At 39.8% G+C, this 288,358-nt stretch overlaps 1 protein-coding gene and 1 non-coding gene across 4 annotated transcripts; both read right to left on the bottom strand.

The window, feature by feature from the left end:
* Positions 1 to 22,669: 22,669 nt before the first annotated feature.
* Positions 22,670 to 182,621, bottom strand: SPHKAP (SPHK1 interactor, AKAP domain containing). 3 transcript variants are annotated; one of them, XM_027048603.2, is made up of 12 exons: positions 182,062 to 182,618; positions 145,896 to 146,001; positions 122,897 to 123,004; positions 64,706 to 64,765; positions 62,749 to 62,883; positions 55,587 to 55,842; positions 50,724 to 54,492; positions 35,769 to 35,945; positions 33,833 to 33,919; positions 31,556 to 31,608; positions 31,281 to 31,465; positions 22,670 to 24,546 (listed from the first exon to the last, which is right to left on the bottom strand). In XM_027048603.2, the coding sequence occupies exons 1-12, from the start codon at positions 182,091 to 182,093 to the stop codon at positions 24,403 to 24,405; spliced, it is 5,112 nt and encodes a 1,703-aa protein (XP_026904404.1). In that variant the 5' UTR covers positions 182,094 to 182,618; the 3' UTR covers positions 22,670 to 24,402. The 3 variants fall into 3 exon arrangements, with proteins under 3 accessions (XP_026904404.1, XP_026904411.1, XP_026904420.1); XM_027048610.2 differs by lacking the exon at positions 33,833 to 33,919; XM_027048619.2 differs by lacking the exons at positions 22,670 to 24,546; positions 31,281 to 31,465; positions 31,556 to 31,608; positions 33,833 to 33,919 and adding an exon at positions 33,937 to 35,432 and having other exon boundaries at positions 182,062 to 182,621.
* LOC113598382 (U6atac minor spliceosomal RNA) lies at positions 127,187 to 127,311 on the bottom strand. Its single transcript, XR_003419046.1, has one exon. It is a non-coding gene; the product is annotated as a U6atac minor spliceosomal RNA (small nuclear RNA).
* Positions 182,622 to 288,358: the final 105,737 nt, after the last annotated feature.

Below are 288,358 nucleotides of genomic sequence, written 5' to 3' on the forward strand. Positions count from 1 at the left end.
CAGGGGGGAAATGGAAAGTCTGTGTCGCAAAATGAACCAAGCAAGTAGACTGAATTCTCTCTGGGCCACTTGGGATTTGTCTTTTCTTCTAAGACAGGATCTAGGTGAGGTGACAAATACCCTGCCTCTGTCCACAATGACCCTCACCTTTCCCTCTCCTGAAAGGTGGCATTCTCTCACATTCCATTTTTAGAGGATGTTCCACTGTGAGTCAAGATGATGCTTCTGGCACTGACGCTCTGTGTGGTGGTTTGTTGTGTGGGCTACGAAGCAGCCTTGCCCCCCCCGCCCCCCGGCTTCTGAGACTTTCAGGATGGAGTAGTTCATTTCTGCCTCCTCTCCCCCAGGGCTCTGGCACAACTTCACGGAGGAGAGATGAGGTCGGAAAAAACCTTGTCAGCACCTATTTGTGGTTTTTACAAAACTCCCTCTCCTCTCTCAGGGACTGATTGTCTTTGGAATAAACCTCAGAGCCCTAGAAGGCCACCTGTCAGGACCTCAGGAGAGTCATCATTGCCTTTCATGCTGGTCCCACCACCAGGAGGGACCCTCTTTTCACCCTGAGCTTCTCCAGAATGTGGCAGAATGCTCCAAACAATGATTGACTGACTGGTTAAATGAGTGAACTAATATTGACATGGCCTGTTACTTCAGCACTGATTTTCAATAGATGTTATATGGAACATTAGCTGTTCTTTAGAGGTTTCTTAGAGACATCCATGCCGGTGAGTGAGAATTCCGTCCTCCACATCTTTCTTTACCAGAAGAGTTTAACTTTTTTGTTCTTCCTGACTTTAGCCTGCTAGTGAAATGCATTCAGAGAAAGGTTTTTGAATGTTTGAGACAGAGGGAGGAGAGAGAGAGAGAGAGAGAGAGAGAGAGAGAGAGAGAGAGAGAACCACCACTGGCTATATTCCATCATGAAAAATCTGGTCATGATTGAACCTTCCCAACTTATTTTCTTCTATTTGCTCTTATGAATTCTTTGTCTCATCTAGCTTATCTCATCCAGCTTTTACAATGTATCTGAGAATGCCGTTTCCAGTCTCTACACTTTTGGTCCCTAATTCTCCATCCTGCAACTTCAGCTCATGGTGGAAATCTTCCCTCGTCACCATGGCTGGATGCTTTCTTCTTATGATGAATTGCATAGCATTTATGGTGCTTTTATGGCCCACCCTTTATATTGTATGCTTTTTCCCCATCTGGTTCATTCATTCACTCAGTCATTTGGCAAGTGTTCATTGGTGCCTGTTATGGACCATGCATATTGCTAGCTATTGGGATTCATAATGAAGAACACAGATACCTCTGCCTTCAGAGTATACAGTCTAATGGAAGTTGGCGTGTATTAATTAACATTCAGTCAGAGAAACAGAATTGGTAGGAGATATATATTAAGAGATTTATTGTGAGGCTTATAGGATTTGAGGGATCACAAGAAGTGTCTGAAAGGCTCAGGGCAGGCCATCAGGATGAGCTGGGCGAAACTCCCAGACCCAAGCTGGAGCTGTTGCCCATGGGTAGAATTTCTCCCGAGAAGGCTTGGTTCTGCTCTTAGGGTTTTTCACCTTATTGAATCAGGTCCATTCATATTTAAGATAGCATTCCTTACTTCAAGTTAGCCGATTATGAACTTTGATTACCTCTACCAAATACCATGATACCAACCTTCATAGCAAGTGTTTGATTGAATAACTGAGGACTGTGGCCTAAGTTGACAGATAAAACTGACCATTGCAGGAGAAAACATTAAAGAAATCACTTGGGGGCGACTGGGTGGCTCAGTCAGTTAAGTGTCTGACTCTTGATTTCAGCTCAGGTCATGATCTCACGGTCCATGAGTTTGAACCCCTCATCAGGCTCTGCCCTGACAGTGCAGAGCCTGCTTGGGGTTCTCTCTCTCTCTCTCTCTCTGCCCCTCCCCTGCTCGCGTGCTCTCTCTCTCTCTCTCGAGATAAATAAATAAACTTAAAAAAAGAAATAATTCGAAAATATCATGGTAAGGTTCAGGAAGGAAAAAAGGTTCTCTATTTTCCTCTGTTTGCTGGAAGTTTAAAGTTAAATTTAATGTACAATTTTAAGATGTAAGAGACTTAATTTATTCCAGGAGTTTAATGCAAGTATCAAATCCACTGAGTCTCAAACCAGAAATCTTGATGAAAGATACTAATGCCTAAACCCTAATATGGACCAATTAAATTGAAATCTCTGGGGCTTAGCTCTGGCACTGGCATTTTGGAAAGGCATTTCTAGGTAATTCTTTGTTTGATTAAAAAAAATTTTTAAGTTTATTTATTTTTGAAGGAGAGAGAGAGCATGAGTGGGGGACAAACAGAGAGAGAGGGAGACAGAATCTGAAGCAGGCTTTAGGCGGTCAGGTCAGCACAGAGCCCAACATGAGGCTCGAACTCACGAACCGTGAGATCATGACCTGAGCCGAAGTCAGATGCTTAACCGACTGAGCCACCCAGGTACCCCTAGGTAATTCTAACACATAGAGTTGATAACAGCTGTTCTAACGAACTTGAATATTCTAGTTGTCCACCTTTATACTTGTTTTGATATTGAAATAAGCTTTTCATCATCCTTGGAAGCAAATACTTACATAAATTAGAAACAAATAATTATTTTAGCTCAAAATATGTGGGCTGATCGCAGCCACTGAGATCACTGAAGTTACCTCCCTGGATTGTACACCTATCACGGGCAAGTACCGTGTGTTAGTTAATCATCAATTAGGATAGATAAGGTTAAGCTGCAATCACAGACAAACAAGCAAAAAGACCCTCAGGTCTCAGGAGGTTAATAAACAGCAATTTATTTCTCATTTAGGCAAACTCTGCAATGGGTCTAGGCAACTGTTCGGGGCAGGCGTTCTCTCCGGATAGCTCATTAGTGAGATCTAGTTGATTTGCTTTAGCATCTCTGCATTTAGCCCAATAACTGGCACATCGTAAGAGCTTACTAGATATTCAGCGGATTCACATCCTCATCTTCTTCTCTTTTAGATATTGTGTGTGATCTTGTGCACGTGTAGGGAGCGGGTCTACTTTTTTCCTCTACAGGCAGGTGTTTCTCAGCCCGCTAGCTCTGTAGTCTACAGCTCCCCAAACCCATGGGTCCTGGGAGTGGAAGAACAGATACCTGGCACCATAAGATCTTTGTGATGCCAACTGCAGTGACATCATCAGTGAAGAGAAGCTCCCTGCGATACCTGACCTTCGTCTCTTCGGACTTTCTCTTTTAGACCAAATAAAAAGGCAAGAGACTGTTTAGAAAACCCCCCACTAAAAAGTCGATTTGCAATGAACCTGACTAGGTTCTGTGGAGAATCAGTAATGCAGTCCGAGGATCACTTCTCTAGTCAGATACATCTCCCTGGTCAGCCCTGTCACCGCACATCCCAGAGCTGAAGATTTGAGGCTTGCCAGAAAAGGCCTGTAGTCAGCTCTCCAGGATCTTTCTAGCACCTGCACGCTTCTGCATTTCCTAGCCCTTCCTGTGAGAGATGTAGCCAACTGGCTAGAGAGGTTCACCAACAGACTTCCAGAGGGTGAACTTTCCATGGACATCTCCCCAGAACAAAGGAAAACGGGAACATTCCTACAGCAGAGCAGCATTGGGGAAGACACATCTTTATCCAGACGTTAAATTTTCATTGGAAATACTTGCTTTGGATTTAGATTTCATAAAATTTCCCATTGAAGAGTTAGGCTCGCATACCTAAATTTGCCAACCATATTTGAAAGTTGCCCAATAACTAAACTGAATCCCAAATAATCGTTTTCCTTTCATAGACCACCCACATTGACAGACCCGGTTCATCTTTATTAGAGGAATTGATTTGGCCTTGAAGCAAAAGCATCTGTTTCAAAATTACATATGTCCAAGTTTTAACTAAATTCATTAATCCCGCTATCGATCTTTATTATTAACTTCAAATTAATAAGTAAAATCAAAACTTCACTTCCTCAGTTACATTGTCCACATTTCAAATACTCAATAGCCATAAATGACTAGTGGCTACCATATTGGAGAGTATAGATATTGAAGATGTCAGTTCTGAATAACACAATCAGGTGGATGTATGATAGTTATTCTGTAGCCAAGTCAAGGCAGAGGCCAAGGTCAAGCTGGATAACAGTATTTACCTTTTCTTTGTCTGGCTTGGGAGGCTGACATTTTATGGGTAGACTGACTCTAGTTTGTCTTGAGCCATGGGGCTGCCAACCTCCAGGTAGTCCAAGGGCTTGTGACTATTACCCACTGTTTTTGTGTAGGAGATGCTCAAATATTTGTTGAGCGATTGCCAAGTTCATTTACTGCCTATTTGAATCTTAACCTGTTTTACCTTGAGAGAATTTTTTAACACCCAGTCACAGAAAAGAAAGATTGAAGTACTTATTAACTTTTCCAATTTGCTGCATAAACTTGATATTTTTTTTTTGCATAAATTAGTTTTGCCATTTCTAAAATGGCACCACACAAAAGCAAATTAAGGCAAGACCAATGAAGCATCGTAGGTGATATTTGAATTTGGGCTTCCTGACTGTTTTTTGGCCTCGCTCGTGTCTTTCTGATTTAATTAATTTGGAAGTTTTGTCAAAGAGAAGCTTAGTGTAGATTCAAAGAAATTTTTAGCCTGAGGTGCTTGTTTTTTCAGAGACCTAGTCTAACAAATATGAAGTTTTTATTTTTAAATATAATTTAAATACTTAACTTTGTCCAAACACAATGACAAATGTGTTATCGTGAGGAAATGCATTTCTTAAAGGAAGCTGCTCTAAATTCCTTTAGCAATCTCTTTTGATAAATCCTCAGTCGCTTGTGTATATTATTAAAAGATCAGCCAGCAGGAAAGATATAATTTTATCTGGGTTAAAGTCTTTAGTTTTAAAATAATGAAGACAGATAAATAACAGGATTTTAGATACAGGCTGGTCTGACCAATGAGCCATCACAGAGGCCTGGGAGAAGATTGTTCTTTTGTGCTTGGGTCTTCTGATTAAAGTCTCCAGCTTGAAGCAATGGATTCATGAACTGCTGTTTATGCTTCTGCACGGGCCATTTTTGTTTTGTTTTGTCTTTCAATTTTTTTTAACATTTATCTGAGAAAGAGAGAGAGAGAAAGAGAGATGGAGAGCTGGGAGGGGCAGAGACAGAGGGAGACACAGAATCCGAAGCAGGCTCCAGGCTCTGAGTTGTCAGCACAGAGCCCGACCCGGGGCTCGGACTCACGCACTGCAAGATCATGACCTGAGCCAAAGTGGGATGCTTCATCGACTGAACCACCCAGGTGCCCCGGCGTGGGTCATTGTGTATCAAGAACTAACATTTCTTTATAGGAAATATCAAACTTGTATACAGACACATGCACACAGGCAAACAAATACTTCATGTAATTATAAAATTGAACATGATAAAAGAGAGAGAAAGATCTCATTGGCTACAATAAAAGAAGAAAAGTAGGTAAAAAAGAACTCCTAGTCTTTGGGTATTAGAGCTTTTGGTATACAAGAGTGATTTTCTGGGGTCCTTGGGCTTAGTTTTGGTGTTCCCAGGATGCCTGAGTACAGTGATGCTTAGGTATTCGTTTAACAATTAAAGTGGCATTCAAATTAAATCTGTCAGGCAGCTAAATCCATAGTCAAAGGATTAAGCTATTCTTACAGGGCCCTTAAAGGATATTTTATGTGGGGTTGTGAAAGTTAACATTTCCATACTGCTTTTGCTTGAGCCTAACAGTCCTCAGATTTTCTCTTGGTGTTCCTATTGAGATCTGAACTGTGAGGCACATACAAACCGATCATAATTCTATTTATTACCAGAAAAGGACCCTCAAATGTCAGGCTTCGACTCTAATGTATTTTCCTTTTTTACGGGAATAGCTGATGAGAGTTGAAACATCTATAGGCCAGGTTTCTTCAAAAGGGCCTGTTGTTTTCCATGAAAGAACATATATTTGCAGGCCAGGCGTGGCAAGGGGCTTGAGGGACTGGAACGCTCCCACCGTTGCCCAAAACCCTTTTAACTAAACACAAATGATCTATAAAATCAGTACGTTTTCACTGTAAGATAAGATTTTTTCCCCGTAACTGCTCTTCCTACGTGGAAATGATGGAGCCATCAGTGTTTGCACGCTCAACAGAACATCTGTTATAAAATATGTGGTTTTTTTTCCCCTAAGCACGACTGAGTATCTGTTATAAAATATATTTTTTCCTAAGCCCACTTTAACAATTTCCAATATAAAAAATATTCTCTGAGTTCAGAGTTTTGGTAATTGAGAACATTTTGCGGGAGGTTAATTTGCAAGTGTACTTATCAGTATTTAAATTAGATTCTGATTTTAGACTTAGCATATTGATGCTGAATAATTATTTCCAGGAAAGCTGGACAAGTGTCAGCATGTGGTACTGTTGAGATAAGTAAATGCACTATTGTTCTAGGAGGATCTGTTCTGTGGATTCTGTTTCTACAAGTGATTATTAATAAATATGTCTGAACTGGTCAGAGTGAGAATATAGGGGATAATTATATTCATAGTTTGGTATTTATGTCTTCTCTAAATAATAAAACTTTTTGATCAATTATGCTTACCACATTTGTATTAAGAGAATCCAAGAATGACCTGCTTTGAGGATGTGGAAGAATGATCTTTTCCCTTGGTTATTAAATAAGAATGAAATTTATTAGCTAATTATTCCACGTCAGTTTCCCTTAACTCTGAAATGGTGCGACCGAATGAATCATTGTTTCCCGCCCGGTGTATTGGTTTTCTGAAAAAGGAGTGAGGAGAAGGCTTATATTTCCATTGCTTTGAATTCTTATGCAATAGTGATGCTGATTTCCAGAGCATCTCTTGTTCAAATATTCTAGATCTTCTTCATCACAGTCCTAGGTGGATAAGGCTGTGACTTGGGATTTAGATGTATTTTGTAAGTTATTGCTACTGAGGAAAGGGAAAAGTAAAGATATTTACATTTACCATTAAAGACCTAATGTGCACCAAGTGATTTGTAATGGGTGTCACTTTTAAGCTTCACAAACTTCCTGAATGTAAGAAGCTAAGTAACCAGCCCAAAGTGACCCCACCAGTGATGACAGAGCATGGATTTGAACCCTAAAAGTTCTGCTTATTAAAAATCTTGCCAACTTTCCAGTACACTTCCATTAATTAAGAATTACCCCTTATGCAGACATTTAATGTGTATGGTCTTTAGATGCTAAAAAGTGTGTATGTATGTATATATACACATATATATATACCCTGGAAGTATTTCTTTCCAGGTGAATTTGCTTAAGGTATTTTTGTCCTGGACTGCCTTGAATATGTCCTTGAACTTGAGGGGAACTACCCACCTGACAAATCTGCCTACTTGGTACCAGTTACACTGAGGAGAGGCCACAGGTTAGTTTCCCAAATGATGTTAAATGACCTCCTACTTATATCCCTGTGTCTTACATAGTTTCCCAAGAAATTGGTTCCTTCAGCTTTCATCTGCAGGCCCGTCTTCCACAGGCCTTAGATACCCAATCATGGGAAGCGGTGTTGGGGGCAGATATACTATTCTCTATCATCATTCCAGTCTAACCCATAAACTTCTCTCTCTCTTGCAAATCATCTCTGTTGAAATCAGAGTCGTACTGGGAGTACCACTGTATCAGGTCCTCTCAGATGTGCTTCAATCTCTCAGTTGCTGTATGTCTAGTATGTTATCAAGAAAAGGTCCAAACACATTTGATTTGGAGTAGCATATTGTTTAGAAGTTGTGCTTGGGACGTATTCTATCATGAGCTGTCATCTTCCCAACTCCCACTCAATATTTCCATCTAGCTTTACACATGTTATTCAAAGTTCAGCGTATCTATCACTTGGGAGCTTGTTAAAATGCAGAATTCTGGACCTTGCCCTAGACCTACTGGATGAGAATTGGTATTCCTGTTGACAGTCCCACCATTGAACACGATATCAGCTGATTTGTATGCATTGTAGGGTTTGAGAACCTATGAAGTCTATTAATCTACCATTTCCTGAATTTATGCTTCAGATGGGTCAATTCTGAAAGATGTCTCAGCCATCTGTTTGCACAAGTGAGCAAAAATCCTCCATAGAAGAAGGTTTCATTATGATAGGCCTAAAATTATCTATACAAATAGTTTTCAAGCAAAATATTCAGTATGCTATCAAAGGCAGAAGGTGCACAAAGAACCGAGATGACGTAAGTGTGATCCATAGACAATAGCAATAGATCCAACGTGACTTCAGATCTAGGAATCATCAGACATAAACCATAAAACAATTATATTTATTATGTACAAGGAAATACTTGTTTTTTTTAAATGAAACCTGGAAATATCTGTAGGGAATAGGAAGCTATAAAAGTGACATAACAGATTTTAAAAACCCCAGAACTTTAAACACAATGAGTGGGTTTAGCAGAAGACTTGTCTGAAGAGAGAATTTTTAAGCTGAAAGGTAGGTCGGAAGAAATTACATAGCATGAAGAGACACCAGAAAAGTGTGTGAGACACAGAAGACACAGTGCCAAGGTCTAACATGTTTAATGAGATGGGGAGATAAGGAAAGAAGGATAAGACTGAATGGTACAGAAACAGTGATGGCTGAGGATTTTCAGGAACTGTTTCAGACACCAATCACAGATTCAAGAAATTTATTACGTCCTAAATATAATTAAAAAATGGTATTTTGATACATAGTAGCTAAAACACATCCAAGAAAAACCTTCAGTTCATCCTTGAAGGAATGGAGGCAAATTCCACGGTACTATGCAGTATAACAAACCACTCAGTGGCACATAGCAATTTTATTATGTTAAAAGAATTCTATAGGTTAGGAATCTAGATCGTACACAGCAGGGATGGTTTGTCTCTGCTTCATTGTATGTGTGCCTGGGCTGGATGATGTGGAGCCCAGATCACTGGGATCGTCAGCAGGAATGTCTACACTTGTTCTCTCCAGCAAGGTAATTTCAGGCTAGTCTGATTTTTTATATGGCGGCTGGATTCCCTCACAGTGAGTGGTCAAGAGCAGAATCTAAACAGCATTTAATTACCTAGCCTTAGAGGTCACATAGCATCGCTTACACCAAACACTGCTGTACAAAAATGTCAAAACTCTACTCGGATTCAAGTGCAGGGAACATGGCTCAGTTGGAGGAGTGTCAATTAACTTGTAGCCACTTAAAAAAATTCAGCTTCCAAAACTAAAAATCTGGTTACAAACTAGGGACATGGGTTATTGCAATGACTCAATCGGGTTGGTTTGATATTATTTCCAGGGCACTTTATTCGGCATCTATTATAATAGATTTATAGCACTCCCGGTTTCTAGAGAAGACCTGCCAGGCTTAAGCACACTTCATTCCAAAGAAAGATTCCAAGAGAAGTCTTTGAAGAGATATTTAATCAATTTCTTGTTTGCTGAACTTCATTATTAACCAAACTGCTTAGAAAGATGGTCAGAATCATCTTTACCATGTTTAGAAAGGAATAAATTGTGGTTTCAAGAAGCCTCAATTATGTGTATGAGGAAACCATGTGTAATGCCACAAACGCTTAGTGAACAAGTTAGAAAAATGAAAAAAAAATAAATTAAAAAATCAGCCCATTTATCCCCACAGGTCTATTTTGTTAGACCACAAGAGTCCATAAACCTTTGCTTCCCTCTCTAGGCTCGGTCATATTTCCAACCCTAAATCAACCACTGTGGTCAAGGAAATAGAAAGTCATGACTGGTTTGGCCTAGGTCATGTGCAATCCTCTGGAGTCTGGGAAGGTGCTAGTTTCCCTTTAAGAAGCAGGGTGGAAGTTAGGAGTCATTGGGATGGGACAAACACATACTGGAAGAGCCACTATCAAGTGTCCATGGTAGGTGAATATATATTCCAGGCAGAGTAAACAGCTTATGCAAGGTTCTTCAAGGTCGTGGATAATTTGTGGGGAAATGGCAAGAAACTTGAGAGTAAATAACATCTAAAGTTGGTGCCCACTAAACCACAAGGGCCAGACCATAATTATGTCACACTGAAACATGATTAAATACATGTCTCACTCTCAACGCTCATTTCAAAATATTGAGTTCTATATTCTTATGGAGCTGAGATGGAGGACTGGGAAAATATAGAGAACCAGGAAGTAAAAATGCAGAAATGTTACATAAAAGTTTCCTTTAAAAAATCTTATGTTCTCCAAGTTCCTAGCAATGCTGCTTCAAGCTATGTTGACTACACTCAATTACAGGCTCTATTCACGGGTCCATGAACCTGACACTTGAGAGCTTCCCTTGAGGTGATTGCATGCCAAGTATGCTTCGACCAGATGAAAACTAGACTTATAAATACTTCAGCCTGTTTTAATTCTACCTCTGCAGACTTCTATGTCATTTTTCAAGCAAGCTTCAGTTGGGACGACCTTACCAAAATAGAGCCAGGAATTCAGGAATCACATTGACGCTATACCTTGGATAGCTCCTTGCTGTTTACAAAGCACATTCGCAAATGTTGTTAAACCAAATACTTACAACACCCCTGTACAGAAGGTATACTGATTCTCATCTTACAGATGAATAAACTGAGGTTCAGAAATCTTAATGATGTGCCCAGAGATACACAGATATCTGTGAGACGCAAGGCTAGATTCCTTTATCTCAAATCTGCACTCCTCTGGCTGTTGCTCTTTCGTATTGTGAATAAAGCGGACGTTACCAGAAGTCTCCAACTTACTAAAGTACAACTTGAATCACAGCCCACATTATATTTTAAGCTACTCCGTGTATCTGGAATGACAGCAATAGCTTGTCTAGATTCAAAATAGTGGAATACTGCAAAGCACAAGTAACCTACTTTCAAAATGAATGTACCTGAAACACCATGTTCCTTGAACAAACCCTCCATCGTAGTTCAAGGACTTCTATGTTTGGCTCCAACCACTTTCAAATCAATAAATCCTCCCATTTTCCGTGTTCTGCATCCCACACCACCTTGGGTTTGAGACCCATCCCATTGCCTACACTCTTCTTTTTGCTTAGAAATATTTTCCAACATGTCTTCCATTTCCGCTTTTCCAAATTTGATCTGTGCTTTACAGCACAGGTCACGTGGAACCTCAAAGTCATTATTTCTTAACAGACCCCTCCAGCTTTCTCACTGTAACTCTGTTCCTGTCCAGTACTGTCTCTCTGTCTCAGAACGTGTGTGTGATCACAGAAAGGCAGAGGGGGGCACTGAGGTTCTCTGGAGTTGCCTCAGTTCAGGCAGATATAACAGAATACCATGACTAGGGGCTTAAACAACAAACATTTGTTTCTCAGTGTTTCTGGAGGCTGGGAAGACAGATATCAAGGCGTCAGCAGATCTGGCATCTGCTGAGAGCATGTCTCCTGGTTTGCAGATGGCCATCTTCTTGTTATATACTCACATGTCAGAGAAAGGAGAGAGGGAGAGAGAGAGAGAGAGAGAGAGAGAGAGAGAGAGAGAGAGAGAGAGAAATCATCTATCTCATGTCTCTTCTTTTAAGGGTACTAATCTCATTCATGAGAGATCCACCTTCATGACCTAATAACTCCCAAAGACCCTGCCTCCACATAACCTTCACTCTGGGGAATTAAGGCTCCAACATATGAATTTCGAGGGGACATAAATATTCAGTCCTTAGGATTCGGCACTAGTCCCCCACCCCTGCAATCTATGTACTTCTCACATCCAAGTTACATTCATTCCATCCCAAGAGCCTCCAAAGTCTTAACTTGTTTCACCATCAACTGTAAAGTCTAAAATCCAAAGTCCCAGCTAAATGTGATCTAAATCAGATATGGGAGGGGCGCCTGGGTGGCTCAGTCGGTTAAGTGTCCGACTTCGGCTCAGGTCATGATCTCACGGTCCATGGGTTCGAGCCCCGCATCGGGCTCTGGGCTGATGGCTCAGAGCCTGGAGCCTGCTTCCGATTCTGTATCTCCCTCTCTCTGCCCCTCCCCCGTTCATGCTCTGTCTCTCTCTGTCTCAAAAATAAATAAGCATTAAAAAAAAATTAAAAAAAAATAAATCAGATGTGGGTGAGACTCCAGGAAAGATTCATCTTGAGGCCAAGTCCTCTCCAGTTGTGAACGTGCAAAACCAGAGGATTTCTGTGCTTCCAGAATACAATGGTGGGACAGACATAAAATAGACATTCCCATTCCACAAAGGAGAGAGAAAAAAGAAAGAAGAGGTGAGGGGATGGTTCCCCAGCAAGTCCAAAGCCAAACAAGGTACACTTCATGAGAGATTAAGACTCAAGAATAGTCCTCTTTGCCTTGATGCTCTGCCTTCTGGACCCACTGGGTTATGCAACCTGGGCAGCACACAGGGCCTTTCGACAGCACACGTAGAAAAGCCTCGTGCTTGGTTTAATGCTCTGCTCTCGCCCTCTTGAAATTCTTAATAATGTTTTGAGCAAGGGGAGCTGTGTTTTTACTTTGCATGAGACCTGCAAATTATGTGGCTGGTGCTGCTTTCTTGATTGCAAACTCCAACAGGATGGTATAGAAGGGAAGGGAGAGAAAAGGAAAGAAACACACATCTGCTACTTATCTGTCCGGTTTTGAAATCCTCTCTCTTGGTTGTCCCCGTTTCTCTGGCCGAAATTGGCCTCTAGAAATGGGAAGAACACGGCTTCAGATCTGTACATCTTAAGCCATTTCAGCCATTATCGTTTGCTCCCAGCTGCATGACTAATGGGACCCTCTGCCTTTCTCCTTCTCCTTGGGCAGAGGGCATTTTTTCCCTTCCTCTTCTTGAAATCAGAGGAAACAGCAAAATCATCCCTTCAGCAAGGGATTCTGGCTTGTTTACTTTTGTGTTTGGCTGCCCGTTTAGACAGCAGCCTTGATTATCTTACTCGAAGCACATCTGAGCGGAGAACAAAATTCCAGAGAGAAGGTACAGCCTAGAAGAGGGGGGAAGGGGGACAGATTTGGGGCAGATAAGATTCTTACTGTTTTTTTTTTTTTTTTTGCCTTAGCTTACTCTGGGCGTTGCGGTAGGTAACTGTGCTTTAGTTATTTTGCTGGTGCTCTGTTCAAGAGAGTTGTCTGTTAGGTATTGGGAACCAGACTTGGACGGGGGTGGGTCATCGGGCTGTAGAAAGAGGAGGCAAAGCTGGAGTTGTGTCTCCCTCTTCAGAGAAGATCCCGCAGGGCCCTCCAAAACACTCACACCCTTATCCCACGGGGAGAACAGATGTTTGGGCTCCTGCCTCAAGGGAGGGGGGGCATTGCCAAGGGGATGGTACTAACTAGAGAAGCAATCACCGTCAGTAGAGGATTGCAGTTGCTCTTCCAGACAGAGAAAGAAACATTGGCTCTGTTTCCTTTCCCTCCTCCCAGTGCCCAACACTGAGAAAGATAGAACCAGAAAAGGCAGGGAAGAGAGGACAAAAATAGCAGACACTGTCCCTCTTCCAATTTCAAGCTCCTCAGGCCACAGCCTGACTGGTGCTTAGCAGAAAGGGAACAAGAGCTTTTAGATCGCATATAAGAACCAGGCTGTAAATGGAATTAGACTGGCTGGAGATTTTGGTCATAAAAGCACCCGCCAACTAGGGCGTCTGCCCTGGATGCATGATTGGGTGGCAAAGAGAAATTTGGGCAAACACAGGTGGCCTAATAGTTACATTTAAAAACGCACTATGTTTTTGTTTGCCTCATGCAATTCAGATGATTAAGCCATTTACATTTGCAAGTTGCCTGTTAAAAGCAGCCAGGGGAATGCTTTGCTGTTTAATTTTTGTTGGCGGTTGGAGTGAGAGAGAGAGAGAGAGAGAGAGAGAGAGAAAGAGAGCCCTCTGTATAATTCCTTCCCTTCAGTTTGAGCAAATGCCCACCCAGAACAGATAAGTATTCCAATATGAGAAGGCTGGGCTCTGTCTGTTGGGATGGGCTTTGTCCAGGCTGTATTCATCGCTGAGATGGAATCGGTATCTCCTGCATCACGTGAGTTAGGTGGACATCTACGGAAAACCAGGTGAGGAGGAAAGGGAGACAGGATGCTGCCGCTGAGGCCACCCAGACTCTACTACATGGGGGCCACCATATGTGATAATCATCTGCTTCCATCGTGGCAACGACCTTTGTAGCCCTGGGTAGTGTTGGCCAATTTCCTTTGGGCTTCTCCATGCCGAGAAACTCTTCCATTCTCCACAGGCAGTGGGAGTCACTCGTGCCCAGATAGGGAAGGGACAGGTGTCACTTCCAGGATATAACTGGTGACAAACAGGCTTGTGCGCTGTGGTCACTTAATCATCCTTACCCTCTTCCCACTGCGCTACCTCCCAGACTCATCATGACTGTCGGCAATTTGTTACTTTGAAAATATCCTCCATTCAATTCTTTCTTTTTTTTTTCTTGCTGTCTCCTGGAGTCAAGCTCTAAAAAGGGAATTTAAAATTCACCTCCCAGTGTGTCTGAGATGTTTATTCTTTCCATTCTGGATACTTCGCTGGCATGCACTTCCTCTGTCTTCCATTGAACGATTCTGCCCTTTAGCTGGCTGTTTAACTTTCCTTTTGAACAGATAAATGGTACAGCATTCATTATTGGTTAAGAATGTTTAATATAATGTAACCTTTTAAAAGGTTAAATATATAATACAACATTTGAAAAATGCTTCTAAAGGCATCATGAGAGAAGCCAAACATTTTTTTTTTCTCTTGGTGAAGAAAATTTTATTGTGATTTTAAAGTTTTGGAAAACACCTTTGTAACCTAGTATTTGCCCAGATTGAGGATAACTTTCCATTTTGCATTCACATGAAGTACTGCCTGGAGTCAGCTATTGTGAATGATCTAGAAGTATCCCCGTGTGGAGGTATTCTCGAACAGGTATCTCAGCCTTGTAAATAGTCATCAACTCCATTTTCCCAGCCCTCACCTCATCATTGTCAAAGAAACACAGGGTTCTGTTCATTGTTCTTCCTCTGTTTTGGGAGAGTGATGGTGTAGTTGAGAAAATACATGATTGAACTGATGAAGGATGATCAGTGGTTTGTGAGTCTGCTTCTTTTTCCCTCTGTGTGGTCTACCCTTTGACCTCTCTCACTTCTTGTGCCTCCAATTTATGCCAATTTAAAATGAATCCCATTTCTAGTTCTGTGACTTTAAGAAAGCTATTTACTTTTGCCATGTTCCAGATTCTTTGATAATAAAATCATAACAATAAAACCTACCTCATTGGGCTGTTGTGGAGATTAAATAATTTAATACATATAAAGCACTTAAAATACTCCTTGGCATGTGTAGAGCGAGTGGTCAATAAATGTCAGTGGTTTTTGTTGCTACTTTTCTTCTTATTCTTGATACTTTAATTAGGCCCCTTCACCATTTTGAATCTTAATTTCCTTACCTACAAAATTGGGTCCATAACTTTTTCCCATTCAAATGGATTACAAGGACTTGAACAAGGAACACGAGGGAGAGATCATTAGTAAAATGTTGGCTAATTAACACCAGGGAGACTCTGGACAAGGCTGTCCTCTATTTTCAGGATCATTAGAAGTTGGCTATGCTTGGACTTGTGTCAGACGCTCATTAGCAGATGTCACTATCCTCCAGCTCAAGGGTTTGCCAAAACCTCCATGCCGAGTTGGGAAAATTCATTTTCTTCCAGGAATAAATTCATTTAATTTTGTAGGTTATTTATTCATCAATCAGAAGAGCTCTGATGATGACAATATTGCCCTTGACATTCTGAAAGACAGGGCTCCGTGCCCCAGGAGAGAGTGTGCTTACGTATCACCAACCCGTGTGCTCATGCGGGGCAAGAAAACGCCACATGCAGGGACATCAAGAGTTGAGGGCAGTTCAGAAAATGTCCTGAGGGAATGTTTGGGGATCTCAGTTGAGGGTGGAAAAATATACAGCTCAAGAGACACGGAGGTGAGAGGAAAAACTGCCAGAGAACAGGGATGTGTTGGCTCCTTGCACAGCCTGCTCTTTGCAATGGTTAACTCTTCGACTCTTGCTCCAGCCATCACCCACTAGAGGCAATGTGGCAATGCTGCCATGGTAACAAGCCAGTTCAAGCTGTCTCAGTTGCTGAAGTCCAGAACCTAGATGACATCGCCAGTGCCTTCCTACTTAGAACCCCAAATCATGTGTTTATACTAGCTAACAAGTGGTCAGGGCCATTTCACATGCCAATTTTTGACTTCTTCAAAAACTTTCAGATTTACCTAGAGAGGAACTTGGAACCGCTCGGGTTAGACATGATCCAAACGAACACTGCCCAGCCCTCTTTCACCCTCACCCTGCTTTTTAATTGCTTTATTTCCAGCACTGTTCATTATTGCTATATGCTCAATTAAGCTTATTCCCCATATTGTACTTTTGCTTTGGCTCCTCATCTGTATCCCTCGCTAGAATGGAAATCCTAAAATGCCAAGCACATTGTCTCTGCTCTGTTGCATTTTCTTGGGTCATCGGACACAGTGCTTGTTATGTCTGGTGCCGAATAGATGTTCAGGAACTGGAAAAGGCTAAATATGAACGCCTATCATAACGCCAGGCATCGTACTGAGTTCCTTTTCATGGCTCTCATTTCTGAAAATTGGTTACTAGACTGTCAAGAAATGCTTAGCCAGGCAGTAACAGGTTGTTAAGGGCATAAGCTTACAGCTTCCTATTTCTTCAGGGGTGTATATGGCAGCTTTGTTGTAACTGGTGCATTTTTGAATGGCTTTTTTATGGCAAAAAGAAATACCATGAAATGAACAATCTTAACCGTTGTTATTGATTTCAACAGCTCCCTCCGCTGGTTTTAGTAAGCGATAGTTGGCCTACAGCACTGTGTAAGTTTAAAGTGTAGAGCCTAATGATTCAGCTCACATATATTGTGAAATGATTACCATATAAGCTTAGTTAATCTCCATCAGATAGGTGGAAAAGAAAAAAGAAAAGAAAAAAAAGGTGTTTTTCTTGTGATGTGAGCTCTTGGGATCTACTGCCTCTGGAACTGTCCTGGAGGTCCCACAACAGCATTAGCTGTATTCATTGTGTTGTGTGTTGTGCGTTACATCCCACTACTTGTTTCTCTGACAACTGGAAGTTTGGATCTTTTGAGCCCCTGCCTCCGATTTCCCTCCCTTCCAGCCCTCACCTCTGGCAACCACAAATCTGATCCCTCTCTTTTTTTATTATCAGCTTTGTTGGTTTGTTTTTGTTTTTAAGATTCCACATACACATGAGACCGTACAGTGTTTGCGTTTCTCTGTCTCACAAAGCCCTCAAGTTTCTACCATATTGTTGCAAATGGAAGGATTTCCTTCTTTTTTGTGGCTGAATATGTTCCTGTTCTGGGTGTATTTTTAATTAAAAGTAATCCACTTAATCTGCTTTGAGTGGCAGGTAGTTAGAGCTGTTATCTGTGTTTTCAGCAAATACTGATGAAGGAAAAACAGATGTGTGTGGTTTGGGGGGTGGACATCAGAACTTCAGCCCCTGGAGGTGAGAAGGAATTAGTTCTCCTTAGAAGTCATTAATGGGGTCCCAGACTTTGACCGAAGCTTAAAGCAGCCAGTGTGGGCACGTGTCTTGTCGTATATTAACCATGACATATGTTGTATATATTTTATAAACTCTGCCAGAGTTAGAATTTTCTGACTTAAAAAGTAATATATTTCTTGAAGAGTTACATAGGCTTCTTTCCCCCTTCCCTCCTTTCCCTATTTCTTTCTTTCCTTCTCTGTTCCTTTCTTCCTTCCTCCCTCCCTTCTCTCTTTTCTTTTTTCCTTTTCTTTCTTTCTTTCTTTCTTTCTTTCTTTCTTTCTTTCTTTCTTCTCTCCCCTTCTCCTCCCTCCCTTCTCTCTTTCTCTCTTTCCTTCTTTCTTTTCCTTTCTTCTTCCTCCCTCCCCCCCCCTTCCTTCCTTGATTAGGACATATTCTACACAAAGAATGCCTTTAAAATAGCATTCTTTTTAATTAGAATCTGCCCCTTGGACATGCTTTCTTCACAAACACATGAGCTCCTAGAAGGGGATGGTCCTTTAAACAAACATGCAATGAAGATCCGTTCGGTACTAAATTAGATCAGGCATCAGAGGGAGGAGTCCGAGGTGATACCAAGTGAACAAGCCAAGGGTTCTACTTTCTAGAGATGTAGAGTCTAGAGCAGGATTATGAAAATGGCATGCATGATCCCCCTGAAACTGTACAGGTAATCCCTGAATTTTACACAGGCGGAGTTTTCCTTCGATTTTCAAAAGAGCCTATACCACAAAAATGTTCAGAACCATAACTACATTTTTCTTTGTCCCTCTGAATACTCTCAAACTTTTCCTCATCTCTTTTTTTGGTTTAATATTTTAAAACCTATTTATTTATTTTGAGAGAGAGAGAGAAAACGAGAGTGCGAGCATGTATGAGCGGGGCAGGGGAAGAGAGAGGCAGAGAGAGCATGCCAAGCAGGCTCCACACTGTCAGCACCGTGCCCAATGCAGGGCTCGATCTCAAGGACCATGAGATCATGACCTGAGCCGAAATCTAGAGTCAGGCGCTTAACCGACTGAGCCACCCAGGTGCCCCTCCCTTATTTCTTTAACCAAAATTGTTCACCACCTGATTTCTCTGCATCTTGCCCCAAGCAATCAGGAAACAAAGAAGCAACCTGCTGCTTGACGTCTAATCATCTTTATCTCCCCAAGACACCAAATTCCATAGAACAACCTCTTTGTTCCTCAGGAGAATACCACACTTTCCTTTCTCTCTGCCAAACAGCAATTTGTAGAATGTTGCAGTTGGAAGAGATTTCTTGTATCATATTATGTGCATGCTTTATCTGCTGCATTAAAAAGCAAAGCAAAACCAAATGTTTCAGAAAACACTTAGTCATACGCTGGAGGGCACACGCAGCTGGGGCTGTAAATGACAGCTTTTTAAAAATATACTTGCACTTAGGTTTTAAGAGAAGATCCCGATGTCAAATGAAGGCAGAAGGAAATAACTGATCTAATTTAGTAAGGCTTTATTAGACATTTCTAAGGATTTTATAAATGGTCGACATGCGGCCTTACTGCCTTTATCACTAAATATGTTGCTAGACTTGTAACACTTGTCTTGGTGTTTGAAATGGCAGGTAGAGTAACCTTCCCCAGCGGCACACGTGGCCACGAAGAAGAATCCAGCGAGCTCAAAACTAGAAGCTATCGTGGTTTTATCCCCCTTCGTTCTGTTTCAACACGTGGCGATTCATCCCGCTTTCCTCCGTAAGAAACAAAACGCTTGCTCCTACCTGATCTGTGTCTCATGCTGTCATTTTTGATGTGTCGAAAGAGGGGTGTGTTTTGTGTTTATGAAGGTTTGGGCCAGACTGGTATTAAAACAAAAAAAGGCGATAACAAGTGTGGGCGAGGATGTGGTGAAAAGGGAAACCTCACGCACCGTTGGTGGGAATGCAACTTGGTGCAGCCACTGTGCAAAACAGTACGGACCGTCCTCAAAAAACTAATACGAGGAAGGCCATGTGATGCAGCAATTCCACTAGTGGGCATTTACACACACACACAATGAAACCATCAATTCTAAAAGACGCACGCAAGTCTATGTTGATCGCGGTAGTATTATTTATCATAGCCAAGATATGGGAGCAACCCGTGTCCACTGACAGATGAATGGATAAAGAAATTGTGGTATATATATGATGGGCTCTTAGTCAGCCATTAAAAAGAATGAGACCTTGCCCTTTGTGACAGCACGCATGGGCAAGAGGGTCTTATCCTAAGTGAAATAAGTCAAACTGAAAAAGACAAACACTATCTGACTTCACTTTTATGCGGGATGTAACCAAACCAAACAAAACAAACAAGCAGAGACAGGCTCATAAATACAGAGAATGAACTGGTGATTGCCAGAGAGGAGGTTGGCGGGGTGGAGGGTGGTCATGGGCATGAGAATTACAGCATAAGGAATAGTCAATAATACTGTAATAATATTGTATTATTACAATAATAATAATAATAAGTGGCAGGTAAATAAATAAATAAATAAATAAGTGGCAGATGAGGTCACTGAGTAACATACAGAATTGTCGAATCACTATGTTGTGCTTCTGAAACAAATATACCCTTGCATGTCAACTACACTTCAATAATAAAAATTAAAAAAAAAGTGACTTGGGCCAGGTGTTCAGCCCAGGGACCCCACAATCTGCCAGGAAACAATCTTTACACCTGCGCTCTGTGGTGCTTAGAGTGTCCTGGTAGAATCTGGAGTCCCTGTCGCATTCTGGGCTGGAAATAGGGACAGCAGACAGTAAAGCAGTTCAACGGGACAGAGTTCGTCAAAGCAGTGAGAATCTTCCAAAGGCAAATAAATAACTGTTGATAAGAATTTAACGAAAGGCCATTTCTGAAGGACAGAAGGGAATAGGAAGGAGATGCGATAACTGAAAAGAAGCTCGTGAAATTGGATACGAGGCTTTAACAGGGCGGCGGGGGGGGGGCATTATGAAGGGGACTATGTCAGGAAACGGAAAATTTAGAGGTCAAAGGATTCTTGCAGCAATACCAGCGGATTACATTTTGTTGGCTTTTTAAAAATTTTTTTTTTAACGTTTTATTTATTTTTGAGACAGGGAGAGACAGAGCATGAACAGGGGAGGGTCAGAGAGAGGGAGACACAGAATCTGAAACAGGCTCCAGGCTCTGAGCTGTCAGCACAGAGCCCGACGCAGGGCTTGAACTCACGGACCGCGAGATCATGACCTGAGCCAGTCGGCCGCTTAACCGACTGAGCCACCCAGGCGCCCCGATTTTGTTGGCTCTTTTAGGGTACAATTTTGCTGATGCGAGGGAGGCTCAGACTTTTTCCCCTGTCCACTGCATTCAAACCTGTCTATACTCGACTGGCGTCCAAGTCGTGCTGATATGTCCTGGAAATCACTTAAATTCATCCCAATACCACAAGAACATTCTCAGGTCTGTGATCCAATGTTCTTATGCAGCTAAAATAAAAGGCAGGTTTTTTTTTTTTTTTTAAAATAGAAAGTTTTACTTGCTTAAGGCTTAAGTCCAAAAGTAATTCCATAAAAAATCTCAAGAAGTTTAATATACCAGGTGGCATTCTCTGGTAAGCAAAGAACATTACGGTAGAACTGTGTTTCTAGAACTAGGGTTGAACATCATTAGTTGGAAACCAAAGTTATCCACAGCCCATTAGCTTTCCCAGGGGACAAGGCTTTGTGGGAGGGACTGGGGAGGAGCCCATGGATGAGTCAGAGGTGGTCCCACGCTCCAGATGGCCTCACGGAAATACAGGTATTTGACCTACTGTGCTAGAAGCAGGGGGTGATACTTGCTTGTACAGGAAAGGGTGTCAGGAGGCCCGGGTCGCTCAAACCCTTGCAGATTCCTAAAAGAGGCCTGTTTTCAGGTCATGCCTGTGGCTGGTTCCCAGGAGCTAAGCTCTGAGCCTTCCACTCCTGGAGGCTCCCTTCTGTACCTCAGACAAGGGCCCTTCAAATGCCCATTCTTTGCCTCATGAGTGATGACGAGAACTGCTTGTACCCCTCCCCAAGAAGCCCCTCCTGAGGTCAGGCTGAGCTCAGGACACAACGGGCTGTCCGCTACTGTCCATCACACCATGTCTGCTGGGTGGGCTCGTCCATCCCACCCTCCACACCTGGCCCCTTTCTCGTTTATTCTCACTATAAAAGACAACCCCTTTTTGCTTCATGTTGAGACACCCAGCAGGTCTCACGGCTGGAACACTGTCACTGTTACCATAACCGCTGTCCCCCTGGGGTTGCAACAACCCCGCTCTCCTTCTTACTGTAATCCTTGCAAATAAAATCTCTCCTTGGCCACCACCCAGGGTTGGTTTTTATCTGACATTACCCTCTGGCTGACTGGCCAATTCTTTATGTGAGCATGCTTATGCCTTCTTATTATGATATAAAGTGCTCGGAAGTCTTCGGGCCTTATTTGTCCCAATCCTAATCATGTGTTTCCTGAATGCAAAGGGGACCGATCCATTTACCTCTAAGCCTGATAAGTTTACCTCTAGTTTGCTGGAGTCTAGGTCAGTTTACCCCCACGCCTTGTTTGCCCTGGGCTTCTTTCTGCTATCTGTCAGGCTTCCTGGAAAGGCCGCAGCCCCTGGACCTTGGGAAAGTGGGAGGGGGTGCCTGGTGTTCGAGTTCCTGCTGGGATTCCCTGGACTAGAGGTACAGGCTCCCCTTCCTCCACCCTGATACCTCCTAGAGCCTCAGACTCCGCCCCTTCAGTACACTGTTTATATCGCTGGCTCCCAATTAGTGGTGATGTCACCACCCAGGGGACACTGGGCAATGTTGGGAGACATCTTTGGTTGTCATGACGGGAAGAAGTGTCCACTGGCATCTAGTGGCTATCGGCCAGGCATCCTATACCGCGTAGCACAGCCCCCTGCAACAAAGAAGTATTCAGCCCCGAATGTCAATAGTGCGAAGGTGGAGACATGCTGATTTATGTGATAATCGCTGACGCTAACAAATTTAGTCAAGGACATTTTCTCATTCAAAAGTTGAAAATGGAACAGGAAAGCTTGTCCAAAGGACAATCTACCTTCATCCAATCACACTGGGGCCATTTTTTTCTAGGAGGCACCGAACGATTTTTGGACCAAAAAAAATGGTCAACCATTCGGCAACAAAAATTTATTGATTCGTTTGCAACATTAGGTACAACATGTATAACTTTATCACATGGTAACAATCCCGTATTTGTGCTTTGTAGGATAAGTAAACATTCATTCCAGCACAAAAAAGTCTACGCACAATATTCTGGGAAGGTTTAAAAAATAAATCTATCCTTTTCCGTTCAGTAGCACAAAGAACTTTCAGTCTGAGATAATGGATACATTTTACAATTTGACATTTTGTTAATGTGACGAGTTGAACACATATCTTAAATCGGGACTATTGATGTAACAAGTGCCTAATGAATTCTGGGGAGGATTCCGTGATGTGTGAAGAGGGAGGTACGGCTCCCAAGGAGGCTTTCTTGACATTTCAAGCTGTGGATGACATATAAGTCCAGCGCTGACGGCCTGGGGCCTTGTTCACATTTAAAATCACTTCACAAATTTTCAAAATAGAGTAAAAGCAAGATATTTAAAGAAATCTTTGATAAACACCTTCTCTGGTCAAGAAAATAAAAGCCGGTGTACCTCAGTTAGTTGAAGGGGAAGAGGATTTATTAAGGAGAAGTTAGATACGTCGGTTTTTCAAAAGAGTAAAGCTCTGTTTCTGAAAAACTTCAATGGGATAAGGTTTTCTTTTTTCCAAATTAAATGCCAATGTGTTTGAGTCAGGAAGAGTCTACGGTCCTAACGGGTTAGGTCAAATCCTGCGCCCGTCACCATATCATCCTGGGAGCAGGTCGGCCATACCAGTATCAATGCATTTATGATGAAACCACTGAGCTCAAGTGTCAAGATACAACTTAAGACGACAATCCTCTCATGTTGTATGAACCTCTAAGCTAACTCATATATTATTTAAGGTAATCATCTCTTCATAATTTACAATAAAAATAAAAGGAATGCTTATATTTTATATAATTGAATACACAAGGAGATTTTATCTCAAAAGATTTTTTTTTTGATAGTAAAGTTTTCCCTTATGGTAAGAATTCTGTGATCATGTTACCCAAGTAATATAGAGACGGAAACGAGACAATTTTCAGTCTTTCTGTCTCTCAACTGAACACCAATAGTTTTCTGGTTAGTTGAGAATGCAGACACTATTGGGGGGATAGGAGATACTTACCAGTGAGCTGCTATGAATCAATGAAATCACCTGGGCAGAGGACATCGCTAGGACTCTTGCATTTCTCTTAATATCCACTGATAATGGTCTGAAAGTGAAGATCTTTTATATCAAAATTCTGGAAATTTCTCACCCATATCTTAAGTGTTTACCTGGGCTCAAAAAAGTAAAATCAGCTCAAAAAAGTAAAATAAAAGTTACATCATAGTTTACAAAATTATTTTGACTAGTGACTTTGTTTCCAGTTGATTCACATAATTGGAGACATTACATGTCATTTTATATCATTAAAAATACTTAAGTACAGCTTTCCTGGAGTTTGGGCCGAGTTAAAAGCTTTTCGTTTGGGGTCCATTAAAATTTCTGCTTTTCCAGTGGTTCTAATACAAGCTTTTTTTGGACTCGCTCACAGGTTGCCTTGATTTGTACCGATCTGTGTTTTGCTTTTCCTCAGATTTATTCGATCTGCAGCAGACTTGAACAGCAGATTTTGTATAGCTCTGCTAATGTGATGGGATGTTTTGAGGAGGTTTAGAGCATTTCAAGCAAACCACTGTAATCTAAGCTGGGAAAAAGGGAAGGAATATTCTAAGGGCATTGCTGCCCTATCCCAGTCCCAAGAGCCAGTCAAAGAGACTCGGGGTCCCCTCCTTCTGCTCCTCATGCATTTTGCAGTACTGAACAACCGCGTGAAAGATGTCTCCCACTTTCCAAGACTTCTGCTGAACCAGCCGCACGACATCTAGAAACTAAAATAAAGCACAGAATTAGGACTCATGTATCACAGATGAGCCTCAAAGTTATCTCATTCAACCCTTTTTCCAAAGCCAACAGCTCTCCGGGCTATTTTTTAAATCTCTTGTGACAAGGGACTATTTTTCAGGACAGTCTATTTTCTTTTTAGACAATTCTGATTGTTAGAGAGTTTTTTCAAGTGAGTTTTTCCCCCATCGATTGTGGGAAAATAAATGGAATTCTTCTTTCAAGAGTCTTTTGGATATTTCAAGAGTTTCCCCAGGTCTGAGCTGGACTCTCTGTGACAGGACTGTATAGCATAGCTCCCAGGACCTTCTATCTGTCTTACAAATAATCTTTCATTGGATGCATACATTTAGGCCAAGTGAATCAAGTGCTGACCTTTTGGGTACAGTCACTTATTGGCTCCCCACTCTGTCTTGAATAGTCCTCTCCCCCAGCATCACATTTCAAGAGACATTGGTTTTCCATTGTAAAAGGAAAAGGAAAGATTGGGGCATCAGAGAAAAGGGGAGAAAGGCTAGGATGTCTTTGCACGATTTGATTAATCAGACTTTTCCAGCGCTTACTTTCCCAGCTCTTACTGGAAGTCTAGAAAGTAGGAGTTACCAGTAAAGAAGGCTTGAACAACAAGTTTCTGAGATCTCACTGAGATAGGCTCATAGGTTGGTGACTTCTTTTCAAGATTTCCATCAAGGGGTCACCAATGGCCTTAGGCTAGACCCATCCCTTGAGGGTGTCGCCTCTCCCTTAACATGTCTTATAAAGATGCAGCCAACATGAAATACATAGAAATATAAAATTAGCCTCAGTTCCTTCTTTTGCTTCCTGTAGACTCTGGCTCACTGGGCTACCATTTCATTCCCAACTTTTATCTCGGAGTCATTGCTCTAAGAGACAAAGCTCTGGAGCAGATGCCAATATTTGCCAAGCCCTTCCCAGGAGGCTGTTGGCCCCAGACCTTTCTGGAAGCCCAATAACTAGATTCTTTCCATCTATTAAGGACTTGCTGAAGTAGGATCTGCCACTGTGGTGATGAGCACAGGATGATGCTGACCGATGCCCCACCAGCTAGCCACTCTGCCAGTAGTTTGTGGAATAGTCACAGGCTAGAATCTGTTTCATGGTTTCTAAATACAATCTGATATCTCAATAAATCAGCTTTAAAAATGGTCTGGCACGACTAAATATAGACTATTCTTGAGGCTGTGATGACTTAACCTCAGACATCAAGACCTTGAAACATCTGTGGGGCTGATGGACAAGAAGGTCTATACTCTTTTCTTCCTTCACTAAAAGGAATTTCTAAATAAAAATGCAGCTAAGATTGTGAAGAGGCCAGAAAAGGACATTCCCAGTTTGTTGCTATAGCCTTTTAAAACCACGTGCAGGGGGCGCCTGGGTGGGTCAGTCGGTTGGGCGTCTGACTTCAGCTCAGGTCCGTGAGTTCGAGCCCCGCATCAGGCTCTGTGCTGACAGCTCGGAGCCTGGAGCCTGCTTCGGATTCTGTGTCTCCCTCTCTCTCTGCCCCTCCCCGGCTCGCACTCTGTCTCTCTCAAAAATAAATAAACACTAAGTCCACATTCAGGTTAGCAGTTGGCCCTAGATCTTTCATTGTTCCTGTCCATGTTATTGCTTTGGTAATTTTAGGATCAGCTTTAGGGTGTCCTGGAGCTGAGTTTTTCATTCCAATGCAGTGAAAAACAAAAATCAAACATTTTCACTTCCTGCCACTTCACAGTCCATAACAATCAGGTTCCCTTCCTACATATCACAGTGGGCGTATCCTTGAGCAAATATTTTGTCTTAGGAAACTAAAATGGCTTATATCCTGTGATGGTGTCATTGACAGACTCACTTGAAGAGGGGTATTACGTAGAGGGCTTTTATATTCTCAGGTGCATTTGCTAAATTAGATCAATGGTTTACAAAATTATATGGTAGAGTCTATGGGAGTTGTTGTGAACTGTGAGATTTAAAAAAAAAAAAGTCAACTTAGATTTCTGAAAGCAACTACCTTCTCTTGCTCCAAGGCAGAATTCCATTTTATGAAGTACAAGTGAGTTCGTTTCTATAACCACTCCTGTAATTACGGCCTGTAGAGTCGTGATTATCAGCCTTGTCTGTGGCCTAGAACCACCAGGGACCTTTAGAAAATTCCAATGTCTGAGCTTCATCCCAAGAGGAGATTCTGATTTAATTGGCCAGAGCAACTGGGTCTATAAATCTCCCCAGGTAATTCCAGTGCACACTAAGTTAGAGAACCATGACGAAAGTATTCAGTTCAAGCCGATTTCTTATGTTTATAAGTGAAGAAACTTAGTATCTATTATGCATTAATGTTGGCATTCTCCACCAAATTCATATATTGAAATCCCAAACCCAAAAGTGATGGTATTGGGAGGCAGGGCCTTTGGGTGACAATGAAGTTTAGATGAGGTCATGAGGACAGGACTCCTATGGTAAGACTTATTCTCCTATAAGAAAGGGAAAAGAGACACCAGAGCTCATTCTCTACCATATGAGAACATAGGAAGGGAGAGGGCTGTCACCAGGAATGGAATCTGCTGGTACTTTGATGTTGCAATTCCCAGCCTCCAGAACTGTGAGCAGTACATTTTTGGTTTAAGCCACTCAGTCTATGGCATTTTGTTCAGGTAGTCTGAGCTGACTAAAACAGTAAAATCTTCCCTATTTTTCCTTCCTTTTTCTCTCTTACTGCCGTTCTACCAGTTTGCAAGTAGAATGGAATGACCTAGAGGAAAGGTCACTTCTCTTATGACCCACTTTCTTAGGAAGGCATGCATATACCTTTTTCCTCTGTTTGTTTGTTTGTTTGTTTGTTTTGCATCACCTCCAAGAAAAAGAAGTAATTCTCAAATGCATAAAAATGAGAAAGGCACTGATTTACAGCGAGGCCAGGCATCAGGCCACTCTAGCTCACAGGAGCTCGTTGGATTTAGAAAAGGAGCTAGAGAGCAATGATATTTTGGATCCAGAAGGAAAAATAATTGGCCAGTTTATGTCATTTGTTAAAAAAAAACAATTGCTGTCATGATTTTTTTTTACATCTTAAATTAAGTAGATTACATTTAACTGATGTCAGTCATTGCGAATTACATTTACAAAGTGTTTTAGATCTTTAGGCATTAGGATTCTCAGCAAATTTGCCCTGGAATTTAAGATAGTTAAAGTCCAACTCAAATTCTGTCACTCTTTCGGGCTATTTCTTATGGGAGGGGGTCTTGAACTTTGATACTCATCAAAATGGCTTCACTTGAGGGAAGTTGTTAAAAATGTATACTTCTGGGCCCCATGGAAAGCGATCAGGGCTAAGAAACGACCTAAGAAGATGAATTGTAAGCAAGTGTCCCAGATAGTTCTGTGCACTTGGCTCATAGATTTCTCTTTATAACCTGAGTCTCCCCTGGATGACACTCACCCTACTCTGGGTTCCTCCTGACCTAGAATGGAAATTCCATGAGGGTAGGGAATTTTGTGTCCTTTGTTCCTCATATTCCCAGAGCCAAGAACAGTGCCTGGTATGTGGTACATGCTCAATGAACAGTTGATGAATGTTCCGAGTGCACAACTTTCAAGTGAACATGGCATTTTAATGAGTAGGGAAAATGCCATGAAAGAGAAAGCTTGAAATGAAAGTGTCACTTTTCAGAAAGGAGTGACACTACACTGGTCACCAAAAATGTTTGGCATTTGCCTTTTGAGTTGAAACGAGGCTGAAATTCATTATAAGCTGACTTTAAGTGCCCCTTGATTCCAAGGCCAATGGTGGGAAACATGAGCTGCTTCGGTATTCACTCATGATATCGTCTCCCCTTTAGTTTATGCCCTTTAGCTTCAGGCTGGGGCACTGAGTGGGAAACACACAAGTGGGAAAATTGTTAACTAAATTCATTTTTTTTTTTTAAAAATCAGAATTCACACAAATGGTGGCTTGAAGGGTAGAACTGTGAATGATATCTAACACTCTAGCGATGGTGGGAAAAATGACATTTCTGAACTTAACAGAGATGTTTCTTTAACCCTTTCCAAGCTGAGGAGGAGCAGTGCTACCCTTGTGTGACACGGCCCCATGGGAGGCCACAATCTCTCTTCTGCACTACTGGAAACTAGCTACTTCACCAATGAAAAAAACAGTCAGAATCAGCACTTGAGTGTTCAAGTGCAGCACTGATAAAAGCAAGGATATAAAAATTTTGTGCAAGGGTTTGCTTTATTTAACCAGTTTGGTCTCAAACAACAAACAGTGCCCATTTATGGAGAAGCCACTCTGCAGAGAACCTTAACTGACTCTGAAAAAAATGAGAATATTTAGTTCCTAAAATTACAATCCTTAGAAATAAGCTCCTTGATCTGATGCTAAATTGCATGGGTAAAACATTACTTAATGTTTTTCTTGATAACACTCGTGGAGTGTTTATTTTCTCAGAAAAATAGCTATGACCAAAGACAGGCATCCCCTCTGAGAATTGAAAATTGGTGAGGATAAAGAAATGTCAAGTCAGGGCCTGATTTACATAATCAAGTTACTAATCAAGTTAGTGATACACCCCTTGTCCTTTCACCTAACGGGGATTTATGAGGCACGTATTCACATAGAGTCCTGTGTTATTTCTTCAAAATGGTGGATTGGATAAAAAGCTACTTTCTTAGGAGACCATCTGAAAATGGACCTAGCAATGCTCTGGAGATGAAGTTGGGAACCAGCCAGGCCTTCATTTTTCCAGGAATTTGAGGACGTCATTTGCCTGAGGAAGTTCTTGTTCCCCTCCCCATGGCAGGGAGTCTTTGGGATTGTGTACAGAAAGAGGGAGGGGTCCAATGAGGGGGGTTCTTTTGCTCCACTCTTTGCACTGTGCAGGCTAAAAGGTAAGATGGAAGGAGACCCTATTAAGTAGTGAACTACTCATCACCTTGCCAACAGAGGTATGACAAAATGCAGACGGCACAGAATGGTCGAAAGTCCTGGACATGAAGAAAAATATAAATTACTGGCTGGAGAGAGAGGCTGATGTGGGAGGGGCCAGTATAAATTAGGTCTCTGCAGTTTTTCCAGTGGCCAATCCCATTGGCTGGTGATACAGAAATGGGGAAGGTGTTCTAATCTCCATGCACATGGGCAAGACGATCAAGGATCTTTCATTTCAAGCTGCTAGATTCTGACAGTGAGAATTAAAATGCAATTACACATTAAAGAGAAAATCCAGATTGTAACTCCAAGATCATTTAGCTTGAGAGAGACACACTATTGAGAGGTTTCCAGGACTAGGCTGAGCCACCTTTACCATCCTTTCTCATGGGCCAGCCTCTCTGAATCCTGACTTGTCCATTAAAAAGCGACAGTAATAGCCATTTGGCTCTTCTCCCAGGGTTGTTGAGAAACAAGCTTAATGAATACGTGGAGGTACTTTGGGACAATAAGACATTCAAAAATGCACTGTGGCAGTGATAAGCAGGATCGTAAAACGGCTCCCAAGATTTCTGCCCTAATCCTCAGTACGTAGCATGAGATAATTACGCCCTTATTATGTTATTGTACATGGCAAAAGAGATTCTTTAGTTGATTTTGAGTTAATCAAAAGGGAGACTATCGGGTGAACCTAACCTACTTGCACAAGCCCTTTCAAAGCAGAGAGTTTTCTCTGGTGGCAGAAGTAAGGGACTGACTGTATGAGAACACGAAGGGGTCCACATGACAAGGAATGCCACAGCTTCTAGAGGTGGTCCCGCAAAGAAACAGGGTGTCAGTCCCACGGCCACGAGGACCTGAATTAGGACAGCAACCTGAAAACCCTTGGAAGCTTGTTTTTCCCCACAGTGTTCAGGCAAGCGCTCAATCAGGCTGCCATCTTGCTTTCTGCCTTGCAAGTCCCTAAGCACAGAGCCGAGTAGAATTTACCCAAACTTCCGGCAACAGGGCTGGGAATCATTGTTCTAAGCTAGTAAATTTGTGGCAGTTGATGACACAGCACTAGAAAACGAATAGAGCAACATTATTATTAATGTGAACATTTGCAGAAGGGGCGTACTTTTAAACTGCGGGCAAATCGAGCTTGAAGACATTGGCAGATGAATTTGTGCGTCAATCTTAATCATTGAGATTCTACCACGGTTAGTGGGCAGTCTCAAAGATAGGGAGTTAGAGTGACAGTTGCTATTAATGTTGAGGTTGGCAAAGGGTCTATTCCCTGACTTTATACTGCTGGTAGGTGGAGAATGATCACGAGAAAGCCTGTCTAATGCAAACCTGTTCAGTAGGGACTTAAACATGCTTCTGCTTGACATCATGCCACAGTCTGTTTTAAATATCAATGTGGCCTCACTTTAGTTTCTTATATATATCAGGTCTTTCCCTTGTACCCTTTATTTAAATGAGTGTTATGAGGAGGTTGGTTCCAGAGCAAGGAACCATCAAAACAGAGCAAACAAACCAAGGAACAATCAAAAAGCCAGAGTCTGGAAGAGTTCCCAGCTCCTCAATTCACTTTCTCACTGCCACCAACGAGCCGAGACAAACTGAGGGTCAAAGAAACAGTTATTGTGATTTTAAGCAGGTGGAAGCTTTCAAAGTTCTAGCCACAATTTTAAGGTGAAAAGTCAAGAGCAAATCATTCAAAATTTAAGTGAGTTGACTGGGAAGTTACTGAGTTTCCAGCAGTGACAAAACCACGAAGCTTTTTTCACATCCAAACACACGACATGGTACCTTTTCGATTCTGTTTTCCTGAGATTTCTTAAAGTAGATGGTGGGGATCCCAAGTTCAGAGGCTGCTATCCACTGCAGAGTGGCTCGAAGCTCAGCGTCAGGGCACTCTGGCTCCAGGTCAAAGTTGATCACCAGCAGGCTCCCCTGGGGACTGGCCGCTCCCACCTGCACTCCAGAGGCGCCTTCTGAACACAGACAAAACCTCAGTCTTATGATGCTTTCCACGGGGAGATCACAGGCAAATTGTGTGTCAAAATTATGGGAATGTGGCTTACCCTCTACGTTTTCTGACTGTCCTTTAAGAGTCTCCTTTTCTTCTACTAATTCACTTTGGGAGAAAACAACAGTATATGGTTGGTAATGTTTAGAAAGGGTAAGCTGCAAATGGATGATGAGGCAATGGGTCGTATTGATCTACAAGCTTCTGAAATTCGTTCTAGATCCATTGTTTTCGTAGAGTGGAGTAATACTGGGGAAATATCAATGTGGCTCTTATGTAGGATTATTGGGTCTGCAATCAATACCCTGGCCCTAAAAAAGAGGCCAGATTAAATGCGTAGTTTTAGTGGGGATAATTGGTGGGGGAGACCGGAAGAAATGCATCCATCTGTTCTCAACTTCCCTTCCACAAACCTTCACCAGTTTGAACAGTCAAGGAAATATCTTGTAGGCCACTAGATCTGATTTGGGGATGTATCCTTCTTCTGTATTTGACTTTAAAGGTCCCTATTATTTAAAGTCCCTGTTTAAATAAAGGTCCCTGTTATTTAAAGGTCCCTATATTTCCATCCTGATACGATGGTTTTTTTCCTAAACTATGGTAGCAACAAATCTGCATTTTAGTCTGAAATAAGGGATAAAACAACCAATGGGCTGCAAAATTGAGTTGTACAATGAAATATCTTAATTAAAATTGAAAATTTTCTTTTTCTTTCTAGCAGAAGGATGAAGGAGGCTGGAGGTGATAAAGAACTAGAGATAAAACCAAAGTATTTCATTAAAGTCATGGTCAATGTTTGAGGTGTTTTCATACAGCAAGTACTTGTTAGGAAGCCTTGATATAATGGTAGGATTCAGTAAGTGCTTCCAAAATGAGAGCATATAGCTCAACAGTTGAAAGGAGGTGGCCATCTTGCAAAGACTGTGGTTGTCTTATATTTTTGTACAGTCTAGCAATTAGACTATAGCAGCTCCTAAAAATGTGTGTTTTTATGACAGAGTATTCTCCCTTATATTTTCTATTCCTGCTAAGATTTGCTGGCTATAAATTCCACTGTATTCCTGATGTTGAGAGAGAGTTTGGTTGTTCTGCCATGCTTACAGAATTACTTCTAGAAGCACGGCCAATTTCCCGAGGGTCTAGATTCTCTTCTACGTCTCTGCAAGTGATCTAAGTGAAATGGCGTATGGTAAGACAGTTTCTGCTATCGTGGAGCGGCCAGACACGGATATGGGTGGTGGTTATTTTGGTTTTCCCTGAGTGCATATAATCTGCGGGGTCCTAGGCTCAAACCCTAGGGAAAGATGGAAAAGGGTAGCTAAACAAATGCTTCCTGAAAGAGAAAAAATAAATTTAACCCAAAGTGATTTTTTGTTTGTTTGTTTTTATTTGGGTCCTACCTTAAAAAAACAAAGCAAACCCAAGCTAACGTGTGTGTTCATCTCTACTTGTGACTAATGGCTCTATGAAACAAAGGGTGCATGGCGACTGTCAATCGCTGAAGCATACTCCCACAGGTCAGACACCTGATTACATAGTGAAGCAAAAATGATTTAGCTATAGAGAGCAACTGAGAAAGGAGATCAGGGAGCACTGTTAGTCTTGTAGTTCATTTTTATTTTTCTCAGAATTCGGAAAACTCCAAATAGTAAGCTAAGTCATAATGGTCAAAAATAGATTTCAATTCATTTACTTTTCCAGAATAATCACAAATTCTGGATGCAGTCCTGACCTCGCATTGTCCTCCTTTTTGGCACTGTAATTTACGTTACACATGTGCTTCTCTAAGTGCTATTTTCCCTTGGTCTTTTAGACCTTTTAGAAGGGTCCCAAGGTCGTGGGGAGCAGAGTCACTGCACGGCAATGACCTGTCTCCATTGTAGCACCTCTTGGGATTAGACCCATTTAGTAGTGATTATCCCAGGTTTCTATGAGTAAAGGAAAAGCCGTTCATGTTACATTCTAGTGAACAATAGTCTCTGTTGGTTGGCATGGTATGATCTAAAAGGATTTCTGCTTCTCTCTGTCCAATTAAGTAAAATGACATCTCTTTCTGATTGTACGGATAAGCTTTTTGTGAAATGATTTTATCAGAGGGGGCAGATTTGAAATCCAGAAGACAGTGGTAGGGCAGGGTAGGATCCGTGGTGGCCCTACCAGTGGTGGTAGGGTAGGACTATTCTAGGCCCTAGTTCTTGCTCCAGTGACATGGAACCACAGCAGCGTGGACATGATGATTCAGTGGTTGGGCACGATCTCAATGACCAAAATGGATTGCCAGATGGAGTTAGGGTAGCGGTCTCACAATCACTGCATCTCGGTGGCTACTTACTTAATCATGGGAGAAGATGGCATGCTTTCCTGATAAATGTCCAGGTCCACAGTGCCAAGACTGTTAGTGGCACTACTGTTGCCATTGCTGACAAAGCAAAAGTTTACATATTAATGCCTGTCTCCACCACCTGGCCACACCGCCGACACTGACGTTCTGCCATTTTTTCCTAAGAGGTCCTTCTTTGGTCCCCGGGAGAATATTGTTGGGGGACCCCTACATTGAGATTTTTTTCTGGACAGATTAGGGGGAGACGGCACAAAAGACGTTTTTGGCCCAAGCCAATCATCATCATCGTCATCATCGTCATTTTCGAATTTCTGTAGTGGTGTCATGCCTGATGGGCTACACCTAGTGGGTGACAATCTCCAGACTTTTATTTTCCTCATTCTAGGTATAGTGAGGATGTTTATCTGGCAGCAAGAGACTCCTTGGTGTTCCCATGGAGACCAAGATACTTCTGAGAATGCTGGCTGGGGAAGGTACCAGAATGTTCATCTGCCTGCTTGTTGACTTCTGACAGAAACCAGGGGACACGCGTTCTCCCTTTGCCTGTCACGGGATTTTTCTGAGGGGCGTTCCACAGAATATGCGCCTGGATCATTGTTTAACTATGGCACTGCAGAACTTACAAATATGAAATTGGGCAATGCCAAAGTTTAATCAGCTCCTTTGTTGTAAAATCATTGGGAAGCAATACCTGATACCTTATGTATCGAGGAGTAGGAGGGCTGATGTATCATTTTCATGGGTTACACAATCAACATATGGTCTAGTTACTAGCTTGGAATTTATTTGCTGAAACACGGTTGACTTGAGCCAATTTTTTTTAGGCTGTGTCTGTACTTGCAAAATGGAATGCATCCAATTTTAGCAAGCTCACCGAGTTTCCTCATACTCCCACTATTTCCCAGTGACATCTCTTCCAAGTCAGGTTTTCAAAGGGTGAGTGCTGGTGTGTCATATAATGGGGCAGTCTTCCCTCGGGAGGACTGTGACTAACACACTAGACTCCTCCAGTTTCAAATTCCGGCTTTGGGTTTCATGTGGGGCATCAGATATATTCACTGATGGAAATCTGATGACTCAAACACGTCGCTCAAGGTAATTAACCCTATAAACTTCTGCTAAGACCAGACGTTGAAATTCTCTTTCCTCTCTATCTCTATATTGTAATATTTCCCACCAGTTTGGGGGGATTTTAGACAAAGTGTGTGACAATGTTAAGATTTCCTGGGTCTAAGCAGACCGAACTTCCAGAAATAAGACTGCCAAGGAGCCATTACACCCAGATGCATCTGAGTCCCATTTGCCCGTTGGCCTTTCTGGAAAGTCTGTGGAACTGGGCCAGTATCAAATAAGACTTAGGGCAGAAATGTGGAGATTCTTTCCGTTTCTACCTCACGGAGGGATAGTGTTCGGTTTATGTCTCTTGATGGGCTTGGGTCTTTCCAAATCTGATCTTTCATTAACTCCTCTCTTGCTTACCCAGAACAACAATATAGAGGTCAGGGGAGAGAAAGGGAGAGAAACAATTAGGCCAAAAAACACAACACAATGTGGAAACACTTGCCTCATGTAAACCCAGTCTGGGTTGCATCTGAAATACAAATGAACCAGAGAGAAAGTATCAAACACACCAGGTGTAACAGCAGCCCTTATTTAAAAATTCTCAGTCGTTATCATTGACTGCACTAGCTGGGACTTGGCAGAGAGAGAAACACAGCTGACTCTTAACCTTGGCCAAGGTAATTAAAGGCAAAACTGGATATTAAGAAACCTCTTGGCCCAAAACATGACAGGCAGGCACCTTGATCTAGCGGGGAGCTTTCTCTCTTGCCCTGTTAGGGACCCTTTGCAGAGAACCACTTAGGAAGCATTTCCAGTATCTGTGTTGAGACCTGTTTCCCTGGGAAGTCAAGTCAAGAGCAGGTACCTCATGGATCGCTCGCTGAGCTGAAGAAAGCTACTGGTATCATGTGGATTGTCCTCCTCGTTGGTGAGCTGGGACCAGCTGTCCGTGCTCTCCCCACTGCTGCTGGGAAGGTTGGGAAACTCATCGGGGGCTCTGCCTTCTGCGGACACCTCCGCCTCTGCTACATCGAGGCCGGCACTGTAGATGGCAAGGCATCATTACCAAGAGCGGAGGCACAAGACAGAGCTTTTCACGAAGACCTTGCTGACTGCTCAGCGGGCGCGAGTCTCTGCCACAGTGAGGAAGATACCGTTGCAGACAAGCGCAGTCTTTCTTTTAGGCTGACCCTTCTCCTGGTACTCTCTGTCCCATTTTGCCTTTTCGAGATTACTCCCTTCAGTTGTCCCATCTCTTTATTTCATCTCCTTCTACTGACTCCCTCCAATCATTTCAAAAGCATGTCGAAACCCCCCGGGCTACCTACAGAAGAATAAAGGAGGGACGGTAGCATCTAAAATGCAGATACCCAGAGCATCGTCTCCCAGAGATTATGATCCAATGGTTCTGCCAGGAGAGCAAGAAATCTGCATTTTAAACAACCACTGCAGGTGATTTTAATGCAAGTGGCAAGTGCAGCATGCTGGGAGAAAAACACCCACCCGGTTCTGGAGGTTTACCGGGTCGGTTTGTCTCTAAATGCCTCTGAACACATTTTGCATGTGTAGCTTACCTTTCTTTCCCCTCTTTTTTTAAAGCTTTTATTATTTTTTTTAAATATGAAATTTATTGTCAGATGAGGAGGGCACCTGTTGGGATGAGCACTGGGTGTTGCGGCTTCCCTTTCTGTACCATCCTCTCCCTTTGAAACCTCTGATGGGTATCAGTATTGCCTTTCTGGGTGCTTTTTTAGGTCAGGTAGCTCTCTAAAGCCTTTAACCCCTGATCTGACAGGCTTTTCTCCTCACAGCCTTTCCTCCCCGGCCTCCATGACTTTCTGCCTCTCTGGTCACACCTTGCCCGGAGCCTGGTTCCCTGGGTTTCCTTTCAGTGCCACCATCACAGCCCTGATGGATTCACTGCCCTCCTTTCAGTCTGTCCTGAACAATTTCCTCTACTCTCTCTCCTGCCTCTGAAAATAGCTTCTGAACTTGAACTCCGGCCAGGGCCCCTCTTCCTGCTTCTGGGGGCTCTTTTTTTTCAGCTGGTCTCCTGGAAACATCCAATCTGTCTCATTAATATTTTGAAATCAACATATCTAAAACAAATGCTAATTGCCCTCCTATCCCCTTCCCATGTGCTTCTATTTCCATTGATCTTGCCTTCTCTATGCTCATGAAATTATCTTAGTTTAGGTCGTTCTGAATTGTTAGAATTTAGATTTGGAAGGAACCTCATAGATTTGCTGTAGATTGGGATGCAAAAGCCCAGTGAGGTTAAATGACTTGTCCAAGGTTGCAAAAAGAATGGGTGCCACGGGCGCCTGGGTGGCGCAGTCGATTAAGCGTCTGACTTCAGCCAGGTCACGATCTCGCGGTCCACGAGTTCGAGCCCCGCATCGGGCTCTGGGCTGATGGCTCAGAGCCTGGAGCCTGTTTCCGATTCTGTGTCTCCCTCTCTCTCTGCCCCTCCCTCGTTCATGCTCTGTCTCTCTCTGTCCCAAAAATAAATAAATAAAAAACGTTGAAAAAAAAATTAAAAAAAAAAAAAGAATGGGTGCCAGACATTAGACCTCACGTTTTGAGACTCGTGGGCTTTGTTCCGTTCCTCCTCGTCCGGACTGTATCACACTAGCTTCCTAACAATTGAGCTCCAACCATTTCTCTCCACTTTCAACCATACGATCCAGCAATTCCCCTTTTAAGAATTTATCCCCCCAAACCGAAAACACTAATTTGAAAAGACCAACGCACCCCTGTTTTCGTAGCACTACTTACAATAGCCAAGATATGAAAACAACATAAATGTCCAGCAAGAGACGAATAAAGAATATGTAGTAAATATATACAATGGAATATTACTTGGTCATAAAAAGAACAAAATCTTGCCATTTGTGATAACATGGATGGAACTAGATGGTATTATGTTGAGTGAAATAAGTCCGAGAAAGACAAATATTATATGACTTTACTTTTATGTGGAATCTAAAAACAAAACAATGCTGGAGAATCATGTAGTGAGGCTTGCAACACAGGAGGGAAACCTCGAAATTATGAAGCTTGGAGTTCATATAGGAATTGCTGTTGACACATTTGCCCCTCCTCTTCACCAGGGAGAGGTGAAACAGAAAGAGCGAGAGGGAGAGAGGGAGGGAGAAAGAGAAGGAGAGAGAGAGAGAGACAAAGACAGAGAGAGGGAGAGAGAGAGATCCCTTATAAACAAATCCAAACGTTCTCTGCAGAGAGGACGAAATGGTCTCTACTTCACCACCCTGGATTGTAAACAAATAGCTCCAGAAATATAAATCTCTGCATCTCTCTAGAAGTCTCTGTCTTTAGGGCTACCATCCAATCGTTCTTTGATTGCCAGTGCTCTTTGCTCAGAAAGCCAAATGTACAGGATTGTGAACATGCTCCTGGAACCCTTCTCCTGACACTACATACAGAGTCGCCAAACCCTAATAGCACAGGAGACAAGGACACCAACAGACTGCAGGCAAAAAGCAAGAGTGTATCTCTCAGGTGATAAGGAAGAACACAGCTGGTGTCATGGATATGGAATGCTTTTCTAGGCCATTGCACGCTGACTGTAGACAATACTGGCTGTTGCCAGCACACTGGGAATTACCATGGGGCGGACAATTACCTTGCCAAGGTTGTACCCTCCCTCAGCGAACATCCAAACAACCAGCTGATACAATGACACAAAAGGCCTCTCATTGTCTCCCCTGGCACCAAAGAGACGGATCCTTCCACCTGCGGCATTTCCCGCAGGACGTGCTGAAGCGTCCGTTGCAAACACATTTGGGGGCATCTTCTCTCTGTACAATCTTACCTTTCCTACCTCCCTACAGATGTATGCACACCTATCTCTGGAGGGCACTCCCTAACAGATTATCTGCCCGAAACTCCCCCTCTTAAGGTCTGTTCCCAGGAGATGCAACCCAAGACACTTCGTCTCTTTCATTCAGAACAGTATCCAGGGCTGCAGAAAAGCCTAGGTAGTTCTCTTCAATCTCAGGATTCGTACCATTATCCTTTCTCCAAAAATGGATGCATTTTAATTTCTTAAAAAAGAGTTCTGATGTAGAGAGTAGGACTTCAAATATATAAATTCTGGGGTTCAATTAAAAATCTCCTTAGTTGATATATGAACTTGTGACCTAGAAAATGTCACAAAAGCTCCGGATTCTTGCCTCTAAGATTCCTCCCCACGGCATTCTGGATAGGTACAGCCTTAAGGTGTGGCTCTTTCTCACATGCTGTGCTACTAACAGTTGCTGCAAAAAGGTTTTCCTTTTTAACATGTCGAGATTTTTCCAAACTGAACAGGGAGAAAGTGAGACAGTGGCTGCACCCAAAAAACATTTGATGAATTTAATTAAATTCAAATGAAATAAAAGTCTATTGAAGCTAACTATTCCCCCAAAAGGGGGGTAAATAAGCCAAGTACTGAGCACAAAGGAGACGCTTCTAAAACCATCTGTTTGCTCATTTAACATGAAACTTCCGAGACTAACTGTTTACTAAATTAGGACCTTGCATTATTAGAAGAATTCATTCCAGGATATTTCTTACTAAAGCAGAAGCTAAATCTCAGTGATTGACATTGAACATTCCAGGTTAAAAATGAGTCTGTCAGCATATTTTATTTTATCTAATTTCATGCTCTATTTACAGTAAATCTTATATTCTGTGTCACATAACTGGGAAGTCGAAATGAATAATGATTATCTAAAACACCGGTTTTCATTTTCTTTCGAGAGGAATATACAGCTTTGCTCATTTATTTGTGAATAATGCACAGATGTGTTATGCAGATGTATGTATATGGCCTTTCCCCCACTTCTGATTTTATATTCACACATAGAGCTTTAGAGGACCGGTTGTAATATGCTATCAGATTCAACTGTAGAATTTCTGAGTTAGCAAGGACCTCAGAAATCATCGAGCCGAATGTTCCTCCACCTTAATTTACTAGTGAACTACTGTCATACCTGATTGTACTGTCGTGCACGATTTTTGCCACGCCTGCATTCCCCCCTGTATTATATTAATAATAAAAATTGTAAGCAACCAGTTTATGTAATCTAAAATGTTTATTTTAAACCTAAATGTTTATTTTAAAAAGAAATTTTGAGTCATCACTGTAAATAGAAAATAGAAATCACTTGCCATAGGTAGAAGGTAACAATAAACATGGAACTACATTTACAAGCTCTCTTTCCAATGGGTCATGTCATTGTTTAGTTATAAAAAGTTCATTGAAGGGGGAAATCATGACAATCAAGCATCTACATTTTAAATATTTCATTTTAACTTTAAAGCATAAAAATGTCCTTAGTCACCAATGGATAATTTAGAAGTGTCCTTTAAACCAATGGATAATTTAGAAGTGTGTTGATAATTTCCAAATATTTGGGGGGGATTTCCTAGATTTATTTTTTTGTTATTGATTTTATTTAATTTCACTGTGATCACAGAACATACCCTGTAATATTCAAAACAGTATACTGACTGCAGAAAAGTCTATGTAGTTCTTCCATTTTAAAAAAATTTATTAAGACTTTAAAACATTTTTTTAACATTTATTTATTTTTGAGAGACAGAGAGAGACAAAGCACGAGCGGCCGAAGGACAGAGAGAGAGGGAGACAGAGAATCTGAAGCAGGTTCCAGGCTCTGAGCTGTCAGCACAGTCCCTGATACGAGGCTTGAACTCATGAACTATGAGATCATGACCTGAGCCGAAGTCGGACACCTAACCGACAGAGCCACTCAGGTGTCCCTAGGAGTTATTTTATGGCTTCGTGGTCCACTCAGGTTAATGTTTCAAGTACACTTGGAAAAAAAAAGTGTATTCTCAGAACAGATGAACATAAGGGAAGGGAAGCAAAAATAATATAAAAACAGGGAGGGGGACAAAACAGAAGAGACTCTTAAATATGGAGAACAAACAGAGGGTTCCTGGAGGAGTTGTGGGAGGGGGGATGGGATAAGTGGGTAAGGGGCATTAAGGAATCTACTCCTGAAATCATTGTTGCACTACATGCTAACTCATTTGGATGTAAATTAAAAAACAAAAAGTGTATTCTGCTGTTGTTGGAGTGTTTAATTAGTGTTAATTAGGTCAACTTGATAGAGAAGGTTGCTCAAATCTTGTATATCGTTATCGATTTTATGTCTACTATTGTATCAGTTCCTGAGAGAAGGGTGTGAGATTTCCAATCCTGATTGTAGATTTGTCTATTTCACCCTCCAGCTCTATCAGATTTTGTTTCATGTAGTTTGCATTTTTGTTATTTAGGTGATTACATATTTATAATTACCATCTTCTTGATGGATTGGACTCTCTATCATTATAAAATATCCTTCCTTATCCCTGATAAAATTTCTTGTCCTGAAGTCTACCCAGTCTGCTATTAATATGCCTACTTCATATTTCTTATATTTCTTTTCCCATTCTTTTACTTATTACTTATTTATGTCTTTATGTTTGAAATACATTTCTTACAGACAGTTATAGTAGGGTTTCACTTTTATATTCAGTCTGAGGAAATGTCTTTTTAATGGAAGTATTTAGACCATTGAGAATTAATGCAATTATCAATATGACTGGGTTTATTTTATTTTTTTTTAACGTTTATTCATTTTTGAGAGACAGGGAGAAATAGAGTGTGAGTGGGGAGAGAGACAGAGAGAGAGGGAGACAGAGAATCTGAAGCAGGCTCCAGGCTCCGAGCTGTCAGCACAGAGCTCGACGCGGGGCTTGACCTCACAAACTGCGAGACCATGACCTGAGCCAAAGTCGGACACTCAACCGACCGAGCCACCCAGGTGCCCCTGACTAGGTTTAAATATATCATCTTGATCATTGTTTTCTATTACTCTCATCTGTACTTTGTTTCTGTTCTCTTCTCCTGCATTTCTCTGGGATTAACTGAACACTTTTTAGCATTCCATTTTATCTCCACTATTGGTTTATTAACATAGCTCTTTGTTTTATGTTTTTAGTAGTTATTCCAAGGTTTACAGTATCCATCCAATTTATCACAGTCCAACTTCAGATTACATTACACAAAGTCACACAGAATGGAAGATTCTTAGGAAAGTATATTTCCATTTCCCCCTCCCACCCTTTGTGTCATAACCGATGTCATAACATATATTTTAGTTCTACGTGTCATAAAATATTTTTTCCATTGTAAGTAATTATATTTTAAAGAAACTTTAAAGTAGAAAAGGTGTTTTATATTTACCTACCTACTTCATAGTTGTCATAAAATATTTTTTTCATTGTAAGTAATTATATTTTAAAGAAACTTTAAAGTAGAAAAGGTGTTTTATATTTACCTACCTACTTCATAGTTGTGCAGTCCAAGTTTCCGTCAGTATCGTTTTTCTTTAGCCTAATGACTTCCATTAGCATTTCCTTTTGTATAGATCTCCTAGCACATGTTCTCTAAGATTTTGCTTGCATAAAAAGTTACTCTTTAGCCCTTATTCTAAAAAAAAAAAGGCTTTATCTTTTCAGAGAAGCTTTGGGTTCACTGTAAAACTAAGTGGAGAGAACACAGAGTTCCCATGTGCCCAGCCCCTGCACACCACAGCCTTCTCCACTATCAACATCTTGCACCAGAATGATACATTTGTTACGATCAATGACCCTATATTGACGCATCATTATCACCCCAAATCCATAGCTTCCGTGGGTTCACTTCCGTGTTGTACACTTTATGGGTTTGGACAAATGTATAATGACATGTATCCACTGTTATAGTATCACACAGAATGGTTTTATTGTTCTAAAAACCCTCTGGATTCCATCTCGTCATCCCTTCTTCCCTCCTAACATCTGGCAACCACTGAGCTTTTTACTGCCTTTTCCCAGAATGTCGGAGGGTTGGAATCATACAGTATGTAGCCTTTTAGATTGGTTTCTTTCACTTAATATGCATTTAAGTTTCCTCCATGTTTTCTCATGGCTTCATAGCTCATTTATTTTTTGTGCTGAATAAACCTTCCATTGTCTGGATGTACCAGAACTTATTGATCCATTAATCTGCTAAAGGAAATCTTGGTTGTTTCCAAGTTTTGTCAATTGTAAGTAAAGCTGCTGTAAAATCTTATGTGCGGGTGTTTGTGTAGACATAAATTTTCAACTCCTTTTGGTGAATACCAAGGCGCGTGACTGTGGGATCATATGGTAAGTGTATACTCATTTTTGTAAGAAGCTCCCAAAGTGTCTTTGAAAGTCGTTGTGCCATTTTTCCATTCCTACCACAAATAAATACGAAGTCTTGTTGTTCTACATCTTTCTCAGCATTGTGTGTTGCTTGAGACACAAACAGCACATTGGTTGTTTTCATTTGACATTTGCCTAATAACATATGATATTAAGCATCTTTTCATATGCTTATTTGCCTTCTGTATGTCTTCTTTGATAAGGCATCTGTTGAAGTCTTTTGGCCACTTTCAAAATCGAGTCGTTTGCTTTCTTATTATTGAGTTTTATATATTTTGGATAACAGTCCTTTATCAGGTATGTCTTTGGGAATATTTTATCGCAGTGTTCAGCTTGTCTTCTGGTCCTCTTGACAAGCACCTTTCACACAGCCAAAGTTTTTAATTTTAATGAAGTCCAGTTTATCACTTAGTTTTTTCATGAATCACATCTTTGATATTCTATCTAAAAAGTCGTTGCCAAACCCAAAGCCACCTAAATGTTCTCCTATGTCATCGTCTCGGAGTTTCATAGTTTTATTAAGTTTTACATTTAGATCCATGGTCCATTTTGGGTTAATTTTTGTGAAGGGTGTAAGTTTTGTTTCTAGACTCTTTTTTGGCAGGTGAGTATTGAGTTGAAAAGACTCTACTTTTCACACTGTTTTGCCTTTGATCCTTTACCAAAAATCAGTTAACTATATTTGTGTGTATCTATTTCTGGCATTTCCATTCTGTTCCATTGATCCATTTGTTTATTCTCTTGCCAATGTTACACTGTGTTGATAACCGCAGCTTCATAGTAAGTCTTGAAGCCAGGTGATGGCAGCCTGACTTTGTTCTTCTTCTTAAATATTGTCTTGACTGTTCTGGGTATTTTGCCTGTCTGTATGTACTTTGGAATCATTTTGTTGATATCCACAAAATGATGAGCTGGGATTCTGAATGGGGTTACATTAAATTTATAAATCAAGTTAGGAAGAACTGATATCTTGACAATATTGAGTCTTCTTATCCATGGATAGCCTTTATTTTTTGTGAGGTGAAGAACACTAAGGTGGCAGTTTTTTTTCCTTCTGCACAGGAAAGGTGTCATTCTTCATCTTTTAGATTTCCCTTTTTCTGATGAGAAACCTGCAATTTTTGTGTTCCTCAGTATGTAAGTTGTTTTTCCCTCTGAGCTACTTTTAGGACTATTTCTTTGTCGTTGGTTTCTAATAATTTGGTCATGATGTGCTTGATGTGGGTTTTTGTTTATCCTGCTTAAGATTCACTGTACTTCTTGATTTGTGAATTTATAATCTTCACCCAATTATAGATTCACGTGTACCTTTAAATATTGGAACATGTTTGTAATAGTTATTTAAAGTCCTTGTCTGTTAATCCCGTTACCTCTGTAGTTCCTGGATATATTTATGTTGACTGATTATCCTATGGGTTATGGGTGACATTTTTCTGCTTCTTTGTATGTGAAACATTTTTTTTAAATTGGATCTTATGCTGTATATTTATGCTGTCGAGTGCTGGATTTTGTTGTATTTCTCTGAAGAGCATTAGACCCATTCTAGGTTAAATTAGTTTTAGTTAAGTTTGACCTTTTCAATGTTGAGTTACAAGTTTTATTAGAACAAGTTTAGATTAGCTTTTATTTTTTAGGGGTAAGTTAGCCTTAATTCTATAGCGTGATACTTTTGGGGGTCTCTGCTAAATGCTGAATGTGTTTAACATGGGTTCTCTACTTCGCTGGTTGGAAATAAATTTCTCCAAGTCCCATGTGAACTTGTGGGATTCTTCAGCTCACAGGTCTTTGGCTTCATGGGGTTTCACATACACATGCAGGGTTTAGCATTCAGCAACAGGCTCAAGGGGATCCCTCTACAGAATTCTGGAGTTCTTTGTGTGGCATCCTCTAATCTCTGACTCCTTAACTGAGAGTGCCTTCTGAGCTCTGTTCAGGCTGTCCTCTTTGTACTGTTGCCTAAAAAGGGAATCTAGGCAGAAATTTGGGGCAATTACTGGGGTCACAATGTTTCCTTCCCTACTTTCAAAGTGCTGTTGATTGTACAATGTCTAGCAACAGTTGTTTCATATATTTTGCCCATTTTTCTAGTTGTTTACAGAAGCAGGGTAAATTTAGCTTTAGTTACTCCATTGTGGGTGGAAACGAAAGTTGTTTCACACTTACCTTTTACTGTAGTTTCTCTCTGCATGTATGCCATTGAAGTCTTTATTCCAATGACCTTATTTTTTAAGTAATTATTTTTCATAACAGAGGCTATAATTTCAGTAATTATATTTGTCTTCCTTTAGTATTTGACTAATTTTCAAGTCTACTTCATCTATTTTAATTGTAGTTTATGCTTGCTCTTGGTATATATACCTCTTTAAATATTTAAGGTATATTTATTTTATAGTCTGTATCTAATAATTCTAATATCTGAAATCCTTATTAAGGTTAATGCTACTATTTGATGTTTGTACTAGGTCTTGTTTATGGTGCTTTGATTCCTTGTGTATCTTGTAATCTGAGTTTTTAAATGCTTATTTAATGGGGCTTTATCTATTGAAGTCCTTTGAGACTTGGGCTAAAATACCCAGAGATTTATTGTTTCTTCCACCAAGGTCTCATCATGTTATTAACCTGAGATCGCTTTAAGGTAATTTACCAACTTAGGGTTTCCTTTTTTCTTTCTTTCTCTTTCTTTCTTTCTTTCTTTCTTTCTAGAAGTTTGTTATATCATATTTATTTATTTAAATTTTATTTTTTATTTTTTTAAATTTACATCCAAATTAGTTAGCATATAGTGCAACAATGATTTCAGGAATAGATTCCTTAGTGCCCCTTACCCATTTATCCCATCCCACCTCCCACAACCCCTCCCATAACCCTCAGTTTGTTCTCCCTATTTATGAGTCTCTTCTATTTTGTCCCCCTCCCTGTTTTTATATTATTTTTGTTTCCTTTCCCTTATGTTTGGGGGGATGCAGAGAAACAGGATCTCTTTTGCATTGTTGGTGGGAATGCAAACTGGTGCAGCCACTCTGGAAAACAGTATGGAGGTTCCTCAAAAAACTAAAAATAGGGGGCGCCTGGGTGGCACAGTCGGTTAAGCGGCCGACTTCAGCCAGGTCACGATCTCGCGGTCCGTGAGTTCGAGCCCCGCATCAGGCTCTGGGCTGTTGGCTCGGGGCCTGGAGCCTGTTTCCGATTCTGTATCTCCCTCTCTCTCTGCCCCTCCCCCGTTCATGCTCTGTCTCTCTCTGTCCCCCCCCCTAAAAAAAACCAAAAAAAACCTAAAAATAGAACTACCCTACACCCAGCAATTGCACTACTAGGCATTTATCCTAGGGATACAGGTGTGCTGTTTTGAAGGGACACCCGCACCCCCATGTTTATAGCAGCACTATCAACAATAGCAAAGTATGGAAAGAGCCCAAATGTCCATTGATGGATGAATGGAAAAAGAAGATGTGGTATATATATATATGGTGGTATATATATATATTATATATGGAGTATTACTCCGCAATCAAAAAGAATGAAATCTTGCCATTTGCACCTTAGGGTTTTCTGAACCAGAGATAGTGTAAGTTAGAACCTCAAATATGCATTAGGGAAGCTGTGGTTATACATTCTTAGGGGATTTTTCCCCTTTCTACCTAGAGCCCTAACCCTAAAAGATACATCTTCTTCTTAACTCCTTTTCTGGTGAGCGAACTTTTTTCCTAAGTTTGTACTTTTTTTTCTGAGGACATAATCCTTCAGGATATGGAGGTTGGTGTCATTTCTAAGTCTTCATCATGCATGGACCCACAGTACTATTTCCTGGTTTCCTCTAGCTTTTAGGAAATGAACTTGTAGATTAGGGAGACTAGTAAGAGCAAGCACAGACCTAACTTTAGTCTATGACTTTTGTTTCCAAATCCTTTCATTTTCTGCCTCTGAGATTGTCATCATTATTGGTAACACTGTTAAGGTCAGCCCTGTATTCAAAAGGATATTTATCATATTTAATCTAGGACTTCAAGGTGGTCTGTGGGAGGATTTCTTTTTAGACTAGCTAGAACACCAGTGCTGCTTGAAATGCAAATGCACATCTTCCCCTTCAATTCTTCACATGGTTGGCTCCGTCTTCCCCTAGGTCTCATCCAAATGCCCACATTATATCTTAAGTAACCACTTCGCCCAACCAGTTGCTCTCCGCCACATTACTCTCTTTATCTTTCTCTCATAACACGCCGTAATGATCTTTTGCCAAAGGGTTCTTTCCATGCATGTTTTCTGTCTCTCCCACTGGTGTGTAGGACCCATGACAGCAGGTACTAAATCTCTACTTTCTACTGTGTGTTTCACCTCAAGGGCAGCGTGTGCCACAGAATGTGCATGTACATGCTTGGTGGATGAATAACTGTTTTCTTGAAGCCAATGTAAATAAAAACACAACACAAAATATATTCCTGAAAACATCAGATTATGCCAACGAAGGCAACATGTGAATGCTCGGGATTCTTAGCTTGGTGTTTCTGCCTTGTGATCCCAAATTATCGAAAAGTTAGATCATTGCTCTTCAATAACCTCAGAGGGGGCAGCTGAATTAAGAAGACATCGCTGCCCACCAGTACGATACCATTTTCCCAGAAATCAAGAATCGGGCTGTCCTAAATTATTTACATTCTTTATGACTGAGGGACTATTCAGGTATCTGGACAAATGTGGCAGCTTCAAACCCAACAAGTATTTTCATTTGGACATGGCTTCCATTATGAATTCCGAAACTGTTAACTCTGTTTTTCAAATAAAAAAGTAAGAAAGTGAATTTTATTTCAGTATGTTGAGCCTTTGTATCATTTTTAGCAGAGTTATGAAAATGTCCTTCAGAAAGTAGCCTAAAAACATTTTTAGGACATGATACCTCGCCATGACCAGACAGAATCAAGTGTTGTGTCACGTCCTTTGCTCTGTGTGTAGGTAGGAACTCTTTCACAGGGAGTTCAGCTCTCTATTTTGACATATCAAATCCCCTAATAACAACCCTGAGCTTAGAAAATGTGATCCAAATAGAATGAATTTCCCCCCTTGTAAATCATAGTAATTCCGCTTTAACAAAAAGTTCACACTGTTCACAACAGGTTTCTCGTGGGAAAAAAAAATCTCTTGAAATAAAGGCAATCATACACCCTAACCCTGAACAACAACAACCATAAAGGGAACGTTTATTGAGTACTTCTAATGGGTTAGGCACTGAGTTAAGAGCTTTATTCCTATAGCTTACTCACCTAAACTGCCGTAGAGAGATTAGGGAACTTGCTCAAAGTGACACTGTTACCAGGTTAGTCAGTAGAGTTCATGTTCTATAACAATTCTTCATATTGCTTCACAAAGAAAAATATATTTGACGTCCCTATGTTTTGGAAGCAGATTCAGCTCTTGAATTTCTAAGGATGATGGCTCTACATTTTCATTTCTTTTGTTCTTGGAAAACCAAATCAGAAATCCATACCATGAGTTGAGAGAATATGTGCTTGAGTCATTATATGGAATCCAAACCTAAATCAGTTGGAGGCCTTATTCATACATATTTCCCAAACAGTTTGAAAGTCCCCAGGTTGTACCTCTTTTAAGCTTAAGGTTAGTGACCTTTCGCTCAACAATGTATAATGAATGTTACTTAACTTCATTGACAATCACTATTTGGTTTGAGCCTGAAACCATGCATCTTGTTGAACTACTAGTTCACAAATGTTTCCTCACTAGGTAACTTTCTTCAGCTAAAAATCGCAGCTGGTTTATGACGATGGCAAAGAAGATTCAAAGTCAGATACGTGGAATCTAAAATAAGACTTTTCCATGTTCGTATATCTCACCTTAAGGGAATTCTAAAGAATTACACATTGGCCCTTTTGTTTCTTCAATTCTTTGATCTAAAGTGAGGTAGGGTACTCCTATAAGACTTTGGTAAGTATTGTCTAGAGCTGGAGAATTACTGATATATATGAACTTGTTTTGGTCTGCTTGGTCTGTATTTCATTACACTCTTTTGCTTGTGGGTTTTCATGCTTTCCTTCTCTTGAATTCTCCTAGGATTTTATTCAATCGGAAAGTTAAGTTCTCAGCACTAAGAGGCGAAGAAGGAAATAGGTGCACCTTGACCACCATCACCTACACCTTGTAATGATGCCATAATCATAGGGAGTCCCGGCACCTGAGGACGGATCCCTTCTGAGGACGGGGGGAAAGTATTAGAGATTTCCCAGAGCAGCTGAAATTTGATGAAAGCTGTGTTCAACTTGTTTATTGCACCTAAACATTTTAAAATACCAGGCTGTTTGTACAACAGGCATAGGTCTCTGAAAAGACGTAGGCTATTTCTCTAACTTACGTTTTCCAAGGCTACTCAGCTTAATTTGTTTTTTTTTTTCTGTCTTATTTAACTTTAGAGACAAAAAAACATTTTAAAATGAGGCAACGGTATTAAATGCATAAGTCATGGAGATGAAAACTACAGCATAGGGATTATTGTCAATAATAGTGTAATTGTGACGTATGGTGACAGAGGGTGACCACACTTGTGGCAAACACTGAGTAACGTGTAGCTGAACTGTGTTGCACACCTGAAATTAATATAATATTGTAGGTCAACTAAACTTCAATAATAATTTGTTTAAATGATACAATGGTCCCATATTCAAGAATAGTTATGAATTTTCTACAAAAACTGGGAATTGTAAGAGGATTGACTTCCTTAAGCACTTGGAAAGAAAGAATTCCTTTGTCTCAAATTCAGAATGCATTGCCACTTACATTACAATCTTCTAGAAAAGAACTACTGAAATAACAAAACTCCAATGTTGCCTTGCACTTAAACTGCCATGATTATACCATGCATCTAAAGATCCAGTATTTGTGGGACAAGGTGTCCTTGCAAAGATCTTTAGAACAAAACAAAATAGAGAAACTTGAAAGGAGACACGGTAGAGAAACATGATACTAAAATGTTTAATGTCAGATTCTAATATTAAAACGTATTTAAATTTAACTTTTTTCAAGTGGATAAGTTGACATAACTTTCTTTTTTGTTTGAAAATTTTTATGACTGAATTTTAAAAGGTAACAGTATGGGAGATTAATTTTAATGTGGAAAACGAAACTTTCATTCTCCTATTATATAGATGAATTCAATTTGTTTTTGAAGTTTAAAAAAAATTACTTCCAGGGTCGCCTGCGTGGCTTAGTCGGTTAAGCGTCCGACTTCGGCTCAGGTCATGATCTCACAGCTGGTCAGTTTAAGCCCCGTGTCAGGCTCTGTACTGACAACTCAGAGCCTGGAGCCTGCTTCCAATTCTGTGTCTCCCTCTCTCTGCTCTTCGCCCACTCAGAGTCTCTCTCTCTCTCTCTCTCTCAAAACTAAACATTAAAAAATTTTTTTTAATTACTTCCAAATTTCTATTATAAGTGCATATTAACCCAGAGAGGTCACTTATTGTCTCAGAATTCAGTTCCTGCATCAATAAAGTCCCTCCGATTTAGACTAAATATTAAGGGAGATGCAAAGTCCAGTCCCGTGCACCCTATCTAGTCTAAGAGGTCATTCACTCACCTGGGGTTTTGGCAGGCACTCTCGGCAGCGTCTCCATCCCTCGCCACATGGGGGACTTTTCCATCTTTCAAATGCTCCTCTGCTTCCTCTAGGGGGCTGCTTTTGGAAGAGAAGTGTTCAGGTTCTCCAACACACTCTTCTCTCTGATCTGTTTCAATTTGAATTAAAGGTACATCCCTGGCGCACAGGGACCGCCTGGTGTGGCTTACAGGGACAGACCCATGGCATGAAGACGTTTCCTTTTCAGAATCTAAACCATTGTGGTTTGTAAGAGGAAAAGCTTTGCTCCGAGCTGACACTGGGGGATGCTTGCTTTCGGTAATGGAGTCTTTCCTCGGGTTATCAATGGACTCCTGCGCCAGAAGAGCGGGCCCACTTTGCGCCCTGCTCGAAGATGATCTGTTTGCACATCTCTCCGTTTGCCTGGGAGAGCCACCAGGAACGGGCTCAGCTGCCTCAGCATCATCCGCTATAATTTTGTTCTTTCGCATGAGGGCCTTGATGGAGTTTGCCCACGTCTCGTGAATTAACATGTTGGTGATCTGGTCGGTTCCACCTCTCCGATACAAGCAAGAGTCAGATTTGCAGAGACCGGATGAGGAAGTGCGACTGACCGGATGTACACTTAGGAAATCTTGCTGGCTGTTTTGAGTAAAGCCATCTAAGGAGCTGGCTTTGATGGGCGCGTTCACCGTTAGCCTGGCACCCAGGGGTCTGCTATCTGGCATGGATGACTGTCTGTAACACAAGGGGGATCGCAGAGAAGGTGACAGTAGGCCAACTGTCCAATCCTGGCTGCTTCGTCTGGAGGACGTGCTGTCCTTGTTTTCTCTTTCGATGTCCCTCAGCATGTACCTGTAGAATTCCTCTGTTATGCTCTCGGTGCTGGACTGTTTAGAGGGACAGCTTGGCCTCACGCTGAGGTGCTCATTTTTACGGCACGCCTGTTGCACGGCTGAGTTCAGGATGCTGCTGGCATTCTTGCCTGCATAGTAATCCAGCAATAACTCAAACCCTCTTCCTTCATTTTCCATCTGGTTCACCATGAACCTGGAAAACTCCTCAGTGATGCTCTCGCAGCTGGACTGCTTGGAGACAGAGCTGGCCCTGCTAACTGGCTGACTTAGGGTACTCATGAAACCCAGGCTATTTACGTAGGCCCTGGCGTTGGAGTCCTCCTCTGGAATGCTTTCACAGCTGGAAGCCTGCAGCCGGTTCCACCTGTCTCCACTGAGTAACCGGTTCCGGGGATAGCTCTGGGCTTGCCAGACGCCGTCCACCACGGAGAACTCTGTTAGGTTCATGATCTTGGCTGCCACTTCGTCTGCAAAAACACTGACCGAGTCCGGGATGTCCTCAAGGTTCACGGACTCGTCCACCACCCTGTTCATCAGCTTCTCTTTAAGCTCCGGGTGCTCATCCGTTTTCCTCTTGATCTCGCTGAGCCGTGGTGGTTTGTGCTTCCTCACTGTGGCCCCGCTGGTCTGGCTTTCCTTCTTCCTCTTCAAGGATCGGCAGGATACGTTCGGGGTAACCAGAAACTCATTCCCTCTTTTCCATGCACAAAACCAGGGTTGTTTTCCATTGGAGTTGTCAAGGCAAATTGCTGCGATTTCGGTTGCCATGGAGACAATCATCTCTGCTAATTCTTCCGCAAAGTCTGTAATGCAGTATAGGTCTGCATGTTTTGCCTGTAGCGTGGATTGAGCAGGAAGGGGGAAGTCATTCCCTAACAAAGACAGGTTAACTTGAATTTCACTGTTCAGACGTGAGGTATGATTATACTTCTCCTGGGCGTTTATACTGACACTGTCCTTGGCATCCTGGGAACCTCTGCTGTACTTGCCCACTGTCAGCGTCCTCTCTCTCTCTGAAGAGGCTCTGAACTCATTCTCATTGTAACTGGGTGTCTGATGAGGCTTGTCTGGATCTTCTCCCACTGTTCCTTTTAGATCTATTTCCTTGGGGGGTGTTTTAGCAGGTGAAGAATCTGGCCCCCTGGGACTACAGGGCAATTCAGACTGCAGCGTGGGATTCTTGAAGAGGCCTGGCTTTGCTGGGCCCCTCCTATCTTGCTTCAGATAAATGTCATCTAGAAGATCATTGGTAACAAGACTGGTACTCTGTGGATTGCCACCAAGTGGCTGGCCGCTGGAATGTTCGGTGGCTCTTGTCCACGCTAGACTAGCAGTCTGATCAGGTGGCTGGCAGCCTAAGTCCGTTTCCCTCCATCTGATGGTCTCCTTAGCAAGGACAGTGGGCCATTCACCAAGCTGTACAAAATGCCTCATCTTCTTGAATGTGAAGCATATCACACTGAAGAGCAGTTGGTTTGTACTTTCCATCAAGGTCTCAAGAGTCTCAGATGAATGTCTGCTAACATTGGGATCAATTGTTCTGTTTCTCTGGAGAGCTTCATCAATGGAATGCTCCAGAATAACATTGGAGAGGGTCTGTGCCAGCTCATTCCTGAGGACGTTTTCTGAGCACAGGGTCTGAGGCTCTGAAGCCGTTTCTAGGATTCTCCCGCTCACTGATTCCATGAGGTCTCCGATGCTGCTGTGGGGGTCGGGCCTTGTTAAAACCAGCGCAGCCTCCTGGAGTAATACCTGTGCGATGGCCTCGCTTCCCAGCTCCATGCTGCTCCCTGTCGCCAAACCGCAGAGTGGGGGGACTGCTCTACGAGCCTCAGTTGCACACGAGAGGCCACTCGGAGCCTTCGCCTCTTCCGATTCGCCGAGGCCACAAACGGCAATGGCGCTCGCCACCTGCGTCATGCCACACAAGGCAGATGGAAAGGAGTATTCGCTGACAGAAGGGTCCTTGAGGACTTGGGATATTTGACTTTGCAGGTGGTCACTGCCTCCCAGTGGACAGGGTGAAACCAAAGATTCTTGCTCCATTTTAAGTCTCTCTGTGGCCTGTGGACTGGAAATAGTTCCAATCACAGTGGCCGCGCAAGCTAACGCAACTTCCAGAGCGCTCTGAGGGTGTCTGCCGGAGTTCTCTCCAGAGAGGACCCCTGAGGTTTCAACAGAGACTTCCATCTCAGGCCAGGAGGAGATGCCTGCCTCAGGGGCAGCATCGCTGCCATCTGGACTCTGAACGATGACGATTTTGGGGAGCTCATTCCATGACCGCGGGACCACCATACCTTTTGTGGAACAGCCACTGGGTAGCAGAGCGCTCCCTACAGAAACACCGACTGCAGATTCCTGGGGTGGCATAGGCTGCGACTGAGATAACCGAATAAACGCATCCTGTAGCACGGATTCTGCTAAATTTGTGGCATACTCCCCAGCGGTGACTTCTCCATCTTGGTGGGGAGGAAGAGAGTTTGTGCCGTCTTCAGGGTCCCCTGGGTCTAAGCTGCTGCCGTGCTCAGTGAGGGTACCGTGCACGGAAGGCCCACCTTTCTTAACCATCCCAGGGAAATGAACATCCCCTGGAATATATGGTGCCTGTGACTTTTCCACATGCCCTTTATAACTTTCTGAGTAATAGTAATTTCTGGCTGGCTTCTCATTCTGCACAGCTTTGCCTGTCCACTCTGATGGCTCGGCTGATGAATCGAGGCTCTGTAAAATGGTGCCTTCTACTTTTTCCAGAGATCCTTCTGCTTTAATCAATGTGGTATGAGATCTGCTAATGCATTTGTCTTCCGAAGGATAAAGCAACTTTTTCTTGTTGTCATTCCATTCCTCCTGAGTGACTTCCTTTGGTTTTTTACTTTCCAAAACATGAGCGGAGGCATTTATATTTTCATAACCTGGTGAAGACAAAACGAGGGCCCACTATTACTTTTTGGATGGCAGGATCTCATGAGTCCAAAATAACAACCACTTTCTAAAAATGCCTTAAAGCATCAGTTTCCCCCTTGCCTTCCGCCCCCCAAGAACAACATTTAGAGTGTTCCTTCAAGACAAATGTATCTGCAAAGGTTTCTGAGTTTCGGTATGGAACCCCGCTCGACAAAATGGCTCTCAACGTGGGATATGAATGTAAGCGCTAGAGTGGGAGAAGAAGGCAGTGGGGAGACAAGTGCTGGTCACCTTTCTCCACCGGAAAAGGACCCCAAACAGTTGCATTTTAGAGCTTCCCAGTGCATACAGAAGGAGGAGGAAGGATGTCTACAGCAACCTCCATAGCAAGCCTTGTTGCAAACATCTGCTCTCAAGTTTGGGTAGGACTTGTCCCAGAGAGTGTCAACAGCATCTGGGATATCCCTTCTTCGGTGGCTAAGGGTGGGGAAGAGGAACACCTTGTTGACCGGACTGTATTGATCAGTCAATCAAAACCATGAATAAATGAGTGCTAAGTACTCTCCCGGGTTACTTCCTTCTGTCCTTCCCATAATTACAGGCAAGTATCATAGATATATGTAGCTACATAGCGTAACTGTAACAGTGTTAGAGGCACTATTGTCCTCCCAAGTAATGGATGAAGAAACTGGGGCTCCAAAGGACTAGGTAATCAGCTCAGGCTTCACAGCCTCAAAGAGGCGGTGCTAGGATTCAGGCCAGTTTAAGTGGGCTCAACTTTAATAGGTAGCTTTATGGAAGTCTTCGGGCAGATAACTTTCCTCCCTGTGATAGTCTTTGTCTCCTGGCGGGTGGGAGGATGTCCTCAGCATCCCCAAGGCATCTTCAGGAAGACAGAGTCACCCAACCATTAGATCTGAGTGCATTAGTCAGCATCCTCACTAGTGTTCCCTTATCCTCTCCTTCCCTCCCTAAACTCAGTAAGTGATGATGGCGATGTGTCAGCCAAACTGATGTGGCCTGAAACTCTCCTGGAATGGCGCTCATTTTCCCAGGGTGACTAATTTCAGGATGCGCATGTGTTTTCTCGGGAACTTCTCACCATTCCTGTATTCTTCCCCCTCAGTTTCCTCCTCCAGGTGCTCCGATGCGGTGAGAAAGTCTTCTTCAATTGAAGACAGGGAACAGTTTGTGTCATCTTCCACCTTCAGGATGTTTGTTTCCAGCTGGAGCTGCCGTTCCTGCACCAGTTCCAGACCGATCAAAAATTTGTTGATTTCAAAGATGATGCAGTTGGTACTGTTTGCCCTGTTCCCTCTCGCACACTGGACCAAGCAGATATCTGGCAGCCAAGGACACTGAAAGTAGAGAGAGAAAAACGCATTTATTGAAAGACAAAATAAAAAAAAAAAACCATTGCTTCTGACCTTTCTTCTTCTACTAAGCTTCCTTGTTATAAAGAGTAGGGGACATTTAAAATACTTGGCCTATCTTCTGGGCTGAGATTGACGGATTGCTTGAAAAAAAAATTCAAGTGATATTTGGGAACACAGGGTACCTAGGAGAAAGTCTGCCTTAGGGGAAAATAGACCAGCTGTATCACATATTTTTGCTCTCTCCTATCAAAGCAAAAATTGCACTGGGCAAAGTTAAACAGGTTAAGGAAGACTTTCTTCAGAGCTCTTAAAATAGGAAAAGAAGGGCCAGAACTGAGTTGGACCCCAACTGCACTGAAACAAGAGGCAATAGAGTTTTTAAGAGCTGGTGTCGGAGGCCCGCAGGCCATCTGTGCTTGCTAACTGGCTTTATCCAAAGGAAAAGTAAGTGTACTTGTATCTGCATGGCAAGAGGTAGTTTTGCAAATTGGAGGAAGGATCCTACTAACGTTAGGCTCCCATCCTTCCACCGAGAAAGGGACACTATCCTGTTTGATGATCTTATTTCAGAGACGGTCCCCCGGTCTTTGAAAAGGACACTCCTGGGTTGTAAAACAGGCATGAGACTTTTCAAAATGATTTCCATCTCAAAGGGACAGAGAAATAATTCATAACGAGTTTTCTAAAGTGAATGTTCTAAGAAATGGGCAGTCAGTGCCTATCAGGAAGAAGCCTGTCTGAAGTCTGGTCAAGCTGAGGGGAATGTTAAGACTGTCTTGGGCACCCTTCTTGGTTAAACTGAGTTCCCGTTTCTCAGGCCGGTGTCTTTTTCTGCCTTGGTGATGTTCTAGCCATTATCTACAGTTAGAATTTATAATGTGTATGGCTCATCTGAAGAGGCAGATACAGTGAGATATGAAGTAACCCATTGGAAGTGCACTAATTATCTCTAAAAGGCCAGCATGTGAGGAAAACAGTGATAAGGAGGCTCAAATCATTGGATGGTGTCCCGGTGAGACCTGTTAATTTTGTTCTCTTCTAGCGTTACAGACCATGTCCCTATTCGCCACTACACATTTTCACTATTCATCTTGGTGTTCATTAGAAGAGGAATAAAAGTTTCAATTGCTTGTGCGCAGGTTACTAGTAAATTGCAAACATACGTTGTGCATCAGGATTTTTGTTTTTTTAAAAGGAACAATATGTTCATTTATAGTAATTTTCAACAGAAAGTTCTTTGAATGGAAACAAGAGTTAGTGGGCGGGAGGAAGCTAAATAAATTTATATCTCAGTGGAATCTGAAATGTTTGGGGGAAATATTTTATGTCCAAATGTTTGTCTTACAGAAAGGATCATTTAAATCATGTGCTTTCTAGGATCAGAGTTAATTTTGTCATTTTGGAATTCTTGAACGTGGATACATGTGTGTGTGAGGGGTAAGTGTGTGCACACACAGAGAAATACATGTACACCGACATCCATATTGTATTTCTGAAAGTAGTATATATTTTTCAGTCTTTTTGGTTGAATATTATAATTAGAGTAATTCTAGAACAGATGATTGCAAAATGAAAAATCCAACCATTCTCCAAGGGGTCCAGGAGGCTCAGAAATGGAACTGATCTATGTGTTTATGCAATTAGGTCTGTTTTTCAAAGAAGGGGGGTCATAACCTTATTTTTTTTTAGAGTTTATTTGCTTTCAGAGAGAGAGAGAGAGAGAGAGAGAGAGGAGAAGGGGCAGAGAGAGAGGGAGAGAGAATTCCAAGCATAGTTTGCACTGTCAGTTCAGAGCCTGATGAAGGGCTTGATCCAATGAACTGTGAGATCATGACCTGAGCCCAAATCAAGAGCCAGATGCTTAACTGACTGAGCCACCCAGGTGCGCTCTGACCTTACTTTTCAAAGTGTGGGTTGTATGTAGGCCAGCAGCCTTGGCGTGGTTTGGCAGTTTATTAGATGTGTATAATCTCAGGACCTACCTCGGAGGTACTAAATCAGAATCTGCATTTCCCAGAACTCTTTTGGTGATTCCTACATGCCTTAACATTTGAGAAGTAATGGTCTGTAGCTTTTATGGAAGTCACAAAGGGTCTGAGATCCCCCGCAATAATGAGGAACAATTGTTGTAGAGTTAACGGTAGCTGGCGTGATTAATTTTATTTCCACTGAATTCAGACATAATACACTAACTTGAAATTTATAACATACTTTTTGGGTGTGTATTACATGCAAGGTATGCTGGTAGGTACAAACATGAATTAGATAATTCCCCAGGGGGGTGGGACACAATATATTGCCGGTGGATAAGGCATGAATAAAAATAATTACAAAGTGGAACCAAATGAAGTTATTTGTAGGTAAAAATGGCTGCGTATTGGCCATTTCATATCATTCAGATTAAATACATATGACATAAGGTTTTATATGTTGTTGCAGGAACCAAAAGAGATATTAATGAACAGTTAAATAACACCTCAAAACAAATGTAGAGAAAGACTTGTATTAAAAGTGCAATGTTCCATGGCTATTGCACTCCTAGAAAGAAAACATATTTTCTTAACAAGCTTCTTGCAAGTAAATAAACATCCTGAGAGTCTTAGGGAAATGAAGACCAAACACTATAACCTGCAAAATAATGGCAGGTATTATTATATAATTTTATTGTAGTCTATTAAGTGTTTTGAATATCTTGTTACCTTCAACGCAAACAATATTTCTGTGAGGCTGGTGATGTCTTTGCTCTTTTATAGAGGAGAAATCAGGCACAGAAAGACTTACTGGTCCTTTCAAGTCTACACCAATATAAAGTGGAAAGCCAGCACTGCAATCCAGATCTGTTGGATTCCTGTGTCCTTTCCAATTCTCCCCATGACTTCCTGGCCCAGTCAGCAAAACTCCAATATTAACCAAAAATGTGAAAGCTGGAAAGAAGGGTGGTTTGCACCTGGACCTCCTCAAACGCACACATGCTCAGTAAAATTATGTGTTCATCTCATAGAAAGGTCAGCCACAGGAGGAGTAGATCTTATTATTGTACGTAATAAGCATCTCAGAAAAATTTTCTTCTGTAGGAAAATAATTGCTTTTACTTGTACTTTCCACTTAGTATTTTACTTGACCATGGGCATGATGATTTTCTTTAAGATTTTTTAGAGTCTTATCCTAAGGCTCTTAAGGATGGCCTGAGGAAGGAAAATGTGCCTGTTGTGGCAATTTCTTATTTGTTGCTGGCTGGTATGTATTCATTAGTCTTTTGAGACGCAGGTACATGGACAGTTGTGCAATGTGTTTATATACATTTAATTGTATCCAAAAGAAATAACATCTGAGAGAATGCCAGACTAAGTAAGTTGCTCTTTGAGAGCAAGATGTCCGACTCATTTACCACTGTATCCTTAACCCCCATGCTTTGCACTTTTCCAGGTGCATAGTAACTATTTGTTGAATGAAGGAATAAAGTATTTGATAAATATTTTCTTACATTTTTTCCAGTTGTACAATTGTAAAATAACATAGCAATATAAAAAAGCATGTGAGTCATTTGCTGAGGTGGAAAGATGAAGACATTGAACAATCATTTCATAATCATCTATGAGAAGATAACAAAACTCCTCAGGAGGCAGAAAAGGCACTCTGTACACAATCCCTTGCAACAATATTACACTTCTCTTCCCCAAAGGAGAATGGATGATTACTCCTGGTGTATACAGTACTCCACCCTGGTACCTTATTTTGCTTTAAATGAAATTTTCTTTCTACTTCACCTTCCTGCAACTTTTTGGACATGGAGAGAAAATACAATTTGCATTTGAATAGTCCTTCCCAAGGTGCCTTCATGTTATTTTATGAAAATCGCTGTGACTAGTCTCTGAGAATGGAGAAAAGGTATTTTTTTAAATCTCCATGTTATAGAATAGGAAATTACAGTTGAGAGAAGTGAGGTAATTTGTTATCATCACCACTGAACATCTTTGGCATTGTAATTTCCAGGGTCAAAGGTGCCAAGTAGCTCGTTTATTGCCTTCTTCACAGGGTCAGTGGGAACAATAGCTATGCCCTTGGGACTGCCCTTAGACTCCCCCCATTAACCCAGCTCATGCTGCCTCTGCCAATATCTCCATGTTTACTTAGGAATCAACAGGTAACTGAATTTCTTGAGGCGAGGCAGCCAAATTGAGACTATCCCTAAAGAATTAGGTACCGGCTATGGTTGGCTAAGATGGGATTCATTATTGATATGCTGCCCCAACATTGCTAATTTATTAAAACACATGGATTGTGGTATCTGAAAAACGATGTAGGCCTTTGGGAGATGGCAGAAGGGTGAAGTGATATATAGGAAGTGATGAGGACTTTTAGAAGAGGGAAGTAGGAAACATTTAAGAGTGTTATAGCTCACAGACAATTCTTGACGACTCCTAGGAACAAATATGCAGAATTTTAAGCATGCTTTTGATGGATGACATTTAATAAATCCTGATAATTTAACTTTCCCTAACCCCAATTAGTATCTGTGTTGTTTTTGTGACCCAACATCACTCAATCTTCTTCTGTTTCTCATAGCCTGTGAAGCATCATTTTCTGGCTCACCCATAATGCCAGTGATTTCCATGGAGTTAATTCACCTAAACCCTCTGAGGTGATCACGTGACCCAGCCTGGCCAATCTGAACACTGCAATCCTCAGGCCATAGCGAGTGGTTGAGAGATAGGCACATGACACATGAGAGCCAATAGAACACAATTAGACTTTTACTATTAGGCACCTGGGGGGGGACATTCACTCTTGCTCAACTTGAACCCAAAGGGAATGGGCTTCTTATGGGAAAAGACTGATAAACATTAAAGAGAGAGAAAGCCGGAAAGAGGTCACAAGGGGAAATTCATGTCCTGATGGCACTGTTCAAGTCCCTATAATAATCTATCATTAGTTTTTTCTTTTTAAATGTTTTATTTATTTTTAAGACAGAGAGAGACAGAGCATGACTGGGGATGGGGCAGAGAAAGACGGAGACACAGCAACTGAAGCAGGTTCCAGGCTCTGAGCTGTCAGCACAGAGCCCGACATGGGGCTTGAACTCACGAACTGTGAGATCATGACCTGAGCCGAAGCTGGACACTCAACCAACTGATCCACCCAGGCGCCCCATCTACCCACTAGTTTTTTTAGTTACATTCTTTTCATGCATGAGCCAATTTTCTGTCATGTTTAATTAGAAATCCTAACAAGCTTGGTACAGAAATACTTTTAAAACTCAGTTTTGGAAATTACTTTTGGTCATCATAGTTTTGCTCAATATAAAGAGAAGGCACTTAGGGCCATTTCTGTTTTCTCTTTCCAGATGATTAATTTTCTCACTAAGAATATAAATTATGAGACAGACGGAGAAGTTTGGTTCTAGTCTTTTTTTAAAAAAAATTTTTTTTTCAACGTTTATTTATTTTTGGGACAGAGAGAGACAGAGCATGAACGGGGGAGGGGCAGAGAGAGAGGGAGACACAGAATCGGAAACAGGCTCCAGGCTCTGAGCCATCAGCCCAGAGCCTGACGTGGGGCTCGAACTCACGGACCGCGAGATCGTGACCTGAGCTGAAGTCGGACGCTTAACCGACTGCGCCACCCAGGCGCCCCTAGTCTTAATTACCAAATTGTAATAGGCTGTGTGCAGATTTTTACGAAGCATCCGGGGTAGATGCTAGAAATAGTGGGTACGTTTCCGAGTTTTTTGGTATTTCAAAGGACTGAAGAGTAAAAGAGTATTTTAAAATTTTCCAGCAAAACTAAAACCCAAGAAAGAACAATTTGGAGGAAAGCAAATGTTCACCATTTTAATCCGTAGTGGTGTTATGTGTCACTATCAGCATATCTTATTTGGGAAAAATCAACAATCTTCAATATGATGTGCCTCTAGAAATCATTACATAAATATATATATATATATATGTATATGTATATATATATATACACATATATACATATGTGTACATATATATTTGTAAATTGAACAATTTATAATTTAAAAAATTTGTCTTCAAGTAAAGAATGTTATAATGATTTCTCTAATAATAATGAACATCAGTACACTGAATGAGAAAAATAGCATTTTAATTCCTGCTTTATTTTTAGTAACATTCATTTCCTCTAGGAATTTTACTCTTTAAGTCTAGGAAACTCACATTCCACCCACGGGGCTGCAATCCTGTATTTATTACCATGACTCATTTGGTATATCCTAAGAAATAAATAACATCCAGAAAGAAGAAATGTTGGGATGCTGGGACCATATAGTACGAATTAGAATTTTCATATTATATGTGAAACAGAAGATGAATCTATTTTTTTTTAATGTTTCTTTTGAGAGACAGTGAGAGCATGAGTGAAGGAGGGGCAGAGAGAGAGAGAGATGAAGAGAGAGAATCTCTAGCAGGCTCCAAGCTGTCAGCGTGGAGCCCGACATGGCACTCCGTCTCCCAACTGTGAGATCGTGACCTGAGCCAAAATCAAAAGACGGACGCTTAACTGACTGAGCCACCCAGGTGCCCCAAGATGAGTCTATTTTTGACAATCTAATGGATTTGTAGAAAACCAAGCTAAGCTGTCAATTCCCAGCATGTCTGCTCTAGTTTAAGTACAACTTAACAACATGAACTTGAGAATATAATAAATGGTCGGAGTTGAGGTAAGGGAAGCTCTGTCAAACTCTGAGTGGCATATTTAGAAGAAACACAGATAAAGACTGCTTTTGATTGCAAAGAAATTTTTGAGTCCTAGGCTATGGAAGCTTAAATGTGGCATCTATTTGAAGTCCGTACTGACTTGTGCCAAGAGCTGACCGTAGATAACTTATCTCTGATGAATATTTTATCAAGAGTTTACATCCCTTACCTGTGAAACTTCAAAATCTGCCTGGAGATTTCCGGATGTTAACCCACTTAGAAGAACAATTTCATTTTCTTTTGGCTGCTGGACATTCATGGAGCTGATAAGTTTTGGAAGATCTGGTGAAACGTTGACCAATTTCTGTAGAGGAAGAATCTTTATTAGTTTAGATGATTTCTTTTCGCCTCCAAAACACTACCCCCAAACTACTTACTTGCAAAAATAATATACCTGAATAAATGCACCAATGATAGATTACTTAATCTACTAAGATTATTACTAGACGAAGTGTGAAGCTGAAACTTGAAGGTTTACACTGGAATAGGAAATTACTTAAAGCTTTAAAAACTCTTTGCTTCTAAATATGCCAAAGTAGACATTTAATAATTACTGTCACACCACAGGTATGCATAGTAGGGGTTTCTTCTTTCCTTTAAAACTTGGAATGAGAGACTTGTCTAATCATCATTTGTTTTAACAAAGTCAATAATCATATCAATAATAAAATAATTTCTAACATTAATTTTGCTCTATGTACCAGGCACTGTGCTAAACTCTGCACACATGTTACATTTTAGTACATTTAATCCCCACAACACCCCCACCCTGATTAGGTACCATTACTACTTTTTTTATTTTTGCACATAAGTAGCCTGAGGCCCAGAGAAGATGAGTTCACACAAGTTTAGGCAGCTAAGTGGATGCTGGGTTTCTACCCTTAGCTGTAGAAGAAGACTGTCTCAAATCACTCACATAAATCTTCAAACACACAGTCCTTAAGATGCCAACTTGCTTTGGTCCCTCCTTCTCTCTCTTTGACTCTGCACCACAAGTCCCCTAAACGAAATGATATGTACACTTTTTTTTAATCCCTCCAGCACTACACGGATGAATGACGTCGGAAGCTCTGTGGAAGTCTGTAATGGATAAGCTGTATGGGCAATTGGGTTTGAGAAGCTTCAGGTGCAGCACTGGCAAGGGAACAAAAAACAAAACGAAACAAGAGCGCCTGGGTGGCTCAGTGGGTTAAGCTTCCGACTTCGGCTCAGGTCATGATCTCGCAGTTCGTAAGGTCGAGCCCCGCATCCGGCTCTGTGCTGACAGCCTGGAGCCTGCTTCGGATTCTGTGTCTCCCTCTCTCTCTGCCCCTACCCATGATTGCACTTGTCTTTCTGTGTCTCAAAAATGAATAAGTGTTAAAAAAAAAACCCAAAACGTTACAGGAATAACTCAGTCATCACAGGCCGGCTGTTCTGTGATGTCAAGCTGCAAATAGTGTGTTACTCTACCGTATTATGCCAAAGAGTAGGGTCAAACCATCTTCAGCTTTGGGCATGAAAGGATAATCAATTCACACCAATTAATTCTTCCTATAGGACCCCTTGTTAGCTCTTGTTCCAAAGGACTGAGGGGTCCTTCAACATCTTGCACGTTGTCAAGGATTTACATCGGGATCATCACAACCTCCGATGAGCCTGGAATATGTAGCTGCTGGAGAACGCACAAATGCGAGTCCCAGATGAATGTAGGGCTGGGAAACCAAGGTTAGAGACCAAGCGTTTCCTCAAAGCAGCAGGAAGGAGCAGACCTGAGACCCGCAGAGAAGGGCTGGTTGGTATCCAGCAGGTTGGGAAAAGCCTTGGAGACATCATCTCAGGCGGGGTGTTTGAGACAGGATGAAGACGGGGGCTGAAAAAGCCACTATCAGGCCCCGTGGGCAGGAAAAAGCGCCTGTTTGGAGAGCGGCCCTGTTATCTTGGGAAAGCAAGCATCACAAACATAAGGAAGGCTAACTGTGGGAGGTGGCAGGGAGACGGTCAGGGAATGGGCCGTGATGACACCATCCAGCTGAAGAGTCTCCAACTAAATGAGCATCATTTATGGAAAACGTCACGTCAGCTGTCTGGTCAGTGTAGGCAGCCCTTGTCATGAGCTCCCGGGGAGTCCGTGCTCCCAGCATTACCTGCTGCAGGTGCTCCGTGCTGCACGCATCCTTGTTCACATCCAGGTTCACGAAGCAAACCTGAGAAAGAGGGCAAAAACAGCCATGTAAGTGAAAAACCGTGGCAGTTCTTCTAGAAGAAAGCAGGAATCCATTTGGGGAAAATGATGTAAGAATCCCGCACATTTTGTGTAGTTGATCTGATACAGAAATGGCCGCTGTACCTTTGGGCTTCTATGCAAACCTCTAAGGCCCTCCTCACAAATCCCTGGATTCCATAGAGCGCCCCTTTCCGTTCGTGGTACAATAAACCAGACAGTCTCTTTGTATTCAAGTCCATGTAAGTCACAACAAAATCTGCAGGCTTATACAGGGTTAGTAAAAACTCATGAAATAAGAAAAAAGACTTGGTCCCCCTTGAAACCTCTGTTTATAAACGCAGTGAACGTTTCTCTCCATTTCTCCCTTTTTTCCCCTCATCTTCCCTTTCTCTTATCATTTTTAATACAGTGCAGGAAAAGTGGATTTCTCTTTGTTTCAGGGTTTTAGCTGATTTATTTAATCCTGCTGTATAGTTTGCCTCTTTTTAGCCATCTTAAATAAGTGTCTGAATAGGCTGAGTATGAAAACAACAGTGACAACATTAAAAAAGAATTCAGAACAACAGTAAGAGAATGGTTGTAGTTTAAAGCTCAAACACAGCACAAGAAAAAATTCTACTATGGGCATTCACATGGAGATGGGGAGAAGAAAACTTAGAGAACAAAGAGGTGAGATGCATTCTTTTTTCCCTCTGAAATTAATTAATTAATGAATTTGAGTATAGTTGGCACACAATGTTTTATCAGTTTCAGGTGTACATAGTGATTAAAGTTTCTTATTCTTAACAAGTTAATTTGCCCATATAAAACTGATAAAATTAATTATTTGGATATTTAGTCAGATGTTTGGGTCAATTCCTGGAAGCATACGCACTCTTCTGATTTCAGTTAGTTGTTCGGGGTCATGATTTCCTAGAGTCCATCTTTTTCTTTTTGAGGTTTAATAAGAAAACATAATTGAAAGACTTTGGGTAAGTCTTTAAGAACTATGTAGTTAGGGGCGCATGGGGGGCTCAGTCAGTTAAGTGCCCAACTCTTGATTTTTGCTCAGGTCATGATCCCGGGGTTGTGGGATAGAACCCTGTGTTGGGCTCTGCACTGAGCATGAAGCCTACTTAAGACTTTCTTTCTCTTTCCCTTTCCTCCTCTCTCCAGCTTGCACCCTCGCTCTCTCTCTCTCTCTCTATATATATATAAAATAAATTAAAAATAAAAAAAGAACTACAATAGTTATACATTGCTAAGTTTTTGTAAAGATCACTACGTTTTACTTCCCATCAATGGAAGGTTTTCCGGATTTCTGAACTCACAACATCCTTGCAGCATATCCCTAGGATACACTATCTGCTTGTTAAGAACAACTTGATGGGCATTTGGGGGAAGAAAGGGCATGAACCGCCATCCACATTCTCACTTAGAGGTTCTCCTCCTTCGGGTTAATAAGATGGCTAAATAGGGAGGATTTAGCTCTGGGCATGAGCTCCTGTAGGGGCAGCACAAATGCAGACATAAATAGTAGATGGTGCTTGGAAGGAGTGCACGGCTTAGAGCAGTTTGCAAATACTCATGCAATAATCGGAACTTTGCCCTTGGAAGACTGGTTCAATGTCTATGAGTCCTCAGGGGCGTTGACTAACATGCAGCTAGAACTGCAGTTGCTGAATTGATTAGACGGTTTCCATTCACCTTGAAGAAAGGTGGGTGACCTTGACTCGGGCATCACAAGGCTCTTCTTTCACAGTGGCAGAGGACAAAGCAGAAACCAAAGCAAGGCATCTATAATAACTACTTCTCTGCCCACTGATACTGTCTTTTGTTCTCTGAAGATGGGCTTTCTTTTTATTCATTCTGGATTGTCATGTAAAACTCTGCCTACATTTGGAAGAAACCCTTCACACTTGCCAGCTGGGCCGAGACTAGAACAAAGTCAGACATAAACCAATCGCTTGCTTACACTTGGCACACGGATCTTTCCAGATCTTGGTGGGAGAGGATGATCTAGGTTTCTAAGGGCCTGATGTACATACAAGGTCTGAAGACCTTTTTACAAAAAAGAGTAACAAAATCAAAATCCTAAATTACAAGTGAAAGTGGATACTCATTTATTTAGAAGAAGAAATCATTCACAAATACCAAATTTAAAAGAGGTAACAAACATCACAAACATGACAACTTCCAGAAAAAAAGATATTTTAACTAATCTACTGCCTAATACACCTCCATAATACTTTTTATCTACATTTCTGGCTTCATATGATGGTAGTTTTATAACATTTTCCCTGGATAGAAAAGAAACATAATTCAGTCTTAACCTAATACTGTTGGTAGATTTTTTCAGCTTCACTAAGTTTTATTGATAATATTTTATACATTTTCCAAGTTATCAAATTCAGTGGGAAACCACTCGAAAAGTTCTTTCATATAGGAGTCGTTGTAGGCATGCTCATTACTTGTTATACCGCTACAAGTCTACAAACATGAGAATTTGGCTATATTCTCTTCTTGTTTGATTCTCATTTAAAAAGAACAAAAAAAGGCACGGTGCAATTATAATTTTTCAATGTTATCAAACAAATTTCCTCCAGGAGAGAACTTCTGTGTTGACCAGGCATCAGTGAGAAACCAGTCTTGTCTTTATAAGTTCACATGTCTGATGACGGGAAGAATTCTCCGCAGAATAGCTTCTGCCCTATAAACCTTGTTTTCTCTCCACTATCTATATATTTCCAGTAGGACGTATTTACATTGTGAAACCATTTCTGACCTGACACCTACATGTCTCAGTCAATGTCTGGCTGAGTTGCCACTGTCGATGATAAAGGTATTCCTGGGAGCCATTATTACATGTGTATGGCTAGCGATTGCCTAACTATATACAGAAGTGACCTCAAATTGTATAAAAATATCTTATGTATACACAACCCCACTCAATTTCCTTCAAGTCAGACCCCACACGTCTGCGGTCACTCCAATGACCCTCAACATAATAAAAGGTAGTGGGGAGTCTCACTGGAAGGAGATCATTGTAGTTAAAAGATCTTCCTTTTGAAAATTTTGAAAATTTTACAAGCATATAACCACTTGAGCTTGCGGGAGGGGGGAATGGGCATATGAGGAGCCCTGACTTTCAGGCTCTGAATTTTAGGCTTTAGAGTGAACCCACTTCATGCCAAAATGGTCTGTGTAATGGTGTTCCTCTCCAAATGTTCACTCTCTGAGGCCTTGGTTTCTTTATGGAGATGTAGGCACCCACTAAGACCGAAATCCAAGTGGAGAATGTGACAAGCTTGTGTCCAGAAGAGTTGGGGAATGGTGGGTATGGGGTAGGAGGTTGTGCAAGGTGAGGAGAGGGGGAAATGCGCCTCATTTCCGAGGGGTGTGGTTTTGGTGCTGGGTTCTGAGAAGACAAACAATGCGCGTTATTGTTCTTGTTCTCAGGGAGTTACAGTCTGGAGGCAGAACACATTCTTTGAATCTATGAAGAATATTATTACAGAAGTGACAAGCCTGCCATTACAGACATGGTGGAGAAGGAAAGTGGGAGAATGTGGTCAACCACCAATGGCATTGCAGAGAAGGCCGGATTTGAGGGGAGCAGGCAGGACAAATTTACAATGGCGCCAACCATGAACGGATGATCTCCCCCACCGCCCCCATCAGCCCCAGCTGAGTGAGGGCGAGAGGCTCTGAATTAAGCACAAGGTGAAGAGAGGGAGAAGAAAGGGGCTGCGACGACCAAGGTGAGGGGCACATCCTAGAGAAATTCCAGAAGTGAGGCCCAAGTTGGTGAGCAATATGCCTTTCTTTCTACGCTATGAAGAATCTGGGCATAACTCAGCAGACTTTTTAAAGAGGTGAGGTAAAGAGGAACTCATCATTGTATGCTGGACTCCCAGTGCCCTAAGAGTTGAGAAAGACCCGAGGGTTAGAATTTCCCTTCCAACAAGTAAGGCTGTTCCCTGTGTTGTTGCAGGAGGGTATAAAGAAACAATTGGTGACGGAAGTTGAAAAGAAGTTTCTGGGGGTTTCGGGTGAGTGTTTTATGTGACTAAAATATGACAGCCTGGGAGATTCTGCATTATGGTTCTATGGGCCGTGTGTTGAAAGGGGTCCCTTCAGCAGAGAGAATGCTGCAGGCAGGGAAGCTGAATGTCTTGAGATACCAGTCACCTGGGAATAAGATGTAACCTTTCTGTGTTGACTCTTCATCTCGGTCTGGGGTGATGCTATTGAGTCATCTGTAAAATGCCCGAATGTGCAAATCCAAAAATACCAAATGATCCAGAGAAATGTTGTTTTAAAGTATGTGTGTTTACTTAATAATCTCTTGAGCACCATTTATTTCCCTTCAGCCTTCGCTAGATGGTTTATTCACGAAGGCAGGCCTTGCTCGTCACTGAATTCTTAGTGTTTAGCGAAGCCTGGCATTGGGTAGGTGCTTAATAAATGCTTGTTGATCGACGCATAGGCACGAATAGAGTGGAAGCACTGTCTCAGGTGTTACAAGCATCTTACCTGTAATAATTATTTTCCTTATTTATGTAGTGAATTCCAATGTTATCAGTAAACAAAGCTGTCTTCCAATAAGGACATAAGGGAATAGACAGTGAAGTTTATAGAATTAACTAACTAATGTTAATCCAGCAATTGGTACTGTTTAAAGTACTTAGATTGGCTTCTTTGTTCTGTGATTAAGGCTTTGCTAAAAAACAGAAAAAAGCAAAAATTGAGAACCAGAATCGGTAATAAATACGGGTAAAAGGTATTAACATTTTTCTTGCAATAGAAGCTCCTTTTCTCTTCATATAAAATACCTTTCGTGTTGCGTGTTTGTGTCCCGTTCAGAGCACCTGCAGACATGCTCAGCCGAGATAGACAGAAACACACATCATCCCAGAGAGAACACAGACCCGTCTTTTCTTGCCTACCTAAAAAAGTGAATTTTGTGGTTTTACGTACCTTTCAAATGCAAACGCCTTTCTTCTGTCATTATCACAGTTTTAAAACAAAAGGTTGGAAGAGTAAGTATCACCGAGAAAATGATGCCACTTTATGATTGTGGGCATAATCTCATCAAATGGTCTTCAAAAGTTATTTGTTGATCCTAACATTCTACTGCTTATTTCTTCTGCTTCGTGTTATGGATTATTTAGTCAAGCAATACCAATTATTTATTTCACTGTAGGTCCCTTTTCATAAATGGAGGAGATTATAGGCATGTTACAAAATAGTATTTCACTATGAAATTCTAGAAAACAGTGATATAAGACCTATTTTGGTCCAAGCCCCTGTGAGAAAAAGGTTAACATTCAAATGTAGTAAAACAGGAAAAAAGAAATAATTTGAAGTGGATTGTAGCCCACAGCATCTTCTGTGAGTTAATTGCACTTATTGAGTAGCTTTACATGTTTATTATTTATTTATTGTAGAAGTCAGACAAAAGCAATTTTAAGTCAGACAAAAAAGTGTCAGACACAAGACATACCGTATGTCATGTAACAGGTTTGACAGTTTGAACAGAAACCAGAGAGAAAGAACTGGTGACGACTGTCAGGGGCAAACTCCCACTGCACGTGGACAGTTTTTTTTTTTTTTTTTTTTAATTTGAGAGAGAGAGAAGGGGGCGGGGATCACGGATGCGGCAGGGGTGCAGGGAGACGGAGAACCTCAAGCAGCCTCCATGCCCAACACGGAGCCCTGCCGTGGGGCTTGATCTCACAACCATGAGATCATGACCCGAGTCGAGATCAAGAGTCAGTTGCTCAACTGGCTGAGCCACCCCGGCGCCCCTGTATGTGGACAGTTTTATTTTTGCATGGGCCCTTCAGGTGGTTAATGCAATAGTTGAGGAAGGTCATCGCATTATACATCCAGGAGCGCCAAAAGGCGCCCAGAGGCTGCACGCCAGCAGGGCTTTTAATCCAGGGTTCCGGGCCTTTGACTTCTGCTGGGTATTGTCATCGCTCCTGATGTCAGCTGAATCCTGTGAAGGCGGTCATTCTATCTGGAGGCACTGCTTAGAAAAAGTTAACCAGAAGCATCATGTCAAATCGCCTTTAAAATCTCGGCATTTGAATGCTTACTATGACCAAATATACACTTAAGCTTTAACTCAGAAGAAACTCCGTCCCTTCCTTCCGCGGCTTCTAACAATGCAGCCATCTGGCCATGCGGAAAGGATGGGACCTCTTTATTTGACGGTATTAAAATGCCCATCTACGCATCTTCCAAAGAAAAAAACTGCCTCATTTCTTACCCCAACCGAAAGACGCCTACTAGATTCAGGATCGTGGACCAAAATTCTCTTTGAAGGAACATGGCATTTTTCCGGATGAGTAGTTTAGACTGATGATAAGTAAAATGGCAATTTAGGCATCAACGTCGTTATGTCATGATGCTGTCAGACATTCTCGAACACACCCGATGTTTGGAATGATAACGGTATTTGTATCCAGCTACTATTGCTTTAAAATGATTGCAGAGATCACACAAAATGAAATACAAAATGTTACTTACACTGAAGACTGTCAAATGTCTCTGCTTTTTAAACTGTCGATATTTTTTAAAAATATCTTAGAATTGCTGTTTTGAGGAAAGCTAGTCAAGCATTTTGTGACGAGAGACTCAGTGAAAGGTACTGGAATTTCTAAACTGTGTCAGATAGTCTAGCCATACATCCAGCCAATTTTATTGCTAACCTAAAAAATAAAGAAGTATGCTACTCAATTGTTTATTTTCCCACTATTTTTGTTGTGTCAAAAACCACTTCTTTTGGAGAAAAAGGAAATACTTAGATACAATATCTGGTATACATTTACCAGTTGAAGAACACACTGTATTTAAATTTCCATTTTAAAGATGTGCTTTACTGAGATGTAATTCACATGTGACTTACCCCTTTAAAGTATACTTCAGTGGTTTTTTTTTTTTAATTTTTTTTAACCTTTGTTTATTTTTGAGACAGAGAGAGACAGAGCATGAACAGGGGAGGGTCAGAGAGAGGGAGACACAGAATCTGAAACAGGCTCCAGGCTCTGAGCTGTCAGCACAGAGCCCGACGCGGGGCTCGAACTCACAGACTCATGACCTGAGCCGAAGTCGGCTGCTTAACCGACTGAGCCACCCAGGCGCCCCACTTCAGTGGTTTTTAATACATTCCCAGGATTGTGCAACCATCACCACAATTAACTTTAGAATATTTCTTCACCCACGAAAGAAGATGTATTTATGAGCAGTTAGTCTCCCTTTCTCCCTGCAAATCCCCCAACCTCCAGCCCTAGGCAACCACTAATCTACTTTCCATCTCCACACATTGACCTATTTTGGACATTTCATATAACCAGAGTCACTCAATATGTGTTTTTTTCTGACGACTGATATAACATCATTTTTTTAACAACGTATCGACTGGACAATTCTATACAGTAGGCTGCGTTCACTGCGATAAGTCTAATCACTATCTGTCACCATCCAGCTTATTACAATATTACTGACTATATTCTCTCTGTTGAGCTTTTCACCTCTGTGGCTTATTTATTTTATAACTGGAAGCTTATACCTTTTAATCCCCTTCACCTATTCCACCCATCCCCCTACCCACCTCCCTTTGGGCATACCTACATAAAAGCTTTTTGACTATAACTGTCGTCTCTTGTCTCCTTAGTGATGAGAGCTTTCTCCCATCATCTCCTCCCACTGAAAGGGGTAGTATTAAGGAAAAATGATGCCCAAGGATGGTGGGGGCAGAGATGAGTCAAATTTCCCTTGGAACAGAATTTATCTGGGCGCTCTACCTTGCTTGTATGTTAAATTGAAGGGAAAAAGAATGCATAGGATAGACTTGTTTCCACTTTGTTTACTTTTTCTTTCACAGAGGTTATTTAGATTTCCAATGCATAAAGAGCTGAGATAAACTTCTGAACTCTCAGGATTCATGCTCTGGTATAGTGCAGGCAAAGAAAAGCCAAATGTTGATCAAATATCAAGCAGATAAATTATTATAGACATCACTGATGATGGTGAAGGATCTTCCATTCATCAGCAAAGATTTGGTTTCTTTGGGAATCAAGATGACCTTTCAGCTCTTCACTTTGCCTCCTGTAAGTAAGCCAGATTTCAGAGAGCCACGGGAATCATCATCAAGTTTAATAGGGAAAATTCTTTTCTAAGGTGTGTGGAGCATGTATTGAGCAGGGGGAAGTAGTCAGAGGATTCATGTCTTCTGATCGGTGAGCTGGACCTCAGGAGGTGGTTAGCTGAGATGATCTGTTTGCTGACCCTAAATTACTCATGTCTAGAACATGAAATTCTTATCCATTGTCAAGTTAAATATGATGATTCTGTACATCTCATCCTTCGAAATTCATTGTGCCTACACTGCTGTTTTAAAAAAATAAGTTCTTACCACTCTCTTGGATGCTATCTGTTCAAAAAATTTAACTCTCCTTAATCTGGATAAGTATGCTCCAGTGAAAGCATGACAGAGAAAACAGGGCTATTCCTGAGGCATGGAAGTCAGGAATAACCCAGATCCCCAAAGTATGAACAGTCACGATCAAAGAACTAACAGCAAAGAACTGGAGAAGCAAATAGGCCATGTGACAAGAAAAAAATTCTAGTTTTCCAGTCTTTGACAATAATCCTATTTTCCTTTGAGAGGACACATCATTGTTCAGAGAGAGGAAGGCAAACTGTGAGAGGCTGTTAAATACAGAGAACAAACTAAGGGTTGCTGGAGGGGAGGCGGGTGGGAGGACGGGCTAAATGGGTGATGGGCATTAAGGAGGACACTGGTTGGCATGAGTACTGGGTATTACATGTGACTGATGAATCACTAAATTCTACTCCTGAAACCAATACTACACTATCTGTTAACTAACTTGAATTTAAATTAAAACAATTCTGTAAGTGGGGCGCCTGGGTGGCTCAGTCGGGTTAAGCGTCTGACTTTGGCTCAGGTCATGATCTCGCGGTTTGTGAGTCTGAGCCTCACGTCGGGCTCTGTGCTGACAGCTCAGAGTCTGGAGCCTGCGTCAGATTCTGTGTCTCCCCTTCTCTCTGCCCCTCCCATGCTCATGCTCTGTCTCTCTCTGTTTCTCAATAATACATAAACGTTAAAATTTTTAAAGAAAAAATTCTGTAAGTTTCACCAAAAACAATGGAAGAAACTCCAGAGTAAATGACTTAATCATGTCATCTCCTTGGCTGACCCTTGGGAGAATATTCTCCCCTTACATGGCTGGAACAGTCTCTCATCTTTGAGACACAATAGTGTGGGGGAGGCAGGAGGTTGTGCTTTGCCTACAGAGAAGCCGAGCTTCAAAGCCAGCTCTGTCCTTGCTTGATTCTAGTCTACGGAGGGATAATGAAATACTCTGGAGAATGTCTACGAAGACTACATGAAACATAAAGTAAAGAACATCAGAGCAAATTGGATGACATTTCACTGATTTCTGGGTTATTGTCTATAAGGGTGAATTATTTGAAATTGCTGCTCTTAGATCACACAAAAATGGCACTTTCATAAGGCCCAATCTAAATAATTTGAGAGGGAATATTTATAAAGTGCAGCTATTTCTGACAACGTAAAGCAATTAAAATTTGGGTCCTTGCACATAGCTCCTCCCTCTTCTGCCCAGATCTTTTTCACTTGGTATAAATCTTTGTTCCCGCTTCATTACCGAAACATTATTTATTGATGAACAACATTAAACTATTTTTTGTAAGTCTTTATTACTTATGTTTGGACCATGTATTAGTACAGAGTGCTACATTGGTTTTCAGGGATATAAGACATTTGATGAAGAAATGCCTTCCTTCTTATTCCCAGAAGTAGTTCTGACTTAATTCATCAAAATTCACACCATGGGTAGAGTGCTGCCTTACTCCACACCATGAAACCAGTGGATGATTGCAACAGACATGAAACTGGGAGCCAACGGCATACATGGGAGTAAAAAAAGAAAAAATTGAAAGCAGACATGTAGGGAGGTTAAAAACATCAACCACTGCTTAATCGTTATCATTTAAGTTCCTAAATATGAATAGTGCTGTTTGAGAGAACTTACAGACCTAGACACCACAGAACCTCTTTTATGAGAAAAAGGATCTTGGATCAGAAAGAGTAAATACCAAGTTTTATGTGTACAAATCAACCACTAGAATCCGATGCATAATTTCAGTTTCTCAACACAATACATGAATGGATATATGGATTAGCTTTACTTTAAACATTAAAAAAAGTCAGCCAGAAATGCACTTTTTGCCAGTGTTGAAAAGTGTTATCAGTAAATTGACAAAAATCTTCCTTCGGATGTGACGAAACAACTCATCTTTGACTATGGCGTAAGAACCAAATGCTACAGACTTGATAGATTGAATATGAACCTTGCATGGGTTTAAATGTTGTAGAAATTTGTGTTTTAACTCAACTAGCTTTCATTAAGGGTTATTTCCAATTTTTCACCTTTAAAGAAAATAAGCCTCCAGTGATTGCCTTTCTCCTCTCCTTAAAGCCGTAGACCTTTGCACAAGAGAAAGGGGGTAGGCACACACGTTTGGGGTCTGAGTACTTCAATTACGTTAGAGGAGTTGAGAAGCAAGTTAAGCACTCAAAATTATCAGGAATAAACAGTAGTGAGTCTAATTTTAAAATGCAAATAATTTATCTGAACTAAACATCTACCTAGCACATCTCGTATTTTTGAGAGCCAAACCCATAAACAGCTCCAAACTCTACCTCCCCAGGATGCGTTGGGTGTATCTGAGCAAAGCCTTTGTGGGTCTTCAGTGATTAAGTGAGACGGCTGTCCGCTGGTATGGATAAAAGGTGCAAAAAATAATAACTCAGTAGCCACTTCCAAATGCACATCCTGGGTGATGTAATGCAGGAACGTGGAGTGACTCCCTAGAGAATTTAGCACTCCAATCCAGCTGCTAACGGGGCAAAGGTATTTTTCCCTTCTTTTGAACAGATCTAGATGGACTATCCACATTGATGACTGGCACCAGAAAGCAGATGTCACATTCCATTTCACTGGGCTCCGTCTATTCGGCCTGTTCTAGGTCTGCATGTGAAGCCATTAGCTCAAGGCATGTGTCCCAACTACAGTCCCCACAGCTTGGATACTGAGGGCTCTTTAGAGACTCAGTTTAAAATATTCCAACACACAGGCAAGTCTTTGGAAGCAACTTGCTTTTCAGTGAAATAACTATTAAAGTCAAACCTTTGAAAGGTGGAATTTGGAAAGCTGTAGTTTGCATGCAATGAATGAATAATTAGATAAAAATAATTCAAGAAACAAAAAAAAAACATGAGAGGGAACATCTATCTTAAGGGAAATGATAAAAACTGTGCTTTCATATTTGTTTCCTTTGACCATGCTTCTGATTAATTAGTAAAATATCCATGTTTCAAAAGACTTTCTGCATGATGAAGACTGTGTGTGTGTGTGTGTGTGCGTGTGTGCGTGTGTGTGTGTGCGTGTGTGCGTGTGCGTGTGTGTCTTGGTGAAACTGACATACATGCTGCTTTCTGGCTTCTTTGTCCACTTTGCTTCCCTGAACTTTATTTGTTTAAGGGAACGACTTCTGGAGAAAAGGCCCTCATAATGGAAGTGCTAATTCAAGTTAGCTCAAGCTGGTAACAAATACAGCAAGTGAATCTCTGCACACTTCAATTTGGATTATGGAATCAAGTGTTCAAAATAGGTAGGTGACTCAGAAGTTCTGAAAATACTTTCTATTCTCTAACCACTCCAAAAATCATTGACAGGAATAAGGCAGGAGTGGAGTTTTTTGTTTTTATAAGTTTCATGTTTCAATGTTTCTGACTTCAATCATGAAAACACCCATTAATTGGACCTCATCATTTACAGAAAAGGAGGAAAATATTTTTTTAAAAACAATATCGTTATAGGTTCCCGTCTGAGATTTAAAGTTATAGCTTGCAACTGGAGAATACTGTGAATTGCATATTGGTAGCTTTTGAAAAGCCTCCAAAAGACCCCTCTCTATGCAAAGAGAGACAGCACTGCCCGGGTAAGGCCAGCATGGGCCGTGAAGTTCGTTCCTTTGTAACGTCTAAACCTCATCATATCATGTCTGTGGCCGGCTAATATTTCCCACTTGAAAGGGAGGCAGAGTAAAGCTGAAGAAACATTCCTGACCTTCAAATAGCTCCACCAAATAAATTTTAATTTCACTAGGAGTAAATGATAAGAAAACGATCAAAAGAATTAACTTTCTAAAATGTAAGTGCAAACACATACCGGAAAATGTGTTTTAGTATTTTTACTGCAGTACAGAACAACAGAATTTTAGAGAAGGAAGTGAATTTAAAAATCATCTGGCTCAACTCTTTTATCTGTAAGGAAACTGAATCCCAGGTAAGCAAAGCATACCAAATTCCATAGCTAGGTCCTTCCTTCCTTCTTTCCTCCCTCCTTCCCTCCCTCCTTCCCTTCCTTCCTTCCTATACTTATTCATCCTACTCATTCATTTATTCACTTAAAGAAAATTAAAGGGCAACCCTTCTATACTTGTGGAGGTAAGTACTGACATACAACAGTAAACAAGAGGGTCATGGATCCTTCTCTTCCTTATGATCTGGGGACCTAAAGTATTTATTTGTTAGAAATTAGGCCACTTTAAATGAAGACAGAGAGGAATGGATGTTAAACAGAGGTACAAGCTAAAATGATACGGAAATCCAGACAAGGGTAAAGGGTAAAGGTTTTGAGACATGGAGGTTTAGAAAGGCCAGATGGAACTTTGAACACATCAATCTAGGAAACAATGTGGAAAGGTAGATATGCTGGAAGAGAAAGCTAGCAAAATGGTAGATGAAGGTTCCATTGTCATGATAGGATTCTGTGCTTTCTATTTTAAGCGCTAGGAAGCAACTGGAAGATGATGAAAACTGTAACTTATTTTGCTTCATTGACAGCTGAAGATGGGGGTTGTCAGCTGAGAGTAGATGCCCCTTGAAATCTCCTTCAATTATCTTTAATGCTTCAAGTCACTGGTGCAAAAGTGTGGCATCCTCCAGATATTTTTACAAGGCTGGCCAGCTTGCTAGAGATCAACTCTGGTGTGAAACTCAGTCACTTCTTTGGTGTTCATGGGGAAAAAATACTATTCACACCAGCCCTTTAAGTTTAGTAGAGTATCTAAATATCTTGGTCAAGAGGGGTTTTGTGTGTGTGTGTGTGTGTGTGTGTGTGTGTGTGTGTGTGTGTGTGGAGGGGTGCTGTCCCATTTACCATAACCCTGTGCTCTTCATTGTCTTCCCTTCCACCTCATCGCATCACCTACTCCCTCCTTGCTATGCCTGGACTTCAAATTCTCTATCACGCACAACTGCTTCCTTGCTGAACTCCTGACACAACCCAGGCCAGGTGAGGGATGGTAGTTGAGAACTGGACTCCAGTCCCAGCTCTGTCCCTCCTGAGCAACTTCTTAAAAGGCTCTGTGTCCTCCTCCATTAAATGAGGAGACAACAGTGTCGATCTCATCAGGTGTTTGGAAGGGTTTAAGACATAGAGCTTATAAACCCTAGAAAAGTACATGCTTAATGAATATTTTTGCTTCGCTATTATTATTACTTCTCCATACACTTACCAATATGTAGTTAAAATTATCTACCTCTTTTAGATCAAAGTAATATACACACATGGTTTAAAAGTCTCCATACACTTATCAATATATTTAAAACTATCCAGCTCGTTTAAATCTAAATAATAGACACACATGGTTTAAAAGTCTGTTAATGGAAAATATTTGCCTGCTGCCCACCCAACTGTGACACTTCCCAAACTCCTTCTTCAATTTCTTCAAGTATACTGCTATTTTTTAAAAAGCTTATTTATTTATTTTGAGAGAGAGAAAGAGAGTGTGCACATGCATGAGTGAGGGACGGGCAGACACACAGAGAGAGAGAGAGAGAGAGAGAGAGAGAGAGAGAGAGAGAATCTCAAGCAGGCTCTGTGCTGGCAGCTGGGCTCGAATGGATGCTTAACTGACTGAGCCACTGAGGCGCCCCAAGTATACTGCTCTTTATTGATCACAAATGTTAGATATGGTCTCCTCACTGTAGACGAGGTTTTAGCAGTCTTAGGCTGTTATCCTTACCTCACTTTCCCTCCCCTCTCTCTTCTCCATATTTTTATATCATAATTTTTGACAAATCAATATTTCGTGTTTGCCTTGTTGTGATCAAGTAATTTGATCGGGAGGAACCATGTTGTATATGTGATTTTCCTTTTTTCAGTTAAACTTATTCTTATTGGATTTAATTCTTGCCTTACGTAGTAGATTGAATCATTCATTGTTCAGCCAATATTCATCCTTTCCCAACTCCATGGGAAGAATCTACTTCTCTGCTCATTAGCTTTGAATTTGGTTCTATGACTTACTTTGACCAATGAGATGTTAGCATAGGTAATGCAAGCCAAGGCCTGAAACGTATCTGTGTGGTGGGGTTGTCCTCTTTATACTTACCATCTTCCTTACAGGAGCTTGTTCTGAGGCTAGCCTGCTGGGCTTAAGGGGTGTGAAGAACACAAGGAAAAGCCAAGCCCAGTCTGGGAACCCCACAACAACCTGAAGACCCACAGGAAGTATATATTCGAACACTTCTGAAACATTGTGGTTGACTCTCATACAACAAAAGCCAAACTATTATACCTATTTTTTTTCTGATTAGCTTTCTATTTCACTATTATTCTTCCTTAAAATTGATTTACAAGAGCCTTAAGAATAATGGTTTTCATATCATTAAACACAACGGAACTTTTATTCACTTTTTTTCTTTAACCTGGAGACATTTTACTGAGTCCCCTACTCTCTTACTCTCATCCAGGTTGGTTTTCCTCCAGATTTCACACACAACGGTCTTCTTGGGAGTTTCCAGCTTCTATTTTGGATCTGCTGCCTTCCTTACCCAATGTCTTATTCCTTTTTTATTTCTTTATTTTTTAAATACAATTTATTGTCAAGTTAGCTAACATACAGTGTATACAGTGTGCTCTTGGCTTCAGGAGTAGATTCCCATGATTCATCACTTACATACAACACTCAGTGCTTGTCCTAAGAAGTGCCCTCCTCAATGCCCATCAGCCATTTTCCCCTCCTTCTTACACACCCCCATCAACCTTCAGTTTGTTCTCTGTATTTAAGAGTCTCTTATGGTTTGCCTCCCTCTCTGTTTGAAACTATTTTTTCCCCTTCCCTTTCCCATAGTCTTCTGTTAAGTTTCTCAAATTTCACTTATGAGTGAAAACATATCTTGCTGTTTGCAACAACATAGATGAAACTTAAGGGTATAATGCTAAGTGAAATAAATCTGTCAGAGAAAGACACATATCATATGTTTCCACCCAATGTCTTATTTCTTGATTTACTCTCATTTTGAATGTGCACATTGTCAAGTAGCTTTCTTAGAAAGGGTGCATGGAGACAGCTTTAGGCAGTGCTCATTTTGGTAAAGTCTTATTTTAATGTTTCTTCATTTTTGAGAGAGAGACAGAGCATGAGTGTGTGTGTGGGGGGGGGGGCGGCGCGGACAGAGAGGGAGACACAGCATCTGAAGCAGGCTCCAGGCTCTGAGCTGTCAGCACAGAGCCTGATGCGGGGCTAGAACCCATGAACTGTGAGGTCACGACCTGGGCCAAAGTAGGATGCTTAACCAACGGAGCCACCCAGGCACCCCTTGGTAAAGTTTTACTTTAATCCTCACTTTTGATGGATAGGTTGACTGGATAAAAAATGGGCAGAAGGCATGAACAGACATTTCTCCAAAGAAGACATACAGATGGCTGACACACAAAAAGATGTTCAACATCACTCATCAGGGAAACACAAATCAAAACTACAATGAGATCCCCCCCTCATACCGGTTAGAATGGCTAAAATCAACAACTACAGGAAACAACAGGTGTTGGGGAGGATGCAGAGAGTGGGAGCCCTCTTACACTGTTGGTGGGGGTGCAAACTGGTGCAGCCGCTCTGGGGAACAAGATGGGGGTTCCTCAAGAAACTAAAAATAGAACTACCCTATGATCCAGCAACTGTACTACTATATATTTACCCAAAGGATAGAAAAATACTGATTTAAAGGGATACATGCACCCTGATGTTTATAGCAACATTATCAACAATGACCAAATTAAGGAAAGAGCCCAAATGTCCATAAACTGATGAATGGATAAAGAAGATGTGGTACACACACACACACACACACACACACACACACACACACACGCACACACAGGAATATTACTCAGCCATCAAAAAGAAGAAAATCTTGCCATTTGCAATGACATGGATGGACCTAGAGTGTATTATGCTAAGGAAAATAAGTCAGGCAGAGACAGACAAATGCTGCCACTGTCTGATTCAGGACCATATTCTCTGTGACCAGGAGCAAAAGTCTTTAAGCAACATCCCTAATTCCAGCTACCTCCATTCTACCCCATTCTGTGCCCAGCTCCTCCCGGCCCCACAAGCTTCATTTTCCTTTAATATCTAGAGAAACTTTAGCAAGGGGTGTGAGTCACTCCATGTGCTAAGTGCATATACATACAATTATATCATTATACATGCATTACCCTCCACTTGGTATACGTTAATCCTCACCTGCATTATACCATTATACGTACATTACATCAAATTATGTTACTTAGTCCTCACCACTCCCAGATAAGGTAGGCACCACCATCTTAATGCATTCCACTTAACAGCCCTGCTCCTTAAATTCTGGCTGAAAGAGACCAGTAGAATTCCTGAACACACGTAGTTTTCTTTCTTCTACACCTCTGCTCACACCGTCAGCACTATTGTTGTCTGTGCTGTTCCTTACCCCCTCCTAGTGCATCCATTCAGACTTCAAGTGACATGCTGTCTTCTTCAATGACCTCCCTTGCAGGGTTTCTGCAGTTTTGTGCTCCCCCAAGCTTTGGTTCTTAATTGCTGCTACATGGCATTGCAATAATCATGTTAATAGACAGAAGGGTCTTCTTTTAGTAGTTCATGAACTCCTCATTAGAAGTGTTTGCTTATTCACTTTCATTTAAATAAAATTATATATAGTAAAATTTACATTATTTAATGAGGTGGGATACATGCATAGATTCCTTTAAGCACCACAGGGTACAGAACAATTTCAACACCCCAAAGAATTCGCTTTTGCTGCCCCTTTATAGGCAGAACCTCTGCTCGCCTTTAATGCTCGCGATCACTGACCTGTTCTCTGCTCCTGTAGGTTTGCCTTCTCCAAAATGTCATATAAGTGGAATTATATAGTATCTAACCATTTAAAACTATCACTTGGCAAAATGCATTTGAGATTTATCCATGTTGTGTTATCTACTGTTTGTTCTTCTTTCTTGCTGGGTAGCATTCCATTGCATGTATCCATTTGCATGTATCAGTTTGCTTATCCATTCACCTGTTTATCAGTATGCACCAATATTAAAGGGACTCCATGTTACATTAAGTGTAGAAAGTGAAACACAAACCATTGTGTACAAAATTCTATGATTTATGTGAAGAAAAAAGAATACAAGTATATATAAAAAAGAGAAAAAAAAGAGAGAGAGATCTCCTTCCACTGTGTGGGGGCACAGCAAGAAGGTGGCTGTTTGCAAGCCAGGAAGAGAGTCCTCACCAGAAACTGAACCCTGTTGGACCTTAACGTTCAGCTTTCCAGCCTCCAGAACTGAAAATCTGTTTAAGCTATAAAAATGTAAAATAAAGTAAAAAGAACACTCCTGATTTTGGGGGGCCTGATTGCATCAAATAACAGTGAAAGGATCATTATTTGGAAATGGGAAAGTAAAAATTTCCAGCAGGTTTAAAGTGGACCAAAAAATGGGATGTATTATTTTGACAGGCAGAAATCTGCACATACAGGGCAAGAGATGAGCAGACCTGAGACAAATTTGTAGCCAAATGAGAGGAAAACAGCACGATAATATTAACATAAACATTCACTCTTAAGATCTGGTGTGTAGAATTTTTTTCTTTGAAGCTTCTCCTACTTTAAAAATACCTTTTTTTCTTTAGAAACTCCATCCAAAATCATTTGATATCTGTATTTTATCTGGGTAGGAAATGCTCTGATATCATGTGTAGGTTTATATCAATCTTTCTCATATATCTTGTCAGATTGTGTCATGTGAAAATTTCCAAGTTAGGACTAAAATATAGTTTTTATTCAATCACACAGTCCACAGCTTGTTGCCTTTGTGATTCATATAACTGACAAAGAGATATTCAGCTAAATAGCTTAAACAACTAAACAGCTTTAGTCTACTTGCCTAAACAGCTTTTTAGCCGCTACAAAGGAGTACCATATGAAACCATGTTTTGAACACGATCTTTGTTAATTTTCAATTAACAATAACAACTTGCTTTCTCTAATTACCTGGACCACTTAGTTGTAGAAGATGTTAACCAGTACTTGGAAATATTTTTCACCCCAATATTCATATTCTCTTTCTCTCCTCTTCCACCATTTTTTCATGGAAACAACACCAAAAATACATACAATATAGTTTTCTCCATAATTCTGCTTTACAAATGAGTCTTTACTACTGAGGAGTTAGAATTTTATGAAAAGGGAAGGATTAATAAAAGCAGGAGGAAGATGCTGCCGATAATTAATTAAAATCATTAATAATCTCAATTCTAAAATGATTACTGACTGAGAATGAGCATAATGACTAATACTTATTGAGTCAAATGCTATTCAAAAAACTTTGGGTCATTATTTTACTTATTCTTCATAGCAATCTTATGCAGTAATTGTTCCAGTTATCCCCAGGAAACCAAGGCACAGAAAATGTAACCACAGTGTGGGAAAATCCGTGCTAAAAGTCATCAAGGGACATAAAAACGGCTACCCAACGTCTACTGGTTGTGTTAGTCTGTGCTTGGTGCTGTGCAGTGCATTATCTTAGTTCGTCCTCCAGAAGCCCAGTGAGGTAGTTATTGTGATTTCTGTTTTCAAGCTGAAGAACTGAGACTTGGATACGTTAAGTAAATTGCGCAAAGTCAGGAAAACACTGTACATAAGAGTGAAGATTAAATTCCAGTCTGCTTGTCTATTTCGATGGATACAATGTGTCCTTATCAAAATAAGGAACCTCATACTTAGGTCAATCATATCTGAAGGAATCTACTATGGTCTGGTTCAGCAACCCATTTCTACCCTGGGCTCCCAAATCCCTTTGTTTATAGCTTATTGACTATAATAAGAGCTCGATACCAAGAAGCTTAGTGTAGAACCAGAGCACTGCAATGATTTCGGAGCACAAGGAGAACTTGGAAGTTGTCTGTCCAATGAGAAATGCTAATCCACATATATCAAGATGTTCACAGGCATTCCAGGGTTCTCAAGTTAATTGTGTTAAAAGGACCTAAAACTGTTTTTCAGGTTTGCTATCAAATTTGGTGTTTTAACATTATTTGAAAGATAACTATCTTTCTAGCACAATTTCCAGTGTTTATATGTTTCTTCCAATTTCCTTTCAAGGGAGGTGAACCAGTACTGTCTAAACTATTTCTCTAAGGAATGTTTCACATTCCAGGATATTCTTTGGAATGATTCTTCCTGAAGAATGCATTTCTGGGGCATAGAGTGGGGTGAAGGGAAACGTAAGTGTTCAACATACCTTGGGATTATATAGGTCCAACAGTGGTGGACTTCTCTGAATTAATGATTTTGTTCATTTTTACCTTTTTTGTTGTGGTGAGAACACTTAACAATATAGTTTTGTTGACTATAGGCACTATGTTCTATAGCAGATCTCTAGAATTTACTCATCTTGCATAACTAGAACTTCAGACTTTGCTATCAGGGGCTGGAAAAGGCTGAACTAATGATTTTAATTGCAAAAATGACTTATTCTAAGCACTACTCTGTGTGATGTTTACTTCTAGGGCTTTAATATATATGCAGCTGAGTCTGTGATGGTGGCTGAGGATTTTTCTCTCCAAGAGGTATCTAAAGTTGGGTTCAATTGGTGGTTGGGATAAATCCATAATAAGCCTGAACTGGGAGAGAAGATGGGTGGCAGAGCTTGGAAGAGGTGTCCCCAGGGAAACAGTGAGAGTACTCAGGTACTCTTAAGTTTGGTGGGTGATTGAGAAAAGACCATGGGAAGAAGAGACACTACCAAGAGCAGTCCATGAGAGGGGAAAGTAGTGGCCTCATCTCCAAGAGCAGGGTCAAAACTGGTGACAGAAGCTTCACGAATCTCCCTGGACTTGGGGCCAATCTTGGAAATATTTGGGGCACCGTGAAATTCTCCATTTTCATACGTATGCTTCAAATGTAGTAAGTGTGACCATTCTTTTCTAACTGTTAAACTTCGTCATGACAACATAATAATGTGGATAATAACAGTAGGCAGGGCGGACTCTGTTGGCTGTAGGTAAGTATACCTAGGGATAGTAGGATCAGGGATGAGAGCTGAAGTCCATTAGCTTTATTATTGTATTATCTATCTATCTATCTATCTATCTATCTATCTATCTATCTATCATCTATCTATCTATATCATCATCATCATCATCATTACTGCTATGATTATCATTATTATTATTATATTATTAATACGAGTTGGACTCTCAATTTTACCTATGACTTGGTAAGACTCAAATAAGGAATTTTGCTTGGTGATAGCTGTGATATTTGGCTTGAAGTATTTATCTATACTCAGAATATCCAAGGGATGAATTTTCTTGAAATACAGCATTAGCTGTAGTCACTTAAAAAAACAGAAAAACACTTGTTTTCCTTGAAAAATGGTCGGATCTGGTAATGACTTAATTTAGACTGCAGCCTTATTAGACCTCATGCAATGGTGAGGAATGAATGATGAAAAGCATCCAATTTCTTTCAGAGATTGCAAACTGGGACTCTCAGTCTGAAGGCAGCGAATTTGCAGCCTGGAAAATGTGTGTCGTGTGGAACGGATGGTGTTTTAAGGGAAGTCAAGGTAATTTTTTTTGGTTGTTTTTTTAATTCAATTTTTTAGTTTTTAAAATTTATGTCCAAATTAGTTAGCATATAGTGAAACAATGATTTCAGGAGTAGATTCCTTAATGCCTCTTACCCATTTAGCCAAGGTAATATTAAATAACTGGGTAAGTTCACATTTAAAAATCTGGATTTCTAGCCTCTTTATAAAAGCTCTGGGACAATAAGCCTTCATTTCCATATGGCAGCAATTCCCTAGACCTTTTCAAGTAGGCTGTGCTTCCCTGGTCCCCCATATCCACCACTTCCTATCCTGGACTCTGAGGTCTAATGGCAAATGTCACTTGTCATTGTTTTCTGCATGGTAATTTTTTTTCAAGTTTATTTTTATTTATTTTGAGGGAGAGATAGAGAGCAATTAGGGGAGGGGCAGAGAGAATGGGAGACAGAATCCCAAGCAGGCTCTGCAAGGTCAGCACAGAGCCTGGGGTGAGGCTCGATCTCACCAACTGTGAGATCATGACCTGGGCCAAAATCAAGAGCTCGACACTTAATCGATGCAGGCTCCCTGGTAATTATCTTAATAGTAGAAAAATATGTCTCCGTACCCATCTCTTTATTAAAAATGGAAAAGTTAAATGCCAAGACTGTGAATTTTTAAAAAATGGTAAAGGCCCATTCTTTTGTGAAAGTGAATACTGGATCCACATGTTTAACATACAAAGTACATCTATTGTTAAAAGGAACAGAATCATTAAATAATATTATGAAACAATCCATTATCGAGAACTCCACAGGTATAAAGAAAAGATTTGTGATGAAACAATTCGTGATCTGTAAAAAAGGACTGAAAATTTAAAAGCATTTCTTTTGGATATGAGTAAAATAAGTGATGCTCCTGCAGAATTAGTTATGTGTTAGGGAAAAAAAATTGGGCAATTGCTTTTTACAGATGGCAGATTTATTAAATAAAGTCTACTGAGTGCTGCAGAAATCATGTGTTCTGAACAGAAGCAAGCTTTTATAAACAACATTCTAGCTGGAAATAATGTTGCTTGGCATGCTGAAGCTACTTCTGAAATTTTACTCTATAATTTCCATGGAAAATCATTTGTAGCATCTGCTAAAAACACAGATATATCCTTCCTTTGTTTTTCTTTCTTTCTCTTTCTCTTTCTTTCTTTCTTTCTTTCTCTTTCTTTTCTTTCTTTCTTTCTTTCTTTCTTTCTCTTTCTTTTCTTTCTTTCTTTCTTTCTTTCCTTCTTTCTTTCTTTCTTTCTTTCTTTCTCTCTCTCTCTCCCTTCCTTCCTTCCTTCCTTCCTTCCTTCCTTCCTTCCTTCTTTCCTTCCTTCCTTCCTTCCTTCCTTCCTTCCTTCCTTCCTTCCTATCTATCTCTCATCTATCTATCTACCTACTATCTATCATCTGTCTATGTAGTACCCAGTTAATTGTATTTGTTCCTGATGTTGATGATAATTCTGATTTAACCCAGAACTTTTGGATATGGTGCTCCTGATGGCATAATATCAGGAAGTGACTTACCTCGTTTACTGAGACAGATCAAATAGCTTATTGTCAACTGGTCAAAATTAGTAAGAGGTGGTGTTGCTGCTGTGGTTGGTGTTAAAGTCGGACTCATTAAGAAACTAACATACACGGGGGCAACACTTTTCAAGAATGTACAATTTTAGTTTATGTAGTATCTTATGAACTAGTTTTTGTCTTTTTTGGTTAAAAAAAAAGCTAGACAATGTTACACATAGCAATTAATTCCATGAACTCCATATGCTCCTATAGCCTGAGTCAAGGTAAGGTTGCTAGGTGCATGAACATGAAATGCTGCACAGTGCTGATGCCTTCAGTACCACAAAATGCTGAAACAGGTTTTAACTGTTGAAAACATTGACTTTTTCAGGCATCCATCATTGTCTTACAGATTTGGCCACTTTAGTTGCCAATACAACGCATCTAACCATTGAATAGTTATCAGGTCGCATGATTTTCATTGGTCTGATAACCTTAAAATTCTGTATTTGGAGATGTCATTTGGGAAGAAATAACTGAGTCCATGTTCATATGCCAAATTCAGTTTCCCAAATGAAACTACACCACGTTGCCCACACTATAGTTTTGAAGGTTGATGTTTAAGACTCTTTCTCTGGTCGATGTAAAACTTAAAGTAAAATTAATTAGCATTGCTCAATTTCTCTCTCTTAATATTTAAGCTGTGAAGGAAGAGCTGCTGCCCAGGGAGATTACCGAGATACAGAATCTTAACTAATCTAAAAATGGTAATATTGGGACATCATAATTCTCTCTCTCCCAGATAAACTTCATTAAATGTAAAAAGCATGAATCTATTCAGTCTTGGGAACAGTTGTTTTTCCATTATGGAAAGCAATGAAAGGAAATACCACATGCAGCCAGAGGCTTCGTGGCTGAACTTGGTATTAACACATTGCGGAATGAAATATTAAGACCTGCCATCGACATCTTGTGTAGAAGAAAAGGTTTCAGATTTTTAGTTTCAGATCAAGTTCTGTTAAGTTACCACGTAAAATTGTAATAATGGGATGTTTCTATTTTTAAAACATGTACTTTAAAAGTTTTTACTTTAAAGTGTTATTTTCAGTGTCAATCATGTTTGTATGGTGTTGGGTGTTTTTGTCTCCGTTTAGTAAAAATGAATGGCAGAGGATTATATTTCTGGCAGATGCTGGCTTTGTTCCTGTGTGTCACTCATTTATGTTACCTGCCTTACCCTGTAGGCATTCGAGTTTATGTTCCCTGGTACAGATATCAATTAAAGCATGAGGTCATAGAGGGAAAGAGAAGAAGAAAGGAGGAACCAACACAGAACTCTTTAAATTCTGACACAGGGGCAGAGTAAGAGAACCAACAAAGGACACAGGTAGCCAGAGAAGTAGACAAGAAATCAGCCAAGCATGGTCCTGCAAAACTTAGGGGAAGACAATGTTGGTGGAGGCAATCCACCACGAGTCCTCGTACGTTCTTGCCGGGTATGCCAAACACACAAGGCCCTGACCACTCTTCACCAGGGCCATTTCTTAGCTTTGTGTTTGCAGAAAACAATCTTAAAGGATGAGGTATTGTTTCCCTCAGGATTGCTCTGGCTATTCAGGGTCTTTGTGGTTCTGCACTTCCTGATTTCAAACTATACTACAAAGCCAGAGTAACCGAAGCAGCAGTCTGGCACAAGAATAGACTCATAGACCAACAGAACAGAATGGAGAGCCCCAAATTAAATCCTGGCATTTACGGCCAACTCTTTTTTGACAAGGGAGCCAAGAACACCCAATGGGGGAAGGATAGACTCTTCAAGAAATGGTTCTGGGAAAACCGGAGAAGCACACGCAGAACAACGAAATCAGACCTCTACGTCCCATCACTCACAAAAATTAACTCAAAATGTATCGAAGATTTTAAATGTAAGACCTTGTACCAGAAAAATTCTAGAAAAAACAGGGAAGAAACTCATCAATATTGGCCTGGGCAATGATTTTTGTGGACAGAATGCCAAGAATAGAAACAACAAAAGCAAAAATCAACAAATGGGGCTATATCAAACTCAAAAGCTGTAACACAGCCAAAGAAACAATTGACAAAATGAAATGGCAGCCTATAGAATAGGAGAAAATTTTTGCATAACATATATGAGAGAAGTAGTTAATATCCAAAATATATAGTGAATTAACACAGTTTAACAAAAGCTAAACACTCCCATTAAAAATGGGCAGAAGAGTGCCTGGGTGGCTCAGGTGGTTGATCATCTGGCACTTGGCTCAGGTCATGATCTCCTGGTTTGTGAATTCGATCCCTGCATCAGGCTTTCTGCAGTCAGCACAGAGCCCACTTCAGATCCTCTGTCCCCCTCTCTCTCTACTCTCCCCTGCTTGCATGTGTGCATGTCCCCCCCTTTCAAAAATAAAATAAAGTAAAATAAATGCACAGAGAACTAAATAGACATTTTTCCAAAGAGGGTGTCAAAATGACCAATAGGTACATTAAAAGACGCTCAACATCATCAATTATCAAGGAAATGCAAGTGGAAACCACAATGAGATATCACCTCACACCTGTTAGAATGGCAACCATCAGAACAAGAGACAACACGTGCTGTCGTGCTGTCGAGGATGAGGTGAAAAGGGAACCATCATACACAATGGAAACGTAAACTAGTCCAACCACCATGGAAAACAATATGGAATTTCCTCAAAAATTAAGAATAGGTCTACCATACAGTCTAGCAACTCCACTCCTGGGTGTATACCGAAAGGAAATGAAAACAGGGTATTGACAATATATATGTACACCCACTTTTATTGCAGCAGTATTCACAATAACTAAGATATGGAAACAAGCCAAATGCCCATCAATAGATGAATGAGTAAAAAAGACGTGTGTGTGTGTGTGTGTGTGTGTGTGTGTGTGTGTGTATGTGTGTGTAATGGAATGTTATTCAGCCATGAGAAAAGAAGAAATTCTGTCATTTGCAACATGGATGAGCCTTGAGGACGTTACACTAAGTGAAGTGAGATTAAGTCAGACAGAGAAAGACAAGTTCTGTATGATATTACTTTTATGTGGAATCTTAAAAAGTCAAACCTAAAATGGTGGTTACTAGGGGATGAGGGCGGGGTGATAAGATGAATGGTATTTAAGGGTACAAATTACAAAAAATTAATTTGTCTTGTCTTCCCTCCCATCTGACAAAATAGTAAGCTCTTTCATGGCTCCCTCTAAAAGCAATGCTTTTCCAAGCTCATCATTCTTTGGTTGTGGTGCATACTTGCAATGTGCATGGCACATACCTGAGACCCACCCGTGTCACCCCTGTGGTTCTTAGGAAGCAAGAGAGACTGACAGAAGCACATTGACTCTCTGGCCACTGCTGTGCTATGAGTAAAAAAGTCCTTTTGCTCTGACCCAACAGTCTCGTGTCTTTATTTAGTGTTCATTTAACAGTAACAGCCTAGATTAACAGCTTGAATGCAGGATAAAATTAGGTCTTTCATAATCCTTCACAGACACTCATTCAGGGACGGAGGCATCAGCATTGCCAAGAGGTCAGAAAGATAAGGATGGGAAAAGGTTCTTACTGGTCCTTGATCCACTTGACAAGAGCAGTTTCCGTGGAGTTCTGAAGGCTGAAGAGACAAGCCTAATCAATGTAAAGAAACTTATTTATAAGTGGAAATACAGAGGAGGGTAAACAGCCCAAAGAAATGGGATCAAAGGAGAATTCTATTTCTGGCAATGATTTTTCATTTATTTCATTGGGTCTCCCTCCCCTTCCTCTCCCCTTCCCCTCTGCCCCCCCCTCCGCCCCCCCCTGCCCTGCCCACTTTTCTGCCCCAGCCTTTGGTTTTCTGACTCTGGACCTAAGGCTGCTTCTTATGGTTGTTCAGGCCTGTGCCATTATAACTCCAGGGGGCGCCATTTGTTTTCTGGTCCTGGTAGAATCCTAAGGTTATTGTAACAGTTTTCAGAAGAGAGGCTGTATGGTGATTTGAAGAAGGGGCACCCTTTGGACCTGTGGCAAAGCTGCCTCAGGGGACACTCAGGATGAATCTGACCCTGAGCAAACCAGCCTCAGGCTGTAAAGATTGCTTCTTTGCCTGTACTCAACAAAATTTTTATCAGGAGTCAACTCTACACCAGGAACGGTACTGGGGTACATGGGGGTACAAGACACAGACACGGACACCTCAAGGTTCCAGAAGCCTTTCAGGGAGAAACAGATGCCACAGCATGCACAACGAAGAGCTGTCAGCCACCAAAGTGGGGAACAGAGGGTTTGGAGAAGTGAGAATAGTTTGTGCAGAGTCGGAGTTGAAATGATTCATGGGGGAGGGGCGAAGGAAGAGTGGAGTGTAGTTTCAAATGGCATCCTTTATCCCATGAGGCCCCTGTGGTTTAGGCTGGAGGACATAACTCACAGTGGAACTTACATATGCCCTTAGGTGGGGCGCCTGGGTGGCTCAGTCGGTTGAGCCTCCAACCGACCCTCAGGTCATGATCTCATGGTTCCTGAGTTCAGGCCCTGCATTGGGCTCTGTGTTGACAGCTCAGAGCATGGAGCCTGCTTCAGATTCTGTCTCTGTCTTTCTCTGCCCCTCCCCTGTTCATGCATTGTCTCTCTCTCTCTCTCAAATATAAATAAACATTAAACATTTTTTTTGAAAAAAAAAATGCCCTTAGAGACCAGGAACAAAACCCAAACCTGTAGCAGTCCTGGAAAGAAGGAAAGCGGTATGCTTAACTTTTTCTAATAATTAGACAGTTGAATAAGATCCAGAGAAGCTCCAAGTGGTCCTTGTTCATTTTTCTCATCTTTCCCCTCGGATCATTGCCTCCAACTGATTTCCCGATAAAATGTGGTTTATTCTATAGTTGTGTTCATCTATTCTATATGCCTGTGTTCAGAAACTCCAAAGGTTGGTGATCCCAGTGTCCATATCTGACCTCATCATCAGCCACAGCTATGTCCTTTTTGCCTCCCCCTGCCCCACCCCCCATGCTTGCTCTCTCCTTTGGGTCTCATCTTGACACGGGGTAATTCATTTTCTATAAAATTTGCGTCCCTTTGAAGTTTATCCTTTTTAAAAAAGGTTATCCAATTACCTTCTGTTTCCTTTCAAGCTACAGTCAAGCTGTTTGAATCTGCAGATGCAAAGCTCCCCTTCACCTTCCAGAGAGAACAGAGAGCTGAGCAGCTGGCAGGGCCCTGAAGCCCCGCTGTGTGGGGACCAGTGCAGCCAGAGCCCGGGGCTGTGATGAGCATGCAGTTTTAGGTTGCAAATTGCTCACGTGGTGACAAATCACACTCATTTCGGTGTCCACAAGAGAGGGAACACATTTCTCGGCTAGTTGGGCTGTTTGGAGCAACAGGAACATCCATTGTTCCATAATAGATTCTCACTATAGCACAAACTTACTGGAGAGATAATCTCTTAAAATTCACCCATTGTTTCTAGCACCCATGTAAACAACATGAGCAAACCGAAGAGGGAAGACTTCAGAGATTGTTTAAGTGTGTTTTTGACGCACTATCTTACTAGGCTTTATTCGTCAGTCCTGTTTCATTGGGTTTACTCCTTATCGCAAAACATATCCAGGATTGTCCTCCCACCTGATTTGAGGATTCAGCACCATGGATGTGAGTTGAAAAGCCCAAACCACTCCATGTGTGTTGAAAGACTCAACGACCTTGGCTTTTTTCGTTGTGTGATGACATCAGGGCCCAAGGCTCTTTTGCTTCTCTCTTTTCAGTATAGGAGTAAAAAAACTGAAATGGCAGGAACATTTGCCTTTTATATTTGTACGCGATAAAGCGCAGGACTAAGTAGTGTCAATCCCACAGACTCACTGGTACCCGTTGGGAATATCGCGGGTGAGCCCAATCACAGTAAAAAATGGATTTATTCTTAAAATCACACACTGAAATGAAATCGATAGAAGATCAATATCAGGCTAGCAATTTACAAAGCATAAAATTATATATGAACGGCACACGCGGAGCTAAAAATCTGGGAAAGCTGAGGTTTCATATGCTCCCTTAAAATCATCTTGACTTTCTGATCGATAGGCCCTCTTGAGGGCTGAGCCGGCTAGACATCAGATGGACAGACAGGTGGTCAGGGAGATGGACTGTCATTCAGTCATATTTTCAAGGGTCTCTGGTTCAGAGCTGTGACTGAATTTGATTCTAGTCAGGGCCCCAGGACTTTAATTGAGCATTTCTACATTTCTGTTTCCTCTGTTTATATACGGGGGGACAGGTAAGATTTCATTTGAAAAAAATATTTTTGTTGCTTAAAAAAAAGGCTGTGATTCCAGGCATATTCAGAGGCTACGTATGAATTATTTACAAATATACATGCATAGTCACAAATTTCAGCTTGAGTCATTACATATATAAGAAGACAGAAATCCACACTTTTCTCTGGGACCCAGCAAACTTTAAAAGCATTAACTAAAGCTTTAACTAAAGGTTGAAGTAGATCCACACTAATATTCTGAGCACTTTAAAATTTTATGTTCCAGGTTCTCTAGTTATCTTTAAAACATCTTTGTTATCATTTAGAGTTTTAAACATTCCCTCTCACCTCAGGTGTTTTGTGTTTTATTCATGTGGATTTTAATATTACAGAGTTTCACTTAAAAGTTGTTTTAATCTTTATTTTTGAGAAAGAGAGAGAGAGACAGAGAAAGAGGAAGGATCTTTCTTTAATGTAAATATTAAACCTAATTGATGATTACATGTATTTGCCTTTGGTCACGTTTCTGCACCTGCCTAGAATTCTTTTCCCTGGGTTTTTCATCCAATTAATGTTCTTCTATTTTTTACGCTACAATTTAATTTTTTTAACATTTATTCATTTTTGACAGGCAGAGAGAGAGAGAGAGAGACAGAGTGTGAGCAGGGGAGGGGCAGAGAGAGAGGGAGACACAGGATCCGAAGCAGGCTCCAGGCTCTGAGCTGTCAGCACAGAGCCCCATGTGGGGCTTGAACCCCTGGACCGCGAGATCATGACCTGAGCCAAAGTTGGATGCTTAACCGACTGAGCCACCCAGGTGTCCCTTCACGCTACAGTTTAAAAACATAATCACATCTCCTCGGGAACCTACTTTGCGTGTTTAGCTTTTTCCCATCACCATTTTTGACCTGAAATAACTCTTCCCTCCCCTGTGGTCCCACCTCCCTTCATTAGTATCTTTGGCACTAACATATCACCCTGAGGTGGGGCTGAAAGAATGTAAACCTTCACTCTCCATGGAGTGACCGTAGACACGGCTCATCTAGCTTTATTTAATTTGTTGTAAAAATGTTTTTATTTCTATTTTTACAAATAATGTGGTCATTAGAATAAACGAAACAAAAAAAAGAGGTAAAGACAAACAGATCACCCAAACCCCACCTGCCCCCTCCAATGTTCATACCACTGCAGTAATAAATTTTAACAGCTTAATGTAGGTCATTTCCCATCTCTCTCCAAATCAATCTGTATCTACATAGATATATAGTTCTACTACCAGTATATACATGTATGTGCACATAGATACAAGGGTTTTATTTGTTTTGTAATAATAGAATTTTACTATATATATTACAACATGCCTTTCACATGGGCATCCATTTATCTAACTAGATATATTTGTTCTAATTTTGCTTCAATAAATGGGATCATAATGCATGTTGGATTTTCCATCTATGAGATGTGAGAATGGGTTTGGGGGGGATTAACGGGGAAAGTGCAGTCTTTATTTTATTCTTTTCCTTTTTATTTAATTTGCTCTACTCCTTGATCTGTCATTTCCACATGAAGTCGTTCTTCCTTCCACACCCGATCTGTGGTAAGAACTTGATATATATATTATATATATGGGGGATTTGGATATTCCTTTAGAAAAATGAGATCGTATTATATACCTTTCTTTATATTTGACTTGTGCCATTCATCAATGCATTTTGGTAATCCCTCCAAGACTAGTGATATAGCTCAAGTTCCTTCTTTACATTAACTGCATTCTATTCTGTGGGCCAATGTAGCATAATTTATCCAACTGTTGTTTTTCTCTCAAAAAAGAAAAAAAGAGAGAGAGAGAGAGTGTGTGTGTGTGTGTGTGCGCGCCCAACATGGGGCTTGGTCTCACCGCTGTGAGATAATAACCTGAGACTAAATCAAGAGTTGGTCACTCAACTGACTGAGCCACCCAGGTGCCCCTCCAACTGTTCTCTTATTAATGAGAGTCCCTTTACTTCCAGGTTTGTTGGTTTATTTCTGTTGTTGCCACTATGAAGAATGCCATATATAGATTCTCGGGGTACCTGGGTGGCTCAGTGCGTTAAGCATCCAACTTGAGCTCAGGTCATGGTCTCACGGTTCATGAGTTTGAGCCCCCCATCAGGCTCTGTGCTGACAGCTCAGAGCCTGGAGCCTGTTTCTGATTCTGGGTCTCCCTCTCTCTCTCTCTGCCCTTACTTGTGCTCTCTCTCTCTCTCTCAAAAATAAATAAACATTAAAAAAATTTAAAGATTCTCATTTTCAGTTGCTTTTATGGGTTTGTATCAAAAGTGGGTTTCCTATCCACACAGGGTGGACCAATTTAGATGTCATCAGCGATATGGGAGAGCATTCTTCTCCTACATCCGTGTCAGTAACATAGGTGTGTTGCTCTTTTAAACTTTTGCTTTTATCACTAAGGAGCACAAAATTGAAACATTTCCTTGATGAAGCTCTTGGACCTTCCCTGTTCTTTGGTGTTTTCCTTTTCTTTTCAGTCCGTTATTTTTAATGGAAGAATTCAGTCCATTTCACCTTTCATTCAACTTTCCAGTAACTGGGTGAACCCTTGCAATCTGCAGACTCAAGACTTTTTTTAAGTTCGGGTTAGCGTTTCCTTTTAAATTATTTAATTCTCATTTTCCCTTCATTTGCTTTACATTCCTTTTTCTTCTTCAGAGGCTGGTCATTCTCCGGTTAGATTTCCTATGTCTGTCTTCTTGGTATTGAATGCTTTTATTTTCTAAAGTTAGCAGTTTGAGATATTTCTGTTGCTTTAACTCCTGGACTACAAATTTGAATCTCTATGGTGACCATCTTCCACTCAGCCTATCTCTTGAAATCTTCAGTTTTGAAATAAGGGTTTTCAGTGTTCAGGATTCATTTTTGTGCTCTTAGTAGGTTTCCTTAGATGTTCTGTACTGCCTAAGCCTGGCCAGTCTGGAGGCTCCAGAATTTGCCTTTCAAAAGAGGCAGCTGGGTTGGAGAGAGCTGGGTGAGAAAATGATGTGGGACTCCTGAAGCCACCTCGTCCCAGGTGACGATTTGTATACAGAGTGCTCTATTGTGGAGCCCCTGGGTGACGATTTGTATACAAAGTGCTCTATTGTGGGGCCCCTGGGTGGCTCAGTTGGTTGAGCATCCAACTTTGGCTCAGGTCATGATCTCACAGCTTGTGGGTTGGAGCCCTGCATCGGGATCTGTGCTGACAGCTCAGAGCCTGGAGCCTGCTTCGGATTCTGTGTCTCCCTGTCTCTCTGACCCCTCCCCACTCACACTCTGTCTCTCTCTCTCAAAATAAAACATAATAAAAAAATTTTTAAAGTGCTTTATTGACATTTATTAAATGTTTTCAAAATAATTTCTTAATGTTTAGTTACTGTAACTATTGGAATTCTTGTTTATAACAGACTGAAATAGATTTGGGCTAACACAAACAGAAAAGAAATTCACTGCATGGAAGCTGAGTAACTTATAGAACCAGATGGAAGGAGTTCCAACGATTCAAGCCTGCAAAACATACAGAAGCCAAAAGAAACTAAGTGGCTGGATTCACTCTGGGTCAGACCATCAGAAGATTGATTAGGTGCTATTGTCATTGTCACATTAGTCAGCTGTGACTTGTCCTGTTGGCACTTAATACTGAGCGCCGCCAGCATGGAATGAGTTCTGAACTGCCCCCACTTCCTGTCCCAGTTGGGACCAAGAGCAGGTGACTGGCCGCGCTCATGTTAGACTCCCGTGCACTAGCTGGAGAGTGAGTACTATCTCTCTTTTTCAGCTTCTAGAAGAATGAAAACGCTAATAAATTCCCTAAATATAGGAAAAGATTTCATATGCTAAGCAGCCAAAGAAACTTCAACGGCAGTGTGATGGGTCATTTTATGCTCTGCTTGACTGAGTCATGATACCTAGTTAAGCATTATTTCTGGATGTGTCTGTGAGGGTGTTTCCAGAAGAGATTAGCAACTCGAAATTATAGAATACAGCATTGTTAACTCCATTCTCCATGCTGTACGTTAGATCCTGAGAACTTATTCATCATATAAACTAAAAGTTTGTATTCTTTGATTCCCTTAATCCATTCTCCCCACTTACCCACCTCTAGAAACTACCAACCTATTCCGTTTCTACAATTGGTTGTTGTTGATTCTACATATAAGTGACAGCACACAGTCTTTGTCTTTGATGTATCTCACTTAGCATAATGCCCTCAAGTTTCATCAAGTTGTTGCAAATGGCAAAATTTCCCTTATTTTGGCCAAACAATATTCCATTGTCTGTGTATGTGTTTGTGTGTATAGAATGTGTTTATCCACATATGTAGTGTATATAGAGATATATATTTTTCTTTATCCATTCACCTGTCAATGGACGCTCACACTGTTTCTATGTCTTGACGATTGTAAATAATGCTGCAATAAACATGAGGTGCAGGTATCTCATCAGGCACTGATTTCATTTCCTTTGGATATACACCCAGAGTGGGATTGTTGGGTCATATGGTGGATCTAGGTTTAAGTTTTTGAGGAGCTCCATACTGTTTTCATAATGACCACCAGTTTACATTCCAACCAACAGAGCACATAGGTTCCCCTTTTTCCCCATCCTCACCAACACTTGCAATGCCTTGTCTGTTCTATTACAGCCATCTGACAGGTGTGTGTTAATTTTTCATCGTTGGTTTGATTTTTCCTGACGATTAGTGATAGTGAGCACCTTTGTACATATTTGATGGTCATTTGTATGTATTCTTTCAATAAATGTCTATTTTTAGGTCCTCTGCCCAACCAGGTTACTTGCCTATTTTGTTTTTTTGTTTGTTTTTTGCTATTGAGTTGTTGTATGAGTTCCTGATATATTTTGGTTATTAACCTCTTATCAGATGTGATTTAAAAAGATTTTCTCTTATTTTGTAGGTTACCTTTTCATTTTGTTGATCATTTATTTTGTTGTGCAAAGGCTTCATAGTTTGACGTGGTCCCACTTACTTATTTTTACATTTTTTTCTTGTGCTTTGGGTGTCAGATCCAAAAAATCATTTCCAAGACCAATGTCAAGAAGCATTTTCCCTATGTTTTCTTCTAACAGTTTTATATTTCCAGGTCTCATGTTTAAGCTTTTAATCCATTTCAAGTTAAGTTTTGTGACTAGTGTAAGATAGGGGTCCAACTTCATTCTTTTGCATTTGGATAACCAATTTTCCAACACCATTTATTGAAGAGGCTATCTCTTCCCCATTGTATATTCTTGACTCCTTTGTCAAATATTAGTTGATCACTTATGAGTGGGTTTATTTCTGGGCTCTCTATTCTGTTATCTTTGTGCCAATACCATACTGTTTTGATTCCTACAGCTTTTTCGTATAGTTAAAAATTAGGATGTACCATATCTCCAGCTTTGTTCTTCTTTTTCACAATTGCTTTGGCTATTAGAGGCCTTTTGTGGTTCCATTTGAATTTTTGGACTATTCTTTCTATATTTGTAATTTTGCTAAGAATTACACTGAATCCAGAGATGGCTTTGTATAGTATGGACATTTTAACAATATTAATTCTTCTAATCAATGAACATGGAATACCTTTCCATTTATTTGTGTCTTCAATTGCTTTCATCAATGTCTTATAGTTTTCAGTGTATAGATCTCTCACCTCCTTGATTAAATTCATTCCTAAGTATTTTGCCGTTTTTGATGCTACTCTGTGAATGGTATCGTTTCCTTTATTTCTTGTTCTTATAAGTTCATTGTCAGTGTATAGTAATGCAACTGATTTTTGTATGTTGATTTCCTATTCTGCAAATATACTGGATTTGTTTATTAGTTTTAACAGTTTTTTGGTGAAATCTTTAGGGTTTTCTATATACATGTCATCTGAAAACAGACAAATTTATTTCTTTTTTTCCATTAATTTGAATGCCTTTTGCTATTATTTGTTCCCGGGACTTCTAATACTATGTTGAATAGGAGTGGTGAGAGGAGGCACCCTTGATTTGTTCTTAATTTTAGAGGAAGAGTTTTCAGACTTTCATCATTGAGTATGATGTTAGCTGTGAGCTTGTCATATATGGCTTTAATTACATAGAAGTACATTCCTTCCATATCCAATTTTTTGAGAGTTTTTATCATGAAAGAATGGTGAACTTTTTCAGGTGCCTTTTCTGCATCATATGAGTTGATAATATGATTTTTATCTTTGGTTTTATTCATATGATGCATCATAATAATTTATTTGCATATGTTGACCGATCTTGTATCTCAGGGATGAATCCCACTTGATCATGGTGTATGATCTTTCTAGTGTGCTGTTGAACTTTGTTTTCTAGTATTTTTTGGAGATTTTTTACATCCATATTCATCCATTCCCAAAATTGGAATTCGTCTGTAGTTTTCTTGTAGTGTGTTTGATTTTGGTATCAGTTGAATGCTAGCCTCATAAATTGAATTTGGGAGTGGTTCCTCTTTTTCAATTTTTTGGTAAAGTTTGAGAAGCATTGGCGTTAAGTATTTAAATGCTTAGTAGAAATCACCAGTGAGACTATTTGTTCTTGGGCTTCTCTGTGTTGGGAGGTTTTTTATTACTGATTCAATCTCCTTAATCATTGGTCTCTTCAGGTTTTCTATTTCTTCATAATTTACTCTTGGTAGTTAATATGTTTCCAGGAATTTATCCATTTCTTCAAGGTTGCCCAATTTGTTGGTTTAAAATTGTTCATGGCAGTGTCTTATGATCTTTTGTATTTCTGTGATATCAGGTGTGATGTCTCATCTTTCACTTCTAATTTTATTTATTTGACTCCTCTTTTTTTTTTCTCGGTTAGTCTACCTAAATGTTTGTCAATTTGGTTTATCTTTCCAAAGAACCACCTCTCAGTTTTGTTAATATTTTCTATTGCTTTCCTATTTTCCAATTCATTTATTGCTGCTCTAATCTTTATTAATTTCCTTCCTTTCTGCTAACTTTGGGCTTAGTTTGTTCTTCTTGTTCTAGTTCCTTGAGATGTAATGTTAGGTTGTTTATTTGAAATCTTTCTTTTTTCTTCATGTAATTATTTATAGCTATATATTGCCCTCTCAGAACTGTTTTTGCTGTATCCCATAAGTTTTAGTATTCTGATTTTCCATGTTTGTTTGTCCCAAAATATTTTTTAGTCCTCTCTTGATTTCTTCTTTCATCCATTGGTTGTCCAGGAGCATGTTACTTAACTTCCATGTATTTTGGATTTTGTCACCTTTCCTGTTTTCATTGATTTCTAGTTTCATACCATTATAGTCAGAAAAGATACTTGATATAATTTCTATATCCTTGAACTTGCTGCAACTTGTTTTATGGCCTAACATATGATCTACCTTAGAAAATGTTGCATGTGCTCTTGAGAAGAATGTGTTCTGCTGCTATTGGATGGAATGTTCTGTATATGGTTTTTTAGGCCCATTTGGTCAAAGGTGTTTTTCAAATCTGTTGTTTTCTTGTTTTTTCCCCCCACTGGAAAATAATTTTTATTGAGATCGCACCAGCTGCACAATATGCTCCTGACAGTAAGCTCCTTCTTCCTTTCCAATTTGGTTTTTCTTAAGTGGTCACGTGAATGCTTTCTTTTCCTCCACATCTGGAATTGGCCATGACCAAACTTGGAGGTGGTGTCAATGAACTTAAGGTCAATATTCTCCAGAGCCTGGTGAGGACTTGCAGAGAGTAAGCACTCTCTTGGTTCTCACCACACAGCCTTATAGCATGACAAGGTCATTGATCACTTCATCATAGTGGACAAAGCCACCAGAGGTTTGATGCTCTCATGAGACAGATCATAATCAGTGGAAGCATTGTTCTTGATCAGTTTGCGATCCTTGATGAGACAGCCCTGGCCAATCTTAATAGATCTACTTGTTGATCTCAGTGTGGTATGTAGCCTTTCAAATCTGTTGTTTTCTTAGTGATTCTCTGTCTGGATAATCTATTCATCGTTGAGAGTGGGGTATTAAATCCCTACCTATTATTGTATTGTTGTTTATTTCCCCTTTCAGTTCTATCAGTATTTACTTTATATATTTAGGTTCTCTACTGTTGGGTGCATAAATATTTAAAATCATTCCATCTCTTTGATGAATCAGTTACTTTACCATTATATAATGACCTTCTTTGTCTCTTGTGACCATTTTTAGCATAAATTATCCCTTTTTCTTAAAAAAATATTTATTTATTTATTTATTTATTTATTTATTTATTTATTTATTTAAAGTAGACTTCATGCCCATCATGGACCCCAACATGGGGCTTGAACTCATAACTCTGAAATTGAGAACCAAGCTGAGATCAAGAGTCAGATGTTCAACTGAACCACCCAGGTGCCCCAAATTCTCTCTCTTTTTTTTAATTTTAATTTTAATTTTTTTTAATTTTTTTTTCAACGTTTTTTGTTTATTTTTGGGACAGAGAGAGACAGAGCATGAACGGGGGAGGGGCAGAGAGAGAGGGAGACACAGAATCGGAAACAGGCTCCAGGCTCTGAGCCATCAGCCCAGAGCCTGACGCGGGGCTCGAACTCACGGACCGCGAGATCGTGACCTGGCTGAAGTCGGACGCTTAACCGACTGCGCCACCCAGGCGCCCCACTCTCTCTTTTTTTTTAAAAAAAATATTTATGTATAGCTCCCTCTTCTTTCCTTTGTTTATCATTTGTTTGGAATATCTTTTTTCCATCCCTTCACTTTTGGTCTTTTGGTGTGCCCCTAAAGCTAAAGTGAGCCACATGTAGGCAGCATATCGTTAGACATCAGTGTTTTTATAATACTAAAGAATTCAAGGAGGTGGGGACTACTATTTCTATCTATACTAGATTAAACATTGAGAAGTTACTTTTGCATGACATGATGCTGTATTTTCCAGAGGTGGTCACACCAATACATATCACTTCACGTGGTCCTTGCCACACAACATAAACATACCTCCAGTGAATGGAGGGATCATTTATTCCTTTTTTATCTTTTATCATTTTTAGCCCATGTCTATAGTAGAAACAATCATGTCTGAAAATAGGCCAAAAAAGACATTACAGCTTGCATCCAGCTCCTGGGAAACATGCTTTGGTAACCCTGAGCCACTATGTAACAAGTCTGGCTACTCTGAAAACCTCATGCTGGAAAAGCCACTTGGAGAAACAGAGAGATAAAAACAACAACAACAACAACAATGCATTGAAATAAAGAGATATACACAGCAAGGCCCTACTGTTTGAGATGTTGGCTGTTTGATTCTTCCAGCCAAAATATCAGACATGTGAATGGGCGAGCTTTTAGATGATCCTAGCCTCCAGCCCTCTGGCCAACTCATTTGATGCCTCATGGAACTAGTCTTCTAGTCTTCCTGCTGAGTTCCAAACAGTATAAGGTAGAAACAAGCCACCCCCCTTGGGCCCTGTCTGAATTGTTGATCCACAGAACTTATAAGCACATTGAAAGTTTGTTTTATGCCACTAAGGTTTTGGATGATTGCTTGTGCTTCCATACTAACTCGAACAGACACTTGGAGAATCATGGACTTTCAGAGATGGAAAAGAACTTTGAGAAAATCTAGTCCAAGTTTATTTTCCATATGATAAAATTAGCTCAGAGGGACAGAATAATTAACTCCCCATCTAACAGCTCATTTGTGGCACAGCAATGGTCTTTCCTTCCTTGTGATGTGAGGAGAGTGCTAGTCTGCCAGGAAATGTCCTACATGAGTTAGTGAATTGGGAGAAGGCCTTCTTTCCAAATGTTGGTTCATATAGCTTCAGATAGAGTGGATAAGGCAAGACCGATGGCACTGAGGTTCCCAAAAGTTAGTGCATGCATTATAATATACTAGGCAGGTCAGTTAAAAAAATGCTAATTGTGTACATATGTGTGAGCACGTAGGCGCTACACAGGGGCTAGGGCAATTTAGGAATCTTTCCAACTCTGAGTCAAGTGACTCAGAAGTATGCCTACTGAGGGAGCATGCCTAGAAATATAGATGGAGAGTCTTGAACAAAATGCATTATTAATGTACTGCTTAACATGCAGAAGAAACTAAATCATGGTGACATAAACAAAAGCCTGACCTCCTGAGATCTTCCCGTGTGACGGTATTGCCCAGATTTTCAGCTGTACCACAGTGCTCTCCAAATTAAATCAGCACATCAACAATCACTTAATTTCTGGTGCACCGTGAACTCTTCAACCACTGCCACCTGGTCACTCCACTCTATCTCATAGGAGACAAAACTGCTGGCCTTAGAACACTGTTGCCTGAAGGTTTACCTGCCTCAGCCCCTCTGTGAGTAAGTTTGATCAATGTTACTTTAGCAGTTACCCCTATTATCAGTTAAAATCTTTTTTTAGAGCATAAAATCAATGACTCTGAATCTGAAGTTAGCAGTAATATGGTGCCATGAGGAAGACCAAAGAGTCATTCTCAATGACATATAGTTACTGTAGGACAGAACCACTCTGTGAAATATGAGACAATTAAAAAAAAATGAAAGCTGTTTCAGTGTTCAATGTGCAAAAAATTGCTATACAAGCGAACAAAGATAAACTTCTGGAAATTAACCTCATGATCAAAGTTTCCATAATGTGCCCCTATGACTTTAATCCGAGCAATTGTCTGCATTAAGGCAGGTTATATTTTTTGATAATTTGAAAAGAGGTATGAGCAATGCAAAACTCACTGCAAATTTACACTGTGATTTAAAAAGTGTATTTATGGGGCACCTGGGTGGTTCAGTGGGTTGAGCGTCCTGCTTTTGATTTCAGCTCAGATCATGGTCTCACAGTTCATGGGACTGAACCCATGCAAGACTCTATGCTGACAGTGGGGAGCCTGGTTGGGATTCTCCCTCTCCCTCCCTCTCTTCTCTCCTCCTACCCCTGTTCACTCTCTCTCTCTCTCTCTCAAAATAAATAAACTTAAAAAAATAAAGTGTTTTTAAATGCAAAACTATCCTATAATGAGAGTTAATTGGTATAATCCCGTTATGTGTACTTTATATTAAAAGCATGAGAAAATTAATCTTGATATATTAAAAACTTCCAAAGTATTCCCCCAATAGTATATGACTATTTTGGGGGTCTGTTTGCCTTCCTTCCTTCCTTCCTTCCTTCCTTCCTTCCTTCCTTCCTTCCTTCCTTCTTTCCTTCCTTCTCTTTACCTCTCTCCCTCACTCAGTCTCTCTCAGCCTGTATTCCTGCCAATCAAGTTTTTGTTCAGCATGCGACAACCAATATTATCCCAGAAAAAATGAAGCCATTCTAGTTCAAAGCCAAGAAAAATCTGGCTCTGAGAGCACAGACTGTGTCTAATCACAATCGTAGGTCCAGGGAGTAACACAATGCCTATTGAGGGGGAAGAACATAATAATAGAAGTAAATTAAAATTACAGAATATCATCACAAAAATGAATTTCAAAAATGAAAGCATTTTTATAATACCTACATTTTTCTCTTGTGCCATGTATGTAGCAACGTTTTAGCACATTGTTTTTTGGTATACATAGATGTGTCTGTTTTTCAAATTAATAATGATTTAGTTTGAGCTCAAGTGTATACATACATGCCCCTGTTAACTTACTTCCTGAAATCTGAGGCCCAGAAACAGGAGAATGTATCTTCTAATCCCACCCCCTTTGAATTATCAAGGACTTACTTTCCTTTTCTAAAGAGCCTACCCGTGTTTGATCCTCTCTCTGAATTGCAAATCCCACATCAAAGATTTTTCAAGGATTGAGAGCATGGCTTTTGCAATTTTTGGTAGGTTGTGATTAACAGGCTACAGTAAAATGGGATGGTAAATTAAGGTTTACAGAACTAAAAATACTGTTAGTTAATTACAGCTTTGAGAAAAAAAACAAAGGCTAAGTTTATGCAGGAAGCAATATTGTTCTCCAAAGACGCCAGATTACTCTTCAAAAAGAAAAGAAAATGCAGTATATCTATCTAATACTCAGATGTAAGTCAGGGGACAATGCCATAAAACATGTAATTTCCTGGGACACTTTGAGTAGTTAAATTAGAAGAGGCTAAGAGGTAAAACCCAAAAATCTTTACTAAAGTGGCACAAGAATAAGAGAGTTTGTGGGAAATTTGTTCTGAAAGGTCATGTTGATAAAGATTTCAAATCATACCGTGGCTTAAGAAATGGGAAGCAGGGATCAAGCAATTCAAGTCTTGATGGTGGAAAGTCAAATTCCTTCAAACACTCGATGCAAAAAAGACCTGAGGTTTTCCTTCGATAGAACAGAAATAGTCTTGTTTTTATCCATACTAAACCAATAATGCAGAGCAGTATTTACCTGTCAAAGTATTAGCTATTTGTTCTAGCATACAGATTAGCAAACTTTTTCCGTAAAGGGCCACGCAGTAAATATTTTAGGTGTGCAGGCCACAAAGTCTTTGTTGCATCTACTCAACTCTTTGGTGGTGAAGAAGCAGCCAATACGTAAGTTAATGGATGTGACTGGGTCTCAATAAAACTTTATTTACAAAAACAGGAAGGGAGCCAGACTCTTTTTTTCAACTGACGCTCTAGAAAATCAAAGATATGAAATTAAATGACCTTAGTTTCCCAATTAATCCTTTAATTGGCAAGTGACATGCTAGGAGGAGTCTGCTTGGCAAATGTAATCAGAAAATATGGTTTCAGGCACCAACTCCATCACTTTATGATCCTGGACTAACATTAAACCTTTGAACACCCATGTATATCTCTTCCATAACAATACCTATTCTGGCTACTTCTTAGGGTTTCTATAAATTCAGTGAAATAATATTATTTGTGGAAACACTTTGTAAACTAAAGCATTATAAAGTTCTCATGTATTAAAGGTGATAAATGAGCAGAAAAATTATTAAGCAGGCACTTAAAATGATAGCAATAAAAAGGATGCAAACTTATGGAATCATTGGACAATCACTTTTAGAGCTTCTGTCCTGTATATAATGGAACAGACGGATTGTCCAGTTGCTATGAAATCAGAGGGTTAGAAATGGCTTGAAACAGTATGCAGACTGTGTGGAAAAGACTGGACTCTTGGTTAGATTGCCCGTGTCTTAATCCTGGCTTCACCATTTACTGATTGTGACTCAGATATACCACCCAAGTCAGCCTTGCCTGGAGGAAACAATAATCCCCACTCTGTAGAGATATAATATGAATTAATGAGTCTGCCTAATGTTCTTAGCAGAGTTTCCTGGCAGACCAGAGGTATTCGATAAATATCAGTTCTTTTTTTTATTGAAAAGCGTCGCAAATTCATAGGAGTCTGGGATGGAAAAGCCTGCAGAGGCCATTTACCAGATGCTTGAATCACCTCTACGACAATGTGGTTCTGTGTCTGTCCCATCTCTGAACACTTCTTTTATTAGAAAGCTCATTACTTTGCACAAAACTCAGTATCGGTAATGAATTCATTATTTCTATCATTAACATATGAAATTTATTTCTTCACAGGAAAAAATAAAGCAGTGTTTGGGCTTACTGTCTTTTTTCATTCCTCCTATCATGTCTAAACCCTAAAACAACATGCAGCGTCTTGCCTTCTTAATACATGGCACCCACTGGATGGAGCCTATAGAATGGAACACTGGCTAGGAAACCTTCCTTCACCTGCCTCTGGAAAGACTGGCTGGCAAAGCTCTGCTCATTTCATTTTTTTTTTAAGTTTACTTATTTATTCTGAGAGAGACAAAGACAGCATGAGCAGGGGAGGGGCAGAGAGAGAGAAAAAGAGAGAGAATCCCAAGCAAGCTCACACAGTAAGTACACAGCCCATGTGGGCTTGGAACTCACAAAACCCTGCGATCTTGACCTGAGCAGAAACCAAGAGTTGGTCACTTAACCAACTGAGCCACCCAGGCGTGCCCTCCCCGCCTCTCCACCATTTCATCTTGCTTGGGTAGTGTGTGTTATTAATTGGCATTGCTAATTAGTATTATTTTTTTTTCAAATTTTAAATGAGGCATTATATTCATAACAGAGTAGCCTGATACATAGGAAAGTGAAAAAATGGCTACAGAACTGATGGGAAGGTAGCTTAAAGTCTGCATGAATTTTTCCCATAATTATCTACGCACTAAGAAAAAACATCATGTCCATTCATTTCACATTTCTTAATATATATATATATATATCCTACATAAATATTGTTTATTATAGATTAGTCAAGTTCTTGTGTGGTTTCATTTTCAAACAAATGAGGTGACATAAATTTTCACGCACCACGGGAACCCATTATTTCTGTATCATCTTAAATGTCTTGTGAAGCTTTGTTTTAGGCAATGTCTAAAATGTTCACCCTTGATTAATTTTGAAAAGGGCTTCAAAACCTAAAACCTAAGTGGACCTTGCCTATGAAAATTAATTCCTCCTTCGGTTTCCAGGCACAGGAACAGGGCTTGGGTCCAATTCTATGCTTTTCTTCTTTGCGATCACTTCTATTTAGATCAAAGGAATCTTTGCCTTGATGATGAGTAAGAGCGAGCTATGATGGACAGAGAAAAAAGGGCATCTTTGCAGATGAGCTTACTGAAGGAAGAAAAATAGCCAAAAAATTGAGTTGTCATGAGAACAGCTTGAAGCCTGTGGCACTGATTGATGACTTCCCTTTGCAGTTACCAAGGTAAACCGAAAATACACCCCTAGTCCTTCCGCCTCTTAGGTAATTCAGACAGAATGTGTCTTCACAGACTAAGCATCACAACAACAGCAATCAGCTGAGTTAACAGAATACCATGCTGAAGGTCAGCGTGAAAAAAAATAGAGGCAAAAATATTATGGTGCTCTCACCAATTAAGCAAAATATCACTTTCTTCCAATACTTCCCTGTCAAGAACAATGAATAAGCATTTGAAAAGAGTGTTAAAACTGGAAGAAACTTTTCTGCTCACAGAAACCAGGTCACTTGGGAATTTGTGATAAATGGGAATTTTGGATAAATGAAGTATAACCCTTAATATTAATATCAGGGTTTTTTGTTTTGTTTTGTTTTGTTTTTAGCCTGCACTTACCTTACAGTATTCACCAATGCTACTAGACAAAAATTGCAGGGACCAAAGAATTTTCTTGGCGACAGACATATCCACCCATGAATTTCTGGTTGAAAATACACAAAAATTCTATGTGTTTTAAAAATACATGACTAAGTTCTCTTGTAGGTTGATAACACAATTATGTAGGAATAAATGGTGGTTTAAGTAGAGTAGACAATTGGGTCTCCTATGCAAAGAGTACTACTGAGAAGGGCTCAGTTTCAGCTATTTGACATTTATTGTCATTTGCCAGATCATCTTTGATGTTTAAGTAACCTTCCAGCCAACGACTAGATTGCAAATCAATTCATGTGATGTCAAGGGAACCGTTTATTTTGTGGGTTCGCTTTGAAGTTATATTCCTTAAAATTAAAAAAAAATCAATGCTGTTTAACAAGTTTTTCATGGCTGTTCTGGACATCGAGTGACACTTGTTCAATGTTTTCAGAATAAAATTAACAAAAGCATCTTCTGAAGTTGGACTCCACATATCTTGACAAACATTAACTTGTTAACTTGACACAAAAATGCGATGCTCTTCCAGATGGTAGCTATGCTTATGGTGAACATAGTATAATTATAAAGCTGTCGAATCACTAAATTGTACACCTGAAACTAATGTAACATTGTGTGTTAACTATACTTCGATTAAAAAAAATTAAATAAAAAGAAATTAAAGTTTGTTTGTTTATTCATTTTTGAGAGACTGAGAGAGCACACAAGAATGGGAGGGGCAGAAAGAGAGGGACCGGGAGTCCCTCAGGCTCCAAGCGGTCAGCGCAGAGCCCGACGTGGGATTCCATCTCACGCACCGTGAGATCATGACCTGAGCCTAAATCAAGAGTCAGACACTTACCCGACGGAGCTGCCCAGGTGCTCCCACATACAAATAAATTAAAAATAAATAAATTTTTAAAAATGAGACATCCTTCTTCAGGGACATTAGATGCTTTAACTTGCATAAGACAATATCCATTCTACCTTCGACAAGTCTGAATGCTAAAGTATGTTAAGCTACCTTTAACTGGACACGTGAGACCCCTGACTAGAGTTCCAGACCCTGTCTGGCTCACAAACCTCTGTGTTATAGAGTCACATGGGCTGGAAAAAAGAAGCCATAGTGAGTTCCAGGTCTGGGACGACTCTGTGGACCAACTCCCGGTGAAATAGGCAAAGCTGGCAGAAACCATAAAAACAAACACATTAATTTTCAAGAAATTGTCCTAAGGACATACAGAAAATGCAGAAATATGTTTTCAAGAAAATCTAACACCCAGAACGGAGAGAATCTGCTGCATTGAAACCACAACTCACTTTCTCCTTTCCCTGCCGCCCCTTTGTCCAGTTCAACTTGACAGAGTCATTTGGGTTCCCTTCCCCTCCCAGACAAGGGTTATTGGGTCTCACTAGGAGTCAGGGATTGACAGCATTCCTCATCCCGTCTAACTCCAAACTGAAGAGACTAAACTCTTGGTGAGTAAAGCCAAGAAGTCAGGGGCTTGCTTCTTTCTTTCATCCGGGCCCTACTCAGGTGTTACCCCAGAGATGACAGACTGAGGACACCAGGGCACGATCACCCTCACTCTGGCCTGCTCGTAGAGCACAGGTCCCAACTGGGCAGGGCAAACCAAGAACACCAGAGGCAACTGTCCCACCTAGTACTCAGAACAGTGGCTCGGAGGGTTTGCCCTGTAAGAGATGTAGTCTATAAGAAAAGAGAGCTCAGAAGCTCTCCCCAAAGGAACTGAGATCATCTGAAACAGAATCGGTGGAAGTTCAAGATAAGGGCACTCTCAAAAACAATCGCTCCCCTTAATTAGGAGCAAGAAATGAAACCACAGGCCAGCTATTTTACTAGAGAGAACCAGAAGAAGAAGTAGCTAAGAAGAGCCCTCGTGGCATGAGAACAAAACTCAAAAGTGGTCTCAAAAACTATGCTTGCCTAAATTTAATTGGATCAGACTGCTGAGCAATTGATACTCCAGGGCATTGTTAAAAGCAATAGAGCCATCAGCTGGTAAAATAGTAAAGCCAAACAGATGGGGTGTAATATCAAATGAAGCAGGCAGCTCAAAAGAAAGATCAGAGAAAGACACGGTGAAAGAGAGACCTGTTAAGACCAATGTCATCCTAGGTGACTATCCACAAGCCCAAGGCTGTGTATCCCTGAGGAGTGACACCAAAGCGTTCACACGGTAATGGGAAACAGATTTCACTAAAACGACCTAGCCTAATCAAAAAAAAACCAAACAAACAAAAAAAAAACAAATTAAAAAAATCAAATAACAACAAAACGAGCCCGGGAGGGTGAGGAGGGGATCAGCATCTGGAGTTCTGAGCTTCTTAAGATGCAGAGAATCTTTGCTCACATTTCAATACCCCTCAGAGATTCTGGTAGAGCAGTGTGCACAAAGTAAGACCCAATAAATGTCAGCCGGATGAGTAGTATAGGCAATGCCACTTGACGTGACCAAGGGCTATGTGGCTTGGTACGGACATATCAGATTTTAATGACATTTATACCTATGGATGATGTAACGAGATAGCTGTCCGATATAATCTGACAGTAATTTATATACAAACATGTGACACAATCTTAAAGTTACTAAAAAAAAATCACCAAAAAGCTGAATATCTTGGAATTTTTCAATAATACTAATTCAGGGTCTTCAGCTTGGATTAGTAATGCACATCGCTTATGCCTCAAATAAATGTAGCCCTACCATGAAGAAATCGTTCCTTTTATGACCTTCTGATGCAATTATCCTAATATTTTATAAGGGTGGGGACCCACCAGAGTGTTGAATAATGTACTCACTGCACTAAGAGCCGGTGGATTTGGGCTTTAGACCCTTGTTACTAATTTACTCTGTAGCCCTGAACAATCCCTTCTCTCCACTGCTATTTTTTTCTTCTCGCTTGAAAAGTGAGAGGGATGGGCAATATATCTTCTTAGGTTTATTCCAGCAACTGGGCGTGGCGACATCACAAAAGGAAGCTTAGCTACTTAGTCTGGTAGAATAAGGGAACACTAGCACATTCTTTTGGCTCAGCATGTGGTGTAGAGAACTCTCTCCAGTTGATATTGTACTTTTACCGGTACGCTCTGGCAAATACATATTGTGAGTGTGCTTCCAATGTCAAAGGGTGCCAACGTCAACGTGTTTCTTCACCGGATTGTCATCTAGTACAGCACTTTAAAAATCAGGATAGCAACGGTGAATCAGCTCCTTTAGAATTCATATTCAGTCCAATTACACACTTGAGCCACGGTCTCGAATTAGACCCTGAACTGACTCAGCAGCCCCCTGGAGAAACTCTGTGATGCTGAGGGTGGCAGTGGGGACTGGGAATGTAGTTATTCATATCACCAAAACCTTAAAATAAATCCAGGGATTTGTCTGCTGCAAAACATTTCAGGAGAAAATGACACCAAGGCCTTGGGGTCTTCTTTACTTTTTTTTTTTTCCTCTTTGTTTTTGCTTGTGATTTTTGCATATTAAATCTTTAGAAGAGATATGTGGGGCATTAGGTAATAAAACAGCGACAGTAAGGCTGGACATGCATAGCCAGAAGTGAAAAATCAAAACAGCTTTTGTTAACCAATTAGAGATGACAAGTAAAGGAGAAAGATGAGTGTGATTCTGAAGAGTGTAGCATGGGGAAATGTGTAGATCATAAAACCACCGATGGAAAACGAAAATTTGGAGGGCAGAACATATTTTTGGATACTTACCTCCAGTTATATTGAATTTGAGTTGTTTCTGAGATGTTCAGGTGAGTGTATCCAACGAGTACCTAGAAATAAGCCTACAGTACAGAGATGGTGGTCATTGGCATACAGATGTGGCTGAAGCCATGAGGTATGGATGAATGATCCAGTAAAGGCAGTTGGCAAGAAGGGACCAGGCTTTCACACAGACCTGTGGAAAATGCCTCCATGAAGTGCCAGGTGGTGGAGAGCAAAAGTCCAGGAGTAAGACAAAGAATTAATGATCACAGCGGCAGGAAAACAAGTAGAAGAATAATGTTCTTGAAGTCATGGAGAAAATAGCTAGGTTTCAGAAGCTGGCTGGGGGTAGGAATTCAGTCAGCTCTGCTAAAAGCTAGGTAATATAAGCAGTGAAAACATCTCAGTGGGTTTGGCGAGTGATTTCCGCAGAATGGTGAGATAGCCAGAGAGTAACCAGGTAGCAGAGACTTTTTATTAGTTCTTAAGTTTGATGATCAAGAGAAGGAGGAACACATTTTTCTTTTGTTTTGATACATGCTTTTAAAAGAAGATTTGGAGTAACATCAATACGTGTAAGAATGGAGAAATACAGGGGCGCCTAGGTGGCTCTGTCGCGGTTAAGCGTCTGACTTCGGCTCAGGTCATGATCTCACGGTTCGTGAGTTCAAACCTCACGTCGGGCTCTGTGCTGACGGCTCAGAGCCTGGAGCCTGCTTCGGATTCTGTGTCTCCCTCTGTCTCTGGCCCTCCCCTTCTCATGCTCTGTCGTGCTCTCTCTCTCTCAAAAATAAATAAACATTAAAATTTCTTTGAAAGAATCGGAAAGTAGATTCAAGTATAGAGGAATGCAGTGGAGAATAGCACTCTTATCAAGAATGATGACCATTTGTTCTCTTTTAAGACAAAGCAACTTTGAAAGAATACGATACTGAAGTAATAGACAAACTAGCTGTCAGTGTTAAAGTAAGGGATGTAAGAAACGACGATGAGTTTCACAGGAATTCATCTGAAAGAAAGGATGCGATACTTTTTTCCTGAATTGTCACGAATAAGCAATGCTTGAGAGTTGAAATGACTGTTTTGTATGAACACAGTTGGACTAAAAACATCGGCAAGAACACTGGAGGCAGCAGGCTGGGGCTCCAGGGTAGGCTAGGGCGAGGAAACAGCACGCGCAAAGGGACACTGATGTTTGGAGAATGGCAAGTATTCCAATGAACTTGGGGAAAGGGTGGTGACAGGGAGTCAGGGTTGATCAGGAGCCAAATCTGGACAGGCCAAATGGTGGAGGGTCTTGAACTGGATGCTTGAGACCAAATACGCCTATTGGATTAACTTTTATCTTTTGGACTGTTCTGTTTTGGTTGGGTATTCATGAAGTAAATTGTTTACTTATCAGAACAACACTTTCAACAGAAATATATACATATGATATATATAATATATATCATATATATGATATATATATGCATATATATATGATATCATATGTATATGCATACATGAATATATATACACACACATATGAACAAAGGAAATAAGTTGGCATAATTCATGTCCACTGTCCTTTAACTTCTAGGTTGGTTAAGACTTTATTTTCCAAATGATCTTCTGAGAGTAAGGCCACAGAAGATGGTATTGTGTATCTGTGGAGCATAGTAAAAATCTGGACAAGCTAATTTGGGTAATGAGGAAGGGGGTTCTAGTAATGTACTTACTTGGTCCTTCACTAACAGAATTTTTGAGCTGGAAAGTATTTGAAAGACTGCTTAGTGACAGAAGTCCTGAATTCAAACGCAAATAGAAATTGGCAGGTAACAAGAATGACACCAGGTATGCACAAACTGAAAAGACAGATGTCACAAACTGGAGTCCTACCAGCTAATTCCATCCCACAGATGCGCTCTGTTTTGTTTTATTATTTTAAAATTTTATTACTGGCCAAGTTTTCGAAATCCGATTTTATGTACAAAACAAAATTTCTGACTTCTCTTAAAAAAAAATCAGCAGACCTTCAACCCAGGGCCCATATTCCCATTTGGCATTGGGATGAGTTGATGTGTCTGTTCTTTCTAGTTTGTGGGGGAAAGGGTGGAAGGAAATAACCTGGGTACCAAGAGTAGATCCACTAGGTATTAGAATTAGGGTACTGTTCTTTCTTGATGCTTTCCAGTTATCTGTTACCTAATTGCATTATATTTGATAAAAGAAAGAAAATTTGTTATCGATAAATGTAATATACCTCAATCTAGAAATTGGTTGCCTGGGATGTTCCAGTGGTACTGAATTCTATGTGTCGCAGAAGCAGCAGCCATAAATTGGTTGACCTTGACCAATAGGTAGGTATTTTGAACTGTTTTTGACTGTCCTATGAACTTTCATTTTCAGTCGTTCCTCCCAGTGCATTTGGCCATTGATGGGAGTAACAGGTGGGCTGGGATCCTTTGGGACAAGTGGAGGTGGTGCTCTCCTTCCATGCCTGTGCAGTGGTGAGGGACAGCTCAAGTTGAAACACATGAATAGGAGCTACCTCAGGAGAGACTAGGGGTTAAAGCTTGAGAAACTTTAGAGCAGCAATTGCAACCAGGTGTCACTTCGCCCCTCACCCACCACCTCCAGCCAGGAGAGACTGGCAACATCTGGAGGCCTGTGTGGTTGTTACAACTGGAGAGTGGATGCTACTGGCATCTACTGGGTGGAGGCCAGGGATGCTGCTACATACCCTGCAATGCACAGGAAAGCCCCCCTTCCCCCAGCAGCAAAGAATCATCCAGCCTAATCCAAGAACAGGGCCAAAGGTTCACAGATCCTACTTTTGAAGAATTCATCCCTAGGTGCCTAATAAAACCGCTTGAGCCCCTGCTGACTTAGGCTGTCTGGTGAATGATTGTATTAAACCAAACCCGAGGCAGAATTTAGCCTTCATACCTTTCTGATTCAATTTCACCATTACAGACTTTATGGACCAGCCAATGTTCCCAGTACCGTCTGAAATGTAAAGTGAGGGCTGTCTCTGTCTTAATAAGAGTGTAATATTCAAGTACGGAAGAGCAGAAATTCTTTTTTTAGCACTTTCCTAATAGACCTCTAGGTTGAACTTGTCTCATTAGAAAAGAGGGGAATAGTATCCAGAGGCTGTGAGTTAAAAACCAGACATCCTACAGCAGTCATTGGCCAGACCCACTTTTTAAATTTCTTCTTCTCATTATTTACTCATTTAAAAAAAAAAGACTGAGACTCTAAATTGTAAAAAAAAAAAAATGCTATTACTTCTAACTAGTTTTCCTGGGATTTTAGAAGAACTGATTAAGAAAGACATGTTGATCCAAATAAATAGTTCCACTAAGAAGAAACAGAAATTATGTAGTCAATATCCTTGAAGCTGAAAGGTATTTAATGAGAAACATTGTGTATTGTTGTTGGTCTTTCTTGATTGATAGGCTTTCCACTCAGAGGAACATTGCTATAATAGCAGGAATCGTGTGAAATTTGAAACTCAAAGCTATTCTGAGCTATTTTAATAAAGCATCTTTCTGTCAAAATGAATTAAAAAAAACAGTTGAGAAATGGTTATGAACACCCAGGTTTTAAAGTACACTCAGGTCCATTCATACGACTGTACTTTTAGTGGCAAAAATATCAAGATACATAAAATACTCCATTATGTATATGAAACTCAGGTTAACACGCTTAAATGAAATATCTCTTGATTTGGCCAGGGGGCGGTCAGGGACATGGAGATCACCGTATAAGCACATTTACCAGAAGACCCCATCCTCATCTGCAAACCAAAGCCTTTTTTCTACTTACACACCCTCTCTGCTTTGACTGAGTGTCTCACCTCCCTGAGGATAACCACGAAGGCCCTCAAGTCTCTTATCTCTCAACCTGCCCTTGCCAACAACTCCAACTTAAACACCCAACTGCCAACTTGACATTTCCACTTGGATAACTAGAAGACATTCTTTTCCATAGCACTATCCTTCTCCTCCCACTTCCGATGTTCCCCTCTCCTCAGTCTTTCCCCCCCACAGTGAGTGAAACTTCCATCCATCCGGAAGATTAAGCCCAAACAACAGGACTTGTTCTTGATTTTTCGCTTTCCTTCCTTCAATTGACTAACGTGTCCTGCTTAATATATATTATGTATAATTTTTGGAGCCTATTTTTTTATGCATAATTATACTGTGAGTCTTTATTTCCATGTGCTGAAATAGTTTTTGCAAACCTGGTTTCCAAAGAATGCATTAATCTTCATGGTATAAATACCCAACACGTATTTAACCATTCCTGTACTGTGGGGTATGCGAGATCTTTCTATGTTTTGCCGTCATATGCTGTTAAGTTCACTGAATACTTAATAATGTTTACTCTGTGCAGGCACCGTTCTAGAACTTTAGAAATGTTAATGCATTTAGTCCTTACAATCCATGAGATAAATACTATTAGCATCTCCATTTGACAGATGAGAAATATGAGCCACAGACTAAACAATTTGTTAGAGATTATGTAGCTAAAAAGGGAGGTGGTATTCAAATCGAAGCAGCCTGACTCCAGACCCCACATTCTAAGTCGTCTGCTGTGTTGCCGTAGGTATGTTACTTTGGCACATCAACCATATTTTACATCAGTCTGCATGCAACTGCGGCTATTTCTTTAGAAAACACTTCTAAAAGTGAATGAATAGTCATGAATATTTAAAATGTTTTGGATAGCACATATTACAAAAGTTTTCTCCAGAAATATTATACTTTGTCAGTTTCCACTCCTTATGTAGGTTGTTGAGTGTCTTCTTAACTGTGTTTACATCAACACTGGATGTAACCATTTTTATTTTATTTTATTTTATTTTATTTTATTTTATTTTATTTTATTTTATTTTATATCATTTTATTTTGTAAATATTTTTTAAAATGTTAACAAGTTTATTAGAAACAAATTCTGTAATAGTTATAGTGGATTCTCTTTGATAATCAGAGAGGTTGACTTCTTTTCATGTCTATATTAACAATCGTATTATTCAATGAATTTCTTATGTTCGGCTTTTCTCCAACTTTGCTATTGGAAATTTTACTTTTTCATAATGAATTGTGGCAACTCTTAATGCACTGAGATTAATACTGTGAGGCTTTCATATATACGTATATGCATAGAGTTGTTACTTGGCTTTTCATTTTGTTTCTATTGTTTACTGAAGTGTAAACATTGAAACATTGGTGTCTACAGTTGTATCAAGCTTAAACAGTCCTACAAATAGCCATCTAGATTGCCCTCTTAATTCCTATTCATGCTATGAATTATTGGAAGTCTCATTCCACTTACTTAGTAATGCTTAGATATACATTGCAATTTCTTGAGCCAATAAAGAAAGTCAATAATCTTAATTTTTATTATGCAGCATTTTTCCCACAACATAAGTGATACAACACAAACTCAAGTTTCAAGGAAAATAAACTTGTAAAAACTTCCTCTTAGTTTCAAGATGCACGGCATGATACATGTATGGGCTGGGTCTAAAGTCTATACCCATAATACTACTGTATTATTTCGCCACACACTGTAGGTATAGTCCTTAAGTTATATCAAAAGCTCCATCTCAGTTTTGTTGATCACATTTCTAGGTTTCAGCTTCTTGCATGTGTTCTTCCGCATGTTAAGCCACCTAATTGCTTTGGTGGGAGACTTTTCTCCACCATCCCTCTGTGTCATGCTTCACCATAAAGCATTCTAAGTTATTGGCTTCCAGAGACTTGGCAAAATTTAATGGAACTTTTATTTCACCGAGAGTCAAAGTTCTCTCTGGGACTGGTGGATTTCACAAGGTGCCTCAGGAGCTACTGCTCAGGGCAGGGTGCGTCCACACAGATCAGATTTGCTAGCGCTGCCTTGCCTTACCTGTTTTATCTAAGGTTGGGTTAAGAAGCAAGCCTCCAAAAAGTTCTTCTGGATCAATCAAGGTGGGGGTACTAAAACTCCTAGAAATATATCAAGATGGAAGAACTTTTCTTGAAGAGCAGTCCTGCATGAAGCTGGAAGGAATATTCTACCACAGGTGCAAGCTGAGAGCTCCCTCACGTATGCAACTCAACCTTGACGGTACTTAAGCCGCCTCCTGAGAAGAGTGTTGGTGCGCTTAAATACAGGGCTTTCATTTTGCTCAGTCTGGCTGATTTCTTCCATCAGCACTGGATTTTTCACTTTTATGGGGGTAACATTTAACTTCTTGAAAACTGTTGCATAAATATTTAAGGAAAATTATTGTGCAGTGGGTACCAAATGAGGAACCTGAACAAGAGTTTCTGCAGCTCTGGGTTCAATCCTCATTATAAATATTTAAGCCCTGCACTGAAGTATGTAAAGATAAAGGGGCATTGTGTCTGCAACTCAGTCTCAAAAATTTTAGAAAAAAAATCCTATATGTACACATGCACACAGATGCATACATACACACAAAGGAAAGGATGAGCAAACGTAGTGAAACGTTAGCATATGGGGAATCTGGGAATTCTAGGAATTCTTGCAATTTTTCTGTATGTCTAAAATTAAATAATTTTTTAAAAAGTTCCAAACTTGATTTTTAAAGGAAAAAACACATGAAAAGTTGGTAAATATCTGGACTAAATAATGTAAAATGTCCCTTCATAGATCTATAATTATATTTTTCCTTGATCATGTGAGTCTAGATTTTTCTGTAGATCACCGTATCAAGTGGGTGTTTGTCTTTTCCTTAACTTATTTTTGTTTAATTTTAGAATAGATTCAATATAGAAATATTTGGAGAAATAATACAGAATAAAGAGCTGTCATCTGAGATATCGTTTTGTCATTGTTGCCACTGGGTTGCATTGACATCAGAGACCCACCGAACACCTGCCAAATATCTTCTTAGTTTTGTAATATCATGTGTGGAATGTTGAAGCCTGCCTAAGAACTTAATTTATTTAAAAATTTAAGGCGAATGTAGCACATTTTCAAATACTGTGATTCGTCAATTAAAATGCATGCTAGAGGGTATAATTTATTTGGAGGGTGATAGCCAAGTCTTAAAATGATCAGTAAGGAAAGAGTCTGACAGTAGCTATAAATAGAAATAATGTGAATTGTCAAGGTAATTTTAATGAAGCATTAAATCAAAAGAGGATTCCTGATATAAAAAAAATTAAATTTGAGTAAATAGCAAAGGGTAATAGTGGATTAGAAAGTAACTAAATTAGTTTTTAATTAAAAAAAGTCACGAGTCCTGAAAAGTCCAATCCCTACCCTTTGTGTTAAGAACCTCTATTAAGATAATGACTCAGCTGTTGGGTTTAGAAATTGGCTTCCATTTCCATTATTCTTTTCCACATTTCCTTCTCTTAAATAATCAGGTTAAAAAAAAAACACCCTGAAAGTTAATGTTAGTGTAAGGGTTTGTTTTTGTTTTTTTTTTCCAGTCTGGCAAATTAGAAAGAGAATGAAATTATGTAATTTGAAAGGATAAGTCTCTTTGGAAAAACATAAGCATATTGTTTATATTTGATAGCTTATCAAAAATTTTTGAGGGTAACTTGTAGGGCACTTCTGGAGCCAGACTTCTGGGCAAGCTGTTTGTGTTTGGCACGCCTACTGTATTTCTGACTGCCTCAAATTACTTCTCATTTAGACTCTTCACTTTAGCTGGGAAATGAACGTAGCTCTCTATTGAAATAATGACAAAAAAAAAAACACCAAACCCTCATTGCTTAAGGGTTGAGAACAAACAGCCATACTGACCCAAGTGCACAATGGGTCTCCAAGCCTGATGGCTCCTGATGGCTCTCCAAGCCTGAGTTTGTCATTCAATAAAAATTTTATGTGGCCATCTTGAATTCAGAAGACATTGGCTCACAAAGTTCTTAGTCCTCAGGACTGCATGTTCAGACACTTTTAGTTCAGTAGAATGGATACCAAGCCAATCTAATTGGAATGGAAAGAGTTGGCTGTTAATTTTGATCGGGAAGAAATGAGTTAAAGGAGCGATGATTAACATAGAGCCATGAACAGAGTACAAAGCAATAAAATATAAGCCAACTTCGCTACAGGCTCCTCAGATTCTGTTGTGATTATTGGAAAAGAGATTTCGATTTGGGGTGATTTTATTACACTACATTTTTAAATGAAACTTGAATGAGGATGATATTTTAAAATACAGTCGTTTTTCCTTTAAATTCAACTTTCACTTTCATCCTGCTATGGAGAATTTGTTTTTGAAAAGCAATTAAGTACTGTTTCCCTGACCACTTTCTGGTCAGGAATCTCTCTTTTTTTTTTTAACGTTTATTTATTTTTGAGACAGGGAGAGACAGAGCATGAACGGGGAGGGTCAGAGCGAGGGAGACACAGAATCTGAATCAGGCTCCAGGCTCTGAGCTGTCAGCACAGAGCCCGACGCCGGGCTAGAACTCACGGACCGCGAGATCATGACCTGAGCTGAAGTCGGCCGCTTAACCGACTGAGCCACCCAGGAGCCCCTCTGGTCAGGAATCTCCATAGTTCACCTCTGTTTCTCCTCTGGATCGTCACCTCCCTTCAGCAATGTCTAACTCTGGACTGTGTTTCTTCTTCCTTCCCTAGAAATATGTGCCAAGTCGGAAAGAGAGAAAGGACTCGGACATTAAGAAAAAAGGAGTAGACGATTCTTTTGAGAGATAAGGGCTACTTTGCTATAGGGATTTTGACATTTCTTTTAGGTTTAGAGTCATGGACAATTTTTATAAACATTGTGGGGAAACAAATCTTCCAGTATGCCTTTTATTAGTGTTTAGGTTTTTCTCCTTTTGGAAAGAATAGAAAGAACTGTAAAGGAACGATGATTCAGCTCAACTTCACTGATGTCATCGGACACTATAAAGGGACAATGAATTAGGAAAGGAAGTCATATGGTTTTAAGCCCAAATTTGAGTCCATTGGGGTTCGTGGGGAGTGTGAGGAGAGTTCTCTTCACTTAGGGAGAGCCAAGGGTAATCTTAAATCTGGTTATAAATTTAGCATTTCTTTTTTTTGAAGTTTACTTATTTTGAGAGAGAGAGCAAATGGGAAATGGTAGAGAAGGAGAGAGAGAAATGGTAGAGAAGGAGAGAGAGAGAATGCGCGCGCGCGCAAGAGAGAGAGAATCTCAAGCAGGCTTTGTACCACCAGCACAAAGCCTGATGCAGAGCTCAAACTCATGAACTACGAGATCATGACCTGAGCCGAAGTCGGACACTTAACCGACTGAGCCACCCAGGCGGCCCTAAGTGGGAGACTTCTTAAACAGGAGCTACTTGGATGACAACATTTTCCAGAATGTAGCTGGATAGCTTTTACGTTCCACTTCTCTCCCTTTCACGATGTGATTAGAGATCTGTATCCATAAATGCCTGTATTTTCTAACTCATCTCAGAAGTGAATTTGCAAAGGATGGATCACTGTCAAATTATTTGCCACGTAACCCTTTCTCTTTTCCCCAAAGATTTTTAGACACCAACTAGTTTTCTGGATAATGGATTAAAAGTCCTAAAAGCAGTGGAATCAAAATCATTTGCCTAAACAAAGAGATGGAAATAAGTGTGTTGAATGGACTCGGCTTTCCTTGTGCTACGAGACTCTATGGTGTAAAATGTTTCACATCCTCCGTCTGCCAGTTCTGGTGCTGCCCGTTTTATATAAAAAGCTTCTTCACCCCATTTTTAGCTTCCTTCTTTTGTGTTTTATTTTTTTTCCCTTTTAACAGAAATTCTGGCATTCAACTTACCTCCAAGAATAGCTCAAAGCTGAAGTTCACAGTTTAGTCATGAGAATTACATTTCTCTCCACGTTGGAAATACTCTTCCCCAATCTCTGTCATTAAGAGTCCTACAGAGCTAGGTGATTTCAATTACAATGAAACATATCACTCTGTAGAACATACAGGAGGGAGCGTATCTCCTACAGGAAGGAGAATTCATAACACTGATTTTTCGTATCAATAATATGTGCTCCCACTCTACGCCTTAAGAATTTTATGTGTCTATAAGAACATCTCTTCCTTGAAAACGAAGGTTTTGTATGGAAAGCACAGCTCTAGTATATTAAAATGCATGCCTGTATATTTCCTAGGCTGGAAAGGTTTTCAAATGATGACTATAATTTGTAAGAATGGTAGAATACTTTTACACGGTTTTTGTGTTGGAAAATACTAACCAGCAGCAGTTATAAAATATATTGGAAAGAATCCAAGAGAGCTCCCTGAATGGTCTTTTATTTCTCATCATACGATCCTATTTCAGAATCTCTTTCTCAGGCATTTTTGAAAATATAAACATCGTTTTTCTTTTTCAGAGAAGTGATCGGGTTAGTTTACCGGTCGAAATGAGCAAAACGGGAGGAGAAACATGAGGTCTGCGTGTTTCTGTGTTAACGGTCCGTATGAACCAGTGGCGTGTTTTCAAAATGATACTTTCCTAACCTTGTATTTAATGAGTTATGAAACTTGCGTCCTTCCCAGGAGCACACCTGCCAGACTCCCTGCTTTCTCAGCCCAGACCCTGAGAGTTGTGTTTACTTACGGAAGCGCAGTTTTCAGACTTGTCTTCCACAAAACCAATCTGGCACGGCGTCCTCTGATTCTGTAACCAGTAGTCTGTAGACTCTAGCAGACTGTTGCTTCGAAGAACCTAAGGGAATCCAGAAAACCTTCTTAGTGTTACAAGGTCAGGTTTTCTAGTTAAACCAGTGATTCTTTTCTGAAAAACCTGTTTTTCGTGTTTTCTTTACCTCAGAGCATCTGGATACTGGAAAAAAAAAAAAAAACCACCTTGCATGATAATAGCACCTCTAGAACATGTAAAATAGTCAACCAGGAGTTGGTTTTAGAGGAATGCAATGGTATTGAAACTGATGCTTCTTCTGTCATCAAGTCCTACATCTGGAAACTTCCCTGATGTCCAACATGGGGAAACTTCCAATGACTATTTTGGGGTATGGTTCATTTGGCATTGAGGCTCAAAGTTCATTTTAGAGCTGGTGCTCTTGTACACTCTATGAATATTTTCAATCTTAAAAAATGTACTGTTTTTTCCTTTTAGTGCAATATTGCTACTGAAATGATTCTTTTGTAATACCATTTATTTTAAATTTTTTTAATGTTTATTTTTGAAGGGGAGCGAGACAGAGCACGAGTGGGGGAGGGGCAGAGAGAGGAAGACACAGAATTCGAAGCAGGCTCCAGGCTCTGAGCTGTCAGCACAGAGCCCGAAGTGGGGCTCGAACCCACAAACCGCGAGATCATGACCTGAGCCAAAGTCGGACGCTCAACCAACTGAGCCACCCAGGTGCCCTGAAATGATGATTCTTAAGCTTCAGCTTTGCTAATGTGTCTGTGAAATAGGGCTCAATTTTTCTAGAATACCTAACATATTATGTCAAGTTTTAAAATTATCGGGAATAATTAAAGTGCCTCGTGATAATCATTTTCCACTTAGAAACAGTACAGTAAAGCAAAACAAATTTGAATAAATGAATTAACAAAACCAAATATGATTTACAAATGACTTGTTTCTGGGCTTGGATTTTAAAGTACGGAAGAAAAATTCTATTTCTGAGACAAGACATTTTGAAGATGCAATCTCATGAATAACCAAACAATTCAATTTCTAATGTGTCTTAACATTGCCCAAACATTCCACGAGATTTTTTCCAACTTACATAAGATTTCCAGTGCTCTGCTGGTGCCCTCTACTTTATTAGGGTGCATGTCTGCTAATATTTGACTACTACCTTCACTTAAGCAATAAAACAGATTTAATCAGTTTGGTTAATGCCACAAAAATAGAATGGCACTTCGATTACATTTTATTTGTATAACAAAGGATTGTCTTATGCTATAAAGATAAAAATGCATTAATTTTTGTCTCAGTTGTGAGTTAGCCAAATATAATTCTGACACATTTTCCCATAACACGTCTTGTTTTCACCAAGAAATGTTATTTGCTTTTAAATCTTCCCACTCGATGTTTATTATCATCTAGAGATGACAGATTTCCATCATTCTTTTCTAGAACAGCACACAAAAAGACATACTATGGATAAGTAGGTATTTGAATGATGAACTTGGGCTATGACTGTGGACTAAAGTTAGCAACACAGCTTTTCAGTTCTCTTACGGATTTTACCTGAACTGTGGTTCTCAAAGTGCGGGCTGGCCTACCAAGGGAACCCTGAAATCTTCCAGAGAGGCCCGCAAACAATTTCCATAATAGCAGGAAGACATTACTTGTCCATTTCACTCTCACAGTCTCTCAAATCCTCTGTGGAGTCCTCCAGGGCCCATGTGCGGTGTCACAGCAAGACCGGCCATGGGCCGAAGCCCATGGCAGGGTCTAGGTGCCTTCTGCCAAGTTAGACGTTAAGGAGATGTGCTAAAAATGTAAAATGACATCACTCTTTTCACTAAAAGAGGTGTTTCTTTTGAAACCAATTTAACTTTACATAAAATTTCATATTAATTCCTGTGTTGCTGATTATAGCCATTTTTTTGGATAAAGATGTGGTATGTTTATGTATATATGTATATATATGCACATATACAATCATCAAAAAGAATGAAACCTTGCCATTTGCAATGACATGGGTAAAGCTAGAGAGTATAATGCTAAGTGAAATAAGCCAGAGAAAGACAAATACCATATAATTTCATTCCTATGTGGAATGTAATCATATGTGGAATTTAAGAAACAAAACAAAAGGGTAAAGGGGAAAAAGAGAGAGAGAAACCAAGAAAGAGACTCTTAATTATAGATAACAACAGATGGTTACCAGAGCAGAGATGGATGAGGGGATGGGTTAAACAGGTGATGGGGATTAAGCAGTGACCTTGTGATGAACACCAGGTGATGTATGGAATTGTTAAATCACTATACTCTACACCTGAAAGTCCTATTACACTGTACCTTAACTGGAGCTTAAATAAAAACGTGTAAAAAGATGCATGTTGACATTTAATGTGTTTATTGTTGCTTTAAAATATTTTAAAATAGGACCTGTCATTTTGAAATAAATAAATAATCCCCCCAATTTTCTTAGCTTTAATTGGGAATTTGAAAAAAGTAAAACGTTAGAAAGCAAAATCCCTGTAAACAAAAGCTTTGTGAGGTCCCCAATACTTTTTTTTAGAGCGCAAGGGTATTTTGAGCCCCACCCTTCTCCCAAATTGAGAACCACTGATCTAGATTAACTTTATTTAAAGTAGAAAACGTCTCTTGCTCCAGCCCCCTCCTCACTGCCATTCACTTTTACTTCCATCACGGGACAGAGCTGAAGAGCACCTCTATGAGTGGGTCTGAGTTGACATCCTAGCTTAGCCATTGGTGGCAGAATGACCTCGGGCAGTTGACCTCAATTCTGAGTTTCAGCTTCCACACCTGTGGGTGGGGAAAATAATACCCACGGGGTGGGATCACGAGTACTCGGGGAGAGGACGACTGTCACACATTGTGGCGCGCAGACGGAAGGTTATCCTCTCAGTACGTGCTTTTCGTTGTTACTATTTGAAGCACACTCCAAAGGGAAATCGTACATTGCATGCCTTCGCTTGAAATTAGTGGATTGAAACCATTTCAGATCTGTGAAGACAAATTCTCTTTAGCAAATGTTCTAATCTAAGGTGTGGTTTTCGTTCTGCATCTTGCAGTATTAATAGGTACAGCTACTATTTTTTATATGCTTAGAATGTGCTAGAAAATGTGCTGAAGTTTTCTCTCTTTTTTAAACCTTTTAATTTAATCCTTATTGCAATGCTACAAGGTACGAGTTAAAGATAAGGATCTTCACAGAAATTGTTATTTTGAGGGTGAAGGACCTTGAGGCTCAGAGAGATTTGAGTTTCTTCCCCAAGTTGCTGAGAGGCTCCTGGCTTTTGATTTGGTTTTAAAGACACCAAGGCCTGTGAATGAAATCATTTAATTATGCTGCCTTCTTCCTTAACCATACAGAGTGACTCTAATTTGGGGTATGTCTCTCAAAAGTTACGTGCGTCCATTTTTCGTGTGAATGTAACTACACCTTCTTATGGACTTCCATTTTAAAGCTCTTTTCCATGAATGAAACTCTGAGGTGACATTTTTCTTCAAGGAGAAGAAACATTTTATGATGTACATTATAACAGTTAAATTAATCCACTTGGCCTGTATTATCAGTATTTTAATTTTTCTTTTTCTTTTTTTTCAATATATGAAATTTATTGTCAAATTGGTTTCCATACAACACCCAGGGCTCATCCCAAAAGGTGCCCTCCTCAATACCCATCACCCACCCTCCCCTCCCTCCCACCCCCCATCAACCCCGGTTTGTTCTCAGTTTTTAAGAGTCTCTTATGCTTTGGCTCTCTCCCACTCTAACCTCTTTTTTTTTTTTTCCTTCCCCTCCCCCATGCGTTTCTGTTAAGTTTCTCAGGATCCACATAAGAGTGAAAACATACGGTATCTGTCTTTCTCTGTATGGCTTATTTCACTTAGTATCACACTCTCCAGTTCCATCCACGTTGCTACAAAGGGCCATATTTCATTCTTTCTCATTGCCACGTAGTACTCCATTGTGTATATAAACCACAATTTCTTTATCCATTCATCAGTTGATGGACATTTAGGCTCTTTCCATAATTTGGCTATTGTTGAGAGTGCTGCTATAAACATTGGGGTACAAGTGCCCCTATGCATCAGTACTCCTGTGTCCCTTGGGTAAATTCCTAGCAGTGCTATTGCTGGGTCATAGGGTAGGTCTATTTTTAATTTTCTGAGGAACCTCCACACTGTTTTCCAGAGTGGCTGCACCAATTTGCATTCCCACCAACAGTGCAAGAGGAAAAACGTTGGTTAGATGCCATGAAGTAGGTGGCAATGCCTTAACCATATGCGTGTTGTCAGGCCCGAGGGCCTCTTCCATCCTTGTCAAGGGGAGTGTAACCTTCTCTCCTTTCATACAACACAGTATTTTAATTTTTCAAAGGAAATCTATTTGTGTTAACGCTGAAAGAAATCCCTATTGTCAGCTTCTACTGCCCCTTGCCTGTGCTCTTTAAAATGTGGAACACCCATCAGTAAATCAGAGCCTTTGTTCACTCCGCACCATAACAATGTTAGAGATTTAAAAATGGAAGCATCAAATGAACATACCAGTTAATAATACTTCGCAGTGTAGTTTAATAAGTGCTCTGACTACCATCACTTCGAAGCCATTTCAAAGCTCACTCCTCAAAAAAGCAGCCACTGGACCTCTTCTACTTTCTGGATATTCAGAGCACAAGGCGTTAGGGTTGCAACAACATAGGTCAAGAAAAGAAAGCAACTATTACTTATTCTTGTCCAAGGTCAGCCTTAGGAAGAGGACAGAGATCAGACACAAATCACTTGAGACTCTCAGAAAGGTGGTGGCTGGATTGGCATGGTTTCCTGGTGAAACACTGAGAGGCAGAGATGGAGACATCCAAAGGCATCAGCCTGACGCTTTCCACTGCGAGATCCCCACGGCTGTGATAGATGCTGTCTCATGATGGGGCAGATGTTGACGAGAGCTGGCTAACCTGTTAGATTTCTCCTGCATTTAACTTCTCCAACAGAAAAATGAGCCCAGAAAGATCAATCTGTCAAGTCTTCTACTTTAAGGGTGTTTGTACCTATTTTTTTTTTTAATTTTTTTTTCAGCGTTTATTTATTTTTGGGATGGAGAGAGACAGAGCATGAACGGGGGAGGGGCAGAGAGAGAGGGAGACACAGAATCGGAAACAGGCTCTAGGCTCTGAGCCATCAGCCCAGAGCCCGACGCGGGGCTCGAACCCACGGACCACGAGATCGTGACCTGGCTGAAGTCGGATGCTCAACCGACTGCGCCACCCAGGCGCCCCCCTATTTTTAAAATAAATAATAACTGAAAATATGCAAAGACCTTATTCTGTCCTATCCCAGGAGTGAAGAAAGTCAACAGCTCTTTGGACCTGCTTACTCAGTGGAAAATGCTAGAAAGACTTCCCCTTTGGTTATTTCATATCCCTTGGACACTGACTGTCTTCTCTATGGTACAGAAAATGGCAGAAGAAAGAAGTGAGACTTAAAATGAAACCTAAATCTTTCAATGCCTTCGAAGAAATATTTTGAAGAGAGCTTTCTTTAATGAGAGTACTCGTTCACTATATAAACTTAAAATCTGAATTTTATTCATAATTAAAGAAATAGCTCACCTGATAATGTTAATGATTAAAACAAAGTTTCCCCATCTATTTTGTTGATAGACATAATTAATATCTATCATATTGAATTATTGACAAAATAATTCTATATTCATTGAGAATGCCCTGGGGTAAGGCCCTAATATATATTATCTGAATTAAACCACTAGACATACAAGGTAGGATTTAAGAGGCCATATATGTAATGTGCTTAAAACAGTACTTGGCCCATAGCAAATTCCCAATAAACATTAGCTATAATAAAACACATATTTTCTCTTTTCCTCAGCTTAGCGGGGTCAATAATTTGCCTAGCTAGAGAACTAGGATTTGAGCCAGGCTCTCTGACCCCAAAGTCCTCATTAGTCAGTGCTCTACTGCAAGTTGGTAAAATTACGTACTTTCTTGTTCTTATTCTACTGAATCCTGGTCCATACATTTATTCACCTCTCTTTCAGTGACCTCATCTGGGTGGTAAGGAGGTTCAAATCTCACTTCTGAGCCCCCTGGCTGTGTGGTCAAATCACCCACTAGCTCCCAGCCTCAGTTTTTGTAAACAGTTAACTCATGCGATCTGAAGGCCTCTTCTGTATTGAACAGCATGTAACTCTTCCCTCCTCCTCCTGTTTTCCCTCTCCCTGCCTCCTTCTCCCCCAAATATATGAAGAGCCAAATAAACAGAATAAAAATTCAGCCTCCAATAAACCACTTAGCATCATAGGTTAGGCAATTTTAACCTGTGAAGAGCTAGATTTGGGTTTAATGGTTTAGTCAAACCATGAGAGACAGAGGAATGCCAGAAGGAAAAATACGTACTTGAAAATGGAATAATTTTGAAGCTTTCTGAATATAATCTCCCTGCTGAGAGAGTCACTTGTTGAGGGGGGAAAGAGAAAAACTCATCAGGTTCCTCCATGGCTCATTTATTTAATCTGCTATTTTTAGTTGCCGATTTACTTATTTCAGAAGAAGATCTACTAATGAATGTGCTGTGTGTTCACAACCTTGAAATAATAATGGCACGTTTTCTCTTAAAATTGCCTGAGTGTCCTCAACAATGAAGAATGATCCTTCTGCATTATTTTTACACTTATTTCTTTATATATAGAGAGAGATCCAAGTTACAGAAACTGAGTTTTGATATGGAAGGAGGAGGGAGAAATAAACTCTTAGTAACCCACACATGGCTACCCAATGCCTTCAGTTATTTATTTATTTATTTATTTATTTATTTATTTATTTATTTATTTCCAAAAGTAATTTAGATTGGAGAAAGCAGTAGCTTATGGTTGGTTAGTCCCAGAGGTCTAGACACAGAACTGGAATTGTGTGCCATCTTACTGAGCAAACTTGGACAAGCCATCTAACTGCTGTGGGACTGAGTTTCATCTATTATGTGAGGACAACTAGAGCCCCTTCTGAAGGTCATTCCAAGGTTCAAATAAGAAAATGTTTGTTGAGGGCTAATCTCTTCACAGAGTTGGCAACTGATACATCACAGTTGTTGTTAAAAGAATGCAGTACAATTTAATTTTTTTTAATGTTTATTAATTATTGAGAGACAGAAAGTGGTGGGTGGTGGGCAGAAAGAGAAGGAGATACAGAATCTGAAGCAGACTCCAGGCTCTGAGCTGTCAGCACAGAGCCCGACGTGGGATTTGAACCCACGAACTGTGAGACCATGACCTGAGCCGAAGTTGGATGCTTAACCCGACTGAGCCACTCAAATGCCCCAAGTACGAATTAGACGATGTTTTCTATTGGAATATTTTTTCTGGATCTTTGCATATTTGCCAATTTTTCATTAGTCATTGTATATGATACATCATTCTTGTTTCCCTCCTAGGTCTCTAATCTCTTTCTATTAATATTCGGTCAGCAAAGGTTCATTGAACTCTTTATATGGTTGACACTTGGAATATCATAATGAGCAAAAATGGTCTGTGCCCTTTTGGAAATTAAACTATAATAGGGGAGGATAAGCATTCACAGGACTGTGATAAAGAAAGTGGGCGCTTTGATCAATGGCGATCCAGGGCAGGTATCACCCTGGAGGAGTGGGAGCTTCTATCTGGGGAAGGCCTGGCAGGAGACTGTGTACCTGATCAGAGTTTGAAAGATACTTCTGAGCGGTCTGGGGATGCTGGGGGAGGCGTGAGGGGGTGGGGAAGAAAGGTCTCTTTTTCTGAATAGCTTTTCCTCCTCTGATAACCTCACTTGGAATAGTCCCTCTAGTTCTGACCTCAGGGTGTTGCTCTTTCCTCCTTCTTCAGTCATTTTCCTCGGAGAGCTCACTAACTCTTGGGGCATTAATTACCACCCAGAGGGATGACACAATGGTCCACAGCTTAAGCTTTGACCTTTCTCTGGAGCTTGGCTTCTCACTTTTCTGTTAGTTATTATTCTTAGGTCTCCTGCTGTCACCATAAAACTCTTGGGGTCTAAACCCAAACCCCCGCCTTTCCCAATTCCAGTCCCTATAAGAAACCTGACTCCCTAACTCTCCTGTTTGCAGTTGATGGCAGAACAATTTTCCTAGCTGCCCTGGCTTGGAACATCTATGCCATCTGGCATTTACTTCTTTGTCTGTTTCTTATCTCATGTTCTGCTAATCATTTTTTCTTTAATTCTCTTCACATGTGACTGCATACCATGGACTAATCTAGTCTCTGAGTAATCCAATAGTGAATTACCCAGAATTGACCTCCATATTTATGAAACTTAAAATATGGCATGGGAGCCAAATAGTAAATAATGGAGCACTGAAATACACATTAGTTACAAGTTGTGGTGGGTAGTATGGAGAAATTCAACATGGCGAATTGACAGAGCGTAAAGGTGGGTGGGGATGATACTTGAGAAGGGCAGGTAGGGGAGGCTGGGGTCCTAACAATTCATGTTGTAATTGTCTGCTTCTTCTATCCCCCTCACTCCCTCACCCTCTGCTTCTCAAATCTACCCAGCTCACTGAAACCACAACGAAGGATAAGAATGTAAGCTTTCAAGACAGACCTGGTTGCAGTTTCCAATCTTTCCACCAGTTAACTGTGTGGCCCAAGGCAAGTCACTTATCCTCATTGAGGCTCAGTTTTGCCATCCACAGGATGAAGTTAACGTTGCCACTCACAATGAGGGATTTTTAATAGACATTAGGAATAGTAAATGTGCCCAGCATCTGGTTATTTGAGGTGTTCACAAAAAGGTTTCCGTCAGTAAATTGCTGATGTTACGTAATTCTATTCCAAGACCTTAAACCTCAATTGATTAATTGAGCCAGGATATATTAGCGTTTTACCATCTATCAGACCTATCAGACACTGGGCTAGGCCCTGAGACATAGTAAAGAAGGAAACTATTTGCTGACAGTGAGCCCAAAATTTTATGGGCTTGTTGCCAAACTATGGCCTAGCATCGAAGACAGAACCTAACTCAGCTCCTACCTGTTAATCATTTCAGGAATCATTTCATGCAGCTCCGATGTTTAAGATACTGCACTATGCCCACTCGTTTACTAAAGAGCACAGTCTTGATGATGCACATGGTTTCCCTCATATCTTTTCATCTGCCCCTTGAATTTTTTTTAACAATGTTCTTTCCCAACCATCAAGAACTAATTGAATCCAGGCTTCATTAAGAACTAGTTGCATCCAGGCTCCCCTTCCCATAGCAAGTATTTCTCTCTTCTGGTGAAATCTCTATAATGAAAGCAATATTCCTATCTCAGGGTTTTGGAATGTGCGTGCGTGTCTTTTCCTTCCTTTTATGATACGGGTGTAGGAGTATCTTATTCAATTTATCTTCCACACGTATCTCCTGACATACAGTTGGTCCTGCGCACCTGTTTGTTTTTTGGCACCAAAATTTTCTTGGTATTTGGTGTAATAGAGATTTATAGTTTTCTTTTCCAATGACTGTGTTTCAGAAAGATTACTTGTGAGTGATTTATTCAATAGGAATAAAATTTAAAAGTTATATCTAGGCATGTAATGATATTTATATTTCTGCAAGGCTTTTATTTCTCTCAAGGTTTTATGCAAAAGTAATGAAGAATTTTTAATTTTTTTAATGTTTATTTATTTGGAGAGAGAGAGAGTGGGCAGGGGAAGGGCAGAGAGAGACAGAGACACAGAATCTGAAGAAGGCTCCAGGTTCCGTGCTGGCAGCACAGAGCCCAACGCAGGGCTCAAACTCACGAGCCATGAGATCATGACCTGAGCTGAAGTCGGACCCTCAACCCACTGAGCCACCCAGGTGCCCCGGAAGGTAACAAAGAATTATAAATTTGAGCAAGATCTGCATTTTGTAGTCCTATACTATCAAAATATTATCAAATTTCATTTTCTGGTCATTTTAAGTGTAAAGATGTAAAGCAGCACCAAACCTTTTAAGGAGGAAATTTTTACACGCAAAATGCTGTATTTGCCTAATGCATGAGTGGTGATTAATGATGGAAGGCTCCTTAAAATTAACTGAATAATGTCAACATAAAAAAAGACTCATCTTTCTTCAAAACACAGATTTATCAACCCCTCCAAACAAGTAGACTCAGAGAATTTAAGAGTGCTGGAATAGTAGGACATCAATGCTTTCAGCTGTCTGCAGGCTGGACAGCGCCTGGGTGGACATTCCAGGCCCAGCACCCCTGGCCCTCTGCTTACTCAAGGGTTTTAAACAAATACCATTTTTAAAATAGCATGTCACAGTATGAAAAACACTGTCCAAAGAAATCATTCTTTCAAATGTGACATACAGTTTTCATGAAAGAAAGAAAAAGCAAGACCTATAAAATAAAGGGAGCAAGGGAAGCCCATTGGAAGAGCCATGGGCATCATGTAGAGAAGAATCTCCAGGCTCCCACTGTGTTCTAGACTCTCTCTAAGAAACCTAATTAAATGTTTCTTGCACAAGAAGACTTTAATGTGAGTAGGTCAATCAGATTTGCACAGTAAGTGAGAGATGGCAAACAGCTGATTAGGACGAAGGAAGCTACTCAGAGATGCTGTCACCTATGTGCTCCGCAGTATAATCAATGGCATCTCTACTGCAGATAACATTTTCTTCATAGAGATATCACGGTCCTATAAGATTCACCCTTTTGGGGGGCGCCTGGGTGGCTCAGTCGGTTACGTGTCCGACTGTGCCTCAGGTCATGGTCCTCTGGCTTGTGAGTTTGAGCCCCGTTTCAGGCTCTGTGCTGCGAGCTCAGAGCCTGGAACTGGCTCCAGGTTCTGTGTCTCCCTCTCTCTCTGCCCCTCCCCTGCTTGCACTCTGTCTCTGTCTCTCTCTCTCAAACAAACATTACAAAATTTTTTAAAAAATAAAAATAAAAAAGGATTCACCCTTTTTTTTGTGTAAAGTTCTCTGAGTTTTAAAAAACACACATAACTGTGTAACCACCATCCCAATCAAGATGTAGAACAACTGTTCAACTCCTTCACTCTCCCCAAATTCCCTTTTGCTCCTTTTAGTCGAATGCCTCCTAAGTCCTGGCCCCTGGCAGCCACTGATGTGATTTCTATCCCTAAAATGTTGTCTTTTCTAGAATGTCATGTATGTGGAATCATTTAGCATGTAGCCTTTTGTGACCCGTTCCTTTCACTTGGCATAATTAATGTGTTTGGGATTCATCCATGTTGTTGTGTGTTCAACACTTCTTTTATTATGGAGTGGTGTTCCATTGTATGGATGCATGCAGATTTCTATTCGTTTTTAAATTTTTTTAAATGTTTGTTTACTTTTGAGAGAGAGGGAGAGACAGAGGTGCGAGTGGGGGAGGGGCAGAGAGAGAGGAAGACACAGAATCGGAAGCAGGCTCCAGTCTGAGCTGTCAGCACGGAGCTCGACACGGGGCTTGAACTCACGAACCGTGAAATCATGACCTGAGCCAAAGTCGGATGCTTAACCGACTGAGCCCCCGAGGCACCCCACATTCAGATTAAAAACACACACACACACACATTTACCCACTGAAGAACATTTGGGTTGGTTCTAGTTTTTGGTAAATACAAATAAGGCTGCTACAAACATAGGCCTACTGGTTTGTCACACTTTACGGTTTTCTTTTGCTTGGGAGAGATGGATAGGTGGTGTGGTCGCTTCGTAAGAAACTGATAAACTGGTTTCCACGGTGGATTTGCCACTTTCCATTCCCACCAGCAAGGTATGAGAGTCCACGTTGCCGCGTATCCTGAGCAGTACCCGGTGTTGTCAGATTCGCTTCAAATTCATTTTGGACCTTTTACTAGGTTCATAGTGGTATTTTGTCGTGGCTTATCTTCCCTTTAATTTGTAAAGATATGGGATATTTGTTCCTTTTTAAGATTCTTCTAAAATGAAACTCTTCACTTGGATTCTACGCTGGTGAAGACCTTATTCATAAAACCGTAAAGCATGAATTGGACTATACCGGATGCTAACTCCGATTGCCGTCTCAAAGAGAAGGACAATGCCATCCACAGCAAGCGTCCATTCCCTCACTCATTCATTCAGCAACTACTTGTTGAACACCTGCTAGTTTGGAGGCTTTTTTTTTCATCTTGTTTTGTAATTTAAATATAATTTGTTCCTCACAAGATGCTTTTATCCCATGGGAAAGGCAATTAGAAGTATATAGACATGGGAGTTCAGGAGGTGATGGCGTAATATCATATTTGTTAAGCTCCCCTGGGGTATGGGCGTAGATCCTTCAACATTTACATCTCTCCATCTCTCTCTGTTCGCTATTTACGTGAAGGGTATAGTACAGTGACCTGAAATGTGACATTATATTAGCATTTGTCTGTGTCTGATTTAGTCACTTAGCATCATACTGTCATGGAGGTCCGTCCATGTTGTGAATGGCAAGATTTCATCCTTTTCTACAGCTAAGGAGTATTCCAGTGTGTATATACACCGCATCTTCTTTACCCATCGTCCATCCGCTGATGGACACTTACGTCGTTTCCATATCTTGGCTGTTGTAAATAATGCTGCAAAGAACACAGGAGAACACTTGCTGTTTTCACTAGGAGCTGCTTAACTAACCGGGCATTCAGTGGTGAACGAGACAAGAATAAAGACAAAACAGACACAGTCTTGTTCTCATTCTGTTGGGGAAGGGCAGACCGTAATCAAATAAATTTTATAGACAGAGAAAGAAATGCAGGGACACAATGAAAACTACTGTGAGGATAAATAAAGCCAGAGAAAGGGATCAAGAAGTAAGGGACGCTAGTTTGGAAAGTATTTTTTGGCAGGCCTCTCTGAGGGTGACAGTGGGCCGAGATCTGAATGAAATGAGGCTCCAGCCACATATCCTTCTGGGGGAAGCGCATCCCAGGCAGAGAACATTGGCAAAAACAAAGGCTCAAGGCAGGAGTTTGCTCGTTGTACTCAAAGAACAGCAGAGAGACCATAACGGCCGTGCAGAGTAAGTAGCGAGAAAAGTGAAGAAAAAGAAACGTTTTGCTTTTTCACTGACAAGAAATCCAGTGCTGAGCTTGGCCACACATTCTGTAATGTCTTGAAGCACTCTAAGATTCCACAGATGTGTTTCATTATATTTTTGGAATGTTTAGTCACTGGCTTAGTAGCGTTTAACACTCACACACACACACACACACACACACACACACACACACGGTCAGAAAATTTTGTGTAATTTTACACATGTAATTTCATGTTATTTAATCTGTGTTTTAGCACACTTTCTGAGAATTCTGTAATTTTTTGTTTTCCACTCTGGGAAATAATGCCTTTCCATTATTTCACAGGGAAACCATAATGTTATTTCAAGCACACTGAAATCCCAGGAAGAAACAATATACAAACTGGACGTAAAGCTTCTGTGAAAGAAACAAAAATACTAGCATAAAAAACTCAATTGGTTCAGTCTTCCGTTACTGAAGGTTTAATTAAATGATAAGATAACATTTTCCTTTTAATGATGATTCTAGTGGCTGGCTGCCTGAGTTCATGTCTGTTTAGTGTCCTATGACAAAACAAGAAAAGGTTTCCAAAGGATGTTTTCCTGTTCGTTGGACACATTTTGTAATATGATTGCTGTTTGGTTAGGTGTGACGTATTCTTGCATGGATTCCATTGACACCTGTTACAATTCGGAAGTCTCGTAATTGATTATGTGAAAGAAAATTCCAAAGTGAAGTAAACATTGCTAACGGTGTCATTTCAAAGTAGGGTGGGGAGGACACGGAGTACAAAGTAGGCCGATGCCCATCTTCTGTTTCAATTCTGGGAACACCGTGAACGTCCAACTTTTGTCAATCGCAACTGTACGACCTCCTGAAATACATCCTTCTACTTTGGACTGAAATAGAGATAATAAAACACCTACTGGCTACATGGCCAATCCTGCCTCAGTCAGTTTGGCTTTGTCAGCACCAATCATAATTCCTTCAAAACAAGTTATGCAATCTGGTGCCTTTTGTCTTTAATAAGCCCGTACGCCCCTCTTGCAATTCAGAGTGCTCTCTTAATGTCAGTCCACTCTGTGTCTAAGGCCCGAAATAAATGCTTCTGGTTGCTTGACAGCCTCTTCTTCTTGGTCGACAATTATTTTGAAAGTATCGGAAAATAAGGGAGCTTTTTAAGGTCCGGGAACAAAACAATCCTCCATTACAGAGGAGGAAAGTGCCTAGAAAGAACCAGATCAGAGGCATAGCTGGTTGGGAAGGCTGGTAAGAAAACGGTAAGCAAGGGATCTGCAACTCGTTCTCTGTCTTTACAGTGGAGGGGGCGGGAGGGATTACCTCCAGATAAGAAAGAAGGCAACGTTGTCATAAATATACTAAGGACTGGCCTCCAGATACACTGTGTTTTCATAGCAGGACAGTCCTTACCTATGTAAGGCTTTTAGCAATGGGTATTTGACCTACCTAAACTTGCTTCTGATAAATAAACATGGAATATACTGATTTATGGAACATCCGTCTCTGCTAAGTGTCACACATGGATGAAACTATCTGAGTATAAAATGGAGATTTTTCTTGAACAAAAAGCCTCTCTTATCTGAAATTCATGTCCCCGCGTGTGGAATTTAGAGACCCTGTGTATTGACCTTGGCCACAGTGCATCCTAATGCGGCAAGAAACAAACGACACAGAGCCTCAGGAACAGTTTCGTACATCTTCCTGCTTTTCTTGGGCCACACAATTACTTGTATCCTGGAAACCACACTGTATCTCAATGAAGTCACAGAATGGGATAAGAGCACAGAAGACAATTCGGAAATATCAAACCATTCTTGTTTCCTTTTGCCACATCACACAGATGTCAGCTGGCTGAAGAATGCTTTGAAAGTTGATCAGAGCTTTTTCTGCATGAAAGTGATAACCGAGTTTGAGTCTCAAGTATAAAACGCAAGAGTTACAGAAACAGATATACTCAGGAAATGCAAATATAGTATAATTTATGAATGGTCAGCAATGTTTTAAACCGAATAAAATGAGACATATAAATAGAGGACAGCTGATTGCTATTTAATTGCTATTTAGAAGCAGTATAATGCTGTAATGGTGATATGATCTGTGAGGGGAATATGATTTTTAATGTTAGGAGAAGCAAAATACAAGAAAAACAAGTATGTCGGAAAATATAAGATACGCATCAAGGTTTACCATTCATTTTGGATTATTTTGTGTAGGTTTGCAAAGTGTGGATCGTGCAAAATTTGCCATTGGTCAAGAGACAGTGGATTCAGTGCCCATGTGTTCCTTGACAGTTGTTGCATGCCTTTGGCCTTTGGCAATTATAAGAAAGGGAAAACTGTCATTTCTTGACTCTTCTCCTATTTGAAAGAAGCTATTGGAAGCATCTACCTTTTAATATGTAAGCTGATGGCCATGTCATTTGCTAAGGGAGACACCCACTTCTTGGATGCTCTCCCTCCTGTAGAGTATGAGCCCTTATGTGCGTCTTTCAGGGTGGGTCTAACTTTCAAAAGGCCTCCTAACTACAAACACCCAAATGGGGGGCTCCTTGTCAGGGATTCATGAACCAAAAGCCCTCCTCAGAGGGCTGTTCCAATTTATCTGAGTCATATCCTTCCTTCCTGCTCTGACACCGCCAGAAGTGACAGTGGGCACTTCAATCAGAAGGGCAAAGCTGATAAGATACAGGAAAGGTGGAAGCTGTTAGGGCCGATGGCGAATGCAGTATCTACTCCAGACTCCAAAATCAAGAGGATGGCTTAGATGGGAGACTGACAGGAAAAGAGAGCAAGCCTTAAGGCTTGAGTGGTAGGGCGGAAGGGTGACGGGTCTTTTAAACACCCAAACATAGAAAGGAAAAACATTTTGAATGACAGATTAGATATTTTTTAAAACTTTAGATCCCTTGCATTTTTGTAGACAGATATTTAACATGTAATGTACAGGTTTGGGGGAAATTGCAAGGATCGGGAAAAAAAAAATCACTTCCCTGGTTCCCATCGCATAGCATCATCCCCAACTCCACAAAATGTTCTAAGCTATTTTAGGGTTTCAGAGTCCTACTTTTTGCTCGAAAAAAAGAGAGAAAAGAAAAGGCATTGCAAGATCCTTCCAGGAGTTCTTCACACATAGCAGAAAGGATGCTCAAGGAACCCAGCGGAAGAGGACAGAGTAAGACTAGCATGTTGGAATCGTAAGCACTGTGGCACCATTGCCGGAGGGCAGAGAGAGGTGGTGTGGAGTCCTGAATAGAAGTCTTCAAACATACTGATTTTGGAATACGAAGCTGAATCACCTTCAAACTGCAAAATCAGCCATAATTGATAGTTTTGAACAAAGTCTCCCACATAGGATTACTGAACTGACATTTTCCAATGACATGTTTTTGCTGAAGGCAGAGGAAATTCGTGCCACCAGGGCCCTCATTATCTGCATTCTGGCCTCAGTGCAACTATGGCCTCGGAGATGTCAATGTACTCAGAAGTTTCCTTAGGTGTTTAGTGAAATGACTCCTGGAGGGAATTTTGTGGCTGGCTCTGTAGATGGAACTGGCTGAATCTGAATGCACGGACGTCTTCTGCTACTTTGTCTCCAAGCTCTTCTTCCCAGTGACCTCAATGATATCACAGCTCACGGATGTTTCCGCTTAAACAGACAGCCTTCACGGTTCTGTTTAACTCTCACTCCTGATCTTGATTTCCCCACGTGTCTCTCCTCCCACTGTCTGTGTGCAGGTTCCGCCTCTCCTCTCCCTGCCCCACCCACTGGGGCACATCACCTGTGCTCCTTCTGGCATCCTAGATTCCTGTCTCCCTTTGGTCTAAGGAATTCTTTTCAGAACTATGAAATTCTAAAGCTTTCTTCAAATATCACTTTTAGTAGCACAATTCTGCATTTATTTTCTTAAAAACCTCCTTATTTCTTCAATGCCTCTGATTACTCTTGCAGAATGGTGATAAAACAGGACACCTAGGCCATGTGACAAAATTTAGACCATTCTGGTCTAAAGAGCTGGGTCTGGAGACCATTGCCAGGCTGCATGATGAGAAGAGAGTATTTATAAAGCTGTGAGTGCTGTATACTCCAGGGCAAAAAGCCTAGTATCTTCCTTCTGCAGAAAGGTGAGCACACCCAATTATGCTGATTTTGTTTTGAATCTTATTTGCATATTTACATTTTTAAAGCTCTTCCTTCCTGTAAGAAATCAGCTTCTAGAAGCACAGCATATTATAGCTGTTTTCTGTCATGCACTTCCTGGAAATACTACTGGGGCTTTTGGCCCAGAGCAAGACAATCCTGACCAATAAAAGTGTCTTTGGAGATACAGATCAGATTCTGAAAAAGCCTCCCAATTTGTAAGTCTGCGCCTGCACACATTAATTGAATTGCTTTCGTTAATTACATGTCATCAAACTGAGATGAGCTTAGATGAAAGTGTATTTTACAGAATAAGATGAAGTTGCCAGGGACATCCATTCCGCCAATTCTTCGGAGGTTTCTATGCTACTGTTGACAACAAATTACAGTCAGCTTCAAGGAGGCCTGTCATGGCAAAGAATGCTCTTGAAGCTTCAAAGAGATGATCAGATATCCTGTGAAGATCAAACTCTACCTCTGGGAACCTGAAATGTTTTCAGTCTGTAGCCTTGGGTTAGTCTAGGTTTAGTGTGGATTTAATTAACATGACATAAAAAGAGAAGGAACTTGGGGTGTCGGTTTCTCCCCAACAATTCTTTCGCCACATGGATCCTATACAAGAGGCTTGATTCCACTATAGCCCAAGGAGCAAATCTTCAGTCCAGGAAGTGAAGTGAGGATTGAAAATGTCCAGCTACTGCAGAAATGTGACATTGAGTGTAATGCTTTCAAAGTAGAAGAAAACCCAGCAGAAATTCAACGTAACAGGGGGACCATGGATACTACCTCAGGTTGGTTTTAAAATTCTATTTAAATAATTTTTTCCCTTGTGGGAAGATTGTTTATTTGGAATCAACTAATACAGATTGAGCGTCAACTTTGTGTGCCAAGAACTTACACAAACCTTTTTGCATATAAACGTCATACCAACCCCAGGACATCTGAGTCAGGGAAGTTATGTCACTGGCCTAAGATCACACAGTAAAAGGGAAATCTGGAATCTCAGATGTTTAGATTCTAAGTCCAGCTTTGTTACTTGGGATCCTACTTGACTTCTAGAGAAAGTGGATATTTATTATAAAAACAACATAAAAGTGTTTCACTTAGTGTCTACTAGATATAAAAGGATAACATTTATAATCACTTAGCTCACTTAATGGAAATCCCTATGATTCAGTCTAACAGTGATGATTGTATTTGTCTTATAAGAAGGATTGGTCCTATGAGAACGGGGAACATCAGGCGAGATCTATGTGAGGTAAGATTCAAGAGGTTCTACAGAGGGCTCTATTATTCACTTTCCACCAGCTACTTTTTCTCTCCCATTTTGTTCCTTCAATATTTTGAAATTCCATCCTTTTATTTATTTTTTTAAATATTCATCTATTTTTGAGAGAGAGAGAGAGAGAGAGAACAAGCCAGGGAGGGGCGTAGAGAGAGAAGGAGACACAGAATCTGAAGCAGGCTCCAGGCTCAGAGCCTGACGTGGGGGCTTGAACTCATGAACCTGAGCGGAAGTTGGATGCTTAACTGACTGAGCCACTCAGGTGCCCCGAAATTCCATCATTTTCGATGCATTATTTTGGAGTATCACACTGCATACATTAAAACTCTCCCAGCGTTTGGAGCTCAGTAAATTATGGTGACACAGAGGCTATCTCACATTCCAACTTGGATGGATCGGTAGTGTCTGCTTGGAGCTTCAAGATGGGTAGAATTCTGAAGTCAGGTCCAGGTTCAATAGGCTTGATTCCCAGGGGCAGTTAAAGGCGGGGGCAATCGCACTGGTTTAGCTGTAGCAGTAGCTAAGTAAAAACAGATTTTATTTGTTACAACTATATTAACCTACACAATGACTAATACCTCGGTGAGAATTTATCTGATACCTTTCCTAGTATTTAGAGGAAGGGGGAAAAAAGAAAGAGAAAGGATCATTCCGAAGCTCAAGCTGGGATAACCATGTAACTTATTGCGCAAGGAGCACTTCTGAGAACAAAACGGGGTCTATTAATGGGAGGATAATACATGTAAACCATGACTGGGCTGTATGATCATCTTAGCTCTGGTGCAAGGCAATCCCTTAAGGATTTCCTCCTTCAAATAAGTCCACCAAAGTCATTTTCTTTTCTGATGCTATGGCTTTTTCCACAGCTGTGGCCTCCAGTAATGGTATTTCACCAACAGCAAAGAGGAATGACAGCATCTGCAAGTGGGCAGGATTCCTGCAACCCTTAGGGATTTCATGAGACACACTCAGGAGAGAGACTCAGTCCTTTTGCAAGTTTTCAGAAGCTGATTATCCAACTAATGCATTATCTTCTGGACCCTTGTTTCCTGTCTTCCACCAGTTAATTTAGCAATATGTCAGTTCTGATAAGAAGATCTGATGGGGAAGAAGATGAGGCTATCCCATAAAATCAGTTTGGGGAATTACCAACAGATTTCAATGATCCATGGTATTCTTATTGAAGGTTGATTGAACAGTGGTGATTCAGCTGGACAGCCTTGCTATTTCTATGATAAAGCTCTGCTTGTATTTTCTGTCTCTTTGAACATACATTATATGTGCATTTATAGTCTCACTTACCTAGACCCATTGCCTGTGATTAACAAGCTTTTTTCCCCCAGATTGATCCATGATCACTTAAATCGGCTTGCAGTGATATACAATAAAGGCATGAAATCATTCAATATTCAATGTCTTTTTATTGAGGGCCTACATGCTAGATGTAAAAAGAAAACAACAGTGAGCTACTCTTTGAGGGGAAGTGGAACGACTAGAGCCTACAAGGCATATACCATGTGGCATATTCACGGCTACTTAAACTGCCTTTAAATGCAATTATTGTGTAAATGGAAGAGAGTACTTAAAATGAAAGGAATGGACCACAACATTAGAAAAATATATTCCGGGATGCAAAGGGGTTGACTTCTCCTGCATTCATTTGTAGCAACCCTTCCTAAATAAATTTGCTTGGCTCTTCTCTGCGCTCATTCAAATCTCAGCCGTATTTCAAAGTCTAAACTAAGATCCGATTCGCTTTCTGGAGGTTATGGTCTGCTGCAGGTCAAAGGTCTCTCTCTGCTTTTTGCTATAAACTGTGTAGACATCCTACATAATTATTTAACTGGTGAATTACTTAGTTTGATTTTTTCAACTGAGAAACCGATATTGTCTCCCACACTAGACCCTGACTATATATTTATTCTTGTATCTCTCCCTAAGATCTGATGGAATTTTGAATGTATTTACATTGGACCATATGAAATTGCCTATAATTGATCATTTTTCATCTGTAATAAAGGAAATTTCGTATGGTTCAACTTACTAATAGTTCTAGAAGTGGTGGTGGTGTGAGTAGGATTATATTTAAAACTTTAAATTCTTGGGGCGCTTGGGTGGCTCAGTCGGTTAAGCATCCAACTCTCGATTTTGGCTCAGGTCATGATCTCACAGGTGTGAGATCGAGCCTTGTGTCAGGCTTTGTGCTGACAGTGTGGAGCCTGCTTGGGATTCTCTCTCTCTGTCTCTCTCTCTCTCTCTCTCTCTCTGTCTCCCCACTGCTTGCAACCTCTTTCCCTCTCAAAAATAAACATTTAAAAAAACCTTTAAATTCTACTTGTATATATACACTTATATTACATGTATACATATAAATATATAATAAATGATTGAGTTTGGGTTTTAATTTCTTGAACAGATATTCAGCCCCCAAACGCTCTATTTAGTACCTTCCAGACACGATTTATAAAAAATGAATCGACCGCCTCTATCTCCAGAAAACAAACGTAGCTGACATAACAGATCACAAGGTACCAACTCTCTCAGCATGGTCATGTATATATAAAATTTTTTTCTGGCATCACATACTTACTGAAAAATTTCCTGTGGGATAATATTACTCATAAACACTCTTTATTTTGAGTGCTTACCATATGCCAGACACCGTTCTAAACATTTCATGTCTATTAATTCACTTGTGCTCAGCTGTCACCTTCTTTTTTCTGATGAGCAAATTGAGGCATGAAGAGGTCAGGTAATTTGCGCACGATAACACAACTAGTAATGACTGAACTGGGTGTCAAATTCAGGCAGTCTTCTTTCAATCCTTAATTTAAATACCATGTGGGCTCTAATCAATAGAAATAGAGTTATTTAAGAATGAGAATAAGGGGCGCCTGGGTGGCTTGGTCGGTTAAGCGTCCAACTTTGGCTCAGGTCATGATCTCACGGTCTGTGAGTTCGAGCCCCGCGTCAGGCTCTGTGCTGACAGCTCAGAGCCTGGAGCCTGTTTCAGATTCTGTGTCTCCCTCTCTCTCTGCCCCTCCCCTGCTCATGCTCTGTCTCTCTCTCAAAAATAAATAAACATTAAAAAAAATTTAAAAAAAATGAGAATAAATGAAAAATGATTTAGCCTTGTGAAATGTATAGCATCTGGTGAGGATTATAATTTGGAGTTACAGAGTTGAATAGAACATACCCAGGGCTTGAAGACCTCTCTTAGAAGAAACTCAAAATCATTCTGAATTATAGTGTCTCAGTTTTCTGCATTAAAATGGAAATTTATAGCACTGACTCTTCTATGAGAATTGTATGAGAAAGAATAATAGATCATATAACACATGGTAATTAGAGCCTTGAACTAATGAGACCAGTTTATTTTTATATCTGGTTATGAATGTATGCGTGAAAATACTTTTGTAAAATTATGTTTAATGCTACTTTTCTATCATCAACTTATGTTCTCTAACACAGATATGTGTCATTTTCTTTGTTACTTAGAACAATACAAACACCACACAAGCAGAGAATAAATAAGGCTGCTTAACTGGGTATAGTAATCAATAAATTAATATACATATATGCATACATAATGTAGAGTATGTGTGCATAAATAATATATATCTATACAATATGTTTAGTAATAGAATTTGTCTTGAATTGTTCCTATAAGTATTTTTTACAATTTAACTTTTTTTTTGAGAGAGAGAGACAGAATGAGCAATGGCGGGGCAGAGAGAGAGGGACAGAGAGAATCTTAAGCAGGCTCCACTACCAGCACTGACCCTGATGTGGGGCTTGATCTCGGCCCCTGAGGTCGTGACCTGAGCTGAAATCAAGAGTCAGACACAAATGATTGAGCCACCAGATGCCCCAGTAATTTAAATTTAAAAAAAAACAATTACTGAAGTAATCCAGTGTGACACCCTGTAAGTTTGGATGAGAAGAAACATACATTCTCCTTTGGAATTCTGCATCACATAGTGACAAAAGCTTTAGGTGGGAAATTGGGCACTTCGCTTTAAGTTTCCAGGCCTTAAGTTGGATTGGCTGGAAAAAGAAGTAGATGAATTTATGTTATTCAAATGACAGCTTTCAGCAAATGCGCTTAAAGCGAGATCTGTTTATGAGTTCTGGAGTCTGTATTCTAGGAAATGCATTTCTGTTTCCCTTCATAACATAAGCCAAGCACACCCTTCTCTTTGAGAAAATAGCAGCCAGGAATGCTTCTCAGATACAGACTTAGGTGCTCCACATAATAGGTGGGGCACTGCGGGCTTAGAATTTTCGAGTCGTACTTTTCTGAACTGTTTGAGTTTTCTGGTCTTTTTCACCCATTACATTTTTAGCAGCATTAGAGGTTATCCGGGCAAGCAAACTGTGGGCCATTCCGTTGCTCGTTTTTGCTGTTTTGCTCTGCTTTAGAAGAAGTACCTGGAGAGTCAAACTACACTCGCGTTCAAGTTCAATCCGAGAGACAGAGCCGCGCTAGGCAAGGTTACCTTCTTACACGCTGTGATGGAGCTCCCCAGGCCGCCTCTCCAGCCGCCGCTGGTGCTGCCCTGCTGCGGTGCGCAGACCTCGTACATCAGTGGGGACTCCAAGTTGCTGTTTGTGCCCCAAAAACACAAAAGAGAACACATTCCAGTGAGTCTCCTCCATACTCAGAACAGAAGACACACAACGTGGTTTAACAAAAATCATCTTTCGGGCGGCGCTCAGCACTGCCAATCCTGCTGACCCCGACACTGCTTTGCTGGCTTCCCTCCCGCAGTTGGAGCCGCTGAGAACTATTCCCTTGGGAACAGGAACCTGCAATCCAGTGACTCCCAGCGCCCAGATGGACACAGTGCATCTGCCTGACTTCTAGTTTTTCTTGAGCAAGCAGTTTTTAGGACCCCAGGTAATGCTTTTGAAATGCCACGTTATTTCTGCCCAGAATTCAAAGTTTATAATTTCAATCAGGAGGCAGGGCAGGACCATGCAAAGAATGTGGGCTTTAGAAAATACACATCATGGGGCACCTGGGTGGCTCAGTCGGTTAAGCGTCCGACTTCAGCTCGGGTCATGATCTCACAGTCCGTGAGTTCGAGCCCCGCGTTGGGCTCTGTGCTGACAGCTCGGGGCCTGGAGCCTGCTTCGGATTCTGTGTCTCCCTCTCTCTCCGCCCCTCCCCTGTTCACACTTTCTCTTTCTCTCTTTCAAAAATAAATAAACATTAAAAAAAAAAAGAAAATGCACCTCATCTCTTTGTATCTCTGGGGTTTGGGGCATTATCTTAACTTCTTTGCCTCCAAAGTTCTAGACTTCTCTTCCTTCCCCTTATGTCTGGTTGAAATTATTACCAATCTTGGTTTTCATGATACTCTGGAAGATTTTGGATTCAACCTAATTTAAATACAAGAAGTCCTCTGGATCTTAAGCATTTCTAAAATATGAAAATTTGGGATTTAAAAAAATGTATGGATATCTGAAGTGTATGCATTTTATTTTTGTTGTCCTTGACCACATAGAATATGTACATTTCATCATAAACATTTTTTTGGAATATGATCTAATAATTATTTATGCAATTATCAGGCCAACATTTAAAAATTTTCTCTTAAAAGAAAACACCAAATAGAAGATCAGTTAAACAATGCATTTCTAACTAATATATAATCCTCATGTTTTAAGTGCTAAGTTGGTCAATTTTCATTACATTGCAATTAAACATAAGTCAAAAATACATAAGTATAGTCTGTTAGCATTTCCACTAAATTACTATGAATGGCTTTTTTTTTTTTAATGACCGTTAATGATGTACACAATGGATCACAGGTTTAGGTAAAACTTACACAGAATAATTCAAGTAAAATCTGTTTTATAGTTGCCATCTTGAGGACTAGAATGAACTTAATTTAAATGAAAGGATAGCACTCATATTATCTTTGCTTCACTGGGAAAAGGCAATGGAAGGAAGAAAGGAGTGTGGTACTAGGCTCTAGATCCTTAGGGACTCTGCTGCTTAGCATATCTGGGTCTGTCCCTTCACTTACAAATGAACATTGGGAGTGAAATCTCCAGTCCTTTCCAGCTCTGGAAATCACTTGTAAAATATGGAGAGCCCAAGCTTTCAGCCCTATTTTTACAGATTTCTCAGAATGGGGACCTATAACTTTTTGGCTGTCACTTAAGGGTGACTGTACCTCAAAGTTAGCTGCAGAGCTCCCTCTGAATGCTTTCCTGGCCATAGGAATTACCCGAATGCCAAAAGTTTATCATTGTTAGGTTCCAAAACCACTTATATGTGGAAGGTAAGCCCGTGGACCAAGCTAATTTTGATCTGCAACAGCTCATGAGTCAAGGAAATCACATTTTCCAATGTTAGGACATCTCCCATTTCTCTTTACAGGGTTAACAGCCTAGGAATATGGAGGAAACAGGCTGAGAAGTAAGGATGACACAGATTGAATACAAAACAGGGTAGAAAAAGGGCTTCAACAATCTCTGATTGCTCTAGAGGGGGATGACATCAAACTTATGGAGAGTTAGGTCCAAAATAAGGATTAATAGGAAAAAGTAAAAGATCACGCAAGGAAATTTCTTGTTTCTGCATAAAGCATGTTGTATCTGCCTGCAAGTAGAAAGGTGAATAGTAATTAAAAAAAAATATGTTTATTTATTTTTGAGAGAGAGAGACAGAGGCAGAGACAGAGCATGAGTGGGGGAGGGACACACACACACACACACACACACACACACACACACACACAGAATCTGAAGCAGGCTCCATGCTCCGAGCTGCCAGCACAGAGCCTGACACAGGGCTCGAACCCACAGACCACAAGATCATGACCTGAGCTGAAGTTGGACGCTTAACCCACTGAGCCACCCAGGTGTCCCTGGCAAGGCGCATAATAATTTTTATGCATAAAAAAGTTTAAGAACTGCTGAGTTAGTCTAGTGGAAGGAGAGACAATGACAAATCTACCCACATATATCTTGGTAAGAAAGCCCATCTGCCTTTAAGATTACGTGAGATCCCAGTTGGAAATGAAGGCACGGAAGGATTTTGGAAAGTGTTGGTTGCCTGTGAGGTTCACTCCATTTGTCCCAATGTGAAGTCTGTATAACACAAATAAAGAAATGTATTTTAAATATATATGTGTGTGTATGTGTTTGTTTGTTATTTTGAGAATTAAACAGGGCAGTAGACTCCCATTAGTGGGAGTAAAATCTATGCATTCCCTGATGAGTGGGACACAGTTCCACGGTACCAAGAGTTAAACCGAATGCATCTTCTAGCCCCCAGAAACGCATTCCAAATCAATTTGATGATGCCTAACATACAAAACTACATGTAGAGAGGCTTCTCATTTCAAGCATGTGACACGGGTGTGAATTCCCAGTAGGTGACGTTACCACGCAGCCCAATCTGCTTCCATGCCTTTAGGATGGCGATGGAAATTTGAGAGTATTTTCAAAGATATTGTCTCTGATCTCGAGAGCCACAGAACATTGGCTGCTACAGGATGAGGCAGAGACAGACACATGAAACTCATGCCCTTATTAAAGTGAATTCAAGTTGACATTAAAAAAATGGCTGTCGGGATACAGGACAGCCTTATATGTTGCTGCTAATGGGGAAGGCTGCAAGGTCTTCCCTGGGACATTTTCTTTGATTTTGACAAACATTGATAATATTTATTAAGCACATCCTTTCAGGCTGGTCTCATGCTGAAACTGCTAAATGTGTTTCCACGAGGAGGTAGATCAAGGTGGATAAGAAGGTATAAAAGCAGAATCGGAAGCAGTGATTTTAAAAATATTATGGGAAGAGAAGTCGGCTCCCGTACAGATGTCATATATGAATGAGATGCTGAGTCGCCACCACATTGCCATCATTAAGGGTTCATGCAGTGTGACTAAGTAGGTCATCGTCAGGACTGAAAATGGCTAAGGAAATATTCGGTTATTTCTCCAGAGAGAGAGAAGTGTCCGGTTACTGGAAATCAACTTTGTCACTACTCAAAGTTTGGTCTGTGAACCAGCAGGTCTGATGTCACTTAGGAGCTTATTAAGATACCCAGGAATGCAGGTCCCTCCCAAGAACTACTGAATCAGAATCTGCATTTTAACATTAAACTTGGGTGATTCATATGCCCATTAATGTTTGAGAACCATTTATCTGACACACTAAATTACATACCTATTCCCCTTTCCCCTCGGATCCTGGCACATAATGTGTCTTCTTTTAAGGCACACCCTTCCTCCTGAATAATACCCACTCTATCATTTGGGTCTCTGTTTATAAATCACCTCTTGCACCCCTCCTCTCCCCTCCCTCCACCAACATATCTCCAATGCCTCATGCACACACAAACACACCTCAACACTCTACCACTCCCCGTATTTCCACCAATACCCTAACCCAAGAAGTGGGACAGACACTCTTCTTGTGTGTTCCAATAGCACCCCCACCATGTCTCGTTACAACGCTTGTCAAATGGCACATAATTTTGAAATGTTTGTCTGTTTCCCCTTTAGGCTGTAAATACTGAAAAGAACAGGGACCCGTTAGGACCTAGAACAGTGCCAGGCAGTGGTGAACCCTGGATTAGTACTTATTCCTGTTGTCTGTTCTGAGCATCCTGCTTGACATCAAAAGATTATGCACAAAAGAGTGTTTGAATTCAACGCTAAATTTTCTGCAGTGGTGACAGATGGTGAGATAAGCCACATCTGAGCAGATCATGAAAGAATTTCCCAGGATAGTTCTAATGAAAAAGGATCCCGCCGCTATTGTGGCTCAAATGTCAAGTAAACACAGTGTAAAGTTGAAATAAATTTAGCGGATTCTAAAAGGTAAGATTTGTTCTCATCTCCTCCCCACTTACAGAATGTTTTCAATAAGATGTAATTACGGTTCCTTTGATTGTCTCCATCCTATTAAGGATATTTACTCTTGAGCTTTATGCTAAACCCTTTAATCTCGACACTGGAAAAAAAAAACATAAAAACTCACATCTATCAGAAGAGATCTTTAGAAAGGAATTGGTTGGTCTCATTACAATCCACTTAAAGACAGGGCCCCTGGGTGGCTCAGTCGGTTAAGCGTCCGACTTCGGCTCAGGTTGTCATCTCACGGTTTGTGGGTTCGAGCCCCACTTCGGGCTCTGTGCTGACAGCTCAGAACCTGGAGCCTGCTTCGGATTCTGTGTCTCTCGCTCTCTCTGTCCTACACCCACTCGTGCTCTGACCCTCTCTCTGGCTCTCAAAAATGAATAAGCATTAAAAAAAAATTAAAAAATCAACTTACATACTACCACTAAGAATGTAGAGGACTTTCAAAGACACCTGCACGTGGTTCAAAATGAAACTGTGCTCGAGTGAATGTCCTTAGTTTACTTTCAGACAAAGAGATTAACTCTTACGTGATGCTCAGAGGTTTCGATAAGTCTTTCCAAAACCGATTTATTTTAAAAAATCACATGATACGTTAGGTTCTCTCACCCTCATCTTCTGACCAATTTACTACCGAGGGCTCTCTTGCTGACCAAACTTTAATTAGGCTACTCTGCGTCTTCTTGTCAACTAGATCATGACCTTGACTTGAAGTCCTACCCCTGGCCCACTGAACCCAGTCTTAGCAAGGAATCCTAAGTCACTTTAGTGGAAATCCCTCCACCCTTGATATCTTCCCCCATCCCTCCACCCTTGATATCTTCCCCCATCCCTCACCCTTGATATCTTCCCCCATCCCTCACCCTTGATATCTTCCCCCATCCCTCACCCTTGATATCTTCCCCCATCCCTCACTCTTGATAGGTATGTCCATCCGCCGACCCCCTTACTCTGCCCATTGGTTATAAATCCCCATTTATAAATTGGTTATAAATCTTGCATTTGGAGTTAAGCTCAGTTCTATATTCATGTCTTTCTCCCCAACTGCAGTAGCTCAAATAAAATCCGTCTTGCAATTTTAGTAAGTGTTTGGTGAAAAAGTTTTTGTTTACAGTGTATACTCTTGTATTCTTTCACTCAGTCTCCGGTTTTATTGCCTAGGTATGAAGTTTGGTTTTTCTTTCTTCTGTTTTTTTTTTTTGTTGTTGTTTTGCTTCTGTACCCATGTTTTTCCTTTCTAGGTTGGAGACATCAGAGCATGATTTTATCATGTCATCCTTACAAATTAAATACATCACCAGTTTATTAGTGGGTGAAAGACCAGCAAAGTCCTCCTTGATTCTGTAAGACTTCAGTAAGCTTATCAGAGGAAACAACTATCCAAATTTTGAAAATATTTAGAAACACTGTTATATGTCCTGTTTCAATATTTAAAAGCAACCTAGTAACTACAGAATGGAAAATTTCAGACTTTCCCATCCCTTGGACCAGTAAAATAACAATAAAAAGAACAATAAGATTATAAAGTGGCCATCCTTTTATTTTTCCAAATAAGAACATTTACAAAAAATTCCTACATCTGCTCTTACCATCATTCTTCAAAGAAAGAACATTTTAACAATATGATAAAAAACTTTGGTAGTTTATATAAGAATGAAGAATATTTCTTTTTAGGAACAGATAGTTGAGGTGCCTTCACTATCATTTTTGCTCTCAGTTCACTGAAAATGCTGTTGCAGATCTAAGTCTGGGTACCAGTAAATGATAATAAACAATAAAAACAGGACATTTATTATTAATAATAAACAAGTTATTAATTATTGATTATATTATTAATTAATACTATAACTAATTAACATTATATTTATATTATATTAAATATTATATTGTAATCATATTATAATTATATTATATATTATAATTATATTATATTGCAATTATACTATATTATGATTATATTATATTAGTATATATTATAATATATACTAATATAATTATATTCATAATGTATAATCATATATATTATAATAATATATAATCATATATATTATAATTATATATTATAATTATAATACATACTAATATAATATAATCATATTAAGAATTAATTATATTATTAATCATAAAACACTATTCTTAGCAGAAACAGTGGTTTCAAATTAGTTATACTCTAATCTAATCTTGATTATTAAAAAATCAAAAACAGGGGCACCCGGGTAGCTGTCAGTTAAATGTCGATTCTTGACCTTGGGTCAAACCTTGCAGTTTGTGAGAAGGAGCCCCACACTGGGCCTCACACTGGCAGTGCAAAGTCTGCTTGGGATTCTGTCTCTCTCTTCCTCTCTCTCTCTCTCTCCCTCTCTCTCTCAAAATAAATAAACTTAAAAACAAAAACCAAAAAAGATACACATGATTATAGCATAATTAATTCATTTAGGATACAATTTGTAAACACCAATGGTGAGTAATCTCTCTATTTTTCAGGACTAGTTGGGCTGAAATCTTTTATCCTGAAAAATTATAGACTATAAAGCATGCAATAGAGACTTTTTCCTTCAGGCAATCCTCAAATCTGTAAGATATGTCCAGTACAACATCAACCTCATCATAGGTAGATATTGTGCAAAATTAGTAGATTGCAACAGAAGAGACAATTAGATAATAAAATTCCTTATATAAGAAAAGGGATATACTGTGGAATATAGTGTTACTGGTAATTATATATATATAAAATAAATATACTTAATCTCCCGAGTGTCAGATATTGTGCTTTGCAAACCCATGTATTATCTCCAAGAAAAGAGGTGATAGCAAGTAATGTCCTCATGAACTTAATCATACTGTAAGGTTTATTATCTTCGGGCCTTAAAAAGCTGTTTCACAATCTCAAGCTTCACCAAGACCCCAATAAATCACTTTAAAATGATATCTTCTTGTTCAGAAAAGAGGATCAAACAAGACAGCATGATAGCTTAGCTCCCTTTTTTTTTCTTTTTGCTAATGAGGGCTATCAGGAAAATTTTCAAGACATATGTCTTGCAAATGGTGTTTGCTAAAAGACTATTTTAATGTAAGGCAAAAAGATCACATCACTTTTGCTAAGCTAGTGTTGCGTGAATATGTATTTAGATGTGAAGACTGTAAGATGCGTCCTATTGAAGTATTTATTCCTAAGTTCTTTGTTTCTAAAACAAAGCCTTACGTGTATATGTGTTTGGATGGTCAAAACACCTCAGGTACGTTGCTGCGTTCTGCTGCATCTAGACTTTAGTTCAGGTACATCCAGAATATACATGACAGTAACCACCTCAGCTCCCAAGTATTTCTGTTCTTCCACCAAAGCACCTGGACATCTTTTCTATGTTACTTTGAACACAAATTACCAACATTTACTGCATGGTGGGTGCTTAGAGCTCTAGGAAGTATTTTACATAATCTTTTAATTATGCCCCTTTTATAGATGAGAAATCATGGATCAGAGGTTAACATAATATAATCCAAGGTTATATTGCTCGTCAATAACTGAGCTGAGATTTGACTTGCTTCTCTTAGCACCAAACCATGTTCTTGTCCACTGTGATCTTTCATATTCCATCAAATCCTCTGCTTCTATGACCATGACATCTAAATGAGTCTTAATGCAGCCAAAGCCCAGTGCTCTGGCATTTGAAAAACCCAGGTTCAGGTTTCCACTCTAGCACTTACTACCTGCATGGAATTGGGCACATTACTGAAGCCTCTCTAAGATTTGGCTTCCTCATCTGTGAAATGCAGATTATAGTAGAAGCTTTGTCACAGAACTGTTCCAGTGGTTAAATGGGGTTATTCTCACAAACCAGTAATGCAGTGTTTGCATGACATTGAGCACTCGATATTAAATTGGGAAATGATATTATATTAATCTCTGGAAGTTTATTTATTCTTAAGAGTCTCCCTGTTCGATTTTCAACACATTTTTGATATTAAGTTAAAGATAACATGTGCAGACCTTTTGAGTAAATGCATCATTACTGGTTACACTGACATTTCTCTTTTCTGTTCTGAGACCTGGGTTTTGAAAATAATTAAGAATAATTAAGGCGTTTTTTAAATCCAAGAAAACACAGAATTCATTCAATTAGTCTAACACTATACAAAAAGATGTGACTCATTCAGGCAGTTTTAGTTCTATCAACATGGAAAAATATCCAGATAATTGAAGCCAAGCTACAAAGCTCACAGAAGACTAGTCCGACTTTGGTGAAAATAGGAAATGATAGTGTTTCTAGAGAAAAGTAGCTGTATTGCTAAAATGCTACTTTAGTTGAAAAAGCAAATTAATAAGGTTATCTTAATAAAGGCATAAGAGTAATTTTTCTAAGGTATTTTGTGTACTTTCCCTCTGGGTTTCTGTTTGCCCTCTTAATTTGCTTGGGAAACCCTTCCTTCTGGAGATACTGGGAGTTAGGCTCCCACGGAGCCCCTGCTTCAGTTCACAAACATCACATCATGAAACAGAATAAAAGAACCAGTGCCAGAGGGGTGGTGTTCTGACTTGAACCAAGCATGCTGGTCATTTATATTTAAAGTCAGTTGTCTAGGGCACCTGGGTGGCTCAGCCGATTGAGGGCCAACTCTTGATTTAGGCTCAGGTCATGATCCCAGGATCGTAGGATCAAGCCCCATGTCAGGCTCCATTCATGGAGCCTGCTTAAGATTCTCTCTCTCTCTCTCTCTCTCTCTCTCTCTCTCTCTCCCCTTCTGCCTCTGTCTTCCGTTCTCTCCCTCTCTCTCTCTCAAATAAAAATAAATAAAATACAATCAGTAATATTAAAATGGTATAATGAAGTAAAGGGGAGTGAAATAGAAAAGATAAGAAAATGCAAGTGTGTGTGAAGAATATGGGCTTGTGTCATTCTGAGGTGTCTAGTGATTTTCGTGTGAAGTGTAGATCTTACGAAATCTTGGCTGATAAGTAAGTGAATGAATGAATTTTGTTGATCTCTTAAATTAGGAAAACTGATGTATTATTCTGTTGATTAAAACAATGTGTGATATAATGCATGTTGTTTCTGGGAGTATAAATTTACATCTAAGCATGCTTTTCAAGATTCTTATCCATGCATGTCTGTCACCCAGGGATGCCCTTTATAGGAGTCTATTCTAGAGGACAGACACCAAAATAAAGTATGTACTGATATATTCAACTCAAGATTATTAATGGAAAAAGCTAAAAATAAATAATACGTTCACCAATAGATACACTGATGGATTTAGTATGCAGACATTAAGATAACGTCCCTTTTCCACTTCCCTTCACACACACACACAAAAGACCTGGGAAAATGTTCCTCTGTTAAATGAATACAGTTGAACACAAAAATGTTATTCTAGGGCATTTCTGTGCTCAAAACTTTGCATAATCTCTGCATTTCACTTCCAGTAAAATTGCAAGTCATTGCCATGGCTCTAAATGCCTGGACTCTCTGTCATCTCTGGGACCTTGTGTCCTCCTCTCTTTCTCTTTCTCTCTCTCTTTCTCCACTTGCACCACTGTCTTAGTGCTTTCCTTAGCCTGGGACACCAGGCTTTTTGCCCGGAGACCTGCACACCTCACTTTATCACCTCCCTTCAGGTCTTTCTCAAAGGCCTCTTCTGGATGAGGCTTCACCTGTCCATTCTATTTACAAGACCTCCCTATTCCTGGACTCCTGATGTATCCTGTCCTGCTCTATTTTTCTCAGTATCAGTATCATTTTCTAACATTCCACAGAAGGTATTTATTTACTGTTGATTATTTATCATGTGTATTATTCTATAATAATAATTATCATAATTATTTATTATTATCATGTGTCTTTCCTCCCTGCCACCCCACCCCCACCACAGGCAATAAACTCCACAAATGCAGGAATCTTTGCTCATTTTTCATGATGCAATATCTGCGGAAATCACAATTAGTAAACAGATCTTTCCCTATCGATGTTAATATGTGTCAATTTCCATTTTAAGGCACATCTGTATTTTATATGGAGCGAAGAGGGGTTTTACCACCTAGCTGGGGTTCAATTAAAATTGTTAGAGCTTCTTTCCAAATTTGTTATTTAGTTCCTGAGGTGGAGGTGAAAAAAAACCCATCTAATTCACTACTGAACCTCACAAAAATGCTTAGCGCAATGCCTGACAATCAGTCAGTGCTCAGTAAATATGGTAGGGTCAATAAATGGCACCACCTAAACTCTTAGCAATTTGTCTTTAATTGTCAGATAAAAGTAAAGACCATCTCTCAGTTCTAACTTCACGCTTTTGTCTGTGATGGTCTACGATCCTGAAAGACAAATGTTAGTGAAACTATCGGGGAGCTAGAAATAATTCCTGTGAGCCATGAGGGAACTGTCACGGTTTTTGTCAAGATGAAGCTCATGTTATATTGTAATTGCAATATTTGAAGCCACTACAATAAATGAAGGGATGTGACACACCCACACATTAAACAAATATGCTGGAGAAGATTAGCAGTTAATATAAATATGCCAAAACTAAAGAATTTCTTATGTCATGTGATATAGTGAAAATATTACTGTGTGGCAGAAGTCAGAAGACTTGAATTTGGGTCCCAGGTGTCATTTTTGCTAGTTTGACCTTAGGAAAGTTACTTAATCTCCCTGAGCCTCAGTTTCTTCATCTGCCAAATGGGACCAATACTATTTACTCTTCAAGATTGGTTGCCACTGAAGGGAGGGAATCTCAGCCAATACTAACACATACACTTGATTGCCATTCACTCTACCCCAGCCATTATGACAAGGGCTTTATTTTTGTCACTTCATAGCCTCACAGTATCAGAGTAGGGGAAGTGCTCTTAGACTATTATAGTCATAGGACTGAGACGCGGAAGCTTAGAATTTGCTCAGAGTTGCCCGGTTAATTAAGTGACTCAATTTGAGATCCAAACCTAGATGAACCAGAGCCCTGGTCCGTGCCCGTTCCCAGGAGTCCTGCTGTCTTCACATATTACCACTCGGCTTTGGTCACAAACTAACTTTCTTAAGAACTGTTATTTTTTAGGATGCTCACATTGTATGGTGACCTTTGGGCCCAGAGAAGAGCACTGCGTAAAAGGGGTGACGGTTCACAAGAGGCGATGTCTCTGGCTGCCGCACCAGGCTGGATGGCTGTGCTTATTGAGGGAAAAGGGGGGCTTCAGCCAAATGCACTGCCACCACCAGGCCTCCATGAAAGTGGAATACGAAAACAGCCTCCTCCCGTGATTTCAGGGATGAGGAAAGCCCTGCCTAAACTAAAAATGTCTGCCACGTGTCTAATCTTGATGCTGGAGTCCCTACTAATACCTTAGAGTCATTTAAATGAAAAGAGATATCAGGACCCCAAAAGATGGGACACAGAAAGGGTAAAATTTGATGGCAAGAAAGAGACAATGTGCACCGCAGTTTGGAGCTTGGCTGCAGTGGTGCGGTGAACCAGAAAGCCTCCAAAGTCAGGGTCAAAACCTGAGAGCTGGGAATTCAGAGGGCCCGTCGGATGCTGGAATGAAAGAGAGGAGGTGCTGATTATGACTTGGCTGCATATATCCCCTGGACCCCACACCCCACAACCAACCTGGATTCCTGGGAGTGTCTCCTGGCGGACAAGGCAGCAGAGAGGCTGGGAGGTGAGTTTGGTTCAACTACCCACATGGCTGATGGAGAGAACCACACCCACAATAAAGGAGTTACAAACACCAGCAGATTTGGAGAGGAGGCAGGAGAGGAAAAGGGTGGAGGAAGAAAAAGAAACAAGTTTTAGTATGGTTCAAGGAGAAAGACACACTCAAGCACGCTGTCTTTAATAAAAAGAACAGAAGTAGGTAGATGATGAGGTTGTTAACAATTAAAAAACAAAACAGAACAAAACTCCGAAAAGGGGTCAAAGATTGCATACGTATTTTCAGAGAGCCTCTGCCTTGTGTAATGTTTTTGATTTGTGTCTGTGACTGGGCTTCACATTTCTGATGCATCAAAAGGTAGTTGACATCTTGTAGTTAAGAATTTCAGAACCTTCCAACCTAGTGTATGGGGATCTGGAGGTGAAGAGCACTTTGTGCTTCTCAAGTCTAATGTTTTAATATTAAGATTAATACTGGGCGGGAGGCGCCTGAGTGGCTCAGTCCGTTAAGCATCTGACTTCAGCTCAGGTCATGATCTCACAGTTTGTGAGTTCGAGCCCCGCGTCTGTCTCTGTGGTGACAGCCCAGAGCCTGGAGCCTGCTTCGGATTCTGTGTCTCCCTCTCTCTCTGCTCCTCCCTAGCTCGCTCTCTCTCTCAGAAATGAATAAATGTTTAAAAAAATTAAAAAAAAGGTTAATATTGGGGAACCTGGGTGACTCAGTTGGTTAAGGACCAACTCTTGATTTCAGCTCAGGTCACGATCTCATGGTTCATGAGATGGAGCCCCATGTCGCGCTCTGCAATAAACTTTAAAAGAATTAATGTTAAGAGAAAAACAGATTTTTATGGAAATTGAGTGCCTTGTAGTTAATTTTCTATGCCATTCTTATCTGTAAGTATGTTCTAGTATTACCTCAAATCTCAAAATGTAGACATATGGGAGCAAAGGGTAAATAAGGAGTCCGTGAAATTATCTTTGCATCTCTATGGCTGACAGTCACTGGTACATGATTAGACTTCAAGACATTTTTACTGTGTGGATAAAGATGCTCGAGGAGACCATGGCAGTGAAACATCAGAGCTATCAAAGCAGGAGATATCTGGTGTGGGGGGGATGGGGTACATCTGTGGTCATATAAGAAGACCTCCAGTCTATGTCATTCACTAAGCATTATAATTTTCTCTGGAAAGGTCTTGTATGCTTTCTTTAGATTTAGTCCTAAAAAATTCATACTTATTGATAGCACATAAATTTCCTGTTTTAATTTCACTTTTTGTGTGTGGCTCATATGAAAAAGTGTACTTTATGTGTGTGGTTTGATTTATACTCAGCAAACATGCTAAACTCATTTATTTTAGTAAATTTATCTGTAGATTTTTTTTTAAATTTTTTGTGCACACAATCAAGTAAACCACAAATTCTGAGAGTTTTGGTTTCTTCTTTGCCATATATTTTATTTTATTTTATTTTATTTTATTTTATTTTATTTTATTTTATTGTTGTGTTTTGTTTTGTTTCTCATTATTGCCTTCCTGCTTTGGCTAAATCTTTAGTGAAATGTTGGACAGAGTAATGCAAACATCCTTAAAATTACAGCACTACGTATTATGCTTGCTCTAGGTTTTTATTAAGGAAGTTCTTGTCTCTTTATATTTTTCTAGTGTTTTTATCCTACTAATCATAAAAGGATGTTACATTTTATCAAGTATCTTTTTACATTTACTGATATAATCATATTGCTTTCTTCCTTTGGACTGCTAATTTGATGAATTATAACTGATTTGTAATATTGAATCAGTCTTAAATTTCAGAGAGCAGCTCGATTTGATGACAATGTGTTAATCCTTTTTATATGTTGTGGGACATAGCTTGCTAACATTTTGGTTGGGAACTTCTTTTCCTCTGTCATCATGAATGAGATTGATTATATTTCCTTTCTTCCCTTGTCAGATTAATATCAAGGTTATACCAGCTTCTTAAATATATTGAGGGCATTCCTCTTCTTTTATTTGCTGGGAGATTTTGGGTGCTACAGAAATTATCTATTACCAAATATATGGCAGAAAAATCCAGTGAGGCTCTCTGGGAGTGGAGCTCTCCTGTTGGAAGGGTTTTGACCACAGAGTCGGTATCTCTAATATTTATGTTGGTTTCTATTTCCTCTTCAGTACTTTGGCAAGTCATATTTTTATTAAAAATTGCCTTTTTAAAATGTTTTTTTTCAACGTTTATTTATTTTTGGGACAGAGAGAGACAGAGCATGAACGGGGGAGGGGCAGAGAGAGAGGGAGACACAGAATCGGAAACAGGCTCCAGGCTCTGAGCCATCAGCCCAGAGCCCGACCCAGGGCTCGAACTCACGGACTGCGAGATCGTGACCTGGCTGAAGTCGGACGCTTAACCGACTGCGCCACCCAGGCGCCCCAAAAATTGCCTTTTTTAATCCAAATTGTGTATAGATGTGTGTGTGTGTGTATATATATATATATATATATATACACACACACACATACATACATATAGATATATATATATTTTTATACTACTACTATAAGTTTGTCTATAGTATCTAGAGTGATGTCCTTTTTTTTTTTTTTTTTTGTCATTGTCATTCCTATAACTACTTCACCTATCTCCTTGTTAAATTAAGTATGTCAGGGTTTTTTGCCATTTCAAAGTCAATCCTTTATAGTCTATGTTTACTTTTGACTGTATTAATTTCTGATTTTACTATTATTTACTTTCTTTGAGGTTATTTTGCTGTTCTTTTTAAAAACTTAGGAGATAGATACTATAATCTTTAGGCTTTCTTTCTTTCTTTTTTTTTTTAATGTATGCCTGTAGGGCTATAAATTATTCTCCTACAATGGTTTTCCCTGAGCTCCAAAAGTTTTGAAAAGTGGCGTGGCTATTATCCTTCAATTCAAAGACTTTGGAATTTTCATTATAATTTTGTTAATTTTATTTCCATTTATATGGGAAATATTAATTTATCTTTTCACTGTTGACTTCTGGTTGAACTGCATTTTACTCAGATAATATGCTGTGCATAGCATAACAGTGATCTTTGGTATTTGTTACCAATTGCTTTATAATCCAATGTATGGACCATTTCTGTAAATGTTATATGTACTTTGCAGGTCTGGGTTGTAGTATTCTATATATGTCCATTATGTTGGTTGTGATTGTCTAAGCTCATATTGATGTTTTTGGATAAATTCTTTTTATATTTATGTCCACGTATCTATTTTAATTTTAAGGATACTTTGTTATGTGAATACAAATGTAAAATGGTAGGTATGCCTTGCTGATTATTTGACACTTTTCATTATGCAGTGACATACTTAACTTCTGGCAATGCCCTTCTATTTCAAAGGTCATTTTGTCTGATAAAGCTAAATCAGTTTTTTTTTATTGTTGTTAGCTACTGAACAGTGTGGTTTTTTTCATCCTTTTAGTATTTGATGTTTTAAGTGTCTTATTTTCTTGAATTCGCAAAATCCAAATTATAATTTTTGCATTTTATTTGGAGCACCTAGTTTATTTACTTTTTTTTCTTCCACATTTATTTATTTTTGAGAGACAGAGACAGAGCACGAGCAGGGGAGGGGAAGAGAGAGAAGGAGACATAGAATCCAAAGCAGGCTTGAGGCTCTGAGCTGTCAGCACAGAGACTGATGTGGGGCTCCGATTCACTAACCGCAAGATCATGACCTGAGCTGAAGTTGGATTCCCAACCAGCTGGGATATTCCCAGGTGCCCATATGGTTGTCTTCATTTTTAAGAACAGTTTTAGATTTACAGAGATCTCCCATATATACCACACCCAGTTTCCCCTATTATTCATAATTTATATTACTGTGATACATATATTTAATGTTTATTAATTTTTTTAATGTTTATTTATTTTTGAGGGGGTGGGGGAGGAGGGAAGGGTATATAGAGAGGGAGACACAGAATCTGAAGCAGGCCCCAGGCTCTGAGCTGTCAGCACAGAGCCCGATGCAGGGCTTGAACTCACCAACCGTGAGATCATGACCTGAGCTGAAGTTGGACGCCCAACCGACTGAGCCACCGAGGCACCCCAGTTTATTTACCTTTAATGTAACTGTTGATATATTTAAAATCTTTTGTAATTTTCTTCAGTAACACTCCCAGTTTTTGTCTGTAAGAAAATATCTTTATCTATTCTTGTAAGATATTTTCACAAAGCCATTATTTTCCTTTTTAAACTGGCAATTATTTCCCTTCACACTGTGAAGATATCACTTCATTATCTTTGGATACCCATTGTTGCTTTTGTGATGTCAGCTGTCAATCTAATTGTTAGTTTTTAAAGGTAATGCATCATTTTTCTGGTTACTTTTAAGATTTTCTTTAAAAGATTTTAAGATTTGATGGCCTGCTGATATTTAGCTAATAATTCTTTATTATCATATCAACTCTTCAGTTCTTTTAGTCAATTTTAAAATGTTTTATTTTAAATTCGGCCATTTTCAGCAAGGGAATTGATGAGTAATTTTGTTATATTACTGGAATTAAAACTCACAGGTCTTTAAAAGCTTTCTGGTGGTATGGTAAAGGACACACAGAAAGAGAAAAATAGTACCGATAGGTTGCAAAGGGGAGAAAAATGTGTGTTACAAACAACTGATGCATCTCCTGAAAAGCACTTCATGAAGAATTAGAAGCAATTGGGTGGAGAAGGAAGTAGATAATTAGGTGACCTATAGATCTGAAGTCACTCAGACTTTTCACACAGTAGGAGCACACTGGCGGAAACAGTAATAACAATGGCAATAATGCTTATTAGATGACACCCGTTAGAGGTTAAATAAAACCATCTTCATTTTTTATGAAGATTAACATATAGCTAAAATGGCTTACATTTTTCAAGGTAGACCTGATTGCAAATCATTTGCAGGACTGCCCTTCAAAAACACATACGTGCCAAGGGTAAGTGTGTTGATTTTAAATTCGAAAAATATGGTCTTCATATATAGATGTACATAGCACACAATCTCTTGACAAGCAGGCATACTGTAAAGCAAGTTTACTTCTGCACGATAGATCAAAGTGCCCAGTGGGCGAAAACACAATCTGTGAGTTCATTGATAATCGTTGACTCTTAAATTTTCGAGTTATAAATTCATTATAAAAATACGCTGCCATTGTGTTTATAAATTTCATTTTGCAGAAAAAGCTTCGGTAGGTGACTCGCATACAAAATTCAGATAGGATGCATGTTACCTGTCTGCCAGATCTGAATTGTTTTCTCCACAAGGCATTTTCATCCTAATGGAAGTTGCATAACACAATCCGATATGTTAGAGATACAGGTAGAGTGATCAAATTTTCTACTAAACTCCAGTTTAATTTACAAAAAAAAAGGCAACTTAAAAATGATCAGGTTTTAGAATGAGATACAAAAATAAAGAATCAGACATCTACTTTCTCTTTTTTCAGGAGTTCACTCAATTAAAAACAAAAGTAAATGAGTGAACAAATAAAAGGATAGGCAAAATGCAGGACACCGTATTAAGTCCTAAGCTACAATGCTTAAAAACACTCTGCTTGAAACAGAAAAATATACCTGCATTTTCCACTTCATGAGAACAGTATGTAAGCCAGAGGGGCTTAGAGCTTCCTCTGAGCTTTTATATTTCAGGGGAAAATTGTAGTTAAAATTAATGAAGCTTTAATTTGGGCAGCTCTTCAGGAACTGGAATAAACGATACTACTGGCTAAATTATATCTTTGCACAATTTGTAGATAAACTATTTTTATTTTTTAATGTTTATTCACTTTTGAGACAGAGAGAAGCAGAGCGCTAGTGGGTGAAGGGGCAGAGAGAGAAAGAGATACAGAATCCGAGGCAGGCTCCAGGCTCCGAGCCGTCAGCACAGAGCCCGACGTGGGGCTCGAACGCATGAACTGTGACATCGTGACCTGAGCTGAAGTCAGACGCTCAACCGACTGAGCCACTCAGGCGCCCCTAGCTAAACTATTTTTAAGCCAACTAACCATTTACAAAGATTCTCATTTAATGCACTTGAAAAACATTCGTTTTTGTTTTTTTTTAATAGTATTGCAACATTCCTCCTTTTTTGTGCAAACCATATTCCTAATAGCAAAAGCATTTCTGATGCCATGAGGCATGATCAAACTGTTCAACTGTATTTTTTCATCCAGGTTAGTCCCAACGATTGGGGTATCATCGGCATAGTTTCTTATTTCATGCTTAAAACTCCCTTTGCCCCACCCTTTGATTTCAGAAGGTGAAACCAAGGCCTAGAGCTGGGACCAGTATCTCTGTCAGAAGGTTCGCGATGAATCCTGTCACTCATTCAGCAGTAGCTATTTCCGAGATGAAATTTGACAGAGTAAGAATCCTTTGCTTTCTAAAGGCAGACGTAGAAGATGAAGCGATCAGAACACAGATTATTAAAGAGCTGGAATCTATATGTAGCTACTATTAACAAGAACTTCCAGTATTATGTCACATATAAATCATAGCAACATAAAACACTACTCAATGAAAAGACCATAAAACGAATATAAATATGTATTTCAGCTTGTAGAACTCCACAGATTCCCAAATACTCAAGATTAAAGACACCTTGACTTGTTCTTGGAAATCACATTTCTTTCTAGCAGAGGCGGAGCACGGAATTTTACTGAGGCCGAGCAGATGAACACGTTTCATCATTATTAGGACAATATAGCCATTGTCACAGCAGGTCGATGCTGTTGCCTCATTAGACGGCACTGAGAAACGTGAACTGAGAGCAGTGAGCAAATTGAGCAAATCCAGCTGGGGAGATTATGTCAAGACACTTCGAGGCTGCTTAGTGCCTTAAAACACTAGTGTTCCTAGTGCTAGGAACATATTTCTGAGGCAAATCCTGTAATTTAAGATTTATGGCAAATTATAGTTGCAAACAGGCGAGAGAACTTCTACGTGGCACAGCAAGGAGGGAAAGCAAAGCCTCCAAGTTCAGGAGCTGCTGTTAAGTGTAGCTCAGGGAGGGAACGCAGCCGACCATTAAGCTTATTAGCCTGTTTCTTTGCAAAGTGGAAACGAATGTGTCCTAGATAGGAGATCATTGCGGTGAGAAAGGTCTTCCCTTGTGAAAGATTTAAGCAAAAATATGCCAACTAAGAGGACGAGACTTTTTCTTTCCCCTTCAAGACCTATCTTGAGATAAGATTACTATGTTTTATGCATACCTTCACAGTGTCTACATGCTGATTTCTCAGAGAATCTGACATGCGTGTCTCAAATGTAGCTACATCCTGATTGTGATAGACCTACAAACAGCAATCACAAGGAAGCTTTATATACGTGTGTTCTTGATGTGTACTGTGGGGTTGCCTAACAGCTCAATTCTTTTCCACTGTAGATGGAATAGAGTTTACCCTCCCAGCCAAAATTACAAGTGTAAGGCTGACCTCAATAAATAGTAGAAGTTATATATATCAGACCTTTGAGCCACTGATTCAGTTACCTCTGAGTTTCTCATTTTCTTAGGCAAGACCTTCCAGAAACGCGCAAGCATTTCATTTTTCCTAAAATGCTCAATCAAAATAGAATTTCTTTCTAACAATGTGCTAAGGTCTAATAGCCACTTTGTAAGCAGAAAAAGCAGAATGGAACATAAGCCTTTCTAAGCAACCATAAAGCTAAGTAGAAATCTGTGTGCACTTTTTTTTAATTCCTTCAACCAATAGCTACTGAGCACCAAGCATTGTATGAAGAGCTCAAGACACTGCAGTGAATAAAACAAAAAGCCTTGCCTTCATGGCATTTATGTTGTAATGAAGGAGAGAAACAAAAAAGCAATACATAAAACTAGAATAAGGAAAAGGACACCTGAATATTATTCTAGTGAAGTAAATATTTTCATAGTGTTTGCTTAGCTTTCTCTGCATAAAAGTAATGAGAATTGGGGCAAGAAACATTAATATACAAGTTCAAGGTAGTGAAATAATTTAGCCCAAATCACACAGCACATCAAAGAACGCCTCAGACCAGATCTGTCAATTCCATGCCTTGGGATTTTTCCATTACAAAGCACTGTCTACACGGTACCCAAGGTAAATTAAATGTTCCCAAAGAGTTGTGTATTGAATATCATGAAAATACAATCTCTGAATTATCTGAAAAATTAGATGTATATCTGAATATTTCAGGCTTCTCCACTCACAGGTTCAAGGAAAACAGGACTTGACAAGAATAGAATGAGGCAGCTGGGTAGTCAGCAGTGGAACACCTGTTATTCTCTTTTCTATTTGTTTTTTACAGAAATTACTTTCAGAGGAATTCAAAGTCTATTTGCCTCACTGCAGGTGTTTCTATTACTGTAGCCTATTAATATGGCATTAAAGGAGGTATTATTTTGATGGAAAAGCAATGGAAAAAAGTTAGGGAGCAGCACGTTTGTAAGGGGAAGGGTATCCCCTGCCCACAGGGACTACTGGAATTTGGATGAGTTGGACTGCTTGACTGTTGCTAGGAAAGCCTTCTTTGGAGAGTCTTGAAAATAAATACCTTGGCTGAAATATTTTCACTGATTATTTGAATGTCTGCAGAAGGGCAGTAGTTGTTCTGTCTAGGTTGAATAATTATGATTCCTGAAAGTAAAGTCACCAAGAAAAACAAGGAACCAAAGCTTCAATAATGTTGCTATTCATTAAGTCACAGTTAGTCGCCTGCTGCAGAGTGATGTGGAAATGCCAGGGGCAAAACAGCATGCCAAGCTTAGTGCAGCTAATTATGACTGATATGCTTGCAAAAAGTCAGGAATAATGCAGAGGACTGGATAACACACTCACGGATTCACTTCCTCCATGACTTTGCACTAACGCAAAGCAACTGGGAACATCATCCAGTGGATTTAATCAGTGCTGATGTTCAGTGTTGATCCTCTATTCGAACAACTCCTATTTATTGTACAAATTGTCCACTAACTGCCCTGAGGAGCAGTGGAGTCAGGGTTCCTGTCTAGGTTGTGGGACCTCTAGATCTGAGCTCTCCACCACTGTCCCATTAACCAACTTAGACATAGTCCGTGTTCCTAAAGATGAGGTCAAAGCAAAAATTGTACCAGACAAAACTCGGCAGGTACAGAAGACTATATGCAGGGCTATTGCAAAAGGGGAGAGAGAGAGAGAGAGAGAGAGAGCAGAATATAGTCTAAACTCAACATCATGAAAACAAAGAGTGGGAGAATTTTTAAGAGCAGAGGGGTGGTGGTGGTGTTAATTGGTCTTACCCAAAGGAAAAGTAAACTTTCTCGTATCTTCATGGCAGTAGACAGTTTTATAACTTGGAGCAAAGGTGCCTACACAAGCTAGGCTCTTCCCTTCCTACAGAAAGTGGGAGATCGGGAGATTGGGGTGCTATCTCCCATGATGTTTATGTTTCAAAGAGACTTTCTCCAGGTAATGGAATTCCAAGTAATGTCTTAACAAAAACATTCCTGGGTTGTAAAATAAGAGGCTTTTCAAAGGACTTATATCTCAGAGGAGCAGAGAAATCATTTATAAGCACAAGTTTTCTAAAGAAAATGCTGTAAAGAAAGGAAAGCCTGGGACTGGAGTCAGGAATATGATGTCTAAAGTTTAGCCAGGCTGAGGGGAATGTCAAGTCCGTCTTGGTGGATAGACTGCGGGTGCTTCCAACATCAAACCCTTGGCTTCCCTTCCGTCCTCATTTCTCAGCACAGGGAACCACACATTTCGCTTCTACACCGTCATCACTATGTCTGTGGAAATAATTTCTATAAAAGTGTGTCCTTAAAATCTCCGTCCAGACTAATCAACTGTTTGCTGACTACTCCTGGGAATATGGTCAGGCACTGGGAGCCAATCTGTGACACCCAGTTGGTTAGAAAAGGGAGCAGAGGAATGTGGCATTCCCTACCCCCAGCTTCCAGGTAAGGGCTTTAGTATGAAAACCTTCATCACCTTGAGGAAGGTAGATTAAAGAGCAGTCAATTCAGCTTGGTTTGGTTTTGAATGTATCTGTGAGGCAATGCTGTCAGTGGAATTAGCGAGATTGGAAACAGGAAGTGTGTAATGTCTTATTAATCATGTCCGTGTTCTCTGTGATCATGACATTCAAATTTCTTTAGTTAGAACTATGTGAACCTTCTCAATTAAATGCTTTGATATATTTATTTGGCTAAAGGTAAGCTTTTATATGCCAATCAAAGATACTTTGATGGAACAATGTTTTTTAAGTGTACTCTTTCAACATCCTGTAAACCTTTGCCTGTTTGTAAGGCAATCAATGCTTGGATCCAGTGTCCTGGGCTCAGTGCCCCTTTCCTCACATGGACTTTGCTAGTCTTCCGGGAGATATTAGCATCGACGTTCTCTGCGCTAACAGAGAAACGTGGCTCAAGGAGTATTAGGTAAAAGGTATATTTAAATGATTCATCTTCCTTGGTGCTTTTCATACACTCAATCTAAATCACCACATGTGCATCAAGAATAGACCAAGAATTGTGAGACATTTCGGAAACAGAAAGACTTCTGTAATCTTAACTACGGTGGAGATTTCCAGACGACTGAGTTTTTGAAATATTCAATTGCACCTGCATGGCTTCATTAGATAATCTGCTCATCTACAGATAACGTTTGTGAAGATGGAAAAGATTTCCAGCAGTGCCCTTCCCTGGAGAAAATCTGGTAAACCTGAAGTCACTGGAACTTATCTGCCCCCACTAAATCAGGTGTCCTTGTTATTCATTAGCCTGTCCCTGCAGTTTCAAGATTGTATAAGAAAGCAAATGGACCGACCACTAACAATTAGTCTCTGGTGAAGATTCCTCCCCAGTTGAGTGTTTATCTCTGTCCACTGCATCAATACCTTTGATGGTTGTTTTCTGTTGATGATTTAAGAGGTTGTGATTTTGTCTAAATAAAATGCTAATCAACTGAAATAAATCTTGGAAAAGATGCGGGAAGAAGAAAATGATGTTGGAGAACTCTTTCTCACATGTCAAACCATCTCCAAATAAGTGTCTGGCAGAGTGAGATCAGTTAATTTTGGAAGAGAAAAATCAATGAGGGTGATGACGTGACAGATATTTTCACAAGAGATTGACTTGAGAGTCAAAGAATTAAAGGGAGCACCAACAAAATTGATGAGGGCTGCTGAATACAGAACTAACACTGCTTATGATATTGTGACCAAAAGTGCCACGTTAACGACAATTTTGACGGGCAAATTGGATCTTCCAATCCAATCAACACTGAACCCATTATCTGTTGTTTACATGATTCATACTTACTTTCTTATTTTTAAAATACTGATCAAATGAACTAATTTGTATAAGTTGTATGATTTTTAAACATAAAGTTTCCAATCAGATGTCTGAGTTGCATTCGCTGTTTAATGGCATTTCCTCTTCTTTGTCGTGAATGTACCTCAGGTACTTTTTCCAAGTTCCACTCATTCTTACATGATGAAGATGGCACACAAATCACTGGCTTTTATTCCCTCCTCTCAAATAAACAAGCAAGTCTTGCCCACTATTTTTTTTCCTTGCTCCCAACCACCATACCAGTCCCATATTGTCTTCAAGGTTAAAACTTGGATTAGATCTTCACCTTTTCCGCCTCCCTCTTTATATGTGCCTTGTCCATCCTATGGAAAATATCTTAGACCTCATGGGAAAACTGAGAAAAATGCCATCATTAATATTTTGTTGATATGCTTTCTCCTTCAAGAAGGATGACAGGGATCTACATGGGCTGATGTGATTAAGGCTGGGAGGACAGCTTCTCTGGAGAACATGTTCTCTGGATACTGAATTGCCTTCTTGGACACTTTTTTAATAGTGATTCATGTGATAAAACTGCAGCTCATTTCCTAAATGTCAAGGTTCTTATGAAGTCGCCTCTTTCTTTCTTTTCTTTCTTTCTTTCTTTCTTTCTTTCTTTCTTTCTTTCTTTCTTTCTTTCTTTCTTTCTCTTTCTTTCTTCTCCTTCTCCTTCCCCTTCCCCTTCTCCTTCCCCTTCCCCTTCCCCTTCCCCTTCTTCTCCTTCTTCTTTTCCTTTGCCAGAAAGGAAGGCTAATGGTTTGACAGAATGCTAGGTCAGATCACTGACTTGTTGATAATTAGACAGGTGAAGTGTATGCACCTATTTAATTTCTATTTTGAAGCACTGTTAATTCGCTCAGAAAAAAAAAAGTAGAAATTAGAAGTCTTCAGGTTATACTGAGTGCGTAAGTCAGCAATGAGCTCGTCATGTTGGGCCAAGGTTTCACATAGAAGAAAATGACTTCAGCTAGTCCTGTATTTTTTACCTGAATGTTATTTTTGGTTTAAATTACTGCAATAAATTGTTTGTATAAACTAAGTGGGAGTACTGGTTACTCCAGCGGTAAATGAATGAATAAATCTATTCATAGGCATTAACTATCAAAAGTTACTTATTGCATTCTTATTACATTCTCATTATTATGTTAAAAATTATAGATTTTTAGAACAAAAAGCAATTAAGTGTGTTGTTTAACTTATGTTAATATTAAAGTATAAAGAGAAAATCATGAAGTCTCCTTATATCTCTGGAAGCAAAGTCAAATATTTAAGAATTCCTCTTTTACTTAATGCATTTTAATACCTAAACAAAGTATGCTAAAATATAAAATTTACAAACTTAAAAGGGCACTTTTAGGCACTAATACTTGATATGAATTGATATCCAATACGTACAGATATATTTTTTAAATGTGTGGATAACATTGTGGGGTTTCTATTATTTTATTTTTTAAGCTTATTTTGAGAGAGAGTGAAAGGGGTAGGGGCAGAGAGAGAGAGGGAGAGACAGAATCCCAAGCAGGCTCCACACTGTCAGCGAGGAGCCCGACGCAGGGCTCGATCTCACGAATCATGACCCAAGATCATGACCCAAGCTGAAACCAATAGTCAGAGACTTAACCCACTAAGCCACCCAGGGGCCCCACATCGTGTTTGATAAATAATTAAAAATTACATCTCACAAAGCTTTAGCATTCTATTTTGTTATATATTTATTCTGAAGCAGTTGGCTTTACTTTAATCTTAATTATCTCATAATCATTTTAAAGACACTGCTTCTAACCTCTCAGATACAATCAGGCTATCGTCAAAGAAAGTCTAATTAAATACAAATAGACCATTATCTTATATGAGTCCCAGTTTGCCACAGATCAATTTAATTCCTCCAATACACAGGAAAATTACTCTTTTGCATTGCTTATAAATAAAATGATTGATTGTGTGAGTGACTTAATGATGGATATTCCATTTGTTCCATGAAGAATTTGTAACAGCTAACAGAAAAGATAGATACAATAAAATGGTAAAACAGAGGTTAAATTTCAAGGCTAAGGAAAATAGAAATTATAACAAAAGGCCAGTATCATGGTTCAAAACAGCACACATATTCAGGCAATAAACTCCTACATGTTTGTTACAACTGAATTTTGAATTTGTTTTTGGGGATTTCTGAAGCTGAACTGAAATGGAAACATGAGCAGTTATATAGATATCATAGTTCTTGAGGAAAAGTAAAGAAGGTATTTAGATGTGGGTGAGAGACGAGTTTGCTGTGCCAGAAAATGCCAAGAGCTTCTATGTTTTGGACCTTATTATTAGCATTATTTAAAAAAAATCCAATGCAATTGTAAGTCAAGAGCTCAAGGTTTTATTCTTGGCCCTACATCCAAATATCTGTATGATTTGAATAATTCATTTTAACTTTTCATGACTTCAATTTCTTTATCTGTAAAGGTAGGGGATTTAGCAAAGTGACCTTTACTGAAGTTTTTTGTAGCTCTGAAATCCCATAATCAATGGGTTCCCATTTCTCCAGCATAGAGAGAAATCATTTGATCTTTTCAAAGGACATATTTTACAGGTAAACTTCATTTTTTTAAGGTTTATTTATTTATTTGGAGACACACAGAGAGAGAGACAGAGATCAAGCATGGTGGGGAGGCAGAGAGAGAGAGGAAGAGAGAGAATCTCAATCCGGCTCTGCACTCTCAGCGCAGAGCCTGATGCGGGGCTTGATCTCACAAACTGTGAGATCATGACCTGAGCCAAATTCGAGAGTTGGACGCTGAGCCCACTGAGCCACCCAGGCGCTCCTATAGGTAAATTTCTTGTTAGGGAGAAGTTGTTTTAAGAAGTTATTTTTAAGAAATTGTTTAAAGAAGTTAAGGATCACCTGTCGATCATGTCAATCAAATAAGAGAACTGATCAGTTTTGTGAGCCTGAGAGACGTCACTCAGGAAATGAAACAAGAAACCTGAGTCAGCATGTGCCGGGTGGGAATCTACTTCCTAGTGCGTCTCCTTCCATTGGCAATGCCACGTCCCTCCACAGTGATCTACGAGGAGAGCAGGAAATCAGTCTTGCTCTATCCCAGAATCTTGACGGTGTCAGGAGTGAGTGTCTGCTCCCTAACTGTTGCTTGATGTCTGACCCTCCAGTCAGACATGTTACTCTTCTGTTGACATGTTACCAGAATTACTGTGCAGCATTAGAAGCATCTAATGTGAAGTTGGAGGTCTAATGTCATTGCCTATCTTGAACATGGTGTGGAGTCAAAGTGGCCTTTGAAAATCCCTTATGAGGCTCATAAATCACGGCATGCTGAATTTTGTGAAAAAGTCTTATGAAGTTATTTGCGTGTACGTGTGTACTATACAGAAATGCAGAATATGTAATAAAATACAAGATAAGTATAAGCTTACCATCTTTTCAATAATGAGAAAGCCAGAGAGAGGAAAAAATTTGAAAAAGGAAAATGAACATGTAGCATTGAATCTGCATGAGTTAAATGTGCTCATGGCATGCCATTATACCCCTAAATAGCAGCAGCTCTGTGGGACTGTGAAATGGGCAAGGTGTGAACTGATATCAGGAGGAGTGTCATTCCCAGTTCACTTTCCATGTCCTCAGGAGGAGAGACCTACAGGCCACAGTTTTCATTGCTATTATGTGGAGCTGGTCCATAGGGCCTGCTTCCTGACCGCTTCAACAGGTGGTCAAGGTGAGTTCCATTTCTCCCTTTCTCCAATCCCCTCCTCTTATCACTGCATGTTAGTGATGAGAATCTATGGAAGTCCAGAGCAAAAGGAGAATTCTGTGAGGTCCCTTGGAAACCTTCATGAGCCAGTCAATAGCCCATCAGACTACCTACCATTTCAACCTTGAAAGTGACAGGGTCAGGCACAACGGGTCAGGTTACCGTGCAGTTTCGAAAACCTCCAAAATATCAGACGATTAACATCACAAAGGTCTATGTCTTGCTCATGTTACCCATCCATCACGGACTGGCTGAGACCTCTGCTTCAAGCTGTGCTCAGTCCAAAACTCAGGCTGATAGAGCAGCAACTACACGAAATATGTTATACACCATGGCGGAAAGCTGGAGAAATGAAGCAAATCATACATGCCCTCTTTAACACTTCCACTTGGAAGAGACATGCCCCTTCTGCACAATTTGCATTGACCCAAACAAATCAGATGGCCATACCTTGTACCAAGGAGATGAGCAAGTGTAATCCTTCCCCACACTTAGGAAGACAGCAGGAAATATTTGCTGGATAGCTTTAATGACCATTGCAACAAACAGATGTGCCAAAGAGTTAATTCTTTAAGGTCTCCAAGTCCACTTTGATCTGGCCTTATGTTCTTAAATAAACTTGAGGACGGCTCAGCTACATGAATGATTCACATATCGTAGTGAAGAAACCAACCATCCTGTCACTTTTCCCCTTTATTTAAGAAAGAAGGAGGAGACAGGCACCTAGGTGGCTCAGTCAGTTGAGCATCTGACTCTTGATTTTGGCTCAAGTCATGACCTCAGGGTTGTGGGATCGAGCCTGCTTGGAATTCTCCCTCTCTCTTTCTCTCGCTTTCTCCCTTTGCCCCTCTCCTCTGCTTGTGGGCTCTCTCCCTCTCTAAAATAATTTTTTTAAAAAAAGAAACAAAAGAAAGAAGAAGGGGAGAGAGAGAAAGGGGGCACTCTTAGTAGAATCTCAAGTGCTCTTTCAGAGCCAGTACGATGAGTATTTTAGTTAAATTAATCCCTGTGGTGGAAAGAGTAATGGGCCCCCAAAGATGTCCATGGTCAAATCCCCATAACCCGTGCATATGTTATTACATGGCAAAGCAGAATCAAGTTTCAAGATGGAATTAAGGTTACTTATCAGCTGACCTTGATGTAGGGAGATTATCTTGGGTAATCTGGATGGATCCCAGTGTAATCATCAGGATTCTTAAAAGTACAAAAGGGAGGCAGAAGAAGAGGTCAGAAGTCAGAAGGACATGATGTAAGAGCTCAACCTACCATTGCTGGCTTTGAAGATGGAGGAAAGGTGCCATCAGGCAAACACTACAAGCAGCCTGTGGAAGTCAGAAAAGGCAAGGAAACAGATTCCTCCATAGAGCCTCCTGAAAAGAATGCGGTCCTGTCAACACCTTGATTTGCTTCCCGTGACACCCGTGGCAGACTTGCGACATACAGAATTTTAAGATAATATATTTGTGTCGTTTTAAGCCACTGATTTTGTGGCAATTTGTTAAAGCAAAATAGAAAACTAATATAACACCTTTATGTTTTTTTAAACTGACTTGTACTTCTAAAACCATGGCTCCCCTAAGGAGTTCTGTTAACTGTTTCAATAATTTGGTGATGTGGTGTGTATTTTAAATCGAAGGAACAAAAAGAAGCACAGTGGTCTGTAAATTATTTTTTTTAGAGAGGAATTCTTTCAAACCATATGTCCAAATAAGTCACCTCTTCTGTTTCACGCAGAATGCGGCTTGGTGTGCATGTAGAGGTTTTGGTGCCTGGATTCTTAGACCTCTTTGGGAACAAACACAAACTTTTAATTCATGGGCTTGACTCCACTGGTTGTCATGTGCTGGGTTTCCACTGCTTTCCTCTGCAGGAATTTTGTGTCAAAATCTCTTACAGTATCCACCTGTCTTCACAGCTGCTTTTGATTTGGAAACCATATTTTGAGAAAGATTGAATCAAAAGACATTTAGAAAAAAAATGGCATGTTGAAATTATATACTAGGCTCATCAAAGGCAAGAACAATTTCTTACTCATCATTATATATGCTTCGGTAACTTTCTTAGAATAGGAGTTAAAAACTATCTGAAATAAATGAAACCATGTGGCATGAATAAGTTCTAGGTCTCCATAGTGGGAATGTACATGTATCATGAAATTAAGAAGGGCAGTGATGTAGTGATACAACATTTCACACACTGGAATATGAAAAGTGAGTGACTCTGTCACTCACTAATTGAGTGATCTTGGGTAAGTCATTTAACCCTACTAAGCTTAAATTCCTTCACCTTTAAAACAGGAATAAAATAATTGCACTGACTTCCAGTTTCCACTCAGGGAAACTCTATCACACTTGTATAGATAGATAAGATGTCTGGCTTTTAATAAAAAAAACTTTACATCATGTGAAAAGGTAGGGGGAATAAAACCACTTCCAAGGGATGGACAAAGCAACCAATAGAACCAGATGTGACTATGTCACAGATGTTCAACTATCTGGCAAAAAACTCAAAATAATGATTATTAGGTTAATGAGTCTGGTGGAAAAGGTACAATGTGTGCAAGCTCACAGGGGTAATTTCTGTAGAGGAAAAATCAAATGAAAATGTTAGAAATGCAAACCACTATAATTGAATGAAGAATTCCTCTAATAATTTCTTCAGTAGAATCAACTCAGCTGAGTAAAGAGTCAATGAATTTGAAGCAGGTCAATACAAACTACTTAAACAAAAGGATAAACAATAGAATAAAACTAACTGACTAATAAAACTAAGGAACTAAGTAACTAACTAACAAAACCAAGCCAGAAGAGAGTATCCAAGAGCTGTATCCTGATATATGTACTGTCGGAATTCTGGAGGGGAAAGACGGAATGAGAACAGGGTAGGAAACACATTAAAAGATCACGTATTTATTTTTTTCAGAATTATTAACAGACACCAAACTACAGATCCAAGAAGCTCCGAGGACACCATGTGGAATAAATGCAACACACAGGTGCACGTGTGCACACACCCTCCCCCCCCTCCCCCCCCCCCCACCTTGGCCTATCACATTCAAACTGCTCTAAATAAGAGATTAAAAAGAAAATTTTGAAGGCAGGCAGGAAAAAAGGACAGGTAACATTGAAAGGAGCCAAAATAAGAATGAAAACCGTTTCTTAGCACAAACCGTAAACCCAGAAGACGATAAAGTGTCATCTTTAAAACAATGAAAGAAAAAATATCTTGCCAACCCAGAAAGCTATACTCATAAGAAATGATTAAAAAAGTAAAGGAAAAATTGACATTTTTCCAGGCAAACAAAAACTGAGAAAAGTCATTGCCAAGAGACATTCCTCATAGGAAATGTTAAAGGAAGTTTTTTTTGGACAGAAAAAATATAAATAGTAAATTAATAGAGAAGATAAAATAGAATCATTAAGGAATTCTCAACCCAAAGGAAGGCAGAAAAGAGGAAAAAAGGAACAAATAGATAACACAAACAGAAAATAGCTAGTTAGTTGGTGAATTTTAATCCAGACTTTCTAGAATCATAATAAATATGAATGGTCTAAACATACTAATTAAAAGAGATTATCAGATGGGATTTTTTTTTAAAGGAAGATAGCCTGTCTATAAGAAATAAATTAAATATGAAGATTTAGACAGGTTAAGAGTGAAAGGACAAAAAAAGATAAACCAAGAGAAAGCTGGAGTAGATATGCCAATATCAGCTAAGGTATGCTTCCTGTCTGACTTATGTGGGCTATTCATCAGCACTGATTTTAAAAATCGATCATGAAACACACGTACTTAGAGGAGTTTGTTAAGTATGATAAGCAGCAATTCTTATAATGGTTGCCTCAATGTGGATAACCACAATCTTGCAAAATTCTTTAAAAAAAATAAGATATTGCTATACCTTCTCTGAGCATTATGCTGCTCTCCCTATGGGGAGGCATTAAAAATAAGCCAACCAGAGTGCCTGGGTGGCTCAGTAGGTTAAGCATTCAACTCTTGATTTCACCTCAGGTCATGATCTCAGTTCATGGGATCGAGCCCCAGATCAGGCTCTGCACAGACATCGTGAAGCCTGCTTAGGATTCTCTCTCTCCCTCTCTCTGTCAAAATAAATAAACATTTTTTCAGTTAAAAATGAACCAATCCATTCTCTAAGCTGGACTTTTTTTTTTTTTTTTGGATGGGTATATCGCTTCAGTTTCTTTAAATGCCTTAACTTCATCTGTCACTTTTAGGAGAATGAGATGTTCATCCATATCAGGCCCAATTGAGAGTCATTGTTTCAGTAAAGTCTATAACACTATGGGTTAGAAATAAAAGTGACCCAGAAGAGTAGCATATTCAGGGTCTATATCATTACATCCAGGAGAAGACAGAAGAGCCACAGGTCAAGCAACTTGCCTAGTCACAGCCATCAATTCCAGAACAGGACTAAACACTAGGTCTCCTGACATCAAATACACCACTTTGCAAGTCTCCGTAGCTGTTACTCTCATGCACAGAATAAAACCCCATTAAAATGAATAGTACCAGACAAAGGCAACCCCTTGTGAATGAGAAGAGCTCTAACAGTTTATTTAAAAACTGATTATTGGGTATCAGATACATATTTTATACTAAAGGAATCACATGGTCAGATACCAGGGGCCCCTAAAAGTGTATGTGAAATGTGGGATTATCGGTGGACTTCTAGACTCTTTATAATATTGTTTTTATGGTAAATTGCCTTCAGAGTTTCTGTCTCTTCTTCAGATACCTATTATGCTACAGCAATGTGGATCTCAGAGTCCTCAGTACCAGGACTGACTAATTCCCAGTTTCTTTCTCTAAAGGAAATAGTACCTCTTGGGTCATGTTTCCTTGAAAATTCTGAGTTGGAGAATGTGGTCACATCAGCACTGCTCTTGAAGAGACTGTGATTTCCAGGAATGAGAATGGCCTTCAGTTTATACTAAATTTAAGACAGTGTCTGTTGTTTGTCCTTGATCCTCAAATTGTTAGGAGTGATGGATTCATCTTTTCTGAGAGTTTCAGATATCTAGGACACAGAAATGTCATGTCCTATTGATTTTTTCTTTTTGTATAAATTCGAAAACAGATAACCTTTCAATAAAAACTGGATAGAAGACCATAGTCTAGTTTATAGTATTACCTTGTTTGCTCCATTAAAAAGAAAAAAAATCTAGTTGTTTTTCTCCAGAACCCTGGAGATTCTGGCGGGTTGTAGTGAAATGTTGCTAGGTTAAACTTAGGTTTGGTTAAAATAAACTCACAGGAAATCTAAATCAAAAGAGTTCATTTTTTTCAAAAGTCGATCTTTGTTCGATAAGTTACTCATTCAAAGTGCCATATAAAAGCATTACTGAAATAGAATCCAGTAAGCCAAACGAAATGAAATAAAAAAAAATAGTACAGTATAAAAAATCCAAGTGATTTAGGAAATGAGACGTCCCCTTTCTGAAACTTCAAATTCAACTTTAGATGTGATCAAGGTGACAAGTTATTTCTGTTCGCAAAAATGACATTTTCAGTATTTGTCGGCTTTAAAACATGACCTTGCTTTTAGGCTGCCCCCATGTGTTCTAATGATACCAGTGTTGGTCCCAACTGTGCATCAGAATCTTTTTCCCCCTTTTGAAAAAAAAAAAAAAAAGGTATGGATTTTTAATCAATACAAGAAAGAAAATTAAACCTGAAGCCAGAAGAACTCTGTGGATGACTCAGTTTTGCTACATACTATTGCGTGGCTTTTTAAATCCAATTATTTTCTTCATTTAATTTCCTTTTCCTTCAAATTTTTCAACTAGGAAGTGGGGATGGTTATATCTGTCGTATTCACTCACAGGGATGTGACTGATCGAACAATTTCATACATAGGCTAACACTTCATAAAATATAAACCTTAATTTACACACGCCAGTTACCAATGCAAGTGAGGGTACCCTTTCGTCCATCACCAGTAGTTACTATATTGTAGTGCGGGGTACCACGGCATGGAACATCCTGGTTGAAGAGTCCTGGGATTCTCTTTCATTTTCATAATACTTAGTTTTGCCACCTTAGCAAATCAAATAAACTTTTTGTAAAATAAATGACCATCTTAAAAACTTTCAGATTTCTTTTTTTTTTTTTTTTTTGCTTTTTGTTTTTTTCTTTTTTGTTTTATGTTTTTCGCTCGAACTAGACTACTAGTCAGGATACAGGTGGGGTCTGGACCTATAACGCAACTAACATGGAACATTTCATCTTTCCACAGCTCAGCCCCATTATTGGAAACACCTTCCAGCTTTGACAACCAGTGATTTAAAGAAATCTGTAATGTGATCCACATAATGTATTGTAGACTTAAAAGTGTCATATTAAGAACTAATTGGAGCTTTCACAGAGGTAAGGTAATATATAGTATAACAACCCAAAGAAGCATAAACAATTGCTTCAAAAAAAAAAAAAAACATGCTTCAAAGTATCTACAGTGTATGAATCACATACAAGTTTTAGATCAATCTTGACAAAACACTGCTTGAATAAAATTTCGTTTATATCTTTGATTCACTGAAAAATTTCAGAACATGTAAAAGCCAACAGACGAAAAATTCTATAATTAACTCAATGTATAGCTAGATCATTTTCTTTTTGCTACCCCATTGCCAAACAAAATTTCTTCAACAGCATTATAATTCTTTATAGAAAAAGTGATTTATAATCACTCAATTTAGTAAACACTGAAAACATTATTTCATATTTAGACAGCACACATATTGATTGACCACAATTTGATTTTTTCTGACCATTGCCATATTCTTGTAAAAGCTTGTGTAGAGTTTCCAGTGATCAATTCTTTATTCAAAGTTTTGTGGACAAGTGGTATGAATAATATAGTATTTCCATACACTGTTTCATAATTCTACTTTATTTTTTGTATATCAATGCCTGTGGCTTCCAATTAAATATTATAGAAAGTAAATTATGTTTCTTGTATTCAGTGAAATAGAGGATCAAACTAACTCATCTATTAGAGTTAACTGAATATCTCTCATATGAGTAAGGATGCTGATAAAATAGCTGAATTACTACACCGATTTGTGGAAATGTGATATGTCTTGGTGAATGGACAAAAATATTCAAGTTTAAATTCAAAATTTAATTTGCTGCAGCTGATATTAAATCAATATTAATATTTTTACAGAGCAATATCATTGCCGTTGGTCCGCTCTTCATAAGGTCATTTTTTTTTTTTACAATACTGCAACAGAAATAATGTTAAAGAATAATTGGCAGAATGAATTTTAATATTTCAGAAAATGTCCCAGCTTTTGAGTAGGAATACAATCTTGATTCAGGCCCAGCACCCTTGATCTGCAAACTTGCATTTAACGCAATCCGTCTCCTACCAGAAGTGTCTCTGTTGGAATGTGGGAATCACACAGTTTACCATTTCAATTCTCATGATCTCAGGTAGCGGAACCCCCAATTGGCTTCACTTTCAAATGCCTCACACTTTTCCCTAAAAATCAGTAGCAATGTGTGTGTGTGTGTGTGTGTGTGTGTACATATATATATATACATAACTTAAAAAAAAAATCTTCCTGTGGTCTTAACTGTCTTTTTCGTGCATTAGGGCAGAATGGAAAGACTTCATGGTAGTTTGACCGTGTCTGTCCCCAGGGTTACAGATTTTTCACTTTACAGCAGCTTCAGGCCAGGCATAGACACCACCGTGGGCCTTTTCCGACCCTTTCGCTACCCCGCAGAAAAGGGATGCTTAAAAAGGAAATTGCCTGTGGAGCTGGGAAAGCTCCATTTCATTACAGAATATAAATAAAGACTTCAAGTCTCTAGATGGCAGCCTTCAACGCGCTTGAAAAGCAGTCTCGGTCCTTTGCCACCCCCCACCCCCCTCGACTCTCATCCCCATCTTGGCCGCTTGGCAATATAGTATCGGCTGCATGTGTGCCCTCGCCCTTGGATGTTGGGTTTCGCTGCTCTCCAAGAATGCGAGCTGAAAAATGTTTATTCCTGTGCCTGATCATCTCGGCTGGAACTGCCTAGAAGTGTGCTTGGGGGAAAGGGGGGGAGTAGGGGATGACAAGATGAGCGACACCTATAAGCCCCTCGCCTAGGAGAGGTGGGGCTGTGCGGGCGGCAGTGAGACCCCCGCACCCCCCTCCCGGAGCCGCAGCTCGGGGTGGTCGCTCCTCGAGCTGCGCAAAGAGCGCAAAACCACCTGCTCGGCTCAGGGAACGGCGGCGCTCCAGCCTCAGTTTACCGCTAAGGTTTATGGGGGGGTGAAATAGAAAAATCTCAGTTTCCCAAATTCGCAAAGGACTGAGTCTGAGGGAGCGCGGAACCGGGGCAAAGGGAGAGAAGGAGACCGGAAGAGACGCCTCCCAGGGAAACACGCTGCTCCCACCCGGCCGAGTCGGAGGCGGCGTCCCCGACCCACCCCGCGTGGGGACCCCAGGCTGGGGTGGAGGCCGGCGGCGCGCTCGGCCAGCGCAGACCGGCCTAGGATGTGGGGACGCTTGGGGCGGGCGGGACTGGAGCGGACCGGGTCTTGCCGTCCCAGGTCTCGGTGGGGCGCGGCCTGGGTGCCGTCGGGGATTAGGGGCAACCCCCCCTCCTCCTTCGCACCCCCTTGCCCAGACCCAAATGCACGGGGATGGGGTACTCTGCCCTGGTCTCGCTCCTCCTCGGCTCATCCCCACCTAGGAGCCCGTCCCCCCACAGGGCGCGAAACCCGCGCAGGCTGTGCCCACGGAAAGTCTGGCTCCCGCTGCGTACAGCCGACCCCGGCCCCGACCCCCGAGGCGGGCCCGGGCTGTCCCCCGACCCCGAGCCGCCCCGGCGCGCAGGCCGCACCCAGCTCCGCGCCCGGTGGTGCACTAGACGGGGGCCCACCGTCCCCCGGGGGCCGCTCGCTCGGCCGGGGCCAGACCAAGCCGAGCTCAGACCCTGGAGTCCCCGGAGCAAGTTCGGGAGCGACCGGGGGCGCGCGACGGAGTTCGAGGGCCACTGGGTGGGGCCAAGGGGGAAGCGGGTCTTACCTCGGTACGGAGAGCAGGGAGTTGCCATCCATTGGCGACGCGCGCGCGGGGGAGAAAGGCGGCAAGCGCGCGCGAAGGACGGAAGTCTGGCGCGAGGAGCCGGTGCCCGGAGCGCACGGACGGGCGCGCGCAGGCTGGGACCGCTGTCGGGGACACGCTCCGCCCCGGCCGGGAAGCGCTGCCCGCCGCGACCGCTGGGAGCTCCCCTCCCCGTCGCCCCTCCGATCGCGCTGGCTCGCTGGGCCCGAGCTCCAACCCTTTGCCCTCCGCCGCCGCAGCCCGGGTCCAGGGCGCTGGAGGCTCCCTCGGAGCTTTCCCGGCCTCTCCCGGAGCCCAGCAGAGGTGACTCTGAATGTCTCTCTCCCCTCCGCCCTGCCGTCGCGTCTCCTCCCCTCTGCCTCTGGGGTGCGGCGCGTCTCAACCCTGAAGTTGTTCACCCACTTTCCCTCGTTCGCGCTCTACTGCTGGCAATGCCCACATTCCCCACTGGTCGCGCACCATTCCCTTGTTTGCGTTGCTAGATCTGATGTTATTTTTGGTGTCTTCTACCATGTAATTGGCTGATAAGTCAGAGCAATACTGTCCTTGATCTCCCAACTAGTCTTTCTTTACGTGGCCTCTCCTTCCTGTTTTTGCTTCTCAAATTCTTCATCTAACTCATTTTGCTTAATTGTGACTCACTCACTTCTTGCCTGCTAGAAGCTCGTGTGCACATAGAGGTCTCCAAACCCATGACTGTGGTCATCCATCAGAGGCCAGCACCCAGGCCCTGGAAGGAAGGGCCGTCAGAGAAATCCCCAAGGGCCTGCTTCAGTATCTCCTTGAGCAAAAATGACATTCGTTTTCAGAAGAAAGACGTCGGTGTTAACAAATGACTTTTGAGAGGACACTGTTGACTCTGATCCTTTTTCATTATAAAAAATATATATATATATTAAAAGAAAATCAGAGAGCTTCCACAAATGGGAAGATGGAGTGTGTGTATTTGCCCTATTCTCCTGGTAAGGGTAACTAAAAACTCTGGAGATTATAAAATAGAAGAAGACACAAAGGTACACAGAAGAAGGCAGACAAGCTAGGGAACTTGGGCCACAAGGACTGACATTGTGGGGAGTTCCTCGGTTTTCTTTTGGCTGCACATATCCCAGATGTGGGGGTGGAAGAAGTTGGCAAACTGGAAATGTCGGTGGGTGCAGGCAAAACACCTCTCCTCTCTCTAGCCATAGGACCAGAAAAGGGGCAGTTTAACAAGACAGAAGATTTGCAGATAGTAATGGAGATGCTCTGGCCAAACACACACACATGCACACACACACACACACACACACACACACACACACACACATCCCGTAGTCCCATCTTACCAACACCATCAAAAGACAAGTGGGAAACCCAGATTCTACTGTTTCGATGCTCTAAGGAAGAATCCCAATTCCCCAGCTCAGCTGGTGTCAGAGAAGGCTGAGTAGGGAGCCAGGCATTTGTAGCCATCCCTCCCCATCTTGGTGTCCATGAAACCTGCATTTTCATACAGCACAGCAGTAATGATGCCTCCCCCCCACCCCACCATTAGGCATGGCAGGGTGGGAGAATCAGATCTTTTGCTACCACCCAGAAGTAATGAGACCACATGGGAAACGATACCTAGGCACTTCTACCAGACTAGTGATGGAAGCTTAGGACTAGTGAGAAGCCTGAACCCCCATCCATATCTAGCAGCAAGGAGGACATCCCTCTCCCTCAAGTGTCAAAGAAAGTCAAGAGGGGAACCTAGACTCATCCCTACCTAGCACCAATGAGGCAGCATCACCTCCCCACCCAGCCCCTTTGTCCTGTAGGAGCAGCACCAAAAGAAGTCAACAAAAACAAATCTTTAAATGGGATTCACAGTCTCCTAACATAATACCCCAAATGCAAGGACTTTGGTAGAAAATCACTCAGCACAGTAAGAACCAGGAAGACTCCAAACTGAATGAAAAAAAAAAATCAATAGATGCCAACACTGAGATGACAGAGATGCTATAATTATCTGACAAATAATTTAAAGTATCCATAATAAAACTGCTTCAATGAGCAACTACAAACACACTTGAAATGAATGAGAAATTGAAAGACAGCCTAAGAGAATCTTAGCAAGCCAATAGAATACATAAAGAAAAGCCAAAGGGAAATATTAAAACTTAAATATACAACAATCAACATAAAACACTAAATGGATGATTTCACAGAACAGTGAAGAGGGTGGAGGAGAAAAATTAGTGAGCTGGAAGATGAAATTTTGTAAATCATCTAGGTTGAACATAGAAATACAGAAAATAGACTTAAAAAACAAAAGCAACAGAGCCTCTGGAACGTGTGAAGAAAAATGGCTGAAAAATTTGTACATTTGGCAAAAGACATAAAGTTGTAGGCTCAAGAAGCTGAGAAAAATCCAAACATGATAAACACGAAGAAATCCACACTAAGGCCCATCACAAACTTCTGAAAATTAAGGACATGTGCAAAATACTGAAAGCAGTCATGGAGAAAGATTGCCTTACCCATCAAGGAAAACAGTTCAAATAACAGTGGGTTTCTTATCAGAAACCATGGAGACAGAAGTTAGTGACACGGCATTTTTCAAATACTGAGGAAAAGAGCTGTCAACACAACATCCATTGTCCAGTGAAAATATTATTCAGAAGTGAAAATGAAATCAAGGCATTTTCAGATGAATGAAAACTAAGATAATTTCTCACCAATAGACCTACCCTGAAAGAATGGCTAAGGAAGTTTCTCTAAATGTAAAGGAAATTATAAGGAAGAAATCTTGGAACATCAGAAAAGAAGAACGCCATCAGCAGTAGTATGGTAAATACAAAAGTATTTATTTTGTTTCAAATTTTCTAAATTATATTTGACAAAGCAAAAATTAGAAACGATCTCAGATATGCTTCTAAATGTATGTAGAGGAAACATGTCAGACAGTTGTATCATAAAAGGAAGAAGATAAAGGGACACATGAGATTTTAGATTTCTATATTGTGCTCAAACTGATAAATTGAAAATACCAGTAGACTATGGTAAGATATATATATTATATATATATACATATATAATATATATAATGCAATATGTAATAAATCATTAAGAAAAGCTATATAAATAGATATGCTCAAAACATTATGGATGAATGAAATTAAAATAATAAAAATGCTAAGTAGCCACAGTAGGCCGGTAAAAGGAAACAGAAAAAAAAGAGAGAGAAAACAAAAAAAACATAAAATGCCAATCTTAAGCCCTAGTATATTGATGATTACATTAAGTGTAAATGGTCTAAATACAATTAAAAGACCAAAATTGGCAGAGTGGGATAAAAACTTGACCAATTATATGCTGTCTGTAAGAAATTATTTTCAAATAGAACTATATAAGAAGGGTGAAATGAAAATGTGGAAAAATATATATCGTGCAAACATTATTCAAGAGAAAGCATGTGTGACTATGTTAACATTGGGTACAATAGACATTAGAGCAAATGAAATTGCCAGAGACAGAGAGATTATATAGTGATAAAAAGGTCAGCCCACCAAGAAAACATAGCAACCCTTAATATGTACATACCGAACAACAGAGCTGCAAAATATGTGAAGCAACAAACTAATAGAACAGAATGGAGAAATAGGAAAATCCACAATTATAGTTACAGACTTCAACCACTCTTTCTTAACAATTGATAAACTAGATAGAAAATCATCAAGGATATAAGACTTAATGGAATCATAAACCAATAAGATCCAATGAAATTTAGAAAGCACTGCACCTAAATAGAACAGAATACACAGTTTTTTAAAAGTGTCTATGGAACAGATGCCAAGATAGACCATAACCTAGAGCACAAAGCAAATCTCAACAAATTTAAAAGAATTGAAAGCATATACGGTTGTGTTCCCCAACTGCAATGGAATAGAGAAGAAATCAAGAACAGAAAAATAAGAGAAAAATAATCCAAACCTTAAAAACTAAACAACACACTTATAAATAATGCATGGGTCAAAGAAGAAGTCTCAAAAAAATTTTAGGGGCTCCTGTGTGGCTCCGTAGGTTAAACATCCAACTCCTAGTTTCAGCCCAGGTCGTAATCTCATGGTTCATGGGATTGAGCCCCATGTCGGACTCTGTGCAGATAGTGCAGAGCCTGGCTGGGATTCTCTCTCTCTCTCTCTCTCTCTCTCAAAATAAATAAATAAACTTTAAAAAACACTTTTAAAAACACAACGAATCCACCGAAGATGAAAATACAGCATATCAAAATTTGTGGAAATAGTTAACCAGGTGGAGAAATTTATCATAGTCAATGCACGTATTAGAAAAGTGAAAAATTCCCAGATCAATAATCTAAGCTCCTTCCTCAAGCACTTAGCCAAAAACGAGCAGAATAAACCTCGATCAAGAGAAGGGATGGAAATAATAAAGAATAGAAATCAATGAAATCGAAACAGAAAAACAATTTAAAAATGAATGAAACAAAGAGATGCATCTTTAAAAGATCAATAAAATTGGCAGACTTTTAGCAAAATGGACCAAAAACCAAGAAGGTACAAATTACTGACATTAGTCAGTAATAGGGGGTCATCACAGATCCTGCAGTCATCAAAAGATAAATAAGAGAATACTGTGAACAATTCTGCACACGTAAATTTGACACCTTAGATGAAAAGGACCAATTCCTTGAAAAACACAAAGTCCTTGTTATGGGTTGAATTGTGTTCTCCCAAAAAAGATATGTTGAAATCCTAACCCCCAGTAATTCAGGATGTGAATACATTGGGAAACAAAGCCTTCGCAGATCTCAGCAAGTTAAGATGAGGTCATTGGGGTGGGCCCTAATCCAATATGACAGATGTCCTTATAAAAATGGGAAATCTGGATATGCACACATGTAGAGTGAAGATGATACGAAGAGACCCGGGGAGAGAGCCATGTGATGAGGGAAGCAGAGATTGGAATTACACTTCCATAAGCCAAGGGGTGTCTGGGACTACCAGAAGCCAATGAAGGATCCTTCTCTTGCAAGTTTCAGAGGGAGCACAACTCTGCTGACACCTTAATTTTGGACTTCTATCTTCCAGAACTGTGAGACAATACATTTCTGTTCTAAGTCCCTCAGTTAGTGGCATTTTGTTATGGAAGGCTTAGGAAACTAATACATTATTATCTAAACTGTTCCAATTTGAAACAAGTCATTTGAACAGCCCTGTAACTAGTAAGGACATTTGTAAGAAAGGAAAACCCTTCCTAAAACACTTTCCAGGCCCAGATGGTTTCACTGGAGAATTCTATGAATACTTAAAGAAAAAAATAGCACCAATTCAACACAATATCTTCCCGAAAATAGAAGAGAAGTAAATACTTCCCAATTTATTTTTTGAGATCCGTATGCCTTGATAGCAAAACTAGAGAGACAGAAAGTAAACTATAGACTAGTGTTATTCATGAACATGGATACAAAAATCCTTACCAAAATACTAGCAAACATAATTCAGCAATATATACACAGAATTATACACCCATGACTAACTGCGGATTATTTCAGGGATACAAGGGTAGTTCGTATTTGAAAGTCAACATAAACCGCCATGTTAACAGGTAGAAAGAAAATAAAATACACGATCACATCAATCAGTGCAGAAAAAGTATCAAACAAAATTGAAGAGCCATTTATGATAAAGAAGACTCTTAGAAAAATAAGAATAGAGGGGGACTTCCTGAACTTGATTAAAAACATCCATCAAAACCCGAGAGCTAACATTATACTTATATTTACGGTGAAAGACTGAATTATTTCTCCCGAAGACTGGAAACAAGGCAAGGATGTCATATCTATTCAACTGTAATGCTGGAAGTTCTGTCCAGTGTAATAGGCAGAATGAGGAAATAAAAAGTCTAAGCAGTGGGAAGGAAGAAATAAAATTGCTCATGCCTTCAGAATATGGAATTGTCTATGTAGAGCCTAGAGCTAAAAAATTGCAAGATTGCAAAATACAAGGTCAACACCCAGAAACCAATTGTATTTCTATATACTGGTAATGAGAACATGAACATTGAAATTAAAAATACATTGCCATTTAAATTTACTCCAGAAATGGAAGGCTTAGCTGTAAATCAAACAAAACATACACAGGACTTCTGGCTAAAAACTCAAAATACTGATGAAAGAAATCACACTCCAAATAAATTGAGAGACATACTGTGCTCATGAATTAGAAGGCTCAACATAGTAAAAGTGTCACTCCTCCCCAAATTCGTATCTAGGTTTAACACAGTTTCTGCAAAAATCCCAGCAAGTTTTTTTTTTTTTTGATGTAGATAAGAGTATTGTAGAAGTTTACAAGGAAAGACAAAGGAACTAGCATGGCTAAAACAATTTTGAAAGAGAAGAATAAAGTGGTAGAAATCAGCCTACTTGAATTCAAGGCTTATCATGTCGTTAACGTTAATTAAGACCGTGTGGTATGCGTGCGAGAATAGATAGATCAATGGAACAGAAGAGAGACCCCGGAAATAGACCCACACAAATGTGCGCAATCGATTTTTAACAAAGCTGCAAAAGCCATTCGATGGAGGAAAGAGAGCCTTTTCAACAAATAGTGCTGCAGCAATCGGACGTTCCTATGTTAAAAAAAAATGGACATTGACCAAGTCTCACAGCATGTACAAAAATGAACTTATAATGAATCTCAGACTGAGATGTGAAATATAAAACTATAGCACTTTTAGTTCAAAACATAGGAGAAAATATTTGGGATCCACGGCTAGGCCAAAGTTGTTAGACTTGGCAACTGCACAATCTATACAGAGAAAATTTGATACATTGCATTGAGTTTAATATCTTTTGCTCTGAGAAAGACCCTATTCAGAGAATACAGACAAGGTACACGCTGGGGGAAGGTATTTGCAAGACATCTATGTGACAAAAGACTAGTATCTACAATATATTTTTAACTGTCCCCAAAACTCAACTGTAAAAACAAACAAACAAACAAACAAAAAACCATCCCACTAGAACATGGGCAAAAGACAAACACGTTTCCCTGAAGAGAATTTACTGATGACAAATAAGCATATGAAAGGATATTCAACCTTATTATCTATTAGGGAATGCAAACTAATACCACAATGATATTTCACTCTACACCTATCATCAGAATGACTAAAATAAAAACTATTGACAGGATCAAGTGCCGGCCGGTGAGGATGCAGAGAAAGTGAGTCGCTCATCATTTATCTGTTGCAGGTGGGAGTGGAAAATGGAAAAATCAGTCTGGAAGCAGTTTGGCAGTGTCGGAAAAAACTGAACGTGCTACAGCCCCATGACCCAGCAATTTCACCCCTGGGTATTCGTCTCAGAGAGACGAAGTCTTATGTTCATACAACATCCTTCCTTGAGTGTTTATAGCAGGCACAGCAGGTTTATTCATCACAATCAAAAACCAGAGGTGACATAGGCGTCCTTCAATGGGTGAATGGTTAAACATCCATACCATGGAATACTATTCAGAAAGAAAAAAAAGTAAACTATCAATATAAGCAACAACCTAGATGTCTCGCTGAAGAATTGAGCTGAGTGAAAAAAGCAATTTCAATGTTACATTTTCATACCTATCTATCTACATACATGTATTTTATATTATATATAATATATTTGTATTTTCATATTTATATATATAAATAACACACTTGAAATAACAAAATTATAGAAAGGGAGAGCCGTTGCCAGGGAAAGGCTGGAAGCAGGAGGGAAGTGAGTGTGGATATAAAATGGCACCATGAGAATCCTTGCAGTTGTGGAAATATTGTGTATCTTGGCCGTACATATGTCAGTATCCTAGTTGTGATATCGTGCGTTAGATTTTGCAACATATTACCATTAGGGTAAACTAGTGTTGGAGGAAGTCATAGAGGGCATCTGCTGGTTGACCTGATAGCTAGACCTCATCCCCTCTACATCCTTGGGATGTTCATAGTGCTTGTCTTCCCTGTGCTGGAAGCGGCCCCAAGGACCTAGCCTTGAGATTGCAATGTGTTGTTGAGGCCGTCTGGACTGATATGTGACTGAACCCTGCTGAGACCTCCATATATACTTTGAAGATTCTAGAGACAGGTGTGAAAATCTACTGCTCTTGCAGTCTCGCAAGCCAAGCTTCATAAGTAAGTTCTCTTGCTTATTATAGCTTCCATCTACCAATTTGGAATGGCCTGCTGCTTTCTTCAGTCTCTCTTTGCTCTCTGTGTGTTGGGATCCAGTTTCAGATTTTGCCCGAAGAGCTCCAAAGGGAGTGAAGGTGTGAACCAACAATCCGATAAAAGGTATACATGATAATTCTCTTTCCTTTCTCACAGCTGCATGTAAAACCACAATTGCACAAACATTTTTAAAAGTTTAATTTAAAAAAGAAAAAAGAAAATAATTGTTTTAATTTTATCATTTCGTATGTCCATGGAGCAACTAGTATAGAACCTATAGAAAGGTTTAGAACTGCTCCTCAAAATTACACATCTCCACTAAAGAAAGAAAACTATCATCTTCTTAGTGGCCATAATCAATGGCAATTTAGGGATAAGTAGAGACAAAAAAAAAAAAAAAGGGAGGACAGGGGAGAGGGGACAGAAAGAGGGAGGGATGGAGGGACAGAGGCTGATGCGAAGCCATCTTAGCCACAGTGGAATAAAGAGATATGCTATCATCACTTTGCTGCTGCTGAAACATTTTCAAGAAATTTTTAAAGGCTTTCAGTACTGTACAGTAAGTCTTGGGTAAAGTAATATTGGACTATTTTGTGGTAGCAGGTCTCTGAAAGATCAGCTTTTTTGTATCTAGGCCCACAGATCACAGGACACATCAGAGGGGCAGAGTGAGGGGTCAAGTGTGGGCATGCCACCACCACGCGGGTATGTTGATTTTACTTGAATTTCACTCTGCTATATTCTTCAGATCTAGGGCTTGTGTGTTCAGTTTTTAGTGCTGCCATCACACATTACTACAAATTAGTGGCTTAAAGCAGGAAAAAAATTATTACCTTACAGTACTGGAGGTTAGAAATTAGATATTGGTCTCATCAGGCTAAAATCAACGTGTGTCTGTAGGCTTTGTTCCATTCTGGAGGTTCCGGGGGAGAGTCTATTTCCTGGTCATCCAGGTTGTGGGTAGAATTCAGTTTCTTATGGTTGTGGGGCCAAGGTCCCCCTTTTCCTTCTTGCTGTAAACTCAAGGGTATTCCCAATTCTAGAGCCTGCCATATTTTGTAGGTCATGACTCTTTGTCTCTATAAAAGACAGTACTGGTGGGTCACATCCTTCTTACATGCCTGGCCCACTGTTCTGGCCACTTTCAAGGACTCACATGATTAGACTGGCCCACCTGGGTAATCCAGGAGAGTGTCCTCAGCTGAAAATCCTCAACCCAATCGCCTAACCTGTAAGGTTGCTTTGACCATGTAAGGTAACACATTCACAGATTTTTGGAGATTGAGGCATGAATGAATTTGAGGGGCTGTCAGTCCATCTACTATGGTCAGCTGCTTGGTGGGCTGGAGAGGTAGGCGGGGACATGCAGTGACATGCTATTCTCTTTGTGTCTTAAACATGATTTGCTCTTACAATGATCCCCAGCTTGTCTCTGGTCCCACACTTTCTATTACAGAGTTGTACTTAGTGTCCTCCTTTTACTTCTTTCCTGACTATTCACGCTGTCATCTTTCAATAAGCACCCAGTGAGCAGGTCCTGTGACCCAGGTGCTACTGTAGGTGAGGGGCATAATCGAGCATAATGGGAAGAGCGAGGTTTCTGCTTGTTCCCCATGAAGTTTATATTCTGAAGCAGGAAGCAGACCACATGAGATATTTTAGATAGTGATGGACAGTAGAAATCACATACAACAAGGTAACTTTGGATTGAATGGTTGGAGAACATATTTCCCAAAAGGGAATATTTAAGTTTATACCAGACCAGAAGGAGCTAGATGTGCAGAGATTTAGGCCAAAGGGCTTGGCCAACAGGCAGAGGCAACAGTTACTGGAATTGCTCCTGAACTAGTTCCAAGGTGACAATGAACTTAGTGGCATGGGGAGTGCAAAGAAAGAGCACGTTTTCTTTATGGTGCTAGCTTTCCCCGTTCCCTATGCACCTCACAATTCATTCTCAGGTTGAGTACAAAACCAAAGCCAAATGTAAGAAGTGAGCATCATAATATGTCGTTTCCCCCTTCCTCCCCCTTTCCTATGAGTTTCCTCATGTTCTTATAACTATCTGTACTGATCGTACCCATCACTGATTGACGTTGACGTTTTTCTTCCAAGATATGTGATAGGCGTGACATACATTTTTTCCCCATTTAAAAATAAAAAGTTAAAGTATCAGGAAAGAAATCATTGTTGCAGATAAGTGGTTTGGCCTGTAATTTATATGTTGCACAGCAGGGTGTAATACTTGTTAAGAAACAAGAGAAATATCTATGTGCATTTGAAGTCCTAAACATTTCTTGATTAGGGAGACTCAGAGTCTTAGTCTACAAAGCAAAGGAGAACATTATTGTGTTTGGTGATTGCAATGATCTCTGTACCTGTCAAAACAACTAAGCAATGAAGTTTCAATAATAATAATAATAATAATAATAATAATAATAATAATGGAGTGGGCATATTTGTAACTTCTTGTGCATCATGTTTAAATAAACAGTTGGGAAATTTATATTTTAAAAAAGGAAATGGAGAATACGGTATCATGGAATTATCCAAAACATTAGTTTGACTGACATTGTCTTTTTCAATTTGTTAATTTTGCCAGGGTTCTCAATTCTGGTGCCTCTGGCACTGCTCTCCAAAATGTAGGTTTCTACCAATTATGGGGGCAGGAAGAAGGAGATGCAATTAGGCATATGGTTCTGGATGGTGGCCATCAGAATTTGAGGTCCTGAGGGTGTGAGTGGGTGCCAGGTACTGTACTTTTAATGTGGTCTGGAAACATAGTCAGAAATCAGTTGGTTTGGTTCCGATTTAAGTCGGGAACTAGAATATAAGGATTTGGAAGTTTGGGATCCAAGATTCAATGGTAGTCAGAGAATTTCTTGGGTATTGTATAGGGCCTGCATGATTCCTAAGAGTACGTGAAAATGACCAACATCCACCTGTGTTGGCCTTAAACAAGTGACCTACTTAGCTTAAGGATGTATGTATGTGCAAGTGGGATGTGAGATTTATTCAGCAGCTTAAGGAGTTTGGAAGTCAAGGGCCAGTAATGAACTCAGAAGAGGCAATGAAATGGGGAGAAATGCCCAGAGATCCCAACTACAGCCACGCTTTCTGGGCAGCCTCTTAGTATCCCTCCCTGATGCCTACAACAGCATTCATAATATTGATAAACTCAACAAGACGCATCTCATGATGATCAACTTAATGTAATCCACTTTCCACTTTATCGGTAAATACCTGAACACATTAGCTTACACCTGGGGAAGACTGCTCTTGAACATGGTTAAACCTTGATCTTTGAGCTGCTGTGTTTTAGTCCTGGCTATATATGAAGACCCACAAAGACCCACTAAATTGGAATCTTTGGAGATGGTGTCCAGCCATCAGCACCAGATGTTTCTGGGGTGATTCTAACGTGCAAAGTCTACACGAACCTCTACTGAGTCTATAGCAGCTCTCTGCTTGTATTGAAAATAGACTAATTGAATTATGGGAGAGTGAAGGATGCTGTAGGAAAAGCACAGAAAAAGAACCAAGAAATTAGAAGCTTGGAGATCTTGTCTCTCCATGTCTAAAATGCTGAAGGACACTAGGCAAGTCCCCTTGCATCCAAGCATATTCATGACATTTGTGGGACCTGTAGCAGGTGTACCAACAGAAGTTCATCAGCCTTGTGTTCTAACAGGAAAATATTCAAGAAGCTGTTAAATAAAGCAGGCTGTTATCATCTTATTTGGTTAAAGGACCTTAATAATGCACAGGATGCACAGGAGGCCAAATTCTTGTATTCCTAGAAGTTCCATGAGGGTAAGTGTCAGGTGAGAGGTGGCCCTGTCTTATAGACTCTGCCCTCCACCCCCAACTCTTGCTGGAGAACCCATAGTCTTCAAACCCCAGTGATGATATCTTGTGTTTAGGAGGTGGGCTGGTTTCCCAGAGGGCTTCATTCTCTTCCACCTTCGCCTTTATGTTCTCTTTATGTACAGTGCCCCTCACTGGATCTGTCTCCTGGCTCTTGTCATTGTCCAAGCAGCATTCCACGGTTACTTGTTACTCTGCACTTGTTATTCTGCTGGTTTATCCTGGGGGGAAGAGGGTGTTCTTTTAGCTCTTGTTAAGTCTCAGACTCTAGCAAGCATTGTGCTCCTGGGTCCCCTGGGTGTGATTTTCTCCTTTCTCCCCCACCCCCAGCTGTATTTCTGAACCTACCAAGGAATTCCTGCTCCTTCCCCAGAGGTGGAAACTTTTTCTGCTCACTTCCCCAGCTGCAAGGGGTTTTAACACTTTCTTAAAGGTGACAGTGAGTTTGGCCCTCTCCCTACTCCCTTAGAGCAGATGGGGAGAAACGCGTGCACGGGTTTCATGTCCCTTCTGCAACAATGGTTGTTCCTGTCACCCAGGTTTGTTCCACAGGGAAATATTCCCAGGACTCTCACCAAACATTTTTTTGTGAGATCCATGGAGAAAAGCCCGCAAGACATGAAGACTTTCAATCCACCTGCAGTCCCAGGGGCTCTGCCCTCTTTTGGCAGACCCCGTGTTGCCTCCATCGATGCCTAACTATTTTAGCTGAATTTGTCCTACCTGTGTCTGGTAGGTAAACAACAATTTTCTCCCTGTCTCTTTCCCAGGTACCCCTGTCTTTCCAGAGTTCAGGCCAGCGTATCACCCAGGGACCTCAGATCTCTGATGGGGTCAAAGAAAGCCATGAACCTAATGTCTCTCTGCTTTTGTTGTCGTCCTTAGAGTGGGAATGAGAATCTTTTCAGCTTGCCAAGTAGAAGAATTGCTGTTACTCTCTAAGGAAAAAAATCTGAAACTAGATTAAAAAAAAAGCTAGATCGATTTCTATAAAAATGTTAACAATAGTTATTCCTGGGTGGTGGGGCTGTTTAAATCTATTTTCTTCTATGTGTTCATCCGTGCATTCTAAACTTTTTCCTAAGTGATACTACTTTGTTAATCAGAAGAGACCAATAAGCATTTTAATGCAAAAATAAAGAAAATAGTAAGCGAAAGACTGTGAATCTATCTCACAGGATGATCAAATTCTTCTCTTCAGGTATACAGGCTAAGTAATCATGCAGTTTGATCCCTACCTCCCCCAAGACAAGAACTTGCCACCCCCTGGACGCATGGCTTGTGTGTGGCTCAGCGCCCTCCTGTGTCAGGGGCACAAAGCAGAGGAGACCGCTGGGAAGCAGCAGATTGGGAAGATGCTTGACAACACACACAGGAGACCAAGATGACACAACATAAGAAGTGTCTGGCAATTCTTCTCTCGCCTCCATACCTTCACTCCCCATGCCACATCTCACTTCCGTTATTAGTTGGGTCCTAGACTCAATGCCTCTGGAATGCCTTTTCCACACTCCAACACAGAGCAAGTTACTCCTCTCGTGTTCTTGGATATCCCTATGTATGTAATATATATTTAATTTCACGTGTTCTTGATTTATTATTATTAATCAATACATTTTTAGGATTAATTAACATAATATATAGTTACCATATAATATAATTTGGCTAGCAACTTTTAGATACTGGTTTGCAATGGAATAAATATCAGGAAACAACGATTCCTTTAGAAGGTACTTCATAGTTTCTTCTTCTTCTTTTTTTTTTTTTCCTAATACATTTATAAAGAAAGAAGCCAGCTGGTCCTAAATTCTTATATCAGTTTTTTTTAAGTTTATTTATTTATTTTGAGAGTGACAGAGACAACGCAAGTGGGGGAAGACAGAGAGAGAGAGAGAGAGAGAGGAAGAGAGAGAATCCCAAGCAGGCTCTGTGCTGTCAGTACAGAGCCGATGTGGGGCCTGAACCTATGAACCGTGAGTTCATGACCTGAGCCGAAACCCGGAGTCAGATGCCCAACCAACTGAGCCACCCAGGCACCCCTGGGTGATACAGAGAAAACAGTGTTGCTTTGATGATAGAAGATCTAACTGCATTCCTTGTTCCATTCCTTGCCAGCCAAGGTCACCTTGGACAAATTGCATTTTTTTAAACTTGTTTCTTCACATAGAAAATGAGATCTATGCGAGGTAGGTGTATCACAAGGCAGCAATATTGTGAGTTAGGTGTAAAAAGAGATTTGAGAAATAGAGAGAGACAGAGACAGGGGACAGGAGACAGAGACAGAGACAGGAGAGATTTTTTACATAGCCTTGCTGCTCACTTTCACGAAGTAATTCTGTAAAGACTCTGTGCAATGTTTGAATCCCCGTGACATGTAAAATAATGTGTCTTATTTTTATTTTTATTTTTGAGAGAGAAAGACAGAGAAAGAGTGTGAGCAGGGGGCAGAGAGAGAGGGGGGCAAAGAATCTGAAGCAGGCTCCAGGCTCTGAGCTGTCAGCACAGAGCCTGATGCGGGGCTCGAACCCATGAAACAGGAGTGAGATCGGGACCTGAGCCGAAGTCGGACGCTTAACTGACAGAGCCACCCAGGTGCCCCATCGTGATATGTAAAATAATTTACACACTGACAAATGCACAATGCCTGCATCTTGTGAAAATATTAATTATTGTTTTTACTGTCGAGAATTTGCAATATTAAGGATTGATTTCTACAGTTTAAAAGATATTTGGCTGTTAGTACTAATGGATGCACTTTGCACCTTTTCAAAGAGGCCGTTACTCAGAGGAGGCTTCTAAATGTTGTGTTCCAGGTAGACAGAAACATCACTTTAAGAATGTACTTTAGAAACTTTTGTAATCTGACTTTATGCTCAAAGAGATTTTGCTTATAGCCTAGAACGTTCTTTAGATTTTTGACATCTTGTAAATGCAACTAGTTCTTTCAATGTTTCAAGTGAAATAGGGGCCTAGCATTTGTTAGATCAGAACTTTAATTTCCCTAATGGGGAAAAAAAAGGCAGGGATGGGGTAACAGATGTTATCCAGAATCTGAAAGTGGCAAGGAAATGAGGTCTCCAAGAGGAACAAACTCTGCCAACACCGGGACTTTAGCCCAGTGACATCATTGGTCTGTGACTTCTCACTCTCAGAACTGTAAGATAAGTTAAGTTTGTGTTTTTAAAAAGTCAATAATTTAAATTGCTAGTTTGCTATTTTCCTATTGCTGTTGTAACAATTTGCTACACCTTTAATGGCATGAAAGAACACATTTACTCTGTTATAGTTTGAAGGTCAGAAATGTGATAAGATTCTCATGAGGCTAAAATCATGGTGTCCAGAGGACTAGTCCTTCTGGAGGCTCCAGGGAAGAATCTGAACAAATTCCCTGTCTCTTCTAGACACTAGAAGCTTCTAGCTTTCCTTGGCTTGTGACCACGTGACTTGATTCTCTGCTTTTGTGGTCACATCACTGTCTCCTCCCTCCGATCTTCTTAGAAGCCTCTTTCTTATGAGATTCCAGTGATTGCATTTTGAGCCCACCCAGATAATCTAGAATACTCTTTCCTTCTCAACTTCTCATATATGCAAAGTTTCTTTTGCCGCATACAGTAACATATTCATAGGTTCTGGAGATTAGGACAAGAACATCTTTAGAGCTGTTAGCCTGCCACAGGAGATTATTTATATAGAATTTATCGTAATTACAAAATAAATAAGTAAAATATATATTTGCATATCTCGGGTGTCTCTAGAAGTTCTGGAAAAGGGGAACATGGCTCTTGAAAATAGCTTATACGTTACCTGGGAGAATTCATATGCTGTTGCATTCATGTGCTACAAGGGCTATGTTTTCTCTAGACAAAAGGCTTCCTGTAGAAACATAGCATTGGTGCTGCAGATGTTGGAGATTTTTTGACATCTTTTAAAGATAACTCGTTCTTTTTTGAGCAAAATCCCCAAGCACAGTAGAGGTGGTTTAATAGACATGGGCCAAAGATGCAGCCACCATCAAGCTTCAGCAAGACCAATTTGCTGGTCTGTCTTGTTGTTTTTCACATCTACAGTCATATTACCTTGCCATGCTTTTCAAGAGATGAAAGCTGGAGCCATATGCAATGAAACAAGGATTTTTAAAATTACTGTAGCCACCAAGGAATTCAGCAGCCTGTCCTACTGCGCATTTGTATATAAGTGGAAAGGGAGCCATAGAAAAGAATAATAACTTTATTGCCGGGAATACACTTTTTAATTTAAATGTTAATTTCAGTAATGAAAATGCTTACTGATGTCAATATTGAAATAACCCAGAATCCAATCGACTTTTGATAAATATTTTATCTTCATTATAACACTTGAGAGCTGATGGTATGGTTTTATTCTCTCATTCAGTAGGAGTTTATCAGTGTCTAATATGTGCAAATACATCGCACTTGGTACCATGGGTACATCAGTGAACAAGGAAGTCATGATTCATTTCCCGACGGAGCTTATGTCCTAGTTTGCAAGGCAGACAAACAAACAAACCAAAACAAACTGTGATCAAATAAATGTCTGTCCACAAATAAATATATGGGTAGAAGTCATATTATTAAAACATGTCTGCCATATTCTCCCAGGTTAAAATAATTAAGTTGCTAGGATTATTGTAGGCATTAAAATCCAACGCTTGATTTTTTTTTTCATCCAATAAGCATGAAATTAAATCTTGCTCTGTGTTCATTCTTGTGAATTACCTGTCTTAATTTTTAGTTCCCTTTTTGATGTTTCCATTTTAAAGGGAAGGCTGCCGTCACTAAAAATTCCCAAACCACAAACCTTCTCCCAACCTTCTACCTCTCAGAAAACAATACCACAGTTACCCAGTACTTCAAGATAACAACATAAGGGTCATCTTTGAGCCCTCTCTCTCTCTCTCTTTATCTTGTTTTTAATTTCTGTTTTTTTTTAAGTTTATTTATTTATTTTGAGAGGGTGGGGAGGGAAAGAGAGTGAGGGAGAGAGAGAGAATGCCAAGTAGCCTCCGCACAAGCACAGAAACCAAGTTGGGACTTGAACTCACGAACTGTGAGATCATGACCTGAGTCGAAACCAAGAGTCGAACACTTAACCCGTCTGAACCACCCAGGTGCCCCTCTCCTCTTTACCCTTATATTCGTGAGCAAGAAGTTTCAGGAGGGGAAGAGGTGCCAAATCGTTTATAGTGTCCATGCTAGTATCGTTTCTTCAGTTCTGGGGTGTGTGCTGGGGACATCTAAGATGGCCCTGAGGGCTCTGAAGGCAGAAAAAGCCCTGTGTGTTTCTTGTTTCAAGGAATTGCAACAGGATGAACAAGCAGAAAATTGATCTAGGATCAGAGACTCAACGAGGTAGACCAATGCGTGAGTCTAGAAAGGATTTTACAAAAAAGGAGATTGATGGAGAGGAGGTGGGAGTTAGAAGGAAATGGGGAGGAAAAAAAGGAGTGAGGTGCAAGTGAATATACTGGGGGTGCTTAGTGTGTAATTCAGAGAGGCTCAAAAATGAGTGGCTGAAGACCCACAGACCCTCCAGTGATAGGGTACTGCATTCTAATCCAGAATTTTCCACTCAGAGGGGTGCCTGGGTGGCTCAGTTGGTTAAGCATCCGACTCTTGATTTTGGCTCAGGTCATGATCTCACAGTTCATGGGATTGAGCCCCGCATCAGGCTCTGCACTCACAGCACAGAGCCTGCTTGGCATTCTCTCTTTCTCTGCCCCTCCCCTGTGCTTTCTCTCTCAAAATAAAAATAAATAAAAACTTAAAAAGAAAGAATTTCCCACTTGTAGCCTCATTTTTCTCATCTCATCATCAAGTGGGCGCTAAAACGCTATTTATTCTAAAGACTTGCTCTGTCAGCATTGTATAAAATTATCAGATGGGATATTGTATGCAAAACATTTTATATGTTGTTTTCACCAGAGGGCGTATAATTGTGATGCCAGTAAATCTTAGGCATTGAGAAGCGTCACCTGATGGGCCTTTATTCAGCCTTACAGAGGTCTTAGTAACGTGTTCATGTCATATTTTGGACACAATTTATGAATGTAATATATTTTACGGGTGATTTTTGAAGGTCTTCTATTTCTTTGCACTCAGACTACCTTCTTATACGTTTCCCTTCTTTCAGAGTGTTCTTAGGGCAGTGGAAGGGAAGAACTTGAAAAAGGAATGCAAATAAACAGACTGTCTCAGAAGCACTAGACTCAAAGGAAGATGGATTCCAAGAAAAATTTAATAAGGCAAATTGAGCAAAGGTAAGAAAAGAGCCAGGAGAGTGAAAATTAGATAAACAGGAGAAACAGAGAAGTCAGAGAAAAAGTGGTTATGAAGGGAGCCCGGAAAAGAAATTCTGACATACGTGAAATGAGAGTTCTTGAAGAAGAAAAGTGAGCAAACACATAAAAAAAAAACCCATCAGAACCAGTTTTCACAACTGTAATCCAAGAACACACTTTTAAAAGTAGGATATTGAAAGAGTTCATTTGAGAAAATTGGCTTGGCAATAGACTCTAAGACTTTTCTTAGCAAAACGGTTAATCTTCAAGGACTGAGAAAAAAAATCCCAGAGTCTTGACAGGAAAAAAATAAAACTATTTAGAAAAGTCAGAAAATTAGTCTGGCACTCAACTTCTTAAGAAGTGAATGTAGAACAAAGGGACAGTAGAGCAGCATTTTCAAGGAACACAAGGAAAGAGGGCGTGGGTCAAAAAGGTACATCCCAGCCAAGCTGTATTTTAAATAGGCCACAAAAGAGCAGTTTTAAATATGCAATAACTCAGGGAATATGAAACACACTGACCTTTCCCAAGGATTCTACTGTGTGATGAGTTTCATCCTACCAAGAGGTAACTGGAAATTTTTCAGCAAAAAAGACTGGTGGTGAGCACTTAATGCATTTAGTTGTACAATTCCGACAAAAATAAGGATGCCAACGTGGTGGGAAAAAGCCAAATAAACAGCATGTGTTCTGAAGAAGTGGAATGAATGCAAGTAAAGAATAGGAGTAAAAATTTAAGTGAAGGGGGAGGGAAAACCTAACAGATGAACAAAGGCGAAGAGAAGGGAAAATAAGAGAAAAGCAGAGATGGAGGTAAACCATAAGAGACTCCCTTTTTTTAAATCAAATTTATTTTATTTTATTTTATTTTATTTTTTTATTTAATTTTTTACTTTTTTTAAATTGACATCCAAATTAGTTAGCATATAGTGCAACAATGATTTCAGGAGTAGATTCCTTAGTGCCCCTTACCCGTTTAGCCCATCCCCCCTCCCACAATCCCTCCCGTAGCCCTCAGTTTGTTCTCCATATTTATGAATCTCTTCTGGTTTGTCCCCCTCCCTGTTTTTATATTATTTTTGTTTCCCTTCCCTTTTGTTCATCTGTTTTGTCTCTTAAAGTCCTCATATGTGAAGTCATATGATTTTTGTCTTTCTCTGACTAATTTCACTTAGCATAATACCCTCCAGTTCCATCCACGTAGTTGCAAATGGCAAGATTTCATTCTTTTTGATTGCCAAGTAATACTCCATTGTGTGTGTGTGTGTGTGTGTGTGTGTGTATACACACACCACATCTTCTTTATCCATTCATCCATCGATGGACATTTGGGCTCTTTCCATACTTTGGCTATCGAGACTCTTAAATGCAGAGAACAACTGAGAGTTGCTGGAAGGGAGGAGAATGGGGGGATGGCTTAAATGGGGGATGGGCATTAAAGAAGGCACTTATTGGGATGAGCACTGGATGCCATATATAAGTGATGAATCACTGGGTTCTACTCCTGAAACTAATATTATATTGTATGTTAACTAACTTGAATTAAAAAAAAACCCAAAGATTACAGACAGTTTGATAGTTAACTTGTGGGGTCAAAGCCCACTAGTTAAAATGGACAAATCAGATAGTAAAAGATTATGTAGGAGATTAAGAAAGTAGGAGATTAAATACAGTACAGTTTAAATACAAATATATCCACTGGAGGAAAAAAAAAGAAAGAAAGAAAGAAAAAAAGAGAGAAAGAAAGAAACCTTCCTAAACCTACTTCGTAGACATTTGAAATATAGCAGAAATGATAACCCCACCTAAATAAAGAAACTTAGTAAATACTAATATATATAGTAATTGTATCATAAAATAATATAATGGGGAAAAAGGGTTTCTGCATCTGATGAAGAAAATTACAAGAGAATACTGCTGTCCATCCAACAACTAAAATAAGTCTGAATATTTTATACAACCATATGTTTTCCAACCCCCCCCCCCACCAAAGAATTGAAGACACAATAACTAACGAATCAGACTTCAGAAAATAACATGATCTTAATAACAAAGAAAGAACAGCTCTTGTATGACAGGAACTGTGTATAAGAAAGGGACAGGAAGAAAGTCAGCTTAATACGTCACAAATTGGCACCAGTTGCATTGGGGTTGGTAGGACAAGTTAACATTTCATGACAGGTCTGAGAACGCCACCTCAGTATCTCTCAGGGTTACGGATTTTCATGAGATGCCTCTTCCCAGTGACCGGTAGCGGAAACCCTTGCAACCCTCATTGCTTGTGAATCCTTTGTGTAGTAGAAAATGGGAGGGTTCTTTCTTCTTTATAATGTTCATGGAAGCCTCTTCTCAAACCAGCTGGTGATGTGGCTTCAGCTGTAACAAGCTTCTTCTCTTTCTTTCCTTTTCTGAGTCACTGTTGCCCATTACCAACCTCTCGACGTGGGTTTTCATTCCCTGGTGGGGGAATGAACTTCATAGGAGTTTGGTGAAGATTGAATGAGATATATCGCATGGAGTTTCCCACAGTGCCTGACATATACTACAGGCTTAACAAATGCTAACTACAGGAATGGTTATCACTAGAGATCATCTTTTTTCCCAGTAGGAGCAGAGAGGAGCATTCTTTAAACCCTTCCACTACCTCTCCACGACCAACCGACCGACACTTCAGGTTTCTGCGATTGGTGCCTTCCCAGGCAGGGGGCTTCCTGACTGCCATGATTTTGCTCAAAACCCCACAAAGCAAGTGCATGTTTGTGGTTTCTCCTCCTCTCCAAAGCTCCTTGTGGGGCAAGAGCCTGACCAGGAACAATTGATCTGTATTAGGATTAAAAAATTTTGCATGAGTAGGTCAAGACTACTTGAGGAAAGAGCTGTGACTGTTTTTCTGCTCACAGAAAATGTTTTGATGGTTTAACCACTTTATGAATATGTATAGCATATCATTACCATTGTCATCATCTCCTTCCCAGCAGCCTAGGGTGAGCTGCCCATTTCCCTCCTCTTGGTTCTTTCTCCCAGCATTCTGCTGTTCTGTTTCTTTTCTATAAGCCTCTGCCCTTAGCTGCCTTTTACCTCCCCCACAAAGAACTAACTGATCAAGTTTTAGAAGTGTTCATCATCCCAGTCATACTTGAACTCAGATATTTGTAAAACCAAACAAAAAAGGACAATTCTTCGATTCTGGACTCCAAGAAGACACCATTAACATATTTGATTGTATACATAGTTTTCTTTCTTTCTTTCTTTCTTTCTTTCTTTCTTTCTTTCTTTCTTTCTTTCTCTCTCTCTTTCTCTCTCTTTCTTCCTTCCTTTCTTCCTTCCTTCCTTCCTTCCTTCCTTCCTTCCTTCCTTTCTTTCTTTCTTTCTTTCTTTCTTTCTTTCTTTTCTTTCTTTCTTTCTTTCTTCTCCCAGAAAACTAAACACAAAGTCTGGGGATTTTATGGTAAATATTTAATAATGTGTCTTAGTGGCATTAGGACAGGTAATTAAAGGGGCACCTGGGTGACTCATTTGGTTAAGCCTCCGGACTCTTGGTTTCAGCTCAGGTCAAGGTGTCACCGATTCAGGAGTTTGAGCGGCAAATCAGGTTCTGTGCTAACAATGTGAAGCCTGCTAGGGGTTCCCTGTCTCCCTCGCTCTCTGCCCCTCCCCCACTCTCTCTCTCTCTTTCTCAAAATAAATAAATAAACTTAAGAAGGAAAGGTAATTAAAGAAAGGTCTGGGGCCTCAGGCGACCTCTTCTTAAGTTCTTCCAGCTCCTGTTTAATCATGTATGAAATGACGTAATGAGAGTCAGTGACTTTGAAATTCCCCTAAGTGCAAGGTTCTTTTTTTTTTTTAATTAAGATTCTCTCTTTTATCTATTATTATTATTTTTTTTAATGTTTATTTATTTTTGAGACAGAGAGAGACAGAGCATGAGGGGAGGAGGAGTGGACAGAGAGAGAGAGGGAGACCCAGAATCCGAAGCAGGCTCCAGGCTCTGAGCTGTCAGACCAGAGCCCGACGTGGGACTCGAACTCATGAGCTGTGAGACCATGACCTGAGCCCAAGTTGGACGCTCAACCGACTGAGCCACTCAGGTGCCCCAAAGTGCAAGGTCCTCTAATGGGCTGATCCTTAAAGATTCACCAAGTCTAGATGGCCCTTTGGCGATCTGCACATGAGGTAGATATTAGACTTGTCAAGGCACACCCTGGCTTGAAGGTGTGTGCGTGTGTGTGATGATGTGAGGTGGTATGGCATGAAGTCCCCACGATGTTTCTCTTACTGGTAAAGAATCTTGCTTCCAATAGTCAGGGTCTTGCCGGCACCAGCATCTCTAGGTGACAGAAGCCGTCAGGCAGAAGGCTTTCTTAATGTGACTTCTTGAGAATGACTCAAGTTAAATTCTGGAATGAGACTGTGTGCAACTCTAAATGCTGCATGATTTTATTCTCACATGGCCCCTTATTTCCTCCTTAATTCAGGTCTGGTATGTCCGTAGTCAGTGTGGCTAAAGGCATAGTCCAGGCATTCTCTGGAACCTGTGGAAATACCAAAGTATTTGCACCTTTACAGCAGGAAAATTATTTCCAGCCTGGAAAGGTGAAAGTGATCTTGCTATTTCCTGGAAGCGGCAGGGGCTTTAATATTTAACCATTTCATACCCATGTACTTGAAGCTGTACTTGCTTCGGCTGTAGGTCTCCCAAACAGGAGACAGGATGAATTGAAGCCCTTGGAAGCCATTGTTCGATACGTCAGATGGTTTCTGTCCACCTTAGGATCACCATGACCGGATATAAGACTGTTTAAGAGTTCATTAAGGATAAATAAGGTCATTAGGGTCTATCCTAATCCAATCTGACTGGTGTCCTTATAAGAGGAGAACAGGGGACACCTGGGTGGCTTAGTCAGTTGTGTCCGACTCTTGATTTCGGCTCAGGTCATGATCTCCAGGTTCATGAGTTTGAGCCCTGCATCAAGCTCTGTGCTGACAGTGTGGAGTCTGCTTGGGATTCTCTCTATATCCCTCTCTCTCTGCCTCTCTCTCTTTCTCCTCCCAAAATAAATAAATAAACTTAAAAAAATAAAAGAGGAGCACAGGATACACAGAAAGATGTCAAGGGTGTGCGTGAGCAGAGGCAAATGATCTGTGTGACGGTTAATTTTATGTGTCAACTTGCCTGGGCCATGATACCTAGATATTGTGGTCAAACCTTATTCTGGATGTTTCTGTGAGGGTAAGTTTTGGATGAAATTAACATTTAAATCAGTGGATTCTGAGTAAAGCAGTTGGCCCTCCGTGATGTAGGTAGGAACCTACATCAACCAGTGGAAAAGCTAGGTAGGAAAAGATTGACCTCTTCCTGGCAAGAGGCCTCCGGAGTGTAACTGCAACGTTGGCTCTTTCTGGGTTTCCAGTCTGCTGGTCCACCCTGCTGATTTTGGTCTCGCTAGCTTCCAGAACCATATGAACCAATTCCTTAGAATAAATCTCTTTCTCTATATATGCACATCCTACTGGTTGGTTCTCAGGAGAACCCTGACTAATACAGTGTGGACACAGGAAGGAGTGCAGAATGGAGTCCTGAGGCCACGTCTTCTCCACTGCTCTTCAGGCTAAAATGGGAGGCGCCAGGGAAGAAGCTGCTTTACAATCCAATGCCCTAGGCTTCAAACCAGGTTGTAAACAAAGACCTGGGGCCAGGTGCATCACAAAGAATTCTACTTGAAAGAGACAATAAAGCATCCCAGAGGAAATGGCATTGAGTAGCATGTTCCCAAGTGATTAAACTGGAGGACAGGATGGGTGGTGGAAGCCTTCTCCTCAGAGGAAACAGCACGTGCGATGGCAAGGAATTGTAGGAGAACCTGGAATGTTCAAGCAAGTCAAGCACATTGGACTTGGGAAAATGAAGGGAACAAACAAGGGGATGGGTGTGCAGGAAATGAGTTCTGTACAGAAGGGGATGGGGAGACGAGGATACTGTCGCCTACCAGGCGGTAGACCTGGTAGATAGAAGAAAGAGACCAGGTGGAAGAAAGAAACGAACCAAGGAGACAACGGAGAACAACCGCAGTTCGGAAAGACAGTGAATTAGCAACCAAGACACTATCTTTTCAAATAGTGAACACACAGGGATGCCTGGGTGGCTTGGTCTGTTGCCTGTCTGACTTTGGCTCAGGTTCTTGAGTCCAAGCCCGCACTGGGCTCGTTGCTGTCAGTGTGGAGCCTGCTTCAGAGCCTCTGTCCCCATCTCTCTGCCCCTTCCCCTGCTTGTGCTCTCTCAAATAATAAACACGTTTTTTTTAATTAAAAATTCTTCATACAGTTATTTAAAAAAAATAGTGAACACGTTCCAGTTTAACTTCAAAGAAAAAGTAGGCGGGGTTTCAATGAATAGTTTCAATTGAAGGACATAGATTCAGTAAAAACCCACAGCTTTTTCTTCGCTGGGCCTTTGAATTTTTTTAAAACTACTGGCGAGGGCGCAAGATAGTGAAAGAAGATAATCTGTCATTGGAAAGATGTGAGTTTGCTTGCACAAGCATGAAGATTGGGTTAGTACAAGTAATCCTTCTGCTATTACTAACTGAAGGAGTCTGAGGTGATCCATGAAAGGAATGGGAAGTTACTGTGTAAAATTCTTACCTATTGCCAAGACAATTGATTTGATAAAGCTTGAAAATTTCCCAAACTCAATGCCAATTCCTTAAGATACAGAAAATGGTGAGAGAAAATAACACTCTAAGTAAGACTCCCTCTAGGAAGAATGCAAAGTGTACAGAATGTAAGACAGACCAAAACCAATAGTAGAAGTAGCAGCTCCTTGAAGGTGCTATTCAACTGCGAATTAGAATGTTCTAGAATGTACTCAAAATCTAAATATGCTTCTTACAAAGATGCAGGAGATTGACCTAAAAGGGAGACTTAGAACGCCAAACATTATTACAATTACTTTTCCTGGAAGACTGGTATCAGGGGTTGTTTCTGAACCATGCAAAGTAAAAGATTTCAGAATAATGGGACCTCTGTATACATTCTTCAGTAGTTAGAAAACACGGTATGTGCTTGCGTAGATGGGAAAGGCAAATAGTCTTAACACAGGAATCTCAAAGATAACTTTCTTGAAACACATTTTCAAAATAAAATGGATGAGTATTAAAGAAGTTTTCATCATTGATATGCATATAAATACAAAGAAGAGTATGATATCAGTTGATGGTGTAGTTTGTCTAACACCAAACATAACAGAAGAGGAACTTCCCCTTGGAACCTTCAGTTCTGCTCAGCATGTGGGCACCCCAGGAACCTTAGACACTTCAGAGCTGAGTGCCGGACCTAAAAAGGCCAAATTGAATTTAAAATCAATTATGACTCATCGAAGCAGAAAACAGATTTGCTTCGGTCCATTTTCTGTCAACACCTTCAGAAAGGAACTTGGACTGTCGCTCTTCTTGGAATTCCCCCGAACGTAGCTGCGGCCACCTGAGATTTGGAAAGTGCCACTCATAGGTAAGGCACTGTCGTGAGTAACGAGATGGATTGTTGGCAGAGTTATTCAGAAGTCTTTCACGTTGGGGTTACTGGCAAAGTCCACCACGATGGCTCTTGAGTCATACCAGCTCTGTGCTGATGAACAAAGCGTTGTCCCTTATGAGGTTCCCGCTCTTTCCTCTTCCCTGTCACCATTTGGAATTTTTTGAATAGAACTCTAGAGAATTGTTTTGATTGAAGTGTGTGAATCATTTAGTTTACACAAATATTATTGATAGTGTTAATTTATTACTCAATAATGCAAACAGGAGACTCAAAGACCTAATAAATGTAAACAGAGTTATTTTTCTGGAGTGCTGACCGAAAATTGATTTTATGCTCACTACTGCTGGCTAACTAGTCCTTCACAAAGTCTTCTGTATTTTTTCTGCTCTTAAACAGAACTGAAGAAAATATGGGATATGCTTTAAAAGGTATAGGGCAATAAAACAGAAATGATCCATAATCTCAACAATCAGAATCAGTATTGAAAGGCAAGTACCTATCCTGGACTGAGAGAGTGAAAACCAGCTTGGACTGAAGAATAAAACCGAGCATCCCATGAATCGGGCTCCAGGACAGACGTAGGTGAAGCCACCTGCCAAGTTTGCAGGAAACATGGTTCCTCATGGGTCAGGCAGCAGCTGTGAAATGCCATGATGACCCCCTCGTGGAGTCTTTGTAAGTGACTACTGCTTTCTGACCCTGGATCTGCTCTGCTTTCCTATCATTACCTGGATACTATTGCTAAACTGCTCTCACTTGTCAGCACCCAATTTTTAGTTAGTCCCACTTTCCATCTTCCCTCAGAAAAAGCAACCAGCAAAAGGTAGACTCTTCCAGTTATGAGATAATTAAATCCTGGCGATGTAATGAGCATGAGGAAGACACAGCTTGGTGATTCTAGTTAATGATGCTGTGTCGTATATTTGCAAGTTGCTAAGACAGTAAATCTTAAAAGTTCTCATCACGGACACACAAAATTAACTCTGTATGGTGCATGATGGACGTTGACTAGACGTTTGAAGGTAATTATTTTGCAGCGTATACATCTATCAAATCACTATGTTGTATACTTAAAACTAATACAATGTTATATATCAATTGTATCTCAAAAACAAACCACATGAGAAAAAAATTTTAAACCTTAATAGGGTATATTTGAAATTGCTATCTTATTTGAGATGGGAACATTATATGAGTACCGTTCTAGCGCTGTCTTTAACAAACCTAAGTGTTATCCAATGGCTTTCATACCAATCTTTAATGATAAGATACAAAGGACTGAAAGTCAACCAGGAGGGAATGAGACAGATCCTTAACATCAACGTTAACATTGTTTCTAGACACAAGGAAATCATACCTGACCTTTTAAAAATACAACAAGGTAAAACCTTAAAATTAAGATGTCAAACAATAATGCAATGTATGAGAAATGTATGTTTTTATAAATGAAAAAATATGTAATTTTTCTTTTATAATCAAACAAGTTAACAGAGGGGAATGACGAGGAGAAATGGCAGAATGAGAAGGTGATACTCTATGGAATTGCTCAAAACTAGGTGCTATGGACTGAATGTGTTCATCCTCCCCTAAATTCCTGTTTGGGAGCCCTAATCCCCAATGTGATAGTATTTGGAGTTGGGGCCTTAGGGAGGTAATTAGGTCATACAGCCCTCATGAATGAGATTGTGCCCTTATTAGAAGAGACACCAAAGGGCTCTCTCTCTCTCTCTCTCTCTCTCTCTCTCTCTCTGCCTCATTCTCTCCCCTGCCATGTGAGGACATACTGAGAAGGAGGTCATCTGCAAACCAGGAAGAGTATCTGCCAGTATCTTGATCTTGGACTTCCCAGCTTCTAAAACTATGAGAAATAAATGTTTGTTGTTTTAGACATTCAGTTGATGGGGTTTGTCGTAGCTGCCCAAACTAACTGCGACACTGGGTTTGAGTCATAGATATGCAACTCATTAGCCATGTGATTGGTGGGGGGCAATTTGTTAATTTCTCTTATCCTAATTTCTAGGTCATATCTGCCTATCAAGATGGTTTGTAAAATGGGGAATGAACGTATGCAAAGTGGCTTGTGTTAATGTCAGTTATCAATTAAGGAATGGATAAATGGTGAATATTTTTCTCTATTGTAACTGTCAGGTTGTCAATAATTTGTGCACATGTATACAGAGCTCTGTGTGCATTCACACACACATACAAACACTCAGATATTTGTTTTCCATTCAATGACTTAGCATGCATAATACCCATTTACGTCTTCTCTCTGGCATTCGAGGGTACAGTTCTCATTTATTTAAAAATTAGGCTTTATGAGAATCCAATTACATTAAAAAACAGAGAAATGTGACATACAGCACCCTATGGTACAGTTTTTGTACTTCACCTAAACAGTGATATGAAATATGTGCGTAAAGCCAAAAGTCCAGGAAGGTTCATGAATTTCTGTTTTTAGACTAGCTTAAGAACCTGGAAACCTGCACTATTTGCATAATTATGTCCCTTCAACTAAGAACTCACCTTGCAATGACAGGAACACTGTCAATGAATATTTATTATCTGGACATGGTTGTACATTCATTATACATCAGTTAGCTTATATAGCCTCCATACTTCATACCATGTTGACGGTTAACTTTTTAGATACCGTAAACAAGTGTCTCCAAGTAAGGTTGGCTTTAGCCATAGACAGATAGGTATAATTTTCAGAGTATGCGGGAGAGAATCTGTGTTCTTTTCAGCATGGAAAATTCTTTATTCACTCAATAGCTGGTGCCTACAAAAGATTTGCTCATTTCTTTTAAAATGTGGGGGCCCTCCACGATGGGAATTTCTGGAAGAAGTAGCCCTAGGATGTGTTAGCAATTCTTTAGACTTACTCTCAATTTGGTATCTGAAGGAAAGCTTTAAGTGGAGAAAAGTGGAATTCTTTTGCGGATACTGGGTATCAGAGAAGGGTACACTAGGTCTAAACCCAGTGTAAGAAAACTTTGACCGGATCAGTGAAGTGGTGATCTGGAATACAATCTTCACTAGTTCATAATTTACAGGTGAAATTCTATCCCGAGAGGTATTCTGTGTCCTTGGGTTTGCTTGAACAACATGCTTCTTTACGTACTGCCCAAGATATATGAACAGTGATCACCTATGTGTGTGGTTGCAACTGGCTTGGAGACACCAGCATATGTTAATTCCCATCAGTTAGAAATTCTACCAATATTATCATCCTGGTAGGTAATATTTATGTAGTACTTACTATGGTCTAGGCTTTGTGATAACTATGATGCAGATATTTTCTCAATCAAACCACCTCCCAGTAACTCAGTGAGGAAGGTATATATCATTCTCATTTTACAGATGTGGAACCAGACATAGAATATTTACATAACCTGCTATTGTTATCAGGGATGTTAACTGGGAAAACTAACCTAGGTGGGTATGAACACAAAATGTATTTTTCAAACCCACCTTGATATATCGCTTTATCCCCTTTGATAACTTCCTTAAATGATCTCATCTGTTTTAACTTGAAGGTGTTTCTCAGAGGTAATATATGGGGAATGGGCTTTGGAAATCTACCATTGCCATGCCATCTTGCTGGGGGAGCCACCTCCTTCTTTTTCCGGTATAATACCACCAAATTTACCGTATACTTATTTGCATGAGTGTGTTGCTTTTTTAAGTGAACTACAAATTACTTGAGACAGAGACCAAGTATTATTCATATGTATCCTACTATCATCTAGCTACCAGACCTGGGCATAGAAGGTGCTACAAAAATTCATTTCTACTTATTCATACATAGTCCTGTAAATTCCAATGATGGATGAAGCTACATGAGCCTGAAATGTCACCTAAATTGAGGACATTATAAACATACAAAATGTTAAGCTACAAAATCTAGCTTGATAACTTCCACCTTTCTTCAGGAAAAGATCTCTAAATAGATTGTATGAGATGTGCATATAGTAGATATAAAATAAAAAATTATTTTAAAGTGTTTATTTTGGAAATTAAGCCCGGAAAGTGACAATGAGTTAGTTTCAATGAAAATAATCAGCTTTTTATAGAATGTATTAACATTTTATTCTGATAACACTCAGAGTGATCAATTGTTCTCATGTGTTTCCTGGAAAATTAAAGAACAAAGTACCTGGTAACTTTGTTAAGAATGATCTTTGAAATGAACGTAGTTTATAAGTGAAAAACCAGTGCAAAGAATGTCATGAATATACAATTTTGGCTTAAGATTTGTCAGGAATTAAAAATATATATATAATATAGGAGTTTTCTCTTTATGTATTCACACATTCTTAGACGTGTAATAATTTTATAGACAGTAGATGTCCAGTAAAATCTTAGTTTGTGAGCATAATTCGTTCCTGAAACATGCTTGTAATCCAAAGCCCTTATATATGAAACCCATAAGAAATAATGAAAACTCATGATTTGTTCCTTAACCCAAAAACATTCATATAAAAATGGTTACAATACTCTAATATAATATAAAATAATAAAGAAAATGCAAGATATAAAGAAAAATAAGCATATTAACCTGCACTTACCTTTGAAAACCTTCGTGGCTGGTGTGAGGGAGACAGGAGAGAGGAGGGTTATTGTGAAGGATGACTTTCACTATCACTAACGGAATCACTGCTATCTATCGGCTCAATGGAATCTTTTCTTTTCATGCTACTTTAACAAGGAAACTATCCAATGACACTTGCTTTTGCCTCCTTTTGAAGATTTCATGGAAATGTGACCTTGCCTTGTTAAACAGATTCATCGCTCGCACTGCTACAGCCTTATTCGGGTGGTGCTTTTCTACACAATTTTGCACTGTTTCCCACATTTTATACATCTCCCTAACCTCATTTGAAGTGAGGGATTCATCCACCTTTTCCTCCTCCTCCTTTGCAGACAAGATGCAGGCATAGAGTTAAAATCTTGAAGTTTTGGCCACTTGCATACCTCATTTGTACTTCTTGATGATTTCCTTCTTAACTTCCACCGTAATCATCTCCTTCTTACAGCCTTTCTTTTCAACCTTTTTCTGCATGTGAGCCATTGTATACACTCACATGTATGTTGAGCGTATTAATAAACAGTATTAATAAACTCTTGTTGTATACTGTCTTGAATGTAACTGGCAACAAGGCAGCAGAGGAAAGGGTCTATATTCGCAGGCAGCCTGACCTAGAATGAAGCAAAGCATTCCTAAGGTTAATCTTTTTATGGAAAAGCCAAGGACTGTCCATAGGGCTTTGAAGTGACAAAAAATACACTAGTGCCAGTGGTGGACTCCTTCCAATGTTTTGAAAAATCACTAATTTCTGCCAAACACTGTGGCCTGAGACCAAGCATCTGAGCGTGGGAGACAATTACCCACAAGAGAGGGAGAGAGAGAGAGAGAGAGAGGAACCATTGGCTTAGTTGTGATCGTGGGATGTTCAGCGTCACATACTACTCGTTTTGCAATACAGCACTGATTTATCGAGTTACAATTAATGAGAAATGTTTGCTCGTCTTGCGGAACACTCACAGAATAAGTCACTGACAATCCAAGGTTTTGCTATAATTTGAATCATAGAACTGGAAAAAGATCAGCTAATATAATCTCTTCGTTTCAGATGGGAAACTGATGTCTATGGAGTTTAAAGACTGGCCCAGGGTCACATGGCTAATTGTTAACATGACAAATCACAATTTCTGGCTTCTAGTTCCTTATGCTTTCAATAATACCATACCAAATAGAAAATACTATTAAACTGTTTCTACTTGTAATTTTGCTTTACTTTTCCTATAATACGTGTTAACCGTGTACTCCATTCGAGTACCGATCTTCTAATTTTATAAATACTGCATTTTTCCTTCATTTTAATATTTCTCAAAAATTTAGTGTTTCCCTCTGGATTTTAATTTCTGGCTTTTCTTTGTGAACTCATTAAAACTTTGTCTCATTATTTTTTTTCTAATAATTAATTATAAATGCTTCTCATTTTTTTAATTAATTAATTATTTAATTTAAATCCAAGTTAGTTAACATATAGTGTAATAATGATTTCAGGAGTAGAATTTAGTGATTCATCACTTACGTATAACACCCAGTGCTCATCCCAACAAGTGCCCTCCTTAATGCCCATCCCCCACCCATCCATTCAGCCCATCCCCCAACCCAACACCCTGCCAGCAAGCCCCGGTTTGTTCTCTGTATTTAAGAGTCTCTTATGGTTTGTCTCCCTCTCTCTTTTTATCTTAATTTGCTTCTCTTCACCTATGTTCATCTGTAGTGTTTCTTAAATTCCATATATGAGTGAAGTCATATGATATTTGTCTTTCTTTGACTGACTCATTTCGCTTGTATAATGCTTCCCATTTTAATAATGCTTTTGGTTTTTTAAAAATGCTTCCACATATTATAACACTGGAGGCATACAGCAACCCCATTGGGGAAGTGTGTCTTTGATGAATCCCCAAGCTGATTTTGTTATTTTCCCAGTTAAGAGAATTCAGATGCTTGCAATTTCCATATGAGCATTTCTAACTCATGGGCATGACAGGCCCATCCTCTCTTGCTGAGTTTATCATCTGCCACTCACTTCCTTCCAGCATATTAGCCCCTTTCCTGCCCACTGAATGCACCATGGTCCTCCCCAGTTCAGGGCCACTGCACATATTGTTTGTTTCCTTTGCATGCAACACTATCCTTATGCAAGTAAGATACCCTTCTCTTTGCTTAGTTACATAATATCTTAGTATCTATTTTTGGGTTTCAACCCAAACATCACCACCCATGGGAACTCTCCCTCCCCAAACGTGGTCCTGTTCCCCCCTTATATGTCCACAGCCCCATATACCTTCTCTCAATGACATTCATTGCAGTGTAACATTATATTCCTGTTTGTGATTATTTGCTTACTTTTCTGCTGTCTTCACTAAACTTTAAGCTCCAGGAGGACAGTGAGAATGTGTTCCATCATCTACTGTTAGGTAAAAACCATCACAAATCTTGGTTGCTTAGAAGACCAATTTATTACTATTCTCTGTAGTTTGGAGAATTGATGGGCAGCCCTAGGAAATAGACACTTGGTCATTCACACAGTTGAAGTTAAATGTCAAGTGAGACTGGACTCATTTCAAGACTTCCTACAGTAAGGTGCTGGGTCTGGAACAATGAGAGACTGACCAAGCCTGCTCCCCACCGCATGCCTCTCTCCCTCTTCCATTGCTTCTTCACATGCCTAGCTTTGGGCTTCTTCATTGATAGCAGCCTCAGGATGGTTGGATTTCTTTTTTTTTTAATTTTTTTAACGTTTATTTATTTTTGAGACAGAGAGAGACAGAGCATGAATGGGGGAGGATCAGAGAGAGGGAGACACAGAATCTGAAACAGGCTCCAGGCTCTGAGCTGTCAGCACAGAGCCTGACGCGGGGCTCGAACTCACGGACCGCGAGATCATGACCTGAGCCGAAGTTGGCCGCTTAACTGACTGAGCCATCCAGGCGCCCCAGGATGGTTGGATTTCTTGCATGGTGAACTCAGATTCCACAAGCTAGTGCTCTAAGACACAGGAAGTAGAAACCAGCAGTCTCTCAAAGCCAGCCTGGAATCTGGCACCATATGAATTCCATTGTATTTGATTGGTCACAGAGCCTACCTGGATTCAAGGAGAGGGGAAATCAACCCCAGCTTGCAATGGAAAAAAGGATTGAATGTATGGGGAGGGAAGGAATTGATGATGGCCATCTCAATCTGTTTAGGGTCACTGTTTTATTCTAACTACCTAGCACTATATCTGGCCTGGAGTAGACAGTCAATGAATATGTGTTTAATAGAAAGAGCCTGGAGACAAGAGTCTCAGGGAACACTTAACAAAACACAGATTCTTCAACTCTCCCCCTGCCGACAAATTATCACGAAAGTCACTCCCTCAAGTTCCTTTAAGTGGTTTCCCCCTCAAAGGAAATTAATGAGATATTATCTACTAAATAGTCCAAGTCTTCAGTCAGAATCTTGAGTGAGAGTATTATTCTCAGCCACTCAGTACAGAAGGCTGTGTTGCATACTCTGAAATTCACATAGTCCACTACAAAGAAACCTGGACACCCCAGGGAGGAAGAGTGTAAGACACTATCCTTATATGGGATTCAGGAGCTTGTGCAGATTTTCCCAATTCACTCAAGCCTGGAAGTGTGAGAAACCTTTGCCCAAACTCTATCCTTGAAAGATTTCCAGCCTAATTTGTAAAAACATTTCATTTTGTGACACTTTCGGCTTCATGAACATTTAAGCAAACTAAAAATGTGCTCCCAAGAGATAATCACATGGCCAATAGGCATTTGTTTTTGCCATTATTTCTCTTGTAGGAGGAGGGTGATGAACAGGAGATTTTAAGTGCGCAATGCTTGTAAATCAGCATACTTGACACTTTAAAACGTCCTCTGACTAATCATGCCAGAATTTTATTTATTTATTTATTTATTTATTTATTTATTTATTTATTTTTTAACAAAATGCCAGAGTTAATCTCCATGAATTGCAGGGTCACTTGGGAACAAAAGTTGGAAAACTCACTCCAATTTGCTCCAGCAGAAACTCTTGTTAGTCTAAGCATTGACCGAAGAACATTTTAACTCAAGCTTTTATGTCTACTGAAGATGTATAGATGCATCCATGGGAGAACATTAAGGCCCAGTGTCCCTGATGGGGAGCTAAAAACCAGGGTCAGCTCTAGCATTGTCGTAAACTACTTTCATTCCCTAATTTACAACCCGCGTTCGCTTCAGAGAACAACCTGCCATATCCCACATTTAGTTTCTTTTCTGGCAAAGAAGTAACACAGCAGCATCAAACTGTCTTCTACGGCTAAAGAACAGGAAGACAAAGGAAGCTGATTTCCATGCGGCAGGTGGATCCGTAGACCAAATGACATGCCCTCATCTCGCATGCAGTTTTAGGTTTTCAGTAGTTGTCTGAGATATTCCTGACATTTGTGATGACATAAACAGGTTGTCTCAGGAGCACAACCTGCTGACCAAGATAAAATAGCTTTCATCACAGATGGCAGTCTGTTGTGCCAACAGCGATAAAAGTTTTTACCGTGCGCTTGGGTGTTAGAAAACCAGCATGCAAATATTTGTACTTCACATGAAAGTTTTGCTCACATCACAGCTGGCCAGAGACATTGCTGCTAGATCTTGGCAATAGGGATATTTCTTAGTTTGTATAGAAAGAAGTCAGAATAAATGAATAAACATGATCACTGGTTTATGGAAACAATTTTTGATGGATATAGTGCAACCTTTAATACACCGTTTTATGTATTTTTAATGGCAGCCATAACTAAGGGTCCCTATAAATTGTATTAGTAGTAAACAGATAGGGGGGTGCAGATAAATTATCTTTAGTGAGAAAAGTGGACGAACACTTTGATTAAAACACTTTTGCAAGTCAATGAAAAGTTTATGAAATATCACTGAAAAGGGAGTTTATGGACTCTTGGGATTTGTTACTGTGATCTGGAATGCACTTCTGTGGCTCCTAGACCTACATAAGTTCCTTGTTGGAAACTCATCTAATAGCATCAAGGAAGCCATTCTCCCAATCCAATGCTCTCGCTGAAATGACCTTGGAGAAGACGGATGGCTTCAGCTACAGCTGGCAGGCCTTCAGCTCTCCCTTAGCCAGAGTTCTCAACATTTTGACAAATTAGGTACAAGACAATTGTTCCTTCTGTCCCAGAAAGCCTTCCCCAGGAGAAGGAAAAGATCCTTTTTTTTTTTTTAATGAAAAAGATAACTTTTTCTAGAGGTTCTATTTGTAAAGAACCTATTGACAATATTTAGACATTTATTTATTTTGAGAGACAGAGACAGAGCGTGAGCAGGTGAGGGGCCAAGAGAGAGAGACATACAGAATCTGAAGCAGGCTCCAGGCTCTGAGCACAGAGCCTGACATGGGGCTCAAACCCACGAACCGTTGAGATCGTGACCTTAGCCGAAGCCGGACGTTTACCCCACTGAGCCACCCCGGGCGCCCCGCTATTGACAATATTTATATGAGATTTGAAGACCCTGGGGAATCAAAAAGTTTTTACATCAATCATTTATCAATATGTTCTCAACGAAGTACTTTTTCCTAACCATGTTCCCCAGTATTATTCAGATATAGAGAAAATAAGTTTTCTGTGTATGTGTGGTGAAAAGAGAGAGAGACAGAGAGAGACAGAGAGAGAGAGAGAGACAGAGAGAGACAGAGAGAGAGAGAGAGACAGAGAGAGAGAGAGAGACAGAGACGTCTTATCTCTGGCTAGTATTGAATGAATGGTCCTTCTGGTCTTTATAATCAATTTTCATTTTGGACTACTCAATCCTTTTTGCTTTTATATCATGACATTTTTCCTCTAAAGATTATGTTTCTACCTAAGAACCAAGAAAGTCCAATTTATTTCCATGCTAATGATTTTTTGTTGTTGTTCAAGTAAAATTCCTTTTTAAAGACTAATTACCTTACTGAGTGTGTGCACATGTGTTATTTTTTTTTTCGTATAGAATTTTCATTTCAGGGGCGCTTGGGTGGCTCCGTCAGTTAAGTGTTTGACTTCGGCTCAGATCATGATCTTGCAGTCTGTGAGTTCGAGCCCCGCATCTGGCTCTGTGCTGACAGCTCAGAGCCTGGAACCAGCTTTGGATTCTGTGTGTCCCTCTCTCTCTGCCCTTCCCCCACTCGTGCTCTATCTCTCTTGCTTTCAAAAATAAATAAAACGTAAAAAAATTAAAAAAAAAGAATCTTCATTTCATGAATATGATATTGCCTTTTGTGCCTACTATAGCCCCTGGCAATAGTTGGTACTCAGTTACACTTCTTTAATTTATACAGTCAACAAACATTTATTGAGCACCTTGTGTATGCTCTCGGTGTTAGGATAGCTGCTGGAGGCCACAATGGGGATGAGATCCAGCCCAAGACAAGAAAGAGCTTTTAGACTAATTAGATCATTCGGTGCATTACAAATGTAAACTTAAACATTTATGAGTCACTTTATAAAGTTGTTTCATAGCATATTATTTCTTGTCATGTTCACAGCCACCTTGTGATCTTAGTAAGACAGGTATAATTCCTATTTTATGGGTGAGAAAGAAAAAGTCAGAAGTTAACTTCAATGTAATCCAAAAGTGGAATCAGGTTTAGTTTTGCTTTTTAAAATATTCTCAATGTTAATTTTTTTAATTACCAGAAGAGGTAATTATATTACTTTGGGTTACATCAGGGATATGGTACTTTTTTTTTCAGTCATAATTATTTTAAGTAACTTTTTTCTATTCTAACGGTAAAATCATATCTTAATAAAAAGTCATAAACTAGGGGCGCCCGGGTAGCTGAGTCAGTTAAGCATCCAACTCTTGATACAGGCTAAGGTCATGATCTAATGGGTTTGTGAGATTGAAGCCTGTGTCCAGCTCTGTGCTCTCTCACTCTCACTCTGTCAAATAAATAAATAAACTTAAAAAAAAGTCATAAAATAGCTCTGTATTACAAGCATATTCTATAAAATCTGTTATTTTTATAGCTTATAGTTTTTTTTTTACTTTCAAAATTACTTTTATTGAGTTCTAGTGCACAAATAATAAAAACACTCTTTTAAATGATAAAATTCAACGAGTTTTGACAAATATATACATTTATCCAACCACCTGTCAAATAAAGGTCTAAAACATTGGAAGTAGAATTTAATCTTTGATTTTTTTTTTTTTTTTTTTTTTTTTACTATACCCTCCTGGACTAGAGCTCAATCCCTGAATATAGGTTCTGGGGACCACTTGGAGACATGGATGTCAGGGTGGTAGTTGACCCAATGCAGCCAGGCTGCCACAACTCTCCTCTGGTGCTTCCCTTACAAATGGCCCACTGACCAGCCTCGTGCTTCAAAGCCCACTGTGGACAGTGGTAACACAAGGCCATGTTGTGGAAGGGCCGGGCGCCATTTTGTTTCTACATGCCTCCAGGAAGTAAGGCTTCTTTTTATACTTTTTGGGCCCATGTCCTTGCTCCGATTTCCTCAACCGTTTTACCCCCCACTTGCTCATTCTGCTACACGTTATATCTTTCCTTTCAATTGAACAACTCTGGTTACCCATTGCTTAAAGAAAGATAGGCTATCTCATTTTTATCTTTTTCTGTTTGGAGACACATATAACGGACGGTCTGAAAAAGAGAAACCACAGGTAATTGTGGTGCTACCTCTGCTGAATGTAAGAGAGAGCTTACCTGTAGGCAAGAGGTTTGGAAGGAAACTGCTAACCTACTGCGAGGAAGCTGTTCTGCAAATTATTCCTCTGTGAAAAAATGGGAATTACAGCCTTTTACATGAGATGTCAAACGAAAAGTATGTGTGAGGCATATAAGATGACTCACAAAGGAAAATTCTCCCTGCACACCAAAGGAAGTCAACCAGGAGCAAATAACAATTTGGTAACAGTCGTATTTGTCACTTAAGAAAGCAGCATCAAAGTTCTGCGTGTCCTTCCCTCTGTGTGAAAATAAGATATTTCTCCTTTTGAAATCATGCCGTGCTGACTGTTGATGAAAAGCAAATGAGGAAAACATTGACGATCGTGCATTTATAGCACATGAGGTGGTGGTTGTTTCTCCAAAGTGAAGCCAGGGGAACCCACACATGAAGCATGGAAACAAAGGCCTTTTTTACTCCTTTATAGAATATACTGGACCCACCAAGGGATAATTTCCAAAGATGTGCCAAGCTGTGGCCTGATCAATGAAGAGAATTAGGGATCTAAAAATAGCAGAGGTGATAGGTTGCATTTAGGAAGAGATCACGATGTGTCCTGTAAATACCTCTGAGGCAGTAGAAAGGAAGGGCTATTTGCAAACTGATCACTAGGACCTGAAAAACTAGAGTTTTTTCTTTCGATTATCTACCTGAGATCCGTTTAACTTATGTGTTTAAGCTTTGTGATAGGCTCCTTAAAACATACTGGAAGCTTTAATTTTTAAATGTGCCATAGGAGAACCATACATAAATATACATATATAAAGATATATACGTATAATCTAAACATATGCAAATACATAAAAACATCTAGGTGTATATATGTTATACATGTGTATATTATATGTATATGCATTTGCATATGTATATGTATATACAGGTAATATCTAAGAAGTCATATTATTGAAAGAAAAAGACATTGTGTTAATTAGAAATGAGCTCTCTATCTTCATTTTATTGTTCTCATTGTGTTTTTTTCTATCTTTCTAATTTCAAAAATGAATCATCTGGGATAATTGGAGTGAAAAATCTCAGGAATTCCATATATGATTCCATGAACGATCAGCCCATCTCCATAGACAATGTCGGTCAGCCCGTCTCCGTAGACAATGTTAGGTAATTGAGGTTTATCTTTGTCATCCTTTGGCCTGTGCAGCCCCCCTCCCTGATGAGTAGTATTTTGTATATAGTAGATAGTCAACAATTTATATAATTAGGTGTGTTCTCCCATATTAGCTTGCTTTCCCAATATTTATGCGTTTTACAAAAAAAAATCTCCTTTCTCTTTAAATTGATCTCTTCCCATCTTCTCTTGCACCTCTCCTAGACAGTCTCTTATTTCACAGAGAAGACAGAAGTAATGGAACTGGTCTCTCCATTCCCGCCTGGAAAGCCTGCGCGTCTGCCTGAGTCCACACTGCCACTCTTGTCCCTGATGAAGGGTTCCCTGCTCTTGGGAGTGCTAAGCTCCTGAAGGTAAAAACAACAGCAGCAGCAACCAAACAGTGAGCAAGACTGGAATCATGAGCAAGAGTGGGAGACCAACATTGCACTGTGTGTAGAAATCATGCCACAGGAAGTCACTTACGCCCATTGGGGCTGCCATGGGGTCAAGTGCTGTGTGTGGAATTTGGGGCACATCCTGGAGCTGGGGTATGCACGAACAGCAAGACAGGTGCCTGCTGCTCTGGAGAACTCTGTTCAGTAGGAAAGGAACAGGCAACATTCAAGCAGCCTTTGTTCTTGCTGCTTGGGAAGGCAAGAATTCATGGGTTTTCCCTGGGCTTGGTGGACACAGTAAAACACAGCTGGTTTCTTCCCCAAGAGTGTGGTCTGCCAGCATGAAGAGAATCCAGCCTGCAAGGCTGTGGGATGTATTTCCACATGCAAGCTGAGATGGGACAGTGGTCAAAACTCACAACTGCCACCTCAGGGAATTGTGCAAAGGAGAGCTCCCACAGGCTCTCCCAAGGAAACCCCGTCCTGGAGCCCATGGGACATCACTGTTTTCCAGAGGACATCAAACATGGATTCCAACAGAAGGGCAGGTAAGCAGACAGTGAAGTTTGACCCTTTTCTTTAATCCTGTTTCTCATCCCTTGGAGGCACTAGAAGTAGAGGGATGGAAGAAGACACAGAAAGGAGGAAGAGTTCTGAAGTAGGCTCTGTGCTGACCGCAGAGAACCCAATGGGCTCAAAGAACAGGGACTCAAACCTGTGAATTGTGAGATCATGACCTGAGCCAAAGTCAGATGCTTAACCGACTGAGCCACCTAGTCGCCCCCAGCAAAGAGGAATAGTTTTTGAAAGAAGAGACACACTCTTGTCTCTGATATAACTGGCATACCAACACTTGACCCAGATCATGTTTTAACACAATCCTCTATACGAAAAGATTATTTTCAGTAATAATCTTGAAAAGATCATTATGGCAAGAGAAGAAATGCAGACAATGAAAATTTTCTTTAATGGAACTTCATATATATAATAATGCCAGTAAAAGTTTAAAAGAAATTTAAAATGGAAATAAATAAATGCTAAAAAAATAAACTAAATATTAAGGTTCAAAGGAGGAAAATGTAATGGACTGATACTTTTAAATTACATTTTATATTTTTTATTTTTTTAATTTATTTTTTATTTTAATTAATTTATTTTTTATTGACTTGTTTTATTTATTTATTTTTTTAAATTTACAATCAAATTAGTTAGCATATAGTGCAACAGTGATTTCAGGAGTAGATACCTTAGTGCCCCTTACCCGTTTAGCCCATCCTCCCTCCCACGACCCCTCCAGTAACCCTCAGTTTGTTCTCCATATTTATGAGTCTCTTCGGTTTTGTCCCCCTCCCTGTTTTTATATTATTTTTGTTTCCCTTCCCTTGTTCGTCTGTTTTGTCTCTTAAAATCCTCATATGAGTGAAGTCATATGATTTTCGTCTTTCTCTGACTAATTTCACTTAGCATAATACCCCCAGTTTCACCCACATAGTTGCAAATGGCAAGATTTCATTCTTTTTGATTGCCGACTAATACTCCATTGTATATGTATACCACATCTTCTTTATCCATTCATCCATTGATGGACATTTGGGCTCTTTCCATACTTTGGCTATTGTTGATTGTGCTGCTACAAACATGGGGGTGCATGTGTCCCTTCGAAACAGCACACCTGTATCCCTTGGATAAATGCCTAGTAGTGCAATTGCTGGGGCGTAGGGTAGTTCTATTTTTAGTATTTTGAGAAACGTCCATACTGTTTTCCAGAGTGGCTGCACCAGCTTGCCTTCCCAACATTGTTATATTTTTTAAAAGAAAAACATATACCAGTATATTAATCTACCACAGCCATGAATAATATTATAATTTCAGTTTTCTGCCAGTTTTTCAGTGATCTATTAAAAGTGTTCTTTGCATAGATATACTCCTATCCAAATGATGAAATGTTATTCGTTTTAATTATGAAATGTTTCTTTCACACGTAGCAACAAATCTGAAAATAGTTAACGAAAGTCTTAAACAGAAGGTTTAAGTTTGGCAGAACCTCATAAAAATCCCATTTCATAATAAATTCTAGACATTGCAATACTATTTAGATCTTTATTTTTTCAGAGCCGATTCTAGAAGAAATTAAATATCTCTACAGTTGCAACATTTCCACTAAAATGTCTTCACCATGAAATTCAGCACACACTTCTGTTACATTTGAAAGAAATTTCCAATTTTTTTCTTCTGCAGAAATCAGTAAATGGCTCAATAACTTGACTTGATTCATTTATTTAGAAGAAGCATCTAGTTCTTGGTGAAAATGATCAAAGCATTCAAACACTGTCTTTTTGGCATCTCTGGCATTACAAGGCCATTGTCTTTGTCATTTCTCCTGATATTCCTTAAAATTTGATTTTTTCCACTATAGAAATTATATTTCTTTACATTTTATTTTTGCATAGTCAATGACATTCTCTACAAAGAACAGTTTTTTAATTTGTTTTTAATTTTGTTTATTTTTGAGAGAGAGAGACAGAGACAGAGAGCAAGCAGGGAGGGGCAGAGAGAGAGACAAAGAATCCAAAGCAGGCTCCAGGCTCTGAGCTGTCAGCATAGAGCATAGAGCTCAAACCCATGAATCATGACCTGAGCCAAAGTTGGACACTCACCTGACTGAACCACCCAGGCGCCCCTACAAAGAATAGTTTTAAACCCCAGTGTTTCATTGTACGTTATTCAAGGTTGATTCTGACTGTTTGCAGATTTGTGTCTGATTATCAGCCTTATCTAAAACTTCACATCAGAAAAAAAAAAAAAAAAAAAAACCTCAGAAAGGAAAAACTGTATCCAGCTATCACTGCTTATTCTGAATCTCCTGTTTACATCCAAGAATATATAGGGGTTGGAAACATGAACTGTGCCTAATCAAGTTTGGATGACTCCAAAACTTTGCTAACTCACTCTTGAAATTAATGTGTTGCTGATACTTTGTATATTCAGGCTCCACTCTATCACTGGATGCTTCTATGTAGAATGCTACATTTGTTGAAGATAAATGTGCTCATTTGCAACTTAGACTGTATTATTAAAACTCAACAGTAACCTTGGCAATTGTTTACAAATTAGATTATATAAAATATTTTTTTTTTTTTGTGGGGGAGGAGTGTTTCACTGCTGACATTGTTTAAAACTGCCTATGGATGGTGATAATCCTTTACCATCAGTTTTGTTATTGCCTGCTCCCGTCTCCTTCTTCAAAGTATTCCACTGCCTCTGCCCCCTCCCAGGCTGAACTGAATGTGCAAAAGAAAGTTTTGGTTTAGATACATGCACCTTTTTATATCTGAAAGTTGGCTTAATCACAAAAATAAGACAACTGTAACTTCAAGTGACCAGAAGCTATAAGATCCACGGGAGATGTCATCAAGAGATTGGAAAGAAAGATACGACAGAGCAAGGCTGTACCCAGTGAATGGAAAAATATAGAGCCTTTTCCTGTAAATGACCATTCTTTCAATGCAAAGGCTACAAAAATTGCCAAGTATTTTCCAATTTCATATCAATGATTCTCCCCTTCCAATGCACAAAATAAGTGTCAAAATGAAAATACATCAATAATGTTGAGTCAAAGGTTAGTCTTCCCATTCTTAACGCCATGCTATTAAATCATCACGTGGTTGTCTAGTAAAGAATAAGCAGAGAACTTAAGAGCTTTTGAGCTCTTTAGGGTCAGTCTGGAAGCTTTGTAAAGGTGCCCTTGCTGTTTACTCTCCATTTGCTGTCCCCGCTGCCTGAGATCCATTTTCTGTCCTTCTCTGTCCTGGTCAGTGCCCCAAGTGGACTGACCCCTATATACTACTGGATCTGGATCCCCGGGCCTTGTTGCATATTGTGTTCAGTTCACAAGAGATGCTGTCAGATGTCTGTGCCCGTGCTGTGGCTGTCTCTCTTTGACTACAACACCAGTCGCACTTCTTTGTTTATATGTTTATTTTATTTTTGAGGGGACAGGGAGAGAGAGAGACAGAGAGAGAGGAAAGGAGAGGGGGAGGGACAGAGAGACAGAGGGAGACAGAGGATCCAAAGTGGGCTCTCTGTTGACAGTGGAGAGCCTGATACAGGGTTCAAATTCACAAACCATGAGATCAAGACCTGAGCCAAAGCCCTACTGTGCAACATGGGTGCTCCTGGTGGTCCCACACTTCTAAGAGTCCTGCTCTTCTCAGAGTTTCCACACCTTGCCCCTCCCAGGGGTACAACTTGCTGATGCCAGAGAAACTTAGCATCCTCTGTTGTTTTCATTGACCTTGCCCATAACTCTGTTAATATAGCATTCATTAAGTTTGAGCCACAGTTTCAGCTGCAAATGCCTTCTGTCTCCTGCCGGGACTCTGACTTAATACAGCTCCTTTTGTTTTCACTTGCCAGCCATCCATTTATAAGACCCCTGTTTCACCTGCCTAAGCCTCTCTGAGCAATTCTGTCTGCCCCTCAGATGCCAACTCTGCTACATTTTGGGCCGGATCCTTAGACAAGATAAACTCTTTTGAACATCAGTTTTCCTGTCTGTCCAATGGAAAATGAATCTAATAACAAGGATTAAATGAGGCAATGTGTGTAAGCATGTGCGTCGGCATGACTGCTACATCACTGGTAATAAACAAAAGGTTGTCTGGTCATATTACTACAGAGTCCATAAGAGCCACCCTCAGCATCGTAGATTGCCCTCAGTCTGTAATGCCAACTCCATTTCTTTGTTTAGAGACATACTCTCCTCTGCCCCTACAGGGAGCATGACTTTGGTTTCTTGTTTCTAACTTTTTGGAATGAGGTGGCCAGAATTGGGTAATCATATATTCTATGGTCATGACACCTTCTCTTTTGTTGGTCAACACATGGCCCCTTTTATTTATTTGGTGAGTCATGTTTAATTGTCTGGTAAGCACCCTTAAGCCCAGCGCTCAAATGAAAGCAAATTCTTGATGTAATTTCCAGGTAACTTTCCAGTCCAGCCTGCGTCCATCCATCTGGCGGAAACATCACCTTGGGCCTCGTTTTCGTTATTCCTTTACTTCCATTTTTGTCTAGTTTGGTTACATCTATATACTCTCCTTAAAAAAGTAAGCATGTTTATTTTACTTGTTAACTTATAAAAATGGTATGCAGTATGAAATCTTTTGATCTTTTGGGATTCATTTTAGTTTTTTTTCTCACTCTTATTTTTCCAAGATTCCTCCATGTTGTTGCATGTCATTATAGTTCATGAATTTTGACCATTATACAGTATTCTATGGTACGAATAGTTTATTCATTCACTCTCTTTGGGTGCGCACTTTTGCTGCCTCCCAATCTTTTGCCATTATGAACAGTATTATTATCAATATTCTTGTATTGGCACCTGCTGTTCTTGTGCAAGAGTTTCTCTTGGGATATTCCTAAAAGTGACGCTGCCGGGACTCAAGTATATGAATGTTAAGCTTTAGGAGATGATGCTGTGATGTTTTCCAAAGGGCTTGAACCAATTACCACCTTCTAATAGCAATACATAGTAGGTTCTGCGTTTCAAAATCTTATTCAGACTTTGTTGTTTTTGTTTTTTCAGCCTTAAAATTTGCCAGTCAAATGTCATGGACTTGTATCTGATTAAATGAGTGCAAGTCATTGCAATTATATTGTCCTCTTCCACTAATGATGTTAAACATCTCTTCACTTGTTTCTTAGCATAATGGGATTACTTTTTCCTGAAATTAATTTTTTAGAGTATCTGTCCTTTCTATTGGGCCACGTATCCTTTTTAAACTGAGTTTTGCAGTTCTTTATGTAAGTTATTCCTTTCTTGGTTGTGTGTACAAATTTATAAGTTGTGTTTTTATTCTCTTTAAAGCATTTCTGATGAACAAAAGTTAATTTTAACATAAACAATTCGTCTTTTCCATTTCGTCAATGTTTTTGTGCCCTGTTTAAAAAAATCTTTCTCTACCAAAGATCTGAAAGGTATTCATGTATCTTTCTAGTAGGGGGCTTAAGAGTTTGTTCTTGGACATTGAACAGTGATCAAGATTTCAAAACAAATATTGGGGGTGTCTGAATAAATGTTTTTGTTACACAATAAGATAGTTTATTAGATGTAGTTTGGATGTCCAAATACAATAGTTTTAGAGACGTGCTGATGATCTGAGGAAAATGGGCAGAGTGTCAAAACCGCAGGCATCACTAGATATCACAGATATCACAACCGCAGGTATCACATCCGTGAATGATAAACATTTGCCGAAATACTAGGCAAACATTTAAAATTTTAAACTTTCATCTAAATGCAGTCAGACACTTCTGGATTTTCCTACAAGCATTGTAATTTGTCACAGCCATTAGATTGCTCTCAATTCAGCTCTTCTTTTACTCAACTAATGCTTACTGAGTGGCGATTCTATGCCACGGTTCCATTAAATGCCTATTTAGTCTTGTCTCATAGTAAATGGATGCACCTGTGTTTGGAACAATCAAATGTTTTGTATCAAAAAAGAAATATATTTCCTTTTCTAGATTTTCAAATTTAAAATGTGAAATGATTTCTTTATGCTGAAGCTAAACATCTTTGAATATATTTTGGGAGAATTAGAAGATAATCATCTATCCTGCAATATATTTTCCTTATTGCTTGCTCCCTCTCATTTCTGTTTTGCATTTCTTTCTAGAACCTATATTCATATGTGCTTTTCAAACTGTAAGTATAACATACACAAAAAATTGGTTAAGGTAAGTGCTTCAATATTTTTTTTTTCATTTTGTTGAAGGTGATTATTTTAAACCTACTACTGAGGTTTGATGAATCAACAATTATATTACACACAAAAATATATTCAGAACATCTATTTATATGAGATATGTTTTCCAAGATGAAGCATTCTTTTTTATTAGAATACACTATATCCAGCTACTAGACTGGATTATGAGATAATTTTGAAATCAAATTAAACGAAAAATATATATAATTGTATTTCAAAACATATGGAACATGTTTAAAGTCAAATAGGTTAATTAATTTTCATGTCAAAAGTGGCAGGGATCAGATTATATTTTACACCATATGCTAAAAACCTGAATACACACACACACACACACACACACACACACACACACTTTCTTCTGTAAACTTAATGGGAGATTTTATTATTCTTTCATTTAAAAATTTTTTTAAATGTTTATTTATTTTGAGACACAGAGAGAGAACTAGTAGGGGAGGGGCAGAGATGGAAGGGGAGAAAGAGAGAACATCCCAAGCAGACTTCACACTGTCAGCACAGAACCCGACGCAGGGCTTGAACTCATGAACCATGAGACCATGACCTGAGCTGAAATTCAGAGTCAAATGTTTAACTGACTGAGCCATCCAGGTGCCCCCCTGATGGGAGATTTTATAAAGCTTTCTTTCAGTGGCAACAGAATTAAGGATCAAAAAATTAGGAACTTAAGGGGCTCCTGGGTGGTTCAGTCGGTTAAGTGTCCAACTTTAGCTCAGGTCATGATCTCATGTTTCGTGAGTTCAAGCCCCAGGTCAGGCTCTGTGCTGACAGCTCAGAGCCTGGAGCCTGCTTCGGATTCAGTGTCTCCCTCTCTCTCTGCTCCTCCCCCACTCGCACCCTGAATCTCTTTGTCTCTCAAAGAAAAATAAACGTTAAAAAAAAACTAAAAAAAAATTAGGAAGTTGAAACTTATTTTAACAGTTTGAACTGGTTTGAAAATTTCACTTAATTTAATATATATAAACAAAATACTGCCATGAACAAAGGTGAAATACTTTTTCTTCAATCACACCCAAAATATTTCCAAATTGACCAGACTTCATGTAAATTTAAATACATTACATGGGATTAAAATTATCTGTATATATGTATTATACCATATGTTCTCTGACCCCAGAGAATTCTCACTTCTGCATTTCCTTGCTCTCCTGTTATCATAGCTGTTATTCTCTATCTGCTTCATTTCTCAAAAAGCAAACCCTGTAAGTCACTTTCGATTTTTTGAGTGTCAATTTAGTTAATAATATTATGTATAAATCCACTTAACTGGGCACATGTGAATGGCAAAAACTTGAAATGCCCTGTCCGTGGAGGAAATAGCCGGGCACATTGCCAAACTGTTCCCGGGTGATTCTCTTGTCTTCCCTCAGTAGACTGTGCTTACCACAGGTGACTGAGTGATGGCACAGTGTTGGTCTAGAGATTAACCGTAAGAGTTAATCTCTATAGATTAACTGTTAAAAGTCTATAGAAGTCTATGAAAGTCCATAGAGTAACTGTAAACTGAGAGGTTCTTGTTTTCTTAAACAATGGACAGAGAAGAAACTTTACTTTTTCCATTAGTGAATGGAATAAGTGAGGCTTGGTGGTGAAAAATATTAAAAAGTTCTTATTTTGTTTTCCTATATCTTATAAGAAAACTTAAAAAGTTTGCACAGCCTGCTCTGGTTGTTTCTTTCTATATTGTCGTGGTTTGTAATAATGCTGTCAGCATTGCTGATACCTCGTCCCATTCCCCTTGGCTGCCCCCTGCTCCGTTCCTGGTTCGCAAGAGCTGTTCCCTGTGGGCGTGTCTGGTATTCTCTGCCTGAGAGCCTCCTCGGTCCACTGGAGGTCAGAGGAGTTCGTGCCCCGCTGGCACATCCTTCATCCAAAGGGGAATGATCATCAGAGAATAAACACCCCCCGCCCCCCACGCACACACACTTTCTGGGCTTCTGGTGGCCAATTCTCAGATATAGTCCACTTGGTTTCTGGAGGGTTCTAAGCGGGATGAAGCCCTAGACCCTGTAGCAGGGATCTGGTCATGAATTTATCCTTTACCGGCTTCTCTCCCTTCCTCTCCTACTTTCTACATTTCCTCATCTGTGTTTCCTGGTATAACCACACCCACTTCCTTGTCTTAGACTCTGTCTTGAGGGTGATGGGAAGAAAGACAGGTAGCTGTGATTTTCATTATCTAGTACACATCTTCATTCTCTCACTGTTGATAAAACATACACTCTCTGAAGGGCAGCCACTCATTTTCTACCTTAGTTATTCTGGAAGAACTGCCCATCGGAGCTTCAAGGCTCCTCTGGGGGTGTAGGCATGTGGCCTGGGCTTGGTTAGGCATGATATCCTATTCCCCTGGGGCACAAATCAACTGTGAATCGTACCCCACCACCCCCAGCCCAATATGTGTAACGCAGAATCCCTGGGACAGATGATGAAGAGAAGGGAAAAACACCAGGTTGCTTCCATACCCAAGGAAACGAGGGAGAAAGAGTTTTGTTGTGGCAGAAATCTCACAGATAGCTAGGCTACTATAGGCAAAGTTTTCATACTTACCGTTGTTTGTGGTTGATCCGGTTGTCCAATCTGGATGCGTACATTATTAGCAATTGCTACTGACAGGAAGTTCCAACACATGTACCTACTTTAACACATACAAAAACATTTCCGCATGCAATCCAGTTTCCAGGACTACAAAAATGCAAAGAATCTAGATGCAATGGATTCTCAAAACTAAATAAAACCATCCTCACATCCACTCCTACAACCTAACGGCCAGTCTCCCAGGAATGTGTTGAATTAGTTTTTCTATTTTTTTGTTGTTGAGAATATTTATTCACACTTTGCTTTCAACTCTTTTTGATGTATTAAAATGAGAACATCTTATTACATCTCACCTCCCTTGTAAGAATTGCCAAAAAAAAAAATCATAATAAAACCCACATGTGTTTCCTGAGTGGTATGTAACTTTCTAGGAAATCAGCAGAGTAAAATACGCAATCTTAATTTTACTCTATCCTGAAATTATTTGCCTCATGTGTGCGCTGCCATAAAAGAGCTTTGAAGCAATCATACGTGAGATTAGCATATGCGACAAGAAGCGAAGCATTTTGCTTTTCTGCCTGCTTTCCAAAGAGTTGCATGGGTGATTTAATGAGAAAATCCAATTTCTCTTTGTTTCATGTGACAAGTGGTCCCCAAAGGATATTATCTACTCCCTGACTCAAAGTAAAGTTAATTCTTTGGTTCATTTGCTGCAAGAGCCAGATATTTCTAGGGTTAAATGGGGCCTCGGCCATCTTTAACTTCTACAACCTACATTTAATACTTCTTACTCTCAGTGTTCTCAATTGGAAATGGAATTATAATGACTTTACTATAGGATTTTTACTAGATATGGAAATATACATAGCTAATGTACTGTCTGTCATGCATGTTATCATTTTTATTACTGCATTTAAGGGTATTTCACCCATTTATAACTAAATTACAAAGATATGCCAATTATTATCTAGATCTTGACCCTTCTTGGATATAAATGTATCCAATGCCCAAATCCCGTCCTCTTGAGTATCTTTTCCTTTCCAACTTGATGTGCTTTTTCAAACTGAGGGTTTATTCTTCTTCCAAGAATGAACACTTCTTAGCCATATAGATGCCTACGTATTATCTTTTCCTTCTTACTCTGAAACAAAGAGCATGTGGAACCTGCCATTTTATCCTCCATATTTTTTAATCTTGCATTCATTTTTTTCTTCTCTCTTTCTGTGCTGCGTTCTGGTAATTTCCTCAGCCATATTATACAGTTCATTAATTTTCTCTCCTACTGTAACCCACCCATGGAATTTCAATCAACCAATGGTAGGTGTATCATGAAGCTATTAAGGGATGGGCAAGATGGGTGGTCCTCAGCCCTGACTGAATATAGAATTGCTTGGGGAAGCTTTAAAAATCCTGGTGTCGAAGCTTCATCTCAAACAATTTAATTAGAATCTCTGGGAACCAGACACCCATAGGTTTTAAAGTTCTGTGGGCGATTCCAATGAGAAACCAACTGTGAGGATTTCTGGCGAGAGGAAGGTGAGCCATGTGTGGGACCTGACTGATGACAGTAGAATGAAAACAAAATCCACATCTTGAGCTCTTACATTTTTTTTAAAGAAAATGACCAACTTTGAATGTATTTATTGTGTAATTTCAGCATGTAAAAGAAAAAAAAATAAGTTTCAAGAAACATTTATTTATAGCTTAAATTCCAGAATGAAAATTCTGAATCGGTAACTGTTATTTATGCCGTTACAGTTTTTTCTCTTTAACTGAGTAGATGATGATGCTTTTCTATATTAGAGCAAGTTTGGTACATGTGAAGGGGAAGCTTAGGGACAGTGAAAACGACAGCAGTAATGGTTGTGTTTGAATATCTTCTGTATGTCTGGTACTGGTGTTTTCTTCCAATTTTTACAAGAAGTTGGGTATAATTATTTTCCTGTTTTACCATTGAGAAAACAAATGTGGGCAGGTTCGTCAAACGACCCAGGTCTACACAGCTCATGAATGGCAGAGCTCTGATTTCCAAACCCAACCTTTTTAACTTCTCTATCCCTCCGCCCTTACCTTACCAGTTGGCTCTTGTTTATCGATAACCACAACCATTATTCACAGCTGATGGCACTGCCTGGAGAATACCTACTGCCACTCCTCTGACATCTGTTGGGCAGCCACAGTCGGTCATCTTTGGGCAATTGCCTTTAGAGGTGTCTCCCTCCTGTAGAGATTTTCCCATAGCTGGTTAGAAATACTCTCTAATTCTAAAGACTCTACCATCTTCGATTCTCTATCCTCAATCCCTGACATGGTGACCTAAAGAGAGAAAGTGTTCACTAAGTATTTATGGAACAAATAAATGAAATGAACAGAGAAAAAGCAAAATCAGAAATAAGTCCTTTAGGGAGCATGTGTAAAGCTGACAAGTGTTCTAAATTTTGAAGCCAATAACATGGGCATTGAAATAAGGGCCAGCCTTGGTTTGAAACGCATTTTTATAATCGTAAACTCTGTTTATCTTTCTGAGCTTGGGTTGCCTTATGTGTAAAGTGGGATTAATGACGATGACCGCTAAGAGTTGTTTTATAGATAAAAATCCCACCAGATGTAGAGAGCCCAGCATAAATAACTTCTCAACGGTGGTACCTATTTTCATGGTGGTGTATTTTGTCTTGTGAAGTTTATAAATGTCTGTAATCTGCTAACTTTTAAAGAAACTGGAAGGAAATTTGTGTGTTTTCCACAGGAATTTCCAACGCAAATTCTGGATGACCTTTTAATATAGCACTGAGTACACTGAAACTCAACAAGCCAATACATTAATAATCAACTGAAGATTTAAATTATATATATAGTTTTAAATATCTATATACATGATTTAAACATATATATATAAGATTGCAGATATATACATATATATGTATATTCATACATATCTATGTGTGTGTGTATATATACATATATATACTACTCCACCAGCTTTCAATAATTTAATCTTAATTTTAGGAATTTATATTAAAAAGAAACTATTGCTCTGTATTAAGTTTACTTCTGACTGTTCAAAATTTCATGCGTTTTTGAGACTAATAATACTTTCTATTGTTCTATTTGCCTAATACAATGTCTGCCTAGATGTTCACCAAGCGATTCAAAATAAGTGTTTGTTTGGAAGAAGGAGAACCATGATCCCAGACCTAGTAGATAAGGGACAGTACCCTACGATTTTCTGAGCAATAGCAGGAGAAAAAGCATTGGCCCAGTTATAGAGAAATGCAAAGAAGGTGGATCAACCAGTCTTCAACACATAAATATTTAGACCCTTGTTCCCTTTCTCTCCCTGAGTCCAAGATGATTTTTTCAAATATGACTTATTTTGGGGAGAGTGCAAGTGGGGGAGGGGCAGAGGGAGGAGGACAGAGGATCTGAAGTGGGCCCTACACGACAGGCTGACAGCAGTGAGCCCAGTGCGGGGCTCAAACTCATGAACTGTGAGATCATGACCTGAGCCGAAGTCGGACGCTGAACTGACTGAGCCACCCAAGGGCCCCTACAGTCCAAAATTTTAATACTGATCTTGAATCAGAAATGATTAATAGGCTCCATGAATTGGCTCATAAAAAGACTGACATTTCAACTACATTCTAAACTCATTCCTGCTTGAGACCATAGAAAGTTTTGGGGACACCTGGGTAGCTCAGTGGGTTAAGCACCTGACTCTTGATTTCAGCTCATGTCATGATCTCATGGTTCCTGAGATCAAGCTCCACCTGTTTCAGGCTGGGATTCTCTCTCTCTCCCTCTCTCTCTCTGCACACCCACCCCCTGTCAAAATAAATGAATAAACTTAAAAAAAAAGACCATAGAAAATTTTAACTTTATCTTTGGAAGAACTCCCTGTCACCACATTCTATTATTTCAGTGACAGATGTTTCTGGCCAACCCAGTGAGTCACCACATGTGTTTTGTTGTTGTTGTTTTGGTTTCTTTTTTTAATTACTATTTGTCTTTCATCACCATGTACATAACCTCCAGTAATCCTTCCTAATGCCAGCCTTGAGCCAGAAAACTTTGACTAGACAAATTGCCACTTAAAACCATGCGGCCTCCAATTAGAAGGCCAACTGAGACTCTAGGAAAATGTTATCATTGTAAGTAGGTTTTCTGGGAAGGCAAGTCTTCCCCCCCACCCCCCAACATATTGGTATTTTTATATTATCCGGTATATCCACTTTACAGGATGATTTCTTGTTTTTATAACGTTTGACTGAGCTTCCCAGGGGACCTAATGAGAACCAAACACTAGCTCTATTTTCTGTGTTTAGGAATGGAAACTCAGTATATAGGTTCCTTACGAAAGAGGTTTTTTTTTCCCATGAAAGGCAAAATTATATAATCAATACCCTTGAGGGGCACCTGGGCGACTCACTCGGTTGAGTGTCTGATGCTTGATTTCAGCTCAGGCCATGATCTCATATTTTGTGAGATCAAGCCCTGCGTTGAGCTTCTTGGGATTCTCTCTCTCTCTCTCTCTCTCTCAAAACAGATTGATAAACATTTAGGAAAATATCTTTGAAGAACAACTTTCATCTGTGTGTGGCCTCCTCCCCTCATTCCCTGGCTCTTTCTTAGAGGTACTAATACTTTTCATTTTATGTTCATCAATTCCTTATTTTAAAAAATAATCTCAGCACGTATGTAATTATGCTTACCAATACAGTGATTAGGTGTTTTTGGTTTTGTTTTTGTTTTCGGTGAGACTCGTATGTAGTCTCCCAGATCTTGTGTTTTTAATTCGATGTGATATTTCTAAAATTCCTCTCAGTCAGTTGTAAGTGAGACCCATTTGTTTTCGTTGCTGTATAATACTCCATGGTGATTGTACAAAAACACTGATTTGACTTGTCTCTCTTTCCAGTGGATGGACTTTTGTCTCCCCGAGGCATTTGGAATATTTCATGTACCCTTCTCATGGTATACAGCATGCAGGAGTTTCTTTAGGATAAGAATTTGCTGAGCCATGGATGTATCTGTCTTTCTATTTCCTGCAAAGTAGAATGTGAGTTGTTTGCCAAAGTGGTTGGACCAGTTACAACTTCCACAAGAGCACGTGTTCTTGTCCCTCCATGTCCATTACAACAGCTGATGTTTGTCAAGTTCCTAAGTACTTGTCAGTCTAATGAATGTGAAATAGCAACTCACTGTGATCTTAACGTGCATTTCCTAGATCACTAAGATCCAAGATGTACAACAAAATTGAACATCTTTTCATATGTCAGCCATACGCATTTATTCTTCTATATAAAACTTTTTTCACGTCTTTGATCATTTTTTCTGTTGTGCACCCTAATATCTAACGTTCATGTATCGAATAGTTACTCCATTTCTTAGTAATTTTTAATGCTATTTTTTACACATATAATAATTTTTATTTTCTGGACTCTGTGATTCATTTGTGAAATGCTGCACTAAAATTAACTATATTTAAAAAAATGTTTTTAATGTTTATTTATTTTTGAGAGAGAGAGAGGGCACGAGCAGGGGAAGGGCAGAGAGAGAGGGAGACACAGAATCTGGAGCAGACTCTGAGCTGTCAGCACAGAGCCCAAAGCAGGGCCCAAACCCATGAACTGTGAGATCATGACCTGAGCCACCCAGGTGCCCCTAAAATTAGCTGTATTAACTAATATGGCTGTATAGGTGTTTATGTCTGATAGAGAAAGCCCCATTTTCTTATTTTTATTATTGAGGATTGTTTTGAGTATATTTCACCCTTTGCTTTGTCAGATACATTTTCAAATATTTTTGTCAAGTTTCACATAAAATGCTACTGGGATTTTTATCGAAATTATACTGGACGTTTGGATCAAGTTGGGGAAAATCGAAAAATCATTCTACCTATCTAATAAAACAACTATTTGTTTAGATCTCTTAAATAAATAAATAAATAAATAAATAAATAAATAAATTAACTAACACATACATATTAAAGTTTATTTATTTTGAGAGAGAGAGTGTGTGTGCAAAATGGGAAGGGGCAGAGAGAGAGGAGAGAGGAAGAGAGAGAGAGGATCCCAGCTCTGAGTCCAATGTGGGGCTCGAACTCACAAACCATGGTATCATGGCCTAAGCTGAAATCAAGAGTCTGTCGCCAAACTGACTGAGCCACTCAGGTGCCCACTTAAATATATTTGAATAAAATTATATGACTTTCTTTATGTAGGTGATGCCTATCATTTATTTGATGAATTCTTTGATTCATTTTGGTGTTTATTTTTATTATAAGTTGGATTTTTTTAAAATTTCTGGGTTTTGCTGGTATTAGAAATACAATTAGTTTTTTATGTCTATTCCATATCTAACCACCTTTCTAAATTGTCTTTATTATCTTAATAACTTGTAGATTTTAGGGGGTTATGTAGATAATTATATCATCAGCAAATTAAAGTTAATTAGTTTCTAGGGGTGCCTGGGTGGCTCAATCGGTTAAGCATCAGACTCTTATTTTGGGCTCAGGTTATGATCTCATTGTTTGTGAGATCAAGCCCCATGCTATCAGCACAGAGCCTGCTTGGGAGGCTCTCTCTCTCCTCTTTCTCTGCCCTTCCATGGCTCGCATGTGTGCTGGTGTTCTCTCTCTCTCTTTCTCCCTCTCTGTCAAAATAGATAAGTAAACTTAAAAAAAAAAAGATAAAAGTTTAATTAGTTTCCAGTTGTTCTTTCCAATGTTTACCCTATTAGTTTTGGGATTTAATTTATCATCACGAGTGTATAGTATTCACATATATATTAATGTTTTTCATCGGTTTAGAATATTTTCATTTTTTATCTTTTCAAATGTTGCTTCTCTCTCCTGATGAAATTGCTGTTAGATATATGTACCCCATTCTCATTCTATCCTTCATATCTATTGAGATTTGTTCACATTTGTCACTTTTCTGACTCTGTGATGCATTCTGTCTCTTCATTTCTCTTCTTTTTTTTCTTTTCTTGTCTTTTTTTATTTTGTTAACATTATTTCAACTAATCCTCCCAAGAATCCTATGAAGTCACTATCTTCATTTTACAGAGAGGGAACTAAGAGGCTCAATATTTATTTAATAGCCCATTATTTTATCCATTGATTTGTTTGTTTGTTTTTTTTTTAATTTTTTCAACGTTTATTTATTTTTGGGACAAAGAGAGACAGAGCATGAACGGGGGAGGGGCAGAGAGAGAGGGAGACACAGAATCGGAAACAGGCTCCAGGCTCTGAGCCATCAGCACAGAGCCCGCCGCGGGGCTCGAACTCACGGACCGCGAGATCTTGACCTGAGCCGAAGTCGGCCGCCCAATCGACTGAGCCACCCAGGTGCCCCTATCCATTGATTTAAAATGCCACCTTTAACATAAAGAGAATTGCCATATATCCATGACTCTGTTTTTAACTCTATTCTGCTCCATCGATGTGTTCAACTAATGCTGTCTCAATACCAAGTCTAACATTATGGATTTATTTATTATATATTTTCCTATTTGCCATCATTGCATTTTTTTCAAAAGCATCTTTTTTCTTTTTTTTTTTTTTAAAGAATAGGTTGACCTCACATGAAGCCTATATTTTATTTTTATTACACTTATTGTCTGGGGAATAAATATACATGATATTATATACAAAAACACAGGAGGATTAAGAGTAAGTAAATAAGTCTTCTTTCCATATATTCTGTCATTCAGTTCTTCCTTGAGAGGCAACTAATGATACCAGTTTCTTATCTGACGTTTTAGAAACAATCCATATTAACTTTAAAATAAACTTAACAAGTTCTATTAAAAAATTCAATTAAATTTTTTTTAAATAATTTCATGTATTAATTTTAAGAGAAAGAGAAAGAGAGTGTGAGCAGGGGAGGGACAGAGAGAGGAGACAGAATCTCAAGCAGGCTCTGCACTGTCAGCACAGAGCCCGATGTGGGACTCGAACTCACAAAGCCTGAGATCAGGACCTGAGCTGAAATCAAGAGTCAGACACCGAACCTAATGAGCCACCAAGGCATCCCAATTAAAATCTTGATTAAGATTGAATTGAATTCATGGATTAATTTAAGGGAAAATTTATACAATAACAAAATTCATCCAGCAGCTAGAATGTCTTTCCATTTCTTTTGGTCTTCTTTTATGTTCTTTTTTTTTTTTTCTAATGTTTATTTCATTTTGAGAGAGAGAGAGAGAGAGAGAGAGAGAGACAGAATGAGCAGGGGAGGGGCAGAGAGAGAGGGAGACACAGAATCCAAAGCAGGCTCCAGGCTCTGACTTGTCAGCCCAGAGCCTGATGCAGAGCTCAAAGTCATGAACCATAAGATCATGACCTGAGCAGAAGTAGGACACGTAACCGGCTGAGCCACCCAGGAGCCCCTTTTATGTTCTTCAATCATCTACTATAATTTTCTTTTCATCTTATATCTTATCTCTTGAAACGTAGGCCTAAGTATTTTAGAATTTTTGTGTGTGGCAGTAATGAATGGGATCCTGGGTTGTTTTTTGTTTTGTTTCGTTTTGTTTTTTCTTTCAATCTTTCTTATGAATCCAATACTTTCTGATAATTTCTCATTTGACTTTCTTGCGTTTTCTATCTGGACGATGGTATTGTTAACAAATAATTGTATTTGAATTGGAAGTTCAATTCAATTTCGGTTGAATCTTTCTTTTAATCTTTGTATTGCTTTTCTTGCACCAAATTTATTATTTAGTAAGACTTTTAGTAGGTCTTCGGAATAGTACTGAAGGTAGGAGATAATATCATCTTTTCTCTATCTTTGTGGGACTACCATTTTATACCACTGAGTATCATGTTTGCTGTGTGTTCCTATTGGGGAAGTTCCCATCTAGTCCATCTACTAAGAGGTTTTTTTCCTTCTTACCTTCTGACCCCCTTCACCCATTTCTCACACCTCTACTCCCTGCTTCTAGCAGCCATCAATCTGTTCTATGAGCTTGTTTTTTGGGGGGGGATCAGATCCCACAGAAGAGACATCATACGGTATTTGTCTTTCTTTCTGTGTAATTTCTGATATACCTTCTGGTTCTATACCTTCCAGTTCACTAAATGTTTCGACGATTTATAAACTGATATTTAGGCCATCTGTTGAATTTTTTAATTCAAAATCTAATTTTTTTTTGTTTCACTAGATTTCATTTTTAAGTAACTCTATTATTGATGAGCTCTTTGTGTGTGCTCGTCTTTGTCGGTTGTTTTTTTTTTTTCAAGTTTGTTTATTTATTTTGGGAAAGACAGAGTGTGTGCAAGCAGGGGCGGGATAGACAGAGAGGGAGAGAGAGAATCTGAAGGGCAGAGCTAGACTTGGGTCTCATCTCAGGAACCTCCAGATCATGACCTGAGCCGAAATCAAGAGTTGGACGCTTAGCTGACTGAGGCGTCCCTGTGATATTGTCAGTTATGATAAGAAATACATATCTGATCTTCATCCCATTTCTGGCAAGAGCTCTTAAAACCATTGTAATTTCCTAAATGATGAGAGCAAAAAAAAAAAAAAAAGTGCCTGTTGTTATGTTAATGAGGTGTCTTTGTAACACGCCTTTGGTTACCAGGAGAACCAACCTTTTGATTAGAGGGTTGAAACTTTTCAGTCCCCTGACTTCCAGGGAGGGGAGAGGGAGTAGAGATTGAATTTAATCAATCATATCTATGTAAAAATGCTTCCCTAAAAAGCCAAAAGCACAGCTGATAACCTGGATTTGTGACTGAGGTCTGAAGTGGGGGGCGGTCTTGTAGGATGGGGCCCTAATTTAGGGATCCGACGCCATCTTCAGATAGATAGTGTCAGAATTAAGTTGAATGGTTGGGTATCCAGCCAGTGTCCAGAGAATTGCTTGGGTGTGTGTGGAAGCCTCCCTGTTCCATATTAGAATTTGGGCCCACAGCCTTAACCTGTTTATGCATTTCTCCCTTCATGTATTATCCTCAGCCCTAGAAAGGAAACCAGTTGTGGCTGGGGCGGCATTACCACGACTATCCTTAAGGGTGGGTCTGGGTAATAATCTCTTTTATGTGCCATCAATGCTTTGCTCTATGCTTTTGGGAATATACGAGCTTTTTAAATTAACAATATTAATGGGATCTGAATCCTATCCATGACAACTATTTCACTTTGGTAGCTGCTTTTTGACTTTTGTATTTTGATTCGGTGATGGAATCATTTCTGTTTGCACTTCCCTTCAGGAAACAATATATACATATATTTTTTCATCCTAGATTTGGATTGTACTTTCTAGTTTGCTTCCAATTACACTCATGTAAGGAATGCTTGAATTGGGAATTAGGATCCAGTTCTCTACTTGACTGTAAACCCTGAAGTTTGCTGAAATAAAAACGGTCTAAATAAACACATTTCAACCAGAAGTCTCATAAAAATACTTTAACTTGTAGATATTGTTCTGTTTTAAAATACAGTGGAAAGATTGTGAAACAAAGCATTTTAGCTTTTTAATAGGTGCAAGTAAATTAAAACCGAAGCTTCATAAAAAAAAAAAAAGAAAGAAAGAAAAAAAGAAAAATGCTTGTTTTAGGTAGAAAAATATTCACCGGAAGCAGAACTGTCCTTCTGAGGTTGAGCTCCAATATGATATGTATTTCAGTGTATATACTTTCCTAGTGACTTTTATTTAATATATTTTTCTATTATTTGTTCCTAAGACTTCAAAACATATTGAAGACATTCATCACAGAATTGAGAACGTTTTGCAGATCTTAAATATCGTTATTGAAATTTAAACACAAAAATCAATTATCCTGTGAGAAGAGATTTAAAACTAAAATATATCAATTTACTGTAATAGAGTGATTTGCCCAACCATGATTTATATAATATGTTCTGTGGAAATAGTCTAAAATTTTTTTAATGTTTATTTATTTTTTGAAAGTGAGAGAGAGAGAAAGAGCATGAACCAGGGAGGGGCAGAGAGAGGGAGACACAAAATCTGAGCAGGCTTCAGGCTCCAGGCTCTGAGCTGTTATGACAGTAGAGAGCCCGATGTGGGCTCGAATCCACCGACCATGAGATCATGACCTGAGCTGAAGTCAGGCACTTAATCGACTGAGCCACCCAGGCACCCCGGAAATACTCTAAATAAAATTTGATTTTATTTCTATTACCTGTATAATATTAAGTGAAACAATTAATCTATAAATAACTATAAATTCCAGCTGTCATTTCATATTTAGTTGTTATAAATATTTATACCAAAGCTTTCTGAATATTAAAATTTATAAATCATGCTCAGATTTAGCTTCAGCATAAATATTAGAGTTAACTAGTACGTTCCTAGTGTTATTGTAATTTTGGTTTGTGAAACTTCTATATGATTTAAGAGACTAATGCATCAAAAATTGTTACGTGTTTTGGACACACAAAGTATAAAGGTAGAATTTATGAGATCAGTTACTCAAAGGGAGTAGTTCACAGAGCTGTGAAGGAGCAGAGTTTTTGCATGTGATTGAAATCAAACTGGTGTGAATTCAAATAGAGGTGTTTTAATTTTAGGCTTTTGAGGGCAATCCCTGTTGTGACCACAAAGATAATGGCTAGAGAATATACATAGAAAGAAAATATGAAGGGAAGTTAAAAATTTCACGATGAAAAATCAAATACACACTAAGTAGAAAGTAAAGCAGGAAAGGAGGGACAATAAAGCTCTAAGATATAGAGAAAAAAAAATAGCAAAATGACAGGAATAAGTACTTTCCAAAACTATCTTGAAAAAGGGCGAACTAGGAGAACTCAAACTTCTTGTTTGCAGAATTTACTACAAAGCTACCATAATCAAAACAGTGTGGTAATGGCATAAAGACATACCTTTAGGCCAATGGAATAAGATCGAGAGCACAGAAATAAAGCTTTGCAGGCATGGCCAGATGATTTTTGACAAGACTGTCAGTGGAGGAATAGCAGCCTTTCAACAAACAGTGCTGGGAAAACTGGGTATCCACAAGCAGAGGAATGAAAACCACCAAAATAACTAGCAATCCAATTTTAAAATCTGTGAAGAATTTGAATAGACATGTCTCCAAAGAAGATTAAAAAAAAAAAAATGGCCCTGTGAGCACATGCAAAGATGCTCAACATCACTAATTGGGAAGGAAATAGAAATCAAAACCACAATGAGATAGTACTCCACATCCATTAGAATGGCTGCCATTAAAGAAACGACAAAACAAAACAAAACAAAACAAAACACAGAAAATAACAAGTATTTGCGAGGATGTGGAAAAACTGGAACTCTGTCCACTGCGGGTGGGAACGTAAAATGGTGTGAGTGCTATGGAAAACAATATGGTGATTCTTCAGAAACTTAAGCACAGAAATTCCACTTCTGGAATTTACACTCAAAAGAATTGGAAGCAAGAACATAAACATATATTTGTGCACCCATGTTCGTACCAGCATTATTCACAGTAGTCAAAAAGTGGAAGCAACCCAAGTGTCCACTGATGGACGAATGGATAAACAAAATGTAGTGTAGACATATAATGGAATATTCAGACTTAAAAAAGAATGGAATTCTGCTACATGCCACCACATGGATGAATCATGAAAATACCATGATAAGTGAAATAAGCCAGACAGAAAAAGACAAATATTGTAGGTCACTTAGATATGGCGCCAAGAGTGGTCCAATTCATACAGACGGAAAGTAGAATAATGGTTTCTAGTTGCTGAGCGGAGAGGGGAGGGAGTCTGTGCTTAATGGGTATAGATTTTCAGTTTGGGATGATGCCAAAGTTCTGGATGTGAAAATCATGATGAATGCACAGCAAAACGAATGTACTTAATGCCAATGGATTGTACATGCAAAGCAGTTACGTGATAAATTTTATGTTATTCATATTTTACCACAGTAAAAAGTTATTTGTTTAAATATTTATCAAAAATAACAAATGCTTATTAAAGTTTTCAAACAATGCAGAGGTGCATGAAGTAAAAAAGAGAAAGTCTTTCTTCCCTTCCTTATCTCTGAAATAAAATTTAAAGCAATTTTATGATATGAGTCTGGATTTCTTACGTAAAGAACGCGGGCAATGTGTAGGAAGTACTAGTAAAAATCACCAAAAATATAGGGTTTATAAAGAAGAAGATTAAAGTATCTATGACAAAACAGCAATTAATTATACAGGGTCATAAGTGTTTATCCAAATATAGGGCTCAGGCAGAACCTGGGTTCTTTCTAGATGGTTAAATAATATCTGGGGCACAGATGGGCCTTTCTGGCTCCTCACAGATATAAAATATGACGTGTATTTGTAAGATAATCCCTTATGGCACAGCAAAGCATTTCTCTATTTTATATACAACTTATTATTACTGAACTCAATAGCTCTTTAATCCTGAAATCCTAACCTCAGAAATCTGCCCTGGGAAAACGTTTAGTTGAATAGGTTTTCTCCATAGGCTTGTTTACTCGTATTTGTAGTTCACTGGGATAAAGCAATGACTTTAGAAGCCAGTATGCTCTTAATTGTTTATAATTCTCACCCTAGAATCACCCAGACTTCCTCCTTATTCTCTAACTTTTTAAATATTTTGTTGCGTATTCTTACCCCTCTAACTTAAAATCCTTCCCTTTCCCTTAATTCTAAGTAACCTCTCCTACCTGAGGCAGAAATTGTCCTCCGTGGAGCCCTTCTCATATACTTCAAGGTACATGCATACTCTTTATCATACTACTTGAGCTTATGACTGTATTTCTTTCTGGGAGCCTGGGTGCCTCAGTCGATTAAGTGGCTGACTCTTTCTTGATTTCGGATTGGGTCATGATCTCATGCTTCGTGAGTTCGAGCCCTGCATCAGGACAGCTGTGGGGTCTGTTTGGGACTCTCCATCTCCCTCTCTCTTTCTGCCCCTCCCCACTCATACTCTCTCTGTCTCTTGCTGTCTCTCAAAATAAATAAACTAAATAAATATCTCTTTCCTGGTGCCTTTATCGCTTAGACACTTCATATGGGTAAAATTTTTTGCCTCTATGCATTGCCCACACACATAGCAGGACATTACTGCCACACTAGATACATAATAGAAAATCAACAAGTTCATATTAATAGCATATCGTACTAATAGATATTCTTTAATAATATTACCTACTACTTTCATATCTACCTATTGTAATACAAAGCTTATTCTACATAATGTATCCAAATCATTTTTTTTGCATACATTCTATAGCCTCTTAGACATGATACTCAATTTTCTTAAACTCTAGCAATAAACATGTATTCATCAGGCTGATTTTCCAGCCTTCTATTTGGTTTGAGATGAACCCGTGCCAAGATTCTAATTCCTATGATGTACGTTTAGAAAACATAAAACATTATTATCTTTACCATTTTATGTATTCAGGTATTTGGAGAAAAATCCAGCATTATGTTGCATTTAAGTTTCTTAAAAGAACTCCTATTGTTTTGAATGATCTGGACTGGCTAATATTTTGAGTTAAAGGGTTGATCTGTTTTGCACAAAGAAAGGGTGTGTTATTTTATAGTTTGGTCCACTACATATTTGACGCATATATATTGAAGCATATTGCAACATCGATTTTATTTTATTTTTTACTTATGTATTTTTTAAATGTTTATTTTTGAGAAAGATAGAGTATGAGAGAGTGGGGTCGGGGGGTTGCAGAGAGAGAGGAGGACCGAGGATCCAAAGCAGGCTCTGCGCTGACAGCAGAGAAACTGATGCAGGGCTTGAACCCGAAAACTATGAGATCGTGAGCTGAGCTGAAGCCAGACGCTTAACTGACTGAACCACCCGGGTGCCCTGCAAAACTGATTTAAAAACTATAAACTTGGAATTGATCTAGTTTCTGTTCCTACTTTGACTGAGAGGCTAATATTAACCCTTGCATATACCTATAGGTGAGGCCAGTGCTAAACCTTGTCTACATCTGTATATGAAATCAGGACCAGTCCTTCCCTGTGTGTGTAAATAACTTGATAACCCTTCACGTCACCTGGAACCTATGGAGTGCATGGTAGAGGCTGACCTTTGCCTCCCAGAGCAGCAACAGCAGTACCATCTAGGAACTCACTAGAAATTTAGGTTCTCGGGTTTTGCATTGGACCTACTGAAGCAGAAACTCGAGAGGCTGGGCCTCTAGATCTGTGCTCTAATTAGATTTTTCTGATGCACTGTGAGAGCCCAAATCCCTGGCCTACCCAACAGTGAGTGCTAACACAATTTCTACTTCATTTGGTAGCAACATGCTCAAGTCTTTCCTCTGGTCACTGGGGTCACGTTATGATTAGTCTGAGCCAGTCCTTTTTGTTTTTAAATGTTTATTTATTTATTTTGAGAAAGAGCCGGGGTGGGAGGGGGAGAGGGAGAGAGTGTGAGCATGAGCCGGGGAGGGGCAGAGAGAAAGAGGGTGATAGAGAATCCCAAGCAGGCTCCACACTGTCACCAAAGAGCCCGATGTGGGGCTCGATCTCACTACCATGAGATCTGAAATCCAGAGTCAGTTGCCTAACCAACTGAGCCACCCAGGTGCCCCTGGTCTGAGCCAGTCTTGTGAATGTTCTTTATTCTCACCGGGATTGGTACAGAGAGGGCATGCCTGCTACTTGGGCCAATAATGCATTATAAGAGAAGCCAGCTCTTACGGAAGATTCTGATTCCTGAAAAAAGAGAGAGCCAGCCTGTGAAGAAAAACCTCTTTTTACATCACCTGACCCCTGGTTTCTGTGTGAGTGTAGTTAGTTGCATGATGTCTGCGTTAGTAATTAAAAGGGGCAGGCTAAGACAAACGCACAAATGTCATCTTGGTGGTCTGATATTGCAGAGTCCCTGAGCAGACCCGGAAGCCACCTGTCCCAGAGGTCTTGGTACGTAAGTTGTAATAAATATCTTTGTGGCTTAAGGCATGGGTAGTCAAAGGCACCTTTATTTTCAGTCAACACATCTTAAGTGAGTGATAAAAGCTGTGTATGTTTCCATCATGGCAAACGTCATGCCAACTGCTATGGTTTATAAAGAAATTGCCAGCTAAGCTTTAGTTTTAGGTGTCCTGCAGCTCATAAATAATCATGAGGAAGGTACGTACCAGAGCTGGAGGTTATCCAATGCCTCCATTTTCCAATTGTGCTTCAGATTAAATGAATTTTAGTGAATTGGGAATCGCACCGGGAAAATGGAGAAGAGAAGCAGGCCCATTTGGAGAGTGGATATAATGCATGATTCTCTTCTGGGGTGGAGAACATGGCTGAATTCCAGTGAGCAAGGGGACAGGGGAATTGAGAATAGGTTGGGGACGAAATTGGTAGATGTTCATGAAGAATTAGGGTCTTAAGTACAGTGCAGAGTGATGGCAGATTTTTTTTAAATATATTTTTTAATATTTATTTATTTTTGAGAGAGAGCGAGTGAGCAGGGGAGGGGCGGGGGTGGGGGTGGGGGTGAGAATCCAAGGCAGGCTCCGTGCTGACCACAGAGAGCCTGATGCAGGGCTTGAACTCACGAACCGTGAAATCATGACCTGAGCTGAACTCAGACCCTTAATCAACCTGAGAGTGATGGCAGATTTTTAAGCAGGGCAACGTACATGTTATGAGAAAAAGAGAGGAAGAAGTTACGATTTCTTTGTTGAGGGATTGAAAAAGGCATGTTTTATTGTTTTATTTTATACTAATTAGTATTTTATGCAATTAGGTAACTCTTTAGGGGGTTTCTAAGACCACCCATGTCTTCAGTGGTTTGCTAGAACACCTTGGAGATTCGGCATGGAGTCATGATTATATCAACAGAGCACACAAACACAGCTGGTCTGTAAGGGAAAAGAATACAGCAGGAGTCTGGTTAAAAACACATTCACCTTCCTATGTCCTCTCTTTCCTTTAAGTGGTCACACCGGACACGTTCTCCCCCCCACCCCCCCAGTAGCAAAAATGCAGCAATATATATGCGATGCTTCTGCCCAGGAAAGCCCATTTGAAACAGGTCACCCGTGTCACCTTCTCTGCTAGCAACTTGCAAAATTTCAGCCTCCCACAAATCTTAATGATAAATCACATTGTATGTGCAAACTTTTGGGCATAAGAAAACAACCTGACAGTTAAGGAAAGTTTCAGAAGACTAGCCAAGAGTGAGCCTAGAGGCAACCTAGAAGGCAACCTTTTCTAACCATGAACTGTTAACAGACCTGCTCTGTTAACTGTTTTCTGCATAGTGGATTGCCATTTAAATAATAAAACTATCCAGCATTATTCTCACTTGTTACATATTTAGTTGGTCAAAATATTTCAAATTTATTTTCTCATGTTGTACATGACTTGTGTAGTAACTGAAATATGACTTGTATAGTAAATAAGACAAACATTGAAAAAACTCTAATATCTCTCTCAGACACTAATGAAACACTTAAGAGCTAGAATAATATATTAACTTTAGTGAATGATACTCATTTTGCTATTTTTTAAGCATTATTTTAGCTGATATCAGGGGTAAAGGGGTGATGGTCATGACATTTGGGCAAGGCATTTGGTTTAAGAGGCTGATGAAAAATAAAAGATTAGGGCACCTGGGTGGCTCAGTGGATTAAGTGCCAGACTTCGGCTCGGCTTGTGATCCATGAGTTCGAGCCTGGCATCGGGCTCTGGTGCTGACAGCTCAGAGCCTGGAGCCTACCTTGGATTCTGCATCTCCCTCTCTCTCTGACCCTCTCCTGCTCATGCTCTCGCTCTCTCTCTCTCAAAAATAAATAAACATTAAAATATTTTTAAAAAGAAAAATAAAAGATTAAAAGGAAAGATGCATGTAATTGTCAGAACCTGAGGAAAGTATTTGAAAAGAATGGAGTTGATGATATGATGAAAGCCAATAATGTACATTTGAATTCGGAATTTTTAAAAGCAAAACTGGTTATGTTAATGCTGTACAATGGTGGTTAAGGACTCCTTCTCATATTTAAATTGGAAAAGGGACTCCTGTATCCTTTATTTATTTTTTTTTGTGGGGAAGAGGATTTGCTCAATTTGCAAAAATAATAAATATATCTAACCAGCAAAGGATAGATTTTAGTAGATGCTTACTAAATTAAATTAGTATAATCACTTTCCAGAAGGTACAACCTTCTATCATGTCTAGCCAAGGCCTAAAGTTTGTGGACCACCCACAGATACTAAAATATATATATATATATATATATATATATATATATATATACACACACACATATATATTACTATATATTACTATATATTTCTACATATATAATAATAATATATAATATATAATAATATAATATATAATAAATAATGTATTATTATGTATTCTCCTTATTCAGTGAAAGAAAATGCAATTACTTCTAGATATCAAGTGTGAGAACTCTAGTATAAATGATAAACTCTTGTTCCCAGGTTGAGTTTGAAATTGGGCACTGTAACAGCATGAATTAAACCCTTAAGATTTCTTAGTGTATCTTTACACACTAAATCTCAGAAAGAGTCCAAAATAGCTCCCAGTTCCCCACTTAAAATATTCAGCCTAAGCTCTAATTGTGATCCTGGAATATACAACGGAAATTAAGGAGACATAAACATGCTCCACCATTACCTACTGGCTAGTTACTCACGAAGCAACCAATATTCGAGCCGTTTTGCTGTCACTTTACATTTATCTGCAGCATATTCAAGATTCTTATTGGGAGAGAAAGAAAACCCACTATCTAAGTTTATCTTTTGAAATCTAGTTCACAACTACAGATTTTCATAACAGATAAAAATAGCAGTCACGAAGTGGCTCTGTCTGCTGTCATCACAGGACCCTGCACAGAGGGAGGGAGGGCAACACTACCAGGAACAGTGATGGGGTGTCTCCAACGTGCCAAGGGCTTTGGTAGTTGCTATTATATATTAACATACCTTAGTATGTTATATAGTATACTGTATGTTATATAGTAACATACCTTTGTCTTTACCATGACTCTAGGAAGCAATACGTAACCTTATTTTATTGTGAAAAGTTACAATGAGACTCATTGAAATAAAAAACCCAAGTTCAGATGGTTTTAAGTGGAAGAGCTGGGACTGAGTCACAGTCTTGGTCCAAAGTCCAAGCTTTTGTTAACTAGAGGGGCTGAGTACAGAGACCTGCCATTTCTAGGAATGAAACAGAATTTGTATTTAATCAAACATGAATATGAATATGAAAAATTAATCATGGGAATAAGACAAGACAAGGGGTATTTTAAATCCCAATCTTAGAAAATTTGTCATGTTGGGAGTCTTGAGGTATTTTAAACGGTTTCCCACTGGTTCTCCTTTGCCATTATCCACTTTATACTTGAGACAATAGTCCAGCCCTATTTTGTTATCATTTCACACCTACCTGGAGCACATTCAACAATGTTATGGACATAAAAGACTCACGTTCTTGGGTTCCTTCATTCAAAACTATGTTGTCAACTACAGATTTCCCTCCCTGCTCTCATGTTTCATTTCCAGTTGAATTAATATCCTTGGAACAGAAAACACAAAGTGGTCTCTCTGACATGAAAGTGGTCTTAATAACTGTGTCCATCAGTAGAATGAAGTGGGACTGAAAATGTGAGGAACTGAATCCAGCTTCCTAGGACTATAGACTTGAGCATGCCCCATAATCACCTCCACCCTACTTAAATATAGGCCATGGTTTTGAGATTAGGGGTAGTCTAGAAATCCACACTTTTTGATTAGAGCGATGATCAAGTCTGATGTAGATGATCAGTCTATACTTTGAGAAATGCTGCCTTAGGACAAGGTATCAAAAGCTGGAAGTTTTTTTAAAATTTTTATTTATTTTGAGACAGAGAGAACGCATGACAGCCAGCATGAGAGGGGAAGGGGAAGAGAGTGAGAGTCCCAAGCAGGCTCTGCACTGTCAGCCTGGATCCTGAGGTGGGGTTCGAACTCAGAACTGTGAGATCATGACCTGAGCCGAAATCAAGACTGACCTTAACTGACTGAGCTACCCAGGTTCCCCTAAAAAATTTTTTTAAATTTATTTTGTTTTTAAGTAATCTCAACACCCACATGGGGCTCAAGCACACACCCCAAGATCAAGAGTTGCATGCTCTACCAACTGAGCCTGCTAAGAGTACCTTGTTTTCTTTTGTTTACATAGATATCAAAAAACCTGAGAATCCCACTGAATCATTAATGCATGAGTAGGGCTAACACTTTGAGAAAGGACTACGGGATCCCTGATACGCACAAAATCAGTCCTTCAAGAACCAAGATTCATTTAATTTGATGGGGTTGTATTCCTCCAACCCAATAAGTAAACCATCTAGATATGGGATGAGATGAGCCATTAGGTGAGGGCAATGATACAGGGACTTACAAAAATCTTTGTGGAAGAAAGCAAAGTTTCTGATCACTGAAGGGAAGACATTCATTAAGCAGATTTAGTCTATAGCCAATGCAATGAAATGCACAGTGGGAGAATATGGGGTCAGTTGGTAGCTGAAATCACTTTACCCTACATGATTCCATAGAAATTTAGTCTAAACTCTATCCTCAAATGGATGAATAGTATTGAGCTTGGCTAATGGTGCTGAAAATTTAACAAGGTTTTTCCTCTATTACTGATTTTACAAATACTCAAACTACGTATTCATGTTTTCAGTTAACAATATGGTATCCAATCTCAAAAGAACTTTCTTTTTAAAGGGAAAAACATTCTTTATAGAAATGTAAGATGGAATGCCCATGAACCTTTAAAGGTAGAAGTTTCATGGGATATTTAAAAAATGTATATCATTTTGGGTCCTGGTTCATAGAAACCTTTTGGATAAAGACTAGCCTTTGAAGTAAAAATGTGATAATGCTGCTTTCACAAGTTCAGTTGTATTTTTATCTAATCTGAAATCTTTTAGGCTTCCCTATACTTTGAAGCGCTGATTGACAGGGCACTCATCGTGTGTTAAGAATGTTACCAACTTTGTAAGTCGCTGATAGAGAATACATATGTCAAAGTCTGATGCCAGACTATAAAAATGCCATCTTAAGTAAAAGTTTTCTTCAAGACCCTTCATCCTCAAGTTTGTATCTTGCTGTTACCCAAATTAAAACAAACACCAAACAATACTACCAAATAAAAGAATTATGATCAGCTTCTCTCGTAGGTGTTATTTACATGATATCTTGTCTTAGATAGAATGGTTAGGGTGTCAATCTTTAGAGATGAATACTTGCATTTTATTTTATTTTATTTTTTATCAATAACATTGGTACCTCCAAATTCACACAAATTTTCTATAGATAAAAGAACTTGGCTATGAAGGACTTCTTGAGCAAATCATGCCATGTTGTCACGGCATGCTGCCATTTGCAGCAACATGGATGGAACTGGAAGGTGTTATGCTGGGTGAAGTAAGTCAGTCAGAGAAAGATAGATCTCATATGTTTTCACTCATATGTGGATCTTGAGAAACTTAACAGAAGACCATGGGAGAAGGGAAGGGGATAAAAGTAGTTACAGAGAGGGAGGGAGGCAAAACATAAGAGACTTAAATACAGAGAACATTCTGAGGGTTGATGGGAGGTGGGGGAGAGGGGAAAATGGGTGATGGCCATGGGTGAGGGCACTTGTTGGGATGAACACTGGGCATTGCAGGTAAGCAATGAACCACAGGAATCGACCCCAAAAACCAAGAGCACACTTTACACACTGTATGTTAGCCAATTTGACAATAAATTATATGAAAAAAAGAAATAAAGATATTCCTCTCAATGTAAAAAACAACCAAAACAAAACAAAATTAGTATCAAGTTCCAAAATGCAAAATATACGCAGGCATTATTTCTGAGCTGAAGACAATGAGGCTAGAAAATGAGAATTAAAAAATAACTACACGATTAACCACTAAATAAAGAGTTCTAAAAAATGAAAGAAAGGAAGGAAGAAACCGTGGCTTTATATGTTTTCTCTGCTTTTTAAGTTGGTTCAGGCAGAAAGCTAAGTCTCGCCACTGTTGTTCCATCTTGGCCTAAAGTGGACGGGACTCCCCACTCTGTAATTTTATAACCTAAAAATGCGTAACTCTGTAGGGAAGCCTGTTAATAAGCATCTTCAATATCATATCAAAAATTGCCGTTGGTTTTTCTTTTTCAGATTTTTTTTAATAGTGGACCTAGGGAAAAAATTTTTTTTGATGCTTCTCTGGAATAAAGCATTGAAAATGCAAAAAAAAAAAAAAAAAGTGGTAGTGATGGTAAGGCACGATTTAGGACAGAGAGAGATAGGAGAAATATGACAGATTTTAGGAGCATATTTCATATGTAACAAAATGATTATAGAAAACCTTTTCAAGATATTTTTCAAAGATAATATGAATACTAAGAAAAAAATTTAATTTAAATATGAGCACAATGTACAATTTTAATAAAAGCTCATCAGTGCAACATGAACAAACAAAGCATTCACCTAATAGGGTCAGATTATGGCAAAAATGCCATGAGGGCTCAATGTTACGCTCTCTCTGCTATTCTCCTTTCTTTTTTTTATTATTGTTTTTAATGTTTATTTATTTTTGAGACAGAGAAAGACAGAGCATGAATGGGGGAGGGGCAGAGAGAGAGGGAGACACAGAATCTGAAGTAGGCTCCAGGCTCTGAGCTGTCAGCACAGATCCCGACACGGGGCTCGAACTCACGGACTGTGAGATCGTGACCTGAGCCGAAGTCAGACGCTTAACCGACTGAGCCACCCAGGTGCCCCTGCTATTCTCCTTTCTAACTCTTTATCCCCAAATGCCTTCAGACAATCTCTGGGTCATACCTTGATTTTCCTTTTTCTTTCTTTAAGTTTTATTTAGGCTCTAACACCCGAACCCTGAGATCACGATCTGAGCTGGAATCCAAGTGTGGGACACTTAACCAACTGAGCCACCCAGGCGCCATGTACCTTGATTTTCCCCTGATAGCCTCTTCTTAATCACATCCTATCTTATCTACGTTGGTTTTCATTAGAAAATGTATTCATTAGACCCAGTTGAAGAATAAGTGCAGGGTTTTGGGTTTTTTGTTTTGTTTCATTTTGTTTTTTTCCTGAGCATTTATATACTAACGTGCTGTATAAAGACAAAATTTAGACATTTTCCATGGAATATCTTCCAGGAATATTCTAGGACACAGATAACAGGAACAACAGTGATAAGAGATAATCTAATTTTGTAACCACAAACGAGGATTGTTTCTTTCCCTGTTCTGATATCCTATATTAGATAGTGTCTGTACAATTCATTTGGTATGTATCATATGCTTCCTGAGAAATGCTAAATTTCACAACTGGCAGGAACTTTTCAAAGCATCGTTTCACTTCCCTCAAAGAGGAGGCAGCTGGGCTGAGGGGTAGTTAGGTGACATTTCTAGTTTCACACTATCCATGGTTCCCCTGGATCGCCATGATTCCCATGTGGAGACAGCCTGAACACTGTGTTGAGATGAACCGTGAAGCCCAGTGGGAGGTAGTGCCATTGTCCACAAGCAATACACTCCACCACCACGCAAGGCTGAATTGCAATCTGTATGTCCTTATCTTGGCCAGCCCTGGCTTATGACGGTCATGGCATGGGGCTCTCACTCCTTAGGGTTTCTTCCTTCTTGCTTTCTTCACTGATACACTTTTAGTGCTTAGAAAGTGCTTGGATCATAGCAAGCACCCAATATGCATTTAGTACATTAATGTATTCTTTAAGACAATTGGCGGTTTCTCCCCGACCTCATATACCAACTTCTATGCAGGAAATTAAAGTGGGGGGGGGGCGGGGAGGAGAAAATGTCCCATTTAACCATAAAACAAAATCTGCATCAATTATGCCTTACCGTCTACATAGCTACACACAACTCTTAGAGAGCAACCTCCATTGTCCTTTTTCTGCTTTGCTAAATAGAAGATTTTTGAGGTTTTCAAATGTCCCCATAGTAAGACAGTCATGACTTAAAGATGGCATTCTTCCAAAATTTTCTCATGGAAAACCAGTCCACTTTTACTCTAAATATGAAAAAAAGAGAAGTAACATCAGTTGGTTTGGCCACCCATCTTCTTAACCCCCCATCTTCTGGACCTCCTTGTTTGATTCTGTTTAAGAAGAAACAAACCAAAGAGAAATTCTGATGTTAATGTTCATCAGCCTATTTCAGATCCTGAGTCGAGTACCATGGTAAGCAGGTTAGGAATGGGGGCATCGTGGACAAAAATGGCCCAGAGAAGCCAGAAAGAAGGAAACTTCTAGAAAAGTGTCATCTTCTAGGTATAGTGCCTAAGCAGCAATTAGAAGTCTGTAAAGTGAATTGTAAAGCCTACAAATAAGTGTGTCTCCACTTCTTAAACCCTCCAGAAAAGTCAATCCTTGTTACCTTCCAAGGTACCTTACAAGAAAGCTTTCCCAAGTGTTTTAAATGCTAATTCATTTCTGATTGACTTCCGGGTTACAGGATATTGAAAATCTGAAGGCATGAGCCCTTGACCTTTGTACTTCAGAGGCACCATGTACAATACCGTGCAGGAGTCCATTTTTAAGAATTTTTATACCAGTGCAAGCATTTCCTCCAATAAGGCAACATGGGCCACTGGCCAGAGTGACAGAAGGAGTGGCGTTTCAGTTCACAGTTGCTGTCATCAGTGATGCACGCCCTCCACCCCCACACTGGCCCCATCGCCCCCTCTGACCCTACAACCAGCAGGTAACTTGATGATGCTGAGCACCCCACTCTTTGGTTGAAGCTGATTCTTGCTTTCATCTTAACACGTCTTCTATGCTAACCTCCAATAAGGTCTTGTTAAAATAAATACTGTAACATATGGCATTCAAATCTCAAGCTCTTACTATGCTTTTGAGGTGTTGAGAATTTGGTCCCAGGGAAGGGGGAAAAAAGTTACAGAGAGGGAGGGAAACAAACCATAAGAGACTATTAAATACTGAGGGCAAACTGAGGGTTGATGGGGGGGTGGGGAAGAGGGGAAAGTGGGTGATGGGCATGGAGGAGGGCACCTGTTGGGATGACCACTGGGTGTGGTATGGAAACCAATTTGACAATAAATTATATTTAATATAAAAAAAGAGTTTTTAACATAAATAAAAAAAAATAATAAAAAAAAGAATTTGGTCCAGGGCTCCATTGCATCAAAATCATCTGAGGTCCTTGGGGAACCCATTGTCAGCCCCAGTTCCAGAAGTATTGGGGCAGGATCTCTGGTGATGGGGCAGGTGAGGAGGATTTTTTTTATGTAACCTTCCAGATATTAATATTTCCATGGGCACCAAAACCCTAAGAAATAACTGGAGAAAAGCTTTGGCTTAATAATGAGTGACAGGATTCAGAGGCTGCTGGGGTTTTTTTCCTCTTTCATCCACACAAACATGAAAAGCTGTGCCATCGTTTCTGACACTTGTCTGATCTCACTTTTGGTACAAAGAACTAATTTCCTCTGTGAGTCTGTTTACCCCGATGAGCTGCCCAGAAGTTTCTGTAGAAATAATCATGTTAAAATTGTCCTGTTTTTCTCACTTAAGAATCCTCTGAGATCTCAAGCTATTTGTAAAGATGTAAATTCAGTGGCTTGCGATACATTTCCCTCCCCCTTTTTGTGTGTGTGTTCCAGCTGAAAAATAAATCGCAGTATTTTATACTTATGAATAATTCATCTACAGTGAAAAAATGCAAAAAGGAAAGGGTGTGCTGCTTTTTCCATAAGAAATAACCCCATAAGCTTCTGACCTGAGGCAGTCACAATAGCACCCTGGAATCCTATCACATCAGGATATTTATGGCCTTAACTACAGCAGGGAAGATTACCTGCTTATGTAATAAATATTTCAAATTCAGAATGAAGTGGAGTCTATGTTTTTCAATTAAATTTTGGCTGTTGAATGTAGGATTTGTCTTTGGCTAGGAAATGAGAGATTTCTGCAGTTAGTAAGCACCACCTGTTTTGGGAAGGTGAATCAATGGCACTGACACAAAGGGCAGCTGCCTTGATCCACTTTTTTGAGACTGTTTCAGCCTCAGTTCAACACAGAATGGAAGGGAAATAAATATTATTAACCGGTCTGAGAGACCCTGTGAGCCAGACAAAGCAGCACCAGGTTCTGGAGTTGGCAACAGCTCTTTTTCAGAAGCTGCTTCTCCCATCTGGGAAGGCATTACCTGCATGCCAGGCTCTTGAGAGAGAGAGAGAGAGAGAGAGAGAGAGAGAGAGAGAGAGAATCCCAAGCAGGCTCTGCACTCAGTGCACATCCCGATGTGGGGCTTGACCCCATGAACCATGAGCTCATGATCTGAGCTGAAACCAAGAATCCGGGGCTCAACGGACAGAGTCACCCATGAGCCCCACCTTTTATTCATACTCTTAATCTAATTTTTTTTCCACATTTGGATTTATTTTTCTCCTAAGATCGCTCAGATGTACTCATGTAGAATTGTGAAAATAAAGGAAAGAAAAAGCAAAAAGATTCAGTATCCATGCAGCAGGGAAGCTAGCATAGGAAATACTATTTTGGTTGGGAGAGTCTTCCCATGGTCCTCCTTTGTAGGTTTTTAACTGCATTTTGGTTTTTAACTGCATTTGTGTCTTGGTGTTTAACCTGTCCAAATCCATATTTAAGAGAATGTAGCGTAAGTGTCCAGGAGACTGGCTAAGGGAACAGGGATTGTTTATGCTTTATTGTTCAAATGGTCGTGAGTCGTGTCTGGATAACTACTTCTCGTCCAATTTCAGAAGTCAGCGTTATAAGATGGTGTAATACAGATTCCCTATAGCGATTCCATTGGACTTTTAAAAGGCAAATCCTGAGATGAAGACTCTGTTTTCTCCCTGGAAAAAGCATGTTTATTCTTTATTAAAATGGGCTGATGGTCTAATGATTTCTAAGCCTGGTATTTAAAGTACACTTCTCTCGCCCTTTCTCGAATCCTGAAGAAAGGGACACTAGTTTCTTTACTGCTTTTTAAAAAAAAATTTCAGTATTATAATTAGTTATATAATTATTATTATTTTTTAAATTAATTTATTTATTTTGAGAGAGAGAGAGAGCACGAGCAGGGGAGGGGCAGAGAGAGAGGGAGAGAGAGAATTGCAAGCAGGCTCTGCACCTGCAGTGTAGAGCCCGATGTGGGGCTGGAACCCACCGACTGTGAGATCATGACCTGAGCTGAAACCAAGACTTGGACCCTTAACTAATGGAGCCTATCAGGCTCTCCAGTTATATAATTATTATATAACAAAGAGCTGGGTATTCAGTAAGGCATTGTTAATCCTTTAGGTGTATTTTTTCCTCAACATCAGGGAGATACCGTTGATTTCATGGTAGGTATGTTTAAATCTGCATAAATTAGATGTTATGAGAACAGTTTTCAACTCACCATCAGGTACTTTTACATTTCCTAGCCTTATGCATTTATGCAACAGCTCAAAGACGAAAGTGTTTTTTGTTTTTACCGGGAAGATTACTAAAATGATGATAATCATTGACTATAGGTTAATCATGAATAGAAGATTTCTTTGAAGCATATTAATTATTCTAAAGGTACTTGCACTTGAGGGTGTGAGCCTTTATTTAACGAAATTTTGATTAAATATGTATAGTAGCACCCTAGTTGTATAGTCTCAAAACACATCACTTCTGTGTATTTTCTCATCCATAAAACAAGATTAGGATGGAAAATCTCTAAAATCACTTTCAAATCTGATTCCCTTATTACATTAATGATTACAAACCAGAATTTCTGCATTTTTTTCAACCAATATGATCAATCCTATTTGTGCCTGGCATTTATACAATAAATAGTAAAGTTTTTACATGTAATATTTAGCCTTGACAACAATTCTGTGAGGTGGAGTTTTGATCCCAATATTATCAAGGAGGAAACTGAGTGACTCTGGCAACATTGGCAACATTCCATAGCTCATAATTGGCCAAAGTGAGACTCAAACGCAGGTGTGTGTGTGTGTGTGTGTGTGAGAGAGAGAGAGAGAGAGAGAGAGAGAGAGGTAAACATTGAGACCGCTTATGATTCTTTTTATCTAGTCCTTCTTATGAGACTAATGCATCTTGGACTTTGTGACAGATATACAGGGATAAAATACAAAGTCCCTTTTCTCAGGGAATTTGTGTGTTAAAGAGACAAGACATGCAAGATATTAAATGACATTGAAAATTGATAATGCATGCAGTTTCAAAAGATGGAGAAAAAGTGTCAAGTGAGTGGGAAAGACAATAAAGGTCGTGGGTTCCTGAAGGTGAAAAGAATAAGTGTGCCTTCGAGGTGCCCAGTCAAACTTAAGAAATACTGAGTCAGTGGGGCATGCCCAGGTGGCTCAGATGGTTGAGTGTCTGACTTGATCTTGGCGCGGGTCATGATCTCATGGCTCATGAGATCAAGCCCCACATCGGGCTCTGCACTAACATCATGGAGTCTGCTTGGGATTCTCTCTCTCTCTCTCTCTCTCTCTCTCTCTCTCTCTCTCTTTCTCTCCCTCTGTCTCTGCCAACCTCTCCCATCCCCACTCCCACTCAAACTCTCTCTCTCTCTCTTACAATAAATAAACTTAAGAAAAATTAGAAATACTGAGTTAGGACTTCTAAGCTCCTCAGAGAGGAACCGGGAGGGGGTCTCAGTTTCTAACTGGCTGGGACTACACCTTTGCTTTTCTTCAGTATTTCCTTAGCCTGGAGGCATTATTCTACAATCAAGAAAAGCTGTTGATTGGCTGCGTCATTTCTTTTAAAGCAGAGAATGCATTCCTTTCCTCAGTGCTTGGAAAATGCCATAAAACATTTCACATTGAAGGTGCTATGGCCTTGCTGACCCTCCACGACAAAGGATGAAGGTGGTTGCCTTGGTTCGGTGCAAAAATGAGGGGCACAGATGTGATAAACCAGTCAATCACCCCATAAAATCCATGGAAAATCGGAAAATCCATATATATACATGTATATACATACACACACACACACACACACACACAGTATATATGTGTGTGTGTGTGTGTGTGTGTGTGTGTGTGTGTGTTTTGGCATCTAAATCAAGTGTATAGCAGTGCTTTACTTCAGAGGGTTGGCATTTATTCCGATGCTTCTTCATTGTTCAAATTATTAGGGCATTGTTCAAATTATTGTTTGAGTTGTTAAAATTAGCATGTGCTACTTTTCTAATTCCAATGACTGACATTTAAAAAATGTTTCACTGCATCCTGTTGAATCTACTGAACTTCACATTTCAGAATGAACATGAATACGGATCAAAGGAGTTCGGCATCCATCCTATTTTAGGAAATTCGGGATGGCATAAAAATAATGAGAAGACAATGGTATAGGAGATACTTAGGGCTCTGGTTGGCTTAGCTGGTTAGAAAATAGAGTTATTCCTGGCCAGGGCATCAGCTTCGTTCCTTAGTGGGCCTTGAGTTCCAAGGCCTCGAGCTGCCCGCCCAGACAAGCCCCAAACAGCCTGTTGGCCAAAGCACATTGTTCCTAATGAGAATAAAGTGGCAAAGTGTGGATGGTTCAGTGAAATTCAAATCAAGTGTGAAGGAAGGAACTCTCTGCGCTTTAGGGATGGGAGTCAGTAACTGCTTTATACACGAAGAAAAGCCATGTCTTCCAAGGCCACAATTTGTCTTCGAACTATTTCTCTAATATATGAAGTTGCCATCCATTCTTATAAATTATTTTGCTAACTCTTTAGTGTCCAACGTATTACGAGACAAGTCCTTGACCAACCCAATCTTCACAGAATGGATAGCATGGGTAGATTTCCAGGCTCTTGTTCCTACATCCATCCTCCAAACACAGATCGGATGAAAGGAGGTCCTGTTTGGGCTGCAGGGTAATGGCATTATTGCTGAATTATGGAAGTCACTGGAAAACAGATTTGATCATAGAATAGAAAACTCTCTTTTGTCAAGATGTAGTTTTCCCTGCATTGGCAGGGATATTCAAGCCATCCCACTTAAAGTGACCATAGGGGTTTGTTTGTTCTATGGGACTTCGAAGAATTAACAGTGAAAATGGAAGTCTTCTGTAAAAGGAATCATTCAGTAATATCCAGGATTGCTCTGAAAATAAGGACAGTAGGCACAGGGCCCTGGTTTGACTAGCTATTAAAAGTGTATTAAAAATTTCCGTTCATGATGACACTTGGAAAACAGACACCGAAACAGATCAATAGAACTAAATAGAGACTTCTGACCATCGTATAAATATATGAAAACTTTACATGTAATGACTGTTTTTTTTAAGTAATTGGTGAAGCTTGGATGTGATTGGTTGTTAATATTGGTACAACTAACTAGCCATTTATAAAAATAAGAAAAAAAATCTTCTTGCATTTGATTCATTAAAAGAAATCTCAGGTGATCAAAATTCAAATACAAAAAAATATATCCAATATGCATTGGAAGAAACCAGTGGAAATGTTTCTCTTTGAAATATTTTCTTGAAATCAACCCAATACACGTTATGAAGAAGTCAAATTTATTTCTAAAAATACTTCTTAAATGCAAAATGCTACTACACGGTTTATTTGTTTGTATAGAATTCAAAAGGTTGCTAACTGCACAAATACCTTGGTATTTTCTCCATCACCCGCTTGTTGGGTTTCATGTTTCCCAGGTGAGGAACTCAAACCTACCTATTCCAGTTACATTTAATTTTGTTGATCCTAGTAATTTTTCCCGTAGATATTCACATAATGAAAGCTAACACTTTGCATATTTTTTAAATAAGTAAAAAAAACAATTTTTTTTTAATTCCACCTGCTGAAAGCCTGAGCCCTGAGTGGACCGGTTTTACTCTGGAGCCTGGACTGAGAGTCTAGATGCTGGGGACAAAGTTCAGGGTAGGAGAATAAGGTAGGTGTTTGAAGGTCAGAATGTCATGAAATTCTTGTATTAGGAAAGCAAAGCCGCTGGGCCCTGCTGATTAACCGGCCACCTCTGGGTCTATGGTCACAGTGGTAGTGGCTGGTTGGAGAGGGCTTGCTGTGGTCCTGGGGAACCTGTGGGTTCTGGGGACTAGAAGCCTCTGCTGCATTTATATCATCTCGGTAAGAGTTATGGGCCCAGTCAGGTCTGTTTGTCAGAGTTCCTCATGTGGCTGGCACCGCTTTGAGAGCTCGCCGGACACGTTTTGACTTAACGCTCATCCAACCAAAGGAATAGTTCTGCTTATTAACCCTCGTTTTTACAGGTACATCGAGGCACAGAAAGGTTCAGAAGTTCGCCTAAGGTCCGAGGGCTGGTGGTGGAGACCTTCTTGGATTTGCATCGTGTGGTTGCAGACTCTGGGTTCAAATTTACCGTGCTGCCTACAAAGAACAATATTTGGATCTTAACATTCATATGGCTGCTCTTTATTCTATAGAAAGGATGAGAAAGAAGAAAATACTTTTTTTTTTAAGGAAAGAAAGCCAGTGTATTTATACTTGAGTGGGAGATTTTTCTCTCTTTCTCCTTCCCTTCCTCATTCCACTTGTCTGCTTCCTTTTTTCCTGGTTGTGTTATCTGGAGAAAACCACAAGAGGTGGCATTTTTAAACAATCAAGTTTTAGTACCAAAGAGATAGAGCTCTCTGGCTGTAGTCTTAATTATTACTGCTTCAGAGATCCTTGTGAGCAACTTAGCCCGCATCATTGCAAAATGAATGAAGAAGGCATGTGCAACTGCCTGTTAGTGGACAGGGTAGTTTTGAATATACAGACAGAGCAGAGACCAGGTGACAGATGGACGTGCTCTAGGCAGCAATTGCCAAACACATTCCTCTATCCGCGGCTCCATCTGTCAGCACAAGTGTGTTACTATTTTGGGACTCAATTTATCCACTTGGAGAATAGTTTTCAGGCTTGTTCTTAAGGTTAACATGAAACCTGTAAATCACCAAGACTTTTCCTTCTTGCCATCGAATCCCTTCTCTATTTCCCTGGAAGTAAGACTCACGGGGCGGGGCGGGGGTGCTGGGTGTGCTTGCAGGGGATGATCGAGTATAAACGTTTGACGCTAATACAGAATAAAAGTCATTAAAAAGGAGAGTAAGGGGATCATGCCTTCTGCAGGGGATGTACTGATTTGAAAATACAGCCTGATAATAAGCCATGAATAGGAAAGTCCAGACTCAAACAGAAGTGTCTATTTTGGGGGCGCCTTCGTGGCCCAGTTGGTTAAGCGTCTGACTCTTGGTTTTGGCTCAGGTCATGATCTCACAGTTTCATGAGTTCAAGCCCTACATTGGGCTCTGTGCTAGCAGTGTGGAGCTGGCTTGGGATTCTCTCTCTCTCCCTCTCTCTCTGTTCCTCCCCAGCTCATGCTGTGTCTGTCTGTCTCTCAAGTAAATAAATAAACAAACATAAAAAAAAGAAGTGTCTATTTCCACCAAATCCATAAAGCAACTGTGAACCTAATTCTGGAACTTAAAAGGAATATCCAAGAAGTGAATTCCTAGCCAAATGATATTTCTTTTTTCTCCCCCACAGTTGAAGAGCCTAGAGGTTAGACTAACCGTGGTCTTACTTCAGTAAACAGTGATGAAAATAATTGTGTTTGCCTGTGCCCTGTAAGAGTGAAATGTAGGTCTAGACAGTGAAGGCTCGCTCTAAGTTTCTATAGGAAAGGGAGCTCAAAGGACACTATATTCTGTGCTCCCTTCAAGGTAACAGCCAAGGAAGAGGTTACTTGTCTTTTGCCTAATCCCAAGCAGGTGTGTTTCCTCTTTTGTGTTAACAAAATAAAAGGCTACAATAAATCCAAATTCATAAATCTTACGTACTTCGACCTTAGGATGAACACAGAATGATGCTTGTAGTCCAAGAAAGATGTCTGTCACATCTTGGACACTGGTGTCAGGACTCACATAATACTTATTTTAGAGACTGTCCATCCTAACTTTCAGCCATGGAAGTCCCCATGGAAGAAGGACCTACCTCCTGTTCTCCAAGAATACCTTGTTTCCGGCACTTTTTCGCGTGCTCCTCCCCCAAAATTGCCTCATCTTTCTCCCTTCTGCTTATGTAAATGTTACACAGCCTCTGATTCCACATCCAATGTGCTCCTCCATGAAGTTCTACCAGATTCCTCCATTCTAGAAGTTTCTCTTAGCTTCGCTCTTCTTCTAAACCACAGGGAGTACAGTGATCAATCAGGGGTTCCTAGGATACTGACTGGTGCTGACTGAGTGAGAAGACAATGAGATGGGGGAGGGATGTAGGAATGGGGTGTATCTGGGAAGGATAATGGAGGAAGAAAGCAAAGCCGGGCAGGCAAAGCCTACAGATTGTCATGTGGATCTGGCATCTGTGAAAAGAAAGAGGGGGAAAGCAGGAGTGGATAAGGATATGCAGGCTGTGGTACCGCTCTGTCACTGTCCGCCAGCAGAAAAGAAAACCAGGAAGAGAGATCGCCTGGTGGAAGAATCTTGCACTGGGCAGAAATGCCCAGGTTCTCAGAGCCTTGCTGTGCTCAGTCATTGCCTTCAGGCAGCCCAGGAGGGGCTCGATTTGCTCAAAAGCTGTGATGGCTGCAGAAGGAGCTGTAACTACAGGCTGCCAGCTAAGTGTCCATCCTGCGAGTTCTTACTTGCAGGGAGATCTTCCTGGCACCCTCCCCCCCCGGTTGCCACCCTCAGAATCTGCTCATTGGTATCTGCCACTACGATTCGTGTCCCTTGTAGTTGTTCAACTTGCAAGGTTTGCTAGGCTGCATGAGGCTTCTTCCCCCAGCCCCATAAGAGTTCATGTTCTACTCTGTAAATGTGTGCATAAGTGAAAGGTGTTTGCAGATGTGAAGACGTTCAGGATATTGAGATAGGGTGAGTGTCCTGGGTTACCCAGATGTGTCCATCGTAATCACAAGCATCCTTCTAAGAGGAAGGCGGTAGAGTTAGAGGCACAGGAAAAGATATCAAGGCAAAAGTAGAAATTTGTGCTGACAGGACCAGGTCATGAGCCGAGAGACACTGGAAAAGTGGAGAAAATGGACTCTCGCCTAGAGACCCCAGAAGGAACACAGCCGTGCTGATTGCTTTTCATTTTGATTTTGAATGTGGTTAAAACCCATGGTCAGGGACCTTTTGCTGCTGTGTTCACTGCTCAGTGTATTAGCCCTGTTAACTTTAAAACTTCTGACCTACAGAACTGTAAGATAGTAAATCTGTGTGTTCTTAAGCCACTAAATTTGCTATTACTTATTATGACATTCTCAAGAATCTAATACCGTAGGTATTTATGACTCATGGCCTTGTGCAATATGACCCCTTTATAAGGGCTCAAGGGGACAAGCAGCTACCAAATGGCTTAGAGATCACGATTAAACAGATTTTATTAGCTCAGACGATTATGACAGGGAAAGGTAGGATGAAATAGGCAGAGAGGAGAAGGTTAGAACCTGAGGTCCCTGGGTGGAGAAAGACACATATTTTAAAGCAAGGCTGGGGGTGTCTGACCACTTGCAAACTCCCTTAGGCTTAAGGTTCCTCTTAAGAACGTAACAGATACCATCTGCTCCCCCTCAGGCTCCCCTCAGGAACTTGACAATCAAAATACCGAACTGAAATAAGCAAACCATAGAACTTATGTCATACGTGGGACACTATGACCAGTCTGACTCTGCACGCAGTGGAGTTGAGCCAGTTAGGATTGGACAACCCAGCACCTAGAGTTATTAAGCCAATAAGGGTAGCACGTGAGGAGGAACATGGGGGAAGGGAAGGGAGGGGCCACCCAAACCCTATAAAAGTCCCTCACCTACAGTCTGAGGGTATTCACCTTCGAATGCCCCTCTCTTCAAAGTGAGCTTTCATACTATCCTTACTCTCCAATCTTCTGTTCTCATGAACTTTTACCTGACGCTCATTTTATTTTGGGTCCACCTCTGCATTCTTCAAAGTGGCGAGACAAGGAATCCTGGATGGTGACGTTTTGCAGTGATGGTGGGGTGGTCCGGAGCCAACCACCAAGAAAGAATTCTTGAAGCCATCTTTGGTGCAAAAAGGTGGTTTTATTAAAACATGGGGACAGGACTAGTGGGTAGGAAGAACGGCACTGGGATCCTGAAGGGTAACTCATTTTATACCCTCAGGTTGGGAGGGGGTCAGGGATAGAGTAAGTCTCCGAGGAATTTTGGAAGCAAGGTTTCCAGGACCTTGAGGGGCTAGCTGTTGCTAGGAAAATGCCATTTATTACCATTTAATAAAACCTCAGTCATGAGACCCTTCAGATGCATATCAGGGGTCATAAGCTTGGAGCAGGATTGCCAGCATATATCCTGGAGAAGTTGAGAGAAAGGAAGTAGATTTATAGGATCCTTGAGGTTGGGGCAATGTTAAGCCAAAGTTCTCTTTTGCCCCTAGCGAAGTGTCATCATCCAGCTGAGCTCCAAGAGGGAGGTCACTCTGCCGGTTTCAAGTACTTGTCAATGGGCTGCAAGCAGTAAGGCAATTTAATTTTTCATTTGCCTTACTTTCCCACATTACCATGGCAAGCACTTAAACCCCTTTCCTTTGTTCTTGGGGAGCCAGGAGTGTCCAGGAATATCACACAGATCCCACCTGGGGTGTGCGTGTGGGGGGGTGCTAGTTTTACCCCTCAGCCTGCCTCAGGCTCCCTCATCACCAGGTATTGAGGTAAACAATCCTGCAACAACATGGCCCAACACCAGCTGCAAAACTAAGACAACCAGCTTTGCCTTGGTATCTGGGTTGTAAAGGCTAGTTAATGAAACCAAATTCATAAAAATATTTTGCAGGAGATTGGAATTCCAGCCCCAGGATCCACTAGTGGAACTGTATGGATCTGAGAGAGAAAGAGAGAGAGAGAGAGAGAGAGAGAGAGAAGGAGGGAGAGAGATCCTTTGCCTAGTGGATGCCAATCAAATTAGGAAAATTAGAAAATGAAATCCACTGTCGGGGAGCAGATTTTACCATCCCCAAATACGTCTCTTTATGAGGGAAGTCCCCATTTTCAGGAGTGTCTTCTACTCTGTACCAGGAAGAGGAAGATGAGTAAATCTCTGGAACCTATTATCTATGGGGAAGGCAAAGACTTAACCTGTACAACCTTGCCCTCATTTCCAGGAAAACCTGGAGACCTCTCATAACTAGCCCCCAACCCCCACACCTTTGATCTTTAGCTGGAGATGCTGTTTTAGATGGTGGCTTGAACCATTTTTGGGAGTTACTACGTTTTTCTGGATATCTCCCATGCATGCATGAAGCATACATGCTATTAACCTTGTTTTTCTTCTGTGAATCTGTCTTTTATTACAGGGGTGTTTTAACCAAAAGCCTAGAAGGGGAGAGGGAAAATTACTTTTCTTCCCCTATACAACAAAGGGACCCCAGAATCCAGTGGCGCTATCAGATGTGGCCAGATCCCTACCCTACTTTACACAAGGAAATCAATGCTCTCTTGCCTGAAAGCAGCCACACTTCCCCATTGGTCAGTATCCAGTTGATTGCTCTGAAGGTAGCCAAAGGCAAATGTTATTCTTTGTTGTGGCTGCTGCTGTTATTGTACACAACCTGCATTAATAGGGTTGTTGGTAGACCCCTCAGGCTTAACACAGTCCCAGGGGATGTGCTGGAAGGAGCTCAGCCAGGTGTGTAACCGCACTGCACGATGGCTGAGTACCAGGTGTTGGCAAGCTCTATAGAAGAGTTTCAGTCACAGTGCGACCGGGCGTGGATGCTGAACCAGAGCTTGCCTCCCTCTACATTCAGTGATGCCAACGGGAATGATGCTGAAATAAATCGCTCCCTCCTTATATTATGCCTCGAGTTATATCCCAGGCACAACGCCCTCTCAGTGTAACCGAACCAGACCCATCTGTCTGGCAACTTTGTGTGCTAATGATTCTACTATAATTTTAATGAAGCAATCTCGAGATTGTAAAACTGCCATCCACAAAGATGTCCTTACAGTAAACTCATCGATGTGTCCAGAATTTGTATGCATTATGGATGGAGTCCTTGGGGTCCGCACAAATCCCCATTACAGACAATTAGCCGTAAAGCCTGTATGTGTAATTCTATCCCGAAGCCAGGCCTCTAGCATAGATGCTCAGAATTTAACACCCTCCAGCCACTCCTGCCCTTCTTGGCTGTTCACTTGGGAAGGTCACCCTGCCTCCTGCCAGGTCGGCCTCCACTCCCTCCAAGTCCACCAGTGCCCCAGATATTGTTACCCCAGCCCAAGGGAGCAACGAGGGAGACAATGAACCCCAACCTTATTAGATATTCCAGTTTCTCCTCCTCTTGCCCCAGGTCCCCCTCCCACTGAAAGAGAAAAGACTGTCCATCTGGAGGTGGATTTGCAAAAATGTCTCAACTCATCTATCCTATGGACCCTACAGAATAATGTACTATTTTTCCGAAGTCCTAACCACTCGCCCCTCAGACATTGCCTTTGTCAAGATACTTGTAAAGGTATAAGTTCCCTGTGGACTGCCCAACAGCACTAAATCTTATTTCACCTTTCTGGAAGGCCAGATAATGTATTCTAAACCGGATTAGCCATGATAAGACACTTTCTCTAAAGACCTCAGCCTAACCTGCTTAGAACCCATGGTCGGGGACCTTTTGCTGCTGTGTGTTTGCTGCCTAGAATGTTCACCAAGGTCTCTCCATCTAGCTAGATTCAAATTTCATTATCTCTCCAACATGCTGAGATCTCTGAAATTTCTTTTTATCTCTCTGGGTTTCCAGGGGCTGTTTCCTGCCAAGCCCTCTAAAGTCTTTTCCTATGAAGTAGATTTTGTTTTGGAAAATATTCAGGGCTCGTCTTCTGCAGGCCCCTCCTCTTTAGTAACCTGCCCCCAATTGCCTGGGCAACTCAAACTCTGATCTTTTTTCCCTCGATCTAGAAAGACTTCTATTCTCAGTCTGCATTCCAGTCTGTGTTCTATTTCCTTGCACCATAGTTTTGAGAAATGTCTTGAAGAAAAAACCAGAATGAATGCGGATCTCTTGTTGTGTGTCTTTCTTCTCAAGGACCTTAGCGTTGACTGCTTTCCAGTGTCTTCAAACATTCAAATGGTATCACAAATGTATACAGCTGACCCTTGAACAAAACAGGTACAAGCTTCGCGGATGCACTACTTGTACATGATTTTTTTTCAAGAAATATAGCATACTACTGTAAATGTACTTTCTCTTCCTTATAATTTTCTTAATATTTAACTTTCTCTAGCTTACTGTGTTGTACGAGTACAGAATGTAGTACATATAACAGACAAAATATGCATTCGTTATTTAGGTTATCAGTTAGGCTTCCAGTCAACAGCATGTTGTAAGCACGGTAAAACCTCGGTTTGTGAGCATAATTCATTCCGGAAACATGCACTCGTCTATCAAAGCAAATTTCAAGAACCATTGGCTCAGTTTTGATCATGTGACATTTGCCATCACATACTATTCATCTTGCAAGACATTGCTCATTCATCAAGTTACAGTGTGTTAGAAATGTTGGCTCACCTTGTGGAACACTCACAGAACGAGTTACTCGCAATCCAAGGTTTTGCTGTAGTTAAGTTTAGGGGAGTCAAAGCTATATGTGGCGTCTTGACTGTAAGGGGTTCAATACCCCTAAACCCTGTGCTGTTCAAGGGTCACCTGCATTGTCAGGTGTATTAGTTGTAGCAGCACAGCAGGTCAGATATCAGCTATTCCATCAGGGCCAGAAAGGAACCCCTAACACTGCTGGTTTTATCATTCCACTTTTTTCCCCTTTGCTTGTGCTTACGTACCTATATTTGTGAAATTATCATAATGTTATGTTAGCCTTCTTAGGTTTTTAAAAGCCGGGCAAGCAAGGGTGCATTTCTTGGTTTATGGCCTAAGAATTCAATTGTTAATGTCTCTATATTATCTTCTTGACCTCAGCTAAGTTTTTGTGCAGCCTTTTCACATTGAGTTGATCTTAAAAAGGATCTCTGGCATTCAGTCTTGTATGATTTATTTTGAATCTGAATGTAGGGTTATGCACATACTGCTATTGAATTTCACCTTATTAATTTTGTACCAAGTTTTTCTACAATAGGATTTTCTCAAAGTTTAGTCTGCCATGTGCTGAAAGAGATTTCGCTAATACTTACATAAATATAATCACTGATTCTTGTTTCAAACCAAAATACAGTTTGTCAGATCAACATGTGATTAGCTTCATCAGTAATAAGAACTGAAAATTGGCTGTCCCCAAAGGGCTGTGAAACCCTCATTAGCAGTAAAACAAGCCATTCATAATTTTAGCAAGTGCTATTTCTGTCTGAGTGTAAGGTCAGATACCTGATTGATAATGCTATGGACTGACAACAGAACAGGGGTGAGGCAATTAGCGACTAAAAACCATTAAAGTAATTTGTGACACAGATGAAATTAACTTTGAATTATTAGAAGATATTAAAATGATTTGGATGTAATGACTCTTTCAGCGGCATGGTTCCATCCCTCATTAGGAGCAAGAAAATGGTCACGTAAAGCATACAATTCGATACGATGAATGTGATATTATCAAAAACTTACCCAATTAGTAAATATTTATATAATGTCTAATATCTACCAAGTACTGTGAGTCCTGCTATAAGAAGTATTGCAGTGTTGGAAATAAAGAAAATGTAGGACATGTTATCTCAGAAGAATATTAGTTTCAGTTCCAGAAATGCATTGATGTAATCTCTCCATTTTTAAATAGACTCTTTAGAAATACAGGTCTATTCTCTATAGAACCATGAACGTGGTTTTCATAAGGAAAATGCTTTAAAAAGTTACATAGAGAGTGGATAAAATGATGCACTGTGTATGAGTGAGCTACTTTCTGATTAAAGATGATGGAAAACATAATTTTTCAAAGTGTTACAATGTGTTGGGGAGGAAAAAAATTTTCTAAACTGTTCAAAATTCTTCTGTCTGGTGTAAGAATTTGATTGAGATGAAACAGATTAACTGGAGTAAATAGAATGTAATTATGCAGGTAGAGTACACATAAATGTGAGAGATTCCAGAGATGGGGCAAAATGAGGTATGCTATCTGGAGCTATAGAGAAGGGGGTAGGGATTGGAACCTCAAAGGGAAGGAAAGCAATTCACAGGAAGATGCAAAAGAATAAAAGTTTGGTAAACAAATGTTTGTTAGGCCATCCGAAAACAATGGGGCATAGAGAAGAATTTTTTACAAACAGAATTTGCTAAATTCCTCCATGTCTACCACACCTGGTTCCTAATATACGAGAGTAATCTGTAGCTCCCTTCCTGGGTCCTCTATTTAAATTCTTTTATGCGATTATGGCGAAGGTCAAAAGTTCTTTCTGAGCCTTCTGTTTCTTAAAAACAATCAGTCTCAAATAATCCACATGCCAAAGAGACACGTTTCGGATGCTGACTTTTTCTCCCCTACAAATAAAAGTAGTAAATAGGAAAAATGGTGTCATTTATTGCTTGCCAGGATATGTTGAGGTAATGTACACGTATTTCAAAAGAGCAAATTGTCTCAGGGCACACTGAGCTTCAAACCCAAATCTGCATGCCTGCAAAGCCCGCTTTCCTGACCACAGGTCAGTAGTAGTGATCTATCTGCTTTCTCTAAGATGGCAGTACTTTTCTATTCCCTACTCATTCAGTGCTTTGTTCAGCTCATGTAGCCTTTTGCCTCTTACAGTTATTTCAGGGCCTAGCTTGTTTCAGAGCACATTGCTCAGGGAGAAGATCTAAATAAGGAGCTCCTATTGAAATAAACTGGTTCTAAAGGGAACTATAGTTCATTAAATTCTTAGAGAGCAACACTTCCATTTAGCTGCCAATTAATTTGATGATTCTTGTGACATGTGTCAAGATCCATACCTGAAAAGTGTTTCTCTCTGCAAACAGATTGCAAATGCCATAAAATTTGCTTCTTGCGTGAAATTAGCTCATGAAATTTGAGTAAGTACTATTTCTCATAAATTTTATTGAATTAAAGGATTGTTGCTGGTTGCATTCGCATGGTCTTCGGTGATGTGAATTTGCTGTTTCCTATTAAGAGATGGAGTTTACTTCTCTACCTCCCGCCGAGAAGTATATCTGGGCAGACCCTGCAATTCCTTTGAGCAAAAGAATAGAATAAAGTGACACTATGCAGTTTTTATATAGCCCTTGAGAGGACTGGCAGCTTCAGCTCCCTTCCTCTTGGAACACTCCTCCTCAGAACCCATCTGCCATGACGTTAGAAACTCAAATTCATAAAGATAGAGTATGTGGGGGTCTCTGCTCAACAGCTCTAGCAAAGCTCTCAGAAGACATCCAGCAAAGCAGATGGCCATGCAAGTGTACCCTCTTCGACATTTAGCCTAGTCTGACCACAGCCTCATCTGTTATGTGACTGCAACTGTGTGACAGAGGGACACGAATGAGAACCACCTTGCTGAACCCAACCAACATGAAACATGACAGATAATAATAAATTGCCTTTTAGCCCACCAATTTTTAAGATGGTTTATTATGCAACCAATGCATAACTAGCATACCCATAGATTTTTTAGTTTTTCCCCCCCTATAATCCCAAGGAGTGTTTAAATGGCTTTACTTTCAAGTGCTTTGTATAAAGCTACTTCTATACGAAGCCTAATTTTAAGGTAGCAACGTAAAGTGGGTTACTATTTTTAATCTTTATTTAGTAGATATGGAAAATAGATGTAGAGAAGCAATAGCAATTAAAGTCCTGAGCACATAGTAACTAATTATATGCTAGACTTATTTAAGGATTTAAGTAGATTCTACAGGCTCTGTGACCTCGGGTTAGGTTTCCAGGCATCGGTATTTGAGAAGATGCATTATACCTACAGGTAGCGATGGTTTTCTGTCTCTTTCTCCTATATTACTTAGAGTTCTATTTACTCCTATTTAAATCACTGTGTGATTTCATCCCCTGATGGACATTACCTAACATATTCCAATTTTCTGTCACTTTAGTTCTAGGCTTTGCAGTCTAGTGGTCCTTGTTCTCAGAGCAGGAGTGATTTCATCAGAGAGCAAATCAAAACTTTCATCAAATTGTAAGCTCTGGGTGCCATCTGGTTTATTTGGGCTGTTTCCCAAGAGATCAGGTGGCACAGTAAGGTGTCACTGTTTTCAATGAGGTCATCCACTTGAACACCTCTTGTTACTTTCTTGAAAAAATTTTGAGGTTACAATTGTATAGGGTACTATGAGCAGGGGCTCATTCCTCTTAGTCACTGAAGGTTTGAATTGTCTCACCTAGTAAACCACCTTGATCAGCGGAAGTACTAGCTAAAGTTGAGGGGAACCGAGAATGGTCAGAAGAGAGAGTTATCAGAATCAGTTGAAGCACCAGCATCACTAACAGTCTTGTAAGTGTCTCCAGGAAAATGAAACCAACCAGAATCCTAAGGGTAAAGGAAGCAAGTGGATCTGAGTGGTGCATGTGTGACACACAAGATGCTGTTCTGTTTTATCCAGATGCTTCTTCTGAGTCTATGGCGCTCATTCCCTCAGCTGCGGGAAGCACTGCCTGCCGATGGCTCACAGCTGAGTCCATCCGCAGACATTGCCCATGGCCGAAAGGAACGATCTCATCCAAAGTTATACCTTCTCCCTGAGGGCAGTCCACACACAAGCTCTCCCCGAAGTCAGCCAAAGCCTTTGCTACAACTGCATTGAAGTATAACTTCTACTTGTGAGAAATCTAGCTTCTTTTAATCCTTCATAGGTGCTATTCCTGAGAATGCTCACCTGTAAGCTTCTTTGATGCAAAGAAACTGCTTACTAATCTCTGAAATAATGACATGTCATCAAGAGCAACCTTGGTTAGTTACCTGCTTTAAATTAGGGTTGACGCTGCAATACTGAAGTCACTCGAAAACGCTGACGTGAGGCCTAGGCACTCTCGATTAATTCCTACTGATGGCTTGTTTTATCTAACAAAGGTGTGTTTAGAGTGTCTGAAGTTAAGAGGCTACTCCCTAACAGCATATGCCCATAAAACATTTAAGAGTTTCATTTTCTTCATGTTTTTCTCCTCTTGCCAGATTGTATAATTTAGCTAGATTAAGTGGTGCTCTGAGCGTTACAATAAGCTGGTTAATTTTAGTCCCTCTACCATGTTAATCAAGTCTCATGACCGGTTAGCTCAGGAGACAAGACCTAATGAGTCTATGACATATGGTTTAATTTTTCTGGGGATCCATAGTAACTACCAGATCTCTTCTTCAGGGATGGCACACTCATTTCCCTCCCCAGCTAACCTCTGGAAATTTAACACCTGACACAGCAACTTCATCCCTCACTGGGAGTTTCCCTCAGCCTTAGGAACTGCTCAATCACAACTATAAGTTCTTTCAGGAGGTGCCTTGCTGATAATAATTGGCTAATGCAAATATTTAAAGGTCCAGCTCCATTTTCTCAATCTGGGGTAAGGTTAAAGGTCTATCCCAGCCTCAGAATGGAATCGGCTAAAGCCCTGGTTGCCACAGACGTTCACGTCTTCCCAGTTTTGCCTTCCTCACTTCCATGTAGGTGTCATCCAAGAACAACCCCTCAATAACCCATTTGTGCACAGTTCTTGTCTCAGGGTTCGTTTCCAGGAAACCGAGTCTAAGGCAGGCGACAGGACCTGGTCATCATTGCTCTGTCACATGGCCACAAGCTACGTCTGTAAAAGCTTGGCTAGTTGTCATACGGAAGCTGGGAGAGATGCAAATTCATCTTCGGTCATGGACATATTCTTCCAAAGTCAGGCAGGCCATTCAGCATATTTCTCAGAGCAGGAGAACAGAAGATCACTTCTGCCTGCCCCAAAACATAATACAAGGGACGTTAACAATGAGGAGTATTTGACATTATTATTACCACACTGCATTTGTTTGCTGGCAAAGAAATGTGGAAAAGTAATCTTAAGTTGTTGGTGCAGCAAATGCAAATGCAGATTCCAACACCTACTGAAAGCTTCCAACATAGAAACTGCAGAAAATAAACTGCTATTTTAGTTTTCTATCCATATGTTGGGCAAACTAAGGAAAAAGTTGTGATTAGTAAGTTTAATGTGTAGTACAGATAAAAGGCTAAGAAATTGGGAAGAGGCTAAATCCCACAACCTTTGCTAGCATTCCAGGGCTCCACCTTTTACTGACATATTTATTGTTTTCATTACTCATGTTAGTGCCCTCATGAAGATATTTCTGCTTCCAAAATGCCTGCTTCCCAGGTGAACAGGTTTGAAAGCAGCTGTCTTCTCTGGAGCATGAAGGTTTGCCAGGTAAGGTGAGGAATGATGTCCACATTGGTGCCCGGATGGATTCCACCTTGCCCACAACTTTGTTGGTTTGTCTTCAGTAGACATTTGTTCATGGTTCTGACCTCTGTGCACTGGCACTAGGAAACCAACTCTTAGCCCTACTGAGCCAAGGAACAAGGTAAGATTCTAGATGTAGTTTCTTACTAGAAGCACAGTTCCAAGAACCCGAGATGTGTTAACTTACTTCACCAAGGTTATGTGATTTGATTCTTAAAATACCTCTTCTGAGATAAGTGTTAAGAGTGTATTTATAGTTAAGGAACTTGAGATTATGGAATGAAACTCGATGGGGATATTCTAGCAAATGTGTAACCAGAATTTGAACCCATGTCTGTTAGACTCCACAGTTTTTTTATTATCCATACCCCTCAAATGCGAGTTTCTTCCCTTCCTACAGAATCTAGATTGTTTTATGGGCAACGAGAGGACTTTAATTTTTAAGGTAGGGGAGTAAACCAATCAGTGTGATGATTCAGGAGTACGATTCTCCCCAGTTGGATAGGGCTGGAAAGGTCGTGAACGGTTATTATAATTGTTCACACGTAAGGTAAAAAGGCTTGGACTGTGATAGCACTGGCAATGGAGAAGAGTGGAAGAGAGGAGAAGAGTGAGAAACATTTCAGAGTGCTGATTAAATGGGACCTAACTGGGGCGCCTGGGTGGCTCAGTCGGTTGGGCGACCGACTTCGGCTCAGGTCATGATCTTGCGGTCCGTGAGTTCGAGCCCCGTGTCGGGCTCTGTGCTGACAGCTCAGAGCCTGGAGCCTGTTTCAGATTCTGTGTCTTTCTCTCTCTCTGACCTTCCCTCGTTCATGCTCTGTCTCTCTGTCTCTAAAATGAATAAACGTTAAAAAAAATAAAGTAAATGGGACCTAACTGGTTGCACTGTGGGCAAGGCAAATGAAATAGAGCTCTGAAGATGGTTTTGAGTCAGACAGAAATGGGGAATGCAATGATGGACACATTAATTACTCTTTGTGCATTTTGATTTGGAGCTGCTTCATGGACTTCTTTACTAATAACCAGTTGGAGATTTTGAATGGTAGTAACAATTCTGTCTCTTAAATTATCTAGACTCTTGCCATTTTGATGAATAAGGAATTAGCTCTAAAGTATAACAAGCAATTGACAGTTTCTGCTTTGATTAAATTAATCACACAGGATATATAAAACCTCTTGCTGATCTGGTAAACAATTAAGCAGTCATCCAGAGAGTTAGATGGCATAGATTTGAATGATATAGCAATGTCACCAGACGTGTCTGAAATATAATATGGAAATATAGAAATCTAGACTCTGGAGTACTAGAGACAAATATCAGTTTTTCTCTGAGAAAGGATAAGAGCTTTAAATAAATATTTTTTAGAAATAAAAAATGAGATGTGATAGTTATGGTTCTTAGCTCCGTTTCCAAAAGCTACATCCAATGTTAAAAAAATCAGGCAGATTTCTTACATAAAACTCTACAATTCTGGATTTCCTCTCCTCCTTCCTAAAAAAAAAAAAAAAAGGAAATCTGGTTATACTAGGCAATATTTATTTTACTTAGCTGTACCTCTGGATGGGCATGAGTTCTCCCTTCTATCACAGACCTCATCTTTCCTTACCCTTAACATCTGCCTTCTTTTATTTTGTTATTATATTATATTATTTTTAAATATTTAGTAATTTTGAGAGTGATAGAGCATGAGCAAGGAAGGGACAGAGAGAGGGGGAGAGAGAGATACCAAGCAGGCCCCATGCTGTTAGCACAGAGCCCAACTTGGGGCTCAGTCTCACCAACCGTGAGATCATGACCTGAGCCAAAATTCAGAGTCAGATGCTTAACTGACTGAGCAACCAACCGAGCAACCCAAGTGACCCTTTTATTTTCTCTTATTATTTTTTACATACACTTTTAATTGTTTTGTTTTGTTTTGTTTTATAGAGAGAGGGGGTGGCGTGACAGGGGAGAGAGGCAGAGGGAAAGGGAGTCCCAAGCGGACTCCATGTTCAGCACGGAGCTTAACATGGGGTGTGATACCATGACCCTGGGACCATGACCTGAGTCAAAATCAAGAATCATATGCTCAACTGACTGAGCCACCCGGGCGCCCCCCTGCTCCCTTTATTTACAACCTTACTTGTACATGCCTATTTTTTGTAGGTGTTGAATTTAAGATTCCAGATTTAAGATAAGGGTAAAATATTCTGTTGGTTAAAAGCCTATAAATCACATTTACATGAAGATGTAAAAAACAAAGTCTTGGCTAGTGGAAATACCGTATTGTCTAAGTACATTTGAGTAAAGATAGACACAAATGTGTATCTTTGATAACTGAAACAAAATAGTTACTATAATTCAGGTGATTGAAATATCAAGAAATAAATAAAGCCTGGCAATTGTAGTTACTAGATGGCTAATGCACAGAAAAAAAATGCAATTATTTTAACACTTACTGTTTAAGTTATAAGATGCTATAGTACTTGTCTGGCTTAATGACAATGTATTTGGGTTTGGTTACAAATTACTCCCGGCCAAAGAGTTTTAAGGTCACAGCAGTTTTGCTTCCACACGGCCAAAATTGTGCTACCTGTAGTGTGCTGTACCCGGAGTTGCTCTGGGTCTAAGTTTCCCTTGTACAGGCGGCCAGAGGTACACTGAGTCTCAGTGCTTCCAAAGAGTAGAGCATTGTCACCTTAATCCATTCAAGCAGTACTGGCTTCTCTCATTCTTTTGTTTTCAAACTTCTTCAGTCTGGTTTTTTTTTTTTTTTTTAACGTTTTTCCATGGAGATACATAGTTCATGTAGCATAAAATCCATTTTTAAAGTGTACCATTCAGTGATCTTTTAAATTATATTCACAAAATTTTATAACCATCACCACTAATTCTAGAACATTCCATCACCCCAAAAAGACCCTCTGTACCCATGAGTGGTCACACCCCACAAGTCCCCAGCAATCACAAACCTATTTTCTGTCTCTGTGGATTTCCCTGTTCTTGACATTTCATATAAATGGAATCATACAATATACGGCTTTTTGCATCGGGTTTTTTTGTTGTTGTTGTTCACTAGCATAAAGTTTTCAAGGTTCGCCAATGCTGTAATATGTACCAATATTTCATTCCTTTTAATTGTGAAATACTAGTCTGCTTTAGGGACATACCACAGTTTGTTTTATCCATTCGTCTGTTGATGGACACTTGGCTTGTGTCTACCTTTTTGATTTTCAGAGTAATTCTGCTAAGAACACACGTGTACAAGTTTTCGTGTGGACGTATATTTGCAGCCTCTTGGGTATACACTTAGAAATGGGGTTGCTGGGTTATATGGTCACCCTAATATTTAACTAGGTTCAATATTAACTTTGAGGACCTGCCCAACCAAGGTAGCTACACAATTTTACGTTTCACAAGCAATGCACGAGGGGTCCAGTTTCTCCACATCCTCACCAACACTTAACGTTTGTCATTTTTATTAAAGCTTGTGCTGCAGGTATGAGGTGGCATCTCACAGTGGTTTCAATGAGCATTTCCCGAATGCCAAATGAGCTCAAGCATCTTTTCAAATCCTTGCTAACCACTCATCTATCTTCTTTGAGGAGATGCCTATTCAGATTCTTTGTCCATCTTTAAATTGGGTTATTTGTCTTTTTATTATTGAGTTGCAAGCATTCTTTCTACACCCTAGATCCAAGCCCTTTATGAGGTCTGTGAATTTACAAATGTCACCCATTCTGTTGTCTTTTCGCTTTCTTCAGAGGATCCCTTGAAGCACAAAGGTTTTACATTTTGATGAAATCCACTTAATCTATTTATTTTTTTCCTTGGTTGCTTGTGCTTCTGGCGATGTTTTAAGAAACCATTGCCTAATTCAATGTCACAAAGATTTAAGTCTCTGTTTTCATTTAGGTTGTTGACTCATTCGAGCTGGTTTTGGAGTATGATGTGAAATAGGGAACCCAACTTCATTCCCTTCCATGTGACTATGCGATTTTTCTCACACTATTTGTTGAAAAGGCTACTCTCTGCATTACATGGGCGTGACATCCTTGCTGAAAATCTCTTGACCACAGACGTATGGTGTATTTCTCAACCCTCAATTCTATTTCTTGGTCTTTATGCCAGTACCATAGTTTTCTGTGTGTTTAGAGAATGGTTGAAGGAGGTTTTCAACACCCTGAGTAGGAGGTCACAGGTTTCTGTTTATAAAAGTCGCATAAAAGAATAAGATGATGCTGAAAACTGAACAAGAAGATGAAATGTCAAACAAACTCCCTTTGAAGAACCTACATTAGATCTTATATTGTCACAGCAGCTATAGAAGCAAACATGAGTGGGCCATAAGAATCTCTGGATACAAACCCTTTTCTTAACCTCCCTACTTTCCGGAAAACCTGTGGCTATTCCATGCAGTTAGCCAAATTAGGATGACAGTTCCCAATTATTAGGATGGTGACATCAATTTATTTGAAATAACGATAGTTGCTTAGTGGGTGAATGAATGTCAAACCAGGGAAAGTACTAGGAATAAATGTAGTTAATAAAAAATTTTAAAATCTATAGCATTATAATTCTACTTTAAGTCTGGAAACAATCTGCATATATTTGGCATGTAAAATGGGTGAGATAATGGGCCTAACAAAATGTCTGACAACTTAGCTTTTTGGTTCCAATGTAAACTCTGCCTGGTTTTAAATTTGTGCCATTTAGTGGAAAGTTGCATAAGAATTGTACTAAATTTGTAAACGATATTGGAATGATAGAAGAATTTAAATTTTATGGCTGGTTCAATTCACGAGACATTAAAATGTGATTATTTTAATGTTGAGAAATTTTGCCTGGAAAGCGAGGCTGAAGGAAATATACGTTAGTTCTAAGCGGGAACAATTAATTAAATAATTAGGGAATTTAGTCTCCTTAACTTTAGCTGATAAATATTAACCAAGGACACGATTGAAATTGACTTAAAATACTAGATTTTATAAATAGAATACTTTTTGCACAGTATACTCCAGGCTCAAGGAAAATAACATTTTTGGATTTGTAACAAATAAATTGAGCATTCATTTAGAACCCTAATGGTTATAAATTTTCATTTATGCTAGATCAATAATTTCTAGAGATCTGCTGTATAGCATAGTGCCTTTGGTTATCAGTACAATATTGTATACTTCAAAATTTGTTAAGAGTATAGATATCATGTTAAGTATTGTTACCACACACACAAAACGAAACCCAAAGCAAAACATAAAGGGACACCAGGAAACTTCTGAAAAGTGTTGTATGTGTCTATGACTTTGATGCTAATGACAGTATCATGGGTGTTTGAGTATGTCCAAATTCACCAAACTGTATGCATTAAATGTATGCGGTTCTTTGTGTATCAGTTATACAAAGCCATTAAAAAATCCTAAATAGCAAATTGATTTTTTCTGTATACAAATATCACATGTGAACCTGAAAATAAAGTTGTAAAATTATCTTGTACAATAGCTTTTATTCCACTATAGCAGATTTAGGATACACCTTAACAATAATATACTCTATAATTTTTGTTAGTAGCACAACAAAAATATGTATTTCTCTGTATTATATATAATATTAATATAACAAAATATTATATATCTGCATATTTTAGATGATCAATGTGTTTCTGCTCTTTTTAAATGTTTCTATTACAATATTTTTATATTTTTAGAAGTATAAATATTTCTACTCAATATTATTCTATTAATTCACTCCACAGGTGTTAGTTGACTACCTGATGGGTGTGTGGATTGAAGACAAAGGATAAGGCAGTCATCCACAATATAATATTGAATTTGATAGAGACGTAATCTGAGAATTTGCTGGCCATCTTTCTCTCCTTTCAGGACACCACCATAACAGTAATGTTGGAGGAAGGTTGGTGTTTCTTTCAGGGTGACAGCAGATTATGACTTTGACGTGCTTCATCCATTAACATTATTCTGCACCATATCCAGTAGGGGAGGAAGACAGCTGAATATTTAAGTCCCTACCATGTTTTAGGACATTTAAGATGCACCTAGAAGAGCTGAGCCAAGAGTCATTATAAAAGGAATTAACAGCTGGTGTGGCTTGGGCACTGAGCAAAGGCAATTCGGCCTTATTTATTAGTGTATTTGCCCTTTTGCACTCCGATTCTGTCTTCATCACTGTCACTTCATATCAAGTCCTAAAATTAGGTGGTGTGAGTAGTCTAACTTTGTTCTTTTTCAAAATTCTTTTGGCCCTTTTCGTTCTTTTGCCTTTTCATATAAATTTGAGAATCATTACTTTTGGAATTGTTTGGTAAATGGGATTGGGAGAAGCAGCTTGTTGAAAATCTTGACGATGTATTTTTGTATAATTTTGTATTAGGGACTAACTTCTTACAGAGAACTCAGAGATAATATTTTCTTACCTCAAGTAAATGTTGGCAACTTACTAACTTATTGGGTCCTTTGTCACCGTCCTTATGTTGTGGCTGTCATATGTCATATGTATTTACAGGCACCAAACACTTCAAAAACAATGAACTACATTTTGTTTTCAAGAGCTATGCCTATTTGAAAGAACACGAGAAAAATAGCCAATTATATTTATCATTTTGGCTTCCTTCATTTTCAAAGTTGCAAGTTTTCCTATTTGACCAGTTTTCTTCCACCTGAACACTTCCACTAGCATTGCTTTCAGAGGAAGGATACTGGTAACACATGCTCTAAGTTGTACTTCATTTTCAAATGTTTTATTTTGCCTTTATTCATGAAGTCTATTTTTGCTGGGTATAGCATTCTGGGATGACAGTTATTTCCTTTCAGCACTTAAAAAATATGGTTTCATTCTCTTCTGCATTCTTGATTACTGATGAAAATTTTGTGGTCTCTGAATCATTCTCTCTCTATCTAATGTGTCCATTTTTTATCTGTTTTTAGGATTTCTCATTATATTTGATTTTTGGTAGTTCAATCATGATATATCTGGGTGTAGTTCCTTAGAGTTTTTTTTTTCTTAATTTTAACATTTATTTACTTGTTTATTGAGAGAGAGAGGGAGAGTGAGAGAGCAAGATGGGGAGAGGCGGTGAGACAGGGAAAGATAAATCCCAGCCGACTCCACTCTGTCACCACAGAGCCCGATGTGGGATTTGAACTCATGAACTATGAGATTATGACTTGAGTCAAAACCAAGAGTTGGGCATTTAACTGACTGAGCCACCCAGGTGCCCCATTCTTTTGAGTTTAATTTACTTGAGGTTTGCTGAGTTTCTTACATCTATACAGTTTATGTTTCACCAAATTTGGGGAGTTTTCAGACATCATTTCATCAAACATTTTTTCATCCCAATCTCTTTCTCTTCTTCTGGAACTCTAACGCCTGTGTGCATGCTTGGTCTTTCGGTATTATCTTACAAGTCTCTGAGTCTCTTTCCATTATTTTCCAAACGTTTTTCTTTTCTTGTTAAATGATTTATGTTGATGTATATTTTAAGGGTGCCAATTCCTTCCTCCGTTATCTTTCTTGTGCTATAGATCCCTGTCAGTGAATTTTTCAATTTCCACCAATGTATCTTTTTTCAATTGTAAAATTGCCACTTTGCTATTTCTATAGTTTCTTGACAGCTACTATTTTTACATTTGTTTCAAGAATGCTTTACCTCTTCTTCATGGGACTTGGGTACATTAGCTGCTTCAAAGTCTTTGTTGGCTAACTCCACTATCTTGGCTATTTTGGGTCTGATGTCTGCCTATTGTTTGCCATTTTGCTTGACAGTTACCCCCTTGGGATATTTTCCTAGTTCTTTATATGCCAAGTAACTTTTAATTTTAAAAGTTTTAGTGTTGGATATCATGAATATTATGTAATGAAACTCAGACACCTTTGTAATCCTCTGTAAAATGTTCTTTCTTTCTTTAGCCGGCAATCAATCCTGTTGGGTTCGGACTCTAGGTCCCAGTGCACACCTCTGTCGTTGTAGTTCACAAAAGCCTTCATAGTACTGTTCTCACCCGCTTCATTTGTGTGCTTTCAGACTTCTCTGGGACTGGAACAGTGGTCTACACTTGCCATCGTTAATCTTATGTGTCAATTTCACTGGGCCAGGGTGTACCCAGGTATTTGGTCAAACATTCTGGGTGTTTCTGTGAGGGAGTTTTTGGATGAGATTGACATTTAAATTGAATACACAGTTGGGCGCCTGGATGGCTCAGTTGGTTAAGTGCTCAACCTCAGCTCAGGTCATGATCTCCCAGTTTGTGAGTTTGAGTTCTGCGTGGGGTTCTCTGCTGTCAGTACAGAACCCACTTCGGATCCTCTGTCTCCCTCTCTCTGCCTCTCCCCTGCTCATTCTCTCTCTCTCAAAAATAAGTAAACGTTGAAAAATAATGGTAAATTGAACACCGAGTAAAGCAGATTGTCCTTCATGACACAAGTGGGTTTCATCCAATCAACTGAAGAACCAAATAGAAAAAAAGGCTGACCCTCCCCCAAGTAAGAGAATTCTGTCTAAAGACTTTCAAACTGAAACATCTGCTTTTGTTGTTGTTGTTGTTTTGCCTTTAGATTTCAACTGAAACGTGGCTCTTCTTGTAACTCAAACCTGCTGATCTTTGTGATCTTTGGACTGGAATTACATCATTGGCTCTTAGGCCTTCGGATTTAGACTGGAACTCAGTCCATCTGTCAAAGTTTCGGGAGGCTAAGCAGCCACCATGGCCACCAACAAGTGTACCTTCATGCCTGGGCTTTGCCTCAGGACAGGTCCAGGAGAGTAAAAAAAGAAAACAATTACATGAATATTTCTCCCATACCCTTATTTCCATGAGGGTTCACTCCTTATTCTCTGACCAGAAATAAAGGGTTATTTCTTGGAAAACCTTCTATATATTCCAGGTATGCAGTTCTGGAATCCAGGTCTCTCTAGGGTCTAGGTCAGGAGATAATGGGAAAAACAAACAAACAAACAGGAAACTCATCACCCTACCAGTGACCCTCCAAGTTTTGATCCCTGTCCCCTGAACCCAAATCTGCCTCCTTTTATCTATTTTTCAGAATTCTCAGGTTCTGCCTTATGTAACCTTCCCAGAATTTTTAGTTGTAAACAGTGATTGTGCCTGTTCATTTTAGGCAGAGCTGGAAGTCAGGATTGTTTTATCCTGACTCTGCCAGCTTACTTTCTAGAATCTGCCTCCCAATGTAGATGCAAAGTCAAAGAACAGTGTATCTGACAAAGCTGTTTTGACATGGTTGCTGCGATGAGGGCTATGTTAGTGCAGCCCAAAGCTTACTGTGTCTTATTGTGAAGGAAACATCACCACAGTACCCTTACCGATCATTAGGGATTAACGTGTTTCTGACTATACTCCTGCCTCTTATTGAGATTCTGCTTTCCTCTGTTTTCCTCTGGTCCCTTATTTCATACCACAGCTGAACTTCACCTCCAGGAACCCCACGCCACCCATAAGCCTCACCTTCATCCTGTCTTGGGAAATCACCCTGTTTCTGACTCTCACTTTTTTTTTCTTGAAATCACCTCTTTTTTGGGTCTCAGCTCTTCCTAAGCCTTGTCTTATTTTTTGTCCCATTTGATCCCTCACCTACTTTTAACATCAGTGCTCATTCTAGAAAGAAAATCTGTTACACATTTTATGTGGTCACTCAAAGCAAAATTTCTACATTTTTATGCACCTGGACAAAGAATAATATTTGGCTTGAAACTTCCATTAACCTAAGGAGAAGCCTGTTTAATTTGATTCAGCAATTGTCTGTTATGCTGTTAACATGACTGAATCTGAAGCTGAAATTATCAGACTGAAGACAGGAATGGTAGCAGTTTGTGGTTAACTTGTTTTTCCTTCTTTTTTATCCTTCTCATTCTTCTCCTCCTCCTTCTCCTTGAGTTGTAACAACAGGGTACTACAGTTGTGTTTGCCACAAATTTTTACTGTGATCTCTTTCTTTTCTTGCAGGTGAAGTGGTTCCCTGAGTTGTTGCTTAAAAAAGAACATTTATTTAAGACGCTGCCCAGGCACCGAACTGGATTTTCTTCAATGGTGTTTTATGACATAGTAGTTTTGCTTGTTTGCAAAAAACACAACACAAAACAAAACAACAACAAAACCAAAGTGGTTTTTCCCATCATTTACTTTTTGTCCCTCTCTTAGCTTGGGCTGCGGTAACAAAATACCATAAATGGTTGGCTTACACAACAAACATTTATTTCTCACAGTTCTGGTGGCTGGAAGGCCCAGACCGGGGTATCAGCATGGTCTGTTTGTGGTGAAAGCCAGCTTCCTGCCTTGTGGACAGCTGCCTTCAGTATGTGTCCTCACTTGGCCAAGAGAGGGAGCTCCAGTCTCTTTCTCTTCTTGCAAGGACACCAACTCCATCTTGGGGGTTCCACCCTCATGACTTTATCTAAACATAAGTCTTTCCCAAAGGCTCTAACTCCAGATGGCCCCTTTGGGGGTTAGAGTTTCAACATACAGATTTTGGGAAGGACACAAATGTAGTCTTTTACAGACCCCAAGTCCTTGAGAGAAACACTCAATGCTTAGGAAATGAAATGGAAGACGAGGCATAAATGTCCTCAACAACATACTCAAGGTAACATAATCTATAAACTGAAGTCTTTGACTAATTATTCATATTAGCTTAATTGTTCATAATGCTGATCAAACATCAAAAGAAAGTTTACTTCTGCTAAATTGTAAAATTTACATATTTAATTTTTCTTCCTTCTTAGCAAACATTAAAACAATGTAGGTTAAAATGTTAATTGGAAGAATATAAATACCTGAGTAGAGAGATGGACTTTGTGAAACAACTCCTTTTACTTTTACATAAAGATTCGAACTCTGTAGAGAAAAAGTTACTGAATAGGAACATTCGATGTATATTATCCATTATATCTTAAAATTCTAGAAAAAACCAGTAGTGTGTCAGATTGAAAAATCACTTTTTAATAATAAACTATCTAGAAGGTAGTTTGGCATTTTATCATATTAAACATGATAATATGCACAGCTGAAAAAAACATAAGTAATTGGTGTTTGGGAATGTCATTACACATTTACCTTAAAGTAAACATTTTTACTTTAAAGTAAACATTACTTTAAAGAAATAGATATAAAAAATTCATGGTAATTCCAATCGGTAAATGCTGTAGAATCACAGTCTGGTTAAAGGTAACACTCCTCAAGCAAATGATAATTGGAATATTTTATAGGGACACATTACTTTTCTGTATATTTTGTATTTTAATGAACTAAATAGCATTAAATTCACCTTGTTTTATGTATTTTTCACATTTTCTTCAAAACAATTTAACTATAAGAAATGAAACAATTACTTGCAGTCCCTTTTGAATCCTTCCCATCTGCTGCCTCCTCTTTCACCAGATGCCCTTGATTTAATTGATGTGATATTTATCATTCCAAAATTTAAAAAAATATATATATTTTTCATAATAAAATAGTGGTTCCTCTTTTAAAATTTTTACAAACGTTAAAATGGTGTAATTGAAAATGTCTCCTAGTACTTCTAGCTTTTATACTTTTAGTTCAAGATATCCGTAGTATAAAAAAAAATTTTTTTTTAATGTTTATTTTTAAGAGAGAGAGACAGAGCATGAGCAGGGTAGGGGCGGAGGGAGACGGAGACACAGAATCCGAAGCAGGCTCCAGGCTCCGAGCTGTCAGCACAGAGCCCGACATGGGGCTGAACCTACCAACCATGAGATCATAACCTGAGCCGAAGTCAGATGCTTAACTGACCAAGCCACCCAGGCACCCCAAGATGTCCATACTGTATGTGTCTACATGTCCAGTTTATTCATTTGAACTCTACATCACATTCCATGGTGTAAACATATCTATTTCCGTTATTCATTCCCCTGCTCAAGCTTTGTCAGGTTATTTCCAAATGTTTTCGCCTGCAACAATGCTGCAGTAAATATGCTTTCACACATGTGGGAATATTTTGGGTTATATACTTAGAAATGGCTTCTGTTCTCATCTTGGCAGAATGGATTGTTCTCCCCCATATCTGTGGTTCCTCTTCATTTTCCAGCCTTCTTTACCAGTGAGGTTGGCCATATAACTGGGCTCTGGCCAAAGAAAAATGTGTGGAAGTAATATAAGCCACTTCCATGGAGGCTCCTTAAAACTGCTGTGTCTTTCTTGCAATCTTTTTTTCTCGCTGGATGCCTAAATGCAGGGAGTTAAGTACAGGACTTAAAAAAGGCCTACAATAGGAGGCCATAAGGTGATGACTCTTAAATGACATGTGGTTTCCGCTTTTACACACACACAAATTGACTTTACACCACACATTAAAAAGTTCATAATAATGAAAGACAACTCAAAAGCAAATTGATTTTTTGAAGAGTCACAAATCAACAAGCAAATCCTTAAATCAACCCATTTCCGGCACCATGATCAGAAATAGTCAGTGACTCTATCATATGATATTTATATAAAAAGGGTCACATTTTTTAATGAAATGCATTATAGATGATTTACATCTGTAGTGATTTTAAAATATGCCCACAAATCCTTTAACACTCCTCCCTTAGTGACTTACTTCTATTGAATGGACTATGGCTGAAATGATGCTCCATGATATCTAAAGCTAGATCATAAAAAAGATGGCTACCGTGTAGCTCTCTCTTGGACTATGTGCTTTAGAAGAAGGCATTCACCATGTTCAAGTAACCAACGGAGGAAGCCAAGTGGGGAGGAACTCAGGTCTCCCGCGAATACCCAGCGTGCCGTTCACAGCCATGCGATTGAACCACTTTGGAAATGGATTCTCCAGTCCCGGCTATACCCTCAGAGAACTACACACCCAGCCAACCCACAACTTCATCACATCCCGAGTCAGAAGAGCCCAGGTAACCCACTCCTGAATTCCTAGCCCACAGAAACCATGAAGATAATACGATATTTATCGATTTTTAAAGGCACTAACT

This window comes from Acinonyx jubatus, chromosome C1, assembly GCF_027475565.1.
Source record: "Acinonyx jubatus isolate Ajub_Pintada_27869175 chromosome C1, VMU_Ajub_asm_v1.0, whole genome shotgun sequence".
Taxonomy (NCBI): Eukaryota; Metazoa; Chordata; class Mammalia; order Carnivora; family Felidae; genus Acinonyx; species Acinonyx jubatus.

Bases quoted from the DNA above. Each gene is read 5' to 3' on its own strand.
- SPHKAP (XM_027048603.2), bottom strand. From the start codon at position 182,093: ATGGATGGCAACTCCCTGCTCTCCGTACCGAG. The intron at 123,005-145,895 runs GTAACCTTGCCT...GGATTCCCTTAG, and splicing joins CCATCACAGCGTGTAAGAAG to GTTCTTCGAAGCAACAGTCT. The intron at 24,547-31,280 runs GTACCATGTCGT...GCTTTATTTTAG, and splicing joins AGGAAAACAGAATCGAAAAG to TTTCTAGATGTCGTGCGGCT.